Raw genomic sequence first — 274,879 nt, 5'->3', positions numbered from 1 at the left:
GCAGGTGAGCCCAGACCCTGTGGTCAGTGGAAATGGCATGAATTAACTAGGTCATGATCTTCATGGAGGATACTCTCTCTAGGGTGGTTCTCTCCCACCTCCCTCTCACTGTAAACCGAACAGTTATTTTATATGTACATGTGTCTGATGAAGTGGGTATTCACCCACGAAAGCTTATGCTCCAACACATGTTAGTCTTAAAGGTGCCACAGGACACTCTGTTAGTTATTTTATAGTTTCATTCAACAAGTGTCACAGGTGTTGGAGTGTTTTAGGAAGTAGAGTGGGCTGTGTGGGGCTTTTGTTATGGGCATTTAGAAGTGTTTTGATATAACTACTATATATGTTGCACTATGTTCTACATGTAATAGGGAGGGAGAAGAGAAGAAAGCCAGTGTGTGATGTACATCAGAATCTCTGCTAATAAACTACTTCTTCAGCGAGGCTCACAAAGGTAATAAAAGATAAATTACCATCATGAGTGTGTCCTCCTCTATATGGTATGTGTATACTCTAGATGAGAGATTCTCAAACTGTGGTCCGCAAGCTCCATTCAGGTGGTCCGCGGATAGTTCCCTCTAAGGTGCGCGCCTGGGCGGCCGCACACAAGAAAATGAAGGGCCACCCACCTAATTAGTGGAATCCCGCAGGCATGGCTCCACTAATTAGGTGCCTGGACCCTGGAGAAGACGCACATGTAAGGTGAGGTAGTGGCCTTGGGGGAAATAGGGGTAGGTGGGAGAGGGGGTGGGGGAATTTGGGACATGCAGGGTTGGGGCAGCCAGAGAAAGAGGCAACTTTCCCCAGCTCCAGGGCTTCAGCTGCCGGGGAGAGACGGCCCTCCTTCCCAACCTCAGCTCTGTGGCTGCTATGACAGGGGAAAGACCCCCCTCCTTTCAAGCCCCAACTCAGGGCTGCTGCGGTGGGGGAGAGAGGGCACATCCATCGCATTAGAAAGGTAAGACTACATACTGATATTAAAATATGAGTTGTGTGCTTTTATTTGTAGAACACAAAAAGTTAATTATTAAGTTTTTTTATGTAGCACTTTTATCCAAAGCGCTTTACAATAGTTAGCTAACAGTACAAACAACATTTGGAAAGATCATTAAGTAGTCCGCCAACACCTTCAGCAATTTTCAAGTGGTCCATGGGAAAAAAAGTTTGAGAATCACTGCTCTAGATTGTAAACTTTCTGGGTAAGGGGCCACGTTCACTGCCAGCACTTGACAAATAAGTAGTGCTGGTCATTGACCCTAAGCTTTAGGGTTTGTGACAGGTCTAACAGATGCTTGTGGATGAGTTCCCCTTTTGGGATGGACTTTGAGGAAGAGCAGATAAAGGGGAGTGCAGGCTGAGGAGGGGAAAGCGTGCAGCTGGGCCTTTCTTTTTTTCTTGGTTCCTACAACATACAAGACACATCAGTACAGACCATCCCTGTGCTGGAGACTTTGTGCACTAATGAGCAGGTGCAGGGAAGAGCCCAGAGAGCTCTTCATGTCATAGTGGTGTCCTCCCCTCGCTCTAGGTTTGAGCAGTGGTTCTGTCTCTGGTCCATGGACTACGTCTAAGAGGTCCGTGAAAGATTTAGACTGAAAACTTGCTGAACAGAATTCAAGAATAGATACAGCCAATAGATTTCCAAAGGTGTCCGCACCTCCATTTGAAATTTGTTAAGGGTGCGCTAACGAACAAAGGTTGAGATCTACTGGTGTAGATGGAGTGGAGTTCAGTATGACCGGCACTAGGCCTCGCCTTGCTGGGCCCATCCTTGACCTTTCACTTAGTATAGCTGCAAGAGAACATCTTGTGGCTCCATTTAGTTGGGTCAAGGAGTAGCCTAGGCACAAACACAAGCCTCGTGCCACAGGCCAGGGAAGGGGTCTATGGGGTCTGGGAGGTGTGTGTGTGGGCACCGTGTCACAGACCCCACGGGGGGGGGATTGTGGGCACTGCGTCACGGACCCCACGGGGGGGGGGTTGTGGGCACCGCGTCACGGACCCCGCGGGGAGGGGCAGGGCGGGTTGTGGGCACCGCGTCACGGACCCCGCGGGGGGGAGGGGGGTTGTGGGCACCGCGTCACGGACCCCGCGGGGAGGGGCAGGGGGGGTTGTGGGCACCGTGTCACGGACCCCACGGGGCGGGAGGGGGGCTTGTGGGCACCGTGTCACGGACCCCGCGGGGTCCGTCCTGCAGTGGACCCGAGGCCCCGCGTTAGCCGGAGCCGCTCCCGCTGCGTCCCGCTCTCGGCCTCGAGGCCCACTGTGGCCCCACGCCACCCGCTGATCCAGGCAGATCTCGCGATAACTCCCGTCCCCCCGCCCCCGGTGTGGGGGCGCTTGGGTCGGGTCTCGCGCGATCCCGTGGGCCCCTCCCGCTTCTCGCGAGAGTTGCCCTGGAGGCCGCCATGCCCAGGCCGCCTATTCTCCGCCGCTTCCCCCCGGCCCGCCGGGCGCAGCCTCCGCGGAAGCGCCTGGCCCGCGGCCGCCGGCAGGGAGGCCCCGGCTCGGGCGCTGCGGCCCGGAAGTGGCGGGAGCGGCCCGGCCGGGACACGTGGCGGGAATACGCCGCCTCCTTCGTGCGCTCGGGGCTGCTGCAGGCGCCAGGCCCGGGGGACGGCGGGGAGGCGGCCCCGGCAGCGCGCACCTTCGCCGCGGTGGAGGCCACAGAGGGCGCCGTGGTGCTGGTCTTGCCGCACGCCCAGGTTTGGCGGGGACGCGTGGGGGGGGGCGGCCGGTGGGAGGGGGGCAGGCGGGGACGCGTGGGGGGGGCGGTCGGTGGGAGGGGGGCTGGCGGGGACGCGTGGGGGGGCGGTCGGTGGGAGGGGGGCTGGCGGGGACGCGTGGGGGGGCGGTCGGTGGGAGGGGGGCAGGCGGGGACGCGTGGGGGGGCGGTCGGTGGGAGAGGGGCAGGCGGTGGGAGGGGGGCAGGCGGGGACGCGTGGGGGGGCGGTCGGTGGGAGGGGGGCAGGCGGGGACGCGTGGGGGGGCGGTCGGTGGGAGGGGGGCTGGCGGGGACGCGTGGGGGGGCGGTCGGTGGGAGGGGGGCTGGCGGGGACGCGTGGGGGGGCGGTCGGTGGGAGGGGGGCTGGCGGGGACGCGTGGGGGGGCGGTCGGTGGGAGGGGGGCTGGCGGGGACGCGTGGGGGGGCGGTCGGTGGGAGGGGGGCAGGCGGGGACGCGTGGGGGGGCGGTCGGTGGGAGGGGGGCTGGCGGGGACGCGTGGGGGGGCGGTCGGTGGGAGGGGGGCTGGCGGGGACGCGTGGGGGGGCAGGCGGGGACGCGTGGGGGGGGGCGGCCGGTGGGAGGGGGGCAGGCGGGGACGCGTGGGGGGGGCGGTCGGTGGGAGGGGGGCTGGCGGGGACGCGTGGGGGGGCGGTCGGTGGGAGGGGGGCTGGCGGGGACGCGTGGGGGGGCGGTCGGTGGGAGGGGGGCTGGCGGGGACGCGTGGGGGGGCAGGCGGGGACGCGTGGGGGGGGCGGCCGGTGGGAGGGGGGCAGGCGGGGACGCGTGGGGGGGGCGGTCGGTGGGAGGGGGGCTGGCGGGGACGCGTGGGGGGGCGGTCGGTGGGAGGGGGGCTGGCGGGGACGCGTGGGGGGGCGGTCGGTGGGAGAGGGGCAGGCGGTGGGAGGGGGGCAGGCGGGGACGCGTGGGGGGGGCAGGCGGTGGGAGGGGGGCAGGCGGGGACGCGTGGGGGGGCGGTCGGTGGGAGGGGGGCTGGCGGGGACGCGTGGGGGGGCGGTCGGTGGGAGGGGGGCTGGCGGGGACGCATGGGGGGGCAGGCGGGGACGCGTGGGGGGGGGCGGCCGGTGGAGGGGGTAGCTGGGAATAGTGTGGGGGGGTGAAGATCCGCGGTGGCTTTGGGCCTTAGGCAAGTGCGGGAGCAGGGATGAGGGTGGGGGGCTGGGTGGCACCTGGGGGGGAGAACCCAGCACCTCCCGTGTGTGAACTGCCATGACAGCGGCTGTCTCTCCCTTGCCTGTCTAGCACCGCTCTGGTGTTCAAGCGTGGTCAGTATCTCATCTCCTGTTTCCCCACCACAGAAGCTGACCTTCACTGGGAAATGCCGCCTGACCTGCCTCTATGGTGCAGTCCAAGTGTTTGGATTTACCATCACTCAGGAGCAGCCTTCCTACGACCTCTTCTCCCCTCAGACCCACTGTGCCCTGACCATCGAAACAGTGTCCTACGAGACGCTGGAGAAATCCAAGAAGGAGATGAGGATATCAGCCAGGGCGATGCTCAGAGCCCATCATGTGCCACGTGGTAAGCATGGGCTGAGCAGTGTGCTTTGGTGGGGAGTCTGCTATTTGGGGGTGTAAAGAGCCATTAGGGCTGGTTACATGCAGGGCTACCCTTAACCAATTGCTTTGGGGCAGACTGAAGAATTCCAGAGACCTTGTAGTGAGATAAGCCTTTTATCTTTGTGTCACCATTCTGAATGCAGACTAGAGTTGTGATCAAAAGTCATCTTCACCTGACATTATTCAGTGGCCTCTGTGAAATGACGTAGGGTGGTCCCAGACTAGCTACATGTCCTCATCACCACTATTGCTGTTGATGCCTTTTCTGGCTGTTTCTCTAGAGACAAAGCAGAATAACTTCCCATTGGAATCAAATTTTTAACAGTGAGGGTAGTTAACCATTGGTACAGATTACCAAATGCTGTAGTAAATTTTCTATTGCTGGCAGTTCTTAAATCAAGACTGGATGATTTTCTAAAAGATGTGCTTTATTCAGTCACAAGTTGTTGAGCTAGAAGCAGGAATCACTGGTTGAAGTTCTAGGGCCTGTTTTATATAAGAGGTCAGACTAGGTGATCCTAATAGCTCACCTGGACTAAGGGGAGAGGTGTGTTTCATGCTGTGTCTGTCCAGTGGGTACTACAGTCTTTAGGGCCATCCAGCCATCGTCTTTCCCACACTACATTCACACACACAAATATTTGGTCTATAGTTGTAAACGTAGTCACTGGCAAACTCTCAAGATCGCCTTTATAACTTTTTCATGGCAATGAAAATGACTGAGTGTTGTTTATTGCCTTGCTTTAGGGTACTAATATACTTCCTCATTTTCCATGGAGCTCTGTAGTTTTATTTCTTCAAGTACAGGACTGGAAAATAGGAACTCATGAATTCTAATTCTGCACATCACTGACTTCTTGGCAAATCACATAAGAGGTTTGCTTCTCTTTCCACATTTGTCAAATGGAGGTGATACCTACCTCACAGGTATTAAGAAGGTCAGATAATGTAAAAAGTATTTGTTCATTGTATCAGTTTTGGACTTGAATTCTACTTTGTGTGAAATATAGTGTTTTAAGACTAACTGTTGTCATCTTGCAGATGCTAGAATAAAACTGATGAAAAATTTTGCCCCTTTGTGTTCTGTGGTGCTGTTGGATGGTCTGGATACCTCGGTTACAAGATTCATTCTTAATCACCCAGAGTTCTCCCATATCTTCAGAGTAAAGGTGAAATGCATCTTCCATTTCGTTACTTAATGGAAATCTTGCATTTGTTCAATCTTACCCTATGGGAATTGTTTTATGAGGAAGAAAAATTTGCATGGCTTCAGGAGAAGATCAATTGTGTATGGAGCAATAAAAATGTGGGTCAGAAAAACAGCATGTTTCATGTGTATAAAATTCAGACTAGTTTCCAGGAATTGTGAAGTAAGGGGGTACAGTTCCATAGAGGTATTCTGGTTATTTACTATAAGACCAAAGCTTGAATCATGTATGTAGTCATTAAAAGTCAACATTTATTGATATTTCATTAGCCTGTTACTGAATCAGTGATGGAATTATAACCGTATAAATTAGTTGTAATTCATTCTTTTATATATATATGATGCATGGATCTATCCTTTGCCAGAACTTCACTCCCTCTTTTACTACTTATCCTTCTTAGTCCTTTGTTGCAGTCACTTTCTTGCTACTGTCTTCCCATACGTTTCTCCCCACACTCCCCAGCCCTCTGGTGTTTCCTGTTCTGTCTGCAGTTGGTGGCAGCTCCACTTGACTGGCCCAGCCCCATTATTGTTTCCAGAGCACTTTGTTTCATGTTCCAATCATGTCCTCTTCCTATGTCTGTCATGTGACTTTCGGGTGTGCTGCCAGGCCTTTGAATTATAAGGCTGGTTTCCCATGGATTACAATGGTCTGCATGCTGTAGACCTGTATATAATAATACCTAGCTCTTATAGAGTTTTTCATCAGTAGATCTTCAAGTGCTTTATAAAGGAGGTATCATTCTCCCCATTTTAGACATATCTGTCTGTGGTATTTATAAGGTGCCATTTGCTGTAGTAAGTAGGGGTTAGAACGTCAGTGAAGATGAGACCTTGTTCCTAGCACTTCCTTCCTATCACCTGGACTTAAGACTTCTGTAGAACTAGAACAGAGAAGACAATTAATGTGACTAAATCATTCTGTGCTGGTACCACTGTCCAGTCAAATAAGACAATAGGAGTTATTCTGGAGTTATTTTGTATGTGGTGTGTTATGAATTTGCTAAAACCTTTCTCTGCTATATGCTTGCTGATCTGTAGATACAAAGGGGTTCTTGCTTCACACCAGAAGATGCAGCTCTAGCTTCTACTGGTATTGGGAAACGTGATCCTGAAAGTGGCCTGCTTTTGTCGGAGAGTTCAGTTTCAGCAATTGAAGAGTTAATACAAGCGTGTTGTGGTGAGTATCTTAAATTGATGGAACTGAATATGTTACATTTTGCAGTGATCTAAAGGGAGCAAAAGCTCCTTTCTCAGAGTTTGTTTCTTAAGTTCATCCTTGTGAAACCATGCCCTGACAATAGTGAAAAGGTTGGGTCAAATTTCAAGCCTTGGAGAGTTTCTGAACCAAATGGAGTGTGTTACACCTCATTTTGAGGTACTTAGAGGGGGAGGAGGGAGTGTTTATATGACCCATAAGGCTTTTTGCTGCCTTGCTGATCTGCCACCAAAACTAATGTGCCTTTATGATGATTTGGTGGGGGAGAAATCAGTTTTTGTCCATCCACGCCCCAAAATAATTTCCCATAGGCAAGTAGAATTTTGCAAGGCTGATTTTGTGCCCAGGTGTTGGAGTCTACCCTCTTAGAAGGCTTTTTAGTTTGTGCTTATAAATGTAAATACCCTCCTCACCTTTAAACAAAACTCTCTTGTTCTGGTTCCAAAGTGCAACTATAAGCCCATGTTATGTAAACTGATCTTTCAATGAAAATGCTCAGCTCTTGAGATTAAATTTTTGTCAACTTTTGTGGAGTAGGATGCATGAGATTAATTTATAGTAATGGTCCATTTCAGGGTATGTTTGTTTTTCCAGAGGAAGATGATGGTTGTCCTGTCATTCTGGTGTGTGGCCCAAAAAGTATTGGAAAATCAACATTTAACAGATATCTCATTAACCTGTTGCTGAATCAGTGAGTTTTTTTAATCCTATAAGACTCAACTTTTCGAATCTTCTATGATCTGGGCAAGAAAAATTGATAGGATTATTTATAAATAATGACTGGGGATTTGGATATTTTTGAAAATTAACATGAAGCAAAAATTGTTTATTGGCAGTCCCCATCTGTGTGTACCACTTGTGCAATTTGGCATTGATTGGCAGTCTCTCTGCTCAAGACTGGAATGGTATTGGGCTGTCGTTGGTCCAGACCATGTATTCTGCCTAGTGTTGTAGTTGGTTATAGTTAAAACTACAAAGATAGTTTTAGTAAAAGTCATGGACAGGTCACAGGCAATCAACAAATATTCACAGCCTGTGACCTGTCCATGACTTATACCTGTGACTAAAACTGGGGGGGCGGCTGTTCAGGGGGAAGGAGGGGGAACATCTAGGGGTGCCTGGGGCCAGCGGACTGTAGCTGCTGCCGGGAGCTGCCCGAGCAGTGGCTGGTGTGGCTGTCCCCAGGGCCGCCCAGCACACGCCAGACGCTGCAGAAGTCACGGAGGTTGCAGAAAGTAATGGAATCTGTGACTTCCGCGACCTCCGTGACACACACGGAGCCCTAGTTACAGTTTGTCATTGCCTGACCATTACAGTCTGTCAAATAGAGAGAGGAGGCAGAAAGCTAGTGATCTTATTCAGTGTCTGAGATTCTCATTGCGTTTAAGGCTGTCAGAATTGGATTCTTTTCCGGCTATATTCTAAGTGAAATGTTGTTCTGTTTTATTTACACATGCTAATATGCAGTGCATCTTAAAATATCTTTATTCTTTTACTGTAGCCTTCCTTGTGTTGAATATTTGGAATGTGATCTGGGACAGACGGAGTTTACACCACCTGGATGTGTCTCCTTAATTAATGTGTCAGAGCCGTGTCTTGGTATGTATTTTGCTATATTCTCATCACCAGAAATATACAAATATATTTATTCTCTAAAGGTACTGTGCAGGATTCTCACTCCTGTGTCTTAACAGAACCATATTAACTCTACTCACAGTTCAAAAAACATTGTAAGTGAAGGAGGCCTGCCAATCTTGTGGTAAGGAGCTAAGACCCGGGAGTGAAATCCTCCAAGGTGCTATCTCTAGGAAATCAGAACTACCAGGCAAGTTATTCTCCCTTCTTGGTTTTTACATATTTTATGGGAGTGGGTAGCGCGGGTGATCTTTTCTATATGCTGTTGGCCTGGGATATAGCAGACCTGAGTTAGTTTTCCCTCTGTGCCACAGACTTCATGTGACACCTTGGGCAAATCATTTAATCTCTCTACTTCAGTTCTCCATCTGTGAAAGTGGGAATAATACTTGCATACCTCACTGAAACTTTAGGATAAGTTTATTAATGTTTTTGAGATATGCAGATAGAGCTGTGGGTTAAAGAAGTATGTGTTTTTAAAGGTAAAAGGCCCTAGAACTTACTGGGGCTTGTGTTTGAAACTTTTTTTTTTTTTTAACTTCTCACCCTGGTTTTAAATTGTAAATTTGTTAAGCTTGGGGTGGGAAAAAGAGGGAAGAATATTGTAAGTTTTGAAAAATCATAAGAAGAAAACCTGTTAGTAGATATGGCCTTGGGTGTTTCCAAAGAGGTTCCCAGCCACCAAATGGTATGGTCTAGTTTTTGGATCAGCTGTTTGCCTTGGGCTGCTCTGTCATCATGGAAGGAAAAAACTAATGTATTTACACTACTAAATTGTAATGCACACAGTCCTTTTGTTATTCCAATTTAGTGTTCCTTTTTTACTTCCTGACCAAAAACTGCTACCCTGCTCAAATTGTCTTCTAGAATAGTAGTTAATCTAAATAAATTGATAAACTCATACGTTTAAGAATTGTATAGTTCCATACCACATTAGTGGATTTATCAGGTTTCTGACACTCAGACATTGAGACTGACTGGCCTTGACTGTATACTCAGAATTGAAAGGAAATGGTCTGCAGGGCAGAGGAAGGGTTCATTGGAGCAAGTGGAGAAAATCTTAAAGTACAAGCCTTTCCAAAAAAGGTGAAACAACTGGATACAAACTGAGGAAGAATAACTTCTATCAGTACAGAAAGGGATTGAGCATGTGTGCTTCAGGAGTTTGGGGGGGTTTTGCTAACTCGTTATGGCCGCTTTCTTTGAATTACTGAAACTCCCAAGTATTTACTATTAATCTTCAGTGTGTCTTTTTTCAGGTCCACCATTCACTCATCAGCGAATGCCACGTAAAATGGTGTACTATGGAGAAGCTAGTTGTGATCAGGATACAGAAAGATATATTGACACAGTGAAGTATGTGTTTAACTCCTACAAGAAAGAAGTGCCTTTGGTCATCAATACAATGGGATGGGTGAAAGGTAAACCAGCATACATCTAATCTTTGGAGATGCATTAGAAGATTAATGCTATATCTTAACAGTATACATGCCATGATACACATTTTGTAACTATTCTGAGACTGGGAAATATGACTCTAATTCTGTGTAAGTTTATTGTACATCTCTAACAACCATTGAGAGACACTCCTGAGTCTCTAATAACCAAGGTTCAGATCTGCAAGATGCTTACCTGGTGTGACTGCACTACCTTCTGCAAACTGTGTGTTCTCTCTCCCTCCCCCCATTCCTAAAGGTGTTGGATTGCTGCTTCTGATAGATATCATTCGACTGCTGGCACCCAGTCACATTGTTCAGATCAGTGTGGAAGACTTTAAGGATATGCCTCGCTTAACCCCAGAATATATTAATCTTGCTGCTGGCCTACATACAAAAGGCAAACTACAGAGCAAGTGTAAGAGCATGGATGTGAGTGGAATGGAGGATTGGAAGCAGTATGAAGGAGAAAGCGACTTTCAAACATCGACTACAGGACATAAATTGCTGTGCGTACAACCAAAATTCCCTGGAGCAGGGAATGCTGGTGAAGCGTAAGTACAAAAGCCACTGCTCCTGTCATGGAGTATAGTGTTTCCAGCAGTTTGTTTGCATTTCAGCATGTCATTCACAGTTACTAAATTTTGAAAGTAAATGCACAATGCAGAGCTCTCTATCTGATGTTACCTTCACAGAGCCGTACTTGTATCTGTTCCGGTACTTGTATGACACAGTCATCGTAGTGTCGAAGCACCAAAAGTAGCTACATGGAGAAGAGATTTGATAGTAGATGACTCTTTAATCTGGTGGAAAAAGGCATAACAAAACCCAGTGGTTGGAAATGGGCACTAGACAAATTCAGACAAGATCCCGCATTTTTAACAGTGAGGATAATTAACAATTCTAACAACTTACCTAGGGATGTGATGGATTTGTCATCACTTGACATCTTTAAATCAAGACTAGAATCTCTCTAGCTATCCATAGCTTAAACAGAAGTTGTGGCTGTCATGCAGAATTAATTGGCATGGTTCTGTGGCATGTTTTATGCAGGTCAGATTAGATTATCATAATGGTCTCTTTTGGTTTTAAAATCCATTAAGTGGGCACACTTTTTGTGTACTTTCTAATATTTTTTCAAAAACGTTATTTAAAACCTTGGAATAACTACCAGTTTTTATTTAATCATTTTGATAGTTTGATTTTGAAAAATATCAAACTACATTTTTTTTCATGAATAACGAAAACATTGACAGTATTGCCAATTTTTTGTTGTTGCAAAAAGTCCATTTCAAAAGCCAGTTTTGGATGAAAAACTTGTTTTGAAATATTTGATCCTGTTCTGCTTATCAGTTCACGAGAGAAGTGCAAGGCTGAATGGTAGCCTTGTGTATCTGGAACAAGGCAATCACCCCTTCACTAGTGATTTAACAGAGGACTGCAGTTATGGCAAAGTAAAGCCTTTTGCTTTGCTGAAACTATTGAATAGCCATGCGGTACTAAGTTCCCTGTAAGCTGCGCAGCTGCATAGCAGCCTATTAAGTGCCACACAGGCGCTCAGGGAACCCGCCTGGCCAGGATCTGCCGTGGAAGGGCATCCCAACCCAGCCCCAGACCTGCTGCGGCCAGGGGAGAGGTGCCTATCTCGCGACCCCAGCACCGGAGCTGCCGCAACAGGGAGGGGCGCCTCTCCCCCCCCAGCCCAGGTGCTGCTATGGGGAGAGAGCTGGGGGAGTCCTCTCTCCCTGCTGTAGCCCCGGGGCAGCCTGCACCCCAACCCTCTGCCCCAGCCCTGAGCCCCCTCTAGGGTGACCAGACGTCCCGATTTTATTGGGACTGTCCCGATATTTGCGTGTTTGTCCCGCGTCCCAACTTATGTTCGGTCGGGACACTGGCCAAACAAGCAATTTTGCCCTCCGCTCCGACGCACAGGCGGAGCCCGGAGGGGCTCTTGTGCCCCCTCCCCCCATTGGATCCCTCCCCAAATCCCCGCCCCCTCACTGCCCCATTGGATCCCAAGCCGGGCCTGGGGAGGAGACGCCCCTGTGCAGCAGCCTGGGCACACAGGCCACGGCTGGCCGGGGCTGGGAATGCTGCAGCGCAGCACGGAGGCTGCTCCAGCCCTGCAGCCCACGGGGCAGCGCGGTGGGTCCGGGGACAGCGCGGAGTGGGCAGGGCCCGGGTGGGTGGCGTGGCCTGGGGGCGTGGGCCGCCGGAGACACGCAGCAGAGAGGGGCTGCGGGGGCGAGACTTGTCCCAGGTGGGGCGGCTGGCGGACAAGGGCGAGGAGCCGGTCGGGGTCCCCTGAACCGATAAACTTCCCCGCCGCTGCCGGGGAGCCCCGCGCCTCTCCCGCTCGGCCGTGGCCGCCTGGCCGGGCAGTGGCCGCCTGGCCGGGCAGTGGCCGTGGCTGCCTGGCCGGGCGGGAGAGGCGCGGGGCTCCCCGCCGGCGGCGGGACGCGCCCCATGTGCCCGGGACCGGCCGGGGGGCGTGAGGCTCCGTGGGGAGGGCAGCACATGCGGCTGGGGCCTGCTAATGCCCGCGGCCCCTGTGAAACTGCTTTTTGGTTTTTTTGCCCCCCCCCCCCCCCCCCCTGCGTCTCGATATTTTATCTCTGTGATCTGGTCACCCTAGCCCTCTCCCACATTCTGAACTCCTCAGCCCCACCTCACCACATGAATTTTATGTGCACCAATATAGAGGTGATATGTCACACACCACCTCCATATTGGTGCACGTAACAAAATTCATTCCGCACGTGTGTGTGGGAAAATTAGAGGGAACACTGATGCAGTGTCCCTAACCTTGATATAGTAAATATTCCTGGGAGAATTCAGCGCCAAAAAATTAAAAATTCTGCGCACAATATTTTAAAATTCTGCAAATGTTATTTGTCAAAATAACAACACAATATAATCACACTGGTTTCAATTATTTTTGGTCATTTATTTCAAAATACCTGTCAGCAAGTATGTCTGTAACAATACAGACAACAAAAAAGATTCAGGAAATGTTTTTTGGCAAATAGAGTACTGTATTAATACGCCTAGTAAGGAATCTGAGTAATAATTCATTTAAACTACAATGCAGAACCGTATTTCCTGCACCCCTCAGAAGCAGTGCAAAGGCTTGGGGGAGTCAGGGGTAACAGAGGAGCTGAGGCAGAGGGAAGTAAATTGCTGGGAAGGAGCCAGGGTGTTGGGTATGGGTGGGAAAAGTATGGAACAGGTTTTTGGCGGGGCGGGGAGGGATTGTTAGGAAGCTTCCCCCATGCAGACCCTGGCTGACCCGTAGCTTCACCCATTCAGTCAGATACATTGCCCCTGTCCCCATGTGTCCTTGCACCCCCATGTGTCCTTGCACCCCCTGTCCACGTGTCCCTCCACCCCCATTCAGACACCCACTGCCCCAATCCCCATGTGGCCCTGCACCCCTTTCCCATGGCTCTGTGTCTCTGTACCCCCTCCCCATCCCAATGTATCTCTGTATCCCCCACTCAGCTGCCTTTTGTCCCTATGTAGCTCTGCACTCCTTCCCCCATCACCATATGGCCCTGCACCTCCTTCCTCCCCTGTGGCCCTGTGCCTCCACTTCCATTCAGTCCCTGCCCCAGTCTGTCCTCCCTCACTAGCCCTTGTGAGCCCCTGTCTGACCCTGGCCTGACAGGTGCTGCGATGAAGGCAGCTCTTTCTCTTCCCTAGCTGGCTAGGAGCTGCTGCTGTGTTCTATCGTCACAGTGGCCTCTGGTGGGCAAAAGGCAGAACTGCAGAAGTTATTTTCTGCTGGGAGCTGCTGCTGTTCTTGTGCTGCAGCACCTTCGGGTGGGCAAAAGGCGGAACTACAGCAACATTTCAGCAGAAGCTTTTTTCTGCATAAAAATATGTACAGCTCATTAATTATGCACACACGCAGTAGCCCATAATTCCCTCAGGAGTATTTAAAGCTGTGGACAGGAAGAAGCCCTGAAGCCTCTCAATATGCCTTTTAGCTACCATGGTTTAAGGGCAAACTTGAATAGCCGATATTTATCTAAAGATTGCGTCAGGAACTGCCTCTCCTTGGCTCTCATCCTATCACGTGCTTCCCACTTCTCTGATATTGGGGATGTGCATAGGGTGACCAGATGTCTCGATTTTATAGGGACAGTCTCGATTTTTTTTAGTCTTTTTCTTATATAGGCTCCTATTACCCCCCACCCCATCCCGATTTTTCACATTTGCTGTCTGGTCACCCTAGATGTGCATGGGTGTTTGACTTGGCTCCACAGAAACCTTCATTAAAGAACTGTTTAATAAAGCGTGACTCTTTTCTCACAATTGGCTAATGGAAAATTCTCCTGGCTATCAGGACTGGAGAAGAGAGCCAGAATCTAAAAAGTGACTGCTGCCTAAAGTAAGCAGCCTTACAACATCATCCTGCAACTGAACTGTGGAATCTCAGAACCACAAGGTTAATAAAACATAGCTCTAAATAGGTCTGAACAACAGAAATTTAAAAATAAACCTTCTAAAATATTGAATATAACAAATATCACACTGCAAATTCTGAAATGTCTGAGTAAGTGTTTGTTTGAACTGGAGCGTGACTGTTTTTCATCTCTGCATCATTTGTTTGCTTATTTTTCCAGACGGGTTCATAGCAGTATCCTCCGGGATATGGCAATGTTAGGTTACCTTGGCCAGCTTCAGCCTCTGGAAACAAGATCAGTACGCCCTTTACACAGTCTGATTCCCTATCAGGTAACTTAAGCATTTGTGAAAGAATTGAAGATGCCGTTTTGATGACTGGATTCAGAAAGCTGATTGTTAGTAATCTAGATTACTACACTTCTACCCCGATATAATGCGACCCGATATAACATGAATTCGGATAATAATAATTATAATTAATAATAATTAATGGAGATATCCCATCTCCTAGAACTGGAAGGGACCTTGAAAGGTCATCGAGTCCAGCCCCCTGCCTTCACTAGCAGGACCAAGTACTGATTTTTGCCCCAGATCCCTAAGTGGCCCCCTCAAGGATTGAACTCACAACCCTGGGTTTAGCAGGCCAATGCTCAAACCACTGAGCTATCCCTCCCCCCCCAATATAACGCGGTAAAGCAGTGCTCCGAGGGGGCGGGGCTGCGCACTCCGGCGGATCAAAGCAAGTTCGATATAATGCGGTTTCACCTATAACGCAGTAAGATTTTTTTGGCTCCCAAGGACAGCGTTATATCGGGGTAGAGATGTATATTCTAAATGTTTTACGGAACTGTCAACAAAAAGACCCTGTCTGAATGTTAGGAACAGTAATAACCTACTTGTAAAAAATCTCTCTCAGGCTAACATTTATGCCAGCACTCTCTGAAATGTGTATAGCAAGTATTTTGCGTGTCTCTTGGTCAGCCATTTGTGATTACAGTATTGTGTTGTCACTAATGTAGGTAGGTACACAGCGCACAGCAGGTGTCAGTTTGTGTACAGTTATGGCTACAACAACACTGCATATAGTAATGATGATAGAAATAACTACAATTATGTGTCTATTGCAATTCAGAACTAAATTCAAGTTGAACTAATGATCTGGGCTTATTTTCTAGGTACCTTTCAATGCTGTTGCGCTCAGGGTTATTCACACTGATGTTGCTCCTACACACATCCTGTATTCAGTAAATGCCAGCTGGGTCGGTCTCTGCAGGATATTGGATGAGGTCAGATGTGCGACTGATGGGCCAGTCTTGCTTACACAGACACCAGTCTGTGATTGCTTGGGCTTCGGTGAGTGAATCCTGGGCAGACTTTAGCATTGCTTAAACTAAATTGCCCCTTCTGATCATATGTTGAGTCTGCAGCATAAAGGAGTCATCTGTTTTAATGTTTTAATCACTCTTTCAAAGGTAACTTGAAAAATAGCAGTAGAGTAAAAGAATAAACATCTGCTTCTTCTCTACAGGTTTTGTTTTCCATTATAACCTTTGCTTGTGAGCCCTCTGTCTTAGTGACTAGTGGCAATAGCTACAGTTAAGGTTGCTAAACAGTTTCCATTGTAGTCTCTTCTTTGCATTTATTCATAAGTTGATGCATTATTTTCCTTCGGGTTTAGATATTTAAAATCAACTTCAGGAAGTTGTGCTCAAATCCATTCAGCTGTCTCAACCTGTGTGGATTGGGGTAAAATATTCTTATTGTAGGGGGGGAAAATAAGCACGCTTCTCTGAACAGGGCTACAGCAAAAGTCGCCTGAAGTCTGAATTTTACCATGGGCCTAATCCTCACTGAGCACTCATCTCTGCTTAATTTGAAAAAAGTCTGGTTTTGATGCAACAATTCTCAGTTGCTTTCTATATCAGGAGCATTCAGGGTTCCCTGGAGCTCTGCAGGAGCATAGCCACAAACGAGTGGGGATGGGGGTTCCAAACAGTTGAAGCAATGTTAAAGTCGCACAGGGAAAATCAGTCCAGAAGTTCAAAGTAGAGTTGCCCTGCTACTTTAACTTGACTGCGTTGTGCACATATTTGTTCTCTCTTTAAAAAAGTTTTATTTTAATATACATTTAATGACAAATACCATTTTATCACAAACCATACAGGATGCGTTGATGTTGGAATCTAAATATTTGCATTGCCTCTAATGACTTTTAGCTATACAACTTCAGCATTGCATCAATGTGTGTTTGCACATCTGTTTTGAAAACACACAGCAATTTTACTTGCAAATCTGAAGATTCTGTTGCTGCTCCTGGAAAGAACTAGCCTGGAGTTGACATCTGGGGTATTGGGGTTTTTCATGACCAAAAGGGGATGGAGGGTAGGAGAGACAGATCACAAGAGTAGCAAGAGAATTGTATTTCAGCCTCTGTCTAGAGCATGATTCCTGCTTAAACAAACATTACTTTAAGAAATGACCAGCCCGTGCAAAGAATTTCAACTATGCAGTGATTGTGCACCCTGCAGTAGTTCAGAGGATTTAAGACTGAACTGTAAATATATTTTAAAGGAATTATCCGAGGGGTTGACATGGAGAGGAAGCTTTACCATATTCTGACTCCAGTACCTCCAGAAAACTTAAGACTTGTAAACAGTCTGCTGCTGGGAACTATCACCATTCCAGATTGTGTCTTTACAAACCAGGTAAGGGTGACTTATGAAGATCTTCAAACAGCTCCTACCTGTACAGCAGGGTGACATGTATTTTAATTAGAAGGTATAAAATCTATTTCTTGTATTAAATCAGCTATATTATAAGGCATGCGTGAGCTGGGAGGCTTATGAGTATTAGCTGCTGGTTAGGGCTCCAAGATGGGAACGTTTTGTATTAAGTATATGAGCTTGTTAAATGTGCGCGCGCTCTCTCTCTCTCTCTCTCAAAAACTAATTAAGTGGCGATTTCTATTTTCAATATTAAACTTATTTTTTTAAATCTTGTGTGTTGCAGTACATGATTCTTAGAGCTGCCCAGTGGTAAACTGCTAAATTCTGTCAGTCTGCATAAATGAAATGGAACAAAGTAGTGTTCAGACTGGCAGTGTCTTTCAGTTTGTCTTTGTGTTTCCGCAGGGAACTGAAGGGGAGATCCCCTATGTGACATCTGAATACAATTATGACATTTCGGGAGCTGGGAAGTTGAAAATGAAGAAGCACCTCAAGAGAAGAGAACACAGTAGATCATAAGCTCCGTTTAAAGCCTTGTGAGAGAATGAATTACAGGGTTTGTTTCGTAATAAGGGGCCAGGGAGCTTCCCAGAGAACTTGGCACATTCTTGGAACCAACAAAGGCCCCACAGAACTGTGAGGAAGAGCATTTATCATCCAGTGCAAATTGTGTAGTGCTTACCTGCTAACCGCTTACTTTTTATACTTCCATTATGTACCTTTGTGTTTTATAAGTAAACATCTATTAAAAACTTCAGTTTCAGTTTCTCTTTCAAATCCCACACTGACCCACGTATAGCTGGGGTCACTCTGTTCCAGTTATCCTGAAGGTGATGTACTTTGAGTAAATGTCTCCATTGTACTGGCAGCCATAGGAAAGGGATACTTTTTAAGATCTCTGGTTAATTCCAGTGTAGTGATAATCTCAACCTAATTGCTTATTTATAAATTAGTGGCATCCCAACTTTCTGAGCTCTAGTCATGGAGTCTGCAGTGACTTAACTATCCCTCTATGGATACTAATTTTATGTCTTTTATTAAATTGGATCATTTATAATATATGGAGATATACCTATCTCCTAGAACTGGAAGGGACCCTGAAAGGTCATCGAGTCCAGCCTCCTGCCTTCACTAGCAGGACCAAGTACTTATTTTGCCCCAGATCCCTAAGTGGCCCCCCTCAAGGATTGAACTCACAACCCTGGGTTTAGCAGGCCAATGCTCAAACCACTGAGCTATCCCTCAGTTTTCTATATGAAAAACAGTAACATCTTGTAAACACTTCTGTAGATTTTCAAGGTACAGTAACTTCTCACTTAAAGTCGTCCTGGTTAACGTCGTTTTTTTGTTACGTTGCTGATCAATTAGGGAACATGCTTGTTTAAAGTTGTGCAATGCTCCCTTCTAATGTCGTTTGGCAGCCGCCTGCTTTGTCCACTGCTTGCAGGAAGAGCAGCCTGTTGCAGCTAGGTGGTGGGGGCTTGGAACCATGTTGGACCGGCAGCCCCCCTATCAGCTCCCCTAAGTTTCCTGTGCTACAGCCTCCCAGCATGCTAGCAGTTGTCTCTCCTCCACTGCCATGTGCTGCTCCTGCCCTCTGCCTTGGAGCTGCTCCCCAAGCCTCCTGCTTGCAGGGGTGAGGGGGCTAATGGCAGGGTGTCCCCCTCCCCCCTGCTCCTACACCCTGCTTACCCCTTCTTCTCCATAGAGAGACCGAGAGAGCCTGGGGCAGCAGCTGCTGTCTCAACTTCCTGATCTACTTAAAAAGACAATGCATTTAAGAGTGGGTCATCTTACTTAAAGGGGCAGTGTACATTTCTCTCTCTCTCACACACACACACAAGGTGTGTCTCTGTCTCTGTCTGCTATGCTTTCTCCCCTCCCCTCCCCTCCATTCCTGCTGTCTTATAGAGTGAGAAGCTACATTAACAACGTGTTAACCCTTGAGGGCTCAGCCGAGTGCTAGTTCATCATTTAGCACAGAGGTTCTCAAACTGGGGGTCGGGACCCCTCAGGGGTGACGAGGTCATTACATGGGGGGTCGTGAGCTGTCAGCCTCCACCCCAAACCCTGCTTTGCCACCAGCATTTATAATGGTGTTAAATATATAAAGTATTTTTAATTTGTATGGGGGGGTCACACTCAGAGGCTTGCTATGTGAAAGGGGTCACCAGGACAAAAGTTTGAGAACCACTGATTTAGCAGCAAGGTATTTCCTGGGAAATATCCCACCCTCTTCCACCCCCTAACTTCACCACCTCAACCAAGCTTCACAATCATCATAGCTGTGAACAGTATTAAATTGTTTGTATATATATATATAGTATAGTTGTTTGTATATATATATATAGTTTGTATATATATATATAGTTTGTATATATATATATATAGTTTTTTGTCTGGTGAAAAAAATTTCCCTGGAACCTAAACCCCCCCCCCCCCCCCCCCATTTACATTAATTCTTATGGGGAAATTGGATTCGCTTAACATCGTTTCGCTTAGTCGCATTTTTCAGGAACAGAACTACAACGTTAAGTGAGGAGTCACTGTACTGTGTATAACTTTCCAAATAGGGCCACTAGAGGGAGTCAGGTCACTTGTCAAATGTGGCCTTGAATTGTCATAGCTAAAGCTATATCAGATTGAGATGGCACTTAGTGGTGGGTGCTATAGAAAACCCTAATGGGGAGAGAAGTGACTAATAGACTTCATCTAAGCTTGCTAAGTGTGTAGACAGCTTGTGTCTCCAATCCAGTGACACTCCAGGATAAAGCTGGAGCTGTTTTGTTGGGAATAGGCAATGTCAATAGACTTACTGCTTCTAGAATACTATTGAGAAAATGCTCTGGTTAACAATAACATTTATCTTGGTTTGTTCTGTTTTTGGTGCTTGGATCTTATTTTTACTTAAGCCTGAAAGTATCCATATTTTGGGGAGAGATTTGATTCTTACTGCATCTAACTACCCACATCTTTCTAAATAAACTGGTGATGTTGGAGGCTAAAATGTTAATGCAATAGGGATAAACTTGTGATGTACATGTACCACTAGCAGTAACAACATTGTCCTGCTAAGTTCTGCTTCCTCTGAGAAGTGCTGGACCATGGGCAATTAGTGGAATATGATATGGTTTGGAGGTAGAGTAAATATTTCATAGTCCTCAATTTGAGGTGCTAATTCTTTCAGATTGTTGAGTAAAGATTTGGTTACAGTAGACTTAAAAGCTTAAATGCTGGCTAATAACTTGTCATCTCACTTTGAAGAGCTGTTTACTGGATCCAGAAATAGTGTCTAAGGAACAATCTTTGGGAAATGGGCTCTTAATTTGTCTACACTAAAAAAATTACTTACGGCTTTCGACTGCAGCTTTTCAAAAGGTGCTGAAGACAGGTTGGCCCTGTCTACTTCTGCAGTTAAGCTGTTTTTAGGACTGGTTTGGTTTAAACCTGTTTGCAACACTAGTAAACTTCCCAGTGGACAAGCCACAGTCTCCTCCTCACTCCCGGTTCGGTGTTTGGGAAGCATGGAGGCAATACATCGATTATAGGAGGGGAGTGTGGGCAATAGCAGGGGACTGAACTTGATGACCCAAGAGGTGCCTTCCAGGCCTATGTGACCCCAGTGAGACTAAGTTGTCTTTCTGAGAAGCAAAATCTGGAATCTTTGGGACTTGTATCCTATTTGCAAACTTCTTGACTCAGTTTACACTTAGGCTCTTAAAGGAGGAAGGATGCAGTATTGTCGGGAGTTTCAGGTTCTCGGGCTGTGATAACAAAGCAGCTATGAATAACCCAAGAAATGCTTTTATCTAGTTCTTTAGGAGATTCACATATGCCAGTAACACTTCAGAAATGGGTGTGTACCTGTGAATGAAATAGGGATTGATTTTATTGGAAAAAATGGATCCCAAAAGGGCCTGGCACAGTTTGTGCTGCACTGCTGCCTGTTAAAGAGTTAAAGCTTTAACTTAATCCAGTCTTAACTCTCCCCATATGGCTGGGTCTGGCAGTACAGGAAAGACTTGGATGACAAACTAGCCTGAACAGTGGCTAAAATAAATATGGGGGCCATCTGTGCAGCAAGGGGGAAAAAATCTTCTGTGAAGTACAGGGCCTCCTCAGAGCGACCCTGCCAAGTTAAAGGTATATCCAAGGCTTGCTAGCAAAACAAGGGCAGGCGGGGGAGCAGAAAGGAAACAAACTTGCAGTTGTGAAAGGGACGTCTGCTCTGTGTCTGTGACATCAGAGCTGAATGAGCCTCATGTCTGAATGGAGGGAGGGTGGAACAAGGGGCACTATGCGGCTTCTCTGCCTCAGAGCAGCTGGGTTGCTGTGGCAACCCATCCTACTGCTGCTGTGATGCTCAGTGGCCTGTGGTTTGGGTTTTTGTAAGGGGCTGGAGCTCTGCTTCAGTGGAGGATGAAAATATCCGGGGGGAGCAGGTTTGGCGAAGTTCAGCTGCGAAATGTCAAATCCTCCCCACCGGGCGAGTGGTGAGAGGCTGTGCGGTCTGGAGGCTGGTGGCGACTGAGCTGCAGAGGAGGAGAGAAGGGTGGGGGGAGGGGACATTACAACTGATGGAGAAGGGAAATAAGGAAACCCAAATGAGAAGGCAAGTGCGCGGCTCTGAGAAGCCGACACTAAAATATACAGCACCCGAGGGGCTCCAGGTCTGGGAAGAAACGAACTGGCAGAGGCCAAACACATGTTGCTTTTCGTGTCAGTGGAGCAGCTCAAGAAAGCAAGCTCTCCAGCGTGGGTTGGGGAGGAGAGCAGTGGAGTGAACTCTTCCTGCAGTGAGCAGATCCCTGAGCAGCTCTCTAGGCATCCGCAGTGCCTCGAGGAGTCTGTTGTGTGCAGTACCCCTTAACTATATTAACGGGGGTCCTTTCTCCTGCAGGAACGTGCAGCCAGGGTCCCTCGCTGCCCCGCCACACACTGAAGACTATGAACTCAGTCTTGACCAAGTATGGTTCCCCCCCTCGGAGCTGGCTCAATCTACGCCTGGGGATGAGTGAGTAAATTTTCTTCTGCACCAAAAACCAAAGCTCCGCATACGCTCCGTGTGAGCAGCACAAGGCAGGGAGCTGCCATTCTCAGTAATACTCAGCTCAGGACAGGAGGGGAACTGCTCTGTTTTCTAATGGCTTCTAATAGCTCAGTTGGCATCTCACCTGCGGTTTTCTCCAAAGGTGTGCTTGTTAATCGGTGTGGTAATGAGTTAATGGTGTAGGAGCTGAGAGCTTTGCAGAGCTTCAGAGGACTGAGAGGGAATTAGCACTGATGTGCTAATGAGAAGGTCTGGCTCTAAATTGTGGAGAACTTTTGCAGTGGGAAGGAGGGGAGCAGAGACAGCTGGTTTCGTTGCCGTTCTTAGGGAGAGAGCAAAGCAAACCATAATTGTTGGTGCTTAAAGGCAGGTGTTGCCTTGTCAATGAGCAGTGCTATACAGCTCAGTGGAAGAGCTGAATCCCCAGCCACCCCAGTATATGGCCCCGTGTCCGCACGCCAAGGGAAATCCATGCAAAGGAACAAGGGGAAAAGCTGTGAGATTTGGGAGCCTTTGTAATATAGAACATCTTTCAAATTCTCTTGGCTCATCTCCTGAATGACCTTGGACTACCGAAGATGCTACAACCTTCTCAGATAATGCATGCGCAGTGCATAAGGGAAAACTGGGCCTTATCCTGCGTGAGCACAAGCCAAATGGTGGCCCTCAAGGAAAGGTTGGGGCTGGTGTATCGCTTTCACTGATCATATATCTTGCTGGAGGGTCTCATTCTTTGCAGGAGTGGCAGTTCCACCTGCCTTTAGCAGGTCAGAAACTTTGACACTCTTTGGATTCAGGGCAGGGATAGCGAGTCAGAGAGAATCACGATAGCAGTAGGATGAATAATTGACAGAAGCTCACTTCTGTTGTTCAGATGGCCTGGTTAGTTCTATCCTTGCGTGCACTTTACCGACCTGTTTTGTGTTTAAAAGTTCTAGGAAAGCACAGACTTTCAGACCTTTTCATGTGCAAACGTTGCAAGTGGCATTCTGATCAGTGAAGTGTGTGTGGGGCATGCTTGGACCTTCACGAACCCACTGCATGTTAATGTTTCCTTCTTTGATGAAAGGGCTACCTGGGGCAAACCTGTTTGAACAGACCTGCAGATCCCTCTCACCTACCCATTCATTGGGATGTTCATCCTTGCCCATCCGACTGGGAAGACACATGAAATGTGACATACAAATGGACTGAGCAGTCTCCTGAAGCCATGCAACAATTGGGGCAGCACTAAGATTAGTTATTTGACTTGTCATCCCAGGGGTTCCTTCTACACAGCCTGGAGAGCGGTGTCCAATGCAATACTTCTTCAAAACGCCCTTTGGATAGAGGTCTTTGAGTCATGGTGGGGTTTTCTCTACAACCCAGGCCTGACCATAGATTTGGGATACACGGGCTTTTGGCTAAGCTAATGGTGTGGGATCTAATTGTGTATATAAAATGTTTTCCTGCACTAAGAACAGGTTGACCCCTTTTCATCCTGCTGCTTCCCCCTTGATGGCCTTTTTATTGAGTCCATTGTTCCAGATTTGGTGCCAGATGACTAAGGGATAGATGGAGCCACATACGTACTTTCTGTATCAAGATGAGGAAACCCTTCAGTCTCAGAAGCCCCCTGAGCTGGTGTAGCTAAAACCTAGCTTCTGCAGTTGCTCTTGTAGGCACCTCCCTTTTGTTCTTACACTAATGCAGGAATTACCTGCATTTTAAAAGTCTTCTCCATGAATGATTGTGCCCTCCTGTCACACACCGTGTTCCACATCTGGGCCATGGCCAGGTGAGATGTCATGCAAGTACCATGTTGGTCACATCTGCTTTCATGACTCTGTATTTTTGATGTAAATAATTTCCAACAATAAGGGAGGAAATCCCAGTTTGTTGGGAACACAGGGAGCTTTGGGGCTAAAATGAGGGGCAGTTCAGAGGTGTGGTCTTCCGTGATGCCTCTTATTCTTGGGATCCCCTCCCTTGCTAAGCCACCTCCCAGGCCCTCCTAACAATGCACTAATGCTGCCTCATCTCTCAGAAGTGAGGGAGGAGGGAAGATACCTTCCAAGCCCTGCACAGCTCTGACTGAGTGGCCACCTGATCATCTTGTCACTCTTGTTTTTCCTCTTCTGAGACCCGTCTCTCCTTTTCCCCTTGTTGTGTTGTGAGCTGAGACACTAAGTTCTTTGGTGAAAGGGCCACATCGTAACTTGCTGTGTGAAATACCCCAGGCAGAAAATAAGTCTCTGATATTTGATTCTTAATACTGAATAATGGGCTGTGAACTTGTAGGGAGGGGAATTCAGCCCACGTGGACAGAGGGGAGCATCATCAACCCCAGGGTGGATAAAAAGATATTTAAAACGTGATTTTTAATACATTTTTCTTTAAAAATAACCCTGTTCAAAACTAAATCTGAAATTATTGCAACTTGTGTTAGGGTTTCATCTTAACATAATCCATTAAAGCTGTTTAAATAAAAAGAACATGCTGCATCAATGAGCCCTCCTCAAATGTTAAGGGGTTAAAGGTTGGTGTTTTTTAGGGGGGTATTAACGGGAAACCCTCTTTAACTTTTGAGGTCAACTCAAGCTTTATAAAGTACTGCATTAGGTATCTAGAGGTATCTAGAGTTGTCACGGAGTCCCCGGGCGATGCTCTGGAACTGCTCCCCACAAAGCCAGTCAGGACTCTGGGGAGCCTCCTCTCCCTCGGAGCAGACTGTCTTCAGGTCAAGAAGCTCACACGGCTTCACCTCCTGGGAGCATTCAGCATATGCCCCTCCGTGCGCTTCCCACAGCGAGTCCGCCCCGGCGGGGTCCTGGGGAAGCCAGAGGTCCTGCACGCCCTCCCACTTCGCAGTCAGACGTGATTCTTAGCCAGCCAATAAAACAGAGGTTTATTAGATGACAGGAACACGGTCTAAAACAGGGCTTGTCGGTCCAGTGAACGGGACCCCTCTGCCGGGTCCATTCTGGGGCCTAGCGAGGCAGACCCCCGTCTGCCCTCCCTTCCAGTCCCCAGCTAGCTTCAAACTCCCGTCCAGCCCCTCCTTCTCTGGGCTTTGTCTCTTTCCCAGGCCAGGAGGTCACCTGATCCCTTTGTCTCCAACACCTTCAGTTGGCACCTTTGCAGAGGAGGGGCCCAGGCCATCAGTTGCTAGGAGACAGAGTGTCGGGCATTTATGTACAGTGGCCCTTTGCTCTGCAGCAACCATACACCCTTATCCCACCACCTAGATACTTAAGAACTGCATAGGGGAAACTGAGGAAAACATTAACAGTCCCACTTCATCACAATAGTGGCGTTGTTTTCAGTCTTCAAAATGGAGCAAATGCTGCTATTTAACTTTTTTCCAAATGAAAGTACTGTACTTAGTTTCTGTTGGCAATTTATCTTCAGTCCCTAAGTCTCTCAGCGCATTCTGAGCATAATGGATGGAACTAATTCCCAACCCTGGAACCTAAAGCCTTTCTTCGCAGGGCTGCTTCATGCCCATTAGCCTGATTCATGCTCTGTAATAATGTTCCTAGGTTGTTTTTAAGGAGTCCTCCAGGCCGGACAGACTCTACCCCTCATGGCTCCATAGCAGCTGCCCTGGAGTTCCCTGCAGCTTTCTGTGAGGGGTGTTCCAGGGAGACCTTAAAGAAAACAACAAAACCCAGGCCCTTTTCTTTCAGTGGCAGAAAGTGATCTGTGTCTCAGACAGCGGTAACAGCAGTCTGCAGGTGTGACTCTTACCGACCATGGGGTGAGGGAATCCCAAGGTCTTGCCTACTCTTTGTGGATGGTCACTGTTGTAGGGCACTGTAAAAGGAGGGGTTTGTTCCAGTGACTTCAGCCAAAATATCGCTTCCTGCCGTTGGCATGTAGCAGGTGTGGTGTCTGGTCAGCTGTCTGTGTTTCTGTTTTAACTCAGTCACTTTCAGTTGCTTGTAACTTTTCCAGGCTTGGTCTATCCCCAATGTAACTTAAAAAAAATTGAGCATCAGGAGCGTGAAAAAACTCTCCCCATTTATATAGATATAAATATTCTTACATTAGCAACGGCTTTAGTACCAAACCTGCTGGGCGGAGAAAGGCACTTGGCAAGGAAATAACTCATAATAGTCTGCAGCTTAGCTGTGCAGTGGAAAATGGAACGAAGGCACATGGTGTGTGAGGCCATAATTCCATATAGGGCTTCTCTCCTTGGTGGAAGTTGAGTCCTGTAACTTTCTATTGCATGTTTCATTGGCATCACTGTGTCTGGAATAGTAAATGCTGGAATTATATGCAGTCGCCTACAGATGTTAGCGTCTAGGTAAGGGCCTCCCTCATGCTTGGGATAAATAGTATTGCTTATGAAACCTGAGACCCAGTGTTGCGTGTGGATAATCTCTGCAATGTATGAATCCCGGATGTGTACGTTTTGATGGTGAGGCCATGGAATAGCATTTGAACATTGGACTGCTCCTTTTTTCCCAGCCCACTGGACTCTGGCGACACTCAATTTTAACTCCTTGTCCTTTCCGGGGTTTTTTTTTTTTCCAGTCCTGTATCTTGAACTTTCTTACCTGCAATTAAGTTGTTGTGTCCATTGCAACTCTGAAAACCATCAGGAACTACTAGTGGAGAAGATCTGTTAGATAATTTCATCCACTTCCCAGCCCATGCAAGAATGTTCTCTGCAGTGTAGCCACAAGTGCTTTTCCATTACTGTTTCTAATTGGATTGAACAATGCGGCATCTAGCACTTTCCTTGGGGGCCTGATAGGTCCAATAGGTCTTGCAGGAAACTCTGAAAATTCAGAGCCTGGATTTTCCATTGCTTATGTCATCTCTTTGCTCCTAGTTGTACCTTCTTAGATGCACTTTAAATAATTAATAGATTCCTAGGCCAGAGAGGACCATCACGATCATCTAGTCTGACTCCCCCCCCCCCCCCCCCCCCGCTGGGCCCTGGAGTTTTTCTAGCATGTTGAGGGAGGCCTCAGAAAGAAAAAAGTTGAGAATCCCGCTATAAGGCAGGTTTTCCAATCCTTTAATTATTCTCGTGGCTCTTCTCTGAACCCTCTCCAATTATCAACATCCTTTTTGAATTGTGGATACCGGGACTGGACACAGGATTCCAGCAGCGGTTGCAACAGTGCCAAATACAGAGGTAAAGTAATTTCTCCTCGAAATCTTGTGTCTCTCTCCAACAGAAGTTGGTCCATTAAATATTATCCTCATCTTGTCTCTCTAATATCCTGGGACTGACATGGCTACAGCACCACTGCGTGCTCTTGACTCCTCCAGCTTTCCCTGTTGATGCATCCCAGGATCACGTTAGCCTTTTTGGCCATAGCGTCACATTGGGAACTCATGTTCAGCTGATTAGCCACACGCCGCCACCACCTCAAAACTTTATCGGAGTCGCTGCTTCCCAGGACAGAGGTGTCTATCTTTAAAGTATGGCCTACACTCTGTTTCCAGATGTATACATTTACATTTAGCCATATAGTAGAACCTCGGAGTTGCGAACAGACCCATCACCTCATTTGGAACCAGAAGTATGCAGTCAGGCATTAGAGACCCCAAAAAAGCAAATACTGCACAGTACAGTACTGTGTTAAACATAAAGTACTAAAAAAAGGGAAAGTTTAAAAAAAAAATTGGACAAGGTAAGGAAACTGCTTGTTTCATTTAAATTAAGATGGCTAAAAGCATCATTTTTCTTCTGCATAGTAAAGTTTCAAAGCTGTATTAAATTAATGTTCAGTTGTAAACTTCTGAAAGAACCATAACGTTTTGTTCAGAGTTACGAACATTTCAGAATTATGAACAACCTCCATTCCCACGGGGTTTGTAACTCTGAGGTTCTACTGTATTAAGATGCATATTGTTTGTGCCCACCTTACTAAGTGATTCCTCTCCCTTCCTCGGTGTTTATCTCCTCCGAGTTCTTGCATGCAGTAACTTTGTCTCATGTCACACAGCTTGGCTAAGGACTATGCATTTAATTCACCATATCGTTCTCCCTAAAGCATTAGCCAGCGGATATATAAGCAGAAATGCAGAGACCTTCTACTCCATATCCTTGGCATCCAAAGCTTAGAAACCCGAAACCATTCTGGACGTTGACTTATGTTAACTTGTGGTTAGTCAAGGTTAAAAATTTTTTTTTTAAAATGCTGATGAGACAATATGCTACAGAATTACTCATTTTCCCCATTGGATGCTGTGGTGCGTACATGCAAACTCTCACGTGTGCACAGATAAAATATAGGGCTGTGTTACTGAATTAATGTGCAGTCAGGAACACACACTAGCTAGCTTGGCTGATTTGAAGGTGACAGGAGTTGGTAATGGCCGCACACAATCTAGCTATTATGTAAGTTTATGTGGTTTTATCCATACTCTGCCTTTGCTTAACGAAGTCCTTTTTCTTATCGGAATAAAACTCTTTCTGGTGTCTTTTCCTGTGTTCATAACAACCTGTGTTGAAAAGATGCTCTTTGCAAGGGCTGAGAAGATGACGACATTGTGCAGGTGTATATTCTCCCTGTGCACCCTGCCGCTGCTAATGCAGCAGGAGATGTGTGCACAGTAACCAGGGAAATGGAGAGAGCTTGCAATAATGTAACTTTCAGTCACTTAATGATCTTTACATTTTCTTTTGCACCATTTATTAATTGTAAAAAATCCCCAAAAATTAAGCCGTTGGTACCGCAGTCAGGCTCTCCATTATGTTTTGGTTCAACACATTTATAATAAAACAGGGATAGATCATTTAGAACTTTAACAACTTCTGTGGTGTAGTAAACTAATCAGTAAGTGGTGTGAAATATTTTAGCATATATTAAGCTTAGATGAGAAATAAAAGTGGATAGTGATGAAGTTTGGGCTACCTGTTTGTCAAACAGTACAGACAGAACAGCAAAGCTATTCCAAGCATGTGTTGTTTTAAAAGAAAATAGTGGAGACGCTGATAAATTATCAGACTGGAACATTCTTAGCCCATCCCACTTTTCCTCCCAGGCTTTTTCCTATTTTAGGGAGCTACAGTGTTTTTATGCGACTCAGGAATCCAGTTGCCTTAAATTTCTTTTAGCTACTTAAAAATTGGAAAAAATGAAATTTTCCCTTAGTTTATATGTGTACGTGTGTGAGTGTGTGTCTACCTTCTGTTAGCACAAACTGCAAACACCCAACAATGTTAACGTTGGGACGGAGAGAATTTTGCCAAGGAGAGACTGATGTTGTTTGCACTTGTTTCTAGGGTCTTTGTGGGAAGAATAATTTCAGTGTTGTTATGATCTGCTTCAGGGATTTTATTTTCTTTCAGATTGTGGCGATATTTCAAATGTTGTTCCTTAAACACTAATAGAGTAAACTTCACTCTGGGCCTTTGCCAGGCAACAACCAGGAGGCACGTCGAGGTACGGGTTGGATCATTTTTTAAGCTCCCTTGCGGTGTGTTTGTTATTTCAAGGCTTTTATTTTGATTCAGGAGTTAAATTTGTAGCAGTGAGAATGGGACAGTTGATCTTTTAGCGAAACCTAGAAGTATTTGCCCCTTCTTTAACAAGCAAAAAAAGACAAAGGTTCCCACAGCTTTGCATGAAACGATGTTTCTTGTGCAAGGTTTCTGGGGCCTGGCATAGACAAAGTGATCTCTCCTGCCAACTGCAGCCACTTTCTCTGCGGAGCCCCCTCCCCAACTTGCAGATGGCTCTCTGTGCTTGCCCTCTGGGGTGGGGGAGAGGGAACAGGAATTTAAAGCAGCACCATATGATTGTAACTAGCGGGAGGAGACGTTGAAAATGAGAACTGCTATTTTATTCTTTAAATAGAATCGTCTGCTTCATCCACCCAGAGCACATCTTGATCCCCCTGAGGCTGCATCCTGCAGAGCAAAGCTGCTCTCCTGCTCAGAAAAACTAACCGGAGAGGAGCAATAGGTGGGGAAGGGGCAGTGGTGCAAGTAGATTTGAACTGTTGCTGGTTCGGCGACTCATGGGAGGGACACAAAGGGGGGTACCAGCTAAAGGGGGGGCACTGTCCTCCTGCTGCACTGGTTCCCCCTGCCATTCAGCTGCTCTTCCTAGTAGCCAGGCCCCAGAGTCACTCCCGGATGCTGCCTGGTGCAGCATTGCACTGCACCGGGCTGCGTGGCTGGAAGAGGAGAGGCTCTGGCCTTCTGGCTCTGGCCCCACCCCTTCCTTCCCCACCCCCCCGGCCGGTGGGGGCACTTGAGCCTGGGGAGGGGCAATTGACCCTTTGTGCCCCTCCCCTTTCTCACAAAAAATGTTCCGTGACTAGAGCCCTGCGCGGATACAAATTTATACCTGTGGATGCAGATATCCGCGGATAGAAATCGGTATCTGCTGAACCACAGGGCTCTCCTGGGAACCGCAGCAGCGAAAGGAGGAGAACGTGGGGCAGCCCCACACCAGCAGCTCCTCTGGCACAGCTGTACCGCCCCTAGCCCTTCCACGCAGCTGTCTTCTGTCTGGGGGCGGTACAGGCGCGCCGGAGGAGCTGCTGGTATGGGGCTGCCCAGCGGCCCCATGTTCTGCTCCTTTCGCTGCTGCGGTTCCCAGGAGAGCCCTGCAGTGTGCAGCAGATAACGAATGTCTTTCCAGTACAGCGTACTGGCAATAAATGTCTTAATGGTACAGTGTAGCTGACCGTACCGGCTTACTTACACCACTGGGAAGGGAATAAAAAAGTCTGACACATTGTTTACTTGTGCACTGTTGGCAGCTTCTTGATGGTTCAGGGATGACTGGCATAGAACATCGCTGTCTCTCACTAATCCCTCCTCACAGCGTAGTGGAGGAGGAGAGGTGTGAGCTGTCAGCCTGAATCCAAAATGACTGTCAGGTGGAAACGCCAGTTCCTGTCTGTAATGCGCGCTGCACTGGAAGCTGCTCCAGCATCTCTGCTCTGGGCCTGGTGCTGGCTGGAGTTTAGTTTCTGGGTGCTCATCCAGACTAACAGTTAGGGTGTGGCAAGCTGGGGTGTAAATCTGTGGCGCGTTACTGGACTGGGCAGGGTGCACTAAACGTTCCCTTGTGTGTGCTGTTTCAGAGCGGAGGAGATCAGTGCACCTTAGGGAACTCTTAGTGGTGCCACGTGGATAGTTAGTGCCCGGCGGGCTTGTGGGAGTAGATTTACAGCCCAGCTTGCTGTGTGCTGTTTGTCTAGACAAGCCTTGACGCCATGGTCCCAGGTGGCTCAGTGTTCTCCCAAACTCCCTTTTGCTCATTTCCATTGGCTCCATTATGTGCTGTCCTCAGCCGTGAGCATGGGCTGGAGTCAAGGCAATAAACCGAAGGGGCTTCCCTGGGCTGGCAGCTGGGATAGGAACAGCCCAGCCCCATGTTCAGGGTACTTCCCTCTCCCCTCAGTGTCCCCAGAGCCTCCCTCCTACTCCATGACCCAGCTCAGCCATGGCCTCCCAGGTTTCCTTTTCAAATAGGGTGACCAGACAGCAAGTGTGAAAAATTAGGACGGGGGTGGGGGGTAATAGGATCCTATATAAGAAAAAGACCCAAAAATCGGGACTGTCCCTATAAAATCGGGACATCTGGTCACCCTATTTTCAACCCAGTCTCGGGGGCCAGGCTCTCTCCGTTATTTTTCTCCACACTGATTTCCTGGCACTGCAGAGGGAGGGATAATTCAGTTATTGTTGCTGCTAACGTCAAAGCTCTTCTGGAAATCTTTGCCTTTCTGACCCTTGCAAGCACCGTAACTCGCCTTCCAGCCACTGCCCCTCCCCTATCACTCCATGGCTTCCTTGCAAATGCCTTTCAACCTTTTGTACCCGAAACAAACCCTCTGTTTTGACTCTGGGGGTAAATTTCCGCAGCTCTTTGACCCCTTTAACTGGACAGTTTAGAAACGGCTCCCCCCGTTGGCTGATTTAGTGACCCTGGCGGCATTGCTGCGGTGAGCTGCTCCACATGCCTGTCAGTGCAGACCCCCACAGCCGGCCCTGCCAGCCAACTCAGGCTAGGGCTGCGGGGCTGCTGTGTGGCTTCCGGGCTTGGGCAAGGGTTAACGGAGTGAAAAGCAGTACAAACTTACTTTGGTCACTGAACTCAGCAGACAGGACTCTGAGTTCACGCGCATGGAGCAAAGCTGTGGAATAAGAAGGTGCCGGGTTAGTCGTCAGAATGGACACCTTTTAAAAATAATATCGAATAAGTTCTTCCCCGTTTGCGAATCATTCATGTCTGTGTGAAGCTGGGCAATCTGGGCCGCTACATCTGTCCGGGGTCCTACGGATTAAAGCCAGAGGAGGCTCGGAGCAGATACGGCTGCACCGCAAGATGCATAATTCAGAAGTTTTCCATTTTAAAAGTAATGTTGGCCTTGCTGGAGCCAGACATTCCTCTTGCAAAAGGCAAAACACTGAAGGGCCATTTGTGCTGTTCAGTTTTCGCTGCTCCTGCTCTGGAAGTTTGGAAGAGGCCAGGGAGGTTTGACTCACGCACTTGAGCTTTTCAGTTAGGAGAGTGCTTCCTTCATCAGGTACTAGAAAATGAAGCATCTCTTTAGGGATGAATGCACCAGCTCAGGTGAAATCGGACAGGTGATTTGAACTCTTTTTTTGGTGTTTGAGAAGTTTAACATCTATTCAGTGTTCAGAGCTGCATGTTCTGGCCGGAAATTGTGCTACTGAAAGCCTGAAGGAGGCTATTGGCAAGGTTTGGAGGCTAGAGAAATTCAGGTAAACATCCGAACTTTGGGGTGCTTAATCAAAGCTTTTGGGACTTGCCTGTCACTAGCTGGTGTGCCATCTGGCTCTAGTATTCCAGAGAGTCCTCCGGGCCAGCTCCAAGGTGTAAGCACCCCAGGAACAGAATGGTTTCCTCCGTGCTGACCAGAAAGGAAGTGGGCCAGCACAGTGAGGTGAGCAGCAGCCTATAATTGCATCAGGGTGTTGATTCGAAGCTACGCTCTGGTGCTCTTGGTTGCTGAGGAACTTTCTACAGTAGTGATTAGAAAAGCTTTTGCAAAACGCATGTCTGAGAAAACCCTCCCCAGGCCAGCGAAGCAGCTTCCTAACCCAGCGCAAGGTGCTGTGCGGAGCCTGGGACGCTTTGCTGAACCATGCGGGAGGCGGGGACCTGACCAAGGTGGCTAAAGGCACAGACAAAGCTGGTCTTAGTGACCCAAGCAGAGCTCTGCGTCTCAGTACCTTTGTCTCTTTTACTCTGACTGTCAAATCAGCCTGCTTCAGCGTGTTAGTGAACTGGCTGATGGATAAACAGACGTGGGTCCAATAAAAGCCATTACCTCCCCCACCTTGTCTTTCTAATACCCTGGGACCAACATGGCTACAGCAGCCCTGCAAACGACGACAGATAACCTGGGAAATACATAAGCAGGTTCTGGTCAGCACCTCTTCTAGTCTGGTGAAGTAAATGGTGCCTTGGGTGGGATTTTCAGAGGAGACAGATGCCCAGTTCCCTTAGCTGCCCTTGTAAATGTCAGTGGGATGCCTGGGCTGCACACGCAGTCGCACCAGTACAGACCTTTGTGTGGATGCTCTTCAATAGGTTTAAGCCGGGTTTATATTGGTTTAGCTTGTACCTGTACAATTACAAGAGAGAGATCCAGAGATCCGGTTTTAAACTGATGAATGTATCTACACCGGGTCTTGCACCAGTTTAGCGATATTAGTTCTTAAACTGACTCAAAACCAGTGCAGCTGCTGTGTGTAAACGAGGCCTAAGGCTGTTCCTACCACCCCATCGGCCTAAACATCTGCTGATTCCTTGAGTATTTTTAAAACTGCTTCAGCCAAACAGCTACTTACACAGCCAGCGCTAGTGCTGAGCAGAACCTCACAACAGAAAGTCGTGCCATTGGAAAATGGTGTTTCAGCTAAACTTTCCATGTGAATGTGTTGATTTCAACAGAATTTTGTTTTGGGGAAAAAATATTGAAGCGTTTCAGTAAGTCAAAATGGAACAATTGAACTTCACTGGAATGGAGTGTGTTGATTTTTTTTTTTTTTTTTTCATTTCAAAATGTCTTTTCATTTAGAAACTTAGGTTCTACATTAAAATAAAGTCAGAATCAGAATGAAACATTTGGCTTGTATCGAAATAGAACTCTTTGACTGACCCAAAACTAACTTTTTTTTTTTTTTTCAAAAATTTCACCCTGCAGGAAATTCTGAATGTTCCAGGTTTTTATTCCAGTTAGAACACAAACAAACTTGAAATGCCGAGATTTCCCTAGAGAGGAAATCCCAAATTCTGACCAGCTTGACCGATCACTAGTCAGACCTAGGGTGCTAGTTCGTAAGATGTACAGTGAACAAAGCCCCTTTCTGCCCCCTCGGGGGGACGCTGTAAATGAACATGGTTTCATGCAGACACACAAAGCTACAAGAATTTCCTGTTCTCTGAGCTAGTGTCTCAGAGAATTCCCTCACCGAAGCAAGCCCCTTCAGTGTGCCCTGGGGAGTTCAGGTGACACCTTTCCCTTGTTCAGCGGACTGTCTCTTCTGTTAAGTCAGGCTTGAACCTAGGCGAGAAGGACCGGGAGGAAGACTAAAGATACTTGTTTCAGAGTAGCAGCCGTGTTAGTCTGTATCCGCAAAAAGAACAGGAGTACTTGTGGCACCTTAGAGACTAACAAATTTATTAGAGCATAAGCTTTCGTGGGCTACAGCCCACTTCTTCGGATGCATATAGAATGGAACATATATTGAGGAGATATATATATATATACACACACACATACAGAGAGCATGAACAGGTGGGAGTTGTCTTACCAACTCTGAGAGGCCAATTAAGTAAGAGGAAAAAAAACTTTTGAAGTGATAATCAAGATAGCCCAGTACAGACAGTTTGATAAGAAGTGTGAGAATACTTACAAGGGGAGATAGATTCAATGTTTGTAATGGCTCAACCATTCCCAGTCCTTATTCAGTCCTAAGTTGATTGTATCTAGTTTGCATATCAATTCCAGCTCAGCAGTCTCTCGTTGAAGTCTGTTTTTGAAGTTTTTCTGTTGTAAAATAGCCACCCGCAGGTCTGTCATTGAATGACCAGACAGGTTAAAGTGTTCTCCCACTGGTTTTTGAGTATTATGATTCCTGATGTCAGATTTGTGTCCATTAATTCTTTTGCGAAGAGACTGTCCGGTTTGGCCAATGTACATGGCAGAGGGGCATTGCTGGCACATGATGGCATATATCACATTGGTAGATGTGCAGGTGAACGAGCCCCTGATGGTATGGCTGATGTGATTAGGTCCTGTGATGATGTCACTTGAATAGATATGTGGACAGAGTTGGCATCGGGCTTTGTTACAAGGATAGGTTCCTGGGTCAGTGTTTTTGTTCAGTGATGTGTGGTTGCTGGTGAGTATTTGCTTTAGGTTGGGGAGTTGTCTGTAAGCGAGGACAGGTCTGTCTCCCAAGATCTGTGAGAGTGAGGGATCATCTTTCAGGATAGGTTGTAGATCTTTGATGATGCGCTGGAGAGGTTTTAGTTGGGGGCTGAAGGTGACAGCTAGTGGTGTTCTGTTATTTTCTTTGTTGGGCCTGTCTTGTAGGAGGTGACTTCTGGGTACTCGTCTGGCTCTCTCAATCTGCTTTTTCACTTCAGCAGGTGGGTACTGTAGTTTTAAGCATGCTTGATAGAGATCTTGTAGGTGCTTGTCTCTGTCTGAGGGATTGGAGCAAATGCGGTTATATCTTAGAGCTTGGTTGTAGACAATGGAACGTGTGGTGTGTCCTGGATGGAAGCTGGAGGCATGTAGGTAAGTGTAGCGGTCAGTAGGTTTCTTGTGTTACATTAGAGGGTGATTTCAATAGAGGTAGGCCAAAGACTTTTTTTTTTTTTTTTAAACCACTGCAGCATTTCCCAGTAAGCTCAACCTCTGCTGTTAGAACTGCATGCATTTTCCACCAGTACCTCCCTTCTCCTGCCTTGCAGCCCTTCCGAGACTGAGGGTGTCAAGCTGGCTATTTATTGTAGAGGATTTTGTTTAGATAGGAGAAGGGCTTACTTGAGGAAACCATGGTTTATATAATTACAAATACCAATGGAGTGTGTTTATATAACTGCAAATGTTATTGTCACCCTCGTGTCCTCTTCCTCAGTTCTTGGTTAACTCTCCACACCCTCTCTCTCTCTTTCTCACTCAAAAAAAATCCCCTTATCCAACATTTCGTCCAGATTGTGGCTTGATGCATAAACCAGAGCCTTCATGACCATTTTCATAGCCTAGGTGTACAGGGGCTACACTAAGCATTTTTGCTTTTCTTTGGAATTTTTTATTGCTTGAAAAAAACGGATGGGAAGAATCCTGGGGACTAAGGGCTCCACTTTTTGACACCTTTATAAGGGAAGAGGTATGTTGGGGTGGCCGACAGCCACTGAGCATCCAGTTTCCTTCTGATGCTTTGATTCCAATCTTTGCACCACTCCCCAGCCTGTTTGGTGGTAGATGACACAGCTGTCTCATCACAACCCTCTGGCATGGCCTGTCAGGCAGAGGTCTCCAAGGACTTTAGAAATGGTAACGAGTGAAGCCTCACAACCCTCCGTATACTCACAGGCATCCCACATGGCAGAGCTGTGACTAGAACCCAGAAATCTTGACTTAAAGTTCGCTGCTCTAACCACGAGCCTTCACTGCTTCTCAGATTGAGCAGGAGGGGGCACAGCTGGATGTCTGGTGGTGGTGAGGGAAGAAATGCCACGGGGAAAAATGTAGGTGGCAGAGTGAACTGTTGCCTTGTGATAACTGCCCTTCACATTTTTTTTTGTTGGCAATGGTCTCTTTCTCTTAAGCCAAGAATCGCTCTCGGCCTAGGCTGTTCTGAAGCAGATAAAAGAGATTAGTAGGGATGGACGGCCTTTTGCAATAGATGAATCTCTGATTCAGGGAGAAGTTGTCTTTGATGTGGACCAGTGCCTGGTGACCTTTGAAAGTTAAATAGCAACGGATCAATTCTGCCCTTACAGACAGACTGTCCTGCATGGCTTTGGGGGGGGTCAGCATGTTGATATAATATGAATAAAGGCTGCCCAGGGAGGCGTTTGTCAGTTTCCTTTTAAAGGATAATCTTGAGAGTGAGAAACAAGCATTGACCAGCACAGAGAAATACAATATCTGGCTTCCAACAGAGAATCTGCTACAGGGAATAACTTGAATGATTGGCACAGGGCCTCTCCCTGTGCTAGGCCGTCCTCCTCCGTGCCACGTTGATGGGACAGCCCCTGGGGGTATTTATTTGGAGGAGGTGCAGTTGGGAGAGTCCTTTTCATTCAGACATGGTCTGCCAGGTGCAGCTGGCTTCAGTTTCCTTGGTGACTCCATTATGACTGTGTTCAGCCCACTGGGGACGGAATTATTGATCTGATTCAGCTGGGGTGTTTCTCTAGAAGCTCTGCTCTAGGGAAGAAGTTCTATCACCCTGTGATCCAGGACTAACCTCACCATGGTCCCTTCTGCCCTTGAAATCTCTGGGGTAGCTGACTCTGTTCACAGGCCTGCCCTCAAGGACAGACCAGGGCAGGAGTGTGCGTTTCTAGTCTGTAGCTCCCATGCAAGGGCACTTAGTCTTCCATCGTCTTATCTCGCTTAAATGTGGTGATTCACCTTGGTTTCTTTGCTCATGCACCCTGCCAGTGTGCTGACGGAGCAAGGACATGCTCAGCGGAGTCACTCTGATTGGAAACTGCTGAGTGTAGGATTCTTCACAATTAAGTTAAAGGTCTTCAGAAGGAGGCTGTTCCTGGGCAGGGGGCGTGTGGCTGCATTAGGCACTTTGAATTTAATACTTCTTCTTCCTACGTGCTCACAGCTGGGTAACTCTCATCTCTCACTCTGTCCCCTGAGAAGGACTTTGGCATCATTCCTGTGAAGTAGTGATCAGTTTGACGTATTCTGCCTCCCCTCTTCTTCCTAGTTGTTTCTCCTTGTGAAACTCACCTAATCTGTAGTTTCATAGTTAACAGCTTAGCCCTTACATTGGCCACTCTCGGCCATCTGAGACTCTTTGGACTGTCGCCAGTTCTCTGTGAAGTAGAGCAGTACTGTCCTGTCATGTATCCAGCTGTGAGATTGGGGACCAAACTCCAGGACAGGCTGTCTGCTTAACATTAGTCTTCTCTTTGGTAGGCAAATAGCCTTCGTTTGGTTAGTGCCCCTGCACTAGTAGCATAGATCTGTGGTCTTCAAACTCATATTTTGGACTAGACCTTAGAAATGGAGATCCAGTTGTGAACATTTCCCCCCGATCCTGCATCCTCTCAGCAGTAGCCAGAGGGCTATTACGTGCTTACATCGGGCTAGGGCAGAAGAAGACAAGCTGAACACTAACTCACTGAATGCAGTGAGTGTGCCTGCTGGGGAGAGTCCTAGAACCACAGGGCTAGACGGGACCGCAAGGATCATCTCGTCTAACCCCCTGCCAAGATGCAGGATTTGCTGTGTCTAAACCATCCAAGAGAGATGGCTACCCAGCCTCCTTTTGAAAACCTCCAGTGAAGGAGCTTCTATGACTTCCCCAGGCGTCTGTTCCATTGTCCTGCTGTTCTTACAGTCAGGAAGTTTTTATTGAGATTTCATCTAAATCTGCTATGTTGCAGTTTGAACCCATTTCCCCTTGTCCTGCCCTCTGTGGCCAGAGAGAACAACTTTTCAACATCTTTATTATGGCAGCCTTTCAAATATTTGAAGACTGCTATCATGTCCTCCCTTATCCTCTCCTTCCCACCCCCTCTGTACTTTGTTTTTCATCTTCCTGGGTGTAGGACTTCACCTTAATTAGTTCAGGATCTTCCCATGTTACTCTGCTCCTGCCTAACTCCTCCTGGTCACTTTGTACTTTGGTTCTGTCTTTCTGGGCATTTGTACCCCTTGAGTTTCAGTGTTATCCAGGAATTTGAGTATGCTTGAATTTACGCAAGAGACACCCCAACCAAAGGTCTGAAGATTGGCCTAGACAATTAACAAATAGAGAACTTCAAGCTAAAAGAAAAGTTTGTGTAGTCTGCCAAGATGGATTGAATTGAGAGGGATTTGGCTCTTTCCAGTGGCTGAGTCTGTATATGGAAAATGTGGTTTGATGGAGACAAACCTACAATAAGAAGTCTGGGGCAATAAGCCAGAAATCAAGTACATTTTAAATGGAACAGTTATGTGGCATGGCTGACCAGGAAAGGGATCTGAAGGTGATTATAGAAAAATCCTCAGAAGCAGCCAGGCCATGCTATGGCGGAAGTAAGAGAGCCGGATTGTGGGAAGCTTAAGGGAGGGACAGTGAATGGAAGGGGAGAGGTTTTGTTAGGAGTGTGGGTAAACTGTGCAGGGCTTCTCAGAGCCACACCTTCCAGAATTCCCATACTAACCCCAGACTTTTGGGGATCTCTTGCCAATACACCCCAAACTCCCCCTGGCACATCCTCTGGTCTGGTAAGTCCTCTCTCCTTCCCTTTGAGTCACTGTGGGCTGTTGGCCATTAAGACCCTCCTGTGCTTTCAGGCTTCTTTGGGCTTGGCTGGGTCCCAGAATACAGTGTAAACTCTGGCCTTGCGGGAGTGCGGGAGAATGAACACTGAAGACAATAGCTGGCCATCCTGCTAGACTGAGGCCTAGTGAGACCTGAGAAGGGATATTAGCAAATGTCCAGGTGGGGACAGAACAGACCTTGGGTTGGGGAGGAGGGATGCTTGTCAGAACTGAGCTGAGTCTTAAGCATGAAGTTTAGGCTGACAGTTCTATTTTCCAAAGTGGCTTGTATGTTGCACAAGTTGGTGCTTGGCTCTCGCCTTGCCTACAGTACTGTGCCTGGCTTACTTTGTCAGAGGCAGTTTCCTTGCCCTTGACTGAGATGGCACAGTGCAGGGCATGCAGGAGGGGTTAAAAGCGAAGGAAAATCTAACACGGCTGAGCTGATTAGCCTCCGAGACCAAATTAATTCCTCACTGAAGCTGACACCTTGTGTGTCCTTTTCTTGGGACTTATGTAAACTGCTACTAATCTATGGCTGTCTGGGAGTGACCCTGGTGATACCCTGGCCCCCAAAGCCAGGACAGCAGTGTAATGCACAGCGGATGGGTGTGCCGAAACAAGGATGGTGCAAAGATGGAAGGGGGGAGGGAGGCTCTTTTCTTTTTTTTAAACATTTGGTTGATCTTGTGTCTTGACTCCCTCCAGCTGAAGGTAAGCAAATCCATTGCACCTGCCCGGTAGCATTCAGAGTCTCACCTTTGGTCTCATGCACTTTCTCGGAGGTGAGCGTTTGGAGCTGGCACCGATACCAGGGCACATTGCAGGTAGCACGATGAGAAAAACAGAGATGATCAGGGAAGTGTGACTTAAGTTCAGCTGCAAGCATTTCAGCTCCATAAGCGATGGGGTCGGGGAGAGCTCTGCCCAGGTGTCGTAACAGGATGGTCTGATAGTCTCAGGTCAAAGGCTGTATGGAAAACTGGCCTTCCCCCCCCTTCTCCCACCTGAAACCTTCCAGGAAATGGTATTTTTTGCCTGCTTTTCACACCATTGGCCCACAGCAGAGATGCCCAGACTTTGGCACTGAGGGCTGGATTGGCAGCTTGCCAGAAGCCAGAGGTCTGTGCCTAATTTACATGTATATGCGTAATAGTCTTGAGTGCGAATAACGGCATTTGCTTGTATGTGGTGCTTCCTTGTTCCTGGATAGAAATTGCTTGTTGGCTGAGTCCCCGGTCAGCGAAAAGCTACAGCTTAATCAGCTTGTATTTGCCCCGTGGTTATAAGGAGGGGACAGCTGTGGGCCTCATCTGGCCCATGAGCTGCATTTTTAGGTAACCCTGGGCTTGGAGCATCTCTTCAGCTGCAGCCTAAGCTTCTGGGACTTGGAAGCTGAAGTGGAGCATTGATAGACGGTTACATGTGCTTTGCACCAACTTCCCTGTCAAAGGTGCACTCAGAACAGGCCCTGCTGCAGGTCGACTACTAATTGAAATGACAGAGAGCAATTTCTGCGTGGTTGGCTGCAAGTCGGCTTGACCTTCCTGAACGTGCAGTGGTGCTGGTACAAGACAGTATCTCTGAACATGGCTGTGGCCTCCCCTGGGAGAGCAGAGCAGCTGGAGAGGAGGGGGTGAGGGCAGTAGTGATTGCAGGATGTCAGTATGTGCTACACGTCTGTCCGTGCCTGCCAATCCACAGAGGATGTGAGTATGCTACAGCTCCCAGCTACAGGCTGTCATCCTTTAGCTCAGGCTGTCGATGCTCATGCTTTGAGCCCTGGAGGGCCCCCATCCAATAGTGGGTCACAACCAAGCGGGCCGTCGTCGCTCATTACACTCTAGACGTACGTCCTGGAGGCCTTGGATATGCTCACAAATGCTTTGAGCTTTGCTCAGTGGCGTCTCTGCACACCAAGGACGCATTCTCTCTTGTGGTACAGCACAGTATTCTCTTCAGCTAGTGTGTTCACCTTGCACTTGTAGTATCCTGATAGCCCCTCACCCACAGGCGATTGTACCACAAAGGCAGCGAGCACACACATTGCTCGGTTGATTTCCATTGCACTAGGACTTTCTCGTGACCCTTCGTACGCCTTGCAGTGTGGAGCTGAAGGCGGGTAGGTATCTTTCAGTAAAGCCCTGGCTGGAGTCCTAGCGGCGTGGCAGTGGGTGCTGAGCTCTGCTGAACTGCTCAGCCCTTTTGTCAGATGCCCAGATGCCCTTCACAGACAATGCACCCAGCTGGTATCGTGTTCGAGTCTCCTAGCTCTTCCCTTTCCTTGGGAGCAGGAGTCTTCTGGCTCCATTGACTGGAGCCTCTTCTGCCCTAATTCCCAGGCTGACTCTGTGCATGAGAGGGAAGCTGAGTGAATCAACTGCAAAATACACTGCCTCCTCCAACCCCCTGCAGCCCTGTGGAGCCCGTTCCCTCTGTACTGGTGTGGCATCTTCCCGAGGGCCCAGCCACTCTCTGACCCTAGCAGTGATGCCTCCCAAACCACCTCCTGGCAACACTGAAAATCTGCATTGACAGGGAAACCGGGGGACATCCAGCATGCCCAGCAACAGCCCTGCTGAGTGTGAGAGCCAGATGCCGGACATAGGGCATGGCTACTGTGAAAGGGTAGGTGCAAGCCAAGTGCGCTGTCCGATTACGGGTTCCTTGTTCACACCCAACTAGGAGGGAGCTACTGATGTCTGGAACATACTGAACTGGTCATTGCACTGACCAGCTCTTCCCATCAATCTCTGTCAGCGTTTGCTGTTATCAGACTGAGACCAGTGCTGATTGCGGGCCCTGTTGGTGTCAGGTACTAGGGGCCTGAGTTCCCTCCGCTGAGCTTGGGGCCAGCAGGGCTGGGACAGAATCACCTGACTGGCTGGCTTGGCTGCAAGGAGTCTGCCCATCTGCATTAGCTCGGCAGCAGCGGCAGGTCGCTGGCTGCTCAACGCTTGTGCCCACAGCTACGACTGCTCCTGTGCTTGGCTTGTTCCAAACCTTGCTCCAGCCCTGGCCCCCTGCTTGGTTCCTGACTCTGGCCCTCGGCGCTGTCTGATCGCTCACCCCCGGGTCTGTGACAGTTGGTGAGCAGGCTGCTATACAATGGGCGAAGTGAGCCGAACAGCCTGTGTTACAGGTCCCAGCACAGTCTAACGGAGCAGCAGGTACAGGACAGTGCAATGCAAATGACGCACAGGTCCCCGAGAGAGGCTCAGAGCCAGAGCTGGGTACGGGCAGTGTAAGGGAGTGAACCTGTCACATGGGGACTGTATTTTGAAAGGTATTATGCTGGCTTCTTGGCGCTGTGCTGTCCTCCCAGCTCTGCTCCACCCCGTCACATGCCCAGAGGGGCTCTCTCTAGACTTTCTTTAAATTGCTTTTCCGAGATGTTTCTGGAGCATTGAGTAGCACACAATACTCTTAGGTGGGAAGGGAAGGGTACAAACTTCAGGCACTCCAGAGATCTAAGGGGCAGTCAAGGATTCTTAAGTGTGAAAATGTCCCCTCGTCTCAATTTCCATTTGAGCATCTTCAGATAAATGATTGTGACTTGGGATTCTTATTGCCTTGCCTTGTCGCTTTCCAGGGGGTCTCCCTGCAGAAAGGTGCAGTCTGTGGACCCAAGTCTTTTTCTCTTTGCTGCTGCAGTTTTTAAACCTTGCACAAACCACTCCTGTTTGCTTGGGTGGGGATGGCAGAATTCCACTGTGTGCATCAGGGTGAACTGGAACAAATTTTGGCCACAGTCTTAATACTTGACTTGTAACTTGACTTGATTTGCTAGCTCCCAAAGCCTCTGGTTTAACCATTGTTCTTCCGGGTTCTCCCCATTGACAGTGACTCGCAAACCCACACGTCTCTGCCCGGTGCCAGGCTGTGCCTGCCACTGCCTTTCCGTCCTCACGGCTGAAAGTGGTTATTTGAAATAACCGCACCCACTGGATCGTCCATCCAATGTTTTTCTTGGGGCATCTTCGCGTTGCCATGAGCTCTTCCAATGCCGTGGCGCCTACTTGGGCAGTTATGACTTAAGGATTGTCAGTTTTTTCCACCATGAACCCGTGTTTGGGGGATTTAGGACTCAGCTGTTTCAAACTGAATCATATGGCAGCTTGGCTTGTTTCTCACTCTACAGTGTGTGCGCACTATAGTCTAGCTATGAATTGAATTGCCTTGTGTCCGAGAGTCTCCTAGCTCTTCCCTTTCCTTGGGAGTAGGAATCTTCTGGCTCTGTTGACAGGAGCCTCTTCTTTCTTGACTTTTCAAACTCCCTTCTCAGTAGCCTCCAGCGTGTGCACATATTGCTGCCTGCCTTACCTTACTGAATGTTCAAAGGAATGGGAGCATGTCACCCTCTTTATTTAGATATCCCCGCTGCCTCCTGGTTCATTTCAGGATCCATTTCAAAACTGCTCTCCTCACTTTTCAGACCCTCCATGCACTTGTTCCAGCAGATCTCTCAGCTCTTGTCTCTGCTGGTCCAGTACTGTCCTGCTATCTGTCCCTCTGCACATTCTGACTTCGATGCAAGAGCTTTCTCCTCTGCAACTCCTGCACCAGGGATCATCTGACCTTCCATTTCATTTTAGATCTGCACCTCTTTACGGAATACAGCTTCTATAAAACGGGAAATTTCTATACGCTTATTTAATTGGAACCAATGTAAATATATATTTAAAAGGTACCTTACAACTGAATTGTTCTTTTAAAAATGCAAATAGTCTGTAGTTTGCAATAAGATTCTGGAATATCCAGTTTTATTTACCCTAATGTATTGTACATGGAACTCCGTAATTGCTTGTCTGGAAAGTCTGAGCCTCATGAGGTGAATCTTAGTGCACTCCTGACACCATGTGTGTATGGCCCCCATCTTACAGAGGGTACCTGAGTCGCAGAGTTGAAGTGAGTTGTCGGAGGGTCACACAGGGAGTCAGTGGCAGAGCTGCCATTAGAGCGCAGACCTCACTGCTTCTCCTCGGAAAGACAAGTTCAAGGACTAGACGCGATCTGTGTTGGGGTGTTTGCCACGCTTATCTCCCTGGTGTCTGAGCCCCACTTGTAAGGGTAGCAGCCTCACACTTCTTACCTTTCACCAAGGAGGTGTAAATTGGAATGTAGTCAGCGCCGGGATTCAGCCTGACTCTGCCCCCCTTACCTCCAAGCCCTTAGGAAATGTGTATTGCTGAGCTTCGTGGTCCAGCAGAATATTCAGCAACCAAACAAAAGCAAGAGACTGCTCCCGCCTCCCTCTCAGATCCTTCCTGTGGTGCTTTAATTGCTCAGATGAGCTGTGGAGAGACAGCCGGCCAGAAGAGGGAGTGGAAAAGCAGGCCTGTCCCCTTGATTGTTCAATGGCCTCACTGCCTGAGGTCAAGGGCACGTTCTCTGCATGTTTGGATTCTGCTTGATCCCAGGCACCCTCCTTGTAGCCAGGGTGGGGCAGGTCTCCAGAGCCGCTAGTGGCTGATTCTTCAGTGATGAGCCAGAGGGTGAGTTACGCCGGAACCCCTTCCTCTCTCTTCAGAGGCTAAGCATGCTGCCTCCATCTGGAAAACCCATTTGCTGGGAATCTGTCCATTTCAGTCACTGATCCTTCCATTAGTCATACAAGCTACTGCCTCCAATCCACCAGCCTGGCACCAGACCAACTTTTCAAATAGCTACAAATTGTCAATGATTTTTTTTTTTTGTAATGAAGCGGATGTCAAAGCACCCGTTGTTTGTGCCCGTCACTCGATGACGATACTGTTGGGTTTGTAGAGTGAGCTTCCTTTGAGGAAGGAAGGTGCCGTAGTAGGGTTTTAGGGGGACACATTTTTCCCTTTGAAAACTTTTTGTAACAGCAGAATTGCTGAACAGCCCTGTTCTTTCTAGTGATTAAAATAATCACAAATATGTCTTGTCTCCTCAGCTGAATTTCTTTCATAGATGATGGAAAGTGAAATTTGTGAAATGTCTGTGGGAGGCTGAAGAAAGGCCCTTTGTCTGCCCCACTGCACAGAGCATTGGTCCGTTTCTAGTAGCACCCTCCACCACCCCAGAATTCCCATTGCTCAGGATGAATGCAGCACTTGTCCATACACCAGGACCTGCTCCTCAGAGCTGAAGTCTGGCCTCCTCCTGCTAGTCCCACGATGCCGAAACATGTTGCAGGCACAGTTCCATGCAGCTGAGAGCTAACCCCGTCCTGGTCACCAAGCAGTAAAGGCAGAGATACCGACTGCTTCAGCAGATCTCCAGGTTTCTCTTCAGTATGTTTCTGTACTGGAAAAAGCGGGGCGCGTATGAGCTGGAAACTCTCCCGACTGCGCTGAGGGAGCTGGAGTATGAGGCAGTGGAACGTTTCTCCTGGAGCTCCACTCTGGATCTTACTGAGGATCTTGGTGGTAGGTCAAATCTGCTGTGTGTGTGGAAAGCTCGTGCTAGGCAGGGGCTGCGGTCACACGGCTAGTGTGTGCACTGCTGTTCTAATTGTGCACAGCCAGCCAGAACCCGTGCAGACGTGTTTTCAGCTCACAGATGAAATGATCACTGGGAAGGCTGAAAAGTAACGATGCTTTTCCCCTTCTAGGATGTGTCTCAGTGCAGTCGTGGTGGGGTGAAAAGTCCTAAAACTAAACAAGCTGGTTGCTGGGCTCACGTTACTAAACAGAGGAGAAGGGATTCTACGCTTGCGGTGATGCAGCAGGATCTGCCTCCCCCGGTAACATGAATTCTGGCTAACGTTGGGAATACCCAGGCTGTTAGAGCCCATAAGCTGAGATGGGGTGGTGAGCCCGGGAGTTCCCGGCCCAGCTCTGGGCAGTGGTGTTAGTTCACATCACTTTCTGCAGGTGGAGAAATGTGGCTGCAGCTTGCTTCCCAACTCTTGCATCTCCCGAAGCTTTGGAAGGGTTGGGCGTGCTATAATTTGGGGAGGGCAAAGGTCACTCCCCAGTGCAGAGGGTGGTATATGGAGCCTTTCACCTCTAGGTCTTTAAAGCCAGTTTGGGCTCAGGCTGGTCGAGGCAGTCGCTGCCCTCTAATGGGCTGATCGGTGGCTTGTGTGAAGGGTGCGGGTTTGGCCCCAAGGCGGTTTCTCCGGGGAACGTCTCTCACCTACTTGGTGCACGGCGGCAGCCCTGGCTGTTCATGCGTCTCAGTGCGGTGGGCACCGAATGCTTCCGATCACGTCTCCTCAAACGGCAATGCTGAGCTAGCCAGTCTGCCTCGGTTCGGGGCGGGGGGGGGAAGGATAGAGTGTGAAATGAGGCAGCAGATTCATGCTGGGGTTAGTGAGTTATTGCTGGGGTTCAGGCAGCCTGGGCTCTGGGAACCCCTGCCTGGAACATAAGAAACGGCCACACTGGGTCAGACCAAAGATCCATCCAGCCCAGTATCCTGTCTGCCGACAGTGGCCACTGCCAGGTGCCCCAGAGGGAATGAACAGAACAGGTGATGATCAAGTGATCGCTCTCCTGCCATCCAGCTCCACCCTCTGACAAACAGAGGCTAGGGACACCATTCCTTACCCATACTGGCTAATAGCCATTGATGGACTTAACCTCAATGAATTTATCCAGTTCTCTTTTAAACCCTGTTATAGTCCTAGCCTTCACAACCTCCTCAGGCAAGGAGTTCCACAGGTTGACTGTGCGCTGTGTGAAGAACTACTTCCTTGTATTTGTTTTAAACCAGCTGCCGATTAATTTCATTTGGTGGCCCCTAGTTCTTATATTATGGAACAAGTAAATAACTTTTCCTTATTCATTTTCTCCACACCACTCATGATTTTATATACCTCTATCATACCCCCCCTTAGTCTCCTCTTTTCCAAGCTGAAAAGTCCTAGCCTCTTTAATCTCTCCTCGTATGGGACCCATTCCAAACCCCTAATCATTTTAGTTGCCCTTCTCTGAACCTTTTCTAATGCCAGTATATCTTTTTTGAGATGAGGAGACCACATCTGTACGCAGTATTCAAGATGTGGGCGTACCATGGATTTATACAAGGGCAATAAGATATTCTCTGTCTTATTCTCTATCCCTTTTTTAATGATTCCTAACATCCTGTTTGCTTCTTTGACTGCCGCTGTACACTGCGTGGACGTCTTCAAAGAACTATCCACAATGATTCCAAGATCCCTTTCCTGATAAGTTGTAGCTAACTTAGCCCCCATCATATTGTATGTATAGTTGAGGTTATTTTTCCCAATGTGCATTACTTTACATTTAGCCACATTAAATTTCATTTTCCATTTTGTTGCCCAATCACTTAGTTTTGTGAGATCTTTTTGAAGTTCTTCAGAGTCTGCTTTGATCTTAACTATCTTGAGCAGTTTAGTATCATCTGCAAACTTTGCCACCTCACTGTTTACCCCTTTCTCCAGATCATTTATGAATAAGTTGAATAGGATCGGTCCTAGGACTGACCTTTTGGGAACACCACTAGTTACCCCTCTCCATTCTGAGAATTTACCATTAATTCCTACCCTTTATTCCCGGTCTTTTAACCAGTTCTCAATCCATGAAAGGACCTTCCCTTTTATCCCATGACAACTTACTTTACTTAAGAGCCTTTGGTGAGGGACCTTGTCAAAGGCTTTCTGGAAATCTAAGTACACTATGTCCACTGGATCCCCCTTGTTGACATGTTTGTTGACCCCTTCAAAGAACTCTAATAGATTAGTACAGGGGTCAGCAACCTATGGCATGCGTGCCAAAGGTGGCACGCAAGCTGATTTTTAATGGCACGCTGCTGCCAGCCGAGGTCCCGTCCGCTGGCCCCGCTCAGCCCGCTGCCGGCCTGGGTGAAAGAAATCCCAGGCCGGCAGCGGGCTGAGCGGGACCAGTGGCCGGGACCCCAGGCCGGCAGTGGGCTGAGTGGGGCCGGTGGCCGGGACCCCAGAGCGGCTCAGCCCGCTGCCGGTCTGGGGTCCCAGCTGCCGGGCCCACTCAGCCCGCTGCTCTCCGACGGAGTTCCTCCAGGAAAGGCAGGCAGCCACCGGCCAGGGATTCTTCCCTGCAGGGCAGTGGAAAGGCACCTTGGTGATCCTGGATGTGAGTTCCGAAGCCCCTGCCCCCGGGGTTCGGGGAGCACTGCGGGGACTGGGCTCTGGGAAGCAGCTGCGTTAGGGCTCCCAGATGCTGCATGAGCGGCTTGTGCGACTCTCTCCTGGCCCCTGGACTTTAAAGGGGGAGCCTGGACTGGTGCAAGGTGCCACGAGTCGCAACTGGCCCCCCTCTTTACATGGCCCCGCTGCTGCCTCATGCTCCTACTCTCCTCTCCCCTTCTCTGGCACTGCATCAGCCCAGGAGGGGGCCATGCCCCCAGCGCCCCTGAGCCAGCCGGGCAGCGGTGGGGTTGGACGGGTTTTGCAGCCTCTGGAAAGAGCAGATGGAGACAGGGAGGCTCTTGCTGTGTCTGTGCATCTAACACCATGGCACTTCAGCTCGGGCGAGAGTGGCCCCCCGTCGGGGCAGCTTTCAGCCCCCAGGAGAGTTCAGGTTTAAAATGCGCAAACTGCGGAGTGATCTGGGTAGGTCTTGCATCGCAGGGGATCTGCATCTCAAAGGGGAAGGCAGTGGGGAGCGCAGTGGTCCCTAGAAGCAGCCATAGGAGCTTTTGGGGCAGCAGGGACCCGGGTCTTACGGGCCGCTTCTGAGAGCTCCAGCCCCTGCTGTGTCAGTTCCATGTCAGGAGTTGCAGCTGAGCTGCTTCTCTGGGCCACTGGCATCACGGAAAGGGAGAAGCTGAAACTCCCCTGGGCACTGTGTCAATAAGAGTATTCGGTGCCCAGGTTCGTTTGAAAGAACCTCCTAATGCGCCTTTATGTGGTAGCAGTGTCCCCCTCTCCACGTTGCTGGTACAGTTGCTGCTTTTCCTCTTAAATGCACATGCTACTGTCTTCTGAACTTGAAAAGTATCTGGGGTGTTTGTGTGGATCAGTATTGCAGGGAGAGATGGGAGCCCGAAAGGGCGAAATCTATATGGACCGTCCATTTAGATCAGCGGTAGGCAACCTATGGCATGCGTGCCAAAGGCAGCACGCAAGCTGATTTTCAGTGGCACTTGCACTGCCTGGGTCCTGGCCACCGGTCTGGGGGGCTCTGCATTTTAATTTAATTTTAAATGAAGCGTCTTAAACACTTTTAAAACCTTATTTACTTTACATACAACAATAGTTTAGTTATATATTATAGACTTATAGAAAGAGACCTTCTACAAACTTTAAAATGTATTACTGGCACGCAAAACCTTAACTCAGAGTGAATAAATGAAGACTCGGCACACCACTTCTGAAAGGTTGCCGACCCCTGGATTAATAAGACATGATTTTCCTTTACAGAAACCATGTTGACTTTTGCTTTTGCCCAACCATTTATGTTCTTCTATGTGTCTGATAATTTTATTCTTTACGATTGTTTCAACGTGGGATTCAGCTTGGCGCTGAAGGTAACCCGGTGTGCAGCGGCTGTGATAGGTGCCCTTTAGATACCGTTGGATATTTCGATCTTTGTCTATAGGGTTTTTCAAAATGACATTTCAACTGTAAATAAAGTGTATTCTCTCCAGAGCACGTGGCAAAGCCCAAAGGAAAAGGGAATGATCAGAAAATGGACTAACCTGGTTACTGATTTGAATCCAGGCCAGGTCCGTAGTGACTGGAAGTCAGTGTCTGTGTGGACTATAGGAAAGTACTCGGAGTGTCTGAGCTGGAAAGATGTCCTGCATGGCAAAAGCACCATGGGTAAAATTCTCAAACTCTTCCTTGTCCCATATTCAGAAGTGACTTAGGAGCCTAAATCCACAGGCATGTATTACCCCTTGGTAATGGGTGGGGACAGCATGGGAAAAGCTGCGGTACCTGCTCTGGAGTTCCCATGCAATACCTCCTCTATTGGTAGATGGGGAACCTCAGTCTCCAATGCTGTTGGGACTGCACCTTTCCCTGGATGTGCTATAGGTTGTCTGTGTGCTGCTCTTCTTGGCTCCCACCTCCAGGTGCTGCCTACACCCTGATCCTGACCTTGCAGTGTCCTCAGTCCTCCAGCCCCGTTCTCACTGTCGATGCCACGTTGGCATTGAGCTCTCTCCAGAGGCAGTGATAAATACAGCCATTCCCACACTTGGCTACTGCTAATAGAGACAGATTGCTCTTGGCCTCTATGCCTGTCCAACTTGTTGCATAAATGTTCGTGTTCAGTTCAAACAAATATTTAGCTGATGGTAAGTTATTGTGTTGTTCTGGGATGTAAATAAAGTTGGTCGTGACAAATGCTTTTGCCTCCCAGGGCAGCAGAGGACCTGGCGCTCGGTGGCCCTACCATCATTTCACTGCTGAGTCACCAAGACAGCAGTGGTGTGATAAAATAAACAGCCATTAGGCTTTCAAACAATAGGTGAAAAATCATCATCCCTGGGCCAGGAGATGCATGATGGTGAAATGCTTTCCAGGTCACCGTGCTCTCAGGACCCGTTCTGCTCTTGGTTGGTGTTTAGGGAGCTGCCCGCAGCCAGTGGCCATGCTTGTCTGTATCACCCTGGGTGAGGGGCTCTAAGTGGGAACCAGGAAAACCTCCTCTCCTGCCAAGACCAAAGCTTGGGGTTCTCTGTTCAAGCTCTGAAACAGTTCGTTATTGTAACCAACAAACGAGCAGCCCGCGGGGCTCCAGGTGCTGTCTGGGATCTGAGAGGTTCTCTGCTGAGGACTCCTGACTGGAACTTGGCACGTGAACGAAGCAGGGAGCTGACTTAGGGTGTAACTCCCTGTCCTAGTTGCATCCTGCTGACTTGGGATCATAGATACATTTTCTAAACGGTTTAATAGTCAAAGTTCCTCTGCAAAGCAGAAGTAGTAAATCCTTGGGGCAGCGGGTGGCCGGGATGCAGGAAGGAAACTCTTTAATCTCCCGTCTCCTGCTCACAAGGCAGAGAGGGGTTAAAACGGGTCCCTGAGTCTCCCTGTTTATCCCAGGGCTGCAAGTTTTCCCTGGTCTTTGAGCAACGTTCTCTTACCCGTAGAAGAGGATTCCTGCCTTGCTCCCATCATTATTCCTAATAGGTCAAGTGAGATGGTAATTCCGGTGGGCCAGCCAATGGAGAGGCTGTTACTAGGCAGTCAGAGGCCCTGGAGATGCAGCGTGCACAGAGCGGTTATTGTGTTCTCCGGGGAAGGATTGCAAAGTGTGGGCAGCAAAGCTTCACAACAGGCACATTTCTCTCATCCTTCTCAGATACAGTCATTGGACTGGGCCCCACCAGCAGCAATCTCACGTCTGCTGGGCACTGAGGGCTTCACACCTGCTGGCCTCAGTCCTGACTCCAGAGTCCCAAGGCTCTCTTCTCTTGGCCACTTCTGCACTCCCGTTAGCCTCCTGTCGCCATTCCTGGGGGTTCCGTACCCTCCTCTCCCCTCCAGTAGCCACCGAGGGGTGATGGTGCGGTCCGCTGTGATAGAGCAAACATCTGGGCTCTGGTTTGAGGAGGTGGAGCTTTGAGGGACTGGAGGGAGCAGGCCAGGTTCTGGGTGCAGAGGGGAGTTGGTGCTGCCGCCGTAGGGAATGGGCTAGCTTTAGGCTGAACCACTGCTATGGGCCAGGGGCGAAGAGGCCCTAAATTACTTCTTCCAAACAGAGTCCCATCTTGGAGATGCACTTCCACTTAACTGTGCACATAACCTCTCCACTCACAAAGCAAACCCTGCCTATTGGCATCCAGATGTGTCAGCCTCCTTGTTTCCCTGTGCCGACCCTGCTACTAAGCCTCTTCAGAACAGTGTCTTCCTCGGGACCCTAGGGCCTGTCCTTCCATTGCAGAACTTGGTCGTTTCTGTGCTGTTTTCAGCCCAGGCTTTCTACTGGTCGCCGCTGAGAGGGGTGGGGCTTGGAGCTGTCAGAAAATGGTCCGTAGTCCAGTTATGTTTGCTGTAGTCTCTTCCTTAGGCTGGTTAGTTACATCTCCACAGCTGGGAACTAACTGCCTCTCTGGTTTCTATAAGGCTCATAACTGCCAGTTTCTAGCCCCCACAGACTACCAGGTCACGCTGGTAGTCTGTGACCTGAGCACGGTGCTGTGCCCCTCCGCTGGCGGAAGCCAGTGAGTCCTGTTTGAATTTTGCAGAAAGAGGATTTGCTTCTGACAAGAGGAGTATAGTGCTTTGGCTGTGTTTATGCACTCTGCCCCTCAGCCGTGGGGGATCTCTGTGGGAGGAAGCCTCTCTGAAGGAGCTAGCAGGTGAGGGAAGGAACCTGAAACCGAGACGAAGCTAGAGGAGTTCCTGCTGCACCTTGCAAGCAAATTGTCTGGGCTTATTTATAGATGCAAATAGGTTTCTCAGCTCTGTGGTTTTACCCTGCTGCCCCGGGCTGGAAACAGTAAACAAGCTCTTCCCACTGTGACAAAAGGGACACGGGAGTCTGGAGTCCTAGACGCAGGCTTTGGCTGGGCAAAAGCCTGGGATCAGGGTGTGGCCAGCTTCGTCCTGCAGAGCAGGGGCTCTCAACCTTTCCAGGCCACTGTCCCCCTTTCAGGAGTCTGATTTGTCTTGCGTGCCCCCAAGTTTCACCTCACTTCAAAACTACTTGCTTACAAAATCAGACACACAGATACCGAAGTGTCACAGCACACTCTTACTGCAAAACTGCTTAGGTTTTCATTTTTACCATGTCATCAATTGGAAGATAAATATTGCACTTACATTTCAGTGTATAGCATATAGAGCAGGATAAACAAGTCATCCTCTGTATGAAATTTTAGATTGTCCTGACTGTGCTAGTGCTTTTTCTGTAGCCTGTTGTAAAACTAGGCAAATCTCTAGATGAGTTGTTGTACCCCCAGAAGACCCCTAAATACCCACCGGGGTGCGTGTACCCCTGGTTGACAACCATTGCTGTAGAGGACAACTCGCCCTGTAAGCGGAAAGGTGCGTCCAGCACAGTAACACTACCGCTAATTGTGGGCTTAGTGCTGCAAGCGTCTGACTCAGGTATTTGTAAGTGCCTCAGGGTTGGGCAGGATGTTACAGGGAGACGTGTTCCCTCTTGCCTCAGCAGGGCCATGGCAGCATGTAGGACAAGGCCTTTGGTTTTCACTAGATATCAGCCAGGTTATGAACCCCATCCCTTTCTAGACGAGCAGTAATCATGCTAGTCTGACCCTCCTGAGGACCCCGCTGGGAGCCGGGCTCACATGTCCATCCCCGACTCATCCCTACGTGCTGGGCTTGCCAATCCCTCCTGAAACTTAGTACGAGGCTCTGTAAATCTGAATAAACTGGGTCCTTGTGTGTGGCCAGAAATGGCCTTGCTCCTTGCCTCTCAAACGGGTCCCAGGGGATTCAGTCTGAGTGATGTTACTCAGAAAGCACTCCTGGGGGGACGGGATAGGCACCAAGCACCACCACACTCAAAGGGAGCTGAGCTGCAGGATTTTCATATATGGCACAGACTCTCCACGGCGCCCTCACTGGAGTGACCATGGCCTATCACTCTCGTAGGCTCTCCCAGCAGCCTGTGCTGAATCCAGTCTTCTCTTCTCCCAGTCATGCCATCACTGACCGCAATGGCTCCTCCTCCGCCAGCCCAGTGAAAGCTGCCTAGGAGCTCAGGTCTGCTCAATAAACACATCTGCTCTGGGCCCCTGGAGTGATTGTTGGCGGAGAGATGAGATTCCCTTTGCAGAGAGTGGGAGGAATTCTGAGCTGCTGGCCCTGGAATTAGTCACCCTCTTTTGTGTTCAGTTTCACATTCCGTCCTAGCAGCCTCTGGAGAGACCTCAGTCCTTCAGGAGAGCATTGCCTCTCTCTTGTTTCTTCTCTCGTTAGCATCAACGATTCCCTCAAACTTTATAATGTTATGATGCAGGCTAAATGAAGGAGCAATTAAATGCCCCTTTGTAGCTGATCGAAGCCACTGCCCACATGGCAGGGCCTGAACAAGAAGCTAAGGGGTTTCCCTGGATACTGATTGCAAGTGCAGAGGCTGGGGCCTTGTATGTGTGTGATAGAAAGAGAGAGAATGAGGTAGAGTAGTAGTGATGAGCGGAAGCTGGGATTCTTGGGGCCCAGTATTCGCAGGAAAGGCAGACATGGGATTCTGAGCCAGGAAACTCCCTGCTGCTGTTTGTTCCTACGGTGTCCAGGGAAAAAAGACGTGATGTCCATGTTTGTAAATAAACAGGGTGGCACCAAAGAAATATCTGACTCATCATCTGTTTCTCCTCCTAATGGAAACAAGCCAGCAAGGCCCAGGATATTGGCTGACTGCTGGGGCCAAGGGGCAGCAATCGGAAAAGAGCCAAGGTAAGATTTTGTTCCTGCAGAGACCGACCCCTGGAAGGAGATGGGTGTGCAGAGGTGGTGGATCATTTTCTTCCAATGAAATGAGGAACTTGCTCCTAATAGCAACGAGCTGAAACTTGCTCACAGGAACCGTAGAGTTCAGAGCTTCTTGTCCCTTTCAAGCCTGAAAATTATGCTTGTGCAGGGCATTTGGTTCACGCCCTATGCCAGCCTTTTGGCTTAGGTGGACAATGATTGTTACTCCCGTGTGGCTCCCTCCATAGGAAGGGGCTACTTGTTCCCATTGGAAAAGGCCCAGTCATGGCAGCAAATTCCCTTTGAGAAATACATTTGACTTTTCCATCTGGAATCAGTGACTGGTTCAGGCCTGTAAAGTCTCTTCCGCATCAATACCTAGCAACTATTTCTGAAGCTGTGCGCAGCGAGCAGGGTACCTGCTCCACAGTACTCAGGCGCACAGCTTGTCTCTCCTGAGTATTCATTGTTACATTTCCTGTTAACTCCCGGCACAGCTGCCGGAGGTTTCTCTTTCTTGAGAGAATTTACAAGTGCTGGATTGACAGCCCTGGGGCCACAAGTCCTCTGTCTGTTCACACTTCAGGGACTGAATGATGAATGAATTATTTTATCTAAGTCTCAAAGCTATTGGAAGGGGGTGGGGGGGATGGATCCTGCTAGTGGAAACTGCAGTCTCCGGTTTTTACTGGCTTCACACAGAGTGGAATGGCAGCTGCCTTTGGCTGCAGTTGTTTTGCATATTCTGAAAGGACAGAGGCAGTTTTTCTGCTGATGAAATCTCCCCCTGGTCTTGGCCCGTGTCCTACTCCCTCATTGGCTCATGCAGAGTCCTGGTTTTATTGGTGAAAATGAAGGTGAACAAGGAGTTTGTTTTAGCAACGTAGGGAGAAGAGGGGAAATCCCAGCAAACTTCCAGAATTCCTGCAGCATTTCAGGCTGCCCGTGTTCCCAACTCGCACTAGTTAATCCCATGGCGCTCAGGGGCGCTGCTTCCCTTTAGAGAGGAGAGAGCTGCTTGCACAGAGGGAGAGGTCTCCAGGTATGGGATGTGTGAAGTGGGAGGGTCTGGTACCTTTTTGGAGTACAGGTGTGAGGTTTCCAGCTCTCGAAGGAGCAGGACTTACCCGAATAAGCATTGGAGGGGGCCCTTTCCCCAGAAAAATTGTCAGATTTGTGCCTGTCAACCAAAACAGAACAGGGATCTATAGCAATGTGCAGGGCTAGTGCCTCCCGCCCACCCCACTAAACGAAATCCACAGGGAGCCCTCTCCACTGCGCCATTCTGCTGAGGTATAGGAGAGTTCGTCCCGCCCCATGAGCTTCCTGCTGGCTCCTCTGCCCGCTGGCTCCCCCAGGGCAAGGTATGTTCAAATGATCCTGCTCCCTTTCCGTGTCGACAGCAAAGCTCCCATTGGCTTCAGTGGGAGTCAGACTGGGTCCCACCTTTGCGGTGGCTATATCCGGTCCCAGGTTTCAGAGGGGTCGCCCTGCTAGTCTGTATCAGCAAAAAGAACGAGGAGCCTTGTGGCACCTTAGACACTAACACATTTATTTGGGCATAAGCTTTCGTGGGCTAAAGCCCACTTCATGGGATGCATGCAGTGGAAAATACAGTAGGAAGAGATATATACACAGAGGACATGAAACAATGGGTGTTGCCATACTAACTATAGCGAGAGTAATCAGGTAAGGTGGGCTATTATCAGCCGGAGAAAAAAAACCTTTTGTAGTCAGGCACTTTATATTTAGCTTTTCCCTGGTCTGCTACTTATTGCCATTGTTGTTGTTTCCTCTGTAAGCATCATCTGCGAACTTGGCACTGCAAACTCACTGCTTGTGGGCACTGTGCAGTGAGTGCCACACACAGGCAGAGGCTTAGGAGGAAAGACCCAGGGGAAGAGCCTCCCCATTCCATACCTGTCAGGCAGCGCAGCCTGGTTCCCAGAAGGCCTCGTTAAACGGTGCTGTTCTCTGTGATCCCGGCTAAGTAACGGTGACACGGCTAGTTACTTAGGGTGATTAGTTCTGGGCAGGCAGTTTAACTTTATCAGCTCAGCCCAGATTTAGATTGTGCCTAATAACCCTAACTGGCTGGCACGTGGCCCGCATGACGACAGGTCTGAGCATCTAGAGCCCTCCCGGTGCTGCAGTGTGTGACCCCTTCCAAGAGATGCCACTGGCCAGCCTTCCCCTCCACGCTGGCGTAAGGCGTGCCCCTGAAATCCGCTGCTGCTGGAAGCCAGGGGCAAAGCCCTGTGGCAGCGAATGGGGTCCCTCTGACCCTGGAAGGCTGGTTATGTGACGCTGCTGCCCTGAGGAGCCTGCTGCCACGGGCAGGCGAGATTTGCCTGCACCCTCTGCACCTCCACTAACACTGTCAGTGTTGGGCAGATCGAGCCACCGGCCTGTGGGTAGGTGCTAGCCTGGCCTAGGGCACACCTTGCTGTTCCAATACCGTGTCCTCTGCATCCCACCGCCGGTGCCATCAATCCTGGCTTGCTGTAGCTCTTGCTATGCCAAGCCCGGCTCTTCATTGCAGAGCCTGCCGAGCACGGAGTTCAGGCTGTCAACACTGGGATCTCTCTCCCTCTGGCTTCCTTTTCCTGCCAGCACCATCCTGTCATCTCGGATGGCCACTGAGTGACCTTAACTGCCCCAGGCTGCTTTCCTGCTGTCCCATCAGCAGCAGTGCCGTGTGATGCCACAATTCCCTCTGCTTGGCTGGATTGAGGGGAGCGATCGTGGTGTGACGTGGCCCTAGGTTGGCCCTTTCTGGTCCTCTGGGGCTGGCTAGGGCAGCATGCAGGTGCGAGCGCTGCCAGCTGCTTGTTGTGAGCTGCCACTGCTCTTCCAGCCTGCCCTAAACCCATGTTAGCATCAGCCTCCAGGCTGCTGCTGACAGGTACCCATGGCAGGGACCTGCTATTACACAGACACGTCGTTTTAATTCGCCGCAGATCCACGGTAGTAGGATCTGAGCAATGTCGTGCATCCCCCTGCCCCTCCCACTGACCCACCCACCTGTGGCCAGTGTCTGGGCACCAGCTGAGCCAGGGGCAGCCTGCTTCAGTATCTGAAACGACTTTATTTGGAGTGAACCACCAAAGGGCTGCCATTTCAAAACTATGAAACCTGGCGCGTAAGAAAAGCATCACAATAGGATTTGTCTTAAGGACTAATTGAACTGTTTTGGATTAAAGCAGATTGTAAACCCATTCTGGGGCTCACTTGCCGGTGGATTTAGGAATCTTTGTGTTACTCAGGCTTCATTCCTGGTGGTGACATTCTCCCATCAGAACTGTGCGTGGGTCTCTGCTCCACTGTCTGACTCCCTTATCCCTGCACCTTCCAGAGACAGTGCGAAGCTCCCCTCTGACAGCCCTGTTTGTCCCGAGTGCCGATAGCCACGTCTCTGCTGGCAGAGCCCTGCCACCCAGGCTGCAGGGCTGTCCCCAGGGGCTTGCTTCCTGCTCTCTGGCTCTATAGTGCTGACCCCGTGGAAAGGTCCTTTGCATGCCCAAGCCCTCGCGGAGGGCAGACCGTTCTACATCACTGGCTGCCTTCCCTTCTGAGAGAGGGCTAGAGGGCTGAAATGCTGAAACCTGTCTGAGTGCGTGGGCACTGATGCCAGGTCACCCCAACCCCTTCAGCATGAAACCCTGTGGCCTGCCAGACTGGCCTCTTCTGGGCCTGAAAGTCTCCGAGTCCCCCTCCAGAAATCTCGCACTGGCCCTGTGCGAGGATATCTCGAGGATAGCTGGGCCCCCGGATGCTGGGGCATTCACTGAGTTGGTTGGCAGGCTGGTCCCGGAGTAGCCCGGATGGGTCTGAGTTGCAGGTGAGGAGCCCCAGCCCTGGGACACCGACATCGCTACAGGACCTAGATTTGTTCAGATTACAAGAGTTGCTGTGTGACCTAAATTTCTAGGGAAGTTCACCACCTGCCCCACGGCTCTGACAGGGATGGGCCAGCCCAGGGATAACAAGAATAAGCAGAGTCGATGAAAGCATGAATGTTGCTAGAGATCAAACCTCCTGCTTCAGGGCTTCAATCAATCTCTAACTACTAGGGAGTAGGAGTTTCCTGCTCCTACCTCTGAAGCACCTGGTGTTGGCCATTTTACAGGTGGAATTCTGGGCTAGATGGGCCACAGGTCTGATCCTTCCTGGCAATGCCTGTGCGCCTCTCTCTCATCTCTCTAGCCCTTTGGGTGCTGGCATTCTCCAGGGTGCCTGGTCTCTGCTCTTTGTGCTGGTGTCTGTCTTGGCTCCCTCCCAAGCTGCTTGAAGTGGGTAAAAGCTTGTTGTCTTCTCCTCCTCCAGAACTAATGCGACAGCAAAGCCTGGGCTGCCGCCTGAGCTGCCCATAGGCTGGGATGGGGACTTGGCCAAGGGAAATGCATTCTAGCAAGTTGCCTGGGAGCCCCCATGGAATCTACCTGCTGAAGACGTTTCCACAAGAGGCTGGGGGCCCTGATTCCTACTGCATCTTCCAGACAGAAAAGCTGTGTTCTCCCAGAGCATTAGCCAGCCCACTTCCTTGCTCGTTACTAGCTAATCGCCATTGTCCAGGCAGTGGCACAAGCAGTTGTTTATTCTTGGGCAATTGCTCTGTGGCTCCTAATTCCTGGCAGGCGAAGGTCATGGGCTGGGAGGAAAGAGGGATGGAGGGAGATGAAAGGGACAGATGGAGAAAGGAAGAAGGCCAAGGCCTGATGTGAATTGACCCTCTTAAGGAGCTGGTTTCATTATTTACTTAAATATTCTTTTGGCAGCAGGTAGATCCCTCTGAGTATTTCCTGAGCTCCACCACCCCTGTCTGCTTTGGTAGCTGTATTCAGGGCAGGCCCATCCCAGTCTGGACAAGTAACGAGACTTCGTTTGTATCTGCTTTGTAGTGCCAGAGTGCCTTTCATCCTAGCAACACACAGCACTGCACAAACCACAGTCCCTTTTCCAGCAGTATAAAACTCTTGGATCCCTTTGGGCTGGAAGGAATTATGCCAGTAGGGCAGCAGCACGGTCCAGTGGAATCAGGACTGTGATTCAGGAGAACTAGGTTTTAGTCGCGTTTCACTCCCTATGTGACTTGGGCCGGTCACTCTAGGCTTCAGTTTCCCCATTTGTGCGTGGGCTATTGGTGCTAACCCCCCATGGGCATGGAGCTCTATGAATGGAAAGTGCTACAAATAAAGTGCCTATTGTATGTATTGATTACTCAATGAAGGTCGTTCCAAATGAGACTGTCTTATAGACTGGTTCCCTGCTCTCTCTGTTGTGAGCAGCTGTGAGACTTAACTCCTTGTGCGGTGCCCACAACAAGGGGCAGGAGCTATTATTTTTACAGTTCTTAACTTTAACTTTTTCCATTTTTTGCTTCCATCTGAGTAACCCTGCGATGATCTCACCCCCCCCCATCCCTCCCTCCCACCTCTTCATCCCCTGTCTGAGTTTCGATCGTTCACTGTTTGCAGCTGGGGTTGTTATTTTGCATCTGCCCAGCACATCTTTGGGGCCATAGAATACAAGGTGGTAAAGTCGAGAAGACCCTCAGGAAAGCCCCGTTCTGCAATGGGCCGGTGCTGGCTTTGTGCATCTGACTGGAACATGGAAATTCTAGGCCGGCTGCCTCCCCTGAACACACTTAGTCCTCAGGCAGGAGGGGATTCTGCCCTGGGACAGGGAAACCTGTGAGATCCACCAGAGCCTTTGGTAATGAGCAAAGCGCTTCCCCCAACTCTGTCCCTGTCCCAGTGCTTGCTCCGCTCTCTGTCTGCTCCAGCCTGTTTCCATTGCTGCTTCTGGCCTGGCTGACACAAGCGGATTCACGTGCAGAGCTTGTTGCTGTTATTGGGACAGCTTCATTGATAAGCCTTTGTCTTTAGAGCTTTTCACCTGAGGATCTCGGAGCTCTTTACAGAGCCTCCCAGTGCCTTGCAAGGGAGGTAAGGGCTATGCCACTGAATTGCAGTCACCTCTGTGTGTAACACAGCAGCTGTTTGACAGTGCACAACATCACTGTGTGACGGTTCGTGACAGGCCGTGAAGACTCCTGCATCCAGTAGAAGTGAAAAGGGATTTAGGTCAGAGCAAGGCACTGCATCCTCTTTCACATTGCAGCCTGAGCCACATTTGACCCCGGCTGACTGGCCACATCCCTTTGCAATAAGGATGTCCTTGTCTCGGTCTCTCCTTTGTATTCCTTGTGTTCCTTAATGCCACTTTTCTAGTTGCACAACCTCTGGGTTTGACATAAGCTGAAGAGAGACCTTGTGGGACTGTCTCTACAGGAGCTGGATTCCCTTCGATTCTGTGTCACTGTTCTGAGACTGGCTCCCCCCTGGGGATAATTAGATCAACGTTTGATATGTCCTCTTAGAATTCTTAAACCTCAATTTAAACCTTCCGTAGTAAAACCTTAGATTTAGACTGCTGGCTTAACCCTTAAATCACTGGCTTTCCCCATACTGCCAGCAAATTAATCCTTAGCATGCCAATCTCTCGATTCTGCAGCCTCTAAAGGATTAATGGAAATACAGCATGAATTCCAATTCCAGTCACTCTGGTTGTTAGTCTGTACTGTAAATTGCAGACTCTGACTCCGCTGATATTCAAAACTTAGTTTCAGCGCACAGGAAATCTTGTGGTTTTGAGGTAGTGAGATGCTGGTGGACTGATGAGTTGTCAAAGGTCCAGGAGACCTGGGAGGAGTTTTTAGAAATGATGCATATGAGGAAGAGCCGTATGAGTACTCATTATAGTCTAGGGCTGTATAACAGATACACCAGATTCCAGACAGCCATTTCCTTTCCCTTCTCCTTTACTGCCATTCTTTCCATTTCAGAGAGTCCCTTTAGATCTCTTCCTACTGTTCCCACATTGTTTGTTTCTATGATGATTATCCGTGCACGTGTGTATATAAAACTCTCGTAAACAGGATAAATTGCACGCGAATGGAGGCCCTACTATTCCCTCGGGAGTTACATGGTCCCCTAGTCTCTCCGTTCTGTGTAATATGCTTTCAAAGGAGCGTCTGGCCTTTCTCTCAGCCAAATGGAGCCTGGACATATAGGCACAGCGTCCAGGAAGCTAGTGGTCTCTGGAAGGTACAAACCCAGATCCAGCTAACCAGCGAAGAGCCACTGGCTGCCACATCCCTATGCAGAGTCATATTTTTGCAGAAACTCGCCTCAGCTGAAGAGTCAGGCACCTACAGGTGACCCTAAAATACAAAACCAGACTCAATGAGCCCCCAGTTCCCAGGAGCCGCTCACTGCGCAGCTCGGAAGCTGAGTTGTACCATGGGAGGGTTAGTGGGTTAGTGGGTTTCAGTGGAAGCGCAGCAGCTCTGTAGGTTGGACTGGGGGAAGGACAGAGTGCCTGGAGGGGTCTGCAGGGGGAGTGTGCTCTCAGAGTGTGCTGAGCAGCCCAAGCAACGGGTTTGAATAATTCTCCTCTCTGAAGGCTCTGGCTGCCTTCCCCAGTCCACGCTGGGCAAGGATGGGGAGCGGCATCCAACACAGTGCGTCTCCCCCGGACTGACACTGTCGCAACCTCCAGCACTTCATTCACACCTCAGGGTAATTCTGTCTGCCCCAAAGGTCCTGCTGCCTGACAACTGGAACCCTGACACCCCCCCCACACACACACACACGCACCGGGCGAGACACACAAGGTGCTGTGCTAGGGAAGAACGAGACGCGACTCCAGCTAAGTCCCTTTCAAACACATCCGTGTGCCTCGGGGACAGCACTCTCTGCTCACCGAGCCCTGAGCCAGCAGTGCCTAGCTGAGAAGAGCCATCCTGGTGCATTACACAGAACTCTCTGCGGAGAACCAGAGACGTCAGGGATGGGAAGAGCCCCTCCAGTCCATTTCCCAGTGGCCAAGGGGACATTTCCTAGGGCTTTGCAGTGTTACAGTCCCAGTGACTGCCCCCGGGTCTGACTCCCAGGATAGAGTGATTTAACCATCACTTTCTCTACCTCAGCCTCGCCGTGTAGCAGCTAAACACAGGCCGTCCGTGCTGCAGCGGTGTGAGGGGGACATGGCGGGATGTGGTTCTGTGGTATCATTCCTCGCACGCCAGCATTCCCCAGAGCCCGAGTCTGGGAGCTCGGATGAGGCTTGGTTTTCCATGTGCTGTTCTGGGGAGAAGTGAAGGCAGCAGGTGCCGGTGAGATGGCCCTTCAGCGAAGGGGCTGGGGCCTGTTTGTCCGGGAGAATAACACAGGTAGCTCTGCTCTCAGATAGCCTGTCTGAAATCAGGAACTCTGGGGCTGTGCTGAGCGCAATGCAGCCCGGCCAGCCCCTGGGAGCTCTGCAGCAGAACGACGCTCACTCTGCTTATTGGCTGTGTGGCCAGTCTCGGCACAGAGAGCGCTTGAGCCTTTGTAAAGGTGAAGCTCTGTGAGTGCTGCTGATGGTGCTAGCTAGAGCCAGGCGCAGTGTGGGCAGAAGCCAGGGAAGGTGAGGCACCAGTCACTGCACAGCCTCAGCCGAGGAACATGCCTGCAGGCTGCGACCCAGCGGGGTCAAGCAGTCTTGTATTAAGCATTCAGTTTGCTTGGGGCTAAATGGGAGGGCAGCTTCCGCTGTGTGTGGGGTAGGCCAGTGGGGGGGGGGGCCTGGCGCATCCCCGGGGGATGGTGCAACCCTAGAGCATCAGGCCATGCGCTGGGGCGGTTGTGCTCAGGCACCCCGTGTGAGCTGAAAGTGGAATCCTTGTAGAAGGCAGCTTACAAGGAGCTGATCTGGGATTTGCAGTGCAATGATCTTCCCGTCTGCCCCGGGGGAGCACCATGGGTTTGGTGTGCAAAGCCTGAGGGGTGTGAGAGTCCCTGTCGAACAGCTGGGGGCACTCGCCTGGCTGCCTCTTTGAAGCAAAAACCAGCCCAGACACTCTGCTGCTGCTCTTGTGGTCTGAGACGGGTGGGGAGGGCCCTCTGCTTGGGTTCTGCAGTGATGCCAGCTGGCTGGGGTGGCTGAGGGAGTGAGCTGTGGCCGCATAGCTCTTGGCAGGCCTGGCACAGCCCTGTGGTCTGGACCCAGGGTCTCCGCCCGTTCCATGGGAATCCCGCTTCCTGGGGCTCCTGGCAGGAAGGTCTGATCTCTGCAGGGACGCTCCGTGCATTGCTGATACAGCTAAATGGGAGCGGCTCACCTGAGCCTAGCGCGGGGTCCGCAGAAGAGATCTGGCCCTTCCCACCTGTGACCCGGTTCCCAGGAGCCCTGCCTGGAAGCAGGTTTTAATGTAGGTCTCGCTTCGCGCTCAGGCCTGCTGTGGGCCCAGGGTGGGCAAGCCCTGCTGTCACCAGCTTTACTGTCTCTAACTGCTGACTCCGCTGCCGTGTTCCTCGGGGAGGAATGGTCCTCAATAGCTTGCTGCTCTTCGAGGAAAGCCCATAGACTCATAGACTTTAAGGTCAGAAGGGACCATTATGATTGTCTAGTCTGACCTCCTGCATAACGCAGGCCGCAGAATCTCACCCACCCACTCCTGTATCAAACCCCTAACCTATGTCTGAGCTGTTGAAGTCCTCAAATCGTGGTTTAAAGACTTCAAGGTGCAGCGGATCCTCCAGCAAGTGACCCGGGCCCCACACTGCAGAGGAAGGCGAAAAACCCCCAGGGCCTCTGCCAATCTGCCCTGGAGGAAAATTCCTTCCCGACCCCAACTATGTCCCCATCCCCAGGCAGGAGCAACTCCAGTGTTCCAGCCCCTGAGCTGTGTCTCCTCGATACTCTTCCTCTCCCTCCGGTAACCCCATCACTTCCTCTGGCAGGTCCACAGCGCTGAGGCAGAGGTGGCAGGAGAGCTCCCAGCATTGCCTTCCCAGACACCCATCTCTGTCTGCGCATAAATAAGGGTTTCCCATTCGTCTTCCGCAGACGCCTGCCTTGACCGCCTGCCCCGTCCTCCCCTGGCTCTCCCAGGGAGGCGTGTCTCCTCTAGGCCTGTCTTCTAGTCCCTGACCTAGCAAAGGGGGATGCATTTGAGCAGTCCCACTGCGCTCCATGGGGCGATTGTGTGCACAGCCGACGTGTTTGCAGGATCCGAGCGGGGACTGTAAGCGCCTTGGGGCAGGGACTGGCTTTATTTGTGGCTTGTGATCATGGAGCTTGTAGGTGGGACGTAAGGTATTGTTAGTAGTAGTAAAGCCTGGCCATTGTTCTCCCTCTCTGACACATGCTTCTGTGGCTCCTTTCGGGGCTGCCTGAGCTTGGTGTCTCTTCTGAGGTCACAACCTCCCTTTACTGCCTTCCTCCCCAGGCCTGTCACCCAGCAGAGCTGCACGGGGAGCTGTGGCTTAGTTCCTGCTGCTTAGTTCTTGTGTTCCCAGGCGCAGTCTGAGATAAACACATTTCCTCAGTGCACTGTTGTGTCTGCATCTCCCAGCTCCGCTTCCTCCTTCCTGACGCGTTCGCCTTGGAAACTCTCCTCCTGCTCCTTTGCGGCTCCTACTCGGTGCACTGGAAAGACCCTGTCCAATCCCTGTGGTTTCCTTCACGAGTGGGTGAGTGCTGGGCTCTTCCTCAGGGCTGGAGGCAGAATAGTGGCAGCTCTCCTCCCCGTCGCTGCTGCCTCTGCCACTTTTGTGTAACAATACAAACTGTAAACCAAGCTGACTAAGATGCTGATACTGCCTTATTCCCTGCAAAGCCTCCGCTGAGGGAGGCCCTGTGGGAAAGGGACAGCGATTAGAGAAACTCAAGGCACAGAACTGAGTCCCCGAAACAGCTTTGAAAAAAGTCTCTCTCTCTCTCTGCTGGCTTCGAAAAACCCACCAAATGATCTCAGTGCTACGGGGGCGCTTCGCAGGGGAGCTGCAGCCTCCTGGAGCTTGGAGCGCCTTCTGGAAAAGGTTTGTGAAAGGAGGGTTTCTGTTTTCTTTTTGTCTTGGTGGGTGACCGAAATGCCTGCCTGCCCGTCCGTACTTCCCTGCAGTCTTCTCTGACTGAGGCCAGGGCCATTACAGCAGCAGGGGGGTGCTTTTAGCACAAGAGCTGCCTAGATGGTATAAGATAAAATAGCCGGGGACCCTTCCCTGGACCCTACACTTGGGTTCCATCCCTGTCTGGTTTATGTGTAAAGATTAATTATGCATAAAAGCAGAGAGTGTTTGCTCTCTAAACTAGTGTCCCAAGGATGAGTTGGGTACTAGCCATGGGTAATAACCCGGAGTTGGAATCTCAGACGACAAACATCTGTAGAGGATCTGTAAAGAACCGTCATTACTTGAAAATGTCTGACGGTCACAAATGCCCAGCATGTCTGTCTGTCTACAAGAGACCAGTCGTGTATAGTCCAAGACACGCTGCTACCCTGGGCGGTTTCCAGCAGCAAAGGCTGCTAGCTGGGAGGTGGTAGTGTTGTCGTGTGTTTGGAAATCTCCTTGCCCTGGTACCAGAGTGCTGTGTTGTGAGAGAGCTCCCGGATCTGGGCTGAGCATTGTGCCGGCAGTGCCATTGCATAGATAGTCTGTTGCATTCTGGGAGTCGGTTCTAGCGAAGCTCTGTGAATTCTGCCAGACGCGCCAGTGGGGTGACCACTGACCAGCAGCTGTAAGGTGGCACAGTTCCTGACACAGCACCAGCCTGCAGCTTGGAGGGGTCAGTGCCTGCTGGTGAGCCCCTCGGTGTGATTTGCGGGGGGGTCAGACTCCCCCCCGCTCTCCCAGGAGTTGATGGACCTAGTGCGTGTCATTGGTAAGAGTGGCCTTTTGAGGCCCATGAAGCCTTTAAGCATGTGTCCTAGTCCTGACCCGTCTGCAGGTGTGCGGAGCACCCTGTCTGCTGCTCTCGCTGCGCTGCCTCTGCTCCCGCACAGAGGCCAGCCCTCCCTGCTCTGGGAGAGGGGAAGGGGGTGGGTAGCTGGGGGAAGGGGTAGATTTGGAACAGGGCTGGAGCACCCGGCTGTGCGACCTAATTGACTGGCAGGGACAGAGATCTGTCCAGGGTGTTTCTAAGGCCTCTGACCTTGGGATCTACCTGCTGGTCTGCACCCTTCAGCAGGATCAGATTTCTACAGGGGACTCTGCAGCTGGGGTGTGGGGGGAGCAGAGACTCACGCTGACCTGAACCAGAGCACAGTAAGGATGAGGTCTCTGCCCACCCCGGTGCACAGAAACCGTCCTCTTGAGGGAGATGGCAGGGATGCAACTCCTGCCTGACTCAGAAGCGAACCCGAGCGAGAGGGAGGCACGTCTGGCAGTAGATGCTGGTGGCAGAGCAGAAGGATGAGGCTAGCTGAGGCAGAGGGCAGAGCACAAACCCCGAGGAAAGGTGAGCGGCTGCATAGAGATTAGTGACAATGTGCAGAAAGAGACGATAGGCCAAATTCAGGGGCTTCCCTGCAGAGACAAGCATGGAGCCTCCTTCGCCCTTTAAGTTGCTGGTCAGGATACTTGCTGCTCCTTCGCTCCCAGCCTGGCACTTGGACACCACCTCAGCCCAGACCTGGAATTCTATGCTGGAAAGCTGGTTGCGAAGCTGCTGGCAGGGGCGAGCAAGGAGTGAGATTGTGGGGTGTGAGGAGAAGGCTGGGAGGAGGTAGGTGAGCAGAGCACTAAGCCCAGAAGATGGGGCTAAAAGGAGAAGGCAGCAATGCTTCATCTCACTCCTTAAATGGGAGCCTGTGTGGCTACCTTCAGTGTTGTAAATGGAGAGGAGCTGTGGCGTGTCAGTCCTCACAGGACAGCAGCCGATGTAATCGGCTGGTTGGCCTGATGCTGTCTGTGGACTGAGGATAATGGCCTTTTAAACGCGCTTTGTTTACGGTATCTCGTCTCTGTATAATCAGGGGCTTAGTATTGTAGCCAGTAAAGTCTCTGAAGTCAGTCAGCAATGAATTCTGAGGGTTATAAGCTGGGTCATGCTCCAGTACCAAAGAGAGCTGCAGAGGGACCGACCCTGGAGCAGCCTGTCAGCCCATCGCCATGTTGATCAAATTTGGTCACTTGACTTCAGTTTTCTGCATGTGGCCAATCTTGGAGGCTTGGAGTGAAAGATGGGTTCATCTCTGCCCTATGGATTTGGGGAAGGTTGTTTTTCCCCGGTTACTGCATTGACAACAGTTGCCTTTGGAGCAGTCTGGGAGCTGCAATCTTGGCTCACGTCTGGGTAATGGGTGGCATGAAAGTGCCCTGTGCTACAGTGACGGACAGAGGCGAAGGTTTGGGAAGGCGCAGGCTGCGGTTATACCTAGTTAGCTGAGAACTCCCAGCCTGTTGGCTCTCGGCTGGGAGTCAGGCTCAGTCCCACTAGCACAAATCTATCCTTGAAGTTATAACTGCCCAGGTTTGGGGATCGCTTGTGGTTTGTGGACACTTTCTGGTCCACCTCAGTAGCTAAAGGCAGCTCAGGATCATTACGCTGAGCTCCGAAGACAGGAGCATCTGACCGAGTTGTTTCAAGTTTCTGGAGGGTCTCCAGTGTCATTTATCGGGTTGGAAAGTGGCACTTCAGAACGCAGGATAATCGTTCCCGTTGCTCCTGCCCCACTTTGCAAACTGCTTGGTGGTGAGGAACAGAGCTCCCCGGCAGATGTACTCGTGCGTCTGGTTCCTTTTCTCCCGCTTCCTCCAGCTGCCCCCGCCCCCTCCCTCTTGAAAAGCAACGGGGTAAGTCTGCACTTTCTAATGTGCCCACGAGTGTGGGTGCCTCTGGCCGTGGGACCTTTAGGAAGCGTGTGACCGTTACAGTCAGCCAGTTCGGGGAGGTTTGCTGCTGCCGCCGCTCTGCTCTTCCGACGACGTTCCCTGTGGGTTTCTGCTCGTTGGTCGCTGCTCAGAACTGGGAGGAAGGGAGAAGCATAAGGCACTTCCCATGCAGGGCTCGAGCTCCATTGTCTGAAGCACTTCCCCCCAGGACTCCACCCCAGTGTGGGCGCACCCACTGCCGAGGGGGTGGGTTCCTGGGTTTGGCCAAAGTGAACAGAGCCAGGCTCTGCTGGAACCAGTTTGCAAACTGTTCTAACCTAGGCCTAGTTTTAAAGCCATTCTGCCCAGTGTAGACGTACCTGCATTGCTCGAGGCTGGTCATTACAGCACAGAGCTACAGGAGCTGAGCTTCCCAGCACAGTCTCTCTCCAGCAGAGATCTGCTGTCCCCATGGGAGCAGTGTGACCCTTGGGGCTGGCTGGCTCCAGGGACGTGACCTTGGGGGTCACCAGCTCTTATCCAGACTGGGTGTGACTGCACAGCACTGCCCATTGGCTGTCCCTTCCGCCCCGCTCTGTGATGGCTAACTTCATCCTTCTCCTCCTCCAGATGATCGGACTCTAACAGAGGACAAGGTTCTGTGCTGCCAAAACCCCACCTGCATTGACCAGAGGAGGGCTCTCAAGGTACTGTGGCTGGGAGTGTGTGGGTGGGGGTGTGTGGCTGCGGGGTGTGGGTGTTGTTGGGGATTCAGGGGGTGTCCCTGGGAGGTATTTCTAGCTCAGAGCTGCCTCAATGCTCCATCGCTATCAGAGTGGATGCTAAGGACACAGCTGGCCATCTCGCCTCATCTCCAGTCCCCAGCATAAGGGCTGTTCCTGCCCCTCCTGGGCGAGGTGGGCCGAGGTTGAGTCACAGGCCATAGGAGCGGTTGGATTTGAGGTGGGCACCTACGTGTGCGGCCAGCGTTCCCGTTCCCAGAGATGGTGACGACACCGCCGGTTCCGTCTGGCTGAATGGCTCCCAGGAGCTAGCAGAGCCCAGCCATCTTATCAGCAAGAGGTTTCTCCACGGAGATTTAGGGCTGCCAGATCATTCAGTTGATTCTTACGGAGCTTAAGTGTTCTTGGCAGCGTGACAGAGGGAAGTGTCTGTCTCTAGAGCCAGTGAGTGCACAGAGGAGTCTAGGAGACAGCACTTACCAAAGGATTGCCGCCCTCGGGAGGAAAGAGAAGCCCAGGCCCAACTGCAGGGTCTTTCCTTTCCCACCCCCTCTCCTGCCTTGCAAACCAAGGTATCAGCGAGTTTTATGTGAGCCCCATTATGTCACTTTGTTCTTCCTTGTGGCCATTGCCAACAGAATCCCGTTTCCAGACGGTCACGGGAGCCGGGCACTGGCAGCTGGCAAATGAGTCATTTCAAATGGACTATTGAGTTTCTTTGGCTCCTTGTCTGAGGATCCTCTCCGGCTGGAGCCGGAGGGGCCCCAAGAACGTTTGCACTGGGGCCGGCTGTCGTTTTCCTTTTGCTTTCGCTTTTAAGGTGCCTTCTCTACAATTAGCAACAGAGAGTCCTGTGGCACTTTTAAGACTAACAGATGTATTGGAGCATAAGCTTTTGTGGGTGAATGCCCACTTCGTCGGATGCATCCGACCAAGTGGGCATTCACCCACGAAAGCTTATGCTCCAATACATCTGTTAGTCTTAAAAGTGCCACAGGACACTCTGTTGCTTTTTACAGATCCAGACTAACACGGCTACCCCTCTGATACTGCTCTACAATTGTTGATGGAGCATGTGAGTAGCTGGGTCTGAGTGCAGAGCCAGGGATCCTCGAGAAAGTGGGAAATACAGTAGCTCCAGGGTATCTGCTGTTGCACTTACCTGCTGAGACCCAAGTCTCCCTGGCAGCTGTCTGATACTGACTCATGTGACACACGTCACTGCCATGGCGGAGTGTGCGGGGGAATGGGGTGGGGAGGGTGCATGAGGTCACACTGCTTGCTTCAACCCAGTCTGAGTGTCTGGCAACAGCTGGACTCTGTCTCTCTGCTCCTGGGGCCCCTGCTGCAAGGAGAGAGAAACTGCCTCAAATCATAAAACTGGTGTAGTGCTCTGGTATGGGCCACTGGCACGGCGTCCACATGTTAGCAGGGACAGGTTGTATGTGCTCTCCAGTTTGCCTGCAGCAGGGATCCCAGTCTGGGGTTAGCAATCAGAATAAAACAGAGAGAGGCAGTGCAGACAGCTTGGCTGGGGCTCTGAAGACCCTGATGTAATTCTGGCTCGGCTACTAACTTGTTGTGTGACCCACGGCACATCACCTTCTCGAGCTGCGAAATGCTGATAGTGACACCAGCCTTCCTCACCCTTGTGCTGCTCTGAGACCAGTGGGGACAAGCGCTCTGTGTGTGTGTGTGTGTGTGAGAGCCAGACTGCACACGCGGGATTAGAATATATTTGTGGAGTCGACTGATATTTTTCACGCACTTTTTTTGTCAAAAGATGGGCTCTTTTCTAAAGCAAAACCTAGCACAAAAAATTGTCGACATTATTGCTTTTCATACAATTTTCTGCATTTTTTATCAACCGTTTTATTCCAGTTATTGTGGAAATGTTTCATTTACTGAAACCGTACACTTATGGATAAAGAAAAATTTCCATTACAATGTCAAAAACTTTCAATAAAAAATTCAGCTACAATATTGTGAAAAATGTTGTGGAAAATGAAAAATGGCCCCTGCAAACCAGAAACAATTTGGAATTTTTGTGCAGTGTTTTTCCCACCTTTTCAGCCATCTCTTCTCTCTTGGGACTGGCCACTGAAGAGATGAGCTCCTTGGGGCAAGACCGTATCTAAGTAGCTGGGCCTCATGAAGTGCTCCAGGCATCAGGACGGAAGGTTCTGTTTGTTGACTATAATAGGGGCGTGGGGTTGGTACTTACGGAATACCCCACTCTGTGCTCTTGGCAGTGAGGGTTGGGAGTCTGGGGAGTGTTTCTAGCTGTGTTTAATTGTTGCATCTGGGTCTAGAGGGGCTTGGGCAACAGGCACATGCTCTTATGTCTGAAAGTATTCCCTGCCGCTAGCTACCTGCTCTCTGGAAATGTCTGTCTGTGGCAGGCCCCCGCTGGGCGTTCAGCTCGTACACAGGGAGTGGGCGTTTTCCACCTCAGGGGGTTAGTTTTGCAAATGATGAGGGGAGAGATTTTTAAAGCCTGTCTGGTCTGTAGTGCTGACTCCAGTGTAGCCTAGGCTGTATCTGTCTGTCTGTCTCCCCTCTCCACAATGAGGGGCAGACATCAGTTCCTGCATTTTCATTTTGGCGCTTTTAAGTCTCACTATGCTAGTAAAGTTGGTGAGTAAAGCTGACTGGCCAGAGGCCATTTCACAGCTAGCAGCCGACTCGTTATAAATTAGCCATTTAGTTGAAAGCATAAAGCCAGGCCATTGGCTGGGGATCTGGGGCTGCTGAGACCACAGACTGCCTTTACGTTACTTACCTTGGAAACAAATGGTGTTCCAGACAGGGAACATCAGCCAGGCTGCTAATTTTACCCTCTCAGCGAGGAGCACGACACAGTCAGCCACTGGCCTTCCAGCTCTCAGACACTCCATCTGCCAGGAGCTTTGAGCTGCATGTTCTCACTGGAACCTGAAAGCAATCTGGGGGTGCAGATTCAGTTCAGTGTCAGCAGCTCCCGTATCAATCCCCTGCCAAGCTCCCTGCTAATGCTGCTGAATGCTGTACACAATCAACTACTTAAAAAGCAACAGAGGGTCCTGTGGCACCTTTAAGACTAACAGAAGTATTGGAGCATAAGCTTTCGTGGGTGAATGCCCACTTCGTCAGACGCCTGGCGTGGCATTCACCCACAAAAGCTTATGCTCCAATACTTCTGTTAGTCTTAAAGGTGCCACAGGACCCTCTGTTGCTTTTTACGGATTCAGACTAACACGGCTACCCCTCTGTTACAATCAACTACTTGTGAGCCAAGAGCCCAGCTCATGTCCCTTGTAGCATTGCCCCAGGATGGGAGACTCCAACAGTCAGATGTTGGACGTTGAGTGCGCAGGGACCGTTGCCTGCCAGGGGTGACACTGCAGCTCCTGCTCTCCTCCCTGGAGCCCTGAGGTGGAAATCTCAGCTGCTGCGCTGTCTGTCTGTCTGGTGGTCCTGCAGGCCAGGAGTGCTCTGTCCCTTAGTGACTGGGCCAGGGTGCCATGAGAAGGCCTTCGCGCTCTGCCGTGGCTGTTTGTGACCCCTTCCTCCCACACTGGCCCGGAGGAAGCAGCACTCGCTGGGCAGGGAAGTAAGCTGGCAGGAGAGCATGGAGCAGCGGTCTGACTATGGAGCGCTCAGCGCTGCCTCCCCTCCAGTCCCACAGACCCCTGCCCCTGACTTTCCCAGCGGGAGGAAGGGAGGGGGGCGTCTGCCAGTGGCAGAGTTCAGAGACCTGGGGCCAATGTGTCCCTCCCTAGGTGCAGTTTGCAGGGCAGACGGGGTGTTAACCCACGAGTATTCAATGACTGTGATTTCCTGCGGCTTGGCAGTAGGAGCTTTCCAGTAGCTTTGACAGATGCCAGCCTGGCGCATGCAATGGGGATGGCAATGTGTCAGGAAGTGAGTTTCCTGCTCTGGTGAGTTCAGGCCCCCAGCACTGCGGGGCTTGTGGGCAGCAGTGTCAGGGGATGGGCAGGGTTGTCTCTGTTGTCGGCAGGGTGGGGCGATTGTTTGTCTTGGGTGAGCAGTGGGCATGGGAGCGAAGCCTGTTTTTAACCTACTTTCCATAGCAGAATTATCATGATTTTTTCCCATTCCTTAGTTCGTGGGCTCCCGGTGGGTTGTTAATATGGCACATGGTCCTCCGGCTCCATGTCTGCCATGGAAATCAGCACAGAATGGCGCTTGTTCCCAAGTCCCCATAGAGGTGCCGGGAAAGCTCCAGGTGTGCCGAGCTCTCTGCCCAGCCCCCCATACGGGGAGCAGAGCCCTCTAGGTCACAGGCTACCCTACACAATGGGGTTATTGTAGGAGCCAGGGCCCCTTCCTCGGGGCTAGGTGGAGCTTTCACAGAAGGCTGCTGCTTCTGCTCTGGCACTTACAGCAGTGCTAAAGAAGAGACTGGAAAATGAGCTAATGCTTCTTTCAAGCATGCACAGGAAATCTCCGTTTATCCACAGACTGTCTGCTCAGCACAGTGTGCGAGTTTGAACCAAAGAGCAAAGGAAAGGGCAGCAATCAAAGGCACAGTATGTGAGATGAGGTCATGCTGCTCTCTGCACAGGACGCTCCACCCCTGAGCCTGGCCGGGAGGGAGGCGCTCAGTTCTAGGGACAGGCTGGGAGTTCTGGGTTAATGCTGCCACCCCAGAGTCCAGTGGGGATGCCTAGGCAGCAGTCCCTGGAGGGAATGGAGGGCTGTGCTTGCTCTTCAGTGATTTCCAGCAGCCCAAGGAGAGTCCAGCCGGGATTTAACTTCACCAGCGCAGCTGCTCCTGATCCGATATAATTCAAGCTAATCTAATTGAGCCTGTTCATCCTGTTTAGTTGCAGGGAAGGAATTAGTTTGCATGTTGACACAGCCTGCAAAGGAGGGACCTCTGGGAGGGTGGTGCCCCTGGCAAACTAAAAAAAGGGGGTGCAAGGTGCAGGAGTCTGCCTTGCATGGTGCCATGCCACTTCCAGTGGTGCTGGAAGTAGGGGTGCTGCCGCAGACCCTGGCGTGAAGTCATAGTAACAAACACCAAATACATGGTTTCCATCAGCAGCACCCCGACTATACAAATTGTTCCAGCCCCCTGGCCACCCGGCTGGGCTGCTGCCAGCTGACACCCATTCACAGGAGTGTTACAGTCACTGGCAGCAGGAGTCTGGAATCATGCAAGGGGTCTGGAGTTAGCAGAAATGCAGCCCCATGTCTGTGACATCACAGGCGTCTGTCTAGGTAGGCTCTATGTCTGTGTGCAAATGGGGTAAGGGCTGCAGTGGCCAGGCGTGTCAGAGCGGAGCTGGCGTGGGGCTGCCAGGCTCTGTTGAGATGGTAGAGTCCCGGTTTGGGAGCGTGGGAGAGAACTGCTGATGGGGCAGGGGTCTGTCAGCAGCAGAGCTATATGATATGTTGAGGCTTGTTGCTTTCCCCATTTGTGTTTAGTTCTTGGGTTTATTTGGGCAAGTTGCAAAATTCTTTCTGAATGTGCCAGTGATTTTTCCCAGACAGTGGGGAGAAGTGAAGATTGCGTTATTAGGTATTCACCAGCAAGACGTGTCCTTAGGAACAGAGGGGGAACTGGGAGTGAAAAGCTCCAAAGCCCATTACCAACCTCCCAGCCATCCCCATCCGCCATGGCGACCATACCCCAGGGGCCTGTCACACTTCCCTAAGGCACCCCAGAAAGTCTCAAGGAATTCTCAGTCCAAACCTGAGACGCGCACAGCCACACTGAGCGGCCAGGGCTTTAACCTCTCTACATCTCATGATTCCTCAGAGCCACCTCTCACAGAGGCAAGGCCTTGATAGGCTGTTGGCCAGGGGAATTGTATAGCTCAGGGGTAGGCAACCTATGGCACGCGTGCCGAAGGTGGCACGTGAGCTGATTTTCAGTTGCACTCACACTGCCCGGGTCCTGGCCACTGGTCCGGGGGGCTCTGCATTTTAATTTACTTTTAAATGAAGCTTCTTAAACATTTTAAAACCTTATTTACTTTACATACAACAATAGTTTAGTTATATATTATAGACTTATAGAAAGAGACCTTCTAAAAACATTAAAATGTATTACTGGCACACGAAACCTTAAATCAGAGTGAATAAATGAGGACTCGGCACAGCACTTCTGAAAGGTTGCCAACCTCTGGTGTAGCTGCACGTCTAGGAATAGCTTCCTGGAAGTTTACAGGCAAAGTGCTCTTGCCTGTGTGCAGTGCAGAGCTGAGGCTGAGCATAACAGCTGGTGCTACCTGTGGAAGTGTCTTCACCATTAAACTTATCCCGGTGTGTCTTATACACGTAATCATCATCACTCCATGAGCGTTTCCCAACTGCGTGAATGGGGCTGGTGCATGCTGGGACCTAGAGTCACCGCTAACTGGGTGTGTTTGATACAGCGCATGCAGCACAAGAGGGTTTATGATTTTGCAGCTCTGCATTCTTCTTTCAGCTTATGGTAAAAATTCTCAGCCTTGGACAGCACAGCCATGTCTCCTTGACCGTGTGTCACTGTGCTGCAGAGGGGGAGAGTCTCTCTCTCTCCAGTGGGAGTTTGTGCTACACATTTAAGTGTTTAACTTGCTCTCATCATCAGCTTTTGGAACACGTGAGTTACTGATCCCGCATCCAAGTGGGTCTGGGACGGTGACTGGCCCAGTCAATGCGTCTCTCCACATGCCCATGCACAGAAATAGTTCTATTGAGCATCTCTCCTCCTAATCTAATTGATCATTAATGTAAAGCTTGAGTGGATTTAGGGCATCTTATCTCTTGCTGATCAACCAGCTCTGTTGGTTCAGGAGCTTGCTCTGGGAATGTTCTGCTCCCCCTCTGCACTGAATCTACAGGCAGCTAAATTTCTGCTGGCTTTTCAGACATTGGCTATTTCCTGGTGACTTTTTTATTCCAGGTAAGTGTGGCAGGTTTTTATAAATGCATTCTAGGAAGCCCTGGCTAGCGCTTCACTTGAACAGGTAGCAGTTTGCTACTGATGTGCTGTTGGGCAGGAGCACTGGAGCCGAGGGCTCCACTTCCCGCCCCCTACATCCTAAATTGCCTGGATTCTCGGATGATTTATGGGATGACGTCTCCCTGAAGGTGACGGGACAGTTCACCGCTCAGAACATTCCCCGGCAATTAGCACCCAGGTTTTCCAAGGGGCCTAGAATCTGTTGTCACTCAGGCTTGCGGTTCATTGCAATGGCTCCTGCCCTTCGCTGGAAGGGCGAGATGTGGAAATTCTTAAAGCCACAAGAGAGATTGTTGTTTAGTCTTAAAACCTTGGCAACACCACTAGGAACTTTTGTTCTAAGCAGACGTGTGGGGCTGCTCTGTTTGTTGGAATTAGGTGCTGGATTTTGAGAGGAGCAAGACGAATAGACCCTTAAAGGGAGCTGCTCTTGGCACAGATTTCTGAGGATTTTCACTCCCCAGCTATTTTTAAGGATGAATTTAAAGGGGGAAGTTAGTTACGTTAGTAAAGCAGCATTTGGGCAAGGGCTCAGAGGGTGTCCTGGCCTTTCACCCTGGCAGCATTCACTTCAGAGCCAGCTTTGAGGAGTGGAACGAGCATGAAGATCACAACTTCCCCATGTTGATCCTCTTTCCTCGTCACAGCCTGGCAGGACTGGCTGTTTCTACTCACGAGAGACTGGATGGCCCAATGGTTACGGGATGAATCTAGGACTCGGAGACCCGTGTTTAATTCTCTGCTCCGCCACAGACTTCATGCAGATCAGTTTGTCTGTGCCTCAGTTTCCCATCTGCATAATGGGGATATCAGTACGTCCTTCCATAGCTCTACAGTGGCATTGTGAGGTGCTCAGGCACTCTATAATGAGGGCTAAGCTAGGCTAGCAGAGCCAGATGGGTGCTGTATTGGCAGAGCTCAGAGAGGGGATGTAGGCATGACCAGACCAGCAGGGGAAGCTTGGACTTCTCTGCTAGGAAACAAACTGCCCTCCGTGATTGTGTCTGGTGGTCAGGGAGCAATGCAGGACGTGCCCCTTTGCACGGGCCTTGCTCTGCTGCACAATCCGCAGCATTATCCTTTGCCAGAAAGGTGGGTTCCAAAACAACCCCCCAAAAGCAGGACCTGACTGAGGCCATCTACAGGTAGCAAGTGGATCTTCTTCTGTATGCGGGACCTGGACACGATGGCGATGGGAGCATTAGACGTATCGGGATAGACAGACAGGCAAGATGCTGCCGGGCTGGGCTGTGTCAGCAAAGCAGCATCATGACCCCTGCACAGCTCCTGTGTGTGCCGGTCAGGCTGTCAGGGATGCGTTCTGGCACATGCAGCAGCAGCAATGGAAAGGGCTTCTGGGGCATGTGTCCCGCTCTGTCTGGTGGACTGTTAATTGTCAGTGTGGGATGTGGGGGGAGGCAGGGCTCCAGGGGGGAGCTGGCGTTGTCGTGGGCTGCGATGCTGTCCTAGGTGGCTGTGCAGTTCTAGGGGATTTGAGCTCCAGACTGGGGACCTGGGTTGGATTTTGCAGCTTTTCAGTGTCTCTTTTGTCGTGTCTCCTTACGATTCAGATCTGAGAGCTGGAGAGTGAATTGATCAGGTGTTGGCCTGAGTGACAGGCGGCCAGGGCGCTGGAAGGGCGTTCGGCTGAGGATGAGGACAGGGTGTGCTATGTGAGATGGGCGGGTGAGGTGCTGGCAGCCCCGGAGCAGTCAGAGTGCTGTCACTGGGGGAAATGAAAGGTCTGGTTGGGCTGCCCTGTGGTTTCGCACGACTGCCAGCTGCAGCTCCCTCTGCTCTGTGCCTCGCCCCCGTGAGTGCCCTAGGCTTCCTGGGCATGCCATGACCCCAGAGAAAGTGCCAGGAGGGGAATGATGGGCAAGGGGAGGGGAGCAGAGTGTGTTTCCAGTCCTTGGGGATTCCACAGTATGTGAGTCGTTCTTCCCGGCTCGTCAGTCCATGCATAACTCGACTGTGTCAGTCTGGCAGGAGTAGTGTGGAAGGGCTGGCCCGGCACTGTGCTATCTCCACCACAGAGCGAGTTCTGCACCTCTAGGCTTGGAGGCCAGGCTTCAGAATAGACCAAGACCCACCAAATCCTGCTGCAGTTCACTGGAGGCACTGGTTGACCCGCACCTGCCTGGGTCCATGGCGACCCTGGGCTGGGAGCGTGCAGCGAACCTACAGTTCGGATGGGATTAGAGATCTGAGAGCTGGGCTGATCCACTCTGTCCCCAGCAGGCAGCGCTCGAAGGATAATGCAGGAGGTGTGGGCCGCTGGCACCGCAGTCAGCTGAGTTAGGCTGTTGCACTCTGCTGCATTCAGCAATTGAGACCAAGAGCCTCAGCGAGCGGCTGCCGGTGTTCACGCCTGCCCTAGCCTGGGAGGAGGCTGCTCCTGGCAGTTGGATTTACAGCTGACTAGTTGCCACAGACGTGTAAAAGGCTCCCCCGAATGACTCTGTATCTGCCCCTTTCCAGACTCTCTGTGCATCTCCAGCCGGGCGCAGTGTGATGCAGCGTGCAGGGGCCGAGCGAGCAGCCCGCCTGAAGGTTGCGACAGGGCTCTGTTTCTACCCGCATGGAAGTGCTGGACGTTTCTGGAGACGGGACGTATGGGGAGTAACACTGCAAGCTGCTCTGTGTGAAGTGCTGCCCTTCCGTGCAGAGCAGACTGCAGCAGGGCTCCTTGCCAGGGAACTCGGCTACAGAAGCACCGTTAGTTACTAACCTGGCAGGGCTCTGCTCCCGTCTCCCTGGGCCAGCTCTGCCGCGAGGCTAGAGCCTGTGCCAGCCCAGGCTGAGGTTCTTTGGTTTGGAGAACAGGTGCTGGTGCCAGAAACCTGATGAGACCAGCCTCTGGTGCCACCTCAGGCCTCTGGGCATGCTCCTTTCTCAGAAGAGGGTACTCCAATAGCCTCCTGCTATTCTCCGGGAGCTAACACCAGGATAAGTGAAATAACCCTGCCCCTTTATTACTAATCCCACAGTTACTTGATCAAGTAGCACTAGTAGAACATGATTTGTAGCCCCAAATCTCTGGCTAAGAATTAATCTGCCCGAAGAATGCTGACCCAAGTCATTGTTTACTTAACACAAGAATTTGCTTGCAGACCTGTCATCGTTTTTCACCCGCTGTGCTGAACAAGGTTGTTATGAGAGTTGGTAATTAAGGGTTTGCAGGAGTATCCACTGTTTAATTTGGGCCCCCAGATAACATATATCGCTTGTGTTTGTGGAGTGTGAAGGGCGAGTTTCCAGAATGCTCTCGCTCCAGAGGGGCATGTGATGGCCATTATTTATATTGCTGGTGTGGAGATGTAAATAAGTCGGGGAGGATCACACTGGGGGGCTTTTCCAGATGGCGCTGGGCATAGGCTGCAGAGTGTGCAGGGAAATTCTCTGTGTCACTTGTCAGGGATAAGGAGCCGAGAGCTGTAGTGAGGTGGGACCCGAAGGAATTATCTGTGATGTGAACTTGGCAGCCCTGGAGAGCCTAGGGGTGGGAAGGATGGTCCAAGGTCCCCATCTGATGTACAGAATTTGCACTGAGAACCTCCTGAGAGTCCTGTCCTCTTTGCCAGGAGGGAGGGAACGTGTGTTCTGCACAGGTGGCATGCGCCTGTGAACTCCACAGGCAGGATAGAGCTCAGGGGTCACTGTGCAACCTGGACATTTCTCCTAATGGGAGGCTGGGTGTCTCATGGTTAAGGCTAAGATTTTGTCATGGTTGTTTTTAGTAAAAGTCACGGACAGGTCACAGGCAATAAACAAAAATTCATGGACACTGTGACCTCTCTGTGACTTGCTGCTGCTGCAGCTCCATGGTTTTCCACTGCCACCATGGTGGCTGTGGGGTTCCCCCTCCGCCCACGGCAGCTGGAAGCTTGGGGGTGGGGAGCCCTTGGCCCACGGCGGCTGGGAACTGCAGGGTAACTATATTTCCCAAAGAGAAAACGGGACACCCCCAGCCACTCACCCGCAGGAGTCTGTCACCTGTCACTGGAACCTTGCAGGGGGCCCCTTGTTGCCTGTCGCTGGAATCCTGCCAGGGCCCCACTGACTGCGAGCTGGCGTCCCGCAGCCCCTGGGGCTGAAGGATTCTGTGACTTCCATGACCTCGGTGACCTAACCCAGCCTTTCTTATGGTTAGGACAGGGCCTGGGAGCCCTGACTCCAGATCAGACTCACTGGGTGACCGGGGCACGTTCAGTTAACCAGGATGGGGTGTGGAGCCACAGGTGACAGGCTCTAGGAAGGGGCCATTCCAGGGCTGACAGGACTGTCCCATGCCCCTGTAACTGCCACGGTGTGAGCCAAGCCTGGTGACCATGCTGGAGTCAAGCTCCTCTCCTGCGGAGGGCAGTAAAGGAGACGGGGGGGGGGGGCAGGGTTTCGTTGCTGGAGGCTATAGTGGACACAGGGTGGGAGCCCTGTGCTGCTCTGGGTACCCTGGGGTGGAGGCAGGAGATGCGGCACCAGACGAGAACAGAGACAGAACTCAGACTACGCTGGCTGCTGTGTGCGCCGCGTCGCCTGCCTGGCCTCCTTAGGACAGCAGCACCTGGAGCAAGCCTGGCCTGGTGGCTGTGCAACGGGGCACTGTACCCAGGGTGAGCCAGCAACAGGGACGGTGAACTCGTTCTCAGAGTGTTACGCAAGGAGCTGACCGCCAGCCCCTCTCTTCCAGGGTGGTTGTGTGCTGGGGGCCGAGAGAGGCAGAAAGGGCTCAGTGGAGGTTACAGAACTCGGCTTGACATGTCCTGGGCTCCAGCTCAAATTGGAGTGATGGAGATTAAAGGCTCCCGAATTCCCTGCATTGTCGCTGTGCACTTGGCTTGAGCGGCCTTGGGGAGGGTTACATGGAAAGTTTCTCATCTGCCCTAGCTAAGCAGTTAGAACCTAGAGCCCCCGCCTGGGCTGGCAGCCCCTCCCAGGGGAGGTATCCTCGCTGCAGCCTGGAAGGGCCGTGTCGTGCATGATGCACAGAGCTGCTGTGCCATGGCGGGAGCAGCACCCATCAGTCCATCGCATTTTTCCGAGCACAGCCTGCTCATTCTGCGGGGAGGGAATGTTTTCTGTCAGTGCAGCTGGTGCCCGATGCATGCTGCTCCTGGCACGTATCTCCCTGCTAGCTGCTGAAATGGAGAACCAATAAATGTAAGACTGATCAATGAACAGACCTTTTTGGCAGGACCTAACTGCCCAGCGGAACTCATTGCAAGATTCGAGAAAGGACTAGCCGTGAATGTGGTTCGCAAGAACTGCCCTGGTTACCTTTGGGAGGAGAGAATAGAAGGGCTGTAAACCTTCCTGGGGTTGGGTATCTGGGGGGATGGGACACATTGGTATGTGGGCTGGCAGAGCCAGACTCGCCCTAGTAGGGTCACTGCGTTACTTATGTTAATATAGAAAGGTTGCCACTTCCTGCCCAGGGCTGCTGTGAAGTGGAGCTGCTGTGCGGATAATCACAGACATCAGGATTGGTGCACAGAGATACGCAGAGAGAGGGGAGCACACGTGAGAGATAAGGAACAAGAGAAAAGGCAGATTAGCCAAGCTCACAGAACAGAGGCAAAGGGCCAGGAGTCACCCCAACACCAGATGAGAACCAAGAGGATGTAGCAGAAAAACCCTCCCCCTCCCACCATCTGTCGTCTGTCAGGCCAGGGTCTGTCTGTCGGGCTGGAAATAACAGAGCAGTGACCTGAAACACGGGGCAGGGCTGCTTCCCCTCTGCAGTGCGGCTTGCAAACCCCGTGCAGCAGAGGGATGGTTCTGTGCTGGTTGGCAGGACTTTCCGGCATGATTTGGAGTCCCCTCCTGCTCCTACGTGATGCAGCCTGAGGCCTGTTGCAGTTCCGTGAATGAATTTCCAGCAGCATCCCAGCAGGTGGCAGCGCTTGCTAGCAGCTGGCACGCAGGGCACTGACTTGTGCTGTCCCATCTGAGAGGAACCCCGGTGCCATGGCCTCCCTCGTTTTCTTGTCCCAGGTTGGGCTGGTTGCAGGGAGGCGCAGGGAGCTCAGGGAAGGGTTTTGCTGGCACTGGAGTTTGTCTGTGTTACTCTGAAATGCCATGGCTCGCACGCTCTCATTTGTGCTTCTGGCGGGTGGAGGTTGGGCTTCTCTCACTCTGACCCCATCTCGGTGCCGCCAGCGCTGAGTTCCCGCCTCTCCCGTGGCAGAAACCCCATTGTGCTGGTACCCAAGGTGGTTTGATTTCCCTACTGCCTGGGGCCAGTTCCTGGCTGCTGGTGGGCAGGCTGCAATGGGGCATTCTCACGCTGCAGCCCAGCCGGTTGTAGGGATCAATCCTGCATTGCTCCGGGGACATGACTAGAATCCTTCTCTCTTTCACTTCCATGTTTCTCCCGTAGCTTGGACAGCACCAGAAACTCCTGCAGGGGTTAGGCAGGGCTTGGCCTACGTGTCCAGGAGCCTGGAGATTGCGTGTGGCAGTAGTGCCCCAAGCCCCTAGTCAGCGTCCACACCCCATTGTGCGAGGCACTGACAACCCTCGGGAAATGCACTTCCTGCTGCAGACAGCTTCCTGTCGAGGGAGAAACTGGGGCGGGAGTTCGTTTGCTATGTACGTAACTAGACATGACTTCCCTTTAGTCTGCAAACCAAAATGTTCTCAGTGACACGCTGCAGCCCCTTCTGCCAGCAGTGTCCTGGGGAAAGGGGCCGACAGAGGACTGGCAGAGGGGAGTGGGTTAGTTCCACGAGCGGGAGTAACATGGAAGAACTTGCATTGGCATCCCTGGCATGGAGGGGAAGCCACATGGTCAAGAAGGGGGAGGCGGAGCTGGGAAGGGCACGCTGGTGAGGGGGAGAAACTGGGGTGACGGTGGGGTCACTTCTTCCCACTCACCAGCAGGTTCTTTGCCTGCTAGTCCCGGTCAGCCAGTGCGGTAGCAGCAGGGCCCCTGGCTGCTGTAAAATCTCTGTGGCAGTGGTGGGGAGCTGAGCAAGGCAGCGGTACGGGATGGCAGAACCTCTCTTGCTTTGAGACTCTCCCCTGGGAAGCACCGCTGGCTGGAGGAGCCTGGAATGAGTGCAGCGTCTAATGGGGAATGCTGTGCTCTGGGCTCCGGGGAAGCTGTTTTCTCTGCAGTCGGATCCCAAAGCGGCCATGGACCCAGCGTGCTTGCCCCCCAGTGATAGGTTAGCTACTGGGCCAGTGGGGCCCATGAAAAATGGGCGCTCCTGCACCTCCACCTGCTCTCCGGCAGGAGCACCGGGGGAGCAGGGGAGACTGCAGGTGGAAGGGGTGGGGAGGGGCCCCATTTACTCCTGCCCAGGGCCCCACAAAACCATAACCCGCCTCTGCTGCCCCCACGCTGCAGGGGAAGCTCAGCGGATTGTCTCTGTTTATTCCTCTTGGGGCAGGGGGCAGATACAATGGGCCTCGGGGACAAGGAGCTGCCTGTCCTGCTGGGAGAAGGGCTGTTCCAGGAGCAGGCACCTCGGGAATTCCCACGGGAATGGCTTCTGGTGGATTTTCAGCTCAGAAGCTCTGACAGGCATCCTGGCTTCAGGCTGTTTATCCTCCCGGAGCACGGGGTGCTTGGGGCGAACCCTGTGGGCTGCCTGCCCACAGCACGAGGCTGACTCCTGCACCCCAGGGAGTGGGGTGCTTGGCCAGGTAGTTAGCACGGGCTGGTGTCTCTCCTCTGTGTGCCTGGTTTTTCACAGCCTTCCAGTGAGCCGTGAGGGCGGGGATCTCCCAGCCCAGCTGCGGGGAGCCCCCTGCTGACAGGTTGCTTCCCCCTCAGATGGTGCCTGCAGTGTGATGGGGCGTGAGCCTGGATGCTGCTTCTGGTGCCCTTGTATAATTCCGGGGTCTCCCAGGATTCACTGTAGCACGGCCTGCGCCAGGCCAGGCCCTCTGACCACACCAGCCCCAGCTGCTTCCTACTCCTTGTAGTGATGGGCACGGCAGCATCTCCAGGGAGCAGCTACACTCAGAGGAAGGTGCAGTGCAAGGGCTTTCTGCCTTGGGGGTGCAGCTCTCCTGCCCATCCCAGACTGCTAAGTGGGGCGGGGGGTCCTGTCTGGATGGCAGGGGACCTGGGAGGCCCATCTGGGACAGGGGCCGTGGTATGGAGAGGGGAGAGCCCCAGCCTCGTGGCTGAGCACAGGGCTGGGAGCAGGGGGCTTTGGCTGCCTCCTCATGACAAGGCCGCTGTGCCGCAGGGGCAGGGAGCATTAGGTGTCAGGTACCTGTGAAGGGCTCAGGCAGTGAGAAGTGCAGCAGATGGGCTGCGTGCTCGGGGCCGCCGTTCCGGCTGGGAGGGGGGCTCTGGCAAACACGGGCTCAGCCGCTCATGGGTGGCCTGGGAATGTGAAGCCAGGTAATCAACGTGTCATAACGTCAGGCAGCGTGCAAGGGGGGGGGCGGCGTGCAGGTCTCGATTGCAGCACGAGTTGCTCGATAGTCGGTGGCGGTTTCCTTAAAGCTCCAGCTCCTGGAGTCATGTGATTAACCCCAGCATCTGTTTTTAAAGATAATCTCCTGATTTCCAAGCCAACCTTGGGTGGGTTTGGGACAACAGGTCACTTTTGACCCCGGGGGTGGCTGGAAGCTCTGCAGTTGGCTGTGAGCCCGGGGCAAAGCTTTGGGGCTGGATTTGAGATTGGGCTCGTCCCCAGTGACCGATGGAAGCTATAGGCGTTCAGCACTGTGCACCGTGCCCAGCGTGCTGTAGCCTTTGGGTGCTGCTGCCACACAAACAGCAACGGGCTGGGGGAAGCCTGGGTGTCCCATCCTGCTGCCCCCTGCCCCGACTCCAGCCAAGGCGCTCGCTCTGCTGGGCGGATCCCGCCAGAGGGCTGTGGCTGCTCTTCCCTGGCCCAGGGACTTCGGTTCTGAATCCAGCCCTCCCCTCCCCAGCCCCCTGCCTGCAGCCGGAGGTGGTGGTGGTGGGGGGGTTCTGGGCAATGCACACTGGGCTTTGTGCATTTTTGTCTCTCCCAGGCCCGGGGCCCCAGGGCTGCTCCCGGCTGCTCCGCTTGGTGGACTTGACTTCACTGTGTGACACGGGCCTGTGTCTCTTTCCTGCCCTGTCATTGTACCGCAGGCAGATGCCGGTGGACGAATGGTACATTCCAGCTGTCTGCCTCTTCCTGGGAGGGGGTGGTAGATTCCGACCGCCCTAATTATCCGGCTGCCAGCTTTAGCATGGCTTTGTGTCCGCTGATTTCCCTTGCACACATGCCCGGGTGCGAATGAGGGAGGGGATGCAGGGACGCCAGGCGCTCCAGACTCAGCCCCGCTCCTGCCCGCACTGTCCCCTGTGCTGAGAGCCGGGCTCAGCTGCACTGGGACGGCACAGGCGGCAGCGAGCGGAGTGCTGCCTGCCAGACGCTGCAAAGCAGAGCTGTGATGAGGCAGCGAGTGAGTGATGCAAGGGCCTGCGCAGGGGGCAGAAGCGAGGGGCTCCCCCCGAGGGATCCCAGTGGACTGGTGAGTCTCTGAATGGCCAGTGTTAGTCAGTCATCTCGGGGCTGGAGCATGGGGCTTTCGGGGGGGTTCCCAAGCGGCTGGCATGTGGGAAGGGCAGAGAGCGGGTCCTTGGAGCTGTGGGCGTTCCTAACACAGCCGATCCCTGGGTCAGCTCCAGCATCAAGGTGCACCATGCAGGAGGGAGCTCTCCGGCTTCTCTGACACATGCAGCAGCCGTGGCTTAGGCACTGGGTCCTTGTCCTCCCCCGGCAGGTGGGTACGCTGGGGCTTGGCTAAAGCCACAAAGCTGGGACTGAGAAAATGTTACCAGCTAGATTCAATGCCTGGGGAGCCCAAGAGCCATGGGGCTGAATGCCTCCACCGCTGGGCACGGAGCCCCGGCTCAGGGAACGTTAACACTGGAAGCTGGGGCTGGGAGGGACTTTAAAGGTGGGTGAAACATATGTTCAGTCCAGCGGATTCAGGGCAACTGCCAGATGAGCTGCCATCACGGCTGAGCTGTGGATTCTCCTGCCTTAGCCCAGTGACTGGAAAGCCAGCCTCTGCAGAGAATGAAAACAATGTGCCGCTTCCTGCCAGCAGCCGGTGACAGCAAACTCCGAGCAAGTGGGAAAGCAGGATGGCTTTAAAACGCTGCATTTCCGTAGGGTTCTCCCTGGTCCCCAGACTGCCCCTTCCCTTCTCCACCTTCCTTTCAGCAAATCCTCCCGCCTAATTAGCAACAACGGGGTCTGGTTCCAAGTGCACAATTGGTTTACATGACAAGCTGCAGCTAGCTCCAGCTGGACTCAGAACCTTTGGCAACAGCTGACTCCTTATTTTTCTAGCCTGTTGTGGACAAAGCTTCCCTGGGCCGTGCTTGGGTTTATCAGGCAGGTCATCTCCAGCACTCTTGGCATGTTGTGGCACAAGGCACCTTGGGCAGGTCAGCTGGATGTTCAGGGGCATTTTCCAGACTGTTCTTAGAGATGAGATGTGACTGTTGGGCTGGTGAGTGTCACAGCTTGGATCCCCCTCTACTGGGTCCACTACCTTAGCACCAGGGATGTTTTTATAAATCTCATTATCACTGGAAAAATCTGATGCAGAGACTGGTTAACTGTGAACGAACCAGTCTTTGCAAGGCACTCGTGCTCTTCGGACCAGACCCTGGCTCCCAAGGCCAGCGCCAATGGTTTTCCCTTACAGGTTTTGTTTCAAGGTGCAAACACAATGCCTGGCTCTTGCCGCGCAGCAGTGGCGTGTTCAGTGGTTCTCAGGAAGCTCTGGAATTAGTAAGGTGTGTTTTGTGCTGGCATCAGGAGGGAAGTGCCTTGATGCAGAGCCGGGCTGCATGAGCGAGCCTAGCGAGTGGGCGTGCTGGAGAGGGCAGGGGGTGTCTGGATCAGTTCGGATGACCAGCTGCATTTGGTTTCTTCGGGATCATTTCTGACCGGATCGTTGGGATATTCTGGAGGTGGGTGGAATTTGGGGCCGGAGCTGTTGGTTTCTAAGTTGCTCTGACCCACTGGCGCCGGTTGCGTGGGGGTAGCAGACGCAGCAGCACTAGGGTAAAGCAAGGCAATGTTTATGGAGCTACAGGGAGCGCGCTTCCCACAAGCAGGGCACTGAGCCCACAGCCTCTGCTGGAACCCAGCTTAGCCCAGCCGGCCTCTGCTGCAAAGCTGCCAGGAGTGTTTTCCCCCAGGTTCATGCAAGATTTCAGGCTTCGCCGCTGCCTCAGGGGCGTTCGCACAGTACAGCCCACAATGCACACGGAAGCATTACTGGAGGCTGATGGGTCACCCTTGCCAACAGCCCCTCCTACGGTAACGGCTGGGGGAGGGGAGGGATGGGGGTTGCTGCATGCTGCTGCCAGAGGCTCCAGGTACCCATACTGTGCCCAGACTGGCCTCTGAAGGCCTCGCCATTCTGCTGCTCACGCAGCGCCGAGCTGCCTGCTGCTTTCTGCATGGGTGCCTGGTGTGCTGAGCCCCACCGTGCAGACCTTGCCGGTGCAGATTTTCCAGGCCGTGCAGCTCTGCAGCAAAGCATCAGGCCGGGATCCAGGTGGGAGTGTGCTCTCCAGCCCACTGCCTCCCTGGGCATGCCCAGAATGCAGGCTACTGGTAAACAGCCGGAGGTGGGCCCCCTCCCCACAGGCGCCTGGCCCGTGCACTGCACCCCTGCGAAGGGGCTCATGCTGAATGCCCAACATCAGTCCCTGGGGTTACATAACTGTCCATGCAGCCCACCCACAGCGTGTTTAATCCCTGGGAGAACGTCAGGAGTCACGACAGATTACTGCTGCTGGGACATTCCTAACCCCCAGCATCTGTCGTCACTGGGACGAGCCCTGCGCTGGGACTGGACGGGGGGATCCCTCCCCCGCACTTCCAGCACACAGACAAAGCTCCAGAGCAGCTTCCTTCCAGCTGTGACCGGCGGTGTGGGGAGGGAGCCGGTCCCGGCTGGAGGGACTGTGCGCCGAGAGGATCCACGTCTCTCCTTCACTGGCGCAGAAGCTGGAGATGGTGTCTTGTCCGCATGTCAGAGGGGAGGGATTGAGGGGACCCATGGCCAGAGCAGAGCAGTGCTGAGGGACACCGCGGGACATGCATGCCTCTGTCTCCGTGTAGCACGGATCTGCACGTGCCTTTCCATCACCGGCTATGGTATGAGCCGCCCACCCCCAGTGGGATTATTTCCCATCCATCCCTGGCCCGTTGGTTTGGCCTTGGCATGTATGTGCCCCTCTGCCAGTTTACCCCTGGGGCCATCGCTTGGGCCCCTTAGCTCCTCCTGCGTGCTGGGTCATTTGTGCACAAAGTGTGCCAGCTGCTGATGTGGGCAGTCGGAGGGCAGGCTGGCGCTGCGATCTCTAATTCCCAGCTGGCCCGAGTGAATGAGGCTAGGCGTCCAGCCCCCCCCGCCCCCCGCGGCAGGGCCCGATTGGTTCTGTTGATGGTGAGCACAGTGGCTAGCTGCCTCCCGCACAGCAGAGCAGCCTGCTGGGGGGCTCTAGACCCTGACCCGTTTTGCAGCTATCCTCCGGGCTCGATATTCCCAGCCTAGGCTGGAGCAGCGGTTACTTGTCCAGCTGGACCCCATGCCCTTGAGGCCACAGTGGCTGGTGTCTCTCTCTACACTCCCTGTGTGTTCTCACTGCCCCGGGGGCTGCCTGCTACACCCACCTCTGGCTTCTCGCTTTGCCGGGCTCCTGAGAGCTGCAGGAGCGGAGCTGGTGCCTTGCTGGGAGCTCCCCTGGCACTGGGGCTTGCTGGCCGCCTAGCCAGCCCAAGCTGCAGGTGGCTGGCAGGAGCAGGAGTGGTGCTCCCGACGCCCAGGCGCCTGGCTGAGCAGGCAGCAGCTCTGCTTGGGGCCTTGGCAGTGCTGCATACATAGCGCTCCGTAGCGGTGCCCCCGGCCCTGGCTGGCTGGGGCGCTCTGCGTAACTTGTGAACTTGGCGCTGGGATGAAAGTGTCCATGTGCTTGGGTGCAGCAGGCCAGGGACTGCTGGGCCGGAGCGACGGGGAGGGAGTGGCCATGCAGGGGATCCCTACCGACCACCCGGGGCAGTGGCCACTTCCCTGGAGTGCAGCAAAGGGGCGCTGGTGGAGGGACACAGGGTTGCCTTCAGCCAGCCAGGCCAAGTGCGTCCAGCCATCAGGGACGGGAGCCCCGCGGGAGCACATGCTGGTTCGAGGCTGGGGAGCGTGGGCTCTGCAAGGCCCAGCCTGGGCTCCCCCATCAGGCCTGTACATCCCTCCCCAGGCACCCCCAGGGATGGGAGGGCAAACGCCCCAGCAGCTGGGAGCTCAGAGTGCAGCCAATGAAAGGGGGCACCAGCAGAGCTCAGCTTGGCTCCATCAGTGAGTCCAGACGGAGGGGGAGGGGAGAGAAGTTGGAGGATTTGCATCGTCCTTGCCCGTGCAAAGCCCATTTGGCCCATAGAGGAGGGGGGTGCCCTGGGGGCAGGCGTGCCGCAGTGGGGTGCTGTAGCTCAGGACATAACTGCTGCTATCTGGGGCCGCCTTGCCAGCCATCCTCAGGCTGTGTCTGGCCTCTCCTTGGGGCAGGGAGGAGGAGGGCTGAGTCTCTCCTGAGCAGGGGCCTGGCTGAGCCCTGGGGTCAGTTATAACCTATCTGGGGCTCGTTCTTTCTGCCTCAGAGGCTGCTCCGGAAGAGAGCCAGACAAGTGCCCACCTGCCCAGCTGCTGCACCCCCGGGAGGCTGAGCCCTTCGGCAGGGCAGGACGGGGGTAAGTGCTAGCGGAGGTGGGGCCAGCTGCTCTTCCCCAGCAGCCTGGCACAGACAGGCCTGGCCAGCTGCCCCATGTCAGCAGAGAGTGGCGCTCCTCCCCATAGCAGCTCGGGCCACATGGAGCAGTGGGGGAGTCTCCTGAGGCCGGAGCTGAGCGCCTCTTGGGGTGGTGCTTCCCAGCCTCAGCCTTCCTGCTGCGGGTTTATAATTCAGCTTGAGCCGGCTGGTCTGCAGTCTTGGTTCCAACACGCCAGTGGTGACTCAGAGAGCAGGGACTAAGGAGCGTGTCTGGGCTCTGCCGGGGCTCTGGGGCGGGCCTGTGGTGTCAGATCTCACCTGGGGCACGGGGTCCTTGCTCTGCGGGGCTCTCTCAGAGGCCCGTGTCCAAGGCTGGCTAGGCACAGAGGCCTGAGCATGCCCAGCAACGGGGGTGCTGATCTGTGGGCGTGGAGTGGCCGAGGCGAACGTCGAGTGTCTAGGCAGCTGCAGGCCTGCCGCGTCCCTGCTCCATAACCAGGGTAGCTCCCAGCACAGGCTCCCCTCCTGATGCTGCCGGCCAGAGGGGCTTGTCCCTGGGGAGAGGCCCACTCTGGGAACCTGGCTTTGCTTACGGGGGCATGTTTCTCTCCCCGCAGCACAGCCCCTGAGGGCCGGGGAGGGGCTGCTGCTCCCTGCCACAGCCACCACCCCCTCCGCTCTCCGGATGACTGGCGGTGGGAATAGGCCCTGGCACGCCAGGAGGCCGTGACGTACTAGCAGAGCAGGCTGCCCATGGCAAGAATCCAGGCGCTCCCAAGCCTGTAGCCTTGTCTCTGTCTAGCCACATGGGAGACAGTGACGCAGGTACCAGGAGGGTAGAGGGCTGCAGAGCTCAGCAGGGCACAGGCCCCCGACTCACGTGAACTTTCTCTCTGTGTCCTTGCAGCAGCTCCGCGGGAGCAACTCTGGGGGCAGCACTGATGGGGGGCGAGGGGATTGGGCTGGGGGTGAAACCAGATGGCCCTGCTTCTACCCTCGAGTCCCAGAGGAACCTGCAGAGCTCCAGCGGGGGGTGTTGCTGCGTAAGGGGCAGACGTGTCCGCACTCTCCAGCAGCTGGGCAAGCGCCGTGGGTGTTAATTAGCGAAGCCTCCAGCCCAGGGGTGTGAAATCACCCACATCTTACAGCTGGGGATGCTGAGCCCTGGGGGAGCGGAGGCAGGGGAGTGCCCCGTGTAGGCCCTGAGCCCACGTGCCCATGTCCCAGCCCCCTGCTGTAACCACCAAAGCACACTCCTCCCAGAGCTTACACAGAACCCCGGAGTTCTGGCTCCCACTCCGAACCACTGGGCCGCGCTGAGGCCCTGGCTGTGGGGCACAGCTGGGCTTTGGCTTTGCTGCGGGGGGAGGCGGTTCCTGCTGCCCCTATCTGGCTGGTCCCACAAGGGCTGGCCCAGCCCTTAGTACCCTGTGCAGCATCTCCATGGCAATGGCTATTGTCAGGCCCCTGCTGGGGAGTGAAAGGCTGAATTCCAATGGCTGGTTAGTTGCTGGAGGGGAGGTCTAGGCATTGCGATGGGGCCTGGCCTCCGGGGGCATCACTTGGGGGTGGGGGAGCTGCTCCACAAGGATTCCCGGCCATTGTGCTGGGCTGCATTCAGGGCTGCCAAGCTGCTCTGTGGACAGAAAGGAGAATCGTTAAAGGCCTCGGCAAGAGAGACGTGCTAGCCAACGTTTCCTAATCCCTCTGCTGGGTATGTTGGTGCAGGTACGTCCATGCACCAGCCCCGCTGGCTGTGCCCCCAGAGAGCAGACCAAGTGTTCACCTCTGGCTGGAGAGTTTCAGGAGGGCTCCCTGAGCACTGGGGAACTGGCACGCCTGAGAAGCTGCTGGGAGGCAGACTGGCCCAGCGGGAGGGCACTGGCCGGGGATGCAGGAGGCTTGGGGTCTGTTCCCAACTCTGCCAGTGGCCTCGGGCAAGTCACTTTCCCTCCATGGGCCTCGGTTCCTCTCCCCCTTCTGTTCAGAGTGTAAGCCCTTCGGGGCCAGACTGTTCCTCGCCATGCACCGTACCCAGCACGGGGCCCTGACCTGGCTGCTGCCGGAATGCACCCAATGAATAACAGGGATAAGTCAGGACCTTTGAGTGCTTCAGAAGGGTTCACTCTCTTCCAGCAGCCAGGCTGGCTCAGGGAGCGGGAACGTTTGAGTCCTGGGCTCTGCTTGGTGCAGCTCAAAGAACGGGGTGGGAGGGCGAGCGGGAGCCTCTGGTGGGGCCCAGCTCCCTGTACCTGCCGTGCTGGCGTCTGGAAGTTAATGCCCCCGTACGTGGGCTCGGGGTGTCCTGCAGAGCAGGGTGAGTGACTGGAGGTGAAGGCGGGCAGGGTGGGTTTCACGTCTGACTTCCCTTCCCTCGTAGAAAAAGGTCAGTGCTTAGTGAGTTCAGGTGATTCCCCAGCGCCCAGGGATGCCACAGCTGGAATAATGTCTCCCCAGCCTGGCATCCCATGGACCCTACTGTGCTCCCAGCACGCGGAGGCAGTGTGCCGACTGGAGGGAGAGCGGTTCCTGGGGCAAGCTGGGTGCCGCAACCGGGGGCAAGGGTGGGGGCAGGGATCCTGCACAGCAGAGAGAGAACTGGGTCCCTGGGAGAGGAGACGGACGAGCTCTGTCGGGCGAGGTCTGTGGGCCAAAAGGGAGAGTTCACATGAAGGTGCTGGTGGCTCCCACTGGCTTTGCACATTTGCATTATACAATTCAGGGTTTGCTTTCCAAGGGCCCCAGGAGCTGGGTGAGCTCTGTGCTGGGTGGGGCTGAGGGTCTGGCTGCTGGGGGCAGGGGTACGCTGGTGTGCGGCTTCCTTCTGGCTGTGGTGTATTGATGTGGTCTCCAGTACCACCTGTGGGGACTTCCCATACAGATCCCATTGTGTAACGACCACGGGGAGTGGAGTGTTAGCAGTGGCAATGCTTCGGTGATCGGTGTCATTGTGTGATGCGTTTGTTGAGCAGCTAAATCGAACTGCAAAGAGGGGCTGAAGGGGGAATGCCCAGCACCTACCAGGCGCAGAGAGGCTGCAGGTGACATAGTTTTGTCAAAAATCCATTACCTCTACCCCATAGATTTTTATTTCTCTGGCGTCTTCCCCATATTGGTGGTCTTTAAAATTCAGCTGTTTGTCCTTTACTAACTCAGTCCTAGAAAGCCCAGCAACAAGAGCTGATTGTCGCCACGTGTGTCTGTCTAACTCTGCGCTCTCCTCTGCCAAGGTGTCAGTAAAAGGAGCAGTGGGTGCATTAGCAGTGAGGCTCAATCGCCTGCGCTCATGTCTGCCGTTAGGAGACCATGGCCTGAATCAAATGGACGTGCAAGTCCTTGCTCCCATAACCAACCCCTCACTAATGACTGGGGGCTCCAGGTCAGTTAGACGAATGGACTGTGCAAAGGTGAGTACAAGCATCACAAAATGGGCTCCGTTGATGTTTTCCCCTCTCGGATTGGTTTGAGGTACCTGGCTGTGTGCTGGGATCTATACCCGGGGGGTGCCCAGCGAGCTCCCTGCAGCCGCTTGTTCAGCCCTTCTGCGTAGCAGAGTGAGAGCATCAGTCGGTGTGCAGGGTTCAGTCAGGCTGGAACCGCTTCCTTTGGGCCGTGCGCCTGCAGCCGGCTCGGAGCAGGGCTGCACCAGCTTTGGGCTTCCCAACAGGCTCAGGGCCAGTACGAAGTGAGGCGACCTCAACTTCCTCCGGCGAAATCGCTCCCCTTGGGGTCGTTGGTGAGGCTGTCAGTTCTCTGGGGCATGAATAGGCCGGGCGTATGTACACAGAGGCCATGAACCGAGGAGTAACCAGATCCCACTCAGTGGAGTCTAGGACCCGGTGCCACATTCAGACTGCAGAGCGAACCAGACACTTGCCGTGCATGCGAATGTGCTGCGGGTTAGACCATAGTATGCAGATGAGTGTGTCAGAAACCCGATGCTCTCCTCAGAGGAGGTGTAGCTTTGCAGGAGCCTGGGAGGCTTCAGTTCCAGCTGTGAGTGCAGGCTGACAGTGACAGGGGTGAGAGGGAGGGAAGAGCTGGAGCAGCGGAGGGGGTGGGGGAGAGAGACAGACACCCCCACATGCAGCGAGAGTACCGTCCCTCGGCTGTGCTGTGGGCTTGGGAATTGAAGCCTGTCTGGGCAAACAAGGAAGAGCAGATGGAGAGCATGTTGCAAATCTTACTCATTTCAAACCCAAGAGGTGCCTCACCTGCTTAGTCACCATTCTGTCATGGCTGAGATTCCACCCAGCCCTCCTGGAGAGATGAGTCAGTGGGGTTTGCGCCGAGGACACAGGCTGTCTGGCTCGCTCGGGGGACTGTGGGGAAGTCTCCGGCTCGGGAAGAGACAGGCGGCCCTGTGGGGTGGTCGCTGCTGGCTGAGCTGAAGGTGCTGCCTTTGTTGTTGGCTGCTGTGGCCAGAGGTGAGTCTGGAGCCAGGGGGATTAGTGGTTTGTCTTTCCACGGGTCCTGAATCCGCCTTGGCAAAGGATACTCAGTCGCTTCTGCTGCTCGGGCCATGGGCAACTGGCATTAGGTTTCCTCGTTGCTGTGAGCTTTAAAAATTCAACAAGGAGCTAGAGCTGCTGCTGCCTCATTCCCCCTGCTTCAGCCAGGTGGGGTTTGTGCTTGCCTCTGTGTTTCAGAGGACTTTGACTTGCCGTGAATTCTGCCGGATCTGTGCTCTCCACCCTCTTGGCTGGAGGTGACACCTGTGTGCGCCCATCACCTCCTCTGTGTCTGGCCCCCCTGCAGACATCCCAGCTGCACTCAGACTCACATTCACTTCCTACAGCAGGCCGTCCCCCTCCCTGGCTCCTTTCCATCTGAGTGGAGATGTTCGATGCTGCAAATACTGCATGTTCCCTGGCCACCAAACTGTCAGCCAGTCAACTGTGGCTTCCTAGCTGCTCGCTGGGCTGACTCCCCTTGACTCTGATGACCCCAGCCAGATGCCAGGCCTGGCTCTTGGTGCCATCCTGGAGTATGGAGATTGTGTTGTGTTGGGAACTCGGCAGCAGCTGCAGGCGCAGCCTAGGTCTCACATCTGGCAGACAGATTTTTTTTTTTGTGTCCACTCTGAGAACCATGTGGCTGCATGGCAGAGAGCCTGGCTGTGTCTGGGGGACTTTGGATTGTGGAAAGTCGTGGCAGGGGAAGGCACAGATCTACAATGGCTAAACTACACCCTGGGCTGCACCTGGGCTTTGAGCTGGGGATGGAAGAGGGGAGTTAAATAAGGAGAAGCTTCTGCCAGTCTCTGCTCTGAGCATTCATGAATGAAGCTGCCGTGGGCAGGGGGTGCTGTGGGGATGGTCCCCTTTTGACAGAATGTTTAAATGACTTCCCTAGGGGCACACAAGATATTTGTGGCAGAGCCTGGAATATCACCCAGGAGTCCTGTGCTTTTTCCATGTCCAGGTTTCCTATTGCTACTGCAAACCCCCAGTGCTTCCCTGAGCAGGCTACAGGGGCAGAAGATCCCTGGGCATGCACACCAGTGTGTGTGTGTGTGTGTGTGTGTGTGTGTGTGTGTGTGTGTGTGTGTGTGTGTGTGTGTGTGTGTGTGTGTGTGTGTGTGTGTGTGTAAAACCCTGTGTGTATCACCAGGTGACCTCCAGGTGAGCTGTGTGTGTATGGGTGTGTGCGTCAGCCCCCGGTGTAACACTGTGTGTATGGGGAGGTAACTCCAGAGGGGCCCTGGTGTGCACATTCACAAGCCAGTGACCCTGGCATCAGATTAGGAATAAGGTAAATGGTGGTACTTTCCCAGGCTCTGCCTACTATCCAAGCTCCACCCATTCATGATGCCAAAATCATGTAGATCTTCACTGTGTAGATCTTACAGTGATTGTCCTTTCTTGCTTCAATCAGCAGAGAAAGAGTTAACAATGTTGACATTAGAATAGCCATCATTAGTCTTCAGAGTGAACACGGAGGCAAACAGGCAGTTCTCATAGCAGGCTTTCTGCAGATATGGCTGGGTCAGTTTGCATTCAGTTCACATTTTGAAGGTTTTCTACACAACTGTGAGGGCTTGAGTCTGCATTTTTAATGAATGAAACGTTACATTCTGAAGTATAAAATGCAGCCACTGGATCAGCAGCCCAGCTGGGCCTCTGTGCTTGTGGTTTCCATTGTGCTGATGTGCTCACAACCCAGCCCCGCACCAGACAGCATGTGATGAGCTCCTGAGACAAGTCCTTTGCAAAGTTTCAGCATAAGCACAGATCAGTTCAATAAGGAAGAGCTGCCAAACCCTTATTGCTTTGAATATGTAGGGACACGGAGTGGGAGCTCTGTTTGCACCTAAGCTCTGTATTGCATGCCGTTGACTGACTAGCGCTGGCCTAGCTTACTTCCTTTCCAGCCCGTCTCCTAGGGACCAAGGCCTGGTCTACACACAGCTTTTGCATCAACTTAACGGTTTCCTCCCCCAAATCGGTGCAAACACCGTGTGCAGACCATCCCAGAGGGGTGTTTGCATGCAGCACCTCCTGCTGGGAGCTGCGTTTGTGGCCCAGGAGGCTAACTCCAGGCTCCGATGCTTCTGAGATGTCCTAGATTCCAAGGCCAGAAGGGACCATTGTGACCCTCTAGTCTGACCTCCTGGCTAGCACCGCCAGAGACCTGCCCCAACACAATTCCTAGAGCAGATCATTTAGAAAAACATCCAGTCTTGAGTTAAAAATGGCCAGTGATGGGGAATCCACCATGGCCCTTGGGAAGCTGTTCCACTGATTAATTGCTCTCACTGGTAAAAAAATTGCACCTTATTTCCAGTCTGAATGTGTCTAGTTTTAACCTCCAGCCACTGGGCTGTGCTAGAGCTTCTCTGCTAGATTGAAGAGCCCATTATCAAATGTCTGTTTCCCTCGGGAGATAGGTATAGACTGTGATCAAAGTCACCCCTCAACCCTCTCTTTGTTAAGCGATATAGATGGAGCTCCTTGAGTCTGTCACTGCCAGACAGGGTTTGTAATCCTCTAATCAGTCTGGTGGCTTTTCTCTGACCCCTCTCCAATTTATCAACATCCTTCTTGAATTGTGGGTCCCAGACCTGGACTCACTATTCCAGCAGTGTCGTACCAGTGCCAAGTACAGAGTAAAATAACCTCTCTCCTCCTACTTGAGATTCCCGTTTCTGCAGCCCAGGATCACATTAGCTCTTTTGGCCACAGCCTCACGCTGGGAGCTCATGTTCAGTTGATTATCCCTCCTCCCCAATCTTTTCAGAGTCGCTGCTTCCCAGGATAGAGTCCCCCGTCCTGGAAGTCTGGCCTGCATTCGGTGTTCTAGATGCACACGTTTACATTGAGCTGTGTGGCTTTCGGGTGGACTCAGCTGGAACACGTATTTGTGTTGAACATTTGGTTGCAGGCCCTTGTTCTGTGATCTCTTTCTCTGATGCTGCTTTTCTCTGGCTTTAGCATCGGAGACCTGCCCACGGCTCAGAGTTGGTCCCCACAGTGTGTAGCTTGGTCTTTTTATCTGAAACTACCAGGGCTGAGGTTTAAGTGACTCGCAGTCTGACTCTGGGGCCATTGACTTCAGGCTGTGGGTGCACCTGGGAGCGAGGCAGACGCCGGTTTGGGCGCCTGTGGTCGCTGGAGTTACCCTGGAGAGGTGCTCCCAGTCCCCGCACAGGCGGTGCTGTGCATGGGAGCCGGCAGCGCAGGTGTGCTTGCAAGGGAGGAGGCCCTTGGCCGCAGAGGCCATCTGACTGGCTTGTCTCAGGAGATGTGCAGAGCTGCTCGGATAGTCTCTCACCAGTCATGTGAGCTGCCAAGGCGGGGAGCTCCTGTGCGGTGGTGGCTAGGAGGGGCTAGATGAGCTGTGCTCAGAGATCCTGCTGTGCTGCCTGCCTCTGAGAGGGGAGACATGCCCCACCCCAGAGCCCCAGTGTGGCGTCGGGAACCAGGCCCGTGTGCTGCGGGACCACTCACCCTGGCTCAGCCTCTGGCTCAGTGGGCTAGTGGGTGCAGGGCAGAGCTCTGCACCCCCCTCCACCTCCCTCCTTAGACCTGTTGCTCTCTGGAGGTGGCAGCGCCTCTTGGGGTGGATCTGCACCCTGCAGCGGTGGGCGTTGTGGCATCATGGGGTGGTCATGGGCCCAGGAGTGGTACCCAGAGCCCCTCTGAGCCCGTCATTGGTGCGGATCCCGGGCCTGTGCCCCTTTGCTATGAGCCCATCGTCACTGGAGTGCAGTGAATGCAGGGCCCTGGGTTTGACCCCAGTGGGACTGAGTGCACTGCAGGGAACTCCTGCGAGCTGCCTGTACTGACCTCCGAGGACAGCCTAGTGCTCTCTCCTCGGTGACTGCACAGCTCGGGAAACCCTCCCCAGAACCGAGTGCCACCCTGGTGCGCTGACGGGGGGTGGGGAGCAGGGGAGCAGATTGGAGCCGTCTGGGAAGGCTCAGGCTACACCCATGGGAGTGCAGACCAGGAGAGCTGGTTCTCCAGCCCCACTCAGCAAGGGCTGCCTGCCACCGGCCGAGCCCGGGAAAGGTTCTGAGCTTTGGAAGAGCCTGGAAAGGAGAACGTGCGGGAACAGATGTTAATGCTGGAGGAAGAAACTTCAGGGAGTCAAATCATACCCCAGACCAGCTCAGCACCGTTCCCCTCCGGCCTAGCCTGGGGGAGACAGTTCTTGGCCTGGCTCTGCTCGATATGGCTCCACCCTCCAACCCAGCCTGGGGAAGACTGCTGCTGGCTTGGCCCGGCTCCATGTGGCTCCGTGCCCAGCCTGGGGAAGATGGGTCCCGGCCTGGCCCAGCTCAGCACGGCCTCCCGCTCAGCCCAACCCTGAGGAAGGCTCCTGGCATGGCCCCGCTTGGCCCTTAGGAAGGCAGCTCCCAGCAGAGAGCAGGGGGCAGCGCTCTCTGGACTGGCCAGCACTGAGTCACACGCCCAGATGGTCCAGGAAGCCTAGCCCTAGGGGATGCTCCAGGCACACTGTTGTGCCACAGAAGGGAGCGGACAGGATGCACCAGCCTCTGGATTCGTTCCTCCGGGATGGGAAAGTGAAAGCACCTCATCCCTGATGTCAGCGGGAGGATGGGGGGTGGGGTGGGAACCTACGGGATGGGAAGGAGGGCAGGAAGTGGGGGAGGGGCTGGAGGAGTGTGGGGTGGACTCTTCCCCTTCCTCACTGCATAGACCCAGAGGCCCCCTCTGCTTCTCCCCGGGGAGTCCTGCCTCAGGAAGGTGGGACTGAGCATTCCTGCAAGCCTGCGTGTTCCCAAGGGCCATACGTGTCCTCTGTCTGGCCCTGCCTGGGCCTGCTTCCCTCCGTGTGTCACCAACAGGGCCGGCTCCAGGCACCAGCTTAACAAGCAGGTGCTTGGGGCGGCCAAGGGAGAGGGGCGGCACCTGCGGCAATTCGGGGGCGGCAGGTCCCTCACTCCCTCTAGAAGCAAAGGACCTGCCGCTGAACTGCCGCCGCCGATCGCGGCTTTTTTTTTGCTTGGGGCGGCAGAAATGCTGGAGCCGGCCCTGGTCACCAAGCTGGGGTAGACACCTTCTCCAGCTGTCATGACGGGAGCCCCGCATGAGCGGCTCTGAGGCCAAAAACGTCCTGAGTGGCCATGAACTTAGGAAGCCTCCACCTCTGACTGCCTGACTCCTCTCCCCCAGATGTCAAATCTGCATGTTGTAGTGAAGAATGGTGAAAATCCTGCAGCTCTCTTGTGAATTCTGGTGAAATGAAAGCTGGTGGCACTCGGGGGATCCCCCGAGGAGCTCGGGGTGGGGGAGGGGAGCAAGCTGGTTGTGATGGGGCCCTCCTTGCTGTGCGGGTAACTGGGCTGCAGGGGCTCAGATCAGGGGTCCCTCCGCTGGGGGCGCAGCACTGGCCATAACCGCAGGCAGTGCTTAATTTGTAATGAGAGAGGTGCCAGGGCTCATAACGAATGCAGCAAGCCTGGAGGTGCTGGGGCTTAGCCCTGCCAAGCCCTGGCACAAATGAAGCACTGGCTGCATGTCTCAGACCTGGAACCCAGCCCAGAGGGTGACCCCTGGCCCTGTTGCAGCGCAGGCTCCTGGCCCAGTCTCTCCCTCCACCGTATTCTCTTCTGAGCAGCTCTCTGGGATATACCAGCATGCCAGGGGTTAACTCCATGGGCACAGGGTGCTGCTGGGTCCCCCAGCCCTGAGCACAGCCCCTTGCAGCCTGCCTCCCTACACCGGGCTCTCTGGCAGTGCCCGGGGCGGGAGGGGTTTGGGGGGTCACCAGCCATGTCCTACGCCTGTCGCTGCTGTCTGGACTGAGCAGGGATTGCGCGGACAGCCTGACCTTGCCTGCAGACGTGAGTTTTGTGCGAACCGCCTCCCTTGGCTGCAGCCGCTGAGGCTGTTAATGCAGCTGCTGTCAGGAAGAGGGAGCTCGGCACTATGAGCCTGTCGCCCAGCATGCAGGCCTGAGTCCTTCGCTGCGCCTCGCTCCGTTGTGGGATGCCCTGGCATGCAATGTCAAGGCTGTGGCCAGTGGAGGAGAGCCTGTTCCTGCCGTTCTGCTCCCCGTGCGAGGGCAGGGAGAGAGCAATAGAGATGTCGGGCTGGCTTGTCTCTGCTGAATGGGGGTGACAGTAGGGCTGGGCCAGTCCTGATTAGGGGCTAGGGGGTGCTTCCCCAAGGAGGGCTGGGCGCCCGCTGGACAGCACCTGGCAGGAGGGTCCTCGCACAGAGGAGTCTCTGGGTCTGAGCCCAGGTGCATGTTAAGCATGTTAGGTGCCATCTGCTGCGCTCAGGAGCAGAGCGGGGCAGGCGGGGGGGGCCTGCAGTGACTCCTGGAGCTCAAGGAAAACCTCTGCTCCGAAGCTGACAGACAAGCGAGCGCTGGCCCCGAGGGTCCCGGACTGCGCGGCATGTTCAGGCCTCAGCTGTGTTTAAAAATAACCCCTCTCGCTGTGACGTGTAGTGACCCAAAGGAGGCTCGGGCCCAGCGCACAATCGGAGGAAATGGATCGGCTCGCAAGCATTGTTTCGCTGCAGACACTTGTTTCCTTAGTCCTGCTATGGGGACACCGATATTTCAAACACAAAGCAGCTTCCAGAGCGAGCCGGCCGCTGCTTCTGCACGCCGGGCGTTTGGGATACAATAGCTCTCGGCCCAGGAAAGCTAGGCTGGCGATCTAGGGCTTAGTCCGGCCGGCAGCACGGGGGGTGCCTGGCCCAGCAGCTGGGAGCGCTCTCCTGCCATGGCCGTGAGTATGGTGGGGCGGGTAGCAGGAGTGTGCTGAGCTGCAGGCAAGGAGGGGGGCTGGGGTCTATGCCGAGGGGTGAGATGGGTAGTACAGGAGTGCGGTGGGTCAGCACATCTTTTCCCAGCAAGGGTCCGCCTGCCTCCCGAGTCCCGTCCTCTGATCACACGTCTCCTCCCCCGGGGAGTGTCTCCAAGCAGGGGGACAGCCGTGGGGATGGCTCCACCACTGAGCGAGAGCAGAAACAAGGCACCATCGCTTCCTAGCCCAGTGGCTACAGGAGGCAGTAACCTCTGCAGAGGGACAGCCCAGGCCCTGCTCCTCTGTCTGTCTCCCTGTCTCAGGCTCAGAGCCCTGGGGACATCCCGGGCCTTTGCTTGGTGCCGTATGGCCGGGCAGTTTCTGACGGCTCGGGAGATCTGACTGTGCGGGAGAGAAAAGTTCCCTTTGCCTGTGGTCCCTGCTGGCCTGTGCCCTGATCTCCCACGCTGGCTGCAGGTGTCTGGCCTGGCCTGGCCCAGCCCGACCTGAACTGCCCTTGGGGGAGGCTTCGTGTGAGTGTAAGCTGCAGGGGCAGACAGAGCTGAGACGACTAACTGTGGATGCTCAGAACGCTCCTGTAGCTTGGTGTAAATGGGCCTCCTGAGCGTCCCCTCGGGCCATGCTACAGGCAGCTGGCCTCAGTTTCCCCCTTGGACTCGTCAAATAAAACTTCACCCAGGCGTTTGTGGTCAAAAATACCCGTCCTTGGGGGCTGGGTTGATTAATATAAAATAAACCCCAAACCTAACTCCAAATCCCAGAACCAGGTCCGTCCAACAGCCCACCCCAAACAAGGTGTCTCTTGGGGCCCTTCCTGCTTTGGCAGGCCACTCCCAGGCCCTGCCTGGCTGGCGTCTATCCTACCTCCCAGGAGACTCGGCTAGCGCTGGCTTTCTTCCTGCACACTCCCCCTTCACTGCAGCTTCCTGTCCCACTTTGTAGGGAAATCACCTGAGCTCTCCCAGGGGTGGCTCCTAGTACCCAGGGCTGGCCGGCCCCAGGCAAGTGATGCTCCTTCCCTTGGAGTGATGGTAGGTGCCCGTCAGAGGGGCCTTTGGGCCCCACTCTCATTGTCAGGCCCGGGCGCTGTCCCAGCACCATCTCTGTGGGCTAGAACCGCTTCCGGGCTGTGCCTGGCGGTCCTGCCCCAGGCATGGGGGAGTAGCTGGAGCACAGTGGCTTTCTGGTCATGGCCTGGGCCCGTAAGGGGGTGGCATGGGGGGTAGGCCGGGTGTGTGTGGGGGGTGGCTGGCTCTCTGCCTGCCAGGGAAATCCCAGTGGCTGGATCTGCAGCTCCCTTTACTGCAGGGAGCAGTGAAGGGACCCCAGCAAACCAGCAGGCAGCCTGGTCTCTGGCTCACCCTGCACCTCCGGCCCGCTGGATCTGTAGCAGGTCAGGGCTCTGCTCAATGGCCTCTCTCCTCTCGCAGGTATGTCACCATGCGGAGTGCCAGCAGCTGAACCACAGCAATCCCTTGAACCTGTGTGAGGCCTGTGACCGCAAGTTCCACGGCACCATGCACTTCGATGGGCACATCCGCTTCGACCTGCCCCCCCAAGGTGAGAGCTGGGGGCAGCGGGGGCTGGGGCCTGGTGAACATGACCCTCCTCCCCTGTGGGGCACTGCCAGCGATGGTGCTCCCGCCTCAGCGAGCCCCGTCCCTTGGGCTCCTCCTCCCCGCTGTGGGGATTGCCCTGTTCTCATCCCGGGGGCCTGTTCCCAAGGGCTCAGCCTCCCCAAATCCTCCCCTCTGGAGCCCCCCCACGCCAGATGCCCCTCAGCAGGGCATCTCGCCGGCAGAGCACCAGGCAGGCAGGGGAACGGATCCTCATGGATGGCGCGGCCTGTCAGCGGAGGGAGCAGTGATGGGCCTGTTGGCAGAGGGGTTTGCTGCCACCGGAGGCCGCAGGAGAGGCTTCCCCAGGTGGCTGCAAAGGCCCCAGTCTCCCGGCCCTCGAGCTGCTGGGCAGAGGTGCTGAGCCTCGATCTGTGCCCAGGGCCTGATGGGGCTCGGTCTCCTGGGTGACTCGTCCATCTTTCCTGGTTGCAGGTTCCATTCTGGCCCGGAACGTATCCACGCGCTCATGCCCCCCACGCACCAGCCCTGCCTCCGACGTGGAGGAGGAGGACGAAGGGCTAGTGGATGGGAAAGGGTGAGTATGTTCATGTGAAGGGCTAGGGGAGGTGCTTCCATCTCCTTGGCAGCAGACAAGATGTGGAGCGGGGCCCAGGGGGCAGCGGGACGCCGGGGCAGCGGGTTCCTGGGGCAGTGGGACGCCGGGGCTCAGGGGGCAGTGGGATGCCAGGGCAGCGGGTTCCTGGGGCAGCGGGACGCTGGGGTCCAGAGGACAGCTGCACTTAAGAATCAAGACACAAGGTCTAAGGCTGCAGGGTATGTTCTGGGTGCGCCGATGCCACTCCAGGGCCGGGGCCTTGTCTGAAAGACTGAACGAGACACTGTAGAGCACTGGCTTGCTCTGTGCAGGGGGTCACTGTGCGTGTGGTGGGGGATGGGGCTCTCTGACCGCCATCACTCTTGCCAGGCCCAGGCTGTGTGCCAGGTGATCCCTGTAACCATGTGTTTGTGCCGTGCAGGGACAAGAAGAGCTCGGCGCTGAAGCTCCCCAAGAAGAAAGCCCGGCGCAGACACACGGATGTAAGGAGCCCAGCGTCGTCTCTTGCCTTGTGCCTCACGGGGCCCTGGCAGCTGGCTCTGGGCGTGGAACCAGAGCCTTGGAGCAAGTGTCTTGTGCTGGGACTGGGGGGCCTCGCTTGGCTGCTGCCCAGAGCCGTTTGGGATGCCGTGAGGTCCGGCGCTCAGCAGCTCTGGTTTGAAGGGCAGCAGGGGAGCCTAGCCTGCCCGCTGCAGTCTGTCTGTCTGTCCCAGCTCCTCACAGAGGCCAGAGCGTGGGTGACCCCACCAGTGACAGGCCCCATCCCCAATTCGAGCGAGGAATCCATCCCCGGCTTCCTGCTGGAGCGGCTCTCGCTGCGTAGCTCGGCCTGTGCCAACCGTGCCGTCTGCAGGGTGCGGGCGAGCGGGACCCCCCCTGGAGTGGGTTCCCAGCCAGCTCTGGCACGGCTGTGCAAGGAGACAGGCCGGGACTTGGGAGGGGGCCAGGGAGTTGCCCAGATTCGGGGGGGTGATGGTCAGGTAGGTGGAAGTCGGGGGCGTCGACCCTGCAGGGTGTAGAGCTGCTTGGGCAATGGCTGGGCTAACTCCTGCCCCCTCCTGCAGGACCCCAGTAAAGAGTGCTTCACCCTGAAGTTCGACTTGAACGTGGACATAGAAACAGAGATCGTCCCGGCCATGAAGAAGAAGTCCCTGGGGTGAGTCGTGGCCACCTAGCTAGACACTGGCTGGGACCCTGGGACTGCTCTGGGGTGTGACTCCAGGTGCCGTGCGGAGACCCGGGATCCCGGCATGGTCAGCTGTGGACTCTAACCCCGATCCAGGAGCTGATATGCCCTTGGCACTGCCCAGTGCTCCTCGCCTCCCCCAAGCTCCCTGCACGCTTTGGCCCCTTGCCCTGGCTTCCCTGGGCTCAGGTGGATGCTGCTGACTAGTGAGAGCATAGGTGACCTGCCAGGGCCCGCTGGCTCACCCTGCACTGAAGCACTGGAGGGGCCCCAGGACCGGCACTGCCCATCGTGGTGCTTTGCTGGGGAGTGTCCTGGAGCTGCATCAGGGACTTGTCACCCACTGTGCCTGTCTGGGGTGCCCAGGAGACTGCTGTGTTTGACTCTGCCTCGCACTCGTGGAGAAACCTGCTCCGTGCCCCCTTCTGTTCCCCACGGGCGTCACCTCTCAGAGCCATCTCCACAGTCCCCTCTCCCGGGAGCAGTGACGGGTTACCCTGCAGAGTCCCCTGCCAGCTTCTCCTCCCATGTGTCCGTGGCTCTCGCCAGCTGCCGAGGCTGAGTAGCTGCTGGCCAGAGCCGGGAGCGGTGCCCGCCCCAGCCACCAGCTAAGCGTGTTTGGCCCAGGCCTGCTCGCGGGCAGGTTGCTTTGGGGAGAGCGTCGCGGAGCTCCCAGGCCAGCAGGGTGGCAAGTGGCGGCAGCAGCAGGAGCCCTGTACGTGTCCCCAGCGCTGCCCGCCGAGCTCCTGCCCAGCGCAGTGTGCCCGGCCAGCGTTCCTGTTCCGAATGGGCGCGGGACTCTCTTCCCTGAGCCCAGCCCCTGGCAGGGAGGAACTTGTGCCGACGTCTCTTTCTCTGCCCCCCAGGGAGGTGCTGCTGCCGGTGTTCGAGAGGAAAGGCATCGAGCTGGCGAAGGTGGATATTTATCTGGATCAGTCCAACACGCCTCTGTCACTCAGCTTCGAAGCGTACCGCTTCGGGGGACACTACCTGAGGGTGAAAGGTGCGTCCCGTCCGGCCCCGCGTGTCCCATGGCTCGGCGGGAGCGGGGATGACCCCAGCGCAGAGCCCACGTGCTGCAGGAAGTGGCTCTGGGGGGATGTTCAGCTGCTGCCCTCTAGGCTCTAGGTCTGTGGTGTCCCGGGCTGCATAGGGAATGGGGTTTGGGACCTTCCCCTCTCGGGACGCAAGTGCCCATTCAGCCCAGGTCAGGGCTGGCGTGGTTCAAATCCAGCCTCTGCCCAGGGGGCGAGAGAAGGACTCAGTGTGCTGAGCTCCCTTGGGCCAGCGCGGGCAGCCTTTCCAGCCTGCAGGGTGGGGGGTGGCTGAGTTTGCGCCTGGGGGAGGGGGCCAGGCCTCGCTCAAAGTGGCTCCCAGCTGCACGTCCCATTCCATATCCCCGGGGGGAGCCAGGGGAGGAAGGCAGGGCCCCATGTTATTCCTGCAGTGTCCAGCAGGGGTCACCATCTGAGCAATGCAGCAGTGTCCGCACCTGGAGAGGATGAAGCCCCCCTCGGGTGCACTCTGCGTGTGTGGCAGCGAGGGCGAGGCTGAGCTGTGCCCGGCGGGCTCCTGTCGGCGGCGTGGGCAATTGGGTCGGGGCTGGGCATGCTGGCTTCAGGCTAGCGGACCTGGGACAGACCTGGGCTTCCTCCAGCCCTGGGGAGGTAGGAGTGTCTGCCACGCCCAGCCATGGTGGAGACCCGCTGGGACTGGGCAGCCATTGCAGTCTGCAGAGCTGTGTGCCCAGGGTGTGCGCGTCTGGCCCGTCCCACGGACGCTGGGTGAGTCATGCTGCCCTTGGGCCAGGAGCCACGGGGCTCGCGCCGCTACCCATAGCAATCGCTTGGGTGCTGAGGCTAGTGCCTGTCGGCTGACCCCCTGCCCTGCACTCCCTCACAGCCAAACCCGGCGATGAGCTCAAGGTGGAGCAGGCCGTGAAAGACTTCAAATCGCTGAGTCTGCCCATCATGCGCTCCTCAGGCTCCGCCTCCACCTTCCTCTTCACCCCCACCGGGGAGAGACCGGACCAGCCGCCCTTCCGCCGGGAGAGCATGGACATCCTGGTGAGTTGGGAGGGAATGCCAGCGTGGCACCCGGGCGGCAGCGGGGCTGGGGGCTCAGCAGAGCTGTTGGGACCTGGGTAGGGTGGGGAGGTGACTATGGTGGCCCCATACCAAGCATTTTGCTGAGACAAATCCATCCGATGTACTGAGCAGCGGGCAGCTGAATTCTAGGAGCTGACGCTGCAGGCAGTGCTCACCTCTCTGTGGACGATGTGGCTTCTCTGGAGAGCAGTTTGGTTCTTGCTGTGAAACACCGGAGTGGCCCAGCCCGCAGCTCGGAGAGGCGGGTGCTCGGCAGGTCATCGCGGTGGGCCCTCTGTGTCCCCGTTCCCCCCTGGGGCCCGGGGTGCTGTCTCCTCTCTGCTGAACCTTGAGCACTGTGGCTGGGTCTCAGGGATGTCTCTCCCTATCAGGGAGCAAACCGATAAGATCAAGATAGAGACAATAAATGGAGCTGTTGATGGGCAATTGTTTGTTTGGCAAGCAAAGGTTTCAGCTTATCCAAAGCCCTCTGCCTGATAAGGGGAATCTCAGTCAACAAACAGCTCCTCCATCCAGCAATCAGCAGCATTTGTCCCCCACCTGCCTGGCCCCCGGCGCTGCATGTGGACTGGGGAGAGCTGGCCCTGCCCGGCACAGGGAAAGGCCCAGGGTTCCAGATGGAGCTGGGCTGGAAATGGTTCTCCCCTCCCAGAAGAATTTGAGATTTCAGAAAAGGTTCCCATTGCGAATGGCGGGGAGCCGAACGTGGCTGTGGCTCCTGTCAGTGGAAATGGTTTCCTAGGGTTTTGACCTTTTTCATTTTTTGAACACTTTAAAAATTCTGAATGAACTTGCATTTTGAAACGGGACGTCAGTTTGAACTGAAAACCAGAACTTTTCATTTTGAAAACATAGGAACAGGATGTTTCAGCAATTTCAAAACCTTGTCAACTCATCAAACCCAGCCCGATCCAGGAAATTCAGCTTCTTCTGGGGAAAAACTCCCGCCCAGCTGTAATTCTAGGTGTGTGCTGCTCAGGCACCACTTACCTGGGCTCACACCTGCTCAGGTGGATCTGCCATGTCTGCTCAGGCTGCCTGAGGCTCCCGTGGATCAGCTCATGGTTTCCAGGGTGCAGACACCTCCATAATATCGGCTTGTTTTCCAGCCATTAACAGACCCTACTGCATCTGTGCCTACTGAGCCCTGAAATGCGGCTGCCTCTGGGCTGGGATACAGCAGTAACACTATGCAAGAGATTCCTGCTGGGGCAGGATAATTGCTCCAGCCGACAGCCATGGGTTTGGGTTTGGGTTTATGTGAGGTGCTTGGGACTTCTGCTAGGAATATGGGGTAGAGCTGGGCTGGAACAGCTTCCTCTCCCTGCAGCCCCGAGAGGCAAGTGCCCAAGCTACTGCCAGAGTTACAGTCTCAGGAGGAACCAGGCTGCTGAGCGAAGGGTCTGCTGAGAGGAGCTGTGGGGCCTGGGGCAGGCGCCTGTACCTGTTCCCCCTGCGGTGTCTGGGGCGCTGCTGGGGAGCGGCTGAGGGGAGCCAGTGGGAGTGCCAGCGGGGGTTCCCAAGTCCCGAGGGTGAGGGCAGGCCTGGGAGTGGGGCGGGCGGAACACCAAGAGCCGGGGCACTGGGCAGCGAGGAGCCAGCCCGGCTCAGCCGTGGCATTAACCCAGGCCTGGGGTTTCCCCCTCAGCCTGCTGGCGTTTGCCAACCGAGGAGGAAGCGTGTGTCTGTGGCCACATCCCCCAAGATGCTGCAGCTGGGCTGGGCTCTGCCTGCTGGCTCGCCTGGGGCCCATGCGTGTCGGAAGGGGCCCATGTGGCACCGTGTGGTGGTGGTGCTGCGGCACACAGCAGTCCAGGCCGGCCCCATTGGTCAGTGGGTCTTCCCAGCACAGCCTCCGTGGGGGGAGCACCTGGGAGGGCTCAGGGGAGAGTCGGATGAGATGGGGGTGGGGACCCAGTCCCAGCCATTCTTCCTGGCCACACTGAGACCTGTGTGTGTGTGTGTGTGTGTGATTTCTGCCAGGTGTGAGTGTGACTCGGTGACGGGGACATGTCTGACTGGACTCTGTGTGCCAGCCCAGCCGGCTGTGTGCCTGGTGTCCCCCGGGGCATGGGGGTTCAGGCCTCTGGGGCAGCCCCCACGCTGGCTCTCCCAGTCCCTGCCCAAAGCAAACCCCCTGGCTAGTGCCACCTCCTCTGGGAAGCCTGCACCTGGGAGCAGCGATAGGTGCATGCTGGCTGGGGAGTGGGGGAGGAGCCATGAGTGACAGGAATGGGATGCAGGCTGAAGGGGCTATGGAGAAGAGGGTTTGTCAGTTCACAAGCAGCTAATACCGGCAGGTAGCAGGCCAGGCACGTGCCCCTCTGGGGTGTTATTGACACGAGTCACATGGAGCAGGGAGAGGGGCCTGTACTAAGTAAAGGGAGGGACCTCTGGGCAGAGTGTCCCGGAGGGGCTGGGAGTGGGGCATGGCAGCCCAGCCTGCCCCTTCCAGTGCAGCCCAAGCCAGCAGGGAGTGACAGGAAGGGGCTGCCTTCAGCCTGCCACGAGAGGTGGTCTTGGCTCTGTGTGCAGCCCCAACCGCGCTCCGGCAGGGCCCCTGGTCAGCAGGCTCTATGGAGAAATTGGGCAGTGAGCTCCCAGGGCTGCGTGTAGAGGAATGAGAGAACATACGATGGAGTAAATGGGCCCAGATAGTCAAAGGAGGTAACATAACCCAGTCACTGTCCAACATGAAACAGTGTTAACCAAGGTCGCCGTTTGGTATCCGGAGAGCTCAGCTGCTTGCTCCACTGGCAAAACCCCCAGTGAACAGCCTTTAGCCCTTGTTAAAGATACAGAAGGGAAAAGAGGTAAAGCATTCAACTTGCTAAGTGTTAAATAAAACTGTCATTGTGAAGACACCCCTTGCTCCCTGTCCCGTTAGCTGGCGAGCTTTTAAAGGAAGCCCCATCTGGCAGTCTCTCCGATGGCAGTACAGAGGGGATGACCTTTAGTTGAGATGGGCTGGAGCCGTCACTGCTGTTAAAGTCTGATCCCATTTCCTAAAAGACAAACCCGCGAAAGGGGAGAGAAAAGCCCAGCGAAGAGACAAAACGCGGCTTCTGGCTCTGGTGCTGATTCGCACTCACAGCCTGGCTGCTGGAAAACAACAGGTCCAGCCCACGGCCTCATCTCCCACTCCAAGCCCAGGCAAACTTGTACCAGGCTCAGGCTCAGGCTGTTCAGGGCATTGCTCTTACTTGCTTCTCTGGTCCCAGGTTTACTGCGGGGGTGCCACACGTCGTCTTGGCTGACTAAGCCAGACTCTTATTACACAGAAGGAAAAAGAAGAGGGACAGAAAGAACCAAAGTAAGGTGGGAAGGAACAGAACACACAAGGGTGGGGGGTGGGAACGACCGTCTCAAATCCCAGCAGGTATTTGGGATTGTGTGGGAGCCAGTGGAGGTGGTGATGACATCTGGGTCCCTCTCTGGACTGGCCTGGCCAAGTCATTTCTCGGGATTAGGATGACACAGACGAGGGTGTTGTGGGAGAGCTCGTGGTCCCAGGAGGTGGCGGCAGGGTTAGCTCACTGCAGTGGGTGTCCGCAGACAGCTCCTTGGGCTAATCCCCCCCGCCCCCAAGTCTTCCTTTTCTTTGAAGAGCTCCAGAAGGGAGGGGTGGGCGGACTAGCCCATCCCCTCACTATGGTGGTCACCAGCTCGGTCTCCTTCCCAGCACACCACCAGGCATGATTGGAACACAGCCCTGGAGTTCCACCAGCCGACTAATTCAGCCCTTGTCTCCCTTTTCCCATCAACATGTGTTACAGATTATTGTGCCCTCTTGGGAACTTTCACTCCCTTTTTACAGCTGAGCTGCAATGAGGTTAAATTGATAGGCCCAGTTATTACCAAACCTCTCCCCGTGGCCGGGCCGGGCCCCCTCCAGGGGAATGTAGTGGAAGTTGGGGTTGGTCCTGCGTTGAGCAGGGGGTTGCACTAGATACCTCCTGAGGTCCCTTCCAACCCCGAGATTCTCTGATTCTAAGGTTTCAGAGTAGCAGCCTGTCACGGAGTGTGGGGGAGTCAGGGCCCTGCACCCCTCTTCCTGGGATTCACCGTGACTCTCAGCCAGCCAGTAAAACAGAAGGTTTATTAGATGACAGGAACACAGTCCCAAGCAGAGCGTGTAGGTACAACCAGAACCCCTCAATCAAGTCCTTCTGGGGGGTTTAGGGAGCTTAGACCCCAGCTTGGGGTTCCCTGCGTTGCACCACCCAGCCCAAACTGAAACCAAACCAAAACTCCTCCAGCAGCTTTCTCCCCCCCTCCCCTCTGCTCCTCCTCTCCTTTGTCCAGTCTCCGGGCCAGAAGGTGTCACTTCTCCCAACTCCCTTCCTGGCTCAGGTTACAGCTCAGGTAGCTTCCTTCAAGGGAAGTCCCCCATCCCCAATGCAACCCCCCTGCAACATTCCCAGGTCAAATCTGCCCCACTCCCTGCTCCGTCACACAGCCGTGTTAGTCTGTATCCGTAAAAAGAACAGGAGTACTTGTGGCACCTTAGAGACTAACAAATTTATTAGAGCATAAGCTTTCGTGGGCTAAAACCCACTTCTTTGGATGCATATAATGGAACATATATTGAGGAGATATATATACACATACAGAGAGCATGAAAAGTTGGGAGTTGTCTTACCAACTCTGAGAGGCCAATTAAGTAAGAGAAAAAAAACTTTTGAAGTGATAATCAAGATAGCCCAGTACAGACAGTTTGATAAGAAGTGTGAGAATACTTACAAGGGGAGATAGATTCAATGTTTGTAATGGCTCAGCCATTCCCAGTCCTTATTCAGTCCTAAGTTGATTGTATCTAGTTTGCATATCAATTCCAGCTCAGCAGTCTGTTTTTGAAGTTTTTCTGTTGTAAGATAGCCACCCGCAGGTCTGTCATTGAATGACCAGACAGGTTAAAGTGTTCTCCTACTGGTTTTTGAATGTTATGATTCCTGATGTCAGATTTGTGTCCATTAATTCTTTTGCGTAGAGACTGTCCGGTTTGGCCAATGTACATGGCAGAGGGGCATTGCTGGCACATGATGGCATATATCACATTGGTAGATGTGCAGGTGAACAAGCCCCTTTTGGCATGGCTGATGTGATTAGGTCCTATGATGATGTCACTTGAATAGATATGTGGACAGAGTTGGCATCGGGCTTTGTTGCAAGGATAGGTTCCTGGGTTAGTGTTTTTGCTGTATGGTGTGCGGTTGCTGGTGAGTATTTGCTTTAGGTTGGGGGGTTGTCTGTAAGCGAGGACTGGTCTGTCTCCCAAGATCTGTGAGAGTGAGGGATCATCTTTCAGGATAGGTTGTAGATCTTTGATGATGCGCTGGAGAGGTTTTAGTTGGGGGCTGAAGGTGACAGCTAGTGGTGTTCTGTTATTTTCTTTGTTGGGCCTGTCTTGTAGGAGGTGACTTCTGGGTACTCGTCTGGCTCTGTCAATCTGTTTTTTCACTTCAGCAGGTGGGTATTGTAGTTTTAAGAATGCTTGATCGAGATCTTGTAGGTGCTTGTCTGTATCTGAGGGATTGGAGCAAATGCAGTTGTATCTTAGAGCTTGGCTGTAGGCAATGGATCGTGTGGTGTGTCCTGGATGGAAGCTGGAGGCATGTAGGTAAGTATAGCGGTCAGTAGGTTTCCGGTGCAGGGTGGTATTTATGTGACCATCGCTTATTAGCAAAGTGGTGTCCAGGAAATGGACCGCTTGTGTGGATTGATCTAGGCTGAGGTTGATGGTGGGATGGAAATTATTGAAATCATGGTGGAATTCCTCAAGGGCTTCTTTTCCATGGGTCCAGATGATGAAGATGGCATCAATGTAGCGCAAGTAGAGTAGGGGCGTTAGGGGACGAGAGCTAAGGAAGCGTTGTTCTAAGTCAGCCATAAAAATGTTGGCATACTGTGGGGCCATGTGGGTACCCATAGCAGTGCCGCTGACTTGAAGGTATATATTGTCCCCAAATATGAAATAGTTGTGGGTGAGGACAAAGTCACAAAGTTCAGCCACCAGGTTAGCTGTGACATTATCGGGGATACTGTTCCTGATAGCTTGTAGTCCATCTTTGTGTGGAATATTGGTGTAGAGGGCTTCTACATCCATAGTGGCCAGGATGGTGTTTTCTGGAAGATCACTGATGGATTGTAGTTTCCTCAGGAAGTCAGTGGTGTCTCGAAGATAGCTGGGAGTGCTGGTAGCGTAGGGCCTGAGGAGAGAGTCCACATAGCCAGACAATCCTGATGTTAGGGTGCCAATGCCTGAGATGATGGGGCATCCAGGATTTCCAGGTTTATGGATCTAGGGTAGCAAATAGAATACCCCTGGTCGGGGTTCTAGGCATGTGTCTGTACAGATTTGTTCCTGTACTTTGTCAGGGAGTTTTTTTAGCAGATGGTGTAGTTTCTTTAGGTAATCCTCAGTGGGATCAGAGGATAATGGCCTGTAGAATGTGGTGTTAGAGAGCTGTCTAGCACCCTCTTGGTCATATTCCAATTTATTCATGATGACGACAGCACCTCCTTTGTCAGCCTTTTTGATTATGATGTCAGAGTTGTTTCTGAGGCTGTAGATGGCGTTGTGTTCAGCATGGCTGAGGTTATGGGGCAAGTGATGTTGCTTTTCCACAATTTCAGCCTTTGCATGTTGACGGAAGCAATCTATTTAGAAGTCCAGTCTGTTGTTTCGACCGTCCGGAGGAGTCCATGCAGAATCCTTCTTTTTGTCGTGCTGGTAGGGAGGATTCTGTGCGTTAGTATGCTGTTCAGAGGTATGTTGGAAATATTCTTTGAGTCGGAGACGTCGAAAGTAGGATTCTAGGTCACCACAGAACTGTATCATGTTTGTGGGTCTGGAGGGACAAAAGGAGAGGCCCCGAGATAGGACAGACTCTTCTGCTGGGCTAAGAGTATAGCTGGAAAGATTAACAATATTGTTGGGTGGGGTAAGGGAGCTACTGTTATGGCTCCTTGTGACATGTAGCAGTTTAGATAGTTTAGTGTCCTTTTTCCTTTGTAGAGAGGCAAAGTTTGTCTTGTAAATGGCTTGTCTAGATTCTAAGTTCACCCTGCAGGGTAATGCGCTGTCACTCGGCACCTTTCATCACCCCAACCGTTACTGCGGGCTGGGCTCAGCTTATCTGCATGGCTCATGGCATACAGCCCCATAAACCTGTGTGCAGCTACACAAACCTCTGTGTGTGCAGCCCCACAAACCTGTGTGCGCAGCTACACAAACCTCTGTGTGTGTGTATGTGCAACCACAAAAACCTGTGTGTGCAGCTACACAAACCTCTGTGTGTGGGTGTGTGCAGCCACATAAAGCTGAGCGTGCACTGCCGGGGCAGTTCCCTGCCGCAGGTGTGCCACGTGCTAGATAAGCTTAGCTCCCTTTGGCCTCGCTGGGGCTGCTGGGGGCCTGTGCTGCGTCTTCTCCCTAGTGGGTGTGCCCCTGAGTCTTGAGTCCCTGCAGCGACTTGACACAGATCAGGGCAAACAGGAACTGGCTTTCCAGGTCTCTGCCCTGCTTTCCCAACGTTGGGTTCGGTATCAAAGGTGAGCTGCACCTGTGGAGCTGTATTCCCAGCCCTTCGCCCTGGCAGGCGAGATCTCTGCGCAGAAGGCTTGCTGCTGTCCACCCGCGAGCAAGCATGCCCCAGCCAGGTGCTGCCCCTCCGTTCCCAGACACAAGCGGCTGGTTGGTTGCTGCTGCGGGGGACGTGGATTCAGCCTGAAGATGTTTCTGCAGCTTGTTTTTGGAAAACACCTTGCTCCCAGGCAAGCCCTGCGTGTGTGAGCCAGGAGCCGCTCGTGTTGTCCCGAGCCATCAGTCTGTGGGCACAACGCCAGGGCTCTCCTGCCCCTCCCTGCGGGGCCAGGCGGCAGCAGGAGCAAAACGCCCTCACACCTAACTCCGTGTTGAGCCCTCCGCCCCAGACTCGGTTCACTCCCAAGGCCAGGACCAGCTGCCCTGCCCGTGTCAGCCCCCTGCTGACCCCTCAACCCAGGGAGCTGGCTGTGTGCCCAGGGTTCGTGGCTGCAAGGATCCAGTACTACAATGCTCAGCTGGGGGAGGCTCACCTCCCAAAGCCGATGGCCAGGCCACATCCCGCCCGGCATCGCCAGGCGCTGGCGGGACAAGAGGGGGCCGTGCCGGAACGTCGCCAGAGCAAAGCCACTAACAAGAGCCCCAGGCCAGGCCGGAGGGTGAAGATGCAAGGGCCGGAGCCAGTGCGCTGCTGGACAGCTGGAGGCCACCTGGGACTGGAGGCCCCGGGATGCGTGGAGAGAGTGAGTGACCTCCTTGTGGCATGGCAAGTCGCTGTGCAACCCTGGGCGGGCAGCAGAGTCCCTCCCCCTTCGCCGGGTGCCTGGGGGAGCATGGATCCCCTGCAAGAGCCAGCGGCCAGTCGCTGACATGGGACACATGGGAGATGATAGGCAGAGGTCACATCCCAAATGAGGTTGTGCAGGGAGCTCACTGCTCCCCGAGTCCGCACCGAGCTCCCTGCAGGCCCCCCACCCCATGCCGCCTTGCTGGGGCTCCCCCTGCCTCTGCTGCATCCTCATCGTCTGCCCTTGCCCCTGCCACGTCACTGGCGCTCCCCTCGCACCTGGCAGGGAATGTGCTTGGGCGGGGGGCAGAGCACTGGGTAGAGGGGAGCAGGCTGCCCAGTGCTGGGGGGCGGCGGGCGGCTGCCCCAGTGACAGACCTGTGCACTGGCAAGCAGCAGCCCTTCCTGATCCCTGGGTGAGGGGGTGGGGTTTGGATCTTAGTTCCTGTGTGTGCCAGTCATATGCACCATGGGGTTTCCGCCAGCGGGCGGCCGGATGGACAGGGTGCCTCGGCGTGTCCAGCTTGTCCCGAAGGCTGGGAAATTCCAGCGGGGGCTGCTCCCCGCATGCTGCCCAGGTGTAGCTCTCCACCTTCCTCTCACAGTCCTTGCAGTAGCTGAGAAGCTGCTAGGCCAAGAGTGCTGCGGTCATGGGGGCGCCCCGGCCTGGCTGCCCAGGGGCCATTCTAGAGCAAGACAGGACAGAGCTGTGACTGCAGGCCCAGGCCTGTACCTCGCTCACTGGGCGGCTGCTCTCCCTGCAGCAGAGGCTTCTCCTGCCAGGCAGGTGTCCCTCCCCTGGCTCGCAGGCTGATTGACGGGGTGTGGCTGTCAGATGCAGCCCCAGCCCCTGCAGTGCATGCTCGGAGCGGGCGGGGGGGGGGGTGCTTTCTGCGTGGGGTCGGGCTGTTGGTGAGACTCGCGCTGTGGACCTGAGGCTGGATCATTTGCCCTTCAGGGCCTCTCCCATTCTGCCTCAGTGCTCAGGAGGGAGCCCTGGTCCCCGGAGGGGATTATCTCCTGTGCTGCCCGGCCCTCTGCGTGGACTGGGCTGCCCCCGCCCCACTCCGCTGGGCATGAAGGAAAAGCCCCTGAGCATCAGCATGGCCCTTGGCTGGCTCATGGCCGGGAAGAGCTGGCCCCCCCTGTGTTCTGGGAGTGAGAGGGACGTGGCCGTCCTGTCTGTGTGCCCCATGGACGTGGGCTTCCAGGTGAGTGGCCGGGGCAGCAGGTGGGCAGGGAGCTGCTGCTGGGTATCTGCTTGGATTTCAGAAGAGGGTACAGGGATCCCAGCGGAGAGCCAGATGCAGAAGCAGCGGGAACCCTGCCCTGTGCTCAGGGCCTGCCAGGAGGGAGGGTGGGCTCCTGGGTAAGGCACAGGAGTGGGACTCAGCACATCTGGGTTACTTAGTCTCTAAGGTCTTTGGGGCAGGATCTCTGTGTGTACCGCACCTGCGCCAGCCTTAGCACAAAACAAACAATTCTTCCTCAGCTCCCCAGCGGGGTTGTGGTGATGGGGCCGGCTGAGGATAGCGTGTGCATGTCTGCCCCAGGAAGGGGAGGAAATGCAGCCAGCTGTCGTCTTTGCCCCCCAGAGACCCTGCAGGAGCCTGGCTGTGGCGTAGCGGCAGGGCTCTGCTGAGCGGTGCCCCTTGCTGGGCGTGTATTGGCCAGGCACACGCAGGGCTGGCTGCAGTGGCACATAACAGGGAGAGCCGCCTCAATGGGCAGGGCCATGGTTTGAATGCCCCGAGACGGGGGTTAGCCCGTGTGCAGAGCTCTGCCCTGGGTCTGCGTTTACAATTGCTGCTGTGTGAGGGGCGGATCTAGGGCTTGGCTGGGCCTGTGTCTGAGTGAGGGGCAATGGGAGTGTGGCCGGGGCACACAGCAGGGCTTGTGCAGTTACCACAGATGGGCAGCCTGGCCCCAGGGATGAACTGACCCCCACCTCCCAGCATCAGACGTACCAGGGCTGGCCCGGCAGGGACTGCAGGGAGCTGGGCGCTGCAAGAAACCAGCAGAGGGGTGGGCGGACGGTGGCTTTGCAGGGGGAGTTGGAGGAGGATAGAGACGCCTGTGTACTTGGGGGAGCTGCAGGTCTAGCTTGGGGGTCCAGCTGCTGGAAGGGAGGTGGCTGGGACCAGAAGGAGCCTGAAGTGCACTGGGTTGATCTGAGCTGGCTGAGGCTGCCCAGCTGGGCTTCATGTCTGACCACTCACCTGGCCCTGTGTCTAACACCTGGCCTGCAGCCTGCCAGAGCGTTGCCATCTCCGCGGTGCTGTGCCCGGGGAGTGACGGCGAGCTCTGGGTATCTCCCTCGGGCCCGGAAGGCAGCTGGGAGTCTGGTGCCCCAGTCAGTGCTTCGCTGTCAGCTGTTGCTCTGCACTCGGAGGGGCAGACGAGCTGTCACAGATGCAGGGAGCTGAGCCCTCTGGGGAGCTCAGCTCATGGCTGCCTTGGGGCTTTAGGGGAATGCAGAACAGCCCCCCACGCGCCACGCTGCCGGCGTCCCAGTGCTCCTCTGATGAGCAGAAAGCCAAGGCCAGGCTCCAGTCCCTGCCATGCTCTGCAAGCGCTGCTGAGGTGCAGTGCCCCCCTTCCCAGGGAGCGTGGGGTGCAGCGCCCAGTCTCAGCGCTGGCTGCCTCGCCAGGGAGGAGAGCCTACGACAACAGACTAGACCAGGGTGTTCACACAGCCAGCCATCTGGAGCCACCTTCCCCACGTGCCCACTCCAGCTCCAGCCCCTGGGACCTGGTTCCAGGGGACTGGGCACCCACAGCTCCCCGTGCAGCCATCGGGCACGCCACCTGCAGGCCCCAGGCAGCTCGAGTTGGGCTGCTCAAAACAGAGCTGCCAGAGGCTCCTGGAAACGTGGCCCAGGGCCTGTACGAGTGTTTGACTCCTCGGACGTAGGCCAGGAGCAGCCGGTGTGTGAGCAAACGCATGGAACGGACACAGCCCACCTGAGCTCCACTGGGGGGGGATGTACACATGTGCCCCCACACCTGCGCCCTCTGTGCGCACACACATGTGCCCCCGGCCGTGTGCGCGTAGGCTCCTGCCTGCTCTGCTGCTGAGCGAGGGAACCAGGAGCAGACAAGGGGAAAGAGGCCAGGTCTGTCTGGGCGGATGGGGTGTGCGCTGCACAGGAGGCAGGCCCTGCTGTCCACCCCAGTGTGGCATTCAAAGGGTCTGAAGGATGAGGAACCAGCTGAGCTTTCAGGGGTCGAGGGCCGATTTCCAGCTGAGCTCACCCGCTGTGTAGCCAGGTCCTGCAGCTGGGGGCATTGGAAAGCCAGGCTGAGCGTGGGGAAGGGAGCCAGCTGAGACTCCCCGGCCTGGCCGCTGCCTGGCATCCTGGGCTGGCCCCAGGCAGTTTCCTTGGGGATAATCTCTAGGAGTTGATAGCCAGGATGGAGCCTTGCTTGAGACAGACAGGCCCTGGCAGCTCTTTTCTGGCTAATGATTGCTCAGGGCTGGTCTGAGCTAACTCCAGCTTTGCGAGGCAGGCTGAGAATGCACTGGGGGGGTCTCCTAGCACCTCTGTCCTATGCCTGCAGATGGCTGCAGGCCCTGGCTTTCCAGGAGTGCTGCGCCAGAGGAATGTCTCATTGCCGGGGCATCGCAAACTCCCCACTCAGCAATGCAATGGCTCCTGGAGGCTCTTTGCATACTGTTGACACAAGAGCAGCCCTCCCCCTCTCCCCACTCAGCCAGAGCCATGGGCCTGGGCATTCAGAGCTCCCTGGGCTGGCTCCCCCTCGCCGCTCTCTGGCCTGCCGAGCTGCAGCTGCTGCTCTGCAAGGAGCTCGGTGTCTTTGTCCTGCATGCGAGACCCTTGGGATGAGCGCGGGGTTGCTCCAGACAAGGTGAGGGGCTGCTCGCTCCATGTCCGAGGGGTCTCGGAGCTGTGAGGGGCTTGGAGGGCCGAGCTTCGCACTGGCTGACCGCGCAGACCTGAGCCCATCTGCTCACCCATCCCTTGCTCCGCTTTGTGAGCAGTCTCGCTGCCCGCCAGTTCCACCCAGTCCTTTCCCACCGCCTCATGGCAGCAGAGCTCTGGGGCTGGCTTTCTTCTCTGGCCCAATTCTCTGCCTGTCGGGCTGGCCGGTGGGCGACTGGGTTCCTGCTAGCGAATGCAGCTCCTGCAGGCTCTGGTCACGTGTAGCCAGTGTCCCAGGGCACTGGGCTGCAGCTGCAACCCCCTTCCCAGAGCCCTTGGGATCATGTCAGCCCTGCTGTCTCGGGGCTGGTGGGCTCTGAGCACCGTCAGCCAGGGTGTCGCTCGGGCGGCGCCTGGACGGCACAGGATCCTGCTGCAGCCGTCCTGCTCCAAGCCTAGCAAGGCCCTGCTGTGGGTTGGGGAGGGATTGGGGCAGCCCTGGGGCTTTGTGCACTGCGCCCTCTGCCTGGCAGGCTGAGCTGCCGCCCGCCTCCTTCACCTGCTGCTGGGGGGTTCCTGGCTGCCCAAGGTGTGGGCAGCACGGGGCTGTTTGTGTGATCTCAAGGCGGCGTCTCTCTCTGATTGGAATTCCAGGCCCCGGGGCGGAAGCGGAAGAACATGAACGAGTTTCTGGGCGATTCCAGCATCCCAGGCCAGGACCCCCTGCAGCACTTCAGCTGCTCCCTGCCCAGCAATGGCATCGATACGTGGAAGAATCGGGCCGCCAGTCGCTTCAGTGGCTTCTTTGGCTCCGGCGCTAGCACCGGCCCCTTCGGACGGGTACGTCAGCGGCTCGGCACCAGGCTCGGGCCTGTCCCTGCTCCCAGGGGCTCTTGGGCTCCCAAATTTCTGCTGTTGACTGGAATTAGGAGCAGCGCCTCCCGCATGGGCTCTGCGGGCTGCCATGGGGGGTTCTTCGCCCAGGGAGGAGTTCCTGGGCGCCAGGTTCTGCAGGGCAGAGCCGTGGGCTGTTGGGGGGATGCCGCTGACCACTCCTGTGCAGGTGTTGGCCTGTGTCCACGCACTTTGCTGGGCGCTGGGTTAGTTTGCAGCAGGAGGTCAGAGGTTGCTGAAGTTGGCAGAAATGGGCCTAACCCAGGCGTCCTTGCCAGTGTCCAGAGCTGGCGGCAGGCACCACCTGGACAAGCCGCTTGGCGGGATTCTTTGGCTGCTCTCAGCCCAGCTAAGGAGACCTGTGCAGAGCGGGAGCAGCCTGGCTTTGGAAAGGGGGCGGAGTGGGGTCCGGAGCCCACCAGGAACTGCTCTGAGAGCTCGCTGCTGCTGGATGCAGGCAGACAGGCTGCTGCTGAGCCAGGCAGAGCTGGGGAGGGAGTGGCAACCGCCCGTCTGCCTCGGCTCCCCGTGCCCTTTGTCCTCTCTGTGCCCTTCCGCCCCAGGGCTGGATTGAGGACGCTCCCACAGGTGCCCACTGTGAGTCACTCAGGCCTTCTGCAGGGGCCTGCCGCTGCCTGGCCTGGGGCTCCTTGCCGAGCGTCCTGGCACGCGGCCCAGTAATGGCCGAGGGCCGGGAATCCCCTGCGCAGCGCGCCGCCCGCTAGCCTCCGTTCCCGCCTGGCCCGGCGGGCGCTGGGCTGGCGCAGGCTCTCAGCCCCTCGGGGGGACGGATTCTCTGAGCGGGAAGCTGGGGCTGTGAGCTCCTGAGCGGGCAGCGCTGGCAATGGGAGAGGGACCCTCCGATTGGAAGAAACCCCCTCGCCCACCGCTGTGCTCCTGTCCGCTAGGAGATGGACAAGATGGAGCAGCTGGAGAGCAAGCTGCACAGCTATAGCATCTTCGGCCTCCCCAAGCTCCCCCAGCAGCTCCGCTTCGACCAGGACTCCTGGGAGGAAGAGGAGGATGACACCAGCCTGTGCCTGGAAGACAGCTGGCAGGAGATCACCGAGGGCACGGAGGTAATGCTGGGCTGTGGGGAGGGGGCTCTGGCTGGTGCAGAACATCCCTGCTGGGGGCCTGGGGTGAGATTTCCCAGAGCAACTCTCACACAGCCACACTGCTCCTGTTACCCCCCCACGACCCCCCCATGGGCTGCTGGCCAGGGCCCACTGCTCCTGTTACCCCCCACGCCCCCCCATGGGCTGCTGGCCGGGGCCCACTGCTCCTGTTACCCCCCACGCCTCCCCATGGGCTGCTGGCCAGGGCCCACTGCTCCTGTTACCCCCCACGCCTCCCCATGGGCTGCTGGCCAGGGCCCACTGCTCCTGATACCCTCCCCCGCCCCCCCATGGGCTGCTGGCCGGGGCCCACTGCTCCTCTTACCCCCCACGCCCCCCCATGGGCTGCTGGCCAGGGCCCACTGCTCCTGATACCCCCCCGCCCCCCCATGGGCTGCTGGCCGGGGCCCACTGCTCCTCTTACCCCCCACGCCCCCCCATGGGCTGCTGGCCGGGGCCCACTGCTCCTGTTACCCCCCACGCCCCCCCATGGGCTGCTGGCCGGGGCCCACTGCTCCTCTTACCCCCCACGCCCCCCCATGGGCTGCTGGCCGGGGCCCACTGCTCCTCTTACCCCCCACGCCCCCCCATGGGCTGCTGGCCGGGGCCCACTGCTCCTCTTACCCCCCACGCCCCCCCATGGGCTGCTGGCCGGGGCCCACTGCTCCTATACACTCCCAGGTGGCCAGGCAGCGGGGGGCTGGATCTCCCCCCAAACACATTTCAGGGCCTTGGCCTCTTTCCCCCATCTGGGATGTTGCCCTGTGGGACTGGGATTCCACTGGGCCCATGAGACGGGGCCTCTCCTCGCATCCTGGCTGCTCGTGCGTGGGAGACGATTGCAGGCCGGAGGCTCGCTCCCTGTCCGTCCTGCTCTTGGTGGGAACATCGCACTGTGTCGAGGGGTCTCAGCACCCCGGCCCCCACAGCCCCATGGCGCTGACCCTTCTGCCCTTCTCCAGGCCCTGACGCGCCGGCAGTGCCACCAGCAGGAGGCCGTCTGGGAGCTGCTGCACACAGAAGCCACCTATATCCGGAAGCTGAAAGTGATCACGGACGTGAGTCTGCCCTGCCCGCCCTGGGGTCCTGGGAACGGGCAGAGCCAGGCTTCTGCCAGGTCCTTGTGGGGGGCACGACGGGTGTTAGGCCAGTGACTCCTGGAGGGCAGGAGACTGTGACGTGCCCTTCTGGGGCAGAGGGCTGAGCCAGGGCGGTTAGTTTATTCTGTGCGCTGCGCTCACCAGTGCAGCATCTGAGAGCCCCTGGCTGGCTGGGTCTGAGCCGTGCCCGGCTGTCGGCTTGCAGCCACAGCCCGGAGCTGGGCTGGGTCTGACTGGCGTCCGTCCCGGCCTGCGCGCCATGCAGCCTCCGGCCCCCAGTGGGGAGGGACACCCTGGCGGGGCATGGGCGTGCGCGGAGGGAGGGTCGGACGTGCATGCTCTGCACTGCCCGCTCTCTGCTCTCTTTGCAGCTCTTCCTCTGCTGCCTGCTGAACCTGCAGGAATCAGGGCTGCTGTGTGAGGTAAGGGCCCAGCTACCCGTGGGGGCCTCGCAGGCAGAAGCCAGCCCCAGCCTCTGCCCCTCCCTCTGGGCCAGTGAGGGCCCCCAGGCGGCCGGGAGGAGCTCCCTGGGCGGCCCCGCCCCATGATGGGAGGAGCTCCCTGGGCAGCCCCACCCTGCTGTCGGACTGGGGCTGAGCCCTAGGGTGGAAAGTGTCATGTGGCGAGGATGGGAGGCTCCCGGGGCTGCAGCAGAGACACAGGGACCCCCCTGCCCGTTAATGGGAGGAATTGGCCCTCTGGACCCTGAACCAGCAGCTTTGCTCGAGCTAATGGACAGTCCTGGAGCTGCGCTTGTCGCCTGGCCTCACACCCACCGTGGGAGCGGGGCGACGGCGTGCCCAGCGCCTCGTGCAGCGAGCCCGTCTCCGCTTGGCAGGGCAATGCGGGCTGTGCTGCTCTGAGCAGCCGTCTCACCCTCCGGGTCAGGGGATCCCAGTGCTGACACGGGGATCCCAGCGCCACTGTCTGGCAAACCCTGCCTCTGCGGCCAGGGCATCCCCAGAGCCCCACTGCACCCTTTGCTGTGCTTGCAGGTGGAAGCTGAGCGTCTGTTCAGCAACATCCAGGAGATTATCCAGCTGCACCGGGCCCTGTGGAGCGGCATCATGGCCCCTGTCCTGGAGAAGGCCAGGAAGACCAAGGCGCTGCTGGACCCTGTGGACTTCCTAAAGGGATTCAAAATGGTGGGTGTGAGAGCCCAGGTGCCGCTCGCTCTGCCACGGCTGCGCCTGGCGGGGAGACGCGCTGGGCTCTGACTGGCCCTCTGGCTTGCCTTGCAGTTTGGCTCCCTCTTCAAGCCCTACGTCCAGTACTGCATGGAGGAGGAGGGCTGCATGGAGTACATGCGCACGCTGCTGCGGGACAACGACCTCTTCCGGCTCTACGTGACGGTAAGGCCTGGAGCCAGGCGCACGCCTCGCGGCGAGACCAGGCCGCCCCCCCCGTCGCTAACCCACCCGTGTCTCTGCTTCCAGTGGGCAGAGAAGCACAAGCAGTGCAACCGCCTGAAGCTCAGCGACATGCTGGTGAAGCCGCACCAGCGCCTCACCAAGTACCCGCTGCTGCTCAAGTCGGTGCTGAAGAAAACGGATGACCCTTGCACCCGGGACGCCATCATCACCATGGTAACCTGCCAGGGAGCGCGGGGGGATGGGCCATGCCTCCCCGGCCAAGTCAGCGGCAGAGGGCATGCAGCCTGTGTCACTGCCGTGCCTTGGTGCTGGCAGCGGGCTCCCGTGTGCCCTTTCCCCAGGGCCGGGGTGGACGCTGCACAACGTGTGAATTTGCCCAAGCAGCCGGGTCCCCATTCTGCAGCCAGTGCTGACTGTGCCTGGCAGGGTCGTCCAGACTCTGCCTCCTGCCTCCGCAGGGCTCCTCGTCAAGCCTGCTGGACCAGGGCATGGGGCACAGGGTATGGGGCAGGGCTCCTCGTCACACCTGCTGCGCCAGGGGCTTCCAGCCACCAGTTTCCCCTAGGCACCTCTGACCGTTCCCCTTGTGACAGATCAATTCCGTGGAGCGGTTTATCAACCATGTGAACTCGCGGATGCGCCAGCGGCAGGAGCAGCAGAGGCTGGTGGCCATCCTCAGCCGGATTGACTCCTACGAAGTGGTGGACAGCAGCACGGAGGAGGTGGATAAGGTATGGGCTGTGTGGGCAGGGGGCGTGCGGGCCGGGCTGGCCCCAGCCCCACACCCCCTGACTGCGTCCTTTCTCTCTTGCTGGCAGCTCCTAAAGGAGTTCCTGCACCTGGACCTGACGGCCCCCATCCCAGGCACCTCCCCTGAGGACACGCGGCAGCTCCTCCTGGAGGGGAGCTTGAAAATGAAGGAAGGTAAAGACAGCAAGGTGAGCAGTGCAGCCTGAGCGGAGCTCCCAAGCAGCCCCTGGGACCGGCCTGGCAATTACCTCAGCCAGGGCTTCCTTTGCCTGACGAGCTGCGGGTGGAGGGTGCAGCAGGTGTCCGTCCTCGCCCCGCAGCCTACCCTGGCTCTGCTCGCGTCCCCGCCCAGGAGCAGGCTGGCCCTGGGAACCGCCCTCTGTGGGCACGGCTCGGTAACAGGACTCCCGGCGGCTCCCCTGCCCCGGCGCCTGGCTGCTCGGCAGGATCCCATGGGCCTGTGCTCTCGCCCTCCCCAGATGGACGTTTACTGCTTCCTCTTCACGGACCTGTTCCTCATCACCAAGCCGGTGAAGAAGGCCGAGCGCACCAAGGTCATCCGGCAGCCCCTGCTCGTGGACAAGATCATCTGCCGGGAGCTCAAGGACCCCGGTGAGCACGCAGGGCTGGGATCCGAGAGCTGGGCATTGGCTGTGCAGAGCCCCTGGGCTCCTCTCCTCAGAGCCTGCCCCACGGCCCCTCCTCTCCCCTAGGCCCTCGCAGCCCCTTCGAGTTGGAGGAGCTTCCTCTCCCTATCCTTCCCCTGCCCTGAATCTTGCTCCCAGCTGGCAGACTGAGGCGGCCAAGGCACAGGGCTCTCCCTGCGTCCCTACAGGGACTGACCCCCAAGTGCTCCCAGCCCCAGGGACCCCAGGGCCTCTGTGGCACCCACAGTGTGGGGAGCGAATGGCTCGGCTCCTGCCCTTCGTGTCCGGGCTGTTACAGGCTGGGGGTCACCGGATGGGACAGTCACCCTCCTCCTCAGGGGAATCACCCAGGGTTTCCCTCAGCACCATTAGCCTCCACCTCTGCGCCCTGCCCTCCTGCAGCGTGACAGCACCGACGCCCCGGGGGCTCTGGCGCCGACAGATGCTGCAGCGTGATTTGTCCCTGGGCCCTAGGCCCCTTCTGACTACGCATGGCCGAGCCCTGAGCCCCTGCTCACTCTGCAGCTCTGGTGCCATCCCAGCCTTGTCTGGAGAACTGGCGTGTCTCCTTGCTTCCCTGCGCTGGACACTCACCGTGTCTGCGGGAACTCGCCCAGGCCGGTGGGAGGTGCTTTAGCTCATGTTTGGTCCCCCTTGCAGGCTCCTTCCTCCTGATCTATCTCAACGAGCTTCGCAGTGCCGTGGGAGCCTACACCTTCCAGGCCAGCGGGCAGTCCCTGTGCCGCGGCTGGATCGAGGCACTGTACAATGCACAGGTGAGTCTGGAGCAAACAGGCCTTGGGATCCAGTGTCTGAGCTGAGCCACTGCAGCATCCCTGACCTGAGAGGCTGTGGGCGTTTCATCTGGTGCAGGCACCAGCGTGGGGTTTCCAACAGCAGCTCGGAGCACGTGCCCGTCTCTGAGATGGGGCCAGACAAAGGCCTGCCCTGTGCAGAGCCGCAGAGCGACTGGGTGCACACGGGACACAGGCAGCCCGACCACTGCCAAGGTGTCACCTCTCTGCCCCCAGGGTGACATCGTCCCCAGGAGCATTCGAAGTGCCGTCACTCCCGGGCGTCCGTTATCTTGCTGTAATCTCACCGCTAGGATCAGTGCCACATGTAGTCGTGCCCTGCAGGGAATCTCCCTTCCCCACCCCGGGGCTGCCAATGGCAGTGCTACGTCTCTGCTCCTCAGCCCGCAGACCCGTGTGGGCGAGGGCAGCATGTCTCAGGCTGTGTGCATGCCGCAGGGAACCGGGCCCACTGCCAGGGCAGTGCCAGGTGCGCACACAGCCCCTGATCTGGTCTGGGATGGGGATCGGCGCCCCATCTGGGAGCTGTCCTGTCCTGACAGCTGTGGGTTGGGGACGGCCATGTTCTCCTGTTCCTAAGCTGTGTCCTGCCCCTTCCCCACAGAACCTCCTGCAGCGGCTGCGTCTCCAGGAGCGGCAGCGTAGCCAGCGGCAGCATCTGCAGAGCCTGGAGGAGGGAGAGGATGGGGAGAGCGGGGCCTCGGCAGCCAGCTCGCCCACCATCCTGCGCAGGAGCAGCAACAGCCTGGACTCCCAGCAATGGTACAACACCTCCCCACCCCCCACCCCAGGACTCAAGGGCCGCTCGCAGTGCGGGACAGGGGAGACTGTCCAGCCGGCAGATGCAGCGTGCCAGGCACTGTACGGCCCTGCAGGAGAAGCCTGGCACCTCGTGCCATCATGGCTCCAAGCACTCACCATGCCCAATGCTGGCCGCTCCCCTCGCTCCTGCCCTGCTCCAGCGTGCCCCAGCCTGGTGCCAGCCGTCCCTCCCAGCCCCCATCCCTGGCTGACTCTCCCCTTGCTCTTGCAGCCCCTCCGATGGCTCCACGGAGACCATCTCGGTGGTGGTGGTGGATGCCAGCGAGGAGCTCTCCTTCCCGGACTTGGAAGTGGGGCCATTCAGCTCGCAGTCGGACGAGACCTCCATCAGCACCACCGCTTCGTCCACCACCCCAACCCGGGAGCTGTTGGAGGGGGGCGGGGAGCTTGCAGAGACACCCCCCCTGCCCAGCTCCAATTGCCTGATGCTGGATTCCAGCGGCTGCAGATCGGCGTCCATCGACAGCGCCTATGGCACCCTCTCCCCCACCTCCATCCAGGAGTTTGCTGAGGCGCAGCAGCTGGAGCCAGGGGTGGAGGATGGGGGGCCCCCGCACTTGCAGCGTGCCCCCTCGCCCAAGCTGCGCCGCAGGACGCCCGTGCAGCTCCTGCCCTGCAAGGTGAAAGCGCTCAAGTCCAAGTCGGAGGCCAGCCTGCTGCAGCTGATCCCAGCCTCGCCCCCTCTCGCCCAGAGCAAGAGCCTCTGTGACCTCTTCACGGCTCCGGGCCAGGCCACGTTCCTGGCAGGCCCCAGCCAAGGACTTGCACGGCGCGAGGTCCCGGCTGGCTTCCAGAGGACTAGCAGGGCGGGGGCCGGGAGCGGGGAAGCCCGGTCAGACTGCAGGAGCCTCGGCCTGAGCATCTGCAGCAGCAGCAGCGGCTCCTCATCGGAGCTCTCCGAGCCCGAGGAGCTGATGTGTGCCAAGGGCTTTGCTTACCCAGCCGAGAGCAACGCAACGTCCCCTGCTGCGCCTGGGCAGGGAGCTCCCCCAGCAGGGCCTGAGGGGGCATCTGCCCCGTGCCGGGCTCCCAGCACCGCCGTGACTGAGCCCCTGGCCCACCAGACACTGTCAGACCCGCAGGCGGCCCAGCACCGCAAGCTGACACTGGCTCAGCTGTACAGGATCAGGACCACCTTGCTCCTCAACTCCACGCTGACCGCCTCGTAAGTGTCACGGGGCTCGCTCAGGCTAGCCAGGGCGGGTGCGTGGGGGGAGCCACGGGCCTCCTTGCGCAGTCACAAGGACGCTTCCCCTCTCTCAGCCGGGCTGCAGCCAGCTGGCGCCAGCAGCCCGGGGGCTGGGCCGCTGCAGATCTCCCTCACCCACGTGGCAGGGCACGGGCATGGGGCAAAGTCCGGGTTTTCCCATCCATCTCCTTCCCTGAGTGGCAGCCCCATGGCTCAGCATATCTAAGATCAGCTCCCTGCGGTGGGCGGGAGGTGCCCTGGGCTGTGAGCAGCCGGCTAAGAGCGCCTCTGTCTGTCTGCCTGTCTCTTGCAGGGAGGTCTGAGAGCTGCAGGAGGCTCCAGGAGAGGAGCAGTGCTGCCAGTTCCGCCAACCCCTGACGATGGAGCACGAGCGCCCAGGGCCCTGGGAGATGTTAGGCCCCGAAAGCAGCGGCCAGCAGCGTGTCAAGGCTGCGTGTGGGTGGGAGAGAGACAGAGCGCAGGCGTGTGGACAGAGGGACGAGGGGTGCATGTGCCGGTGCATGTCTCTGTGGGGAGTGTGCGCATGTGCGTGTGTGTGTGGGGAGTGTGTGCGTGGGGGGGAGTGTGCACGCGTGTGAGGAGTGTGTGTGCATGAGCGTGTGGGGCGTGCGTGTGCGTCTGTGGGAGTTTGTGCGTGTACGTGTGGGGCGTGTGTGTCTGTGGGAGTTTGTGCGTGTGCGTCTGTGGGAGTGTGGGTGTGTATGGGGCGTGTTGGGGCGTGTGTGCGCGTCTGTGAGACGTGTGTGCGTGTGGGACGTGTGGGGCGTGCGTGTGCATCTGGGAGTTTGTGCGTGTGCGTGGGGAGTGTGTGTGCATGAGCGTGTGGGGCGTGCGTGTGCGTCTGTGGGAGTTTGTGCGTGTGCGTGGGGAGTGTGTGTGCATGAGCGTGTGGGGCGTGCGTGTGCGTCTGTGGGAGTTTGTGCGTGTACGTGTGGGGCGTGTGTGTCTGTGGGAGTTTGTGCGTGTGTGTCTGTGGGAGTGTGGGTGTGTATGGGGCGTGTTGGGGCGTGTGTGCGCGTCTGTGGGAGTTTGTGCGTGTACGTGTGGGGCGTGTGTGTCTGTGGGAGTGTGGGTGTGTATGGGGCGTGTTGGGGCGTGTGTGCGCGTCTGTGGGACGTGTGTGCGTGTGGGACGTGTGGGGCGTGCGTGTGCGTCTGTGGGAGTGTGGCTGCGCCTGGGACAGACTCCAGGGAGCCGTGGCCTGGGTTCCTCGTGGAAGGGGGCTGCGCTGGTGCTGGCCCGGGAGCCCGTCCTAGGCCGGGGCGGGCCCGGAGCTGCTCCTTTGCACCATGAATCCCGGGTGCCGCTGCATTGGAGCCCCTGCAGCTGCGCCTGAGAACTCTGGAGCCGAGGCCGGGCAGAGGGCGCCCCCTACAGGACCTGTTTCTCAGCTGTCACTTGCTGTAGCAGAGCCCCGCAGTTGGGGCTGCCGGCCTGGGCGGTGCTCGGAGAGTTCCTGACAGTCAGTGAGCAGTGACCAAATGCTGCCACCTTGTCCTCGGAGAGCCCTGGTCCAGAGGGCTCTGCTGGGCTTCCGAACTTGCCCGTCCTGCCGCAGGCCTGCTGACAACCCCACTCCCCAGGGTCCGGCAGTGCAGGCTGGGGCTTGTGAGCTGGGCGTGACTGCAGCCTTCCATGCACCGCTGGCCTGTTGCAGTGGGGGAGACACACAAGCCTGCGTCCCGTGCTGCCACATTGCGTCAGGTTGAGCAAAAGCCAAAACACTGCAGCAAAGACCGGGGCCTCCCGCCTGGCTGGGACCCCATTGTCGAGCTTCCCACTTCTCTGTGAACCGTCTCTGCAGTGAACTGTCTGTCGCAAGGGCTGCAGGGTGACCCCAGGCCCAGGCCCAGGAGCAGGGGGTTCTGAGTGCACTTGAGTTGTGGTAAGCTGCGTTTCCAGTGCAGCCGGAAGGAAAGGGGCAGAGGGGAATAGCAGAGCTTTTCCCCTTCCGCGAAGCTCCCGTGCCATTGCCGGTCTGCGGCCTGGCCGCCCTGGGAGCTCTCCCAAGGAGGGCAGCTGTGTCCTGAAGGGGGTTGTGCTGCAGGAGCCAGGAGCAAAAACCCCTTTAAATTCCATCCCCAGTGACCGTCCCACGAGAACGCGAGCGCTTGCACTGCAGCAAAGAGCTAGACCAGGGCAGCCCCTGCCCATCGCCAGCCACCACGGCTGCTCGGTCGGCTCCCCGCTGGGGTGAGTTGCTTCTCCCTGCTTGACCAAAGCCCCCCAAATGTGGTTTTCCCCTGAGGCTAACGCCCCGGGGGGCGGCATTGTTACCGAGGCAGTGGGCTGGGTGACTCAGGCACTGGCACCAGGAAGGTGCGATGGGCTTACTGAGGAAGGGATCGAAATGTTGCAGTGGGTGAAGAGGGACGAGGGCTACAGTGAGAGGCACGGGCAACGGGGCGCTACCATGGACGCTGCGCACCGCTGGCCATGGGCGTGGCAAGGTGGCAGGGGCTAGGAAGGCAGGGGAAGCTGGGGCAGGCCGGGGAGCGGGGGTGATGTCAGACTGGGGTGGGGCATGGCTGGATCCATCAGCACCACAGCTCCCAGCTCCAGCTGCCTGCTCCCAGCCTCGCCTTTCGGTGGGAAGGAAAGGCTGGGAGCAGCCTGGGGGCTGGGCCGCAGGGTCCCGCTCCTGCTGGCTGCCCAGCTCGGCTGAGGGTGCGCTGCTGCTGCAGGGGTGGGGCTCCCCACATCCTGGGGGGCTGGGTCCTCCGAGCAGCCTGCGGCTGTTACAGGGAACCCCAGGCAAGCAGGAAGGGCTGTGTATGGGGTGGCTAGCATGGAGGTGTGGGGAGAGACCAAAGGAGCCTGTGGGGAACGGGGGGCCACGGAGGGCCCTGCGCTGAATAGTGTTCCCGCGGGTGGGAAGGGAGCATTAGACCTGGCCAGTGCACACGGTGCTGGGGAGGGGGCATTGCCATGGGGGCCTTGCGTAGGCCTCACTCAGACCCCTGCCTCGGGGCACCGCTTTGGCCCCCAGAGCTGGTCTCTGGAGCGGCAGCAGGAGGCTTGTGCAGCGAGCGCTCACCCAGCTCTTACCCCAACGCTTCCCACTGCAGCCCAGGGAGGGGGCCCACTTCTCCTTCCTGGCTGGGCTCCCTGCACTAAGCCCTGGCCCTCTGCGGCTGGGGCCAGGACTGCCTGGATGGCAGAGGGCAGGGCACTTGGCTGCCAGCAGGCAGTGGAGGCTGCTGCAGAACGGCAGCAGAGAGTGGGAAGGGACATGGGGCTGGGTGGCAGATTGCTCTGCCCGTCTGTCCCAGCCCCCGGGCACGCGCGCTCACCCCTGGATGTGTGTAGATAAAGTTGCATATTTATTACGCTTGGTGTTAATTTTCTGAAGCTGCGTCCTGGCTGGCCTGCGGCAGGGAAGCAGCGCTGCCTCCTTTTCCGGCTGTCCTGGGGGGTGCAGGGCAGGAGTCCTCTCTTGGCTCTGGGGCTAGTCCATCCTGTGCGTTGAACACTATCCCTGCGCTGTGCCGTTCCCACCACCGCAGCCTCCCGGGCGAAGCATTAAAGACCGTGCGTGTGCGCTCAGTCGTCGTGTGTCCTTTAACAAGGGTGGGGGTGCATTGGGAGCTGGCAGTTACTCGGTCCCTGGGCTTCCGGGGGCTCAGGTGTTCTGGGGCCATGCAAAGCACTACACTGCCCCAGTCCAGCTCAGAGTGGCCGACCTGGCCCCCTAGGAAACCAGAGCAGCCATTGCATGTGCCCTTCAGCCCTGCCCCTCACACGGGGTGAGGTGCAGTCTTGTGCCAGCCCCGTACCCTCTGTGAGAAGGGGTCTCGGCATGGCTAGAATCCAGCCCCTGCTATTTCGGGCACGCCGGCTCCAGAACACCAGGCATTGCGCTTCCTGGGTCCAGTGCGGGCTGGGAGGTGGCAGAGCTGGGGTTAGGCACCATGGGCAGGCAGGCAGCCGGGGGGTCCAGTTCCAGCCATTCTCCCATGAGCCTTTGTGCTTTTCCCTGGTGCTAGGCCCAAGGAGCAGAAACTGGGGTGGGGCGGCTTGTAGGTAGTACCAGCTTGGCCTGTGATGCTGGGGGTCAGCCTGGCTCACCTGCTGTGGGGGAGAGCCCCTCACTGCTCTGCTCCCAGGTGCCAGCCTCAGGTGTGGTTTGACTTCTATACTTGGGGTGGGGGCAGCAGCACCAGCCAGGCCAACTGGGCCGTGCGTGTGGGGGGGAATTCCAGCCTGCCCAAGGCTTGCAGTGGGGGGGAGGGGCAATGCCAGCGTCCATGGCAAGAGGCTAGGGGTGAACGCATGGCGGCTGCTTCTCTCCAGTCTGCATGGGAGCCCGGGGCCAGGGCTCTGGGCTGAAGGACTAGGAAACGAGGCAGGCTGATAAAACGGCCGGGTCCTTTGGTAGAGTCTCCCCTTCCCTGGCTTCGTGGCAGCATGAGCCCCTTGCCAGGGCAGTGGCAGGGCAGCTGTGGTTGTGCTGGCCTGGGGGGCTTAATGGCTTCCTGGGAAAGCTCCCAGCCCTCATGTGAGGCCCCATCCCCCACCTGAAAATTGGGGTTTCAGCTCAACCCCTTTGTAACATGTTCCTCCATGCCGCAGAAAGCACCAAGTTTCCAGCCAAAAATGGGTCCCAGAGCCCTCCCGGCCATCGCTGGTGAGGGCAGGCAGGGAGAGACTGGCGTGCTAGGACCCGGGCCAGGCCTTGGAGAGCAAAGCCACAGGTGGGAGATGTCTGGGCCCTGGCCCCACCTCGGGTTGGGGTGCAGGGAGCCAGGGGGAGGGTCTTGGCCAGGGCTGCAGGCTGGAGCCCTGGGCTGAGGGGTAGCGTTCGGGTGCATTTGCTGCCCGCTGCTGGGGACGGAGCTGCCCCTTCACAGCCCCAAGGGAAGGTGTCTGTAGGCGCTCTGGGAATCGCTGTGTGGGTGCTGGGGCTGGCTGGGCTGCGCCTGCCCTGGAGTTCAGACTGCAGCTGGGCGCTTTGGGCTGTGAGATGTTTAGCTGCCGCCTGGCAGCACTTGTCCTGGTGAGGCAGGTTGCAGGAGAGCCCCAGGCCGGCCCTGCTGGGTCAAGGCTCTGGGCCTGGGACTCACCTGCTGTGGGACATGTTGGAGGAGGCTGGCTCCTGGTAGGAGCACCAGCCCTCTGCAGCAGTGCTGCCCCTCACCCCGCCCGACTGCTTCCATGCCAGCGAGGCCCCTCCCCACGCTCGCGCCGCCCTCGGCGGCTGTCGTGGTTTCACACCCCCTGGACTCATTTCCAGAAATGGATTTCCTCCCACAAGGGCTTATGTGTAAAAGCCTCAGCTGAGCGGGTTGGAGCTCACTCGTCGCCAGGGGGTTACTGAGAGCATGGATTAGCTGCTGCCTCGCTCTGCCGCTGGGCTGTGACCAGCTCCCGCGAGTGACCCCCGTACCCCGCCCGGTATGAGCTGGCTCTCTAGGGCTCGAGGATGGGGAGCTGGGCCCTGAAGGTGGCTGGGGTAAGTCCTGCTCACTCCGGGATGTTCCTCACTTGCTCTAGAGTGAAAGAGGAAGCACCCAGGGCTGGTGCAGACTTGCTCTGGGGAGCTGGGGGGAAGTAGGAGAGGCCAGGAGATCTGGCTGGGGGTGAGGGCCAGCTCTCTGCATTGGTTTGTTTGTTGCCTACAGGCCAAAATCTGGTTTCTCTGGCTGAGTTGCTGCTTGGGATTGTAGGGGTGAGGGACCCAGTCAGCGGACTCCTGATGCCCCCCATGAGCCCTTGGCAAGTTTACAGGAAAACAGCTGAATTCAGTGATGCAGGCATTGCTTTAGAGACCCAGGGGTTTTCCAGGAAAGTGGAGACGGGAGGAGAGAAAATGAAAGTGTGGGGGAGCCACCCACAGTTAACAATAATCGTACGTTCATTCATGCCAAGGGCCCTGGAGCTCTTTACAAACTAGGATCACTTCCCCAACCCTAAAATGCAGCCACCTTTGGGCTGCAATGTGACAGCATTTGAACAGTGCACAAGCACCCCGAGCCAGCCAGCAGAGAAAGCAATGCCTGCTGTACGGTGTCGGGCTGAACAAACTCTTGGCGGCAGGGGCCGTGTCTCCACCCCACAGCACCCAGCCCATCCTGCCCCGGCCGCTGAGTGCCATCACGGTTCACATGAGCAATAATGCGACGGTTGGAGCTATTGAGGTCACGGGGTGGGGTGTTTCGTGAGCAGCCCAGCTGCTGTTGTCAGAGTCCAGGGGCTGAGTCCCAAGTCCTGCGCTTACTGCCGAAGAAAGGGGGCTGTGCTGGGGGGCGCTGTCTGTCCTGGGCTCCTGGCAGAGTCCTGCATCCTGCTGCAGCCAGGGTTCACACTCGACGTGAACCAGCAGGCTGGCTCGGCAGGACGCTGGGGTTTAGTGCCTTACGTCCCTTGGCACCCTCACCAGGCGGCTGGGTGGCACCCTCACCAGGCGGCTGGACCACCACTGGCCCGCGGGCACGAGAGGCCCTCAAGTGTCCAACTCAAAGGTCACTTTAGAGCAAGCTTCGGCGGGGTGGGACCAGGGTCACCTGGTGCAGGGGGCTGTGCTCAGCCTGGCTTGGGTGCCATGTGTCTGTGGAGCCGGGGGGCCGCTCGGTGCTCACTTGCCTGGGGCTGGGGAGGGAAGCAGCTGGCTGCCTGAGTGTCGGAGCAGCCTAGGAACGTGGCTGGGGGCTGCTCACTTCCCAGGGCGCTTCTGACTCCAGCCTCTGCTTGGGCGATAGGGCCTGGGACCACCAGCGGCGTTTCCCGGCCTGGAGCCCCTCCCTGCTTGTTCCCGCAGCCAGCCCTCTGCGCACTGGGCCCACATTCGCTAGTGCTGGGGGTACAGAAAGGCAGTGACTTCAGCCCCTGCTACCAGCCTGGAAGGGCTGTTCTCGGGGCAGGATGCTCCAGGCCCCTTCCATGGGTGCTGCTCCCCACCTCCGCCCAGCCCTGCTCCAGCCCGGTTGCTTTCCTGCCTCCCTGCTGGGCCTGCTCCGGCAGCACCTGCCCAGCTCCCCTCTCCACAGCTCTGCCGCACGGGAACGGGGAGAAGAGCAGGCGCCCGTCTCTCTACCAGTCTCTGACAGACAGGTGGCTGACTAGACCCCAGCTTGGCTCATTCATAGGCACGTGCTGGCACCCTGTAGGGCAACGCACGGGCTGCTCTCGCCAGGACAAGGCCAGCTGCATCTGGCCGTAAATGCTCCATCATGCACCAGCTCAGCAGGGAGGCTGAGGAGAGAGGGTCCCCGTCCTCTCAGCCCTGAATCACAGAATCTCAGGGTTGGAAGGGACCTCAGGAGTCATCTAGTCCAATCCCCTGCTCAACGCAGGACCAACCCCAACTAAATCATCCCAGCCAGGGCTTTGTCAAGCCTGACCTTAAAAACCTCTAAGGAAGGAGATTCCACCACCTCCCTAGGTAACACATTCCAGTGCTTCACCACCCTCCTAGTGAAAAAGTTTTTCCTAAAATCCAACCTAAACCTCCCCCACTGCAACTTGAGACCATTGCTCCTTGTTCTGTCATCTGGTACCACTGAGAACATCCGAGCTCCATCCTCTTTGGAACGCCCCTTCAGGTAGTTGAAGGCTGCTATCAAACTGGAGGGCAGAGCGGGGGGCACTCGGCCGGGAGGGGCGTGGGGGGCCTTGGGCTGCCACTGCCTGCATTGGGGTGAGAGCTCAGGCTGGGGCTCTCTGCTGGAAATTCACTTGAGCAGCACCTTGGGGTGACGGAGTGTGGAGTGCGAGGGGGTGACAAGGGCTGAGGGGAGGGACCGTGCAGCCACGGGGGGGCAGGCGTGAGCCTGTGGCGGCGAGGGAGTGTGGCCATGGCATGTGGCGTGGGGCTCCCGGTGTGTGAGATGGATGCAGCTGGCTGGGGCAGCTGGCCCGGGCCCGGCCCCATCCCTCACCGAGCGGGCACATGGCACGTTCCCCAGCGGGGAAACACGAAGGCAGTGGGAGCTGCCTGGGGGAAGATCACACCTCGACTCAGCAAGGCACCACTGACTCAGCGAGGGGGGTGGGAGGAGGGGCCCAGGCCTCCTTCCAAGGCTTCCGGCGCCAGCCACGATCTGATCATGGAGCTATGCAAATGGGTGAGTTCATGGGCAGGTTCCAGCACAGCTGTGACAGATTTAAGAGAAAATGATGCAGCTCTTTAATCGGGGCTATCTTCACCGGGAACTCCACCCACGGGCCAGAATCTCCTGGAATCCGCACCCACGTGGCGGGGCCGGCAGGGGCCAGCCTGGCCCAGCAGCCCCTTTGGGGAGTGGCCAAGGGCCTTTCTGGGGATAAGGGCATCCCCTGCCATGGCATGGGGCTGGGGGGCCAGGCTCAGGGAGCTGGGGCAGCACGGTGGAGCTGGCTCGTATGGGGGTGTTGCCATCTGTAGGGCCCGGGCTCCACTGCGCCAGGCACTGTACATGCAGCACCAAGCCTCTGCCCTGACGCGCTCGCACTGAGGGCTTGGTGACAGTCAGCTCTTGGGGGGGGGGGGTTGCACGTAGCCCCCAGCACGACAGGCCCTGAGCCGCAGAGTGGCCCCTGGGCACTAACCACTGAGCAGTACCAGGCCCTGGTGCCCCGCGGAGGGGCCAGCCCAGCCCAGTGGCCGTGTCGCTGCGGGGCTGTCGGGGTGTGGTGCTCCCCGCTTCAGCCTGGCCCGGCGGCTCCGGAGCTGGCTGTGCAGTGCTGACCTACTTGGGCGGCACGTACTCGCTGCGATACCATCAGAGGCGAGGGGGAGCTGGGCCCGGCTTCCTCTAAGGGAGGAAATCACCTCAGCACCAAGGCAGAGATTACACAGGAGACTGACATTAACCCTCTGCGGCCCAGCCCGCCCCAGCGCAGCCTCCTCCCCCGGCTGTGGTCTCAGCGTAACCCAGCAGAGCAGCTCTGGGGCAGGGGCTGGGTCCAGTGGGGCAGGGAAAGGCGAGGCAAGGAGCCCCGAGTGCCCCAGCCCGTGGGCACAGCGGGTGACACAATCATGTCCCATGGGAGGCCCTGGGCTCTCCCTGCTGCCAGCCCTGAAGGCAAGCGGCAAGGCCGCCGGGGTGACCGTGGAAGTGGCCGTGTGGAGGGGGCTGGCCCGCCCTACGCTATCCCGCAATGCCAGGCACACGTGTGGGCTGGCGCTGTCACTCCCGCTCAGTGTCCCATGCCAGCCATTGAGCTCAGAGCTGCAGAGGCCCCCTTTCCCCAAAGCGGCCCCCATACCTCACCCGCCCAGGGGGGACAGGGAAATCGCTGGCAGCACGAGACCCCCCCAGGTCCCTCTGCAGCCCCTGAGCTGAACAGCCGGGAGCAGCCCCAGTGGCTCAGGGAGGTGGAGCTGCGTCAGCGAGGAGATGGTGCCGTGGGGGGACAGTCAGTGCCAGCGGGTCAGGGCCCTGGGGAGAGGCAAAGCCTGCCCCTGGTGGGGCACTTAGTGCTGCTGGGGCAGGACCTGACCATGATGCTACCCAGGGCAGCAGCACACACATCCCCGCCCTGTCCCGGGGGGGTGAGGGGGGCCAAGGCGGGGCTTTGCTTGTGGCTGCGTGGCGCACACTGGGCATAGGTGAGAGCAGCCTGGAAGCCCCAGAAGCTGCCCATGGTGCCACAGGGATGGGGGCCTGGGCACCATCCTGCATGGCACCACATTGCTCATGAAAGAACATAAGAACGGCCAGACTGGGTCAGGCCAAGGGTCCATCTACCCAGTATCCTGTCGTCCGACAGTGGCCAATGGCAGGTGCCCCAGAGGGAATGAACAGAACAGGTGATCATCAAGTGATCCATCCCGTCGCCCATTCCCAGCTTCTGGCAAACAGAGGCTAGGGACACCATCCCTGCCCATCCTGGCTAACAGCCATTGATGGACCTGTCCTCCATGAACTTCTCTAGTTCTCATTTTAAAGCAGAGCCATGGGGCCTGGTTCACACTCGCTGAGGCTGTCTCAGGAGTGCCCCGCGCAGTGTGGCTGGCGCTGGCCGGTTGCTCCAGGTCTGGGTAGAGCAGGGTGGCCGGGAAGTAAAGTAGCAGCCAGAGACGCCCAGCTCAGACTGGCTGGGGGCCAGGTTCATGCTGCTGAGGTGCTGAGCTCAGCCCAGGGGCCCTGGTGCACCTCCCCTGAGCTGGGGCTGCAGGGCCCTGCTTTGTGCCGGCCTGACGGGGACCACCACCTGCTCTCTCCTGGGCTTGCCCTACACCTGGGGTGGGCTGGGCCCTGGGCCTGCGCTGGGGTATCCCCGGGCTCTCGCAGTGGCTCTGTGGCAACAGTGGGCTGGCCCCCCTGGCGCTGACGAGCTGTGCGTTGGAGGGGATCCCTGAGCAGGCATGCCAGCTGCCCCTGCTCATGGTCATCACTTGGGCCTGCAGGCGGGGCGGCTGGCGCTGCAGGGGGCTGACTCCCACCCCGGGCGGGCGCCTGTACCCTGCCACGCCAGGGAGCCGGCTGCTGCCAGACCACACGCAGTCCTTCTTGGGATGGGACCCATGGGGCCTGCGCCGCTGCCGCCTGGCTCCCAGCGGAAAGCAGGCTGCTCGTGTCCTGGCCTGGCCGCTGCCAGCCCAGCCCTGCCTGTGCCCTCCCCTGCCCCGCTGCTCCATATCACACCCCCACGGAGGTGGGTCTGGTCCCACCCCGGTACTGAGTTCGGCTCTGTGGGGCAGCCATGGGGGAGCACTGGAGGCCCAGAAGGGCGGTAGCATCACGCCTGCCCGGCGTCTTCCTTGGAGCCATGGCAGTGGGGGGCGGGGCCCTGCCGACAGCCTGAGCACGCTAGCTGGGCTGGGAGCCCCACTTCCGCTCTGCTGAGCAGTCGGCTGCCACAAGCACTGTGCCCGCCGATTCCTAGGAAAGTGGTTAGCTCAGAGCCACTTACAGGAACAACTGCACCAGGCTGCTTATGCAACACTTTTCGGTGCCTTTTCAGTGTTAACCACACGCCTCGGTTCTCCTCCTTTACCAGAAGCAGTACCCATGGCAGGAGCCTGGCCTGAGGTCGCCCCTGCTTCCGGCCATGCACCTCCGCACCCAGTGTTCCCTGCAGTGGCGCCGTGAGCCAGAGGCCTCCAGAGGCTGCGCTGTGCAAATGCCACACACCCAGCGGCTGACACAGGCAGGGGAAAATACCCAGCAGGGGCTGGCAGGGGGTATTCCCAGGGGGAGGGGGCTGAGTGCTCCGGTGGGTTAGTCACGCAGTGCGCACCACAGCCGCCCTGCCGGGAAGGGCTCCGGGTAATGCTCCTCGGTGACAGCTTGGCTCCTAGTGGGGCTCTGCAGCCCTGGCCAGCCTGGCTCTGCCCGTGGCACTTGCAGGGGGGGAGGAGGGCGGGCAGCACTGCCTGAGAACATGTTCTGGGGCCGCTGCGTTGCTCATGCAGGTGCTGGCCCTGCAGTGTTGCCAACTTGGGTGATTTTAGTGCGAGCCTCATGGTATTTGGTGTGTTCTTAAAGCTCCAGCTCCTGGAGTCAAGTGACTGCTCAGCAGCTTGCCTTTCATTAACAAACCCAGCAAGTGTCCTACCCTGCTGGGTGTGGGGCAGCGCCTGGAAACAAGCCCCAAATGCAGACCACAGCTGCAGCGGCTGGGCCTTGACGTAGGCACGTTTCAATCAAACTCAGGCCGCGAATCCAGCTGGGCTCTTGTGTCATCCATGGCCCCAGCCCGGCTTTCTCTCCTGACCCCGAGTGGTCCCCGAGTGGGGTACTTGGCACGCCCGCTACGCCGCAGACAGCTAACCCTGCTCTTACGTCAGCGGGGCTCCATCTGCAGTGTTTGACAGCCCGCAGGCTGACAGGCAGGGCAAGCCTGGGGGTGGGGCATGCACCGTGATAGCCCCAGGCCCGGGCACAGGGTTTTCCCACCGCTCCTCACACAGAGGTTCAGGCCCATGTTTGTTCCTGGGCACAGGCCCATTGGATTCGCAGTCACTGGCTCCTCTAGCGGAGGGGTGGGGCCCCCTCACCTAAGCCAAGTCGGTTTGGTTTCAAGGGCTGATCACTTACTACTGGTACAATAGCACCAGCTGCGATCAGCCCCCTGCCCCCCTCCCCATTATAGCAGGCCATGCACTGACCCTTAGTGAGAGACAGTCCCTGCCCCAAAGAGCCGAGGCAGACAAAGGGTGGGGAAGGGAAACTGAGGCACAGGTGCAGACAGTCCCAAGGTGACTTGCCCAAGGTCACCCAGCAGGTGTGGCAGGGCCAAGACTAGTGCCTAGGCCCCCGCAGTCCCAGGCCCCTCCCTCCCCACTGGACTATGTGGCCCCTTGGGAGAGTGAAGAGTGCATCTGACTCCTGCACTGCAGTGGGGGATGCGCCGAGGTTCCTTCTGGTTAAACCTCCCCCAGGCTCCGGTGCGACAGGGGCCACCCGGAGGGCAACGATTGCAGCCCCTGCTGCTCTGGACTCCGCTGGAGCCCGGGTGGGACGAGGCAGTGGGCGCCAGTCAGCCTGTCCCACCCTCAGCGCTCGTGCAGGGCTGGGCGCTAGCTACAAACGTCGCACCAGTGCCAGCTAAGGGAGCGTTGGCTGAAGGCTCCTCGCGCGCGCTAAGGCCTGGCTGCTGAGGCTGACCTGGGGCAGCCCCTCGGTTTTAGCTCTGGGCTCCCAGAGGTCCCGGGGCTGGCGGGTGCAGCAGCTGTGAGCCTGCTCCAGTCCCTGGCAACGTTCCCCTCTCTCCCCTAGGGCTTTCTGGCTGCACTGCTGCTGACCGGCAGCGGGTTCCCGTTGTTGGGCACCCCGAAGCCACGAGCGGCCGGGACTGGCCGCGAGCCCAGGAGGGCGAGGAGCCCGGCTGACTCTGCACTGGGGCTGCACCATCACCAGCGGCACCAGAGACACGTTGCTAGAAACAACTGTGCACCTGAGGACCCCAAGTACTCGCCAAAGCGCTGCTGCCAGAAGTGCCCGGCAGGTGAGGCTCGGCGTGCCCCCAGCCCTGCACAAGGCTTTGCCTGGCTCAGCGCTCGGAGTCCGGCCCCGTCAGCTGGGGAACTGAGGCACAGATTGGGTCAGTGATTTGCTGAGGTCAGCACTAGGACCTGACTCAGGGCTCCCTGCTCTAGTCACTGCACGAGGCCCCCCTACCAGGAAAGCAATGGGGGGGGGGGGGCAGGGCATTGCTCCAATCCACGGGGCGCGCAGGTCAGAGAGCCCAGAAGGCCTGGAGGGACCGTCCCAGTCAGCTAGCTGAGCCCCTGGGTATCCTGGGCGACCTCCCATCCCCACAGCGCCTGCGACTAACCCGCACGCTCACCCCAGCTGGTGTTGTTTGCAGGGAAGTTTATGACGGCTCCCTGCACGAGCCGTGGCAACGACACGGCCTGCAAGAGCTGCCCGCCCGGCACCTACCTCTCCTTCCAGAACCTCGAGCGGGAATGTCGAAAGTGCTCCGAGTGCCAAGCGCAAGGTAAGACGCTGGGCCAGGAGCCCAGCCACTCCAGCCTCTCGGCCAGCCCTTCCCCACCCCACTGGCCAGGGCCCTCGGGGGGCAGGAGAAAGCCTGGGGAACCTGGGCCCCGCTCTGAGAAGGAAGCAGCCCCCTTCCCCTCCGCTCCGCACAGAGGCCTGCTCAGGAAGCCTGTCCTGTGTTCAGCTTCCCAGCTCGTGCTGAAGAACTGCACCGAGACGAGCGACATCGAGTGCGGCTGTGGGGCCGGCCACTTCATGCAGTGCACGGACCCTACCTGCAGAGACTTCACCTGCCAGGAATGTCGCCGGTGCAAGGGCAGGGCCACCCAGAAGAACTGTGAGTGTCCAGAGCGCTGCCTGCTGCCGTTGGATCCTGGCACTGCTGCCCGCACTGCTGTGCCTTCCACGCTGCCCCCCACGCTGTCCCGCTGCCCCCCACGCTGCCCCCTGCGCTGCCCCTGTCCGCCCTGCTGCTCCCACGCTGCCCCCTCACCTGCCCCCCGCACTGCTGTGCCTTCCACACTGCCCCCCGCCCGCCCCACTGCCCCCCGCGTTGCCCCCTGCCCCCCAGTCTTGCTGCGCTGTGCCTGCCCCCCCAGGCTCGCTGTGGCCTCAGGCTGTGGCCCAGCTGGCTGAGGGAATGTGGCTCAGTGGTGGGAGCACATCCACTGCAGCCTCCGACGCCCACACGGCCTGTAGCCCACGCTAGGGGCAAGGGAAAGGCTTTGCCTAGGCAAGCACCTGGCGGTGTCTGAGCCGTGTCTAGCAGCTTCCAGCCCTGTGTAGCCCGGGAGCATGGGCCGCACGCCAGCTGCTGAGCCCGGGCTGACGTGCAGCCTGCCGGGGAACACGCTCTAACCCCCCTACATCCCCGTCACGAGGGAGCCGCACCAGACACCCGCTGCCCCCCGTGCTGGGGCCACTCAACTGCTGCTGGGCCTGCCCCGTCAGCACCCTGCTGCCCTGGGCTCCCGCCAACAGATCCGTGCCATGCGACTAGGCCAGTCCCAAGAACCGCCCCCCCGAGGACATGCCTGCCCCCCTTGCCCCCGGGCCACACCCCTCTCCTCGCTGGCAGGCGCGAGCTGTGTGCAATGTCTTCCAGGTTCAGAGAAGGAGGATGCCCAGTGTGGGAACTGCCAGCCTGGCTTCTACCTGGAGGGCAGCGAGTGCCGAGCATGTTCCAGGTAAATACCCTGGGATTTCTTGGTTTGCTTCCCCCTCCAGCTCTCCCATTAGACACCCCCACACTGAGCGGGATTGCAGCTACCCTGAGACCAGCAGCCCTGGCCCCCTGCCACTGGCCGGGCCAGAAAGCTAGGCCGGGGCGGCACGAGAGCACAGTGGCTAAGGCAGGGGGTTAGTGAATGCCCCAGGGCAGGGCCTGGGTTGGACTCTGAGGCACCCTGTGCCCCATGACACCTTCCTAGGGGATTTGCACCGGCAGATCTTAGCGCACTGGCTGCCGATGCCAGTACAGCTGTTAGTGAGGTGAGCTCTGTGCCCTGGCGCTCTCCCCGGCTCCCGCTGGCTGTGACTAGTTATGAGCCCCAGAATTTCACAGCAAACTCAGGCTGGGAAGTGCCTTATCTGCGATGCTCACCTGCCACAGTTCAGTCCTGGCTGACCACTCACACACTGTCACCAGCCAATACCAGTCCCTGGGGCTCGAAAACCCCCCGGCGTGACCCATCCAGCAGAGCCTGTGTGTGCAAGTCATGGAGCCAGGTGCAGACACCAGGGTGATGGGCTGGAGAACAGAGACTAGGGCTACGCTCCAGGTAACATAGGGCTCGTCTACGTGTGGCATTGTTCCTGATTGACTCCTTGATCTGGAATCGGAGTGGCCACACATGGAGCTGGGCAGGCACACCTAGTACACTTGCCATTCACCCCCTGCCTTAATCTGCATTAACGGCTGTGACGAACTGGGACTGTTCTTACTGTGGTCTTTGAATGCTGACAGGGGAGTGTGGCTAGGATAGTCTGCATTGGGGGATGGGAGACTGACCAACGGAGAATACCTGAGCATGTAACATGAGAACCCAGGAAGGGGTTAGAGGCCAGGTGACACCTTTGCCCGGGAAACTGAACAAAGGCTGTGGGAGGGGTCGCTGAAGGCAGAGTTTCAGGAGCTGGCTGGGGAGATGGCTGGGAGGCAGACGGGGCTCTGACCTCGCAAGGGGGCTGGGGCGCCCTGGGACCCCAAGATGGACCTAACCGAGGGGGGTCCTGTTGTCTGTGCCTGCAAGACCTGTCTTGGACTGTATTCCTGTCATCTAAATAAACCTTCTGCTTTACTGGCTGGCTGAGAGTCACGGTGAATCGCAGGAAACCGGGGGTGCAGGGCCTTGTGTCCCCCCACACTCCGTGACAACGGCCACGTGTAGACAAGCCCCTATTCAAACCAAACAGCTGGCTGGGGTTGGGCACCAGTGGGCATGGGAAGGTCTCTCCAAAGCAGCCCGTGGAACGTGGCAGGGCTGGCGGTGGGACACTGGCCCTGACAGAGCCACACCGGCGCTAGTGCCAAGACGCCCGTTCTCCCGCCGCTCTGGGAAAGGACAGGTTAGACGCCCACTTTCTGTTTCTCTTCACCGGTCTCCTCTGCAGCCAGATCCCTGAGAAGTGTGGCGAAGGGTGCGGCAGGCCATGCGGTGGCAGCAGCCAAGGTAGGTGGGAGGGTGGCACATGGGGAGGTGCTGGCATCCGGTGCTGTGCTCAGGCACTAGTCATGGAGGGGGGCGGGCGCTGGCCCAGAATGTGCTCAAGGGGCTGCGGGAATAGGGCTGCGGGCTGTGCCTGGCGTACAGGGCGAATGCAGGTCTACTCGGGGGGAGGGGGGTGGCTTGGGGCGGGTACTGCAGGGAGTCAGTGCTCGGGGAGGCCCTGCCTCCTCGCACCATTGCTTAGCCAGGAGCAGTGGTACCGAGCCCCCGGACCCCGCATGCTCGTCACCAGACCCCAGCTACCCTCACTGCCTCGGAGCGGCTCCATCCCGCCGGCTCAGGGCCTGCTCTGAGCTCAGTCACGCTGGCTCAGTAACTAACTGCCCTGTGATTCCTGAGCCGGGCAGCCCCTTGTGTGCTGTGAGTTGAACTCCGGCCCTGCTGGGCAAGGCCCTGAAGGAGGAGAGAGCCCTTGGCCTTGCCTGGGCTGTCCCTGGTGCAAGTGGGGAGGTGAGCGGAGCATAATGCAGGCAACCAAGCTGGAACCTCCTGCGTCTTTGTTTCAGGCTCTGGGCTGGAGTACATCCTGCTGGGCCTCATGGGGCCCCTCTTCCTAGGAGCGCTCGTCATCTACCACAAGAGGAGGACGATCAGGAATGATTCCCCAGCAGCCGGTAACCCACCCCCACGCTGTCTTAGCCATTAGCCTCCCCCTCGTGTTCGACCCTGCGTTTTGCACAGCAGAGCCCCTGGCCCGGGCTAAGGGAGGCCTCGTGCTCAGAGCCCTGGGGCACTGACTAATGGCTCCGTCTCTCTCCTGGCAGGTGAGGCCGCAGCAGTGAAAGACTCGACGCTGCAGCAGGTGAGAGCCCAGCCCAGGCACATGGGACCTGGCCTGGGCCTAAACGCACTGCCCACGCTGCCTGCGCCCCTTCGCCTGCGCCATCGGCAGGGCCCACGCCCTGGGTTCTGGCTGCCCCTGCCCTGCAGCGCTCACACACGCTGCTTGGGGCGGCCATGGCTGCTGGCCCTGCTCGTGCTGCGGCCTGGAGGCTGGGGCATTTGTAGCCGTTTATGGCTAGTTCAGATCCCGGTGAAGGGCCGTAGTTGTCCCCTGCAGGCTGGTCATTGGCACTAGGAGATGAGTTTGATGGGTCTCAGCTAGTTCCCAGTGAACAGGTGCCCACCCCCGTCACTGGCAGCCTCAGCAGAGGGGCTGGAGACTGAATGGATGAGGCAGGTTCTCCCTCTTATTTCAGAGCAGCTTATTTTGACCTAGGCAGGGCCGGCTCTAGGCACCAGCTAAACAGGCTGGTGCTTGGGGCGGCACATTTTTAGGGGCGGCACGGCCGGTGCCAGAATGCCGCCCCTAAAAATGTGCCCTGGCCGCCCTAGCTCACCTCCGCTGCTGCTGCTGCTCGCGCCTCGGTGCGCGAAACAGCGGATTCGCGCGCCGCTACTCGCCCTCCCTCCCAGGCTCTCAAGCCTGGGAGGGAGGGGGAGCAGCGGCGCGCAAATCCGCTGTTTCGCGCGCCTCGGCCGCTCGGGGTCTCCCCCTCCCTCCCAGATTTGAGAGCCTGGGAGGGAGGGGGAGATCCCGAGCGTCCGCGGCGCAGGCGCCGCTTCTCCCCCTCCCTCCCTCCTAGGCTTGAGAGCCTGGGGGGAGGAGGCGGGGCTGGGGATTTGGGGAAGGGGCGGAGTTGAGGCGGGGCCAGGGGTGGGGTAATTAAAAAACGGGGGCGAGGGGACGGCCAAAATTGTTTTTGCTTTGGGCGGCAAAAATCCTAGAGCCGGCCCTGGACCTAGGATGTCTGCCCAGCCAGGAAGCCAGGAAATTCCTCCTACGCCCCCACCCCTGTCCCGGCCCGGCAGGGAGCTGCCCACTAGGCAGACTTCTCTCCTGTCCTGCTGCACCAGGCTGCTGGCTCCCCCCGGCCAAGAGATCAGGGCTTCCCTCGCAAACGGTGGCTTCTTTCTGTTCCAGGCCTCAGCGTGTCCATCTGGCACCGTAGAAAAGCCCCTGGAGTCGCAGGGTTTGCTCCACCTTCAGGTCACGGAGGCATCGCAAATGAACGGCAACGCCTGTCCAGTCAGGCCCCTTGGCAGCCAGGACACCTGGGAGTCGCCCGCGGAGCCCCGGGACACAGCAAGTAAGCCACGCACTGCAGAAAGGTGCCTTGTGCCGCGGCACATGCAGCCACCCTGGCTGCTTGCCAACATCCCAGCCTCCCGCCCTAGGCACGGGGCTGGCACAGGCACATCAGACAGCTGGCAGCTCATCACTGGCTCCCCCTCAGCCTCTCCTTCTCTGCAGGCTGCTTTGCTCCTGGCTGACGCTCTGTTTCGCTGTCCCACAGGGCCCCTCCCTGGCGTTCTCCCGCAGGGCAGCAAGCTGTACGACATCATCAACACGGTGCCCGTGCGGCGCTGGAAGGAGTTCATGCGGGTGCTGGAGCTGCATGACGGCGAGATCGAGGTGGTGGAGCTGGAGTTCGCCCACGTCCGGGACCAGCAGTACGAGATGCTGAAGAGGTGGTACCAGCAGAAGAACGCCACGCTGGAGTCCATCTTCTCAGCCCTGGAGCGCATGGAGCTGGCCGGCTGCGCTGAGGAGCTGAGGCAGCGGCTGCAGAGGTGCCCATGAGCCTGCCCAGCAGCGAGCTGCTGACGCTGCTAGCCAGGGCTGGCTTCCCTGGCTCCCCTCTACGGGCTCTGACTTGGGATGGGAAGGAGAAGGCCTCTCCCAGGCCAGTGGAGCCAGCCCTGCTGTCGCTGCGGGCAGGGCCTGCCACGGCCTGGCGCTTGGAGGAGCCCTGTCAGCAGATCTGGTTGCTGCTCTACAACCAGGACCCTAGTGAGGGAGGGCAGATCTATGAACGCCCTGAGCAATGCTGTGCCCGGGGCCAGCGAAGGCGCACGCCGCTCCTCTGCACAATGGCGGCACTGGGACGAGAGGGGACACACAGCAGGCATCACCGCTCCCTCCCCTTGTAAGGAAAGCCTGCATCTCAGCCCGCGAGGAGCTGGGTGTGCGGATGGCAGCGGGGGAAGCAATGCACTCCCGGAGCAACAGACTTGGTGGTGGCAGCAGACCAAGGCAGGCAGAGGGACGGTCTCAGCATCATTGCCGCTGTGCTGCTGCTGAGTCATGCTTCCCTCGCCCGGCCCTCAGCCCCAGCTGGGCTCCATTTCCAAACGGGCCTCTCCAGGGGCACAGACACTGCCAGGGCTGGGGGGCAGAACCCCCCGCCCCACAGGACGCAGGCCCTGGAGAGCCCTCCCCGGCTGTGCCCCAGGCACCTCTCCACAACCCCAGCTTTCCCTCTGAAGGGGGAATCGGGGTTCTTGTGGAAAGTCCCCCCCATCCTGCTAGGTTTACAAAGCAAACCCTGCTCAGCCGGCTCCAGGCGCAGGGCATGGAGCGTCCCCAGCCCTAGCTAGACTGAGCACCCCGGAGCAGCGCAGGGCTGGGGCTGGAGCCCCTGCCGGCAGCTTAGTGCTAACTCTCACAGCTGAGGCTGGTCGTGTGGGCAGCTTCCTAGATCCCCTTGGCTAAGGAAGGGAGCGTGTCCCCTGGGCCCTGCCACTGAGTCAGGGCAGGACCTTGGGCCAGTCAGCTCACCGCTCTGGCCCCATTTCCCCGTGCGGGATGCTGCTAACCTGTGTCGGGCAGCAGGAGCACACGGAGCCCCGGGGGCGGGAGGCGCTGCCAGCAAAGGGCTGGTTCTAGTGTCAGGTCTAGGCTCCTCCGGAGGAGGGGGGCTCAGGGCCAAGCCAGATCAGAGTTGAGCTGAGGGGGATCCTGGAGCCCCGGTGCTGAGCTGACCTCGTCCTGTGCCCAGCGCTGACTCGACAACACTAGCACCTGAAGCAGAGGGGTGACTCTGCTAGTGCTCCCTCTGGGCTCATAGTCCCCTGGGGCTCCACACTGCCCGCACCGGGGTCCCTCGCCTGGCCCCAGCCTGCTTAGCGACCCCAGGGAGATGGCAGCTTGCCCCATCTGGGAGCTGTTCTAGTGGGCCTCGCTTCAGGGCTCGCCATCTCTGCTGAAAAAGCACTTTGTGTATGTGCCTGTGTGGCCAAACTCAGGAAGAAAAGTCTAGCAACCAAAAATGCTGCCCCCCACCCCGGAAACAACATGCCTCTGGCACAGAGCCTTAAAGGGAAGGGAGGCTGGGTGGCACGGCCCAGGAGACCTGCCTTGCTGGCTAGCTACAAGATTCACCCATCATGTGGGAGCCTTTAAAAGCAGCCTGGCTCCATTACTGCCACCTGGGGCCTTTGCTGGCCCCAGGTGGGGGCAGGTTTGCCAATCCCCCGGTGGCCAGCTCAGCTGCGAGTGGCTTAGTCCAGCAGCCCCCTGGGGAGGGCTGGGGCAGCGCTGCTTGGGGGGATGGGAGCACTGTACCAGTAAGTATTGTTACTTATCTTCGGTAGACATTTTATGTCAATTATTTGTATTGCTGGTTCTGTCCTGCAGTAGCAGGGGCAGATCCGTTCTGTTCTCGTGCTGCAACAGGACAGGGCCTCTTCGGAGCTGGGGGCTCCCCCAGCGAGCTGAGGAGAGGTGGCGGGTTCGTACCTTATTTATACCCCATGTTGCCTTGAGGAAACTGATCCGAATCGGTTACATGTCACACCCACTGCCGCTGCTTCGTGACCGAAAAGGGGGCTCAGCCCTCCTGCGGGGAAGCCCTGCCTGGTTCTCTGCTGGGGGGGGGGGGGTGTGCACCTAACAACAGGTGTTTGTGGTGGGGCAGGTCGTGCTGAGCCCCAGCGTCACTGAGGTCAGACCGTTGGTGCCCCAGCTCCTAGTGCTAGGGGCTTCAGTGATCCCTGTCTCAATGTATGGAGAGGGAGGAGCAGCCAGCACCTCCCTGAGCAAGTATCTCTGCTCCAGCTGGGCCTGGGAGCACAGGCTCCTTGCCGCAGGCTGTGGCTGCGTGTTGACGGGGGCTCTGGAATGCGCACGCAAGGAACGGCTGAGCTGTTTCTGGGGTGACTGGGACGGGGGACAGGGCTCTTCCCCTGTCGGTAACTGACAATAAATCACTGTGGTGTTGCTCAGCCTCAGGAGTGGCTTTTCTTCTGGGAGGGGCTGGAGGCTGGGAAATCCCCAGTCCCTGAGCTTGGGGAGAACCAGCTGCTCCCAATCCAGTCCCAAATACCTCATGGCCTAAGGCACCAAGCGGACGCTGGGGGGCACTTGAGATGCAATCCAGAGGGCTGGGCTGATGTTAATGCATGTTGCTAATTTTGTTAGTGGTTAACTAATTACTGTTAAATGAACTAGACTCAGCTCTGGGCTGCTCTTAATGAATTTAGCAAGCTGGCTCAGGGCAATTCAAACCCACTTCCTGGGGTTGCCTAGGTCCTGCTCTCTCTCCCTCGCTTGGCTTTTGGATAGAGGCAGGAATGCAAAGGGCCCAGCTGCCCTGCCACAGGACGGGAGGGAAAGGAGGGTGCCTGCTGGAAGGAGTCCGTGGCAGGGGCAGATGCAATTGGAACCAGAAGGTCGGGTACCCCCGTGGGAGCTGACTCGAGGTTGTGTGTGTAGCAGAGCAAAGTCCTGGCCCTTGTCGCCTCTCCCAGAGTCTGTATTTAGATAACACCTGTTTTACAGCTGGTGGGATCGGCCTTTGCAGGTCTGTTGTTCTGAAGAGGCATTGTCCAGTCCGTTGGGAGCAGGCTGGCGCTGGGACTCTGCACCCAGCACTGCACGTTCATAGCCAAAGCAAATCCACATCAACAGGAGGTAAAATCAAGGAACTGGGCAGAAGCTGTCAGGGGGTGTCCTGTGCCCAGGCAATTCCCTGGAGAAGGAGCAGGCCTGGAAGAGTCCTGCCCCGGCTGCTTGTTCCTACCCTCGCCATGGAATGAATATTGGGGGCTGACTTAAGTCTTGGATGTGACCAAATTGAAAGCAGAGCTGACTCCCCCCCCCCCCCCCCCCCCGCCCGCCCGGCTCTGGTCTGGTTTGCTGGTGTGTGCTTTCCCCGGGTGGAGTAAGGGTGGGCATCCCTGCAGCTCGGGCCCTGTGTGCTCACCTTGGGCCTGGAAGTGACCCGCTGGAAGCTGCCCAGGCCCGGGGACTGGAGGGGGAAGGGTATTATTTATTTAATTTAATTTAATTTAATTAATGGATGTCTGGTGCCTTCTTCCTGAAAAGAAGGCAATGCCCATCCGGCAGGGGCCGTGACAGACTGTGACTCACTGGGCAGGCTGCTCAGCCAGCCCCGCATTGGGCATGGAAAGTCCCCGTGGCTTTACAGGGCTGGCACCCACGCTCAGGCTGGCTGCAGGGTTACCAGCTAGCGGGGGCTCCCCACCCTGCCCAGGGTGCCAGACGAAGCACAGACCCACTGACTGGAGCCCAGGGCTTGGAAGGTGTGACGAACTGTGACTGTTCTTACTGTGGGCTTTGAATGCTGACAGGGGAGTGTGGCTGGGATAGTCTGCATTGGGGGACGGGAGACTGACCCACGGAGAATACCTGAGCATGTAACATGAGAACCCAGGAAGGGGTTAGAGGCTAGGTAACACCTTTGCCCGGGAAACTGAACAAAGGGCTGTGGGAGGGGTCGCTGAAGGGAGGGTCTGGAGGAGCTGGCTGGTGATATGGCTGGGAAGCAGACAGGGCTCTGACCTCCCAAGGGGGCTGGGGCGCCCGGGGACCCCAAGATGGACCTAACTGAGGGGGATCCTGTTGTCTGTGCCTGCAAGACCTGTCTTGGACTGTGTTCCTGTCATCTAAATAAACCTTCTGCTTTACTGGCTGGCTGAGATCATGGTGAATCGCAGGAAGCCGGGGGTGCAGGGCCCTGAGTCCCCCACACTCCGCGACAGAAGGCAGGGCCCGGACCCACAGTGAGTGTTGGGGGGGGGGGGGTGAGGTTTGGTTGGCATGGGCCTGGAAAGCCAGAGGAGTGGGGGGAAGGGAGGAGGGGGGCAGATCCCAGTGGTGGGGGAGGGAGGGTTTGGGAAGGGGCCAGAGCCCTGTGGTGGGGAGGGAGGGTTGGGCAGGGGCCAGCAGAGTGGATGTCGGGGAGGCGGTGGCTGGAGGAGAGCTGGGCCCAGCCAGGAAGCCTTGGAGTGAGGTGGGAGAAGCAATTTCCTGGCCACCCTCTACAGCCTCTTGCCCACGGCTTTAGCCTGCGACTGCGTCTTTGCCATGCTCTGAGACCGCAGAGGGCAGCGCCCAGGCAGGCCCAGCATGGATGCAGGGGAGCCCCCAGGGCTTCACAACAGGCCTCCCCCCTTCCCAGCAGGGGGAGAGGCTGTCCCAGGCGCAGGGCCCCAGGGCGGTGGGGAGGGCACACTGCCTGCACTGATGCTCTGGCACCGGGAGCGAGGTCCAGCCAGCTGGGGGCTGGTGTTAAGCACACAGGGCACCCAGTGCACACCCGGCAGGCGCTCGGGGAGCAGGGCCCGGGGCCGAGTGGACAGAGCTCCTTGTGTGTAGGGGTGAGGGGGGACCACAGAAAGGAACAGGAAACGCCTGGAGGTGGTTAGTGTTTTATTGGTGAAGACATAGAAGTTCTAGGTCAGAAACAAGCTGAAAATCTCCCTCTAGAAGCTCCAGGAAACACGTGACAAAAACGTATAGAAAACAGAACGACCCCCCCCCCGCTCTAATGGCAATGGTGCCAATGCAGGAGCAGGGGCTAGACGTAATATGGCAGCTGAAGAAACGGCTCGCATCAGCCCGACAGGGGCACAGAACTGTTTTTAACCATAAATTTTCTTTTAAAATGTCCATTTTGCAAAATGAAAATGACACCCAAGCATGGTCTATATGCCAGCATCTACAGGGCACCAACGGAACAGATACTAGTAGCAACTGACTCTCTATATACACAACATTCATAAACCCACATTCAGCTTGTCTGCATAGCCTTGTAGGATCTCCACTATTCCTGGTAAAAGTATAGTTTATGGTAAACAAATGACTGACAGGGAGTGGAAAGGCTGGGCAAGGAGACACTTAAAGGAATGCTGTTCAGTATTAAGGTGGAGGGAAGGTTTTATGTGGAACAGAACCGTCTACAGAGTCAACCATATTTACAGTCACGGAGGAGTTTCTTTTGATCCCATACACAGCTACTCACTGACTTAGTTTCACTTGTGAGTTCCACTTTTGAAAACCTTTCCCATGCCCTAAAACTCTTTCAAGCTAAGTTGTTTATGGATGCGGACCACCAGGGCGTTGCTAGACAGGGACAGCGTTCTCTGTGATGTTAGTGGTTACACTTGTTGCATTTATTTCATTAGAGGGATGGACACTAGCTAGGCCATTAAGTAGTAAATGACTTTTCAGCTGGTAGTGTCTGCAGTGGGAAAGAGCAGCTGGCCCCTCCTTGACCTACCGAACAGCTCACGTTAAGGAAGAAAGTTCTTAAATTCCCAAGAGGAGAGCGGGAATATTGAGCGCCTAATGCTTTGCTATATCCCCTTTCTTGAGAATAATTTGCCTTTGCCAGGGGGCTAGTTTTGTTTCATCGTACCCAAGAGTCCTTAGCTTTTCTGACTGCGCTTTCTCCTTCGCCTCCTCTTCGCGCTTCAATTTTTCTTGCTCTTTTCTGTTTAGAAACAAAACAAACATGGGGATGTTGGTTGCAAAGCTCAGGCACCTGACACTGAACTGGTCGGTGTGGAGTGAGGGTATAAGCAAAGCAAAGCACACAAGCCTGCTTCGTCTGGCCCTGCCGGGGTACAGAGGCCTGGCCAGGAGTGAACGGACTGGGTTCTTAGGCTACTTGAGAAGTAAATGGAGAAGCAGGACTCACCGTTTTTGCTCTCTGTGAAAACAAGGAGAAAGAAAATACAATTAGCTCCCAGCGGCACAGCTATCGAGCAGCCACCGTCATGGCCCAGCTCAGGGACAACTCACCTTTCCTCTTCCATCTTCTTCCGCAGGATCTCTCGCCTCCAGGCTGGCATGGTGGCCAAGCGAGCTTCTTCTTCCTTCTCCTGTAAGACAGTAAAAGGCATTAGGGAGGCCCGTGAGCCCCTGCAGAGCTGGAGGGGAGGGCAGCAGGAACAGGAGAGCTAGGCTGGAGGATGCGTCTCACCTAGGCCAGCTCTATGGAGCTGGACCAGCCCAAGCAGCGAAGAGGGGAGACGGCCGGTCGATCGGGCAGGGCTGCCAAAGGGGGAGGGGGAATTCCGTGGCTCTCAGGTGGCCATGTGGCGTCTGGGGGAGTTTTGACCCAAGAGGCTGCAGGGAAAGGCAGAGGTGCCACCGTTGCCAAGGGCAGGGGAGAACCCTGAGGACACATGGAAGGTTACAGAGAACGGCCCGTTGCCCCCCAGAAAGGAGGGTGTGCAATGGAGAGCACGGCACTGCCGTTGCCCTGACGCAGCAGGCCCTGAGCAGGGAGTGGCTGTGGCTAGAGTCAGACAGCTCTGGGGGGGGCCAGGCCCCGCTAACACGCGCACCCCCACCTGGCCAAAAGTCAGCAGAACATTCCTAAGCTGAGCGGCTTGGCTGGCGAGGAGGGACACTTGGGTAGCTCCTGGTACCCTGGGCTGGCCAGAGCTTAGCAGGGCCGTTATACAAGGGGCAGGAGCTCAATGCTCCACTTGTGCTGAAGGAGACTTCGCGCTGAGCGGGGCATGGGCTCCGCGGCCACCAGAGGGTTGTTTGTACTGGCACCGCCCTGCCTAGGGCCTGCCTAAGAGCAAAGTAGAAATGGCACCGCATGGAGGGGCAGACGCATGCCCTGCTTCTGGCTCGCTACACACCGGGCTCTGCGGGCTGGGCACGCCACATGGGCCTTTTCGCAACTAATCCCGCCAGTGTTCCCCACGCGCTCTCCATTGCTGCATGAGCTGTGTGTCCGCAGCCCCTCCGTCCAGCTTGCTAGGACAGTTCTCAGGCACAGCCGGGGGCATCTCTCGGGACCACGGCAGGGGACAGGTTGTGTGACTCAGTGAACGTGAGCCAGACGCCAGAGGAAGAGCGGTGGAAGATTGCTGCAGGCCGGCTGATGGCTGATCTCAGCACTGCTTGGCAGGGAGCTCACGCATGGCCATGACCAAACTGGTCCAGCATAGGCAGTAGCCAGTGCAAGGTCCCCTGTGCTGTCCCCAGCACTCTGCCGCACCCTGCCCTGGACAGCCCCTTCGAGAGGGGAGAGGTTAGTTCAGCATCCTCCCTCTGGGCAGTTGGTGGCTTTGCCCGTTAGTGCTAGCCCAGGGGATGCTATTTTAGTGTTTGATGAGGGAAGGGGATTAAAAACACCAGCCTCCCCCGGGCCACCAAAGCGACAGCCAACAGGACTGTCTCTCAGCCTTTACTTCCAGAGCTAGATTTGAACGGGACGGGCCAGGCCTGCTCTCCATCCCAGCAGTATGATCGCAGAGTAACTCCACAGGATGGGATCCTGGCTCTTACGCCTCAGTCTTCAGCCAAGCGCTAACGATGGGCGACCAGATGGGACCTAGTGTGGGGGGCAGAGGCCTATATCCCTGCAGCCGATCACTGATCCCCCCAAGCCAACCACTCCCCTAAGACTGAAAGAATGAATCAGGTCTGGTGTGGGACCAGGCACATTTGGCTACAGCAGACGGCTTGACCAACGGCTCTGGGACAGTCTGACAGCAACGCAGGCTACCCCAGAGCTCTTGGGCAGCACTAACGCCACGTGGGACGTCCAGGTTAGGTTACGTGTCCTGATTAATCAACAGCGCCACACAGCAGAGGCAGCACCTGTGGCGTGAGCAAACCTTCCCGTAACTCCCCCTTTCCCAGGTTGCTTGATGGTTTCTGAGGAGCCGGTTCTCTAGCTTTGTAAAGAGGTGCATGCAGGACCCGTCCCTCGCCACCGCGTGCCTCCGCTTTCATGTGCAGCCGTGGGAGAAGAGGCCGTGAGCTCTGGCCTGCACTAGCCCCTGCTTCCCGGGCAGTGTTGGGGCTGTGACCTGGCGGGACCCTCAGTAGCATGGCTCTGCTGCCGTCTAACGCCTGGTTTGGTTACGGAGAGCGACTCTCACGGGCTAGCTAAGCCCCTGAGAGTCTGTCAGCCCCTCTTGGTCGGCGCGTCCCATGGGAGCGAGCGTGTTAGGTAATTCCTGGCTTGTGCTGGGGATGCTGGGAAAACAGCCCCTCTCGTGTCACAACGGGTTTTGGAACCAGGCTTGGCAATAGACCAGGCCGTGAAATGTGCCTGTGATGGAGTTAGAGCCCTGCATGCTCAGAGCTGGGGGCAGCATTCAGGCTGGTTCTGATTTCATCTGTGTGTCTCCATGAGACGGGGCCCAACCCTGCCACCACCAAAACCACTGGCAGCAGGATCGGGCCCACGGGGCGTGCCAGATGGAAGTTTCCCCACACACCATGCTTGGATCTCTCCTCCCTGCTGTCTAGCTTGATTACTGGCCCATGGAAGCGTGAACCCTCAGGGCTACTCCCTGGGCGGGAGCTCCAACCCCCAGTTAGCAGACGTGAGGCAGTACAAGACCGCCGGCCTGCAGGGCTTTCCAGCTGCTGGGAAAGGGCAGGGGTGCGGGCTTGGCACACCTACAGCTACACCCCCCACCTTTTTCGTTCTTTAAAGTTGACTGTTTTGATGCTGCAGGAGCCAGGCTGGGCACTGGGCTTCAGGCCACATTCACCAGGTCAAATATGCATCTGGTAAGAGCTTACTGGCCCTATTCCTTGGGTGTTTGCAGGACACTGGACTTGGAACAGCCAGTGCCCCAGAGCAAGGTGTCGAGGGCACCAAATCCCACTGAAACAGCCTCGACACTCCCTTCTGAGAGCAGAGAGCTTTATTCCTTCATCGTCACAAGCAGTGTTAGGGAAGATGCAAAGTGCGCACACACACCCCCTCCCCCCATTGTAAAGCAAACCTCATTTCCAAATGTCTATACAATAAACACTCTGGTCCTATCTCCATTCCAAGCCATGCACATTCCACTAGGGCAAGCAACAGACTTGGGAATCCTCAGAGAACAGCGTGGGCCCAGTGGTCTGTAGTTTGAAAGCACACAGCATCAAAGGGAATTCGCCACACGGCTTGAACATGCTACGGAATTGCTAATCTGGTTGCAGAACCATGCACTGTGAGACCAATTAGTACAGCACTCAGCCTGTGCTCAGTATGGACCCAGAGCAACTGTGGTGTGTTCCTCCACCTCGCCAGAGGAAGGATGGAGCTGCTCATACCAGTTCCTACTCCCAAATCACTGGCTCCCCAGCTACAGGAACCATTTAGCTAAAGAAGTGTCTGTAAAATGCAGAAAACTGGAGACAGCTTGTGTCACTGTACATTTGTCAGGGATTAGCTCTTCCTCCAGCTAATGCAGGACTACAGCAAATGTACACACTGCTCGAGAGGAAAATCCATGGACCACCTCCTACAGAAAACCGCAACCAGCCAAAACTTCATGTGACACATGGTTACAGCCACACCCTGGTCAGTTCAGCCAGCAGGGAGCATCGGCTACACAAGAAGCTTTACTTGAGAAAGAAGAGGACTCTGTTGAGACTGTCCATGGAGGGAATTCAGGATTCAACAAAACACCGCAGACTCTGGGACTAATCCTGCCGTCCTTATGCAAACCAAACTGCCATTGAGGTCACTGGAGTGCTGAAGCCCATGGGAGTCCTGCCTGAATAATGATTGCAGGATTGGGGCCCCTCTGACGCTACTTACATGAACCCTAACTTGTTTCTATTCAGAGTCCCTAGTCTGCACAGTAGAATCCTGTACTGGGTGCAGCCGGGGAATATGTGCTTCTTTTTTCTGTTTTAGAGTTCTTCACCTAGGCATCATATAAAATGGTTACAGGTCTCTCCCCAAAGGCTTGTCTTGGGCTCAGGCAGCTGTCGGAGCTCAGTTCATCTTGGAAATACAACGGGTCCCTCAAGTAATTCACTGAGCCAAAGCAGCCCTTGTCAAGTACTCTGGTGCCGGCGCACGTTTGATTGTCCCCTGCTGTCCCTGGAGCTGCTTCTCAGCCAGCAATTCCCTCTATGAGATGGACCAACATCCCGCCTCAAAGAGGATGCGATCGCCTTTCCCTGTGACTTGTGAGCCATGTGGGGCGAGGGTGTGGATGCCCCCGCCTGCTTCTAACACAGCGTGTGCTGGGCACTGCTTGGGGAGAGCTCAGATATCAAACATCTCTGCCTCCTTCTCTTTCCAGAAGGAGAAGCTACGGTCTATATAGCGACAAATGTCCTCATTACTGAACTCGCCTAGCTCGGAGACCAGCTGGATGGAGCTCTCCCTACTCTTAGGGGCAGGGGCTAGGCCCAGTTCATCGGGCGCTGGAGCGGGCTGTGGGACATCACTGACTAAGCTCTGGCAGGATTCCTGATGGACCAGCTGTGGAGGCTGGGTTCCTGCTGGGACCTCTGTTTCCACTGCGGCCGCTTGCTCTGGCTCCAGGCTGTCCCCAAAGAACTCCTGTTTGAGATCTTCAAAGCCATCCAGCCAGTCCCGCTTCCCGGCCTCGATCTCCTCCATCACCACCTTGTGGAACTGGCGGATGAGCTCCCAGCTGTGGCTGCCCAGCCGGTCAAACATCTCGTAGCACAGAAGGTGCCGAAACTTCCTCTCCTCGCGGCTCATGCTCATCTCCAGGAGCTGGAAGTAGCCCAGCATGAAGAGGTCCAGCGTCAGGCTGTCGTACTCCACTGGGGAGCCACAGACGTGCGGCAGGAAGTGCTCGGGCCAGTACAACATGTTGGTGCGGCTCAGACGGCGGATCTGCCGTGTCGGGACCTGGCTGATGATGCTTCTCCAGTGGGTGATCAGCTTCCCCACCACCTGCCTTTGCTTCATGAAGTACAAGAGCCGGTCATCCTCGCTGGGTTTCTTCCCGGTCGCCATGGGGACTGGGGCGCTGCTATATGCCTTGGGCTCCTTGCTGAACTCTGAGTCGAGCGTTTCGGCGAGACCCATTTTCCTCTTGGGGCGAGCGTGGCTAACCGACTCGGTGAACGTCCACTTCTTCCAGTGCTCCAGGAAGAGGTAGACGATCCGCTCCTTCCGCATGTCGATGTAATCCTGCACGCAGCTCAGCTCCGTCTGCACAGGGAGGCTTCTGGTCAGGTGGTCGGGGCTGAACAGGGCCTCCCCGAAAGGCTCCGTGGCCGCACTTTGTGCCTCTGTATCCCTGGAAGGCCGGGGCCCTGTTTCGCAGTAGGGCAAGTGAGCATGCTCTAGCATACTGGGTGGCTCGATGCCATCCGCTGCAGCATCTTCGCTTAGCGCACTGAACAGATCACCGCTCGTTATATAATCCTCCTCCAGGATGGGCTCTCGGCCGTAGCTATATGGCATGGTTCCCACAGGCAGGGACCTCTTCCGCTTGTACACCCTGCTGGACACAGCCTCCGGCAGCTGGCACAGCGTGTGCAACTCATAATTGGCCTTCAGGTTCTTCACCGACACACCACATTGCATGATCTCCTTCTCCACCTCCTCCCGAGTGCAGCTGAAGGACTGTGATCTCCCGATGTTAGCAGGGCCCTCTTTTAGTGGTGCTGCCTCGGGCGAGGTGCTCGCGGCCTGGCCCGTGTGCTCGGACGTGTCGGGGCTCACCATGTCTGCCAGGTTGACCGCCTTGCCCCCAAGCATAGCCAGGAGGATGGCCATGCTCTTTAGGAGAGTGGAGATCTTGCTGCACCAGGCCGGGAGGTCATCGGCTCGGCCTTGCATGCGCTTGGGGTTTGCCGTGAAATGCTCCTTTGCCAAGGCGGCAGAGAGCGGCAGGAGCTGCTGCATTTCATGCTCTAGCTGTTCCAGCTCCGTCTCCACCTTCTGAACTTTGTGCATCACTTGGAGGCTCTCGATTTGCTTCTCAATGCGGATTATGTCCTCCTCAGTCATCAGCTGCCCGAAGGGTCCCAGAATGCCATTGTGTGCATGGGAATACCTCCAGCCTTCATGATTGTAGTAACTCCCGGTCCCAAGCTAAGGCAGGGGGGAAAAAACATCTCCCTCAGGACACAGCTCCACATTGTCCTTTCTCTGCACACGCTCTAGACTTTACATGTCCTTAGTGGTGTAATGGCAATGGGCAGGCTGGAAATACTGAGCGCAAGGAGAGGGCAGGAGAGTGTAGACAAAGGCAGACGAAACAAAGCCAATGGAGTGAGGCAATGAGGCTGGAGGCGAGCGCCTGTTTGCATCGCGCACGCTCTGCTGGAGAGAGAACTTTGCTAAGAATATGTTGTTGCTAGTCCCTGATCGAAGGATACAGCAGCAGATGCTTCCAGGAACCGCTCACTCATTACACCACTGAATGACCATGTAAGACATTTAAACCTGCAGTATCATCTCCGTGTGAAATGGGAGAGTTGAGGGGTTTGGTTTTGTTTATAAACCTCCCCTGGGTCCTCATTTTAAAGTAGAAAATGGCAGCTCTGGGCGATCATTGGTTTGGATGGAGTGGGCACCCTCTACCAGCTGTTAATAGCTGACCCGTGATGGAGCTTTCAGCTCAGGTGACAGGCGTAGCTCATAGTCGATAGCCCCACGTGTGCTAAATACTGCAGTTTAAATGCATCTCAGAGTTGACCAGAACACTGCAAAGAGCTCAGACTCATGCCGAATGCTTCTATTCATGCAGAACTCTCCACAGCACACACACAAATCTTAACGGGTCAAACGTTTCTGAAGGGAAGCCAAGTCCTCCGTGTGAACAAGGCACGTCCAGAAGGAAAATAATTGGGGACTGGGCTTCGGCCCTAACAAACTGCGTCTAAAAGAAAATCCAAGCCCAGAAAACAACTGGAGAAATAAAGACTTTTCAAGCTGAGAGCGCCAGTAATTCCTCTGCACCCCCAAATCACTGACTTTTAGGGTCACTTTCTAACAGCGCTGAGATGGCCTGGCTGAAGGGATTGCGCAGTGGCAGGGTTTTAATGGGGGCTTACGGATTTCTTTAGAATTAATCCTCCACAACTGACCATTTACCCAGACGTAAGAGCCCTGCAAGGGGTAGGTGGCTCCAGTCCAGTGGAGCCGACATCAGAACTGCAGAGATCCATTGCAGCAGGGAGCGGAGGAAGGACAGCTCCCCGTTAGAACCACGGGCTCTTTGACCGTCAGCCTTGTTTTACTCTCAGCAAAACAAATCACTGCTGAGCAGGACCCGTCGAATTCCCAAGGCAGCCAGAACAGGCCTCCGAGCAGCCACGGCACAACCAGCCCGAGCCCGCCAGGAAAGGCTAGCAGACCGTTCTGGCTACTGCCCCGGACGTGAGCTCACTCTGTTCCCGAGTCCAGCTGGCGTGGCTGTTGTCCCTTACCCAGCATGCTGTGGCAGCTCCTACAGCAGTGCTGGGGGCTGAGCCTTGGTCCTGGTTATCCTCCCCTGAGCCCTTTCAATTAATAAGAAGCTTCCTGCTGCATCAGTCGTGGCTGAGATTTTTCCAAGCCCACTAGCTGCACTAACCCCCGTTAACCTGGCTGGGAGCCGTGTGTGGGACACTGATCAATTGTCTGGTCAGCTTCAGAAATCTCCGCCCAGCCTCCCTCTTCAGACAATCCACACGGAGCAAGGCAATGCACGCGTTGCCATGGCGGGGGGAGTCAGTACAGACGCTGTGGGATACAAATCCTCACCACATTTCGGCAGGAACGTCACTGCAGTGGAGGGAGGGGCCCAGCCCCCCAGGGGTCTGTCCATGCAGATGTTAATTCGATTGTGGGGAGGGTTCTTTCATCTCGCCAGGAGGCATATTGCCGCTCATGGTACCAGCTGGACTCCTCCAGACAGACCCACTCTGTGACTGGGTCTCTCTTAGGGTCTGGAACGGTGTCCACCACATCACCATTGTACCCGAGCACCTTCCATGTTAACGAGAAAACCAGGAGACGATGCTGTGAAAAATCCACCACATCTGCAAAGGTCTTAAATATGGTTTGACCTTGATGCTTCCCCTGGCCTCCCTGCCCAGTCTGTTTACCCACCTTGCTCTGCATTTGGTTTCTACAACAAGCCCAGGCTGACGTTAGAGCAAGCATCTCTGCAGGGCTGAAAGCAGCCGCTTGCTTGCCTCTGCTCTTGGACAAAGGTGTCACCCAGACTGCATGTTCCTTCCGCTTGGGGCTGTCCCTCATGCTAACATGCCCTGAGCTGCGGGTGGCTCCTACATGGCCCCTCTCTGGTTCTCCAGGACATGCCAGCCAGCCTGGCCTTCCATGGATCCCGTCTCTGCAGCCCTTGGGGAACCGCACTCAAGAAGCAGCTTAGCAAAGACTGAACTCTGGGATGACTTGTGGCCTTGGCTTGCCTCTGGGGAGGTTTTGCATCACAAAGCTTTCCTCCCGCTGTAGGGCTACCTTGGCTGCCTGGCAGGACTGGGGCCTGTCTGGGTGTGTCAGTCGTGAGTGCTAGTGTGGCTGCGTGGGCCCTAGCACAGCAGGGTGTGCATGGATACAGACAGACCGTGCTGCACAAGTGCACCTTGGCCTCCCGCTGTCGCACGGAGCCTCACTGATGTACTCACCAAGCAGTTCCCCCTGCTGTGAGCCAGGATGGCATGACCCATCCCTTCGTGGGCACCTGAACCCAACTGGAATCCTTGGGCCGCTCAGCAGAGCATGTGGGAGCCTCCCCTCTCATTTCTGGGGGTGGGGGAGCCAGGCCGTCAAGTCGGACACGCTTCCCCCGACCCCAGCACTCTCTGACGAACGCCCCAAGCGAGTGGACGTGCTGGCGCGCCAACCTGTAGCCGCTTTCTGGGCAATGCTGAGTAGAACGCAAGACGTGTTTCTGAAGGTGAAAAACTCTGAACTCCTGCCTATTGGCCCAAGGGAAATCGGGGGTTAAACAGGGGGTTTATGGGTTAGACGCTGGGCTGTCTGCTTCTCCTGTAGCCATTGAGATAAAGTCGCAGGCTCTGTTGGACGCCCGACGCTACTAGCTGGGCACGCGTAATGACTCCTGCCTGTTCAGCGTTATCAACACAAGGAGCTGCTGCCTGGAACCAACCTGAGCTGCACCGGGGCTGCTAGTCTGCACCAAGCCTTGATGATTGCCTCTCCCATAATGCACTTTGCCGGCTGGGAGGGATGAGGGGTTTTTCCTCTACCTGTCCCAGAGGCCCAAATTCTGCCCTGTGCAGCCCGGCTGGCCGAGGCTCGCTGGTTCCTGTGTTCCCCGTCCCCCTTTCTGAGCCGCCGGGTCCAACCCAAGAGCAGTTAGAGCGGCTGTCTCAGGCCCCTCTCACGGCCTTGGCCCCCTCACAGCACACGGCAGGGGACGGTCACAGCACACCGCACTGCAGCACTTGGAGGGCCGCCCTCCCTCTTACCTTGCGCTTTTGCTCTTCCTCTTCCTGAATCTTCATCTGCAGCTTCCGCACCATCACCTGCCTCTTCCACTCGGGGATGGGCCGCCCCTGCTCGTCGTGGGTGGGGATCAGGGCCTCGAGGTCCAGCTGGCTGGGCTGCACCGAGGCCATGAGCGGCGAGTTGCCGTTGACGACCGGCTCAGGGGAGCTGGCAGCCCTGGGGACGGAGGCTGCATCGGGCGTGGTTGGTGGGGTCAACGTCCTCGTGGGGGGCAGGGAGGAAGCTGCAGTCTCTAGCTGGATGGCAGAAAGAGGAGAGGGCTTTAGTTCAGGGCGTGGTGTGACACGAGGGAGATGCTATGTGAGAAGGCACTCGCTCAGAGAGAAGCTACCCGCCTCCCCGCGGGAGGGAGCCCAGGACCCCGATCAGCCGCGGACTCCCTCTGCCCCATGCTGGCAGTGCTTAATTTGTGCCAGGGCTTGCTGGGGCTGAGCCCCGGCCCCTCTGGGCCTGGCAGTTCAGAGCCCCAGCACCTCTGGGCCTGGCAGTTCAGAGCCCGGCACCTCTGGGCCTGGCAGTTCAGAGCCCGGCACCTCTGGGCCTGGCGGTTCAGAGCCCGGCCCCTCTGGGCCTGGCGGTTCAGAGCCCCAGCCCCTCTGGGCCTGGCGGTTCAGAGCCCCAGCCCCTCTGGGCCTGGCGGTTCAGAGCCCCAGCCCCTCTGGGCCTGGCGGTTCAGAGCCCCGGCACCTCTGGGCCTGGCGGTTGAGTCCCGGCGCCTCTGGGCCTGGCGGTTCAGAGTCCCGGCGCCTCTGGGCTGGCAGTTCATAGCCCCAGCACCTCTGGACTTGCTGCATCAGTTATGAAAGTTAAAAAATTGCTTGAGTCCTGGCACCTCTATCATTGCAAAGTAAGTCCTGTGTGCGGGACATTCTGTGCTGGGGAGCCCGGCCCCTGCAGCCGTGGGGACTGAGACCCTTCCTTCAGGTGTCTGAGCCATTCCGGAGAGGGGCTGAGCTTTGCCATTCTCCTCCCCTTGCCCAGCATCTGTTGTATGGGCTTTGGGGCAGCACCTGCCTCTCGCTAGGTGTTTGTACAGCGCCTGGCCCTGCGGATCCTGGGGCCTCGGGGTGCAGCGTGAGTCACAGAACTCAATTCGACAGGAGGGCTCATTGACCCATTGACCCTGTACACGCGGGAGCCTCACAGCAGCCCTGCCTCGGGGGGCCACGCTGGCTCTGGGGTGCTTTGGAGACTCCCCACCCCAGCGCTCCCTAGGAGGGCTGGTGCCCCGTTTGGACAGCTGCTCCTGGCTGGGGCGAGCCCGCCTTCTTTGCTGGGTGCTCTGCAGTGAGGACAGTGGCTGGCGGCTCCCCCGGGGGGAAGGGTCCATTGACTCCTGGCCAGAACGCTCTGTGGGGAGCGGGCTCAGGGGTTGCGGGGGGAAGGCCTGCCATTGCCTGGGTTTTAGTGCTGGAGTACACAGCCCGTCCAGGGACGATCGCTGCCCACGACTCTCCAGGGGCTCCATGGGCCCCTGGGATTACTGGGAGCAGCGGCTGTCTCCTGTGGAAAGTGCCCCTCCCGCCTGGGCTCCCAGCACCCCTCCCCGGCGGCTCCCTGCTTACAGCACAAAGCGGATCATGCTAAATTTTGCTGAGGATTCCAGCTTGTTGTGACAATTGCAGCCAATCAAATTTGCCGCCCTTAATTAAAAAGTTAATCCGGTTCCTAACCCAGCTCCCTCCCCCGGCAGAGACAATTGGCTGAGCGAGGCCCGAGTGGAGCGGGGCCAGCCAGTCACCTACATTGGCCCCCGCCTGGCCGCTGCCTGAGAAGACAGTGGTGAGGCCTTTGCTCTGCGGAGTCGGCTTGAGGCTCTTCCCAGCCTTGATCTCTGCCAGCAGCTCGGAGTTGTCACCGGTTGGGGACATCATATTGAACGACTTGCAACCTGGCGGGAGGAAGAGGGGATGTGGTGAGGAGACTCGCAGGAAACTTGAGCCCCGAGCCAGAGGATGTGGCCTCAAACTGCACCTTGGAGCTCAGCAGCTTCGGGCCACTTTGAACTGGGGGAGAGTCAGGGCCCTGTGGGCAGCTTCTGTCCAGCCCTGCAGCTGCAGCTGAGCTCCCCTGCAGCAGGACGGGGGAGAGGCATTGCCCACGCAGGCCGCTCCCAAGCACCTGGGGCGTTGGAGGTCAAAACCTACCCTGAAAGTGAGAGGCAGCGGGCGTAGGTCCCAGAGCACAGAGCTGCTGCATTCTGCCTGCTGATGGACCGCAGGGCCCAGCGGAGTCCGGGTGACATGGGGGCGGCCCAACTGGAAGAACCAGGTACAGCCCCCGGCCAGAATCAGATGGGAGGGAAGCTGCTCTCTGATCCGTCTGAAATCACCTGGGGAACCTGCCCACCCTGGACTCTGAATTTGGGGATGAATCTCCGTCTAATCTCAGCCAACTCCTGCAGCTGCATCCCCTACACCTGCCTCTGGCTAAGCCTAGCGCCTCGGGTGCTTTGGGCCAGCTGGGCCCAAGCCCCCCGCACCATAGAGCTGAGGTGGCGCCAAGTGGGCTGTGGGGGGCAGAGGGCTCAGGAATCGCACCCATGCCGGGTCCTCAGGAAGGGGTTTGCTTTGCATGGGGGGTGGGCATGGCGAAGCCAGGCAGTGCCCTGCTGCCCCGGCATCATCCTGCTCTGGGGCCTAGGGCTCTTCTGGCCAAGTGGGGGGATGGTTCTCCCAATGCCTCCTCACAATGTTACTGCCCCACAGTGGGGACGACTCCCTGTCGCTCCGAAATGACCCCGAGCCCCAGCTGGGCCAGCCCCCAGGCGTGACCTCCAAATAGTTCCCTTTGGGGGGGCCGGCCACTCACGAAGGTTGGGGTATCCCCCCCCTCCCCAGGCCGGAACAGGGGCTCACTCATGAATTCCTTTCCTTGGCTGTCCCTATTACCAACGCGCTGTCCCTCGGAAATGCAGCTGATTCTACACCCAAGTGCTACATCCAAATTACTCAGCAGACAAGGAAAATGAACTTTAAAAAGATGCTCACGTGTAGTTAAAGCGCAGCACAGCGGGGTCCTGGTTCATGACTGGGCCCCCAAACACCACAACAATACAAATCATGCAGCACACGGGGCTCCCGGAGCATCCCCCCCCGCCCCCAGAGGAATATCCACGGGGCGAAATCCCCTCTCGCCCTAGCTAAATCCTAGCTTCCTGGACCCAGAACAAGCGCGGTCCCAGACAGTTACTGGGCGGGAAGGGCCCTCACTGCTGTGCATTGGACTCAGTGCCGGGAAGTCTACAAGCCTTTCAAATATCAGAAAACACAAAGCAGGAAGCCAGGCGGCACCGCCTCCTCCAGAGTCCAAAATCCACCGAGTCGCCAACGGGCTGAGCGGGGAAAGAGGACATGAATGGAAGGAGCTGGCTGGGTGCTGCCCTTAGGACCCAGAGCTCACGCGCTAATCCTACAGAGCCCACGGAAACACCAGCATCTCCACTGGTGCAGCACCCTCCAGCCCGCTCAGCAGGTCTCCACACCTGGAAAGCGTTCGACAGCCCTGCTGCCTTTGCGGCGGCAGGATTTCCCTGTCCTGGCCAGTCACTTCTGAAACGAAGCCTCAACAGTAACTCTGCAGCTGAAGTTCCAGACGTACTGGCTAGAATAAACCCGAGCACACTCACGTGGGAAGCCAGGAAATGGACCCAGCTGGCCGCCAGGGCAGCCCGGTTCCTAATGGCCCCACGAGCGCTGAGCTCTGCTAGCAGGCTGGCTCAGCCCGGGGCTTCTCTTTTGCCAGCAGCGCTGCCGTGCCACTAAGCCCGTACCACGCGCCCAGTCCCTCGCTGCCAACCCCATACTTGCCTTCCATGTGTGAAGCAACAGTCAGGTAAGGTTAAGAAGGGATAAAGCCGGCAGCTGTGGGGTCAGAACAAGGTCAGCCAGGTAAGCCCAACTTTCTAGTGCTCTTGAGCTTCACTGGACAATGAAATCCAGTCTGAGCGCAGCCCTGCCGGGGCCAGGCTAGCCCAGAGGAGAGCAGGGCCACCTGGTGCCTGAAGATGCCTGTCCGGTCGGTTCCTGGCGGTCCCTACAGAGCTACTCTCCCCTTCCTGTGTGCAGTCAGCCCCCACAAAGCAAACCTGCAGCACACAGGGGAGATGAGTTTGCCCTGTTTCTATAGGACGTTCTGATCAGCTAACCTATCAGCAGTACCTGGTCCCGCTGCTCTCGCAGGCAAAGCATTAGATACAGCTTAATTAGCTAACATCTCTACAGCACTTGGAAGCACTAATATTCTGTGCGAGCTAAGACTTCTTGCTGCTCTTTGCAAAGACTTGCCCTGTTTTGCTGTGTCTACGGCAGTGCATATTATGCAGCCCCAATGCTCCAGTCCAGCCACCAGCTCGAGAAAACTCGCCGGCCCTTTTACCCACCATAGGTCCTGTGCCATGTGAGTGGAGTTTCCTAATGAGGCGGTATGTTGCAAGGAGGCAGAGTGCTGAATGAATGGGCTGAAGCGCTTTTCCTTTTTGGCTGAGGCTGCGCAAGGGGACAAAAGGCTGTTTGGCATTAATGGCCCACTTGGGAAAATGAAACGTCGTTAAGCGTCTGCTGCGCCCCCCAAATCCTCCTGGATTCAGTGGTAATAAGACCAAGCATTGAACGGCTGCCAAATTGTAAACAGTAATAAGCTGTTGATGGCAAAAGACATGGTGGTATTCACGTGTCCAGCTAATGCTGGCCGTCTGAACACACACAAAGGCCCCACTGTGCAGTCTGCAGGGGATTCATCTTAGAGCTTTCAGGGGTTTCCTAAGGAGCCAGGGCCCGAACCAGCCCAGTTGCTGCTGCTCTTCCCGATGCAGCTCAGCACGTGAGAGCTGCGCCAGGCACCACAGTCAGATTCATGTACCGACCGCGCTGGCTGCACTGAGCTCCCCGCCCTGGGGCCAGCCGTTACTTTGCAATTTCAGTAAAAGGGACAGTCACGCTTATTTCCTCACCCGCCAGTCCGACCCTGCTACCATCAAAGGCTCTGGCACAGTGCCTGGACTGCAACAGGACCTGGATCGTGGCCCCGTGCTGCTACCAGCATCCAAACGACCGAGGCTGATGGCGCATTCAGGGAGCGGTTTTCCCTGAGCGTCAATGGCAGTTTTACCACTGATTTCAAACCCTGCCTGTCCCGCCTAAGGGTGTGTGTCTCCGTCCTGCTCGCTCTCAGCCCAGGCCTTGGTTTGACGTGTTTCAATGGTGCAAATACTTGTCCCCTGCCATTTACTCCCCTCCCACCCATGGACCCTTCCTGGGCCTGGCTAGCTCAGGGGAAGGGGACTCGTACAAACTCTCAGTGTGGGGCCAAGGTGACTGGCCCATTCAGGCTGGACACGGGACACCGAGTGCCCAGTTTAGAGCTCTGCTCCCTGCCCCCCCAGATGGGATGTGCAGACAGATTGCAAAGGGGTCCTGCAGGCCCATTGCAAACAACCCTGGAGCAGGTCTGCTCTGCCCTGGGGCGCTCCCAACCTGTGCAGCCCTAGAGGAGTGTTAAACTGTGGGGTGTGGCAGGGAGACCCTCACAACAAGGCCGAGTCAATTAGCACAACTGGGGGCCCTGTTGGGGTGCACACAGCATGGGCCCTTCGGACTCCTCCTCGCACCTTGCCGGGGTGGGCACTGGGTCGGGGGGGCCAGGTGCTCTGCGCAGCCCCGGCTGGCCCCATCCTGCTGCCCCAGCCACGGCTGACTGTTACTTTGGAAAGGGAGCATAGTGGTGCAGCCCAGGGTAACGGTGGGGGAGAATGGAGCCGACCCCACCACACCCCTGTGCCACCTGGGGAGGGACCAGCTTCCGCCAGCTTCCGAACCCCAGGTCCCAAAGCCGGTCTCTGCGCAGCACACAGCGAGCTTGTTAGCCAGTCAAAGGGAGTTTAATAAATGAGGGTCTTGCCGACCCCACAGCCCCCAGGCATCGGAGAGCCCAGAAACCCTCCTGCCCCCGAGCACTGCTGCACCAGCCGGTCCTGCTTGACGAATGTCCATGCTGCTTTCGACATGTCGTTTGCTTTCCCTGGATGTGTCAGCACCCTGACCTCGTTCAGCCTGGCAGCACATCACTTCAGCCAGCGCAGAGTTAGAGCCAGCAGTCCCCACCTCGGCCAGCCAGGGCCTACACCTTCCCGAAGTGATAAAACAGCAGCTCCTGGGACCCAGCCATCAGCCCCCACCCACTGCAAAGCAGGACAGATTAACCAGCCAGCGCACGGTCACCCACTGCCAATAAACAAGCACACGAGCTCTCCTAGCAACCGCAGACCTGCCCCTGTGAGCTGCTTTGGGTTTGTACGAGCCAAGCGCTGGCTGCATCGAGGGCTCTTCCCTCCAGGCAAGCCGCTCACTTGCCCAGAGGACAGCAATAGCAGCTGTGAATCAAAGCACGACTGACCCCTCCATGTGGTGCCCTGGAGCACCAGGCTGCTGTCACAACAGAGCAGCCTCTGGCACTAGGCAGATATTTCCTGCTTGTTGCTGCTCCAGCTTTTTGGGGTCTCAGCCTTTCCTGGACCAACTAAACTCCCAGAGCCAAGCCACTCTGTGTGTGTGTGTGTGTGAGCCCATTGCCAGTGATGTGAACAGGGCATGCGCCTAACACACGCCTTGCACCGCCGAGCCCAGGGTGAAGCTGTGGGCTAGGAAGTAAACAGCTCCAATACGGACCAGGGGAGACCAGGCCCCCCGCTGCTGATTAAACACAATTATTTTCATCTGGACTCCTGGGCCCAGTCCTGCTAAGTCTCCATGCCAGTGGCCACAGGACTGGAGGGGGCTATGGTGGGAGTTGGAAGGGACGGTGCCAGGCACGGGGCTTTCTCTGGCGCGCTGCACAGCTGCTCATAGTAGCAAGGCTGGACACTTTAACGCCAGCTCAGTGCCAATCAAGCCTAACACGGCATGAGCGTGTGTCTGTGTAGTATGGTGCGAGGGCTCCTGACACTGCCTGTCTCCTGCTGGATGGCAGGGGCTTAGTCACCTGGTCCCCCAGAACAGAGAACATGGTGTTATCAGGGGCTTGTGGGACTAACAGCCTCACGGTGGGTGCAGTCTGTTTCCCAAGGTGCTGAGCCCAGCTGCTCATGCCAGCATGGTTCTGTGGTGCCGTGCCGTCACCCTGGCAGAGGCACTGCCCCTGGAACCCTTTCCCTGGCAGCAGATACCTGACACACTAACAGTAAAATGACACTGTCCTCAATGGCCCATGAATTGTAGCACACAGCCAGGGCTGCGGCCAACCCTGGTTCCTGGAGTGGGGCTGTATCCCAAGGGGCTGGGGAAGACATTCACGGCCAGAATGAGAAACACTCTGCCCTTTGGCCTCTGAGGAGAACCCCCCCCCCCCCCCCCGCTGATCTAGCTGTGGCTCCTGTCAGCAGCGCCGGAAGGGCCAGTTTCTCAAGAAAGACGCAGAGGAAAATGGATGTACTCCCCTCTGAATGCAGCGAGTGGGCGGTGGAAATGACAGCGGGCTGATGCTGAATGTCTAGTTTGCTCCAGAAAATGAAGCACTCTAATGGAGATTGCTACGTCACTGCCATTTGTCGGGACAAGGTTATTTGTTAATAGTTAAACACAAGGACTCCAAAGGCTCAGAGACTGAGCCCAGTGACATGGGGCAAAGCTCAGAGGAGTGAGCTGCTGACAAACAGCTGTTCTAACCCAACAGGAAGGGGCAGCTTCTCGTGGTAGCAAAAGTGAATAACTGCCATGAGCTTCGTTCCAGCTCCCGTACCCGCCACCCGGAAAGTAGTGTTGGAAAGTAAAAACTGCGCCCGAGTCCCCAAGCAGCAGCTGCCGAGAGCGAACGGCTGCATCACTGGTCTGGCTAGTCCACATCCAGAAAGGAAAATTCCCCCCAGCAACAATAACCAACAGCTAGCCATCCAGACAGGGCGACAGCAGCCAGCAGCAGCTTTCCCACGCGTACAAGCCCTCCAACTGCAGTAACAATGCATGCACGGAAATGACTCCTGACAGGGGCCACTTGGACAGGTAACTAGCACCCGGGCTGTGTGTTACTTTGCTAGCAGTATTTAAGCGGCTAAAACACAGTAACAAATTTACTAAAACAACTATTCCCCTGACAGCCACATGTCGTTTGCAGGGGTGCCCCACACATTCCTTGAGACCTGTCTTGGGGGCCAGCCCTCACTGAATTGTACTGGAAACCTTGGGGCTACAGTAAAGTGGCTGCTTAAAGGTGGGGGGCGGGATTGCAGTTTGGATCCTCTGTGCATGTTCCCCTCTCCTGTATGCTGGTACAGTAACCCAGGGAAGTGGGGAAAAGAGATCTGGGCTGCGGGATGATTCCCGGCTGGGAGCATCTATACCGTTCAGCACCTGGGTGCTGGCTGGGCAGCTCGCTGTGGGCAGCAGAGGGAAGCTGGAATGTGTCCTTGGCCTTGCAGAAATCATGGGAAGCATTCAGAGTCTGAGTGCCTAAATCCTGGTCCTTGCTGACAGTGGGGAGGGTGCCTGAGGGTCTCAGAGGAGCAGCTGTTTGTTTCCCTTCCAAGCCACCGAGCACATTCCCAGAGCACTGGGCAGCCTGTAGCACATGAGGTTACTGTGTGCTGGGCCGGAGAGCATCAGGGAAAGGGGGCTGCCAAGAGCAGATCAAGCGGCCAGGTCCCCTGGGCCATGCTGTTGCTGGGGTGCAGCACCTTGCACTGAGGACACCAGTAGGGCTCTGAAGCGTCATTTCCCCCCCACTCAGCTGATCAGACTTGTGTGTGCCCTAGCAATCACCAAAGGGTCTCAAGTCATTAAATAGCCACCACCCTAGTGTCAAATAGCATCAGACTAAAGAATAAACTGGACACCGACCATGAAGGGACTAGCAGAAAGGAGCCAGGGCACTTCCCCTCCCCCCCACGCACTGGGCACTCTGCTGACTGCCCACAGGAGTGGTAAAACAGCGGCAGTACTTACTCGGTCTCTTTCCGTGCCCCAAAGCTTGTCCTTCTAGGAGGTAGAGAGAGAAGCAGAGAAGCAGCAAGAGTGCAGTTAGAAGAGGAGGCATTTGGCTCCCACAAGCCAGAAGAGAAGAAAAGCCGCCGGCAGGGAGAACAAGTGGGTACGAGCAGAAAGGAGTGACACCACGCAGACCCCAGTGCAGAGGACAGACAAGCCCGTGAGGAATGGAGTTAAGGTTAAAAAAATAAATTAGAAACACAACTGAGAGTGAGGCCACGGGGGAACATTGCTAAATGCACTTTAAACAGCTGCCACAGAGAACCAAAGCAAGGCTGCGTAGATTCATCAGCGGACGCTTACGCTCACGTTTTCAAGTTATTTTTAAAATAAAAGTTACGAAATATTTCCCCTCCGTGTGCCAGCCTGGCCTGAGCGGAACAGGCTGGGGTCTGACCCAGCAATAACAGTTTCCCATGAATGACAGAGAGCCTTTAGAGCTGCAGAATGCGTTCTAGAGGCCAGCGTTTCGGAGTCCTTACTGACAGGGCTCACTGCACCTGAGCACAGGCTGGGGGTACTGCCAAGCAGACACATTTCGGAGGTTTAAGTTAAGTGGCAGTTTGCTCTGACATTGTCAGTTGTCTCCGGCTGGATTTTGCATGTGTTTCTCTAGTCTTAGACATCCCCTTTATTCTTCTGTACTGTTTAATGCTGCATGCCCTCTGATCGGCAAGGGTGCCTTTCATTAAAGCTCTGTTTGGGTTAATAAGGATCCGTTATTGCTGGAGGAGATTAAATGTTACAGGCAATCCCCTGCACATGCTGTTATTTTAGCTACTGTTTCCCAGGTGTGGTGCAGGGTCTGCCAAAAGTTACCATTAATCCTGAGCAGTTTCTTCAGGAGAGGCGTGAGGGGAGCCAGCCTTTCCGAGGACGAGGAGATCTCCATAAGTATCGTCCATATGACAGTCGTGACTCTGTCCCGTCACTAGGGTGGCGGGCAGCAGAAATCCCCAGGCTCATTTTCCCGCTCGGGGCTGTTGGAAGCGCAGCAGCTCTGCGACGGGGTTATATAGCACCATGCATGTCACACCTACAGAGTAACTGGCTTAAGACAATCTGGACAGCTGCAGTCTCTGGTATCTGGGACACAAGTGGCTTGCTGCTCTGGGGCTGCCAGCTCCAATTGGTCACTGCATCTTAAAGTCACAACCAGAGGGGCTGAGATTCGTCATGCTACGGACGCGGGGCAGGCTCCATGGGTCTGACCCTGAGGCCAGTGAGAGAGCAGAGGGAAAAACATCCCTAATGCCCTACAGGAGCGTTGCAATTAATGCTCCTCCACCCGCTCTCGTGCCAGTGATGGTCACTAGGGCAAATCTCTCCCAAGGCCCGCAAGCTCAGGCTTTGTGCAGGTGCCAAGGAGCAGCAGTGCCAAGGGGGTGGGGACTGTGGGGTGATGGGTGGTGGCAGGGTGCGCCCAGTGGGTCTGCAGGCAGCCTGGATCTGAGCAACATGGGACCTGCCAGGTAAAATCAGACCAGGAGCCCACCGGCCCCAGTCTCCTGTCTCCCCCAGTTGCCGGCACCAGCTGCCAGAGGATGGGGCAAGAAACCCCCTAACGGACAAAGCTTGGATAACCTGCCCATGGGAGTGTTTCTTCATATAATGGGACATTGTTAACCCTGCCTGTTGTGGCTCTGGGTGGTCTAGTTATCATGGCTCTGGCTAGCTCCTGTCTAGTCCCGCCTATGATAGGTCTCCATGATATCTTGTGGCAGTGAGTTCCACAGGTTAACTATAGTGGGGGGAGCACCTCAGACCCAGGCCTGTGCAAGGGAGATTCTTCCCCACTCCCCGCACGGATGCACTAGCATCTAGGAGCTGCTGCCCTTCTCCCCACCATGTAGCCCTGGGGGAGAACTGCAGAGAGGAGCCAGCCAGAGCCCCAGCTGGTAGCACCAGAACCAGCCAGCGCAGGGACCCCTGGGCATTCAGAGACCTTCCTGCAGTTTAACTGGACTTTCTCTGCCCTGTGCTGATTGGCCGTTTGCTCTAACCCCGCTCCCCGGGTCTCTTCACCTCAGCATCACTCCACACCTGCACCCTTACTCTCTTCTCCCCTGCCCCGTCCCCCTCAACCCTGCCCCTCCCTTCCCTGTTCTTTCCATGTAGCTGATCCCCTCCTAAGTAACCCCCCAAAGGAACACACCAATAAATCCTGACACTGACATGCCGTTTGCTGCCATCACGCAGGTCCCTGCTGGTGTGTTCCAGCCGTTCCCACCCTGTGTCCGTCTGGTCTATTGCGACTGGCAGCTCTTTGGGGCAGGGAAATCCTGCCCCTCTGGGGGCCTCTTAAAGAGCCTTCCCCTTCTGGTGGGCCCCCTCTTCGTGCCCCTCTGGAGGGGCCCCATTCTGCCTGCCACCCTAGGGGCCTCCCTCTGCCTGCCCTCCGGGGGCCCCTCTCTGCCTGCTGCTCTGGGCCCCCCTCTGCCTGCCCTGTAGGGGCCCCCCTCTGCCCCCTCCACCGTCAGTCACACGATCAATAATGGTAACTGTACACCTGACACCCCCAAAGAGGGGGATGGGAGCAGCAGGCCCTGGTAGCTTCTCCTCCCCCATTCTGGCTGTGGCCTAGCTGCCCCCCAGCTCTGTGACCCAATGGCACAAAGCAAAACTCTTGCAGGCCCCACGGCCCAGGAGGCAAGCCCCGAATGCAGAGGGTGCAGGAACCTGTGTCCTGTCTGTGCCTAAAGATCCCCCCCCCACATCTGAGGGCACCAAGCCCAACCCCCACCATCGCTGGCAAGCCCAGCCTTGCCCTCTGAGAAGAGCAGCATGGGTGCTGGGCACAGGGACAATGCAGGGGCCGGGCTGGGGGCGGTCAGGGGAGCCTTGTAAAGAACAGCAACTGCCCCAAGGGGGCCTTGCCTGTCCTAGGGGAGCTGAATGGGAGATGCTGAGGGATCTGGGGGGGGGGGGGTGTCACCGTGACCAGCTCACACCGATTTAAGGGACACCTCCCCTCATCTACACTAGGACGTTCACCGTGTGCAAACACACAGTTCGCTAGCGAAGACAAGGTGGGAGAAAAGTGTGTGTGGGGGGGAGCTTGGGTCTGGTGCTTTACAGCAGCAGAGGTGAGCCGCTCCTGGGACGCTTTACCAGCCCTGGGCTTTGACTGGTGGCTGGCAAGGGAAGGGTTAACCCTCTCCCCCTGGCTGGAGGAAGGAGCCCAGCTGCTGCCCCTGAGGGATATTGGGCACAGGGCTGGGCCAGCTGTGGGCACTTAGGGCCACCTCCCCAGCACGCTACAAAAGGAGGAGGTTTGGGAGTGGGGAGGTTGATAGCAAAGAGAGGGAGGAAGGATGGATGGAGAGACAGATTGATTGATTGATTGATTGCTAGCTATTGGCAGGAAAGGGAGGGGGATGCTATGCAATGGAGCGGTGTGGCGGGGGCAGCTGTAGCACTGCGGGAGTGCTGTGGGGGGGCCCTCAGAGGGGCAGGCTGTTTGACTGTTCCTGCTAACGCACCCTGCAGAAGGGGCTGACCCCCAAGCCACGTAGGGCCCTTCGGGGCCCCACAGCCCCTCATGCTGGTGACAGGGCCTGAGGGAAAACAGCCTGGCCACTCCCAGGCACAGGGGCTCATGGTGGGGTTGGGCTGGAGGCTTTGCCAGCTGGGCCACGTACTTCAGGGCCTAAGGACCTGCTACTTGCTTTTTTCTCTGGGGGCCTGCTCTCCTCCAGGCTGGCGGGTGCTTCCCCTGCCAGGGAGCAGGCAGCCTCAGGCTGCCTCTTCTAGCCATAGCTGAGTTTGGGGACCCCACCAGAGCTGTTTCCCAGGCTGTGCAGGGGCCCCTCTGCTCACTTGGCTGGGCTGGGGGGCTGTGGGAACAGCCCCTGAGGGCTCCCTGCAGCGTACGCCAGTGGCAGGAGCCCTGTCCCCTTCTAGCGGCGTCAGGGCTCCCAGAGGAGGGTACAAAGGGAAGGATCCGAGTGCAGCTTCTCCAGTGACAGCTGCAGAATAAAGCCGTGGGCTACAGGGTGCCGCTCTGCACTGCCCGGCAGCTCTGCATCAGGCCAGGGTGGGCAGGGTATGTCTGCTCAGCCCCGCAGACAGAGCTGGGCTCCCGCCAGTGCTCATTTTGAGGCTGCGGTTTGGACTGTAGCTCGGGCTCGGACGCCCATCCCCCTCTCTAAGCTTTGGGGTCTGAGCTGCACCTTCAAAGCGCTGTCTACATGGCTGTTGTCAGAGGGCCCGTGCGAGCCCCACTCTGGGAGCTGGGCTGGGGCTGTGTGGACAGACCTAACGGCTCCTTGGTCAGTGGCTGCCAGCGATCCTCTGAGGGAATGCTGGGGCTGTGAGGAGCTGTGTCACTCCCCTGGGGTCAGCGCTGTCTTTACCAAGAGCTCCCTCTGGATCCCACATCCCAACCCGCCGAGGGCCACTCAAAGACAGACCCTGCAGCCTGCAAAGTGCTGTATGTGGCATCCAGAGCCGCCCAGCAGCTGCCACAATGCCCAGAGGGGACAGGAGCCGCCTGGCCTGGTAGAGTAGAGTCAGCAACACGGCCTGCTCAGTCTGAACGCCTCACTCCCCATGGCCTCCACCTCCCTGCTGCTGTATGCACGTGCCAGCCCCATCTCCAGCCTCGGGGCACAGGGCGCTCCCCAGCAGGGCCCCCAGGGCTGAGAGAAAACCCAAACCCCGGCCGCTGCTCCAGAAGGGAAGCAGGGTCAGGAACAAAGCACTGGAGACGGTTTATGAGACGTGTTGCACAGAGGAAGCTCCTACTTGGCTGCCATGGGGCCCAGCTCCAAGGGGGCTGCAGGGCTGCAGTTGGCGTCGCTCAGACAAACCACTTAGAAAGCTCAAAGTGTAGCATCCTGCGTGTTAGTGACATGTCCCTTTTCCTCCGATACTGCGCAGCGGTGCCCTCCACTCTCCCTCCAGCCAGTTCACCTGACGAAGGTTCGGCACCGATTCATAGTGGCAAAGGGACCAGGACTTTAACTGCAACAGCCAAGCTGCGTGTCCTGTGCCTACTTAGAATGGAAGCTGTTGGCAGCAGGGACCCGCCTCCTCCCCGTCTGTACACTACAGAGCTGATCAGGGCTTGTCGCTAGTCTCAAGCCTACGATGGTAAATGGAAGCTGTAGTAAGGCTGGTTGGGAGATGTGTCAGCTGACTCAGTGCCTCTCTCTTTACTGATTCCAGCTCCCACCTGTCCCCCTCCATGCACACAAAATCCCAAACATCCTTTACCACAATGATAAACCTGCTTGGACGAGGCTGCAAGCTGGCCAGGTGTCCCCATGTGCCCAGCAGAGAAACAGCAGGAACCACGTACAGCAGAGCACCCCCATAATCTTATGTATGTTAGCCTTTGCCTCCCCTCCCTCGCTCCTCGTCAGCTGCTTGTCACTCCGTGTGTTCTCTGAGCACGGAGAGACAGGGACTAGCGTGTGTCAGAACCAGCCCCACATACGGTGCCGCATCCACACGGGCCAGGGCTAAAGCCTTTTGCAGGGTGTGCTCTAATGAGCTTACCTGTTCCCACTCATTTTACGTCTCTCTTGATGCCCTTGGGGGGCGGGAGGAGGGGGAGGAATTCTGAAAACAAACCAGCAATTTTATTTGACAACCCAGAGGGCCCCTCCCTTGTTTGGCAGGAAGCTGCATTACCAGCCCGCAGATCAGAGCCCGGGGTGTCAAACCAGCCGCAGGAGGCCCCAAACCCGTGGCAGAGACTGTGCAACTTACTTCCAGTGGAAGAGGACGAGCGGCGCTGGCTGAAAGAGGGCACCTGAGTCTCCGTTGGCAGTGGAGGGGGCGGGGGTGGAGGACAGATGTTCTCAGGAAGCGGAGGGGGAGGGGGCGGGGGCGTCATCTCCCCAGAGGGCTTGTTCTCAGCCGCACTCCCATTGTGCACGTTGTCGTTGGAAAGAAGAGACGCCTTAAACAAACCAACACATACATACATTGAAATCAGGCAGTAAAGGTCCAGTGAGTCAGGCGATGCAATGCACTTGCTACCGCTGTCACCCTGCCAGCTGCTGTCTGTGGCAGGGCCCAGGGGCTCTCAGCTGGGACCACAACGAGTGGGGGGAGCTGGCAATGGAGGCCAAAGCCCATCCTGCAGAGCAGGGCCAGCAGGCAGCTTCCCCACACGCTGATCTGGGGCTACGCAGCAGGGGCTGGCCCCAGCGGAGGCTGCTGGCGAGATGGCCAGCTCGGGCCAGAGGTCTTTACGATGCAGACATCTGTGCAGTGGGAACTGGGCTGAGCCCCCCCAGTTCATTTCATACAAGCCCTGGAGCAGGCACTGGCACAGCGCGGGGGGGGGGGGGGGGGGTTGGACGGGTCCCCGAGAGGGGGAGTCTCTGCTTCCCAGTCCCAGCCCCTGAGCCAGGCAGGCCCATGTCTGTACGAACACGATCTGCCCGGCGGCCCACCCTGCCCAGTCAGACCCGCTCAGACGCCAGGAGCTCGCTCAGGACTTCAGGCTCGATGCCCTGAGGGTTGGGGCCCCAGAGAAAAGCAGCTGAAGGGCGGGCGGTGGGAGCAGCGGCGCTAGTGGCTCACCTCCTCGCTGTGCGCCATCTTCCAGCTGCCAGGCTGCTCCCCCGCACTGTTGTCGAGGTGTTTGTAGTAATCCCCGGTGCTGGGCTGCTTGCTGAAGTTCCTAGATTTCCTGCTGGAGTCGACCCGCCGGAGGCCTTCCAGGCTGCTGTCGTGCGACAATAACTGCAAGCAACAAGGGGTAGCAGGGTTTGCGCTGGGGAGATGGGGAGGCCCCCGATGAGAGCAGGGCCCTGTTTGCTGGGTGCTGTCGATACATGGAGTGGGAGACTGTCCCTGCTTTGAAACAGACAAGGGTGGGGGGGAAGGAGCAGCCTCACTCGGCATGAGTGGGAACTGGGGTCCAGAGACACGACGTGACTTGCCCCGGGTCATGCAGGGAAACTGAGCCCAGGCCGGACCCTCCTCCACAGAGGCATCCTTCGCTCCATGGCACACCTCGTAGCACTGCACCCCGCGTGCTGGTGCACAGTACAATGAACGCCACCAGGTCTATTCTATTTCTTTCTATCACTGGAGGCTCTAGGAGCCCCAGTTATTGCCCAGGACCAGTGTGCTGGGTGCTGTACAGACACCGAACAAAAAGGCATTCTGGGCATTGTCCATTGACACTCACTGGGGGACGAACACTTGGAGAAATAACTCGGTTCTGAGCTGCTCTTCAGTTGTTTAATCATTTCAGTTTCCAGCACACAGCCAGCAATGTCGTTTGCATTAATATCTCCCAGAGCTCCTCTGTGCTTCACAGGTGATAAATAACGAAGTATCCGAACACAGCCCGGCCGATACGCCGTGTGTGGAGTTGGGATTCAGAACACTGAGCCGAATGCCACATTTATCAGCATTAGATACCACGGCCGTTCTGTGACAGTGGCAGGGTTAGCTCCCAGAGCAGGAGACATTGTGGGTAATTTTCTAGTGGACTGAAAAATCTCATTGACTATTTTAGGTTTTCCTGGTGCGCTCTTCTCGCCAGCGTCTAGTTGCTGAGGTGAGAGCAGGCGAATGCAATTCCATAACGCCGTGAGGGCCTGAAACCTGCCCTGCACGCGGCACTAAGAACCTGGCTGAGTCTTTGTTTTCATAACCCAGTTTGAGGCGAGTTTAGGATCCACAGCACCAATCCCAGCCCCTGCGGATTAGCTGGGGCAGCTTATCCCGTCGCAAAGCCAGCGGGGTTGGGCGCTTCCCACAGCCCCAAACTTTGCTTTCAATAGATGTTCTTACGTAACTAAGACCCACCGGGAGCAGCAGCTTTCAATCGCCGTGGTGCAGATCTCAAGGGCTTTGTGCGCAGAACAGCTGAGTGACCTGGATTGTATGAGGCAGGTAATAGCACAAAGGTCCTTGGAAACGGTACTAGCTGTTTCCCAGAGGCTATCAGCGCCTCTGAGCCAGGTTTCACTAATCTCCAGAGCGTGCTTCCTCCAGTGTGCCTGGCTACGGGGACAGTTACCAGGCGGCTCTGCTGGGCGAGTGCTGAGCCGGGGGCAGCCTCAAGCCGGGGCAGGGAGGATCACACTGCGGGGACATCTGCTCATGGGGCTCTAGGACGATGCAGTAAACACCTGCAATTGAAGGCTGGCCTTGAGCCCTGGGGGAGCTGGCCTGCATTGCTACAAGAGAGCCGCCCCCTGCTCTTGGGAAGAACTGCCCAATGGCTAGGGCACCAGGCTGGGACTCAGGAGACGAGGGTTCAAGTCACCGCTCTGCCAGAGACTCCATGGGTGACTCTTGCTGTGTCTTGTTCCCCCTCTGTGGACTGGGCTCGCTAGCCCTGCCCTGCTGCACAGCGACGTGGTGGGGTAAATACATGAGTGATGATGAGGCACTCAGAGGGGGACAGCTACATACCAGACCTAGATCTCTGCCCCTGTGGAGCCAGTGGGCTAGGAACACAGTTGAGGCCTTGTGCTAAGCCACTGGGGCACGAAAAGTCGCCCCTGGCCCAAGTGTGAGCCTTCCTGCAACCAGACGGGCAGCCCGAAGGGACTGCTGCCCTGGGAGCATGGCCCTGGGGAATGGGGCTCGCACCGACAGCACAGCGGAGAACTGCTGGTTGCATCTTTGCTACTGAATCTCAGAGTCCCTGACTCCAGCTCACAGGCTCTTTTGTTCCAGAGGCCAGGCTATTTGCATTCATCTCTCTTTCCCCCTTGCATACGATTTTGCATGGCCATGATTTGTATGACTGTAACATTAAACAGGCCAATCTGCATTGGTAATTGCCTACGTGCTGCTCACTCAGTCTCCTTTGGACTCTCAGACAAATTCTGCTCTCAGTTAAACCAATCACAATCCAGAATAATGCAGCTGGGGTCAGAATGTGGCCCTTAGCAAGGAAATACAGTTCCAATGACACCTTGGCAATGCACACGTGGACACTCAAATGCAAAGGGTCTGTGTTCTCCAAACGGACCCCGAGCTTTAGGTGGCTAGTGGCAACTGGTTCTGAAGTCCGGCTCTGTGAGTGAAGAAAAGGCCCCTTCCTTGACTGCCTCTCTATCCGCTGCTGCTGCAGGACTCAGCTCTGGCCAACAGCTGATGCAAAGTGAAGTGGACAACTGCTAAAGATGGCAACTCTTGCCAGCCTCCTGCGCTCTGGGTGTTGCAAACAAGCAGGCTGGTGGCTGCACAGAGGAGATCTCTCGCTTTTTGTTCCCAAAATATAAATGACTTGGGAGGATCCAAACCACTAATAAGGAAATGCTAACGGGGCGGCAGCATGTTCAGTACCGTGCCCCCCCGGGTATCTGTGAGCTAGAGTGCTCACAAGTGAGCAGAGATCTGATAGCCCAAGCACTGGACGTGCTGCAGGAGCCTTGCTAGCCACGTCCCTTGCTGGAGACCTACAGACCTACAGAGCTTTGCTTCCCGAAGAGACAGATGTGTGGGGGACAATGGCCAAGCCGGCAGGACAGCAGGTGAGCTCAGTGCTCCCATCCTCCGTGTGCCAGGCCTGACAGACGCCCCCGTGTTACTCTGCCCACTGATATCAGGGTGGACTGGAGAAAACCATGGAGGACGCATTGGCTCAACAGTGCAAGTGACGGAAACGGAAGGAGAGAATCAAACATGCGAAACGTTCCGGTGCCAGCCACAAAGCCCACGCGTCCTCCCCAGAGGAAAGGGGCCACGAGGACAGACAGTCAGGGGCCAGCTGCATCACTAGACAGCCCTGTGCTCCTGAGGCTCCTACCTCCAGTCTCTGGGCACGGCACGCGAAGGCCAGCTGGGCAGTGCTCCAGGAGAGCCAGCCAGGCACGGATTCATGTCATGTTGATAGCCCTGTAGGATCAGCCCCGCACCTGCAGGGATGACTGGGATGGCTCCCCAGTCCTGCCTCCTCAGTGGCATACGAGGGGGTCACAGAAAAGGGGGGAAAGTCTCCCAGGAGCCCCTTACTGAGACACCGGCATCCCCCCTCATGAGCAGCACAGTCGTGGTGCTAATCGAAGACTCCCCCAAGTCCTCCTCCTCCGGTCCCACTCTGCTCCCTCCACAACTAGCCACTGTCATTGCAACAACATAAGCACACTCCAGCACTGTCCCATGCCACCGACCGCCTGCAGCAGTGCCCCGGCTGTGGTCAGGGCCCTTCCTGCAGAGCCCAGCCCCACTATGTAGCAGGGCACCAAACGCTCCCTGACCCAGCAGTGCAGGGTGAAGGACCGGGGCTTCCGTGGGAGTGCAAAGCAGAGGGAGAGACCCCAGCAAAGACCCTCCACCCCCAGGCAATGTGTGTAGGGTAAAGTAAAAGCCCTTCTTACCTGCGCCTAGCGAGGCTAAGACCCACTAAACCTGCCAGCCTGAAACAAAAGTGCCACCCGATACCTGGCCTCAGCACACCTGCGATACCTGAGCCAGCCTCTCCGGTTACAGCAGCTCTCTAATGAATTACCCACACCTATCGGCTCACCTGGCAATGACATCACTTGAGTGTCACTAGCCAATCACGGGGCAGCAGCTCCCATTTCTCTTCACAAAACCATAACTAAAGATTAACCTTAAAATGGGCATCTCGAAACCCCTGCTCTGCACGCAGCATCCCTGCCCTCCGAGTCCTTAATGTGGCTCTGGCCCACCCCAGGCTCGCCCCCGGGGACCATTGGGGTGGTCAATGCGAGCCGCGAGCCCCAGGAGATGCCATTGGCCTTTCCTGTGAAACACCCACAATCTCAGTGCCCTCCGCACACATGCAATTCCCAACCTAAGGCAGGCCCAGTCAGCATCCCAGAAGGGGCACTGGGGTCAGGACACGAGTGCAGCGGTTGTGAGCCGTTTGTGTCAAAGGGTCAAAGGCCAACGTCGGCTGCACCACGTCTGCCCTGCTTTGTGCCGATGGGGACTGGCATTGCTGCCAATGAATTTCCTCCAGGCGCAAGGAGCCCCCAGCACAGGCCAGCCAGGGAGAACGTGGCCAGTGCTGAAGTGGTGCATGGTTTGGTCAAGCCCCTCCTGTCTGGGGGGGATTAACGCAGCCGGCTTTGTGGAAGAGATGCTCACTGTGGGCGGGGTGGGGGGTTAAGGAAGCTTCTGCTTTCAGAGGGGTTTGACAAAGGGATTGAACGGGCCAGGAATAAATGTAGCTGGAAATGAGAAGAATGTTTGTAACCATCAGAGGGGAGAGGTGTGGGATCAGCCTCCCAACAGCAGGAGCGGGGGCACTAACGAGCTTGTAGATGGCAGGCCCTAACGAGCTGGCCACGTTTGTGAAGGGGTTAGATGACGGGGCTGCCTGTGACAGCAGGGGCTGGACGCGGTGGCCCGGGAGATCCCGCCCAAGCCTGTGTCCCTCGCTAAGTGCAGTGTGATGGAGCCCATGCCGGGCGGCTGAGCCCCACTGCTTTGCAGGGCACTTGGCCCCCTTTGGCTAATGCTGCAGGAGCTTTGCTGGCCCGTTGCAGGAATGCTCCTGCAGCCCTGGCGATGCCACATCTGACTACAGAGGCAGGAGGAATGTGGGGGCTGCTCACCTGTTGTCTCTGCCCATCAGCACCAGAGACCCTGGCTGGGACTCTGCCAGCTGTTCTCCCCTCGCCCACTCAGCCCCCCTGGGTAAGGGTAGGCCCTGCCCACACTCCCACCTGTCCCAGCACGGGCAGGGTGTGTCCGTTACGTCTGCACCTCGGTGCTCCTTGCAGGAGACACCCCCAGGCTCTGTTATTCCAGAGGGGGCCAGCGCCCCGTTTCCCTGCAGCTCTGAACCCCTGTTCTGCAGGGTGGGTAATTGCCTGGCTCCCCAGGCTGCTCTGTCCAGTTTGACAGTCTCGCTATCCAGCTCGCATTACCCTGGCATCCTCCCACCAGCCCGAAGTGCAGACACAGCCCCGGCAGGCATCTCTCAGCAGCTCTGTGACAGGCACGGCTAGCGTTACCTTGGGCCCAGCCCCTGCCAGCCTGCCTGCCTGCCGCGCTCCCCTCGCAGCACAGGGCGCTCGGCCCAGCCCCGGGGAGCCTGTGCAGGGCGTCACGCTGGCGGGGGGTAGGGGGGTCGCGGGTTACTCTCACAGAATGGCCCAGGCTCCAATGTGGTATTTATCAGCTGCACTGCGGCAGTGCCTGAGGCCTGGATTGGGAATCGGAGCCCCGTACTGCTGGGTGCTAACACACGCACACAGAAAAAACAGGCCCTGCCCAAAAGAGTCTGTGAACTACCTCGTGGACCAGCCCCCGCTGTCTGTGTGCTAAAGGGCCGGGTGGGGAGCAGGGTGCAGGCCGGGTAGGGAATGCTGGCACTCTGCTCTAGTCAGCTGTCAGCTCTCCGGGGCTGGGGCAGGGCCCAGCTTTCTGTATCGTGCCTGGGTACCGTGCCCAGACTGTTCCCCCAAGACGGCAAACCCCTGCATGACACTTCTCTCCACCCGCTGCCTACCCGTCACACCTCACGCTGCCTAGCTGCCCTGCTCCAGGGACTGCCCCAGGCCCCCACTGCTGCTCTCACGCTGTTAGGGGAGCAGCTGGTGACTCCCTCGCCCACTGAGCCAGGCACTTCCGCTGTGCGAGGCTCCCCTCCAATCCTTGCTTCTCTGGGAGCCTTTGTGACCCCATGAAGGGAGGGTGCGCTAGGAAATAGCATGCCTCGTGCGGTGCTAAGCCACCGGGCAGCCGTACGAGGCATTAGCCGTGCACAGAGGAGTTGAGTATTTATTGACTCTGCTCATCTCAAAGTAGCTAGACTAACACCCACCACGTCATATGGTTGTGCTGCCAGAGAGACACAATGAGTACAGCCCTGGGGAGCTGATGGTAACACAGCATGGGAAGTGGAGAAAAATATCCTGCACCCTGCACGCTAGTTGCTGGAGACTCTGCCACTTTGTAATCACCCACTTTAACTAGCTTCGGTTGGCTACAAACCATCTATTTAAATATAGCTTTGAAGGTTATTGTGGGTTCAGTAGTTGATGGTGATGAAAGGAGGCTGCTGGTACACAGGTGGGCGAGGGCAAAGGGAGTGGTAGATCTGGTGTCTGGGGGCAGGAGCGTATGCATGGGCGTACACTAGAGGATCACGATGTCCTCGTCTGGCCTTGGAATCTAAGAATCTATCAATCAATGACCTCACTTTCCAAAATGGTCAGCAGCCAGTGGAGAACAACGGAGAACCCCTCTGCCGCGGAGAACCCCTCTCCCGTGGAGAACAATGGAGAACCCCTCTCCCACGGAGAACAATGGGAGCCTCTGAGTGTTTGTGAACTCTGGCTGCTGGAGTGGGGTCACTGCCCCTGTGGCAGGAGATAAGCCAGGTGCAGCCTAGAAGGATACAGGTGGGGTTCCCAGAGGAGTATCTGAGGCACCACAAGGCTTAACAAATGACAAAAGCTGGTGCTGATCACAGCGTAATGTGGCTCAGAGCAGCAGATGCAAACTGCACTCGGGCATACATCTGCCCCCAAACACGCCAGTATCCTGCTAGACGCGCTCAGCATGTTGTCCCCACCCCACCCCTACGGCAAAGAACAAACCCAACAAAAACTCCATCACCATCAAGGAAGCTGTAACCAGGACACGCCTCCCTGCCCAGACATGCCCCCGCGACTGCCACAGGGGAATGCACATGGGCATTGGGCTATATGGGCTCAGACTGGAGCCGGGGCTAGAGGAGAGAGACCCTGTACCAGCGCGGGAGTCAGGCCAGAATGTGCACTCAGCTGGGGAGTGGCAGTGGCATTCCGCTACGTCAGACCTGGTTCCCCTCCGGAAGGAGAGATGGTGGCTTGTAACCTGGGTGGCCAGTTGTTACTGGAGTGGGCCTGGAAGTGGAAAGGTAGCGAGGGCAAGAGGCCATCTCCTCACGCCATCTCTCCCCCGGAGTGGGCAGCTGGGTCTGGGAGTCTTTTCAATTTTCCTCCTACCTGCGCGGCTTCACCCCCAGCCCCCAAGCTCTGCCCCTTATACCCTCCCTGGGGTTTCACACACACCCTCGGCCCCCAAGTATAGAGGGCTCTGCCCCTTACGCCCTGCAGCGGGATACATTTTACAAGCCCAGCACCTAGGGGTGCGCTGTGCAGTCACTGGCCCCGCTGCCTGCTCTGCCAAGCCGGAGCGGCGCGCTGGCCAGCACTGCGGTGGCCCTCAGCCCAGTCCAGCCTGCAAGACACCAGCATGCCCAGGACAGACTCCTGTGATCGCAGCGCATTGCAGAGGCAGCGCAAGCTTCCCATCCCGTTTGATCGCAGCTGCCATGCAGGGGCGTTCGGAAAGGCAGAGCCCCTCAGGCAGGTCCCCGTCACTGACACACCTGGGAGCGGGGGGCTGTGGATCACACGCGTCACACCAGACGGGCTGAACTGCCTCTGTTACCAGCACCTGCATGAAAGGACTCTCAGTCCCTGGCTGCTGGCAGAGGCCGCACTGGCCAGGCCAGACTCGGGCGCTAATGGCAGAGAACATGGCGCGCCAGCTGGCTGATGTGCACACTGGATTTAGCCATTTAGCCCCAAGGATTTCACACATGTCGTCTGCTGCATGAGACGGTGTAACGGAGCCAGGCCGCGAGTGGCCATTTCCTGGGCGGGATCCCATGCACCCCACGAATGAACCATGCGCCTGGAAGCACACAGCGGTTAGCACCTCTCCTGACTGCTGTGGCTCCAGAATCTCCCTCATCCCTAATGGCTCACCTGAGCCCTTGGTAGCACATGCAAATGTCCTTTGCATATGTACAATAAGGTGCAGCGGTACCAGGGAGTCAGTGATTCTTTACTAGGTTAAACAATACAATTGCCCAAGCCAGTGTGTGCTAAACCTCGCACTGGCGGCGTGTGGCAGAGGGCAGAGGACAGTGCACCGGCCGGGGGAGACAGCCTGGGCAGCTCTCCCTGCGCTGGGAAGACGTGCCCCGTGGCATGTGGTTCCTGCTGTGCAGCATTTGGGTCTCACCTTACAGCCCTGGGCATTTTTGCCCTATTCTTCTTATTTGTCTATTTCATTGTCAAGTGGCTGTTTCGGTCCCTGCCGGCTGGCTCAGCTGCTGGTGTCTCTTTTCTCTGGGCTGGGTGTTCAATAGTTAATGAACCTCCAGCTGCAGGGATCATTATCTGGGTGAAGTCAGACATTGGACGGGGAGGGAGCATGCAGGGGAGGCATCATTAAAGCTTCCTCGGAGGGGATCCATTTCCAACCAACTGATACTGCATGCAGGAGGGCAATTTCCCTGGCCGGATGCTCCCCCCCGGGGGTGGGGCACAGTTCCATGGGAGAGCTGGGTAAAGGGCTGGTTCGCGTGGGACACTCCAGCTCAGCTGTTACAGCAGCCGTCTGGCTCTGGGGGGATTTGTGTGTGTGAAAGGGACAGTGTGGTGCAGGGGGCCACTTCTCCTGGCCGTTTGCTACTCCTCTTGCACCGGACGCCCATCTAGGGCCAGTTGTCCAAATTCTGCCCTACCCTGACTCAGTCTGCGGGACTTGGGCCCAGTGTCTGCAATCAGGGTAAGACCCATTGATAGCAGCTGGTGCTCGTCTGGGGTTCGTTTCGGGGGGAAGCGGGATCCTGGGCTCGCCCATGACCATTGGGCTCATTTCAGAACCCATTGGCATTTCAGCTCTGCTCTGCCGGCTAGAACATCCGTTGCCCCGGGGAGCCTCCAAACAGCTACGTCCCCCAGGCACGTCCAGGAGGCGGTGTGGCTAGGAACTGTCGCAGCACCTGCTGCTCAGTGCTAGGGCACCGGAAAACCAGAGCACTGAGTCTGGCGCCCCTGTGCAGGGGTAGGGGGTACCTCAGTCACACGGGAGGTGGGGGATCACAGCTTTCCAGACTGTTTGGCCCAGCTTCGCCTTGTGCCTCCTGGGGTGCCTCCCGCCCACCCAGGCTACCCATCCACCCCACAAGGCCCAGACAACAGAAACAGGCACCAGAAGTCCCCTGCTAACGCACTGCCACTTCAACGCGTGCCTGTCACCGCCAGCCCCACAGTCCCCACACCCGGGAGGAGCCCGGGAGGCTACCGGTGCCGTTACACCTGCCATTCCTGGGGCTGGTAGGTGCAGGCTTTCAGTCTAATGTCCCCACAACCCAGCGCCCCCTCCTGAGGAAACACTCCCACCTGTCCTCGGGCCAGGACTAGAGCTAACTGGAGCAGGAAGCGGCTGCTGGCTCTCAGGAGCCCAAGAGCCTGCTGAGTGCTGACCTGTCACTTCTGCACTAAGCTGCCAGGGGGTCGCGTTGCAGAGAAACTGGACACTTGTGTGTTTATTTTCTACGCCATTGCAGCCAGCGAGGCCCTGAGCATTGGTTGCAGCATCTCAGTTCTGCAGCAGGATTCTTTCCTTAGTTCAGGACTTGCTTCTTCCACGAACGCTCCCTCATGTCAGAGACCAGACAGCACTGCCAGCTGCTCCCTCATGCCCAGAGCACCGCCAGACAGGCCCCTGCCCAGCAGCCCAGTGCATGCCATGGGGCTGTGCACCACCCCAGCCCTCGGCCCCCAGAACTAGAGCCCGCTCAGCCTGGCCCGAGAGGCAGCTTCAGTCCAGTCAGTCACAGGTGGGTCCCAGAGCCCGGGGGTGTCTGTGCTGAGGCCCCTGAGGCCCCCGGAGCAGGCCTGACTGGGAGATCCTGCTGTCCGGGTTCGGTGCTGGCAGACAGCACCAGACACGACTGTGGAGTCCCAAAGGGCGCCACGTTCTCACCCTTCCTGTTCATGCCTGTGCCTACAGCCATGGCCTGGGGGCAGCAGTGCGTGGAGACGGCTGGGGCGGGGGTGGTGTCGGGTGCACGGCCTCTCTCCTCTGAGCCATGGGTGTCAGTGCAGCCTGGTGAGCCGTGGTCCCTGCCCAGCTCCAACGCCCCTCACCCCAGCGGAGAGCACGGGGGCAGGGAGACGGCACTTGCTGCACCCTGGCAATGGCTCAGGGGCACAGAGCAGGACCAGCTGCTGCCAGAGCCAGTCGGGGGGCGTGCAGAGGACCTTCGCCTCCAGGGCTGGCCGTGCAGCACTCAACTCATGCACAATGGAAAGGACTCTTCAGAGGGGGGTGCTGTCCCCGGGGGCCCGGCGCAGCTGGGGCCTGGCTCCGGACAAAGGGCAAGGTTAAGCTTTTTGCTGCCTTCTGAGCTGTAATCGCCTCCTTCCAGCCCTGGATGAGCCCTTGCGCAATTAAGCAAATTAGAAACTCGGCCATCACGTTTCCAAGCACAGCCTGTGGGAGAGGCATGGGCGCCAAGGAACTGCACAAAGAGCTACTGTTGCGGTTCCCAGGCTCCCGGCCTCCCATCAGACAGGCGCTCCTCCCGCTCACCCCTGCAATCCCCACAGCCTGGAGCCCCACGATACCCAGGCCCTGCAGGCAGGCTGGGAACGCGCTGGCCATGTCCCGGGGAGCGAGGGGCTCGTCCTGCTCCCTGGAATACCGGGTCTGGACTTAGGGGTCACTTTTATCCCTGGCTAATAAACATTCTTCTGAGGAGCAGAAACCCCCCAGCCAGGGCCCAGACCCGACAGCAGCAAGGCCTGGGAGCACCTGCAGCAGCTCGTCCCTTTATCCAGCGTGCAGAGGTGACTCTGGTAGAACAGCGTCCCTGTGCGTGGACACGGGAAGGGGGCAACCAGTGACTGTGGGCGAAGGCCGTTTCCAAGGGGCTTTGACGGAGGTGTATCAGATCCCAGCTGTGCACTGCAGAGGGCAGACGACATACAAATGCCCAGGGCCAGGCTGCAGCATCAGAGGCAGCTGTAAGTTGTCCTGTGGAGCAGACAGGCCGCGCTGCAGTCAGGACTGAGCCACGGGACAGATGCTGGCCTCTCCCTCTGCACCCAGCGTCCTGCTGCTCCTCCTGTGCTGGCCCCCAGCTTAGGGACAGCAGCTCTGCGGGAAGTCTCCTGGGGCTCGGCTCAGGAGGGAGCCCAGGCTCCAGAAGATCCGGTGTCCCCAGCCCCCCCACTGTGCCCCCAGCCCCCCACAGACCCAAGGGCAGCTGAGGCGCCTCACAAGCTGTCACGGCCTGTCCAGGCCTGTGGCCGGTGGCCATTACTGAGAGCAGCAACATGCTGGTTTCTTTCGATTTAAAATGAGTCACTCCCCCCCCCCCCCCCCCGCCGCACACGTTATGAGAGGTTCTAGCAGAGCACAGAGCGAGCTGCCAGCTCCGGCCCCTCACCCCTCATCCCGCCGGGTCCTTGCCCGCTCCCTGCGTCATGCTGCAGGGAGACTGCAGCCTCTTTGGAGCAGACACTGTCTCTTGCTCCGAATGTACCGGGGGCCCCGCTCCTGTCTGGGGCCTCTGGGTGCCACCCTCAACAGCAACAGCTGCTCATGCGCTGAGTGGGCATTTCCCACACGGGGACACCAGCGCTGAGACTCTAGCCAGAGAGCCAGTGAACGCGCCATCGATGGACTGACCGCGGCTCTGGGGGAGCAGTCTGTCACCACCAGCAGCCCTGATCAGACCTGTCAACCCCTCCCCTCCTTGGGGCTATTGGCTGCTGCCGTCTGGGCTTTACTAGCCACGGCGTGGGAGGGTGGCTAGCATCCTGACTGCCCAGGAGCCTCCCACCAGGAGTCCAAGCCTTGGGGCTGGTGCTCAGGGCTGGACCGAGCAGCCAGGGCTGGGGAGGGCAGATGGACACCTGGCTCTAGGGGGAGTGGACAGGGGGATCTTCTCCACACGTCCTAGGACCTAAATCAACCACCCCCTTCTCCTGCCACACCACGGGGCATGTCCTGGGCCTGCTTACTGACCTGGGGGGCAGCACAGCGGCCTCGCTTGCCCACAGAGCATTGGAGCTCTGCCCACAGCCCGGGCGTGGGACTAGGACCGTCACTACGCGCACAGCCGGGCCCCACCGCCCTCCCGGGCGCACCCAGCGCTGCGGTACACCAACCCCAGTGAGGCCATGGCCCCCCAGGGGGGAAAGGTGCCTTTGAAGTGTGTTCCTCTCCCAGTGGCTCCTCAGGACCCCCCAGCATCATGGGAATTACCTCTTTTTTCAGCACCTCGCTCTCCACGTGGCGCAGGTTGTTTTTCGCTTGCACATACATCTCCGCCGTGTGCTGGGCCTCGGGGGGCTCTGGCGCTGGGTAGCCGGGAGGAGGCGGGGGAAGCTTGGAGTTGGGGGGTGGAGGAGGAGGGGGGAAGCTAGGGGGAGGTGGCAGGGGCGCCTCGCCCTCCCTTTTGCCATCGCTCGGCCGGATCTCGGGGTTGAGCATGTCCATGTACGTCTGCATGTCCGTGATTGTCGTCTCGGGTCCCCCTGTAGGCGAGACGAACCACATCAGTGTCAGCAGCCGGACACCGGGGCTCTGTCCCGCAAGCCGTGCCGCCTGCCGGGAGCCATGGCCACAGCTCCTGCCCCGGCACTTCGGGCAGCAGCACCCGGCTCTCGGGCAGAGACTCTGAGGCCTTGTCTTGGATCACAGTGTCCTGAAAGGCTCCCTGCCCATGAGCAAAGATCCCAGGCACTGCATGAGGGTTCCTGCAGCGAGCCGAGAGCTGTGCTCCCACCCAGCACCACGCGGTAGAGGGCAGAGGTGGTCTGAGCCTGCCCCCAGCCTACGCTGCTGGGTCATGTTGCACACATGAGGGGCAGCACAGAGGGGACCAGCTTCCAGCATTTGGCCAGTACCCGCTGTCCCGAGCCAGCCCTGTCCTGGTCGCCTTGTTTCCTAACATCCGATACCAACCCACTGGGCACCAGTTCCAGCACCGGAACCAGCAACCCTGGCCCCGGAGAAGGCTGGGACCCAGGCCCACATTCCCTGCAGGGTGTCTCAATAATCCGACAGGGGAACATGCTCTGCTCAAGCCAAGCTGGGGAGTCCCCGTGCTGCAGAGAACCTCTGGGCTCAGAACCCAACGGGCAGACAGGAGACAGACGCTCTGGGAAGGTTTGAAAGGAGAAACGGCCTGAGCCCTGCCTGTGGCTCCCCCGGAGGCGTTTCCTAAGTCCCGTCCAAGTCAGAGGGCAGATGTGCCTGCACATTGCAAAGGGAGAATGCAGGGGCTACCATTCATCTATTCAGAGCCCTTGGCACCCTCTGTCCATCACACAAACAATGCAGCTTAAACCCGGGTTTCACAAGCAATAGGAACCGGGGGATGCTTTTTATAAAGGCCCTGAAAACAGGTTTTTAATGCAACAAACATTCCCCTCCAGTGCCACGGGCCCTCAGCGGGGGCCACTGGGCCAGCACCGGAGACCCACGACTGGTTGGACTGCGACTGGCGGGGGGCAGCCGTGGGAGTGACGGGGCTGTTTGCGCTGGCCAAGCTGAGTGAAGTGCAACGCGTCTTTGAACAGCGTCAGTGGGGCAAGCCACTGCGAGAGCTAATCTCTTCCAGTGCCGTGTTGATGTACTCGCCTGAATTCAGCGCCACCTGCCTCGTGACCGTCTACTGCCTGGTCCCGCGAAGGGCTCCCTCGTTAACGGGGTCCCTTTGGGGGTCCTTCGCAGAAGCGAGGCCTAAGTCTCCTCGCTGGTCCCACCCCTCCCCTGCCTGTTGTCATGTCATGTCTCAGCTGATCCTGCCTGGATTGTTTGGTGTTGTGCGTCTCTAGGGCCACTGCAGTGGGGAGTGAGTGTGTGGGACCTGGCCCACGCCCTGTGCGCGCCTCAGGGCAGGGACCACTGAAGCATTAATCAATAACAGCGGCAGAAATACCAGTTGGAAACTCCATGCGTGCCAAGCGCTGGCCACAAATGACTTTTGACCCCCGAACTTTAGCCCAAGAGCAGCTTCATTTATGGAGCCGAAGATTCTGTGACTGGCAACCCCCCAGCACTGGTTCCAGGCAGGCGGTTTAACATTCATGCCCCTGGGCCGGGGGAGTGGAGCTGACGGGCCTGGCATGATGCAGGCGTGGCGTTTCCACCAGATGGCAGTGGAGCCGTCAGTCCCCATCCCGAGTATTTCAGCAGCAGCAAAACACTGAACGCTGCTGCACAGCAGAACTGTCTGGCAGAGAACCGGATACAGCGCTGGCGATGGCACCAAGATAGCAAGCGTCCTCCCATCCCTGACACCTCGTCTCTCCTCCTGGCAAACGGCTGCAGCTGCTCAGAAGGGCAGAACAGTTGCCCGTCTCTCCATAGAACAGTATCAGCAGCAGCTCGAGTTGCCATTTGAGTTACAGTGACTGAGATTCAGCACCATATTTCTAGGCAAAAACGAGCGGCTGGTTCGGCTGTCAGGAGGCAGCATCAGAGTCCTAACGCCTGGGCACTGCGTCGTCCAGCCAGCCCCAGCTCTCGCCATCTCCTTCCCCGCGCTGCACATCTGCGCCGACAGGCCCCTGCCTCCATCTCCCAGAGAGGTTGGCCCGTTCACGCCGTGCATGTCAGCCGGAGCGCTCCCACGCTAGCTCTTGTTGTTGTGATGCATTTGACGAGCTCGGGGCTGCCCTGTGGTGCTCCCTATCGAGAGACTGACATGAACGAGGGGCCAGTGCTTTCGCACTTCTTGGGGCATCGCAGACGAGAGGGGCCAAGCCGGTCACAGGGAGGCACTATGGCTACTGGGGACCTTGTGCAAATCCCTGTCTCGTGATCAGCTACAGCCCAGAACCACCAGCCACGTGGCCAGCCAAGTCTCACGTAGCATTAGACATTTCTCTAGAGCAGCAGCTCCCGGTGTTCCTTATTCACCATCGCTGGCCCTATAAACAGCTCAGCCTCTGGGCCTATCGACCCAGGAGGCGAAGAGCCAGCACCAATACCCACATTACCCGTCCCTCAGGGGATGTCTGCACTGCAGCTGGCCTGGCCCAGCTGACTTGGGCTAAGGGGTTGTTTAATTCCAGTAGATGTCCAGACTTGGGCTGGACCCCGGGCTCCAGGACCCCGTGAGGTGGGAGGGTCCCAGAGCTTGGGCTGCAGCCTGAGCCCAAACGTCCCCACTGCAATTAAACAGCCCCTTCGCCTGTCAGCTGGCCCGGGCCACCCACAGGTGTCTAACTGCAGTGTAGACAGTACAGACCCTCTGAGACATCCAGCCTCACCCCTTCTGACCCTGCCCAGAGGGCTGTGCCATTGTTGGTAGAGAGGCAGGGGGGTGGTTTAGATGGTGCTTTTCTTTTATCCCACCCTTCTCGTGCTCTGTACGCAAGCCTGGATGTGAGCAGGGCCTGGGGGGCTTTGCAGTGCCCAGCTCTCGCCCCCAGCCCTGCCCGCTGCTCTCTCTTTGCAGCCAGACACTTCTGAGCAGTGGCTTTGTGAGAGCAGAAGGAGCCCTTTGCAGGGCTGGACTTACTTGAGCCTTCGCCCCCCGGCTGGCTGCTCCTCTTCTCCCCAGTGCTTGATTGGCTCGAGTTGCAGGAATCGTAGTTGGAGAGGGTGCTGGTTGGCGACCCGAGGTCGAAGTGCGCCTGCTGCGCAGACATGGTCGTGTTGGGGGAAGACATGCCGGAATCGGGCTGTTTGAACTCCAGGTCGGCCGAGGGGTCTCGGGACAGGACTCTGTGCTCCACGCTCTGCAGGCCAAGCACACGCAGGCCGGGTTAGTCACAGGGAAACACTGCAGCCAGGAGGTCACTAGCATCGCTTTGTGCCAGTGGCGGGACCTCAGCAACCAGCTCCAGAGAGAACCGGCCACTGAGCAGCACCGGGTTGGAACCAGCAGAATCCAGCCTGTAGCCACCCAGAGAGACGCGCCCGGAAAGGCCCTGGCATTTGTAACGCCCAGAAGTTTTATTAGCTGACGGTAAATCTGCTGCCTGCTGGCCCCAAGTCACACTTCATAACTAGAGATGGGCCAAACCCAGAGCCACCAACCCGAGCGCTGAACTCTGGGGGACCTGCTAAATGGGACTTGCCTGGAGTCATCAGGGCAAGCCCCAAAAGCCCGTGATGTGCCACTGGTGCCATCCTGGAGGGGATCCAATGACCTGGTTGTCCCAGACCCCTGGTGCTGCTCACACCTGCTCTCTGGGGGTGACGCAGGAGTGTCCACAGGCCCAGGGCCTCTGCTCTCCAGAACAAAGGAAAAATTCCTCCAGTGAGCAGCCCGGCAACCTGCACACTGTGCCCAGCTTCCCCCTCCATGGGGCCTGCACCCCAGGGACTGACTAGCCCCCAAAGCAGGAACTTCCTGGCCCTTCACTGACCAGGACTAGATCGCTCTCTCTGCTATTGGGGAAGGGGCATACAAAGCGTTTGCAGGGATGGAAGCTCCTCCTTGGCCGCCCTGCAGCGAGCGAGACACAGAGAGAAACACCCAGGGGGTGCTTTGCTCCCCACGTTTTGTGCCTTTCACTGGGCTGGCGAGTGCCCAGCGTGTGGTGCAGCAGGGGGTGTCCGTGTCGCCGTGGGATAACACTGCCCCGGTGAGTGAGTGACACAGCAGAAGTGGAGCGAGAGTCTCAGGGCTTGTCTACACTTGAAAGGCTATGACGGCAGAGCTGCACCACTGTTGGGATCCAGCCCATCGGCGTAGCTAATCCACCTCCATGAGACGGGGAGCTCGGCTGACGGAAGAATTCTTGTCGCCCTAGCGCTGTCTGCACGGGGACTTAACTCCGTCGCTCCAGGGTGTGGATTTTTCAGGGGTGCAGCTCACAGGTCAGCCAGACGCTCCCCCAAAGCTTCCAGCCCCCTCTGAGAGCCAGCACATGCGCCCCACATGGCCCCAGCCCCTTGCCTCAGGCCATGTGGTGATGTGGGAGGACACCACGCTCGCGGGGGAATCTCCTGCTCCCTGAATCCCGCACCAGCAGGGCCCATCAGCTGCATGCAATGTGGCCAGCTGCCCCTGCCCCTGCCCCTGCCAGCGAGGGCCCCGCACCCACAGACCCTTCCTGCCCTGGGAAGCTGGAGGCACTGAGCACGGTCCTGGCCCTATGAACAAACAGCACCTGTGGGTCTGGAGAGCTCCCCTTTGTCACTGAGAGGATGTGCCAAAGGGTTAAAGTGCCGGGGAGGTGGGAGACACCCAGCTGCTCCTCAGTCTCTCTGCAAATGCTCTGACAGAACATCCATCCCCTGAGAGAGGGCACGGGAGTCCCGCACCCTGAGGGCCGGCCTGGCACAGCTGCAGAAACACTGGCACTAACTGAGCAGAGCTAGCAAGGAGCCCCCCCAGCACTCCAGAGACCCAGCTTACGTTGCCTGGGCTAATGGTTGCCCGGTGGCTTGGGGACACTCACCCGCTGTGGCACACGCTCACGGAGCAGCTGGGCACCTTCTCCTGCAGGAGGCAAGCTCCTAACCAGCAGCAGGCTGGCTCCTGCCACGGGGCCAGTGCATGTGCCCAGCTCCTCAGGGAGCCCCTGGGCAGTCCTTCTGCCCGCTGCTCAGGGTAACCTCCAGCTGCCAGGTGCTCATTGGCCCTCGTAAGCAAGGCTAAGTGACACTGGTTTCCAGGAATGGTGTCCTGGGAGTCTCTGTCAGAGCTGAGCCGGGGCAGGGAACCACACCAAGACTGCTCAGCTCCCGCAGCGTGGCAGGGCACGGCGTCCCTCGGGAGCTGGGTGTGGTGCTACCCCCCTCCAGCAACAACAGGCAACAAAGGGGCCCGGCAGCAGCCAGCAAGTCACCAGCAAATCAGCTGCTGCTGAGCACAATGGGCTGGTGGAAAACCCAGCAATGAACAATGCGGCAGCGGGCTCTGCAAGGAGGGAGGCCAGGGCCCCTGGGTCCAGTGGGCCGGGCGCCCTGGTACTGGGAGTGGGCGTGTCTGGAAGGGCCCTGCGTCTGGAGGGAGGGCAGTGCCTGCAGGCTCCACAGGTACATGGCTGGCACTGGCTGGGGGGCTCTGGGCTGTACAGGTGAGTTTGGGACACTGATTGAGGCCTGGCAGGAGAGGCAGAGCTGTGCCCACCCTGGTACTCGCATGCCCCAGCCCCACTCCCTCCTCTGCCTGCCGCTCTGCTCCACACCCTTCCTCAGGCCCGCCCAGCGCCTTGGGCCTCTGCCCGTCTCTGAACAGGGGCGCCGCAGCAAAGGGGCCGTGTGGTGGGAGCTGGCAGTGTGGGGCCGCACCATGTTCTCCACGGTGCGGAGGTACTTGGCGCAGTGGCTATGCCCGTTGTAATCAGCGAGGTCAGCGGCCGTGTAGCCATCCTGGTCACGGAGCCCCAAGTTGACACCATTCACCACGAGGATCTGACAGCACTGGAAGGAGATACAAGGGGGGCGTGATGGAGGGTTTGGCTGGGCACATCCCACTCAGGCACAATCCAGCTGGGGGAGAGTTCGGGGGAAGGGGACGGGCTGCTACACACCCGACCCCAGATGAACCTGAGCCGCACTCGGACTGGGGGGCAGGGTGTGTGTGTGTGAAGCCAGACCCCACTCAGTATGGCACAGCAGGACAGGGCCGTGCCAGGGTCTTACACATGCTGGTATTGTGCTGGTGTGCCATGGCAGGCTGGTACTGTGTTGGGATGCTATAGCTGGGTGGTACCGTGGCAGGGCGATACCTTGGCAGATTGGTGCCATGGCAGAGCGGTGTTGTGCCAGGGCGGTGTTGTGCCAGTGTGCACTGGTGCCGTGGCAGGGCGGTGCCGTGGCAGGGCGGTGCTGTGGCAGGGCGGTGTTGTGCCAGTGTGCACTGGTGCCGTGGCAGGGCGGTGCTGTGGCAGGGCGGTGTTGTGCCAGTGTGCACTGGTGCCGTGGCAGGGCGGTGCTGTGGCAGGGCGGTGTTGTGCCAGTGTGCACTGGTGCCATGGCAGGACGCCTTCACTGTCCTCACCCTCTGATGAGTTTTCACTGACTGGAGCTTTCCCAGTGCAGAACAACTCTGTTCACAATCAGATCGGCCCCTGAGGCAGCTCCATTTCCTCCCACAGCTCAGCCCTCCCCAGGGCAAAGCCTGCAGCAGCTTCGCTCTGCGCCGGCCCGCAGCACACTGACCTCCAGCTCTCCGTTCTCGGCAGCATCGTGCAGCGGCGTCCCCCCCCACTGGTCGGTGGTGATCTCTCCCCCGTGCAGGAGCAGCCAGCTCAGCACTTTGGCGTGGCCGCGGCTGGCAGCAAAGTGCATGGCCGTCGCGCCGTCGTCATCCTGCTCTGACAGGCTGATGCTGGTGAAGCTCATCTGTAAAACGGAGAGAGAGGCTGTGTGGTCCAAGCCCTGTCCATTGAGTGAAACCGCAGCAGCCAGCTGCCTCCAGCGGGCCCGGAGACCCCAGCGCTGGCGTGGCGGGATCCCAGCAGCATGGCCCTCTGCCGGATAGCAATGCCTGGTACCTCTGGGCCAACGGAGCAGGAGCCTGGAGTCTCCAGCAGCTCAGGACGGAGCGCTGGCAGGGCGACTGGGGCCCGTCTAGGTCTGACTTAACCAGCGCGGGAGGCTGCGTGGCAGGTATCCCGGTGCAGAAGCAGCAGCCTGGGCCTGGCTCAAGTCGATTCGGAGCAGGGGTAACTAAACCCCCATCAGCTGATCTTGTGCTGACCCTGGGCGCTCACACAGTCACGGCCAGTTCAAGCGACCCCGGAGCGACCTGCCAGTCAGACAAGCCCTTCGACAGTGTCTGGGCGGTGCCAGACTCCGAGTTCCCGCACGGCCCTTTGATCTGTAGTAGCCTCATGCGAGCTGACATCAGGGGGAGCAGAGCTCCTCGCATACTCTGTGAAACTGGGTGCAAATCCCATGGGCCTGGAAATGGGGACGTGACCCAGCCCGGGGCTAAGCACCCCCAGCAATTACAGCAAAGCTCCTGCTCTAAATCCCGCCCCTCAAGCCCCTCTCGCCCCGTGCTCGGACGGCCCTCCAGCGAGATCGCCTGCCAAAGGGCTGGGAAGCGGGCAGTGCCCCCGCGCCGCAGGCTGCATGGGTTCTGGCACAGGCAGCACTCACCAGCCAGACGATGACGGTGTTGTGGCCCATCTGAGCAGCCGCGTGGAGCGGGGTCATACCGTCATTGGCGCGCACGTGGGGATCTGCTCCGCAGTCCTTCACCAAGTACTGTATGATTTCCAGGTGGCCTTCCTGGCAGGCTAGGTAGAGGGGAGTGGCACCATTCTTGGTCTGGGCACTAACACTGCTGCAAACGAGAACAAGACAGGCTGGGGAGTCTCCTTCGCCCCGTCCCCAAACGAAGTCACACAGCCGATGGAAAACACTGCTCTGGGTCCTTGAGTTTCATGCAGTTGTCAGCAGTGATGTGGAGATGCCCCCTGTTATGGCATGACCCCCCTCACCCCCCGTGGGCAGCTCCAGGCACCAGCGCAGGAAGCAGGTGCTTGGGGTGGCCAATGGAAAGGGGCGGCACGTCTGGGTGTTCGGCGGCAATTCGGCAGCGGGTCCCTCAGTCCCTCTCGGAGCGAAGGACCCGCCGCCGAAGAATGAAGGGGCGGCGGTAGAGCTGCCGCCAAAGTGCCGCCGATCGCGGCTTTATCTTTTTTTTTTTTTTCCGCTTTGCCGCTTGGGGCGGCAAAAAAGCTGGAGCCGGCCCTGCCCGTGGGTACAAGACACTGGCTCAGCTGCCCCCGCGCCCTGCTGTGGTGTGACCGCCCCGTGGGGCTGACACGCTGGGATGGGTTTCAGGTGCAATCCCACAATGCCCCTGCTGACCACTTGCCCTGTAACCCTGGGTGCCTCACAGTGCTTTGCTGCTGTAGCTCCCAGCCTGGGACACTCCCAACCAGCCTACCAGCGTGCAGGTCACACCCTGAGTCAGAGCCGTCCCTTGGGTAGGGCGAATCGGGGAGATTGCTCCGGGCCCCACGCTTTGGGGGGCCCCGCGGGCTGATGCGATTGGCCGGTGCAGTCGGTCCCGGAAGACATAGGTGTAGGAACTAGGGGTGTGTGTGTGGGGGGGTGCTGCAGCACCCCTGGGATCCCGGCTGCCGGCCCCGTGCACCCGGGGCTATGCTGCTGCCCCACGCCCGGGGCCCAGCCACCGATGCAGAGCGGGACCCCCAAGCCAGTGGGGGGCTGATTTGTCCTGGGCCCCGCATCTCCCTAGGGACGGCCCTGCCCTGCCCTGTGTGTCTGTGTACCAGACAGCCCCGGGCCAGCAGCTCTGACCCCAGCAGCCTGGCTACAGTCCCACCATCCCATTCTGGCTCCCACCAGCCTTGGTTGCAACCCAGGTGACTCCAACACACTCCCCATCCCGAATGTTCCCCAACCCGTGTGCTTTGCAATGGCCAGCCCTCTCCTGGACAGCTCAGAGAAATTAAGGGGCCCTTCGTTCCTTTAAAGACACAAAAGCACATCTAGCAAGATTCAATCTTTGCCTAAGCAGGTTTCTCATTCAGTTCCCAGAGACTTTAAGCCCCCTTGGTCGAAGGACCCATCTTTCTCAGCTTGCAAGCGTGTCTGTCTAGTGATGGATGCCAGGGTGGCTTCTCTCGTGGCTCATATCTTCCAAAGTTCAATGAACTTGTTTCAAGAGGCAGGATGACCTCATGCTGGTCTTGCCTTTCTGTGGGCTTCCCGTCCCCCTGTATGATTTCTGTGTAAATGGAGCTTCATTGTTTTCATTCCACCCTGCTTAATTTACAAAAGAGACAGGTAGAGAGCTGTCTGGGGGGGAACCTCTTTCTCCCTGTTTGGCCACAGACTTTAAAGCATAATATCATCCAGTAACCCTCTTTCCACACATAGCGATACTACAGACAAACCCCAAAGATCTCAGTCACCAGTGTGTCATGACTCTCTCTATCCACTGTTGCACTACGGGATCATTGATTCAACAGCTTATCACTAGAGTTCCAGCCTCCCACCCCATCCCCCGCATCTTTATAGACCAGTAAATCTTTGAAATGGATTCTTCTGAGAAGTAAAACCCAGATTAAACTTCCCTCGCCTGCCGGTACAGACCCATGCTGTCTTCTCCCACACGTTTTAGTGTGAGGTTCACCTCCATCCCTTGATGGGTCTGGTTACGGGCTATGTGAATAGGTTCTCGTTGTCTTTCAAAGTGCTTGGGAAGTAAACAAATTCCTATGGGCACGTCTACACTACAAAAGTGGGTCGACCTAACGTACATCTGCATGGAGCCGCTGCAGTAGTGAAATTGCTTTTGAGTGTCCACGTGACACTCCTTGTGTCGGCAATGCGCGTCCTCACAGGAGCGCTTGGCCCCACTGTACTGTCAGCAGGGGCATTGTGGGATGGCTTCTGAACGACGTAAGCGATGCAGTGTTTGCACTGACACTGCATCCCCCTAACTACATTGACACGGACGCTACACCGCTCGTGGAGGTGGAGTTATTACATCACTTACAGAGTTAGGTCGACATAAGCTGGCTTGTCGCCCTAGCTCTGTAGTGTGGACCAGGCCGTTGTCTAGTGCAGCCTTGTTTACAGCTCCTCCTGACACGCCTGATTTCAACACACTGTAGTGATAATTCCAGCATATAGCCACAACCCCTTCCACCCACCACGTACATCCGTCACACACAGATACTAATGATCAGAGTTATTCATTTTCAGATGATACTTCACAAAGCATATTCCATACTAAGATGATTACAATAGTGTGTAGGATACTCTGGGTCACACACGACATCACTTAATTACCCTCTCTAGGGGCTGGTCTGCATGGAGGATAAAAGCCTACAGCAGCTAACAGACACTCCTGTCGCTCTGGTGGATGAGAGCTGAGCTTTCTGTTGGCGCAGGCCTAGGTTCAGGCCCTGCTGACCCATGGAAGGGGCTGTTACAGGTTTGTTGGGATGCTCTCTGCTCAGTCGGGGAAGCCACTGAAGAGGTTGGTGCAGGGCTTCCATGCAGGCTAAAGAATAATGCCACATCCTCCCAGCTGGTTTTGGGATTCCCAAACACCTCCCAGGCACACGCCCCATGCTGCCCAGACATGCACATGCCCCACACCACTCGGACGTGCTGGCAGAGATGGCACGTGGGCTGCAGAGACACAGGCACCACAGCAGGATAAGTGACCAGGCTAAGGCTCAGAGCCCAGGAAACGCGAATTGGGGAGGGGAAAGGATCAATCTCCAGTGAAGGGCTGAGCGCGCTCTACTCCCTCTGGCGTCACGAGCACTTGGATCCTGTGGGGACTGGCGTGATGTGCTGCCCAGACAGGCTGGGCCCAGGGAAGGATGCAGCAGCTCGCTGGAGATGCTCAGGGGGCAGGACAGGCTGAGCAGCCCTGTGGCAGACAGCAATGCACCGAACAGCAGAGCACATGCCACAGGCAGGGGGAGCAGCCTCCCCTGCACTGCCCCCACCCAGCTCCCTCCAGAAGGGAGCACCATGTGTGACCGTGTGGGGTGCATTACCCCCCAGCTAACACCCCTCTGCTCTGCTCTCGCTCGGCGCTCCCCTAGTTCCCCTTGCAGATGCAGCAGCTGCCACAGGAGGTCATGCCGTTAATGAGTGTGCTTAGGCTAATCTCGTTCCTTCGGCTGTTTTTGGACACTGCAATTTAGCAGTATTTTCAAATAAGCAGATTAGGTGTCCAATAAACACCGACGCTGCGGCTGGCCCTGCCCATCACAGCAGAGGAAGAAGCTGTAATGAAATAATTGGGATGATAGAGAAGAACCCACCCAGCAACTGAATTACTTGGGCTGGTGGCTTAAACAATGCGCCCAGACCAAGTGTTAGCAACCAGAGGAGCCGGCAGCTCTGGGATTTGTCCGGCTGGGTGCAAGGCGAGGCCCCCACGGCAGCCTGGGCTCCCCCTCGGCTCACAGCTCGGTTCCCGTTCAGCTGGGACCCAGGAGAGCAGCAGAGAGTGAGCTGAGGGGGGCAAAGTTAGCCAGCCAGCCCTGAGCGTCCAGGCCGGTTTGAGGGCTGCCGCTGTCCCTGGCTGATGCGCTCAGAGCAGGGCTCCGCACGCTCCCCGTGGATGTGCTAATATTGCCACGTGCTATATTTTTTAGGTTTCTGGCACCTCCGTACGCAATCTCATTGGTGCCCCGACCCTGACACTGTTCAGAGCCCGCAGATCCCCCAGCCCCATCCTGTCACAGCTAAGCCTTGCATTGCATGGGGCAAAGCGGCAGCATGGTGGTGCCCATGGGCATGAGGGCCAGATCCCACACTCCTTCCTCCAGCACCGCTCCCGCTGCCTGCAGTACGGACTGCAGGGGGAGGGGCTGAGAGGATGGCGGGTCTCCATTCTCCCTCCCCAGGGGAAGCAATTAACTGCATGGAGCACAACTCTGCTTTGGGACGCGCTGCTTTTGCAGGGCACTGCACTGCGCAGTATCACGCAGACCATGGGACGGCCGGGCAGCCCCCTGTACGACAGGCCCTGAGGGCTGGCCTAGAATTGTGAGTTTCGCCCTGGGAAAGGGGAGGGAAGGAGATGCCAGCGTGGGGCACAAGCACTAGGCTGCGGAGAGCAATGCCCCTTTGACTGGGAAGCCCCTACGCCAGCTGGCACAGTGAGGGGAGCTGCATGGCCTGAGTCCCCCACAGCAAGGGCTCTTGAGACGTGAGCTCCGCTGGGATCCCGGAGCAGGCTGCACCACACAACGGCTGGCAGCCCTTGGATAACCAGCCATGAATGCAGGGCACCATCTGCAGCTCGGGGGACTCATCCGAATGGGTCCACATTCAGGCCTAGCCCATCCCCCAGCACACGCCACAGGTTCAGCCTGGCACTGAGATGACCAATCCCACGACGTGTTATTGCTGCCCACAGAGCTAATGCCAGGTGGGGCACACAGCAGTGCCAGGGTGTGAGAGGGGGCAGCCATGCTGCTGGGTGCTGCCCAGTCAGGCCCCCGCCTGCAGCCCAGTGCCCCCGACTCCACCAGCAGACACAGGGACTGGCCAGGAAAGCTGGGGGTGGGGTGAATTCCATCATTCCAGCCCCCCCCCCCCAGGCCATGCCCTGAGCACACCCGGCCCCCAGGCCCAGCACAGGGCAGTACCACACTTGGCACTTTCCCCTGCCGGCGCTAGGACGTCTCCCCAGCTCCACCTGCCCGGACCCGGGGTGTCAGGAAAGGTCCTCCCCCTCTTCTGAGAGCGGGGCCAACAGGCACACAGAGGGGACGGCTGGGCTGAGGCCCGGGAACAGAGCTCCATGCGGCAGTGGCCTCCTCGAGCTAGGAATGGGGGGAGACCCCTCCCGGCACACAGTGCTGCAATTCTCTCAGCCAGTAACCGGCACGTGCAGGGGCGTTCGGCTCAGCCCCGCTCGCTCCTGCCAGCGCTTGTTCTGAACACCGTTCTCCCAGGGAGTGGTCTCAGGGCTCTGGGCCCAGCGGCCGGAAAGCGCCGGGGACCTGTTCAAATCAGCCCAGCACTCAGAGGGCCAGTGACGCTCCCTAGGACAGCGCCCAGCTCCGTGAAAGCCGCGCTGGCTATCTGCTGCGTCAGGGCCGGGGACACCGACGGGCCAGGCCTGCACGGAGCCAGCATGGGTCCCAGGGAGCAGGGCTGTGACGTCAGGATAAATGGAGACCAGTGGGCTACCAAGGGTCTGCTATTAGTAGCCTGCTGCTAACCACTGGTGGCCAACAATCCTAGGGGCAGTATCTAGGCGGTAACTACACTCAGCTGGGCTACAGCCTGTCCTCAGGTGCCAGGCGTCCCCCTCCCCTCTGCCCCCCTCCCCTTTGCTCTCTCCACTCGCTCATGCCCAGCTCCGGCACCACATCAACCTGCGCTAAGCGTGCAGTCGGCAGCTGCCCTGCACCTGAACTCACAGACGCAGCCCGCTGCTCCTCTTTTCAGATCTCCCCTCCGGCTTCCTTTCCTTCCCTCCCCTCCAGTTCAGGCGGCTCCAGGTTACCAGCACCAAGGCTGCAGAGACTCCCCCGTGGCACTAGCGCTCACAGCCTGCAGCACGGCATGAAAGGAACAGGGCAGTGCGAATCCATCGCCCCGCTGCAGCCACAAGCCAGGGCTGCGAGGCAAGTGGCCTTTGCAAATAGCCTGACTGGCCCCATGGGCACATTTATCTGCACAATCATTAGAAGCAACGAGCTTTGGGCCAAATCCATCGCCGGTGTAAATCCCTGGGATGCAGTGGCGTTGCACCGAGCATGAAGCAGCTGGTGGTGCTGAATTCATCGTACACGCAGTATCAGTCGCTTCCCTGCCCAGGCCTTGCCTCAAGTCCAGGAACGCAGAGCAAGTGGCTGTAGGACAGAGAACTCCAGCCTGCTTCCCGGGCTAACCAGGGGGGTGGGCAAATGGGCCGTGGCTGCACCCCCTGCCCTGGGCTGCCGGGATTGTCAAAGCTCCACACAAGGATTAGGCGAAGCCCATCCTGCCAGGGAGGGGGCCGGGCACTGCTACTGAGCAGGCTGTCAAGCCATGGTGCAGCTCCTAGAGACACAGCACAAAGCGGAGAGAAACTGACCCATGTCTGGGGGGGAGGGAGGGGCAGGAGGCGACTGCCTGCGGAAGCCAGGGAACAGGAGTTTGGTGATTTCCGCTCAGCCCTAGTTCTGACCACTGAGCCACTGCTTGTTGGCAGGGGTCTATTTTAGGGCCTTTGGTGGTACATCAGGGCCCAGTCTGGTCCAGGGTTCCCAGGAGCGGGATAGTGAGAACGTGATGTCGGTGCAGGAATGGCAGGTGGGAAGGGAACTGGGTGAAGGTGCTGGGGGATGAAGAGAGAGAAGCAGCCAGTCGCTGGGTCACTACCATGCACTCTGCATGGGGTGTGAGAGAGCAGGCCGGGACGGATGCCAGGCTGAGAACAGCTCCAGAGGGGGACCGTGGCCTGCTCAGGATAAACCCGTGGCAGGCAGTGGGCACCAGCACAGGCTGAGTGGGCAGCAGCATCACAAGCTTCACCCATAACCGCCGTCCTGATCAGCCAGGGCCCCTGCACAGGGGGCGCCTGCGGCATGTCCATGTATCCAGGGCGCTCTGCCAACCGCAGCCCCACTGCCCCGCAGGGATGGTGTTTTCACAGGTGCGGGGAACTGCACCCAGAGACCAGACTCATTTCCTAGCCGGACGGTGCTGGATTTCAGGCAGCGACTGGTGCTAGCTCCGACCAGCCCTAGTGCCACGCACGCTGCACGTGACGGGCAGCTAGGAACACACCTGGGAGGCTGCCAATTCGAAACCAGCACTTGGAGCCAGCGTCTCTACAGAGCCCCCAGCTCATCCGGCACCAGAATACGCTGGCTCTGGGGCTTGCCGTGGGGAGCTGGGTTATTAAGCCCTCAATAAAAACCTGTTGAATATTTTAAGAAGGAAGAGCAATAAATACTCTGCTCTGTTATCCAAAAGATCCCAGGCATCTTAATAATTGATCCCTGTAACTGTGAGAAGGGCTGGGGCTGGGTGTGCTCTCCACACAGCCTGGCCAGGTCCCCTGGCCACCCGCTGGCTCTGCCCAAACGCCTGCAGCGCTCGCTCTCTCTCTCGGTTGGCACAGCTCATCCGCTGCAGGGTGGGCCCAGGCTAGTGCCTCTCGTGTGCTGCTAGCGCTCCAGTGCCCACAGCCCCCCCGTGTGCCCAGCAATTCATAGCCGGGCTCAGCTTGTAGCAGTGCAAAGAGCCCTGGGATGTGCCACCCTGAGTGAGCGCAGTGCCAGCGTGGACACAGCAGCTCCAGCATTATTTCGTAGGGTGGCTGCGGGGCTTGGCTTGGGGGCCCCGAGCTCTGCAGTGCAGACAGACCCTGCCGTGGCTGCTTCCCACAGCTACACATGGCCGCTCACATCGCCCCCGGTCCTGCCCATTCTCCCTTAGGCAGGTATGCGGCTGCCGCAGCACCCAGAATCAACCCGCCGAGCAGTGAGGGCATCTGGGCATGGCTCATTCCTTAGGAGGGCAAATACGGGGTGCTCTGGCAAACTGGCTCAGAGCCAAGGAGCTGGGGATTCTGAGGTGCAGCGGCTGCCCTGGACCCAGGGACCGGTGTGGAGCCCACAGTTACTGCTTCCATGGGTGGGGAGCTAGGGGGAGATGCGGGGTCTCGTAGGTAGCCTCTCTGGCTGGGCAGGTGGTGACATGTCCAGGGAGGCTGGAACCAGCCCTTTGCAATCAATCAATATTGGATATTCTGCTCAACACCCCTCCCCCACCCCCTCCCCCAGCCCCCCAGGGCTGCTTGCTCTGAGACAAGGCACTGGCTTCTGGCACCCAGGGCCAGCCTGAGGTTCTGCTGGGGTCATTCCAGTGAAACAGCTGGAAGCGCCGGACGCAGAAAGCAACTAGGCATCATGGGCCAGAATCCACCATACAGCGGGTCAATGAATGCTGAGAAGATGCACTGACTTGGCCCATGTAATTCAGCTCTTTTCAGGAAAGGCAACGCAGGCCAACCTCGTCACAGCCCCAGTGGAATATCTCTCCCTTCAAACTGCAGCATACACACCACTGCCCCATGCCCACTGCCGCCCCTGCATGGTACCACAGCTCCTGCCACCCCCACACACTGCCACCCCATGCAACTGCCCCATGCCCACTGCCGCCCCTGCATAGTACCACAGCTCCTGCCACCCCCACACACTGCCACCCCATGCCCACTGCCTTCCCATGCCCACCGCCGCCCCTGCATGGTACCACAGCTCCTGCCACCCCCACACACTGCCACCCCGTGCCCACTGCCTTGCCATGCCCACTGCCGCCCCTGCATGGCACCACAGCTCCTGCCACCCCCACACACTGCCACCCCGTGCCCACTGCCTTGCCATGCCCCCTGCTGCCCCTGCATAGTACCACAGCTCCTGCCACCCCGTGCCCACTGCCTTGCCATGCCCACCGCCGCCCCTGCATGGTAACACAGCTCCTGCCACCCCCACACACTGCCACCCCGTGCCCACTGCCTTGCCATGCCCACTGCTGCCCCTGCATAGTACCACAGCTCCTGCCACCCCCACACACTGCCACCCCATGCCCACTGCCTTGCCATGCCCACCGCCGCCCCTGCCTGGTACCACAACTCCTGCCACCCCGTGCACACCACCACTCCTGCCATAGGCTTCCTGGCCAGTGCTGCCAGAGCAGCAGGCATATGGACGTGCACACAAAGGACCCAGATGTTGGTAGCACTTAAGTGCTCTTCTGTTTTTTAACATTTTAAATCTGTTAATTAACTCACCACTAATGGCACTTGACCAGATTAGCTGCTAATCGTGTGAACGGGCACATTTTAAATCAATAATTGCCAATTCCCAAGTAATCTAGAATGGGTTAATCTGTGCAGGTTCAGTTTTGCTTAATGCAGCCTATGATTGGGGACTATCAGCATATTGAATGTGTGAGTAAACTGCTTTGCCATATGCTTTGGGGGGGAGGGATAGCTCAGTGGTTTGAGCATTGGCCTGCTAAACCCAGGGTTGTGAGTTCAATCCTTGAGGGGGGCCACTTGGGGATCTGGGGCAAAAATCAGTACTTGGTCCTGCTAGTGAAGGCAGGGGGCTGGACTCGATGACCTTTCAAGGTCCCTTCCAGTTCTAGGAGATGGGATATCTCCATTAATTATTATTATTTATTTTTATTATGCCAGTGACCTCCGGATTGTCTCTGCACCAGCTGCTGGGTTTTGTAGCTCTCTCGTCCATTTGTTTGCTCTGCCCATGGGACCCCCAGTCCGTTTAATACCCAGGCAGCGCTGAAAGTCTGTGCTAAACCCACCATCATCCAGACCTGCACCCGGTGTGGCCACCTCTCGGGGGAGCTGGGTGGGTCACGTTCACTGCACAGGGCCTGACTCTGACCTCCCGCTGGGTTTCCTCTGGTGCAAATTTCTTTGCCTTTAGAGTGGTTACTCCTGATCGACACAGGGGGCAGTGACAGCAGAATCTGGCCCTGGAGCGCTAATATCACATGTTGTGGTCTCCTAATAAAGCGCCAGGCATTTGCTGGGGCTGGTTGTGAGCATGCTCAGGTTTGCCATTTCCCCACGGCAGAATGGGAGCAATCCAGGCGCAAGAGCCAGAAGGGCTTGAGGACTGTCCAGTTGAGATGCTGGGAAGGGCTCGGGCGAATGCAGCCTCGGCAAAGGGCACACGGCGCGCACTGCTCGGGTCCCACTGGTGGCGGGCGCTGCCCAGCGGGAAGCGCAAGGGGCCAAGCCGTTATCTGAAGTACAAACCCTGCGCGCCACTGCACACACTCCAGGCTAAAAAACAACTCCAGCAAAACAGTGGGGGATGGGCTGGAATATGACCCAAGTTTTGGCAAATGGGGAAGGGCCTTTCTTCTCCTTCCCAGGCCTGGCTGAAAGGCGCCCTGCACCGACTGCTGGGGAAATTGAAACCCCGAAACTGCATTTGCTGCAAGTGGCAACTTTACGTCTGGGACAAAATGTGCCAATGCCCCTGCGAGGAGCTGGCGCTGCCCAGGAACGCCTGGAACTCGCTGTCCCTGTGGGTGAATGCACAGCTCTGAGTGCTGATCACACTCGGGCACTTCAGAGCACGCTCCACCGGGGGCTCGTATTCTCTCAGCCCAGCAGGGGCCCTGCTGCCATTCAGATAAGCCGTAACAGAAAGAACCTGCTGCACAATGTTCAGCCCTGTGCCTGCAGCCAGGCTAACAAACTGCTGTAAATCAGTGCTTAGGGGACTGCTCCATTGTGCTGGGCTTTCGATAGCTAGAGTCGCTCTAAAGTGGCTGCGGGCTGCAAGAAACACTGGGGCAAACCTGGGCAGGCGTTGCCCTATCCGCAGGCAGAGCGCAGCTTGTTCTGCCCCAGCTCCAGGAGACGACAGTGAGATAAGCAGCAGCCTCAAAGCCGAACCAGACACAGTAAGGGGCAGCGCCATTCTCAGCTGTGTAGCTGCATGCCTGCGGTTCGAGCCCCCCCGAAAGACGCACTGCCCTGGCACCGGTGCGCTAGGGCTACCTTGCTGCAGCTGGAGTGCTGGGGAGGAAATGCAGCGCAGTGGGGGTTTACTGTTACCTTAAAGAGACAGCTCTCCGGGGAGCGGTCCCCAGGCCTAGGCATCACCCCACTCCCACTGGAACAGGGCTGAAGTGGTGCAGGTTTGTCCTGTCCCTCTGCGTGGGGGCGAATTTCACCCTCGTAGGGGTCTCGTAAGGGCAGCTCCAGCTCTTTCCACCCCTCAAGGGGCGAAGCACGTGTCCAGGAGCAAAGGGAATCCAGTGGGCATCACGGAGCCTGGCACTGTTCTCGCCCTGTTTTCATGCAGCACTTGGCGCTATGCTGCCTCCGCCAAACCAGCGTGGGAGGCTGAGAAATGCCACGCCCAGCGCGGGGGGCTGCCCAGCCACCTCCGGCCTGCACTGAGACAACCGCTGAGGCCACGAGCCCTGGACAGGCCCCAGGCTCATGGCCAGGGCGTGCAAGAAGCCTGCAGCTTGTGCTGTGCCTGTTCAGATACAAGCCAGGCCACTCTGTGCGGGACTCATGCTGCTGCTGCCCAGGACGTGCGTGCAGCCTCTCTCCTGTGCGGCAGAGAGCTTTGTCCCTAAACTTTCCCTTCCTCCACTCAGGCCACTACCCCTTGTCCTATTGTCACCCCAGGCTGCTGCTAAGCCCTTCCCGCCCTCACGCTGCTCCCCTGATTTTCCTGGCTTTTTGCCTAGTTGTATCTCCGCCTGCTGCAGCTGCTGGGCGCAGCGGGGTGTTTGCAGCCCCTAAGGGGGAGCAAAGCCCAAGGGAGGTGCTACATAGTGAGGAGGCAGGGGAAGATTCCCAGCTGAGGAGAGGCAGGGAGCAGAGAGTTAAAGGAGGGGAGGGGCAGAGGATTGCACCGGATTCGCCTACAAATAATCACGGCTTATCCTCTGCTAGGGGAGTATGCCATGTCCACCCCCAGACCACAGGAGCACATGGACGAAGGAGAGCCAGCCCTGGCCCTCCATCCATCTGCGTTCGCTTACTGCAGGTTAGCTGCCGCTGGTTACCATAGTGATTACAACAAACAATGCAGGACGGAAAACAGCCACTTGTTCCCAGGGATCGCCACTAGCCAAGCTAATTAAGAATTAAGGAGACAAAGCCTGCAGCTTGAGCCTGAGGCAGTGAGTGGGTTTAAAGTATGCAGATTAGGGGCAGGCTTAGCAGGCCCAAATCGAGAGTGCTCCAGCGAACGTCCTGAGACTTAACGGAACTAACCTGGTAACGGCCGGAGCGCAGCAGCCTATTAATAACTTACATTACTGTTGCTAATAATACTAATTCAATTCATTTAATCGTTAAAGTTTAATGCATTCTTCAGGCTGGCCCCAGCTTGGGGACAGCATGTGGGCGGGAGCTGGCTAATGTCCCCAAAAAGCAAAGCTAGGGGTCTTTACGTCTTATTGTTTGCTGAAATAAGCAGCCCTAGAATATTGTGTCCCCAGCAGAGAGAGAGGGCGGGATCGGACTGGTCCTGCTCTGAGCACCGCAGTCTGGGGCAGAGGCAGCTGGAAGCTTTAGTTCATTTCGGGGTTCAGTGTGTTGGCTTTGTACTTAGCAGCAGGCACCTGTAGTGAAGAATTCTTTAGAAATACCAGGGGCAGACAGCTCATTGGCACCCGTGTCAGCAGGTGAGGCCAGAGAGGCCACCAGGTCCACCTTGCACCCAGGAACGCTGGCACCTGAGCTCAGACGTATGCCAAGTGCTGGAAACCAGCCGTTGCTCAGAGGGCCGGGGAGCGCTTGTTGGGAATGCCTCCCCTTGTGCCGGGAGGCACCAGCATCCCAGCAAAAGGAGACTCTACTGGTAACTCAGTCTGTAGAAGCCCAAGGGATTGGCTTTCTGAGAGCAAAGAGCATGAAACCAGCATTTCTGGGCTGGCTCGTGCCCATCCCCCCATAGCATCTCACTCGACCCTGGCTAATGAGACATGAAAAGCCAGACCCCCAACCACCAACGATTGTCCTGTGGGCTATGGTGGCTTGGCCGTAGAGCCCCCGTCTGCAGGTGCAGCAGACACTCAGAGGGGCGGGGAGTCCCACACACTCGCACTAGCAATCGGCACACCATAAAGAGTCATTCAGAAGAACATCCCAGAGCCTGGGTGCTTCTCTGAACGATCGGCAGCTCTCCTGTCGACGTCATGAATCCACCCCCAACGAGCAGTGGTAGCTGTGTCAGTGGGAGAAGCTCTGTCCACACAAGCACTTGTGTCGGTGTAACTTACGGCACTCCGGGGGGTGATTTGTTCACCCCCGAGCGACAGACGTTCTGCCGACATACGCTGTAGGGTAGCCTCAGGAGCACCCAGCACGTGGGGTTGCGTACCTGACCAGCTCGGCTAATAGCCGTCGGAGAACCTATCCTCCATGGACTTATCTAGTTCGTTTCTGAACCAAGTTCTTCTTTTGCGTATACTTTCACAACATTCCCTGGCCAGAGGCTGGCTGTGCATTGTGAAGAAGCACTTCCTGATGTTTATTTTAAACCTGCTGCCTATTAATCTCATTGGGTGACCCCTGGTTCTTGTGTTATGTGAAGGGGTAGCTAACACTTCCCCGTTCACTTTCTCCGCACCAGTCATGATTTTATAGCCCTCTATCATATCCTCCCTCAGTTGTCTCCTTTCCAAGCGGAACAGTCCCAGTCTTATTAATCTCTCCTCCTACTGAAGCTGTTCCATACCCTCAGTTATCTTTAGGGCCCTTCTCTGTGCTTTTTCCAATTTTAATATATCTCTTTTGAGATGGGGTGACCAGAACTGCACGCAGTATTCAAGGGGTGGGTGTACCATGGATGTATAGAATGGCATTATGATATTTACTGTCTTCTTATCTATCCTCTTCCTAATGGTTCCTAACATTCTGTTAGCGTAGTTAGGTTGCCCAACACTTTCCATGAGAAATGCCTGTTTCAGTTGCTTATGACTTTGTCACACTATAACGATTTGGGCTGAAATTTTCCAGACCAGGCGTCGGCTGATTTTTTGGGGGTAAATTTCAGCAAAATCTGTTCAGCCATGTCCATGTCCTGCCTTGAGTACAGAGGACTGGACTAGATGACCTCTCGAGGTCCCTGCACTTCTATGATTCTGTGAAAAACAAAATAAAGGAAAAATATGGGTTTTGGGTCAAGGTTAAAAAATTCTTACAGCCGTTTTGCTGAGGAGTTTCACGTTCTAGAGCAGGCGCTTGAAGAGCAGCGGGGCAGGGGGTGAGCCCAGGCTATTACCCTCTGTTCAGGAGGGTTCCTGTCCTGTCCCTGTAAAAATCCACCAAAGTTGGCCAGGTTCTGAGCTCTGAAAATCCGTTCACAAAAGCTCAGGCAGCATGGAGGAGAAGGGGAAGTAATCTGATATGACTGCGGAAGGTGGGGGCAGGGGCAAGACCAGGTGGTGGGGCACGCGAACAAGCTGGAGGGGGCAGGAGTCAGGGTGTGTATGAGTGGGGTGGGGGAATGAGGGGGCAAAAGGGTCTGTAGCCACTAGGGAACGCTCCTGCCCAGAACATGGAATGGAATCCAGGATTCCTGAGGCCCAACATTCCTCTTCTGCCTGGCAAATGGTACGGCTCGTCGCCCTCTCGTGACTGGTCCACAGAGAAGATAAAAACCTTCTACTACTACCAGTCACTGATTACCTCAAGTGCAAAAAGGAGCCTTAATTCTGGCATTTCCTAGCTTCTGAGTGCTTGACTTTGCAACCTTTCATGGTCTTTCAGTAGAGCTTTTGTCTGCAATATAGATACAAACCCACTGTCGTTCCTCCCCATTTGAACTGTTACTGCTGCATCCTGCCTGTTAGCTGGTGTTGCGGCTCCCAGAGATAGAATTTCAAGGCTTGTAATGGAGCCTCCCATCGGGCAGTTAGCAGAAGGGACGATGAGCGCAGGGGTAAATAATTAATGGGATTTCTTAACTAAAGGCGGCAGGTGCTCACAGCAAAAGTAACTGCAGGAGAAGCATAAAATTAAATGTACAAGGCCTGTGACTAAGACATGCTTAATGAAGAGCCTACTTAGCAAAACTCAGGGACCCTTCTTCTGTCAGTGAGTTGAGCGGGGGGCTGTGAAGTCTTTTCCCACTGATAACTGGGGGTTTTGCCATATCACTTGCATGGATTCTACTGGGAGTCTCACTAAATGGATAGTCAACCATTCCACTGCTGAGCTTCCCATTTATAGTTTGTGAGTTTGGTCTGGAACAACCTCCCTGCCCCAATGGACCCCCTGACTCTTTACAACTCATCTGCGTTGCCTTGTCCTTTCCATAACGAGAGTACCATGCCTGGAGTCCCCTAGCTCGCTCCCTCGTCTGTCTGGGCTCAGGCATTTCGCCTGGAATCTGCACAGTGTACCCTCCCCATGCTCTGCACTGGCACAGCCACAGATGGTACCTGTAATCCACTTAGTTGACTTGTATTTACCTGTATGGGTTAATCTGCTGGGAAGGGTCTGATTTCCTGTGCTGGAGACAGTATGTAAAAGTAAAGGGCACGGGGTGCATTTGTGCAAGTCACGCTTGTTATGATGCTCCCACAATAGCCCAGGCATAGTCAGGACACTACTCATTCAGATATGTTTGCACGCTGACCCCATTTCCAGCCCCCAGGGGAGCTGACTATCGCTGGAATCTGGAGAATATTCAGGTCAATGAATTAGCAGCAGCTGCTGTTGTGCTGCTCTCAAATCAGTGGATTGCAGGACATACCTGATCTGCATGCTGCTAGTTCAGTGCAGCCACGGAAATGTGCATAGATATTGCACAAGGCCTTGCAGTCCGTGTCTGCACCAGGAGTGTGTCTTCTGTGAAAGTTGTCACCTGAACACATATTGGTCCCAAAGCAGTGACGGCGTGTGAGAGCAATTGCCATGGTTACTACGATAATTGGTTAAGATTTTAAATTAAGGATATAAAATATACACAAAGGAAAGGCTGCTGCTTATGGGAAAGCAATGAGGGTAAATTCCCTTTTGATCTTAACTTCAAGCTCTCCAGCTGTAATAGCCAATTCGTGAGGTGGAAACATTAAAACCACATTTTGTTTTTCATTTAAAAGAGAAAAATATTTTGACCCTTTCCTTTGTTTGTACAAACAGCGTCGTGATTTATATAATGGACAGCAAAACTTGCCAAACCACCCAGGGCAGTCCAGAGACTCTGCCTTGTCAAGTAACTGCTCTGGTGATTGTCTAACCAACCTGCTGATATTCCTTTGTGTTCCTTTTGCTCCATACCAATCACACCCAGTGCAGGCCTGTTAGTGACGAGATTCTGCAGACACCAAGTGGTGTGTCACCAGGGCCAGAAGACGGCTCTGGCCCGTCACCTAGTTCACTTCCCAACCTCAGTAAATACTTCAGTGACTCAGTGGCTAGGCTCCATATCTGTGTAAGAGACTTTACACGGAATCCATGTGCGGTAGGACAATGCCCAAGGGTTCTAGAACTGCCGTCTCACCAATCATTTGTCATCAACTAACGGGTCAGCTTCAAGCCAGCAAACGCTTTGTTCTCATTAGATATCGGTTCTTCCCGACGGCGTATGTAAAAAGCGGCCTTAGCGAGCCCATGCTATCAAACCCCTCGTGAGACTTGTGCAACGTGGCTCTGCCAGCACTTCCTAATGGAAACACTGGAGGGACCCCAGCATGGCTCTGAACTGGGGCTTTTGATTTTTATTCTTCCGCAGCTACACGGAATGGAGTCAGAGTCAGATGCAGCTAAACCCGAGGGAGTCCAGCATGCTCCTGTCACGTTGGCAGGCAGGCCCGGGGCTGAGCACAGTTTCCATAGTCAGGCTTGCTGTAGCGATCTGCTGGGGAGAAGAGACCCAACCAAGCTCCAGCAGCTGAAAGCATCTCTTCAAAAGCCCCTGCATTCTGCTAGCTAGCAGGGTGGGGGGCAGCAGGCAGCTTTCCAGGAGGGGCAGAGCCTGGGAGCAGTGGGACAGGGGTGCTCTGGGGCTTGGCTGATAGGAGGCACAGATTAGACCTGGCTGCAGGAAGCCCTATTGGGTGGAGGTTTGGCATTTAAAGGGTGTGGGCTATTTTTACATTTGCTATCTTGGCTTTCCATAGAGCCTGGCTATTTAAACTCCCCCTAGCCAGGCAGAATCCTCTCCTGGCCTAGCTAGTGCTGTGATCACCTCACACCCCCAGACCCAAGGTTTCAAGCATTCTGAACCCCCCCACGCCAGCTGCTGCACCCCCAAGGGTCCTGCTGCCTGAGCACTACCGGAGGTGGACACACAGCTCTCAAAAGCTTCTGCAGTGGCATGCGAGGCTGAGTGACGACGTCCCTTTGAGAGAGCAGCTGTGAAATCTGCCAGTGGTAACTATTTCTTACACAGCCCTTGAAATGAACCAGCAGAGGAGGAGGGTTTCCCCTCCAAAGGCTCCTGCAGGAGGCATGTTCCTCCCACTCTGCTGACAACTGCCTGCCCAGCCAGCTCTCCTTGCTCGATCTCCACGGGTCCCTTTCAGCAGCTCTCTCCATCCCCATGGGAAATGCAGGCGGGGGCAGGACTAGGTTCCATGGGCTTTGGAACACCCAGGAGACGTCTGCCGGCCTGTCCGTCAGGAGGGAGGATGGGGCTGGAGCGTCTGTGTGCCCTGCTTGGCAGCCTTCCAACACACTGCTTTCATCAGCTACGGGCTGTAATCTGAAGGGGTAGAGATGCTGAGTCCAGGGCCCCTCTGCCTGCCATGTCTAAGTCCTGGGCACTGCACTGCCCATCAGCTGGGAAACATCTGCTGACAAATGTGGCAGCCCTGTCCAGCATGGCACAAAGGTCATCTTGACCCCTCCCCAACACACACGGAGACCCACGGGTGGAAGGTGGGTGGGGATACAGGGGCAGAGTTAAGGCTGCTGCTGAGTACCACAGAAATGCCTATCAATAAACAGAGACAGTCTGTCTATCTGTATTTCCAATACAGCCATCTCACAAGCAAAGGACAGTTCTGTTTGCTACCAGCGATAGGGAAGGGTTGGGTTTTGTGTCCCTGGGCATCCCAGGGTATCCTGCTCCCGCCCTGGCCCTCACTTGACCAATGCAGCTAGCGATAGCTGACACGCCTGCTCCGCCTCCTCCAGGAAGCCTGTCCTGTGGGTGCTCTCAGACCTCCGGTCAGTGCTAGGGGTCGTCATCATGCAGTTCCCAGCCAACCCCACTTGTGAATGCTCCGCTTCTCTTTGGACAGTGATTGGGCACCAGTTGAAAGCCATCCTGAGCCTAGATTTGCAGACTGGCTTTGGCCAAGACCTCGAATGCATTTGTATGTTGCTGTGGGAAAACTGGGTAGATTTAACCAGCTTTGGTATCCCTCTGCAATGGATCTGGAGTGTGCGTTGCCGGCCTATGAAAGGCCCCAGACTTGTGCAATGCTCTTAGACACACAAGAGCACATCTGGCTCATGTGGCTGTCCTCTCCTGCCTGTCTTATGCCCTGCCCACCATATAAGTACTTTTCATCATGGTGCTTGGTTATCAGACTTGTTGGCACCTTATTTATGACCCAGAATCATCACTTGCTGCCCTGTGGTCCCTGTGCCCAGTTGGCGGTGGTGGTGGTAGGGGTTTGTTTTTTTGCCAGGAGTTACACTGGAAGGGACTTACTTTAGTCTCCCACATTCTGCTGCTACATGAGTGGGAGCTGTTCGGGAGGGGGAGAGAGAGGGGGGTTGCTGACACTCGCTAAGGGCCCAGAGGTGGCTGCATTTTGGATGTTGTCATTACTGAGGATTTGATTCTGTTCTATTTTGTCAAAAGTGTGTTTGACTTTGTTAAGAATCTTCCTGTGAAAAGTCCCCGTGTAAGTGAACGTTAATTACCAAAGAGCTGCAGGGTATTTATAGCCCTGTCCTCCTGCCCATCACGGAAAATAAGATTAGAAGTTTTGTAATCTGCGGCGCACAGATCCATGATGTTTGAGTGACCTGCTTTTCTCACCCCTGATCATTTTATATTTGCTCTTTGTTGACCTTCTAGCATTTTGGCTCCACGTCCAGCAGGCTATGGGGGAACTTGTACAGGGTCCCAGTCAAGAGCTGAGACCCCCATTCCCAGCTGCAAAGAGAATGCAGCTATTTTGGGGACAGACGTCTAAGTGTTTTAATCACCAGGTGGGAGCATTAAACCCAGAGACAGGGTCATGGTCAGAGAACAGAGATTATCAGCACAGGTGAAATTCTACCCCCTCTGTGGAGGGCCAGTCCTGGGTCTGGACATGGTTATAGGGCTTATGTGGAATTTACGGCTTGCCTACACTTCGTGCTGTCTCTACCTAAGGAGAGACAATGCACACACACACCCCAGCACACCTGGGCGTAGCTCCCTGGAAGTCACCACAGCCACACTCACGTCAAATTTCTGACAGCATCACAGGGTTTGATTGAGAGCTTGGATTTGAGGAAGTTCTAAGCACCAGAAAGCAGGAGTTAGAATGGCATGGCCATGCTAGGCCATAACCAGCAGTGCTGGCTATCACTGGCCCAGGAACTGGTTTGTTTTCAGAACATCCTGGAATTCTGAGGTTACTCTGTAATAACCAATGAAAAGTACCCCAGTACTCCCGGATTTTACCATGCACAGAATGTGTCATCTGAAAACACACAGGGGCCTTGACGTCCACAGCCCTCTCACAAGCCTACATTCCTTAAACAAGGCGGAAGCTTGTCTTTCCACACATTTGAACAGCCTTATTTCTCCTGCAGGGCAGCCTAATCCATTTACATAACTATAGCCTGAACAAAGGCGACCGTGTTATCGCCCAGTTCCAAAAGCGCCTGGAACAAATCCTCATCAGCCCCACCTGCAACAGGGAGCAATATTTCCATCAAAAGTGAACATCCAGCCTCTTGCCCTTTGTTCCTGGGATAATAACGAACGGACGTTTGACTTCCCACTGTGATAAAGCTGTCATGTCGTTAGCAAGCCCAGGTTTTACAAATGAGAACAATTCTTTTAGCAGCCAAAGCAGGCTCTGTGCCGACTGTTTGTTGGATGGCGTTGTATCCAAGCCAGATGAGCCATTTCTCCCTCACTAGGGCCAGATGCTGCAAAGACTTAGGCAGGTGAATAACTTTATTCTCTCACTAAGGAAGTCCTGTGAATAGAGTCGCTCACCTGCACCAGCGTTGGCAGGATGGGACCCTAGGGCAGAAGACACGACACATACAGTTCAGCCAGCACTTTACACAGTATCCTGCCACTTGTAGAAGAAAGGACTAAAGAGACGCAAAAGGATTGTAATGTAATTGACCAGTGCAAGACACACCACGGGCCAGATTTTCCATTGCTGGCACCTGTAGTGGTGGTGTTATACACGCAGTTTGCACAGGTGTAAGTGACGACAGCCAGGTCCCATGGAGTGGAGAATCAGCACCTATAGATTTAGCAATCCAGGTATTGCAGGATATTCATTATTCACACAACAGTCCCAAAACTCATACAACTTGGAATCGGAAGTTAATATTTACATTTGCTACTATGTTCTTGTTAGTATTTATTCTCAGCAATGCCCGCTATGTTTTAGGTGCTTTCCAAACAGTCTTGGCACTGAGGAATTCACAATCTAAGGAAAATTCAATTCGATTCTAGAATTAGATCCTAAGGAATCTTTCCTGGGGTAAGAAAGCCTTTTGCTTGGTTTACAAAAATAAAATTAGCTGTAATCATAGAATATGAGGGTTGGAAGGGACCTCAGGAGGTCATCTAATACAACCCCCTGCTTAAAGCAGGACCAATCCCCAGACAGATTTTTGCCCCAGATTCCTAAATGGCCCCCTCAAGGATTGAGCTCACAACCCTGGGTTTAGCAGGCCAATGCTCAAACCAGTGAGCTATCCCTCTCCCCCAGATACTGTGCAGTGGCAGTATCATGTGTCAGCCAAAAATTGTATAAATGTATAAAAAGGGGAATCTTAATATGAATCTGCAAATTTGCCATAAGATCTAGTCATTGCTAGCCAGCAGATCAGACACATTAATTTTCGCTACAGGATGGGAGGGCAAAGTTAGAGAAATGTTAGTAATGCTGTAATTACAGCTTTAGGTGTGTGGACTCCATAAACCCAAGACTTGGGTTACCTCTATTGTGCACAAGCTGAAGAACAACCAAATGCTATAATTGCTCTAGATATTCTGACACAACCAACACACGCGCAGAAACCAGCCAACTGAACTCCCTGCAAATCCATCCCCTAAAAACAAAATTCTCTTACTTTGGACAGTGCCCTAAGAGAAGTCGCAATGAAGGGAAATCTCCTTTGGCTGCAGCATAGTGAACAGGTAACGCTCCTGTGTCCGTGGCTAACATCGGGTCGCTGGCTCCAAATCGCAGTAGCCAGTCTATTACTTCGTGGTGACCAAAGCGGGCTGCGAGATGCAGGATAGTGGCACCGGAATTGTCTGTGTCCTGCAGAAATGAAACAAGACAGTTCCTATTAGGACCTGCTCCTCGTGACACTGCAATGAGTGGGCAGCGAGGTTTTCTGGACTGCACACTCAGGTGTACGCAACTGTGGCAGAACCTCCAGCCCTGCTTAGCAGCAGTATTTTATCAGTGGCTGCAAACCTGGGAAACTGCAACGGGATCCTGCCCCAAGCGTAACGTGGCCCCTGTGAGACGAGTTCAGGGGGCTGAGCCAGGTTCCTGTGTCCACATCACACATGCACACCCTACCCGGGATTAAAGAAATAGCCTCCTTCTTGGGAGCCTCAGCCGAGAGGCCAAGGGCTAGAGGAGGCCTGGAGTGTGACAGCCGCTCCAGGCCAGAGGGCAGGCACAACGGCAGGGTGGGGAAGGCTGCACCAGTTCTGGGGACAAAGAGAGGCCTTCAGTAGCACCAAGTTCACAGATGCAGAAGGGAAGAACAGCCGCAGGAGGGACCCCACCTATGAAATGGGAACCGATGGGGGTGGGGAGAGGGAGCAGCACCGAGCTAGTAAAGCAACACAAACCAAAGCAGCCGGTATCCAGAGGACCGTGCATGCCAGTGTGCCAATCCTGGGGGCGCAGAGAGACGACGTGCAGGCTAGAAGCAAACACTGGATATTGTGAGACCCTCTGAAGTCCCACCTCTCATCCCTTTGTGCTGCCTGCTCCAGACAGAACGCCATGTGACTGCGCTCCTGACCTTCCCGGACACAGAGGAACCCCATAGAGCCGGTGCAGAGCCCTTAGCCATCAATAGACAGGGCTGGGTGCGAGGGCTGTGGTCCCCGTGGGCTGTTCTGAGCCATACGGGGACAAACCACAAAGCAGCTTCTGAGGGGCCTCAGGGTAGGAGACCTTTGCTCTCCCTTCCCAGCTCCGCCAGGCTGGAATATTCAGCCCACTGGGTCTATTTGCATGCGTAAGAGCTACTGGCAGTGACTGAGAGATGGAATCAGGGCATCGGAGCACAATACAACACTAGGTCTGGGACCTTAGCCCTCTCCTGGGAAACTTCAAACAAGAAATGAGCCAGGCAGGTCGGGAGCCAGACGCTAGGCCTGCTCTATCACGGAGGAGGCACACTTCTGCGATCAAGGCCTTGGTTGGACAAAGTCAGCGTTGAAAGTTCCATGACTCCTAACAGAGCTGAGAGCCTTACACTCGCTTTGCCCCAGCATCTGAGCCTCTTAATTCTTCCAGCTTCTCATCTGGTGACTTTTCACAGAGTGCAATAACCCACGTGCTTTTGGGGAGACTTACAGAACTCTGACAACAAGCTAGGACCTTGCTGTGACGCAACAGGGAGCGGGCAGATTTGACCTGGGAATGTTGCAGGAGAGTTACATTGGGGATGGGGGACTTCCCTTGAAGAAAGATACCTGAGCTGTAACCTAAGCCAGGAAGGGAGCTGGGAGAAGTGACACCTTCTGGCCGGGAGACTGGACAAAGGAGAGGAGGAGCTGGGGGAGGGGAGAGAGCTGCTGGAGGAGTTTTTTTAGTTTCAGTTTTGTGCTGGGTGGTGGAACGCAGGGAACCCCAAGGCTGGGGTCTAAGCTCCCTGTCCCCCAGAAGGACTTGACTGAGGGGTCCTGGTTGTACCTACACACTCTGTTTTAGACTGCATTCCTATTGTCCAATAAACCTTCCGTTTTACTGGCTGCCTGAGAGTCACGGTGAATCCCAGGAAGAGGGGTGCAGGGCCCTGACTCCCCCACACTCCGTGACGCAAGAAATGCTGTAGGGGCATCTAGAACCCCAAACTCTAGGAGAAGGGGAGGAGGGGGACTAAGATACTCAAGAGAAGAGATGTTGCCCCCGTAACGCATGCACAGTGACTTATCCACAACTTAGGCAATAAAGAACCTTTTTCATATTCACATGCTCAGATTGCCTGGCCCCAGCCCTACAGCTCTTCCCTGCACACGTTACCACAACCCTGTCCTTTCCTAAGCCCTCATGTATTGATCACAGGCAACTACATCTCATCAAAATCCAAGAGCAGGAAGGATGAAATAAGTTCTCTCTGCTGTGTTTAACCGCGTATCTTGCAGTGTTGCCAACTCAAGTGATTTTATTGCAAGTCTCATGATATTGGGTGACTTACTTAAAGATCCAGCTCCTGGAGTCAGGTGATTACATGAGGATCTGAGCCTTCATTAACAAAAAGGAAGTTTCTAGCCCACGTGGCTGGTGAGTAAAACTTGAATGTGTGCCCTGAGTGCACCAAAGAACAATAACCCAACATATATTATTCTTTTAAAATCTCATGATTTTAAAGCTGGCCTTGTGAGCGCTGCGGCCTGACTCATGATTCTTGACTGTAGGGAGTTGGCAATACTGCACTTAGCCATTAATGCTGAGACATGAGCTGGGTCATTTCCACATGCTGTAGTACCTCCAGGTGAAAATGAAAGGGCTATTTAAAAAATAGCAACATATAGACTTTTGGAGACTACAGCACCTCTGAGTTACATGGGAATGTATGTGCAAGCCACTGACACTCAAGACCTCCTACCCCGTAATTTATTACATTTAAACTGAAAGCACATTTGGGAGTCTATGTTCAGTCATCCCCTTAACAGATACTTCTGCCCAGGAATGGACAATTCGCTGATTGTTCTTCCTGGGCACTGACCTGCCTATTAACGGGAACGGCATTCCACCTCTCCATTGGTCCCGCCCCAGGGAGAGCTGGCATTGTACTGCGTGGCCACAGCAGGAGAGTCACGCCGTGCTGGCTGCTTTGGCATGCAGTCGCTTGGTTACTGCACAGCTCCACTGCGGTCACCAGTGCTCAGGACAATGTAGAACAGCAAGTGGAATTCGTCCAAGATGGCTCCTAATAGTGCTGAGCCTGCCCTTCCACCTGATCATCTCTCCCCGCCCCCCAGTCCTTCCGCCTGATCATTTCTCCCCGCCTCCCAGATGGCTTTTTAAGTCACAGGAACATCACATGTTTTCACCTCTCAACCTGCATCATGCAAGCAGCTTATCCCTCAAGTGTCTGCACCGATTGCAGAACCACGTGTAAGAACCATGCAGACAGAATGCAGTGTGCTGCCCGAAGGCACGAACCATTTACATTTCAGCCTTCCTGCCTCCAGACCATGCCACGGCGTGCGGTAGGAATCTGGGGTGCTTGTCGTTAGTTTCAGTGGGGTTCAGCAATGTCTGGGCCACACAGAAATACTGCGTCCAGCCTTGTGGCCAGCGTTTAATCTGATCACTGAACTTTGACTGCATGACTGACAAGAACAGTAACAAACAGAGCTTAAGCTGAGTAACCCAGCCACAGCAATCACACCCCGGATGCTTTGGGGATACTGAATGCCTAGAGGAAATAGTCACTTTATTTGGTTTTATCCTTGCATACACTAGGGCCAAACCCTGAGGTCTGGACTCTAGTAAACACCTGCTGAAGTCAATAACATTTATATGCAAGACCCGCTGGTATGTAAATACAATACGAGCTGAGTAAAAACTAGATTCAGCCGCGAGTGTCACTGAATTGCCAAGTACATTCTTCCCAATCACCTCGGGGTCCAGTGCGAGGTTTCTGAAGGTCATTAGACTGCAGGAATTTCAGGTGTTACACAATTTCGATGAGGTACCTGGTGCCTCTGAAAGGGGCACTGGGCACTGGAGGAGACAGAGTGTCTGCGATGCTCCAGCAGACTGGCTAGTGGAGACAGCAGGACTTGTAACTCAGCCTATAAGTTTGGAGGGGAGGAGTGGGCAGGGCAAGTCCTGCTGGATCCAGTCCTGAGTGATCTTCTCCACATAGTGTGGGAGAGTGTAACTAACTCCACACTCACGTTCTCTCTTGCAGCTCCCTGGGATCACAGCCTGGGGCCTCTCCAGAGTAGAAACGGCCTAGCCCGGCAGGCTGCGTCTGTGGTGGACACATCCCTGCCGGAGACCAGCAAGGGACCAAATTCATTCGAGTGTGACCTAAGCCCCACTTGAACCCCGGCCACCAAGTGTAAACTAGTGTTTTAGCTGAGTGTGCTAGCTAGTCCCTCGCCCACTGGGCCCCCTGTCCTGTCACTGTCACCCACTCTGCCACCCCCGCCCACATTCATCCCCCTCCGCCACCCGCTGTGACACCTGCCTTCACACACACTCATTCACTAGGGAAACTGCCTGCTAGGGAGAGACCCGATCATCGCCAGCCCTAGCGAGGGCTCAGGAGATGGGAGAAGGCTAGGTGTGCAGGAGGGGCTTGGCCCAAGTCAGAGCTTTGCAGACACACAGCCTTCTCCTTTGCCCAGAGGCAACTGTTCACCAGCTGGCAGAACCCATTACCCCTTGGCCCAGCCAGGCCTCACTGTGTGTGTGGCCCAGTCCAGGCTGACTGCCCCTGCGATGCGTCTGATCCAAACACCCTGGGACGTTGGGACAGTTGGGAGCTGGCTCTGAATATCATGGCTGTGCTGCAGAAACCAACCCTCTGCGGGTCTGGCTTCCAAAGCTCCCAAGCTGCAACTTCCAGTGCGGCAGCCTGGGGCGTCCCCTCTCCAACGTCTGATCAGTAGCTCCCCCCACAGCATTGAAAGGGGTTTCCAATGGGTGTGGCCCAGGCACAACACTGATCATTTGTCCCCTCTCTTCAGAAAGGCACAAAGGCTCACGTTCGCCTGACACACCTGCACTATAGGAAGCGCCCTGAAAGTGGCAATGCAGGTTAACGGGCTCCAAGCCTGGGTCCCTTGGGGAGGGACTGGTCTGCTGATCACCACAGAGCTTGAGCCCCGTCCTGTGAGCACAGCCACAGTTCAGCACCGGCCTGGGAGTCAGAGCTTGGGGAGCTCCAATCCTGACTATGGCACTGACTCCCTCTGTGGGGTAGCACAGCCCTTCCGCCGCGGCTCTGTCAAAGCAGAGCCAACACTGACTGCAGCGGCTTCCCAGGCCTGAGCAGAGAAGGAAAGTGACCCCTGTGTACGTGTTCATGCTGCAAAGCACCTTTCAGCCGGACCGTGCGCCATTCTTGTGAACATTTGAGGCCCTGACTTTTCTTAGCACAATTGGCCACCGAAAACGGCTGCTTAGCATCAACCCCCGATGATCTGATAGCAGCTCGTTCCAGGCTGTGTCATGGACTGTAAAATGGGCAGTTCCCAGCTTGCACCATGCTGGGCAGGCCAGTGGAATTAACCCACACAAGGAGAACGGTGAAATTACAATTTGAAATTGACGCTGTCGGTTAGTGACATGAGCTCCATAGCCATGTGCATTTTGCAAACTGTGGGGAAACCCTGACCCTCTTGACCCAGTGAAGCCAATGGTGAAAGTCCTAGGGAGTCCAGCAGGGGCAGGATTTCACCCATATTTGCCATTGTGAATCGTTAATATCATGTTGTCAGGGACCTGCAGCCCAAGAGTTGGTGGCTGAAGAAATTCAATAATTTCAGCAAACAGATAAATCAGCGACTCTCACAATCTGTTCCCGGACAACAAGACAAGACAAGAGGAAGGTGAAATTTGCTGCATTCATGATTGGAGGGTGTTTGTGGCGAGTGAGGAGTGACTGTTTGTAAAGCGCTATGGAGATGATGAACAGCGCTTGGTAAATGTCATGTCTGGTTGTTAGGACCAATTCGGTGGGTCCACAGGACAGGCTGCACCACCAGTGAGCACCAGGATTCCTGCTTGGAAGGGAGCAGGCAGGCGAGGAAGATAAGGCTGTCCAGCAATGCCTATGTGCAGCCACCACGCAAAGGGACTGTGGGGCTCTCAGCACCAGGTCCCTTCCCTCCACCCTTTAGCTGCCTTGGCTATTCAGAGCGCAAGCTCCTGGGCCCGGCTGTGTCTCTGCCTGGGCCCAGGGCCTTGAGAAATACAAATGACGACGCGTCACCCAGACATCATCCATCCTTCTGTCTAGGTCAGGGCTGGAATCCAGCACCAAAGTGAAGGGCAGCATGTGGGGCCTGAGGAGCAGGACCATCCTCCCACCTCAGCAATGCGTGGGGCTGGAGACATGGCACACAGCCTGGCACCGACAGGCCCTGGGAGGCAGGTGGAAGGAAGTGGAGGCCTGGAAAGGGGAAGCGAGTGCCCCAAGGCCACAAAGGGGCTGTGTGTGGGAGGCCCTGGCCCCAAACTCAGCCCACTGCTCTCCTACCCGTGGAGAGTTGTCAGCTCCAGGCCAAGTCCCGCACAAGGGAGCTAACTGTGTTCCTTCAGGCGGACACGACAGGCCCCAGGGAAACAGCTCCTTGATGCTACCGATGGGGGGGGGGGGGGAAGAGGGGCAGGGAAGCCAGCAAGGGACCATCCTGCCAGAGGCCTCTTGCATTTGTGGAAACCAGCTTCTCCGACACAGGCGACCCCATTCCTCAAAGACAAAGGTGAACAATCCCGTGTCCAGACACACATGCCCCAGCTGGGTCAGTCTCCACCCTGCCTGCCTGGGCAGCTGCAGAAGCTCAGGGCAGGAGAGGGCCTGCTCCCCTTAATCCAGCTTTTGTTACATTCGCCTTGTCTGCGGCCATCCGAGAGCTCCATGGGGCGGCCGGGAGCACCAGGCCAGTCCCAAGCCCTGGGTGACATGTACCCAGCGCGGCTGCCCGCCCAGAGGGGCAGTGCCCGGCACTGGAGTGCTGCTCGCCCCGCATGTCCTCTGCGAGAGGGCACAGCCCAGCCCCATCCCAGTGCAGGCGGGGAGCTGGTCCTGGGCCCTGCCAGGCGAGAGGCCCCAGCACCGTCACCCCCACAGCAGGCGGCCCCGGGTACCCTAGAGGCAGGGCTGGGCTGGGGCTGGGACCTGCGCCAGGCCGGGCTGAGCCCGGGGAGGGGAGCCGCGCGCAGTGCCCACCTGAACGCAGCAGCCTCCCTGGGTCAGCAGCCACTGGAGACAGGCCAGGTTGCCGGTGGCCGCCGCGTCGTGGCCCGGGGTGGCCCCGTTGCGGGCCCGGCTATTGCCCCGCAGCGCCGCCTCCTCCACCAGGTAGCGCAGGCAGTTGAGCTTGCCGGCCCGGGCGGCGTGGTGAGCGGGCGAGGCGCCCAGCGGGTCCCGGAGCCCCGGCCGCAGCAGCCCCGCCGCCTGCAGGGACTTCAGGGTGTCCACGTCCCCCTGGCGAGCGGCGAGCAGAGCCCGCTCCAGGGCCATCTCCTCGGCCGGGGGAGCCGGAGCCGCCGGCCCCTCACCAGCCCGGAGGCGCCATGGGGCTGCCCGGAGCGCCGAGCCGCCGGAATGCGCTTAGCTCCCGGGAGGTGGCAGCTGCCAGCAAGCCCCGGGAAGGAGCTGCCGGCCGGGCACTGCGAGATCTGTGCCCCGGGATCCCTCCTGCCCTGCCCTGCGCCCCCCAGGATCCCTCCTGCCCTGCCCTGCGCCCCCCGGACTCCTCCTGCCCTGCGCCCCCCGGGATCCCTCCTGCCCTGCGCTGCGCCCCCCGGACCCCTTCTGTCCTGCGCCCCCGCGACCTCTCCTGCGCTGCGCCCCCCGGGACTACTCCTGCGCTGCGCCCCCCGGGACCCCTCCCGCGCTGCGCCCCGAGGAGCTGTCCGTCGTGTCTCCTGCCCGGAGACTTGCGCCTTGGGGGGTCTCTCGCTCCGGCTGTCAGGCTGGCTGGGGCTCCCGGGCACTCCGAGGCGCACAGCGCAGCATGGCCCCTGGTCTTGGCACTTCCCGCCCCCCAGGGTCAGACTCCAGCGGCCGCCCCGCTCCCTGCCTCCGGACTCTGGGGAACAGCAGCCAGGCGGCGGCAGGAGCTCGCAGCGATCCCACCCCCAGGACGGCTCCTCCTTCCCTCGGTGTCTGTCTGGGGAATCGCAGGAGCCGCTGTGATCTTCCCCTCCCCTGCGCTTCCCGCCCAGCTCCTCCTGCTGACCCCCACCCACTGCTAATCCCCAGGGCCAGGAAGGGGTTAAACTCCGCCGAGGCTCCTGGCTGCCTGGGGACCTGGCTAGAGTCACTGGACTCCGGGCATGCAGCAGCAGGGCTGGCAGAAGGGCCCCAGGCAGTTCCTGGCAGGAGCTGTCGGGAGGGGAGATGCCCCAGTGACTAGCAGGGGCCAAGGGTGTGTTGGAAGCACACAGTGGCAAGCGTATCTGTGTGCCTCTGACACTAGAGTCCATGCCCTGCAGGGCTGTTGCCTGGGAGCCAACGCTGGCCCTACCCCAATGGTTTTGTGGCCCTTTCCCTGCTTGCTAGCCGGCCCTGGTCTCTGCAAATGGCCCAAGTCCATTCCTGCCTATAACCACAACCCTTCCACTGTACACTGTTGGTGGTATGTGACTGGTCACTGAAGTCACATGGTATTGTGGGGTACAGACGTCAGGGCCTTGCAGAGCCGTGTCCCATTGAAGGAGGAATCAGTGATGGGGAGTTGGGGTCTTTTCTTGATGTAGTCTAGATACACAGTCCTAGAACAGAGCAAGTCACAAACGGCACCAGCAAACCCCCCTGCCAGGAACCTCAGCCCAACACCAATGCCTGGTTCCCAAGAAACAACTCTGCCCCAAGACTTTGCTCTGGCTAGAGTGATTACAGCAGAGAGCTAACTCCCTTGCTGTTTGCCACAGCTCCCCAAAAGAAATCACATCACAAAACTCACAACACCACAACCTTTCATCCAAGATTGTGCACTGCTCCCACACCGAGACGAAGGCTATTTGTACGGGTGCCATCTGGTGGCTGCTGCCCTCAGAGTGGTGTCCATGTTCCCTGTCTCAAACGTAGAGCTTCTATAACAGAATAAAGACACGTGGGACTAGTGGTAATTATGATGGTGATTCTTTGTGTTACGGCAGCACCCAGAGGCCTCCCTCCAGATCAGGCCCCGATGTGCTGGGTGCTGCACACCCAGAGGAGCACGTGGCCTATTCTAGTTTGGGTGTGATTGCAGGAGCTCCTTCCTCTAACCCGAATGGGACTAGACCCCTGCTTGCGAAGGAGATACGGCCAAACTGAGCAGCTGTTCGGGACTTGCCCATAAAACCGGTTTGCAACATTGAACCAGCTGTAACCCCGGATCACGTGCAGTATGTGAGTAATTACACAAGAGACGTTTGGTCTGCTGGCCATTGGATGCTCTCCCTAGCTTGTTCATGTCACGCTGCCCGCAGTGACTTAAGAGCGAGTCCCATGGCAGGGCAGACTGTTCGGAAGCCCAAAATGGATGTGAGTTGTGTACTTAGATTTCACCAACTAATGATCTAGTGTAAACTCCTCAGGCACTATAACAGCCTGAGCAGGTAGTCACAGACAGTCCCCTTGGAAACTCCGGTCTATCTCACAACCAAAGTGAGCTTACCTTTGTGAGAGATGGTCAGGTTATTCCCAGTCCCAAAGGATCAGTCACTTACCCCACCAGAGACAAGGCTTGTAGCCAGTCCTATAATAAACTATCTAAAGATTTATTAAGTAGGAAAAGGAAACGAGAGTTATTGACAAGGTTAATGCAGGTAAAGGCACACACACAAATGAGTTACAATCTTAATTCAAAAATAAGAACAGTGGCTTCTCTACTCAGCCAGCTCTATATGACTGTTAGGGCTAACCCAGGCTGAACAGCTGGGGATCTCTCGCCTATGCCTAGAGACCTCGTCCCCCAGAGTCCAAGCAGCAGCGAGACATAGTTCCTTCTTGTTAGGGGGTTTGATCGCCCTCCTCCCTTGTGCTCTGAGCTGCCAGATCAGCTGATGGAAGAAATCCACTTGCATGACTGATCTTCAAGGTGGGGGAGGGCAAATATCTGTTGTCCTCTTTATCCTCCCAAACTGTCCATCTGACGTCGAGGGTCCTTTCCCGTGGGGCAGGATGTGGCGCCGTTTGTTGCAGATTAGCATGTCACACTAGTTAATGTCTCTCTCCTGTCTGGTGACTTAGATTTTCACAGTACAACAGCTGGAATGTTACCTTACAGTATGGGAGACAGCTGTTATAAGTGAGATTAACGCGGGAAGCAACTCACAAGCATTCAATAAAGTCTAAACACTAAACACATTTGTATACCTATGTTAACAATACTAACACCCAGGTGAGCCAGACTGGCTCCAGCTATTTATAAGTCAGGGCTCCCTGGAGGCACGGGGACCTTGGCATGAGCTGGCACCTGGTCTGCCAGTGTCACAGTCTATATGACACATTATGTCCACACACACAAAAGTGCTCCCCACACTACCCAGGACTAACAACCACCCTTTGCATCAGACTTTCTTTAAAGAAGGCAAAGCACCCTGTGCGCTTCTATTGTCCCAGTCTCCGCCCCCAGACGGAGGCGGAGTGGCACCACGAAGTGTATCCTAGAGGTGTGGGGCTGGAAGGAATCTCGAGAGATCAAGCCCAGCCCCTGCGCTGCAGCAGGGCCGAGTAAACCTCGTAGGGGTTTGTCCAGCCTGGTCTTAAAAACCTCCATGATGGGGATTCCACAACCTCCCTTGGCGCCTGTTCCAGAGCGTCGCTATCCTGAGAGTTAGAACGGTTTTCCTAATACCTGCCCGAAATCTCCCTTGGTGCAGATTACGCTGATTATCACTTGTCTGTCAGGGGACATGGAGAACAATTGATCACCGTCCTCTTTAGAACAGCTCTTAGATTCAAAGACTGTTATCAGGTGCCCCCATGGGCAGTGGGTGAACCCCTGCTTTGGGGAGGCTAGCCTGCTGGCCCTGCCCCAAGGCCCCGCCCCCCCACCCCAACGCCCCAACCCCCCCTAAAAGGAAAAGCCCTGATCCCCCCCGTCCCAGAGGGGCCCTGGCCCGCCCGCCCCAACCACATCAGGCTGAGCCCCCTGACCCACCCCAGCACCAGACTGAGCCTCCGCTCCCACCACCGAGCGCCGGGCCTGCCCCAGGACCAGACCAAGCCACCGGTCCCCACAAGCACCGGGCCGGCCCCAGCGCCGGGCAGAGCCGCTGGCCCTCTCCCCCCCGGCCCTGATGCCCCCCCGCCAGAGTCGGGCCGGGCCAAGCCGAGCCGCCAGCAGCCTCCCCGAGCGCCAGATCCTCCCGCCCCGGAAGGCCCCGCCCCGAGCCACCGGCCCCAGCAGCGTCTGGACAAGCCTCCTCAGTCTGCCGGCCGCTGGCTTTCCGCGTCACTCCACACTCCCCCGTCCCAAGGAGGAGGGACGTGGAGAGCAGCCGGGACCTTCGGGGTGGGGGATGGAGTGGAGGAGCCGGTGGGGGTCTCAGGAGGGGGGGGGGGACACCGTGGTCCAGTTGTCCAGCGGTGGGTCAACAGCAATGCCAGGGAAGGCAAAGCCTATTATACCCGCCACCCATGGGTGCCCCCCATCTTTTCTCAAGATTGACTGTGCCCAATTTTTTGAACCTTTCCTTGTGGGTCAGGTTTTCTAAACTTTGCATCGTGTTGGGGGTTCTGCAGGGCACTCCCGCCAGTTTGCCCACATCTGTCTTTAAGTGTGCTGCCCAGAGCTGCCCCCAGCTGAGGCCTCCAATGCCAAGTGGGGGAAAACCTCCAAAAGCAGTACAGAAAATGGGGTGTTCAAAGGCTAAAACAAAGGGAATGGGATTACATATTGGGCACTATGAACGAAGTGTTCACACCACATTGTCTCTATTGGCCCATATGACAGCCCAGAGCACCGAATTAGCAAGTCGCTTTTACCTGCCTGGACTCAAACTGTAGTTTGGCGTCTTATTTACTGCACGCAAAGCAGGCCAAAGCAATATGCGAATAGCACGGGCCAGGAGAGCTGGAGAGACGTTGCACGGCCTGTTCCACCTGACTGTAGATACCAAAAACATTTATAGAAATCTAGCAGGGAAACATGTCAAATGTATCCCTTCCTTGAGCCTAATCCTTGGGAACCAGTATCTGAGAAATGCTCACAAAGCAGGTCTCCCAGCCTTTCCGCGCACAGAGCTGTGTCAAACATCACCAAGCTGTGACTGTCGGTGACTCTGCTGATGTCCTCCGGCTCAGGAGATCTCTTCTCGCTCACACATACGTACGCACAATGTCCATGTCAGCAGGGCACCCACTCCCAGCTACTTCCTTCACTGCATTTGCATTTGCCCTGGGATCTTTTTTAAACAGAACTTCATAGCAGGATACACCAGCTGCAACAATAGCCCCTAGGCTGCCCCCCACAGCCATCCATAGGGAGTAGCCGTATTCAAAGCTTGGGAATCCTGGGATTTTTAGAGACACCTGTAAAACAAAAGCAAAATGCCAAAACAATTGAGTGTGAGCAATAGAAAATGTGTCACGTTTACCCCACTAGCTCCAGCATAAAGGTGGTGAATGACATCTACTGTTAAAGCTATCACAGGTGAAATGTCTGCAAAGGTAGAAAGCCCAGGTCCTGAGGTGGCTCAGATTTGCTGAGGGAGCATTTCACCAGTGTGGTGTTTTGTTGTCACACATGATATTTGTGAGGCTCCTCGTTCATCCAACTGGCTGAATTTGATGAACTCGCTGAGGGCCAAATTCTGTCCCCAGTTACACTCCCACAGCCCTAGTTAGCTCGCTAAGGGGGCCGGGGCGTAAAGGAGAGTGGGGCAGGGCCCAAAGGAAATAGAAATGCATTGCATGGTGCTTGCCCTGTGTTTCATAGAGTGATCCTGGATTCCTAGGGCCTCTCCCAAAGAGTGGGGTCAGTAACGCTTCTCGGTCTGCCCTCTATTCTGAGTAGGATGGGACCCGAATGGGATCTGTAGGAGCCTCGCAGACAGATCTCTCTGACAGCACCAAACCAAAACAGCTGTTAGTCAGAAACCAGCTCATTCATCAAAGCGACGGGCGGATCAGTGTTATGTGAAGCCTTTCAAACGTGACCAATACACCATTATCCCTATGGCAACTCCAGCTCCTTGTGGCCCCTCAGATCCTGCGTCTGAATTGCTTTGTCTGGTTCCAAACTCAGTTGGAAGCTCCCTGGGGCGGGGGCCGTGTCTCTTACGTATCTGGAAAGTGCCAGGTGACCGTGGGGGCTCAGTAAATAACGAACAGCAGCTGCTGGTGACAGTACCTCGTACTGGTGCAGGGAGTAGACATACACGCAGTATCTTATGACACCAACAGAGGTTGAAATGCCTGAAACAAAGCAGAGAACTCTGTGATTCCCGCAGGCATGGGGTAGACCCCAGAAAGCAAAACCTCCCATCTGCTGCCATGGTTCACTGTGAGTTTGGGTAGGTCCTGATGTGTGCCAGGGCCCTGTGGAGATTTCAAAAGGGCAGAGGGTAAAAAGAAGAGAAACTCCCCAGCTGCCCTCAGATCTTGTCGTAAATGATCATTGAGAAATGTGTCTGGGGGTTTCAGCTTTTTCTTATGATGTTTGTAAGCAAGTGACATTCCACCTTGCTCCTAACATGGTTACACACACACACCTGCATGCACATCCAGACACACACAGCACAGCTTTCCCCTACACACAACACACACACACACACACACACACACATATGCACATACAGACATGCATCGCATGGCACAACTTCCCCCTGAACACACACACTCACACACACGCTGCCTGGGGTTTCTTCATAACTCAACTTTAATAACAGCAAACATAAACGTCCTGTCCGCTCTTGCTCCCAAGCGTGGCTAGTCCCTGCAGGACCCCACTGTTCCTGACCCTGGTTCCCTCTGCCACAGAGAGAGAGAGGCTCAAACCTTCTTATGCCCAGGATTGGAGCTAATAGGACACACCTGGTCCAGCTGCCAGGCTAAGTCAGTAGAAGATCCCTGCATCTCCGTGAAGGGCCCTATAACCTTCCATTCTGCTGTGTGTTGGGGCTATAGCCATCCCAGGCTTGGTTTGTTTAATAAGATCGTGGTGTTTGAGATTTGCTTTTATAGCTGGATGGGGAGAGCTGAGGGGATGGGTAGCAGCATGTCACCTAGTCACCCCATGAGTAGCATGAAATCCCAGTTCAGAAAAGGGGAGCTCCCATCTTCAGCAACCACAGAACTCTGGACTAGGCACGTTGCCCCATCCCAGGCGACTATGCCAAAGGGACTCTCAAGAATGATCCCAGGGGTCTTAACTGAGCATTTTCAAGGAGTCTCCAGCGGAGCTGGCTGGAATTTTTTCCATGAACGTTTTTTTTAATCAAGCAAGGGAGTTTGGGCCAAAGCAACTGTTTTGTTTGTTGTTGTTGTTGTTGTTTTGCAAATATCCATATACATCATTTTCAAATATTTTGATTTTGATTTTAAAATTTGTGTTTGTTTTGTTTGTGGAAACTGAAAAGGGAAAGCTTTTGTTTTTTAAATTAAAACCCAACATTTTTCATAAAAAACTTTTTCATGGGGAAAAAAAAACAAATCATTTCCTGACCATCCCTAATGCCCACATGGCCAGGTGCATGGGCATTCATGCACACGTGTGAGTGCATTTGCACGTGTGTGTGGTCTGCCCCAGCTGACTGACCTCGCACGCCCTTTCAGGCTCCCAGACAGCTTCAGGACTTGGGATGGCCTCTCCTAGAGGGAGTTCGTTTGTTTTAACAGCTCTTATTTGAGAGTTTGGGGGAGAACGTACCTCCGAGGAAGAAGAGTCCGGCAGCCAGGCAGAGCCAGTGTTGTTTAGCCAGAGGTTCCTGACAGCAGCTGAAATATTTAAATCCCAACAACAGGCAGAGAAATGCGCCAGCACTAGCAATGCTGGAAGTGATCAGCAGCGTCCGTGTGAGAATGATTGCAGCTTTGAAAAAGAAGCAAACAAACCATGAGCAGGAGAGTGCTAGAGAGTGAGCCCAGAGACATGGGGCTAGTGGGTGCGGTCCTGGATTTAGGGCTGTACCCGTGGAGGACGGACGGTGCAAGGGGCTGGTAACGGGCTATGATGCTGGTCACCAGTTTGACCCCATTGCAGATCAGTGGTGACTGCGGGGCATGATCCTCTGATGGAAGCTGATGGCAATGTTTTGGACATTGTTTCAATGTGGGGGGAAGGGGATGCCAACAGTCTGAATTTTTCTGATGAGCTGTAGAGCTGGGGACAGACAGTGTGTGGGCCGTAGGGCTGAAGGATTTAAACAGGGGGGCAAGGAGTTGTGCAGCTGGAGGGCTTTAATATGTGTTATCAATGGAGTTTGGCGCTGTACATATGAGCCAGGAGCACAGAGACGTAGTCAAGGCCTCTCTCTGCCTTCGCACTTACGCATCTCCTGCTGGAGCCATTGGGAGCTGCCACTGCACATGTGGTTACACCAACTGCTCAGGTGTAGCCATTAAAGAGACCCTGCTAGCCTGGCAGCCTCATCAGTGGCCTTCTGAGTCCAAAGTCCATGTCATTCTCCGCGTTCAGTGCTTCGCGCCTATCTCGCAGTGCCACCTAGCCCTAGAAAGGGTGATTCGCCTGCTCTGAACAGGCAGCTGGATGCTGCACCCTCCCGCCTCTCTCCCGAGCCCTGTGTCCCGGGGAAGATCATGCCCCTCCAAAGGGAAATGACCAGGAGCTTTCAGGAGTGGGACCGTGGGCTGGCTGAAGGGAAGGGCCCCATGTCAAGAGACTCTGGAAAGCCCCATTTTGCAGGGAGTTTCCCTGACTCTAGAATGAAGTTTTATTTGTAGAACTTCATCTCCTGCAGCACTCTGATCTGATTGAAAGTCAGCCCCAAAGCGCAGAGGGTAGGTGCTATGGGTAGGAACACAAGAAGAGCAGGCTGGGTCAGCCCCAAGGCCGCTCTAGGCCAGTATCTGGGTTCCAACAGTGCCAGCTGCCAGAACCATGCAGTAGTGGGTGTGAGATAATCTGTCCCACCGGAAGGGCTCATCCTACCCCTGGGAGTTAGCGAGGGGTCTAAGTCCTTGGGCAGGGGGGTTGATCTCCCTTTCAAATACCATTTGTTGTGTTCTGATACATCAGCCTCAGGGGGAAACTGCAGCTCCCCACTGCGCCTCGCTCTTTGTTACCTGGATGTGGATTCAGGTAGGAGCTGAAAACATCACAGGTCCAGATCTTCACAAACTTGTCCCAGACACATTCTCTCCAGAGGCCACGACACCGGGTGCTCAGAACAACTGAGCCTTTGCTGTTAATCTGAGAGGGGAGAAGGCGCAAGTCATGGGGCGTTGTATCCTGCTGTACAGTACAGCCACCTGGGGCATGGCTCAGCATCAGGGTTTGCTCTCACCAGGAGACAGAAAGAGAGTGTAATCCCATTTCCCCCATCCCCTGGACTATTCCGTCCCGTTATATGGGACACCCTGCTTTTAGCCTAACCCTCTCCTCTACCATCCTCAGACCCTGGCCTCCCCAAGGGCCTGCTCTCGCACCTGTATGGGCGTTAGATGCCACGCTCTCTGGAAAGCACCAGGCCCCGTTTGCCAACAAAACTCTTCAGCTCTGGTCGGTAGCAGCGTTTGACTGGTCATTATAATTTGCTCCCGTGGGGCCCAGAGTTCGATGCTCAGCACCACCAACTGGGGCCAGATTTTCCGCAGAGCTCAGTACCCAGTGTGCAGTGCTCGTTCAAGGACTCGGGCTGGAGTGATTCCAGGGCAGCAAAGCCTCATTGCTCCAGCTTCACCACCCTCGTTCTGCTCTGAATGCGCTGTCTGGGGCGCGCCGGTGCATTACACCAAACCAGAGTCTGCGCAAATTCCCAACAAGCCCCATGTTTTCGGGGAGCGAGGGAAGTGCTCAGATGCCGTGGTGATGGGCCCTGCATAAGAACCTGGCTAGACTAGAATTTACAGCTCCTCTTTGATGTCTGGGGCATGTTTGTCAGAGCAGATGCTGGGGGGTTTCATGCTGCTCTGAGCATTTCCTAGACATGACGACCCAGGGCAGATAGGAGAGTTGGATGCTGCATTGCCCCGTGTGAGTGCACTCACCAGCCAGGGAGCCTGCCTCAGCATGGAGGTCTCCATAGCTCAGTTACCAAATGGGACAGAAAGGACACCAAAGTGTATATTACCTGCCAACAGTCTGTGCAGAGCGAGGTGATGGTGCTGGCCATGGCAAAGGCCCCACAAAGGATGGAGAAGATGGTCACTGCACTGCCCATGGGACATGAGAGAGGGAGGGCAGAGCTGCAGAGGCAATACCCCACTCACAGCCTGGTTGTGGAGCTGCTGAAGGTGATTCTGATCCTGCCCAGGCCTGGCAGCACCTGGCTTGGCTTTGCAGAGAGCAGAGCCCAGGTGTGACCTCGGAGTCCCTAGGTGTGACCTCGGAGTCCCTCCATGGAAGCCTGCAGGCCTTTGCTGAGCATCTCTCCGTTCTGAGCTGGCCTTGGAGACCCCTTTGTCATTCGCCCGGGAGCAGGATGTTCTCCCTCGCAGGCACAAACCAGATCCAAGGCAGCCGTGAGCTGCAGAGGAGCTAACTCTGGAGCAGCCCCTTGCACTGAGGAAATGTCATGTGGAACAAATGAGGCAGGCCAGAGCGCGGGGCCCCGCTGGTTAAATCTCACTCCAGGAGCCCCTGACATTAAATCTCCAGGCTGAAGAGCATCAGATGATCATTATTACGTCACTCCGTTTCCTTCTAAAGCTCAGAACCGGACCCTTTCATTGCCGAGCTGGCCTGCCCTTTCCAGCTGGGGACGGGGAAATGGAGGCTTTTCCCATGCTGACGCCCCTGGGTCTTGCCTCCATCATGTCTCTAATAAACCTTTGTTTGTATGTTTTAGAGGGACGTATTTGACCACACTCCCTGCTAGGCCAGCAGCACTTACATGGTCTGCTCAGAACAGGTCTATGATATGGCAGATCAGAACAGTCCCCTGAATCCCATCATGGTGAATCCCAGATGTAGCCATTAAATGCTTCCACCACAAGATGGTGCTAGCCACTAAACAACTGAAAACTCAGAACTACCCCACCAAGCCCGAGGCCACAGAGGAGAAGTGAGGGTGTCCCAGGGTGCCAGGGGATGTGACAGGTGCTCAGGACTTTTCCTTCTGGCTGCCCATCTCTGTGCTAAACCTGGTGACCATTGTATAAATCTGGTAGAAATCAAAGCTCCATTTTCTCCATCCACAAGCATCACTGACCTTTCTGTGTAAATCCGCAGCCTCTCAAGCTCTGATACTGAGTGTTGTGAGTGTCAGTCTCATGGTGGAAAGGCCCTTTCCTCTCAAGCTTACCTGTTCTCCCTCCAAACATGGAATAAAACTCTCTTGAAATCTATACAGAGGCAAAAGCAAAGGAGTAAACTTCAGGCATAAACGCACCCAGCGTGTACTCCCCAGCACCAGGTCACAGAAAGGTGTTCACGAGATTATTTTCCTACCCAAAGTATAGGTCAGCACATTGGACAATGTCACTGATTTCTATTGGTGTCACTTGGTTTTCTGACTATTCCTGCACATGCAGCATCCAGGAATGAATTCTCTTCTTTAGGGCAAGGTGTAACTCACCAGGTGGGGCTCTAAGGCGCATGCTTGCCAGTGGAAGTGGCAATTGCAGAGGCCAGACATGTGCTCCCCCTCCCCCCACACACCAGTGCACAAGCCAGGCTGCAGCATTTTATTTAGTAAAGTCGTCTTTGGTCCTCCAAAGACGGGAGGAGAGCAATCTCCAGCTAGCCTTTTCCTTCCTGCCAAGAGCCACCAAGGCCTCCCTCTCAGGACGGACACATCTGATCTGATCTTCTAAGCAACTGCTCTAACATTAAAGCCTGGATGTGTAAGTAAGTAGCTGGCCCAAGATGGCCAAGGACTATTGTCAGGGGAACTGGCCTTCCTTTGTGCCCAGCCCCATGTGGGCCTGGAAATGATGGCACTGGCTTGTCTCGGCCCAGCCCACAGACAAGGGAAGCTGAACTAATGCGAAACATATTTACCTCCTTAGTGGCATATGACATGAGAGTGACTGATGCTTTGCCTTTACACTCAAGTGAGCTCCCAGCCAACCCACAGCCAAGGTTAATGCAAGGTCTGTGCCCCCAGGAAGGACGTAGGCCTTTCCAACAGGTGTAGGCCTTGCATGAATAATGAAAGAAAACAGATGTGAGGACACAGAGGTTAGCAATGGACAACGCCTAAACTCACAAGTGGCCTTGTAAATAACGTAGTTAGTAGATAAACAACTAGTAAGAAGGGTAATGTGTGATGAGCTTGCAGCTGCAGCTTTGCTTACTAGCATACTTTGCAGATCGTGGACAAGTTCATGATCTGTACAGGGATTGGTTACAAACACTGGTAGACCAATCATAAAGTATGATACGATGTGTTAACCAATAGTATTAAATGCAAGTGTATAGATAAGCTTATGTACGTTGGATGTGTGGTGTACCCTGTACCCATCCCCTGTGCTTCAGCCTGAACAACTCAAGTGTAGTTTGATTGAATGCCAATGAGGAAACCTCAGTGAGGAGCCGAGAGTTGAGCTGATGGATGCCAGAGAACTGGATGAAGTGTTCTCCCAGAACTGGACCACGGTGTTCAGGATAAGATGAGTGGAAAATATCTCAGAGGCAAGCCCAACACCAGAGAGTTTAACTACAAAGGTGTAGGAAGGATTGTGTCATTTCATTCTTGAGTCTTCCCTTTTCTCGCTGGACCGACATTTCTCTGCATCCAACAGCAGAACCAGCCTAAGGGATGGCAGCGTCTCCTGGCTCCACAGAGGGTCTGACCACTGATAAAAAGCCACAGAAGAGAAAAGGGTGGAGAACTCTACCACTGCTGGGACATGCCGGGTACCGAGCCAACGTCTGTCCAAGCTGCCAGGGAGGGGACCCTTGGAAATGCATAGGACTTCGCACTTACAGTAGATGGAACTTACTTGACATTACAGATGCTGCCAGAGGTCCCTGGGGTAGGTTTGCAGGAATCTCTCTATACAACAGGGATGAACACAGTATAAATTCCTAGGCAGAGAGACCGCTATCTCCACTTCAGGGGTGGAGAGGCCACAAAGAAAGTCAGGGCCAGAACTGGGGCTTCAGCTTAGCACTCCCAGCTGCCAAGGCCTGCCGTGCCCACTACAGCGCTGCCCTCGTAACCCTCCAGGGCAGGTTCAAATGTGGCACTGGCAGCAGGCAGCGGGCTCTCTCCTGCCCTGGGTTCCCACCCAGGCCTTTCCCAAGCGCCGTTAGAAGAGAGGTGTGGGAAGTAAGGGGCTTTATACTTAATCCGGATAGATGGGGGGGGGGGGGGGGATGGATAGATTCTGCTCCAGTCTATCTATCTGTCTATCCATCCCCACACACCCTATCTATCTATCTATCTATCTATCTATCTATCTATCTATCTATCTATCTATCTATCCCCACCCACCCCCTCTATCTATCTATCTATCTATCTATCTATCTATCTATCTATCTATCTATCCCCACCCACCCCCTCTATCTATCTATCTATCTATCTATCTATCTATCTATCTATCTATCTATCTATCCCCACCCACCCCCTCTATCTATCTATCTATCTATCTATCTATCTATCTATCTATCTATCTATCTATCTATCTATCTATCTATCCCCATCCACCCCATCTATCTATCTATCTATCTATCTATCTATCTATCTATCTATCTATCTATCTATCTATCCCCACCCACCCCCTCTATCTGTCTATCTATCTGTCTGTCTGTCTCATGGCAGTTAGGGCAGCAGACGGGCCGCTCACTGGCATGTGCCTCTGGGTGTATCTCGCAGCCTCCCATCCTGTGGCTCCTCCGGCGGCTGTCGGGGGCGGGGGTAGCCCCGAGGCCGATGATAACGACACAGCGATGAAGCTGATAGAGGCCAAGGGGCTGGTCTGCGCGTTTGGCTTTGCAGAGAAGGGCTGAGCGCGGATTTTCAGCCCACGGGCGCGCCCTCGCACGGACTGGGTCTGTCTCGGCCGGGGCTTGGCTGCAAGGGCTGAAGGGCGAAAGGAAAGAAACCGGGGGGGGGGGGGGGGAGCTAATGGCATTGCACAGGCTCGGCGAGCCGCGAACCCCGGACAGAAGCGGCTCCCCAGCAGCCCCCTCTGCCTGCCCTTGTCCTGCCTGGGGTGCTCGGCGCTGCACCGAGGTGGGTGCGCGGCCAACCGGCCCCGGGCAGCTCTTCGGGGTTGCTTCTGAAGCACAAACAATCCAGGAGAACCCAAGGAATGACAAGTCGTCGTCCCCCCGCCCCCCAGGCAGCCGCCAGCGCTTGTTACCGCCCAACCCCCACTGGGTCCAGGGCCGGAACAGGCAATCCGCGGTCCTGGGCGCACTGGGGCAGCCCCATGGAGCGCCCATCGCCCCGCAGGGGCAGCCTCAAGGCCCCCTCCGCTGGCGAGGAGAGGCGGCGGCACGGGGTGCCCAGTACAGTACTTACCCCAACTGCGGGAGTGTCTGCTTCGCAACCCCCGCCCCAGCAATGGAGTTTACACCCCACTGAGCTGCACGCGTCGGAGCAATCGGCCCAGGCGCTCAGCAGACCCAGGCAGGCCCCGCTGCATTAGCGGCACTTGGGGCCGCTCCCCCCGGGAGTTGTAGCTTTTTTGTCAGTTACTCGGGGAAGCGTCTCCTCGCGGCGCTATTGTCTCGGGCCCCCGCTGCCTCGGGCAGATGGCGGCGTGTTTCTGACCCTCGCCTCCGTTCCCAGGGGCCTATTCAGAGCACGAGGCCTAGACATTAAATCCAGTGACCCCGGGACCTGCCCGCCCCCGGCGCAGGCCGATAGCGCCTGTAGGGCCCGACTGTGTCTGCGATGATCCGGGCGCCCGAGCTACCCCCAGCCGAAGGCGGCTCCGGCAGCTGCCGCCGCCCCGGGGATCCTGTCACCCTCCCTGGGCCAGGCTGGAGCCCGGTGGGGCGAGACCGCTCGGCCTGGCTCCGCTCCCCCCGGGCAGTCTGCCGGCTGCACAGCCCGCCCCCCCTTCGCTAGCCCTGGCCGCCCCCCCCGCCGCTCAGCCTTACTCGGGGCCGCGCCGGGCACCCCGGGAGACAGGCCGGCTGGGACGAGCTTGCACCGGGTGCCAATCCAGAGCGGGGCCGAGGCAGCGGGGGCGCTCGCTGAGCTGGGGGCAGTGGCAGGAGGCGCTGGGAGGGAGCAGAGGAGAACCAGGGGCTGTAAGCGGGCGCAGGGCCAGAGCCCGGCACTGGGGGGTTGTGGGGCCACTGGAGCGTTGGCGGGACCCTGAGGATGCGGGGAAACGAGCGGAGACCCAGTGCAGCCATGGCCCGCTCCCACCCACAAGGGCCCGGCGCTGCAGCCTGGCCAGGAAGGAGGCGCACACCCGGTACCCCCCGGCGCACACCCGGTACCGGCCCCGCGCACACCCGGTACCCGCCGGCGCACACCCGGTACCGGCCCCGCGCACACCCGGCACCCGCCCCGCGCACACCCGGTACCACCCGGTGCACACCCGGTACCCGCCCGGCGCACACCCGGTACCGCCCCGCGCACACCCGGTACCGCCCCCGCGCACACCCGGCACCGCGCACACCCGGCACCCGCCCGGCGCACACCCGGCACCCCCCGGTGCACACCCGGTACCCGCCCCGCGCACACCCGGCACCCGCCCCGCGCACCCCCGGCACCCCCCGGCGCACTCCCGGCACCCCCCCGCGCACCCCCGGCACCCCCCCCGCGCACCCCCGGCACCCCCGGTGCACCCCCGGTACCCGCCCGGCGCACCCCCGGCACCCCCCCGCGCACCCCCGGCACCCCCCCGCGCACCCCCGGTACCCGCCCGTCGCACCCCCGGCACCCGCCCCGCGCACCCCCGGCACCCCCCGGCGCACCCCCGGTACCCGCGCGGCGCACACCCGGTACCCGCCGGCGCTAACCACCCCTCCCCGGCACAGTCCCGTCTGGGCGTTGCCCTCGCAGGCTCGTCCTCTTCTCCCCCGGCGCGGGACTCCGGTGGGGTCGGACCTGGGCTCCCGCTGGCAGCCACGTGAGACCCGAGTGGTTCCCGGCCCGCCCCCGCGTGTCACATCCTGCGGCGCAGCGACCCGGGGAGGGCGGCCGGGCCCTGCGCTCAGCACCCTGGACAGCAGCTCGGGCGGCCGGGGCCGGGGGCTGGTGCTGACAGGAGACGCTGCGCCGGGGGAGCCTGGGCAAACTCTCCCTCCGAGGGGCAACCAGCCGTCTCTGCGCGCCCCCCCTCCGCGCCTGGGGAGCCGAGAGGCCGGGCACCCCCAGCCCGGGGACCAGGCGCCGCTGCCCTCTGGCCCTGGGACCTGTCAACACCCCACTGAGACTTAACTGTCCCAGTCCCCAAAGATGTCCTGCCCAGAGAGAGGAAACCAGATGACTTCACTCTTCCACTGGACTGATTAAAATCCTGACCAGCACTTGGATGCGAGCTCCTTTGATGTGTCCTTTCCCCTTCCCCACCGTCTTCTGCTCTTCCCTGTTTTCCATGTTCTGTCTCCTGTCTCATAAGAGTCTGGCTTAGCCAGTCAAGACAATGCCGCCTTTTGCAACACTGGTGTGATCATGTGAATGGAAAGGCAAGCTAAATGTAATGCCTTAAACAGCTCAACAGTGGTGTGAAAAATAACATATAACAAATAGAAGAAAAGGGGAAGTGGATAGTAATGAGTATAAATCACAAGTAAGGAAATGAAGAAAATAAGGGAAGCCAAGGGACACAAGGAGAAATCTATGGCCAGCAGAGTTAAGGACAATAAGGAGTTTTTAAAACCTATTAGGAACACAAAGAATCCTCAGAATGGTATTGGTCCATCCATTACTAGATGGAAGTGGTAGAATTATCAATAATAATGCAGAAAAGCCAGAGGTGTTCAATAAATATTTCTGCTCTGTTCTTGGGGGGAAACAGCTGATATAGTCTCATCATATGGGGATGATAACACTCTTTCCATTCCACTAGTATCACTGAAGGATGTTAAACAGAAGCTACTAAAGACAGACATTTAAAAATCAACAGGTCCAGATAACTTGCAACCAAGAGTTTTAAAAGACCTGGCTGAGGGCTTCGCTGGACCATTAATGTTGATTTTTCAATACATCTTGGAGCATTGGGGAACTTCCAGATGCCTGGAAGAAAATTAATGTAATGCCAATTTTTTAAAAGGGTAAACCTGGGTAATTAAAGGTCTGTCAGCCTGGTAATGATCCCAGCCAAAATAATGGAGTAGCTGGTACAGGACTTGATTACTAATGAACAGGAGCACCGCCAGCTTTTCTGCCACCCTAGGTGGCGGAAGGTCCCGTCCCGAAATGCCGCCCCCTACAGAGGCAGCAGAAGGTCCAGCCACTGAAATACCGCCGTGGTTGCCGCCTCCCAAATTGTAGTGCCCTAGGCAACTGCCTAGGTCGCCTAATGGGTTGTGCCGGCCCTGCTAATGAACTAAAGGAGGGTAATATAATTAATGCAAATCAACATGGGTTTATGGAAAACGGATCCTATTAAACTAACTTGATATCTTATTTTTTTAAACGAGATCATGTTTGGTTGATAAAGGTAATAGTGTTGATGTAATATACGTAGACTTCTATGAGGGGGGAGGGATAGCTCAGTGGTTTGAGCCTTGGCCTGCTAAACCCAGCGCTGTGAGCTCAATCCTTGAGGGGGCCACTTAGGGATGGGGGTAAAAATCTGTCTGGGGATTGGTCCTAGTGCAGGGGGTTGAATGAGGTCCCTTCTAACCCTGATATCTTATGAGTCTAAGGCATTTGACTTGGTATCACATGACACTTTGATTAGAAAATTAGAACAATATAAAATTAACATGGCACACATTAAATGAATTAAAATCTAATGCACTGATAGGTCTCAAAATAATTGTAAATGGAGACTCATCATCCAGTGGGTCTTTTTCCAGAACAGTCCCATAGGAATTGGTTCTTGGCTCTAATACTATTTAATATCTTTATCAATGACCCGGAAGAAAACATAAAATCATCACTGATAAAGCTTGCAGATGACACAAAAATTGGAGGTGTGGCAAATAACAAAGAGGACAGGTCACTGATTCAGAGCCATCTGGATCACTTGGTAAACTGAGCATGAGCAAACAATATGCAACTTAAATTGGCTAAATGTCAATCTATACATCTAGAATAAAGAATGTACAGAATGGGGGGACTCTGTCCTGGGAAGCAGGGATCAGGGACTCTGAACAAGATTTGGTGGTCATGGTGGATAAGACCTGAACATGATGCTGTGACCAAAAAAGCGAATGCGATCTTGGAATCTCCACTTGGAGGAGAGGGGTTATTTTACCTCTGTATCTAATCTGGCACTGGTGTGACCGCTGCTGGAATACTGTGTCTTGGTCTGGTGTCCACAATTCAAGAAGGACGGTAAATTGGAGAAGGTTCAGAGAAGAGCCATGAGAATGATTAAAGGATTAGAAAACCTGCCTTGCAGTGATAGACTCAAGGAGCTCCATCTATGTAGCTTAACAAAGAAAAGGTGAAGGGGTGACTTGTTTATTATCTGTAAGTACCTACACAAGGAACAAATATTTAATAATGGGCTCTTCAATCTAGCAGAGAAAGGCATAACCAGATCGAATGGCTGAAAGTTGGAGCTAGACACATTCAGACTGGAAATAAGGTGCATTCTTAACAGTGAGAGCAATTAATCACTGGAACAATTTACCAAGGGTCCTGGTGGATTCTCCACCACTGACTAGTTTTAAATCAAGGTTGGATGTTTTTCTGAAAAATCTGCTCTAGCAGTTCTTTGGGGAAGTTCTCCGGCCTGTATTAGACAGGAGCTCAGACTAGATGATCACAATGGTCCCTTCTGGCCTGAAAATGTAGAAATCTGTGAGTTTGCCAGTGGCTGATAGGACCTTGTGCTGGGTTGGGCCTATCATTTCCCAGCAGCTAGGCCTCAGGAAAGAAAGCCCTAAAGACAGATGCTGCCTTTCCTGTCTGTCCTATTCTCTTCTCCCTCTGCCAGTAACTCAGCCTTGCTGTGTCTTTAAAAGAAAGAGGCCAGGCCGGCCAAACAGCAGCAGCAGCTCAGAGCCCCTTTGTTCCCCCCAGAAGGGCGGTTAATGCACTTTGGTACCATAAGAGACTGTCAAACAAGGGGTTTCCCCTGTAAAGATTAGTCCCTGGCACGAAGGGGTTAAGGGACACCCGCACCTGGCTGCATGGTTGCAGGTGCGGGACCCGGTGCCTCCCGGCTCACTGGTAGCAGTTAAATAAGGGGCTTTGCATCCGCTAACCGTCCTTAGGAGGCTGCCCCCGCCCCAGCAATACAGGCCCCTGGGCTCCGGGGACGCGGGGCGGGCTCTCTCCTCGCGGGGCAGCAGGTGGTTGTGTTAGAAGCTCCGCTGAACGTCTGCTTTGGAAGCGACTGAGTCCCCCCCCCCCCCCAGCCCTACTGGGCCGAGCTCATCCCCCGGGAGGCCAACGGCCCGGCGGTGCCACACCAGGGCCCTTTGCTGCCCCTGCCCGCTCCCCAGGCGGGGGTGACTGGGGCTGACTCCCTGCGGCTAATGGGGGGGGGGGGGTCGGCCAGAGCCCGGCTCCCAGCTCGGGCAGGGACGGAACCACCCAGCCTCAGCCGCAGGCTGCCCCGCAGGGCGGCGGGAGACGGTCCCTGAAGCGGCCCCACCCGGAGGTTCGTGCGGGGCCCTGCGCTCAGCACCCTGGACAGCAGCTCGGGCGGGCGGGAGCCGGGGCCGGGGGCTGCGACGGGGCGATCCAGCCGCCTCTGTGCCCCCCCGTCCCGCCCCTGGGGAGCCGAGAGAGACGCCGCCGTCCCCGAGATCCCACCCAGGGAGCGGCCCACTGGTCCCGCGGGTCACTGCGCGGAGCGCGCCGCGTGGGTAGCTCCAGTCCGCGGGGCCCCGGGGATAACACGGGCCGCGCAGCAAAGCTTCCCACAGCGCCTGTCGCGTTCGGACTCGCAACATGCTGCGCAAACCTGCCCCCAGCCAGGGGCCCCGCGTGTCGGGCGGTCCCAGCGGCGGGGCTGGGAGCTGAGGCAGGCAGGGTGGCTCCCCGAGACGAGCTTTGTGTCAGCACTGGGTCCACCTGCCTCTTAAACGGCGGAGACGCGTGCACAGAGTCGTGCGCGTAGCACGTGTCAGGAGAGGGAACCCTGAATATACGGGCCTGTATGTGCACACCTCTGCTGCCAGCATCGGTCCAGCGAGGGGTGTGTGTGTCTGTGTGTGTGTCTGGGGGGGAAGGGGGCGCATCAGTCCCGAACGCTTTCCCAGGCGGTGTGTAACGCGCGCTGCAGAGTCACCCGAACGCTAGCGCGGGCTTTGGGACTGGGGCCAGTGCGGGGGCTGCGGGGCTCCCTGGCACCCGCGAGGCGCACAGAGCAGAGCCGGGCAGGTGAGGGGCCGGGCTGCGCGCGTAGCTGCAGCCAGTGCCCAGATCTCACTGCCCTGAGTCCAGGGCCCAGCAGATGGGGCGGCTGTTAATTGGCGGGGCCTCCTTGAGGAGCCAGCCCTGCCCCGGGCGTCCCTCCCCAGCCTTGTAACAAAGGCAAGAGGCGGGGCCCAGCAGAGGCGGCTCCATAAAAAGCCCCAGCCCCGGCTGGGAGCAACGATTCCACCCCCAGCAGCTCTGCCTGGCCGAGCTCCCAGCGATCCTGCCCCTGGACCCATGTCCCCGCGCAGCGCAGCGCCCGACGCGGCGCAGAGCTACAGCTCCAGGCTGGGGGCGCACAGGAAAACCGGGGAGGCCGCTGAGCTGAGGAAGGTGAGCGAGGGTCGCGCTCTAGCACTGGGGTCCCCTCGGATCCCGCCCCACATTCCTCGGCCTCCGCACCCCCCATGTAACCCCCTCAGCCCCTGGGCCTGACCCGCGCGCCCGCCTTGTGCCCCCGCCGCACCGGAACTGACCCGTGCCCTTGTGTGCCCGCAGACCCTCAAGCCGCTGATGGAGAAGCGCAGACGAGCCCGCATCAATGAGAGCCTCAACCAGCTGAAGACCCTCATCCTGCCGCTCATTGGCAAAGACGTGAGTACCAGCAGCCGGCACCGCGCTGCGCCCTACGTCCTGCGCCTCTCCGGGCCGGCACTGCGCTGCGCCCTGCGCCCTACGTCCTGTGCCTCTCCGGGCGGGCACCGCCCTGCGCCCTGCGCCCTACGTCCTGTGCCTCTCCGGCCCGGCACCGCGCTGTGCCCTGCGCCCTACGTCCTGCGCTCTCCGGGCCGGCACTGCGCTGCGCCCTGCGCCCTACGTCCTGTGCCTCTCCGGCCCGGCACCGCGCTGCGCTCTGTGCTGCCCGGGCCAGGCGCCGCCTAACCTGTCGCTTCCCCACGCAGAGCTCGCGCTATTCCAAGCTAGAGAAGGCGGATATTCTGGAGATGACCGTGCAGTTCCTCAAGGAGATCCCCGCCCCCTCCCCCCCCGTCCCAGGTGAGTGCTGCCTCCTCCCAGCCCAGACACCTGCTCGCAGCCGGGCCCAGGCCGGCGACAGGGCCGGCCCTTCCTCAAATCGCTCAGTCCGGAGAATCCCCTCCCTCCCCAGGAACCCCCAGCCAGACCACGTGTTCCTTCAGCTCCCCGGAGTCCCCCTTCCTTTATCCATTGCCAAGTATCTGACTTTATTCACCTGCGGCTGCAGCCCCTGGCCCCTCTCCGTGCCAGGGCACGCTCCCCTTGCAGCTGCTGGGACTGGGCCCAGGGTGCAGTCAGGGCCTCTCCCTGCCATGGGCTGGCCAAGCCCCCCTGCCAAGGCAGCCCTGACTCCGCGGCTGAACACTGACTCGCTGTCTCTCTCCTCCAGACCCCGCCGAGAGTTACCGGGAAGGATACCGAGCCTGCCTGTCCCGCCTCACCAGCCTGCTGGCAAAGTCCCACCTCCTGGGCAGAGACTCATGCAGCCACCTGCTGGAGCACCTGCAAAGGACCAGCGCTGAGCCCAGCAGCTGCCAGGACTGCAGCAGCCCCACGGACTCATGCCCAGCCTGGCGGAGGGCAGTGCTAGTCAGCCCGGCCAGGGGGCTGCGGGAGATCTCACCCCCTCACCCCCAAGCTGCAAATCCAGGCATCTGGAGGCCCTGGTAGAGCGGCGGACTCTGCACACCTCTGCCTGTACATAGGGGAGCCCAGCTATTTATTTGTACATTGATCGCCCTCTTCCTTTCCAGTGTAAATACCATATACCGCCCGTGCCAGAGCCCCGCCTGGGCCTGGGCGGCTCAGCACGTGGTCCCAGTGCGGGTGACAAGGCAGCGGGGTGAAGTGGAACCTGGTAAACCCAAAGGGGTGTCTCCTGGGCCTCTGAACTGCACACTGCTTGCTTGGCCAGAGGCCGACTGGCCCTTGCTATGGAGTCACTAGAGTTTCATATGCGGGAGACACTTTATATTTTCATACAAATAAAATGCTCTGACTGAAGCAACCTGGCCTGTGTGGTGCCTGGGCATGAGCTAGCCGTGTCGCGCTCTGCATTGCAGGCCGGGTGGGGGACCCCGTGCAGGGGACAGCCCGAGGTCCTAGGTCCTAAGTTGCCCTTAGTGCCTGTGGAGGCTCCTGACATCCAGGTGCGCTCAGCATGGAGGGGAGCAGGGCTGGAGTGGCCATGGGGAGCGTGTTGCTGCTGGCACAGCAAATCCCCTGCTGTGAGGATGGCCAATCCCTGGCACTAAGTTAAGTGGATGGAGCGTGGGCACCTGTCCCGTTCTGGGTCCGGCGAGTGGATGGCTCCCCACATGCACCAATCACCACTGAGCCGCGGCACCAGCAAGGGATGACAGGGCTGCCCTCCTCCACTGACACTTCTGCCACCCAGCTGGATGCCAAGGTATCGCTGCGCGGTATCCGGGTCAGGACACTAGTCTGGGCCTAGTGCCTGTCTGGGGTGGATGCACATGACCTCTGGCTAGAGGATGGGTCTAGTGACGGTTCGTAGAGGCGGAGGGTTGCATGGGGATGTTCCTCCTGGGACCGAAACAGGCACCTGGGGATGGGGGCAGCTAGCATCATACTCAGCACTTTCCATCTTCAGAGCACGGTACAGAGTCTGAATCTGCTGGCCAGGGCCTAGTACTCCTGCTCCACTGCAAATGGGGCCATCACTGGCCACTAGAAGTTCTCCGTCCGATTAGAACAGAGGAGGGGGAGTACTTAACAGGGAAGCTACAAGGGAAGTCAGCATTGCTGGGAATCCCTCCGCCTCGCTGCTGACCCCCTCTGACACAGGGGCCGCTGTGGTCCAGCAGCTTGTATTGGGGCTAGAAGTCAGGTGCCCTGGGATCTCAGCTTGGCTTTGCCACTGGCTCAGTGCATGACTATATCCAAGAAACTGAAACCTGCTGGTGGTGGGGGCCCACCACTGCTGACAATCAGCCCCTTGTTTAGGTCACTTGAGGCACCCAAGTTTGAAAATGTTGGCATTTATCTGACTCAGTTTCCCCAGCTGTAAATTGTGGCTGATAATACTTACTCACCTTTAAGTGCTTTGGATGCAAGCCTGCCTCTTCCCCCCCTTCCCCCTAGTGCACATTATTATCACACTGTTAAAGTCCAATTTCTCAGCTCTAAGGTTACTTGTAGATATTATTTTTTTCTGAATCAGAACTCCCAAGGTTTTCTCTTTTATAATCAAAAACTGGCCTGGCAATTTCAGGTGGAACACTGCCTGCCTGAACAGTTTGTCTACTCATCGGGTTTCCATGCTGGTTTTGGTTCTCTGTAGTTTTTGGGTTCACGAATGGGAGTTTTAGCCCTTTTGGAGTCCAGGAGCCTCGAAAGGTAGCAGAGATGGCTGCTTAGCTTTGGGGTGAGTTGGAAATGCTAATTAATTTCAATCAAATTAAAATTCCCAGCAGCTGTGTTCACAGAAATGTATTCTTTTCTTTGGAAGACTTTTCCTAGCCTATCCTAGTACAGATGTGAAACCCGTTTACTATAAAGTCAGTCCTGCAAACCTGTTTCCAACCTGCTCTCGAAAGGAGAAGGCATCGAACACCAGCAGCATCCTGCTACCTGCATGAATGTGTCTGTGTGGCTTCTGCCCCTCAGTCCAGCTTCAGCCCAGGCATCATGCTAATTACTTCAACATGCTGCAGCACAAACTCTCTTCCTGATGCAATGCTCTGGCATCTCCCCTGTTGTTCAGCTACTAAGGTCATGTCTGGTCTTGTCCCTAACCTTGCAGATTGGCAAACCAGAACCTTTTTCAGGCCTTGAATTTGCCTCCTGGGGGACTCTTGCAAATACGTGGCCATGGCAGGGCAGGGGAGTGGCAGTGGCATAAACCTGTTCTACTTGCTATGAGGAGATGGACCACCCCTTCCTTTGGGGAGCAAGGCCCTCGGTATGCAAGCACTTCCAGCTAGACAGGCCTGGAGCTGGCAGACACTTGCAGATCTCTTTATGAGAGGAAGTAGATTGGTACAAACCAGACAAACAACCTGCCCTAGTAGGCTGGGCCCAAGGGCAGAGGGGGAGGGAATCTGAAAGTTACACCAAGCCCTTGAGTTTCTGGAGAGTGAGTCAAATTCTGTCCAGGCCTGAGAAGTTTTTAGTCCCTCCCATAACCAGGCACCCACCTAAAATGCAGAGGAGCTGATCTCAAATGCTGTGGCTTTCTACACTGGGGCACAGCAGAGTCCTCACACCTGGGACTGCACATGGTGCCAGGGACCTGAGCTGCAGACCCCACAACCCACCACGTCATTCCTCCTCTTTCTAATTACAGACCCATCACCTCCTCCTCTCCCACGTGAGGGGAAATGACTCCGAAAACTCTTGGGCCAACACTCTCCTCCAGGCAGCGTGGAGCTGAGATGGGGCACCCCACATTGCATGCACAGGCCAGAGTTCTGACATCGACCGCCTGCACCTCTCTGCTCACAGGTACACATCGCCTCTGTCTCTGCCCACAACGGCAGGCGGCTGGCGCAGTAGCTGTGTCTCTATCAGTGCCGAGCAGCAGCACTGGAGCCACGTGATCCTAGGGGCGGTTAATGGCCATTCGCTCTCCCCACATTGCCTTGCCCAACCCCCGGCTTCCATGTAACGCTCACCCATGTAGCTTGTGGGCAGGAGGTGCAACAGCTGCATGTCAGGCTGAAAACATTTCCCCTCTCTGTGCTGCTCCCATCCATACTGCAGAACTAGCCTGTGGGTCAGTATCTTCATGAGCTCTTGCACGTAACCCAGCTACCAGCTCAGGCTCTCCAGGCGCAAGGGGAGGGTGAAGGAAGCAAGGAGTGTCCGGACTCTCAGGTGTCTCGGGGAGGTTGTAACGGTGTGTGGGGAAGGACGGCCTTGTGCTTAAGGCACTGGACAGGGATGTGTCTTCAGTCCCTGTGTGAACCTAGCCAAGTGCCACACATCTAGTCAAACGCCCCCTCTTGGCATCTTACCAGGCTGCTGTGAGGGTACCCATCTTACTGGGTCTTGCGGGCTTTAAGCCTCTGGAGTCTGAACCGAGTCCAGGCAGGGTCCCTGGGTGCAGAGTTCCTCCTGGGTTCAACGGCCTAGCTCCTGTTCCTACTGCTGACCCTCAGCTCCCCCGTGGCTGAAACAGCCTTCCTCAGATCTCCAGGCGGGCGGGTGTTCTGGGTCCACAGGGTAACCGACAGCCTCCACACAGGGTTCCACAACATCGCTGCTCTTTCTTTAAGGACATAAGAAATACACTGATCTACGTCCTCTGGGCATTTACCTGCTTCCGTTTCCTCACCACCCTGCAGCATTTTTTAGGTTGGCATCCTCTGAGATGTCCAGGACCTTCTGCTGCAGCTCATGGCTTGAGTTCTGAGCCAGGGAGCCTCTTTCTCCCTTTAGGGCAGTTCACTTTCTCTGACCTTGGTTGGTTCCAATAAGGCTAAATCCAACCCCTGTTCCATCTCGTTCTCTCCTGCCCAAAGCTTCCTGTATCTGTCTGTGAGTCCCTTGAGTTTATAGTCCCACCATCAACACCTGGTTTCTTTGTCCTGCTGCTGTTAATCCCCCCCCCAATTCTAACCCCCCCCCCCCCCGACAAGCTGGAGGAAGTGTCTTTTCCCAGCTCCAGCCAACGTCCTTAGTATACCTATTGACCTGTCAGAGAATAGTCATTACGTCTAACTACTCTCCATTATCTAGTCTGGGAGAAACATACTTTCAGGCTTGTCAGCAATGGTGGATACATCTAGACATAGAGGCATTTTATGTTACATTAGTTTTCATAAGGACAACTGCACAATATCTTAAGTTGTACAGACAGATTCCCCAGATCATCACACCAAATCACTCCACCACCCTGGGACTCAGTTCCTCACCTGTCAAATGGGATGTCAGAGGGTGACATTGGCCCTTTAAGAGGGAAGAGGCCAGTGCACCTGTGACTGGTCAGCTGACCCCTCCAATCGAGCTTAAAAGAGGGCATCTGGGCTATAGGGTGAGGAGTTCAGCAGGGAAAGAGGTGTTGGTGGTGGTCAGGAGAGTCAGAAAGCAATGGGTGAGTGCTGCTGAGACTTGCTTGGGAGAAAGGGACAGGAGATGTAGAAGAGGGAGCTGAGTTTGGATGGGGTCTGAAACTGAGCTGCTGGTGAGAACTGACTGATGTTGGGGTCCTCTGATGAGTGGAAGGTTCAACCTGTGGCCCTGGACAAAAGGCTGGGGGAAGCTGAGCCTTGGAGCAAGAGGCTGTGTCTGGAGGGCTGTGCTCTGAGCAGGGGTAGGAGTCTCAGACAGGGTGGTCTGGGGAATGGAACAGAGTGGGGGCCCTCTCTTGGGGGGATTGTGGTAAGAGTCAGGAGAGTGGTCACTCTCTGGTGGGCAGCCTGGAGGATGAGGCCCTGGATCGGGGTAAAAGGGATGGGGATCACAGTGCTGCTATTAACTGTTGGATAGGAGACCTGGAGGTGTTGTCCCTGAAGAGAGGAACTGTTATACCTTGTATGTTCAGTGTGGGCTTGTCAAGAGTGGTGTTACTACAAAGGTGTGGGGAGCTGGCATATGTGAATAAACTATGCCCAGAGATGAGACGTTATATCGGAGACTGAGATGCTGCCCCTTAATGGGCAAACAAGGGGAAACTGAGGCAGGTGCTCCTGTGATGTCAAGGCTTGCTGCAGGAGAGCACCACAGGCAGGGCACTTGCACACAGCAATAAGGATCCTCCCACCCTTAGTGTGGCTGGTGTATTCTGAGTGCAAGCTGTCTGGGGAAGGCTGTACAGCACCCTGCACTGCAGGGGCCTGATCTCACCTGGAACCTCTACGTGCTACTGGGATAAATAACAAACCTGTGAGCCCCAGATGTGATATGCAAACTAGACACAATCTAGTTTGTGTAAACTGGATGCAATCAACACAGGATTAAATAAAGACTGGGAATGGCTGAGCCATTACAAACATTGAATCTATCTCCCCTTGTAAGTATTTTCACACTTGCTTCTTATCAAACTGTCTGTACTGAGCCATCTTGATTATCACTTCAAAAGTTTTTTTTTCTCTTACTTAATTGGCCTCTCAGAGTTGGTAAGACAACTCCCACCTGTTCATGCTCTCTGTATGTGTGTGTGTATATATATCTCCTCAATATATGTTTCACTCTATATGCATCCGAAGAAGTGGGTTGTAGCCCACGAAAGCTTATGCTCTAATAAATTTGTTAGTCTCTAAGGTGCCACAAGTACTCCTGTTCTTTTTGCTTTGATTGAGTTACTGTCTGACTATGCACCAAGGGTCTGTTTTTTTTTTTTTTCTGAGGTGTGAACATGTGCAGCTCCCTTTGGCTCCAGGTAGCATTAAAGGTGCTCAGGGCTTCTGAAAAATCAAGCCCTAACTATCTCCCCTAGCTGGGCTCAGTGCAGGTGCTATCAAATAAAAGCCAGTAAGAGGGTTTTGCGTTTGGCTGGGCTCTGCAATGAGAGGAGTTGATATCTTTGAGAGGAGAGTGTTTATTCCATTTGAATGCAGGGCACCATGGTGAAGGCTAGAATAGCTACTCTCCATGCAGACTGACCCTGGCTGGCCAAGTAACATTTCATGTGGGATGATATTTTGCTTTAGAGCATTCACATCCTAGAAATGGTATCTTTGCAGAGCTTGAGAAAGTGACCTAGACACAGGGGAGAATTCCCCTATGGGTATCTCTGAATTTGCTTGCTCACTAGACAGTCAGGTATTTGAACAGCTGATTGGAAATGCAGAGAGAGATCCTCCTCCTGTAGGCTGCTGGCAGCCACTCCCAACAATGAATTGCTCCATACAATCTGCCTGCCTGAAGATAACCCCCATTCTGGGTACATGGGAGATGCAGAGCCTTTTTAGACTGAGTTCTGACTGATTTGCTCCTGGCCAGTAAATAACATAGGCGCTTATGTATCCATGATGGGGAGGAAAAATCCAGCCCACACAGCTGGTTGCTGCTGAGCTTCCTTACTGATGCGCTGCAAACTCCTCGTTCAGTCACAGATCTGGGAGCCAGCAACACAGGAGTTCTAACCCCAGCTTTGACACGGATTTCCCTCTCTGGTGTTGGTATCACTTAATGGCTCTGCCTCAGTAAAAGGAGAATGAGACTTGCCTACCTCCCAGCAGTGTTGTGAGGGTTAATTAATGTTGGTAAAATGTTTTGAAGCAAAAAATGCTACCTATTGTTAGAGGACACAGCCCACTTGCCAGACACCAGTGAATGGTTCTAATGTGGATTAGCACTTGGTTAAGAATTTATCATTCTCAGAAGCTTTGAATGTTCTCTGATCATCTTATTTCTTTACCCTTAAGAAGGATGGCTGCTCATTGCCATTTACCAGTAGAAAGCTTGTACTACTGTCAAGCTGCCCTGGGGTGATTCAAGAGCATGAATACCAACCTCAGGGCAGGCTGTTAAGAACCAGGGCACAAACCCCAAATTAGTGGTGAGTTCTGTACTTGGATTTCACCAACCAATTATCAAGCGTAAACTCTTCAGGCTCCAAAACAGCCTAACCGTGAGTCACAGACAGTGCCCTTAGGTACTCCTGTCTGTCTTGCCACCTGGGCTAATCTTACCTGTGTGATAGAAGGTCCCTTACATCAAGGCTTACAGCAATAATTCAGGTTACTCCCAGTCTCAAAGCACTAGTCACTTACCCCAGGTCAATTGCACTTTAGATCTCACACCAAAGGGACCACTTTCAGTTTATCAGCGGATTCTCTATCAGGATTTATTATATAGGAAAAGGAAACAGTTATTGACAGGGTTAAAGCAGGTAAACATGGAGAAACACAATCTTATGTTTCCAAAAGAAATAGAAGCATCTCTAATAAGCAAGTTCTTTATGGCTAACCCAGGCTAAGCACTGGGGGACTCTTGCTTATGCTGCTTTGTCCTTGCCCCCTCCCCCCCAGAGCCCAAGTAGCATAAAGATCCAGTTCCTTCTTGTGATGGGTTTTTATTCCCTCTTCCCACCCCCCCTTCTGCTTCGTGCTGTCAACTCCGCTGATGGGCAGAATTCACTTGCAAGATTCATCTTCATTGTTTACTTCTTCCCTCCCCCACATGAAGTCTCTTGTCCTCTTTAATTTTCCACTCTAGTCCATGTGGTGCCATGGGCCTGTCTGGTCAGGCTGGACGTAACATCTTCAGCATTTCACACTAGTTAATGTCTCTCTCCTGTCTGGTGATTTACACAGTTACAAAGCAAATACTCAGATATTACCTTACAACATGGGATACCAATGTTACCAGTGAGATTAACGCAGGCAGCAACTCACAAGCATTCCATAAAGTCTAAACCCATTCTTATCGTTCTAACACCTACTTTAAAAATGCTACCACACAGGTGAGCCAGACTGATTCCAGCCAGGTATTTGTCAGGGTTCACCTGAGGCAGGGCTTGGCATGAGCTGGCACCTGGTTTGCCAGCATCACAACTACCACTTTGAGCAGGCTGTTGGAGACTCAGGGCCTACAAAGGGAGAGTCTCCCTCTATTCAACATTGGCGAGGCCTCATCTGGAATACTGTGTCCAGTTTTAGGCCCCACACTACAAGAAGGATGTGGAAAAAATAGAGTCCAGCGGAGGGCAACAAAAATGATTAGGGGTCTGGAGCACATGACTTATGAGGAGAGGCTGAGGGAACTGGGATTGTTTAGTCTGCAGAAGAGAAGAAGGAGGGGGGATTTGATAGCTGCTTTCAACTACCTGAAAGGGGGTTCCAAAGAGGATGGATCTAGACTGTTCTCAGTGGTAGCAGATGACAGAACAAGGAGCAATGGTCTCAAGTTGCTGTGGGGGAGGTTTAGGTTGGATATTAGGAAACACTTTTTCACTAGGAGGGTGGTGAAGCACTGGAATGGGTTACCTAGGGAGGTGGTGGAATCTCCTTCCTTAGAGGTTTTAAGGTCAGGCTTGACAAAGCCCTGTCTGGGATGATTTAGTTGGTGTTGGTCCTGCTTTGAGCAGGGAGTTGGACTAGATACCTCCTGAGGTCCCTTCCAACCCTGAGATTCTCTGATTCTAACATGAACATTCACAATGGTGCCAATGATCCCAAGTGCAGTACTGGAGTGCAAGGTTTTCTAGGTGTGCAGGAACTCAGGAGTCACCCAGTCACTCCATGCATGGCCACTGGTCCCTGCATCTATCTCTTCCTCTTCAGGTTACATCCTCTCCCACCACATCCATCCCAGGTCCTGCACCAGACCATCTTCCTGCCAGTTGGGACAGGCTGGCCAGAGCCCGTTGTACGCTAGATCAGCCAGCAGTCTCATAGCACAGTGATGCTAAATTTGTCCTCCCTGCCCCAAGGTTTCTTCCTCAGAAACGCCAGGCTCTGCCAGCCCAGGAGTGAACAACTAGACCCTCAAATCTGAAATGGTCGGAGGAGCACAGCTCTCCTGTGCTAGCTTGCCATCTGTACATCTCCCTGTATGTCATCGTTCCTAGGGCAGGTGACTGACCTACTTTCCTGCGAGCAGCCTTGGTGGGGGGAGAAGGATGGAACAGGGAACATGCCAATCATTCCCTCTGTGTGGATTTTCACCTGTAAATTCCAAGCACCTCTACCCCCCAAAAAGGATGACCAGAGCACTGGGAACCCCCATCCTTTAGTTCCCATTCACTAACCACTGGGAAAATCTGAGCACCTACCGGAGTAACTGCATCAACTACAGCTTAACTTAATTACGGGTTGTTCTCATCACTTCCACCCATTCCTGAAAACCAGGCCCTGTTGCAAAGCCATTGCTCAACCTAAGACAAACAGGGGGGGGGGGGGGGGGGGAAGAGAGAAGCCTGCCAGGAGAAAGTTAACACCTCCGTGTTTTACCAGATTGAACTCTGGTTCCTTGTCTGTTCAGAGTGTTTGTGTCTTAGCCTTGTCTACACAGGAGAAATTCTGCAAAAAATTCCCATGGTTGCTACCACTAGCGCTAGCAATCTTGGAGGCCTTAGTGCAGACAGGACACTAGCTGTTGCTCACAATGTAAATGCCATGCTCAGGATCTCTTCAATCTGAGCCTGACTTTCAGGGGGGCTGGGTATGCAAAACTCCAACTGACTCTGTGAGGAACTGCAGGTAGGTGCTCGGCACCTTTGAAAGCCAGGCCCCATTGTGGACACCTGCAGAGCTGAGCCAGGGGAGAAATGGTGGGAATTTTAGCCCATCTTCCCTAGGCCTGACCGTGCTTCTGTTGCTGCTTTGGGAGTTGCATCATTTCTGACAATGAAACGCTAGTGGGGGTTCAGACTCATTAGCCAAAAGGTTTTGTTCAGTGCAGGGTGTTTCTGCAGACAATGGAAACCCTTAATTAACAATGAGACATGGCAGGGAGAGGCCACCACTGGAGGCCTCGGGTGGCGTTACAAGGCATGGAGCTGAAGGCCAAGTAACTTTCATCATCAGAGCACAAAAGACCACGTACTCTCCAGAAATGGGGAGCGCCACCTCCTCTGCTGATACAAAGCCCCTGAGGAGAGAGGTCACCTCCAGCCATGTGCTGGGGGTCGCAGGCATGTCTGCCATGGTTGTGACATCGCTGACAATTTATCCCGGAGTCACCTGTGTGTCTGGAATGCCGCCAGTTATTTGGAGCAAGACCACAAAGCCCATTTATTCTGCCAGCCCAAGAGCCCTATAGAATATCAGGGTTGGAAGGGACCTCAGGGGGTCATCTAATCCAACCCCTGCTCAAAGCAGGACCAACTCCAACTAAATCAATACAGCAGGCCAGTGCCCAACACACTGCCTGGACCGGCAGGCACGGCAGCTCTGCCTGGAGCTGTGACCTGTGGGACGTGACTGGTATTCCCAGCTGAATGTTCAGCCTCTCCCAGGGAATCTGAAATATTCCCCTGGAAATTGACAGCTGGGAATCTTCCCAAGCCAGGGAGAGGCTGTTTCTGCAGGAATATTTCATCCTTATTGTTTTTCTGGCTCCTGCTTTTTACCCAGCATCCAAGGCAAACCCAGATTTTACACAGGTTTGTTCCTGTGGTGAGCCTTTGTCACACACACTGCAAAGGAGGCCACCAAGTCCCAGCTCCTAGCTCAGGATTTCTTTGCATCCCTTGAGAGGATAGTGTGATGTGGGCTCTGTACTGAAGGACTATATTGCTGGAATATAAAACAGAGGTTTTGTTCCACACACCACATGTCAACAGCAATGCAGCCGCACTCCTCCCTGTTGGACAGTCACTGGGTTTCTGCTGTTCTGTTCTCTCCTGCCAGTGGCGGATTAGCCACTGGGCCCCATCCCTGGGCCTCCCCCCCAAAAAATGGGCGCCCCCCTGACCCGCTCTGCCTGGAGCTCCTGCTGGGGAGTGGGGGGAAGCCCCCACCCCCGCTCCCCAGCATGAGCTCCAGGTGGGCTGAGCATAACAAGTCCCCGCTCCCTGGCAGGAGTGCTGGGCAGAGGAAGCCCCCATGCACTGACCCCACTTCCCTGGCAGGAGCGCTGGGGGGGGCTGGGGAGGGGCCCCCACTTGCTCTGGCCCAGGGCCCCACAATCACCTAATCCGAAGACTCTTGGGATATTTCTCTCCCTGCACAAATGATCCAGAAGGTCAAACAGATTGTGCAGGAATAAAGGAATGTACAAGTGAAACTGCTTCTCTGAAGTGCTGCCTGCCAAATTCAGATGCACTGCGTGTTTGCACCTGTTAGCCTGACTCTGGCAAAGGGTGGGAGAGGTCAAAATATGAGTTTCTTTAGGTGTGCATAAGATGGGTAAATAGCTCATTACTGGGGCTAACTGGGCAAATTCTGCCCCAAGTTCTATCTCGTATCTTACTGCCTTCAGGGGGGATACTCTGAATTCACCCTATTGTAACCCAGAGCAGAATTTGACCTTATATTCCTTTAATAAACTCTACAATCCGTCTGTCCGTCACTGGGTATAACCACCTCTGCAATCCCATGGAGTGCGCTCAGTCCACATGCGAGACTTCCACTGAAAAGGAACGGTTACAGCCTGCCCTCTTTCCATTCAGCTATGACCTCCTGGGGCAATGGGATTGCAGACATCTAATCAATATCCATGATGCTGCACGCACTTGCACCCGGACTGAATGCATGTGGAGTCTGCACTCTGACTGGGGGAATCCTCCATATACTGAGGACTCCAACCCTCTCTCATTTCCTACAGCTCGGACAAATGTCAAGACAAACCAGAACTTTCCTGTCTGCACTGGGGCTCTCTCTCGGCCTCTGTAAAAGAGGGGCACGTGTGGGTCTGTGAGCATGAGTGTCTGTCTGTGTGTCTGGCTCTGTCGCCGAGTGTCTGTCTGTCTCTGGCTAGGGGATCTCCTGGGTGGCAGCGGCGCTCTGTTCAGGGCTGCAGGGCTCCGGAGAGCTGCCCAGACTTGCGGCACAGAGAGGCAGCTCAGCCACCCACGGTGGCTCCCAGGGAGTAAGCAGTTTCGCTCGACATTTCCAGGGTTCCGGGCCATGCCTCAGGCACCGCAGGGATTGGTAACAAGCCTTTCGATTACCGCCTCAGCAGCGTGGGAAAGGAGTGAGGTGACTTGGCCCAGACACACACACGTGTCTGGGTGTGCGCGTCTCGCTCCAGCCAGGCGCCTGCAGGAAGCCACAGGTGAGCACTGCACTTGGCAGCACTAGGGCAGAGCAGTGTCACGGGCTAGCTCCTGCCGCACACAAATCCCAGCGAGACCTTGGCAATGCTGCACCGGAACTGCTCATCAGACACGGATCTGGCGGCTGGGTTCCCAGCTCCTGTCTGATCAGCATCCACTGCAGAGCCCATGGGACGCAGGCCTGGGAAGAGCTGTGCAGATTGTAAGCTCCTCAGCGTGGGGATTGCCTCTTGCGATGGGTCTGCGCGTTGGGGTTGGGGGGGCTTCTCGGTCCTATTGTAACACACACAACAGCAGCACTGGCTGGAAAGTGCCGTGTCTCTGCCTGCTGGGCAGCTCCAGCCCAGCACCCTGCCCCCCAGGGACCTGCCCACTCTGCATGGCCTGGATTCAACCTGCCGCGGAGACCGCTGAGCCCGGCTCCAGATACTGCAGCTACTGCTCCCTGGAAGGGCTACAAAGCAAGAGCCTCTTAGCACGTCTGCGAATACCTGGGAAGTGACTGTCCCCACAGCACCGGGATCCACTCCTGGGGCCGGGGGAGCCAGCTGCTACCACAGCATGGCCTGTCTCTGTGACCAGACTCCTGGGGCTCCTGTGTGTGTGTGGGGAGATGAGCTGGCAGGGGGTCGAGGGACGTCTGTGCCCCTCTACCCAGCATCCTGCCCAGGGAGCAGCAGTGACTGGTGTGGGGTGGCTTCCTGCAGAGCATTGAGCAGGGGAGTTCCTTGAGCACTATGGAGCTGGACTTCCAGGCAGCTGGAGGGGCTTTGGGGTCCCCGTGCTGATGGCCTGGGTCCCCAAGGATTTCTGTGCTCCCCTGGTTCTGGGGAATGGAAGCCCCTACTTGTTCCGCAGGAGATATGAACCTGACTCCTGTGGGGGAAATCACAGGGATTTCTTTCCCCTCCTGCAGGCCTTTCGTTGGAAGGGGGTTGGGCTGGTATGCAGAGAGCGAGCCCCAATCCCCATATGATCCCAGTGATCTAGGGGCAGGAGAACAAGTGTCAGGGAAAATGGCTTCCTACTCCTCCCCCAAACCTGTGCTGGGGTTTAGAACCAAACCTGAGCTAAACCTTGGTCATGGGTCTGAAATGCTGGGATGTTTTCTTGGCTAGTTTCCAGCTGGACCAGAAATGGAAGTGGTAGAAATCTCCAGACAAAACCCAATTTCAGGAGCCTCCAGCCCCAAGCCGACGCTGGAGAAGTTTAGCTGAAGTTCAGGGAAGTGCTGGAATTTTTGGGTGCTTCTCCAGAGTAGTCTGAACTTTTCCCATTGCTAAGCCAGAGCCTTTGCCATATTATGCCCTGAAGTGTGGGGAGGAAGATCAGTGGGTTCCCAGCTCCTGCCATGGGGCAAAGGGATAAAAAAAATTGAAGTTCAAAGGAACAAAGTTGGAGGCTGACCCGGAAATCTCCTGCCAGGAAAACTCCTATAATGAGCATCACACCGTCTCCGTGCATAACCCCTGCAGCTTGACAGCGTCTTCCTGAGCCTGCGGGTGGAGCTGGGATCACAGTTTCGGTCTGGTGTCTCTTTCATAATCCATTAATGCATCTGAAACTCAATGCAAACAGCTTTAACAAATGAGATCCCTCCAGGAGTTCAAACTGTAATGAGTTGGAGCATGAAGCCTATGTCAGCTTGCCCTAAGGGCACTCAAACGATATAATTACACCTCGCCTCTGCTCGTCTAACACAAGGCGAGACGTGGGAAATTTAGAATGAGCCTTGCATTTGTGTTTCCTTTTAACAATGATTTCCAGGTGTGAAAGAGTGACAGGGAGATGCTGTCAAGGTGGGTAGGCCAGAAATTTCACTGATCACCTTTAAAGTCTCAGTAATGGTCTCTTCTCCCAGTCATGCAGTCAGAGGCTGCCCGAGACAATATGCCCGCCTAGGCAGCTGCCTAGTTTGCCTGTAACTAGAGTGAACCCTGCAAGGCAGATAAAGCCAGGTCTGCTAATGGTGCTTTGGAAAAGGTCAAGGTCTGGGATGTTTCTTTGATAAGCAATGTGTGCATTGATGGTGCAATGATCCACCAGGGTCTGGTCCCTCTAGAATCTCAATTACATGGATTGCTTTTCCCTTTATGCTTGCATCATTCTTGAGCCTGTTTTGTTTGCTGGCAGTTAAATGACTTTTTGGCCTTATCTAGACTAGCTTTCCTCCCTCACCTTTCTTTTGCTGCCACCAATTTTGCTCCACTGGAGTAGCAGTAGAGGGAGCCCTAGTATAGATCAGATGCTGGCATTTTTACCTCCCTGAGCATGGTGGTAAAAATGCCTGCGGGAACCCTGTCTGCACTAGCACTGCCACCATTGATATCAGTCGTGGAGCTGAAACAGTGACAGCAACAGTGTGAATTTTTTGTTGAGGAAAAGTGAGGCTTTCTATGCTTTCTGTTAAGTGCTAATGCATTATAACCTAGGGATAGAATGTGATTAGAGCAGGGGCCAGAGTTGGGAATCGGGACTCCTGGGTGGAGTTCTTGGCTCTGGTAATCACTATGTGATCTGGGCCAAATCCCTTTGGCCACTAAGTCTTGACAATCTGGGTTTGATTGTAAGTGTGTGCCCTTCCAAGAATGGTCTGATAACCAATGAAATGTAATAAGACTGGTAAATTGCTTAAAAGGTTTAGATGGTGCCATTTCATTCCCTATAGAAGGAAAATTTGTGTAAGAGCAAGTCTGCATGTCCAGACAGTCACAGCGGATTTGAGTGCATGCTAACCAGTAAGCCTCTAGGTGTTGTCAATCAGGACACGAGCTGGCCACGTTTGGTAAGACGGGTGGAACCAGTGGGCAAATTTCTCCTTGAGTGATTCAGCCAGAAGAGAGATCTGGCAATTTGTAGAGAATCATCTGCCAGAGCTCCTGGCGATTTAGATTTGATACATGACTCACAGTACAGTAGATGTGGCACTTCCAAGGTTCAGCAGGTTGCAGAATTTGACATGTTCCTTTGCAAGCACACCTAGTGGAGGCTCTTTCTTTAAGTATTAGGAGAAATTGTATTTCCGGTCGTCTCAATGACATTTGTTTGCAGTGGGACTGAAAATGGAACCTGAAAAGTACATTTAATGTGGAATGTTTTGCAGCAAATTAGCACTGCTCATGAGTTCCCTGTAGGTATAACAATAAGACATGACAGAATACAACTTAGCATGTAAGGTTGCAGACTTGGCAGAGAGTCCCTTTATTCTCATGTGGCTAAATGTGCCGTATTGCACTGAAACTCACTTACTTTTCCCTATTTTCTTTACATCTGTAAATCTCCTTGTGAAACCCAGAGGAAAGTTCAGTATGTTCACTCACCCGGTTGTGCATATAACATGTCTTCTCAGGATTTTTGGTTGGAAAAAAAAGAAAAGAAAAATGTACTTTAATGTTTTACTGTTTGTTCTACAGCCCCCCAGTGAAACACATGCCATATGGGACACATCTCTGATAACTTTGCTGGAAACTTCACCTTTCTATTTCTGGACCTTCCCCCCCCCCCCCAGCTCAAGGGGTTTTTGGCATTTAATTTATCTATAATTCTTAAGCTGTTTGCTTTAATCACAAAAGGGTTTGCATGCAAAGTCCCCTATGTTGGGGTGCATCTAAGTACAAAATATCTTTCTCTGTGTGGCCCACATCTCTGATTCTTTGGCATGCTGCGTAGAAATACCACACTTTTTTCTCTAGGTGACTTCAGCATAGATTTGTGTATTTTATCCTACTGCATTATGATTCATTCTGATGAAGATGCAATGCTAGGGTGCCCCGAACACTTGGGTGAGATGGATTAGTGAGATAATGCATGTTCTATCAAGTCAAGGGAAAACCAGCAGCTTTTCAGATTGATCCCTGAAATATGCATTGTTGAGAGTCAACTCCCAAAGGAGGGGCTTCTGAAAATACCCATCTCCTCTCCTCCTGGTGCTTGGGTGTTGAAGTCCTCCCCACAACCACACCACCAATCAATGAATCCCAGTAGCTACCAAGAAGCAGATACAGGACCCCCCACTTCCATCCAACACTTCTAACCAAACCCTCTGCACTGTATCAGCTGCACTGTCAGACAGTTCTCCTATTTTCAGGAGGAATGGCTGATTCCCTATAAATATTTTATTTCCCAGGCCAGCTTACGGTTCATTCTTGATTTCCCCCCCCCCCCCCTTGATTGCCTGGCAATTAACCAGAATACACAGTACCAGTCTCCAGTCGCTGCTCAGACTAGTTAGCCTTTTGAGATGCTCCTGGAGATTCCCTACAGCTGCTGACTTGGGAGATTTCCCTCCTGCCTCTCCAGTGCAGATTTGTTTCATTCCTGCCATTCCCAAGCCAGAAATTCTGGATCTCTTCACTCTGACGACCTCTCCTCTGTTTACACTGGCCTCTCCTGCTTCTCATGTGTTATGATTATCCTTCTGGTTTAGCTCAGTATCTGCCTAACCAAGGGCAAGATCCTGCCTTGAGCCCCCACAGGCGCCCTAGACAAGAGCACTGAGGGACTGGGGCTGGAGGCCCTCTGAGGAATACTAGATTTTGGAGCCAGAATTCCTGCTGGTGGCTCCCAGGAGCCATGCCAGAGCTCTGGAGAGGCAGCTGCTTCCTTTTCTTCCCACAGCGTTTTAGTCAGCCTCTCTTGCTAACGTGTAAAGAGGCCTGTGGTAATGGGTTTTTACTGTTATGGGCAGCTGCTCAATAGGAAGTGTGCTGAGACCACTGACTCATTTCACAAAGGCTGCCAGTTCCCTGTGCCACTATAAATCCCAGAAGCTTTTCACTCCCTCTACTTCAGGCAACTTGATTTTCTGAATGAAGTTAGGCCAATGCCTAGTCCATCTGTGGAGCTGTGTGTTACTAAGCACATTAATTCTTTGCTTCTCCCCTTTCCAGGGTTGGGAACAGACTGACATGCTGAGACCCCAGGGTGATTCCTGGCATTCAGCTGAAACAGTAAGTGAGAGGAAGATCCCCTTGTGCCCCCCAAAGCCCAGCCAATCCCCCCAAAGTACATGAATAAAATGTACAAACTCAGAACCTCCCCCATGCAGAGCTTTTACCCCAAAGGTGAGAAGTGTCAGAGACTCCATGGACTTAACTGTCACTTTCCATGGAAGGCGCTCAAATACTCTGGTGCTAGGCAGCAGTGCAAAGCAGTAAGCTAGACCGGCACATAGGCAGATATACTGTGAGGGGTGTAGGTTCTGCTTCTTTCCCATGGATCTTTCCACTGATGTTCTTCGAGTCTTAAATAAAATGCAAACCATGCAAATTAGGGTGACCAGATGGTCCTGATTTTATAGGGACAGTCCTGATATTTGGGGCTTTGTCTTATATAGGGTCCTATTACCCCCTACTCCCTGTCCCAATTTTTCACACTTGCTGTCTGGTCGTCCTAATGCAAATGAAATCAGACCAACCATGAATCAGTATAAATAATTGGCATTTTTGAAAATTCAAGAACCACTTTGTCCTTAAATAATAGATGAGGCAGAGAAAAATCCACAAATAGACATGGAAGAGAAGTGCAGTTTTAACACAAGATGGAGACAGATTGCCAAGTCATTGCTGCTGCTGCAGAGGATACAGCGTAGCACAAGAAAGCTAAACTTGTGCAAGTGAGTTGCAGAGGGCAAGTACTTATAAACTAGCTGCTAACAATAATCATAAACCCTGGTCTCTCTTCTGCCCAGGGATCATACTTGTTAGACAGAAGTAAAATGTTCTAACTGCAGGGCCTGGTTCACTGCGGTGGTACCCCACTGGAGTTACATTGGTGTAAAACTGGAGTAAAGTAGTGGTGAACCAAGCCCCCAGAAATGTAGAGAAGAGGGAGGGAATGGTGTTCGTCATTTCATAGTCCAGTTACAAGAGTCTAATATGAGTGAGATGAGCAGAAAGGGAGAGTTCCCAGCAATGTTTGGAAGGAGACATTAGCTTTAGATGGAAATATCCATTTAATTATTTCTCTAAAAATCTGTTCCATTCAGTCACCTTATGGCCCATTTCTGCAACAGTTAGTCACTGTAAGTAGCACTTAGTTGCACTGGTGTCGGTGGACAGCTCACTTGTAAGAGTGATCATTACCCAGACTCAGCCAGGCTTGCAGAATTGGCTGGTAACTAATGCCGATGCTATTGGTATTGTAATATAAACGACAACTCTGGAAAAATGACTGTGTGTTGGTCTCTTTTGTGGCCATGTACAAGATGTCATAGTGGAATGAGCCAGTCTGAGGATCTGGAGAGCATAATACTACTGTCCTTCACATTGCTTTCCAGCAGGGGCCAGTTATCATTCTGGAAATATAAACACACAATCTTTCTTCTGGTCTTCACCTGCTCCCTGATGCTGAATCCCTATAGAGCTGCCTGTGTTATGGTTCGGAGTATGAGTCTCTAGTACACGTTTAGGCCTTGGGCAGGAATGCTTAACAAGTCTACATGGCACCTCATATTCCTGCTATCTCTGAGTTTGAAATCAAATTTCAATCACTTTCAACAATGACAATTCAGCACCAAGTGCACTTAGGGACAGAATCTGCTCTCGTACTGGTGTGAAACTGGAATAACACCATTAAAGTCAATGGAGTCTCTAAGCTATTCCTCCTAGTTGTTGAAAACTGGTGTCAGTTATGAAATGACGATAGGTCAGCTAGACACCAAGAAGCAATTAATGACTTTCAATTTGGAATTCCTACGTAGTAGTGTTCTTTGTCTGCCAGACAATTAAGAACATTAAATTCCCACTCTTGGTTCTAGTCATGTGGGTCGTGTTGCTATGTTCCAAGAAAAGACAGAAGCAGCTTGTTAGTGTTTGACTTGTGATCTGAAAAGTTAATCCCAAGAAGGGCAGCCCCGAGCTGTATGGTGACTTTCCTGAAACCACTCAAGAACTTGGAGTGGCAGGAATTTAATACCCAGAGTGAATCATTCACTTTTATTTCTTGTTCTTGGAACCAGAGCATTGTGATTCACCCTGATGAGATCATTCTGTATCCTGGGAGCACAGGTCACACAGTTCAGATGGCAGCAGTAACATTTCACACAGGTATGAGATCCGACTCTAGGTGTCTCTGTTGGACCGTATCACCTGAAGTAGCTCCCTGCACTCCACGTTGGCTGAAAAATGACTGGCGACTGCCACCCTTTCAGTGGGGGGAGGAGAGCAGGGCCAGAACTTGACTCCCCTCTAAGAATGACAATTTTGTGTTATTAATGGAGTTGGTCAAAACTTGGAATTTCTGTTTGGTGGGAAATGGCATGGACAGGGAGACAATTACACAAACAAAGCTGGGTTTGTTGAAATAATTTTGTCTGATGAAAACCTGCTTCAGTGAAAATTTTCTAATCTGCTCTAGTTGTAAATTGTTTAACTGCAGTCCTGCCTCTCACATGTCATTTGGTGCAGTCCCAGCCACCCAGGTGTGACACAAATCTACTCTCCCTTCATTTTTATGGCTGACACGTTTTACATCAGATATAAAGACTAATGGGTTGGAGCTACTTACACCACAGGGAAGAATCCTACACCATCTTCACTCTCCTGCATGAAGAATTGTCTGTGTCCTCCTCAGTTTGTATCCTTGTTCCACATTTGGGCTTTGCGGGGGGAGAGGTAGGGCTGCCAAAGGACACTGGTGCCTGGAAGTCACAGTGACAAGTACCCTCAATAGCTACCTTTGATGGATTGGCTAGAGAGACAGATACATTGATTAGATAGACAGACACGCTGTATGGGGACTGAGGTTGTGTTGCTATATGAGGCAATTTACCACTAAAACATTACCTGTAATGGAATGATCAAGAGGTCCATGAATCACACCAGCGTAAGGGTGGGTCCTCATGACTATGCCTCCTTCTCATCCCTTCCCCCCAGGGTTAGGCTGTGTTTACACTTAAAACCCTACAATGGCATAGCTGCAGCTGCACTGCTGTAGCGCTTCAATATAGACACTTGCTCCAGTGACGGGAGGAGTTCTGCTGTTCCTGTAGTTAATCTACCTCCTTTCTATCAACCTAATGCTGTCTACGCCAGACGTTAGGTCTGCTTAACTACATCTGGTGGGGGGTGGGTTTTCCACACTCCTGAGAACTGAACTGTGCCAGTGGGAGTTTCCAGCGTAGACAGCCTTTACTCTCCCACCATTTCTAGAGTTGGACTCTAAGCAGTTCAGAGCAAGGCCCATTTCTTTGTGAGTGTTCTGGAAACCACCTGCCCCGTGTTTGGGTGTCTGATATCTAATTACTATGAAGGCAGCAGTCTTTCCATAGTTAGGGTTGCATTCTAAAAGGAGCTAATCATGGATCCTAAATTGCTGACTTTCCCCTTAAGTAGCTGAGCAAAGGGTGCAGAATTTCACCCAGGGTTCATTTTTATGTTCTCTGACTGTGCTGTGGAGTTTTTCCTCTTTTTTTTTTTTTAATATTTAATAGGAAGCCAGTTAATTTAGGTGCCAAATAAAATCTCTCCTTGGCTATCCTACTTCTCACGGTTGACTGATAGCTCTTAAAAAAAAAAAAAAAAACGATTGTCTCTCTATGCAAACCAGGGCAGGGAAGGGGGATCACGAGTAAATCTAGGGCAACGACTAGGATTCCCCCCCCCCCAAATGTTGAAGGGTGTCACTTTTATCCCTTATTCCCGTTCTATGGGAAAGGGCAGGGGCTGGGCACACAAGCCTGCCGGACGGGGCCAGGCACGTACAAAACGACTGGGAGGGCAAGGAGCACGTGTGGTGTCAACCCGCGCGGTTGTGACGTCACAACGTGGAGGTGATGACGCAGCACCATGACCTCACGCTGCGCGGGGCGGGGCTCCTGGGCGCTCAGAGCCAACAGGGGCGGGGCCAGTGCCTGGGGGGCGGGGCCCGAGGCCCCGCCCCCGTCCCCATTCATCGCTGCCGGCTGCAAGTGCATCCGCGGCGTGCCCAGCTCCGCCGCCATGTCCGCGCGGGGGCCCGCGGGCGCCGGCCCGGCCGCCATCCAGCTCAGCAGGTAACGGGCCTGGGCCGGGCGGCGTCCCTGTGCCGCTGGGGCCGGGGGAGGGGCCCTGCCTCAGCACCTGCCCGTGCGCAGCGGGCGCCTGGCGGCGGGGGGGGGCTTGTCCCGGGGGAGCCCCCCGCGGCCCCGAGCTGTGCAGGGCCGGGGGCTGAGAGCCACTGAACCGAGCTGTATCCCCGGTGTGTGATGGAACCGCCCCCAGCCCCTGTGTGTGTGTGTGTCTAGCGGGGGGCGGCCGGGGGGCGACCCTCCCCCCCCGTCCCAGCCCCTGTGTGTGTGTGTCCAGGGGGGGTGACCCTCCCCCCCCCGTCCCAGCCCCTGTGTGTGTGTGTGTCCAGGGGGGGTGGCCGGGGGGCGACCCTCCCCCCCACGTCCCAGCCCCTGTGTGTGTGTGTCCAGCGGGGGGTGGCCGGGGAGCGACCCTCCCCCCCGTCCCAGCCCCTGTGTGTGTGTGTCCAGCGGGGGGCGGCCGGGGGGCGACCCTCCCCCCCCCCCCCGTCCCAGCCCCAGCCCCTGTGTGTGTGTCCAGCGGGGGGCGGCTGGGGGGCGACCCTCCCCCCCCCGTCCCAGCCCCTGTGTGTGTGTCCAGCGGGGGGCGGCTGGGGGGCGACCCTCCCCCCCCGTCCCAGCCCCTGTGTGTGTGTCCAGCGGGGGGCGGCCGGGGGGCGACCCTTCCCCCCGTCCCAGCCCCTGTGTGTGTGTGTCCAGGGGGGGGTGGCCGGGGGGCGACCCTCCCCCCCCCGTCCCAGCCCCTGTGTGTGTGTGTCCAGCGGGGGGTGGCCGGGGAGCGACCCTCCCCCCCGTCCCAGCCCCTGTGTGTGTGTGTCCAGCGGGGGGCGGCCGGGGGGCGACCCTCCTCCCCCCCCCCCCCGTCCCAGCCCCAGCCCCTGTGTGTGTGTGTCCAGCGGGGGGCGGCCGGGGGGCGACCCTCCCCCCCCCCTGTCCCAGCCCCTGTGTGTGTGTCCAGCGGGGGGCGGCTGGGGGGCGACCCTCCCCCCCCCGTCCCAGCCCCTGTGTGTGTGTCCAGCGGGGGGCGGCCGGGGGGCGACCCTCCCCCCCCGTCCCAGCCCCTGTGTGTGTGTCCAGCGGGGGGCGGCCGGGGGGCGACCCTCCCCCCCCGTCCCAGCCCCTGTGTGTGTGTCCAGCGGGGGGCGGCCGGGGGGCGACCCTCCCCCCCCGTCCCAGCCCCTGTGTGTGTGTCCAGCGGGGGGCGGCCGGGGGGCGACCCTCCCCCCCCGTCCCAGCCCCTGTGTGTGTGTCCAGCGGGGGGCGGCCGGGGGGCGACCCTCCCCCCCCGTCCCAGCCCCTGTGTGTGTGTCCAGCGGGGGGCGGCCGGGGGGCGACCCCCCCCCCCCCCGCAGTGGCTCAGAGCCTGGCCTGGGGCACTCTGTGTCGGGCTCTGGGCGGCTCAGGTTGGGCACGGGGCAGCCCTTGGCTCTGGTTCCCGGGCTCAGCAGTGGGGTGAGCCCAGCTTGGGGGTGAAGTGCTGGGACCCGTGGGCGGGGAACCTCCTGCAGCCCCAGAAACCTTGGGAACCATGCTGGTGCCTGCGGAGACCCTCTGCCGTGGTGGGCCCTGTCTGCTGTCTCCACCCCCGGCCGTGGCGGGCCAGAGCCTGTGGCCAGTGCCCTTCCTCCAGTGGAAGGGGAGCTGAGTGCGGGGAAGGGGGGCCATGGCTGTGAAATCAGACTGTGGCTCCTGTCACACTGCAGATGATGTGCTGTGTGACTGCAGAAAAGTCCGTTCACCTTTCTGCACCTCACTTGCACAGTCCGAGCTGGTGAGCATGGGTCTGGGAAGTGTTGGTGAGTGCAGAATGCTAATGGTACAAGCAGCTTCAGTTGCACTGGGGTGGTGCTGGAATCATGGGGTCACTGCCTCTAATGCATGTGTAGAGAATGTTATCAATGAAAACCCTCCTGGTGGCCAGATCAATAGACCCAGTCTGCTAGCTGGACATATCTGAATTGCTCTGGTTTCTGTCTCCTGGCATCTTTAGTAATGTGCACATGGGAATAATTAGGTTTTAAAAATAGGCTGTGAGAGGTTTCAGCATCCTTTGGGGGTATAGTAATCCGCTTCAGGGGCCTTTATCTAAATGCACTTATGATCAGGATTCAGTTGAGAAACTCCCTGGTACAGTTTGCTGTAATCCACTCTCAAATTATGCTGACTCATTGGATTTCATCTTCTTGTGCTGTTAAGAGGTCTAGCTAAATAAATCCATGTTTGTAACCCTATTCTCAGTGTTTGTAAAGCACCTAGCAAGGTTTTGAGTTTTAGATAATAATAAATACCTGATCTTAGATGCATAACATTTCTCCTACAGGGATTGGGGGCACAGAGTTCTCAGTAGGCCCTGTTCTCTATAATGTATCAAGATAGACTGCAGGCTGAGACAATACCTTGTCTAGCTCACTGTCTAGGATGGAAGGAGGATGGGGTAGTGGCAGAGGCGTAGCTATTTCCTTTGCAGTTGTAAAGTCTTGATGAAGTTGCATGACTGTAGTACTTCAGGGAAATGCATTTTGTGTAAGATGGTCTCACTGTGTGTGTTTACAGTTGTATCCCATTTGGTACATGTTGATGTTGATCCAGTTTGGAGCATGGTTTTTTTTCTGTAGCTGTAACACTGCCATACTGTGGCCTACCCTTAGGCATTGGTTTGCAGCTGTGTTCCTGAAGTGGTCTCTGCAGGAGTCTGAGGGTGACTAAGGTAAAAGCAAATAAACATTCTTGATGAGCTTTGATTTAAATGCCTCTTGTCTTGGTATCTAAATGCCAGGCAACTAAATGGCATCAGTTTATAGTAAAAACAATGCTACCTCGCCCGGATGCTCCTGTAGCTGATCTGGGTGTCCTAGACCTGGCTGCTTCTCTCCATTCCCTTGTGAACAGGATTGTGTGGATCTGCTTATTTTGTGGCAGTGGTTACAGGTGTTCCTGCCAAGAGGCTTTCTTGAGCGTCCTTTATGATGGGGAGGTGGGGAGTGCTGGGGTAGATTTAAAGCAAAAGACATGCCCACCCTGATCAATAGAACTTGCTTCTCACTAAAGACTGACCCAGTTCAGCATGCTCCATTACGTTGCCCCCTTCTTGCTCTTGCAAGGTTTCTTCTTAGTGCAACAGTGGTGAAGGGAACTAGTCCGGGCTCTCTTGTTCCATGATCTGGAAGTGGAGCCATTGCACTGCCCTGGTAGAATAATCAAGATAACTGTTAAACTGCAACATTTGTGTATTGTTCTTCTTGTTTTTAAGGGAAGATCTTTTAAAAACAAACAAAAAACCCCAAACACGTTCTCCCTGTTACAGGGAGCCTGATCTGACCTGGCATCCTTTCATTAATTCCTATTTACCCTTGGCCTATTGCACAACTGAAGCAAGATGCCAATGGTTAGGATTGGGATGGCTGTCATGTACTGAGAACTGCTCCCAGGAGCTGGGGAAATGACTGACGCTCCCTGCCCCAACTGCTGACAAAACCTAAGCAATATAGTGCTGATGCAATTGAAGGAAGCCAGGGCATCTGATGGGCAAGTAACTAGGAGAACAGTACTGGTTATAAGTGAACTTTGCTATTAACTGGATGGGCCAATAATTCACTGATTAAAGTGGATGTGAATGACCGTGAGGTTTGTCATGCAAGTGAAAGGGAACCCTGGGGAGTATAGATACACGTTTGGCTGTTGATAGTGAAGTTGGCTGAGATCTTTAGAACTGCACCTGCTGGTATAAAGAATCCCAGTATTTTCATAAGTTTGTTTTCAGATCAAACATAGCTGGGGAAGGGAGGGTGAAACTGATCAGGATGGGTGGAGTTCAGCGTTATCTCAGTGCAGCAGGTACATTGCCACTTTCCCGTTCCTTGCAGGTGTTGACAATGTGGCACAGGGAGAATTGGAGGTGAATAAACTTCTGGTGTAACTTTTGCAGCCACTAAGCTGCTGGCACGTTCGCTGCATGTTGGACTCCATGCTTCCGCTGCATGTGTTGAACTTTGTATCGAATCTCTACTGGTAGCATGTCAATAGCTCTCGGAAGTAGGGAGGGTGGAGAAGCTTTTATTGGATTAATGCCCTCTCATGCCGAACCATGCTAGTCTCTATTACAAATCTCAGTGGAATTGCTGCTTTACACACAGGTATTGTACTGTTAAAGGGTCAGGGTCCATTTTGAGTCATGGATGAGGTTTGGGTGCATAAAATAAATAAAATTATGATTTTTAATATGGGAACTCCGGTACAAGAAAACTGTTTGCTAATGTTTCCCTGCAATACTTGCACCACCAACATTGGTGACACTCTAAAAGTGAAACTAACTAATCAGCATTCATGGGTAAATCTGAGTGACATGGAGGACATAAACCAGTGGCATCATAAACAATGGAAAGGGACTGGTCCTAAAAACTTGATTTCAGTAGTCTAAGGTGAGCAAACTTGTTTTTAAGAGATTTTTAACCTGGCAATGCTCCTTCTTGACACAAGGAATGACCTGCTTGACGTTACCTTAGTTAGCTAGCTTTGGAGAGCGCTTCCAGTAGGCTCTGGAATGAAATGTCCTGAGTCCCTTATGGCCCTTTGCTGAAGGTTTGGTGGGCATCTTACGTTGGAATAAGAGACATACACATCCAGTATGTGCAATGGCAGTAGCTGATGGAGGCCAGGTGGAAATGAGGGTGGTAAAGTAGAGGGCCTGCTAGGAGTGCGGATGGGGTTTGTGAGGATTGATAGTAGGAGACTGGCTTTCCATCTCTGCTTCAAGTGTCCTCCAGGTTTGCTTATGTGTATGGCCACACTATGAATAGCATTTATATTAAAAGGCCAGGGCCAGACCTTCATCTCGTGTTGAAAAGGGCGGTGGTGCAGTGAGCTGTAGTGGTTCAGAGTGTAGTCCTCAGAAATGGTGTAGATGCTACTAGGGCAGTTGGCTTAAATGTAGTCACCACAAATAAGATTCTGATTTTGCTCTGCAAGTGGAGGGAGGTTGCTTCCTGGCAGGTATCACTGGGGAAACGGGCTGAGCAAATTTTTTAGCTGCTGTACTGGATACTAGTGTCCTGTCTATCCAGGATGGTCCAACAAGTGATCTTTGTGCCCTAGACCGGAACAAATCACATGCTGCTGCCGGTTTTGCTTGGTAAGTAGTTTGATTCTAGGTTATCTTTTATTTCAACAAACTTCCCCCTATTTTTAATAAGGTGCCCCAAGGGTGAAAGATACAGTGGTGTAGCTAGAAATGGAAATTTGGGGGGACCCCAACTTTCGGGTGGCTGGGCAATGACAGACTGCTAGCTCATCTTCTCCCCTAGGGGGGAGGGATAGCTCGGTGGTTTGAGCATTGGCCTGCTAAACCCAGGGTTGTGAGTTCAATCCTTGAGGGGGCCACTTAGGGATCTGGGGCAAAAATAAGTACTTGGTCCTGCTAGTGAAGGCAGGGGGCTGGACTCGATGACCTTTCAGGGTCCCTTCCGGTTCTATGAGATAGGTAGGTCTCTCTCTCTCTCTCTCTCGAGAGAGATACCTATCTATCCCCTGCTGCCACACCCTGTTCCTAGTCCTGGTGCCCCCAGACACAGGGCGTCCCCTGCCGAGCTGGGCACATGCACGGGGTGGCTCAGACAATGGCAAGGCAGAACTGCTGGAGCGTAGCTTTCTGAAGGGCGGGCGCAGAGCTCCGTCCTGCATCTCAGGTGCCCGAGTGACGCCGCTGCGACAGCACTGCACCCTTGCTCAGGTCTGGGTGGGCCTGGGTGGCTACGCCCCTGACAGACACTGCCTAGCATTTATAGGCCGACTGATGCACTGCTCTTTTGAAAGGTTGCTGATCCATCCCCACTGGAGGGAGATAAGTACACGTCCTGCGCTGCAGCCTGTGATGCTTTATACATGGTCACTCCCTTTTGTGACAGCAAGGGCCACTGGTGCAGTGGCACAAACCCTTCATCGCATTTGTCGATGTTTCCAGCGCCTCAGGACTCGCATATAGAGCCCTCTAGCACCTCTAACGGGCTGTGCCACGTCCTGGACAGCAGAGGTGACTGTACGGAACAGATACACGAGGAGGAAAGGAACCTGCACCTCTTGGCACTGGCTGCTTCGATGATAAACTGATTGTTATTTACAGAAGCACAAAATGTTTTCAGTCCTACTCAAGAGATCAGCCAGTACAAAGCAGAGTGGAAGTTAAA

General features: G+C 55.8%; 7 protein-coding genes across 8 annotated transcripts; 4 read left to right on the top strand and 3 right to left on the bottom strand.

Moving 5' to 3' along the window:
- The first annotated feature begins 4,111 nt into the window (after positions 1 to 4,111).
- On the top strand, positions 4,112 to 17,680 carry NOL9 (nucleolar protein 9). 2 transcript variants are annotated; one of them, XM_065421323.1, is made up of 11 exons: positions 4,112 to 4,265; positions 5,345 to 5,472; positions 6,552 to 6,690; positions 7,324 to 7,420; positions 8,231 to 8,328; positions 9,624 to 9,785; positions 10,060 to 10,354; positions 14,429 to 14,540; positions 15,386 to 15,563; positions 16,782 to 16,915; positions 17,342 to 17,680. In XM_065421323.1, the coding sequence occupies exons 1-11, from the start codon at positions 4,217 to 4,219 to the stop codon at positions 17,453 to 17,455; spliced, it is 1,506 nt and encodes a 501-aa protein (XP_065277395.1). In that variant the 5' UTR covers positions 4,112 to 4,216; the 3' UTR covers positions 17,456 to 17,680. The 2 variants fall into 2 exon arrangements, with proteins under 2 accessions (XP_065277395.1, XP_065277394.1); XM_065421322.1 differs by lacking the exon at positions 4,112 to 4,265 and adding an exon at positions 5,160 to 5,230.
- Positions 17,681 to 102,486: 84,806 nt separating this feature from the next.
- On the top strand, positions 102,487 to 127,430 carry PLEKHG5 (pleckstrin homology and RhoGEF domain containing G5). The gene is made up of 20 exons (XM_065421154.1): positions 102,487 to 102,616; positions 103,108 to 103,210; positions 103,653 to 103,713; positions 104,296 to 104,387; positions 105,284 to 105,441; positions 106,320 to 106,483; positions 119,397 to 119,582; positions 120,545 to 120,715; positions 121,717 to 121,812; positions 122,226 to 122,276; positions 122,850 to 122,999; positions 123,096 to 123,206; positions 123,291 to 123,440; positions 123,821 to 123,958; positions 124,046 to 124,165; positions 124,457 to 124,589; positions 125,285 to 125,400; positions 126,044 to 126,201; positions 126,473 to 126,646; positions 126,701 to 127,430. Exons 1-20 carry the CDS (start codon positions 102,574 to 102,576, stop codon positions 127,428 to 127,430), a joined length of 3,105 nt encoding a protein of 1,034 aa, XP_065277226.1. The 5' UTR covers positions 102,487 to 102,573.
- Positions 127,431 to 140,715: 13,285 nt separating this feature from the next.
- On the top strand, positions 140,716 to 146,154 carry TNFRSF25 (TNF receptor superfamily member 25). Its single transcript, XM_065421452.1, has 8 exons — positions 140,716 to 140,839; positions 141,026 to 141,178; positions 141,947 to 142,028; positions 143,455 to 143,513; positions 144,077 to 144,184; positions 144,335 to 144,372; positions 145,495 to 145,660; positions 145,868 to 146,154. The coding sequence occupies exons 1-8, from the start codon at positions 140,716 to 140,718 to the stop codon at positions 146,152 to 146,154; spliced, it is 1,017 nt and encodes a 338-aa protein (XP_065277524.1).
- A 5,787-nt stretch (positions 146,155 to 151,941) lies between these two features.
- ESPN (espin) lies at positions 151,942 to 226,036 on the bottom strand. Its single transcript, XM_065421383.1, has 16 exons — positions 225,743 to 226,036; positions 218,708 to 218,901; positions 197,575 to 197,761; positions 196,630 to 196,812; positions 195,757 to 195,888; positions 193,043 to 193,250; positions 189,763 to 190,034; positions 183,212 to 183,234; positions 177,340 to 177,481; positions 176,518 to 176,710; positions 163,585 to 163,718; positions 162,972 to 163,000; positions 161,788 to 162,028; positions 152,401 to 152,480; positions 152,297 to 152,308; positions 151,942 to 152,089 (listed from the first exon to the last, which is right to left on the bottom strand). Exons 1-16 carry the CDS (start codon positions 226,034 to 226,036, stop codon positions 151,942 to 151,944), a joined length of 2,472 nt encoding a protein of 823 aa, XP_065277455.1.
- Positions 156,626 to 161,022, bottom strand: LOC135893321 (espin-like protein). Its single transcript, XM_065421115.1, has 3 exons — positions 160,981 to 161,022; positions 156,842 to 158,437; positions 156,626 to 156,796 (listed from the first exon to the last, which is right to left on the bottom strand). Exons 1-3 carry the CDS (start codon positions 161,020 to 161,022, stop codon positions 156,626 to 156,628), a joined length of 1,809 nt encoding a protein of 602 aa, XP_065277187.1.
- A 4,794-nt stretch (positions 226,037 to 230,830) lies between the features above and the next one.
- LOC135893428 (claudin-16-like) lies at positions 230,831 to 235,854 on the bottom strand. The gene is made up of 5 exons (XM_065421243.1): positions 235,765 to 235,854; positions 234,758 to 234,884; positions 233,382 to 233,543; positions 231,864 to 231,928; positions 230,831 to 231,043 (listed from the first exon to the last, which is right to left on the bottom strand). The coding sequence occupies exons 1-5, from the start codon at positions 235,852 to 235,854 to the stop codon at positions 230,831 to 230,833; spliced, it is 657 nt and encodes a 218-aa protein (XP_065277315.1).
- Positions 235,855 to 246,324: 10,470 nt separating this feature from the next.
- On the top strand, positions 246,325 to 247,734 carry HES2 (hes family bHLH transcription factor 2). Its single transcript, XM_065421481.1, has 4 exons — positions 246,325 to 246,420; positions 246,586 to 246,681; positions 246,990 to 247,083; positions 247,454 to 247,734. The coding sequence occupies exons 1-4, from the start codon at positions 246,325 to 246,327 to the stop codon at positions 247,732 to 247,734; spliced, it is 567 nt and encodes a 188-aa protein (XP_065277553.1).
- Positions 247,735 to 274,879: the final 27,145 nt, after the last annotated feature.

Source organism: Emys orbicularis, chromosome 22 (assembly GCF_028017835.1).
Source record: "Emys orbicularis isolate rEmyOrb1 chromosome 22, rEmyOrb1.hap1, whole genome shotgun sequence".
Lineage (NCBI taxonomy): Eukaryota > Metazoa > Chordata > Testudines > Emydidae > Emys > Emys orbicularis.
This window is presented reverse-complemented; position numbering and strand designations above follow the sequence as displayed.

Coding starts and splice junctions, on each gene's coding strand:
- ESPN (XM_065421383.1), bottom strand. CDS start 226,036: ATGGCCCTGGAGCGGGCTCTGCTCGCCGCTCGCCAGGGGGACGTGGAC. Junction 196,813..197,574: donor ACACCGTCATCGTCTGGCTG/GTGAGTGCTGCC, acceptor TCCGTTTTACAG/ATGAGCTTCACCAGCATCAG. Junction 163,001..163,584: donor TCTTCTCAGGCAGCGGCCAG/GCGGGGGCCAAT, acceptor AGCACCCCAGAG/CCAGCGTGGCCCCCCGAGGC.
- NOL9 (XM_065421323.1), top strand. CDS start 4,217: ATGAGGATATCAGCCAGGGCGATGCTCAGAGCCCATCATGTGCCACGT. Junction 4,266..5,344: donor AGCCCATCATGTGCCACGTG/GTAAGCATGGGC, acceptor GTCATCTTGCAG/ATGCTAGAATAAAACTGATG. Junction 6,691..7,323: donor GTTAATACAAGCGTGTTGTG/GTGAGTATCTTA, acceptor TTGTTTTTCCAG/AGGAAGATGATGGTTGTCCT.
- LOC135893428 (XM_065421243.1), bottom strand. CDS start 235,854: ATGGGCAGTGCAGTGACCATCTTCTCCATCCTTTGTGGGGCCTTTGCC. Junction 233,544..234,757: donor CTACCTGAATCCACATCCAG/GTAACAAAGAGC, acceptor TCTTTTTCAAAG/CTGCAATCATTCTCACACGG. Junction 231,044..231,863: donor ACTCCCTGCACCAGTACGAG/GTACTGTCACCA, acceptor TTTGTTTTACAG/GTGTCTCTAAAAATCCCAGG.
- PLEKHG5 (XM_065421154.1), top strand. CDS start 102,574: ATGCACTTCGATGGGCACATCCGCTTCGACCTGCCCCCCCAAG. Junction 119,583..120,544: donor GCACCGGCCCCTTCGGACGG/GTACGTCAGCGG, acceptor CCTGTCCGCTAG/GAGATGGACAAGATGGAGCA. Junction 126,202..126,472: donor AGCCTGGACTCCCAGCAATG/GTACAACACCTC, acceptor TTGCTCTTGCAG/CCCCTCCGATGGCTCCACGG.
- TNFRSF25 (XM_065421452.1), top strand. CDS start 140,716: ATGACGGCTCCCTGCACGAGCCGTGGCAACGACACGGCCTGCAAGAGC. Junction 142,029..143,454: donor GAGTGCCGAGCATGTTCCAG/GTAAATACCCTG, acceptor TCTCCTCTGCAG/CCAGATCCCTGAGAAGTGTG. Junction 143,514..144,076: donor ATGCGGTGGCAGCAGCCAAG/GTAGGTGGGAGG, acceptor TCTTTGTTTCAG/GCTCTGGGCTGGAGTACATC.
- LOC135893321 (XM_065421115.1), bottom strand. CDS start 161,022: ATGGGTCATGCCATCCTGGCTCACAGCAGGGGGAACTGCTTG. Junction 158,438..160,980: donor ACAGCAGGGGGAACTGCTTG/GTGAGTACATCA, acceptor CCCCTGCCTTAG/CTTGGGACCGGGAGTTACTA. Junction 156,797..156,841: donor GAACCCAGCCTCCACAGCTG/GTCCATCAGGAA, acceptor GATGTCCCACAG/CCCGCTCCAGCGCCCGATGA.
- HES2 (XM_065421481.1), top strand. CDS start 246,325: ATGTCCCCGCGCAGCGCAGCGCCCGACGCGGCGCAGAGCTACAGCTCC. Junction 246,421..246,585: donor AGGCCGCTGAGCTGAGGAAG/GTGAGCGAGGGT, acceptor GTGTGCCCGCAG/ACCCTCAAGCCGCTGATGGA. Junction 246,682..246,989: donor TGCCGCTCATTGGCAAAGAC/GTGAGTACCAGC, acceptor TTCCCCACGCAG/AGCTCGCGCTATTCCAAGCT.